A 288,358-nucleotide genomic window follows, 5' to 3' on the forward strand; every position below is an offset into this window, starting at 1 on the left:
GTGACAGATCTCTTCAAGCTCATCTCAATGAGAGATCTTCAAAACACTTTTGGCCCCAGAATTCTTAGCTATTAAGGTCCATTTGGGCAGAGACAGTTCAGACAATTTCCAACAGTCTGGCTAACAGGCCACATGTGACCATAATTTAGTATTTGTATTTATTCCACAAATATTTTCTGAACACCTACTATGTGCTGGGATTTGTAGTCTCTGGCAAAAAATTCAGAAGTCTCTTTCTGGTTGGAGAAAGGGGTAGATAAAGCTCAGAAACAGGAAAGAAGCAATTCCTAGAGGCAGAAGGAGGCTATAGGGAGAGCCGGGGAGTTCTCATTGGCTCTCTCAGCTAGAGAACATGTCTATAAACAACCAGACATGATGCAGGTCCTGTCTAAATATTTGAACCTATTCCATCTGTGGTAGGCAGTTAGACGAGCAGAGCAAGGACGATGGACCAGGTAGAAAAGGTCACCAGGGCAGAAGTCCTGGGTAACTAGCAAAGGGGTAAAACTGGGAAAACAAGGACATCACCCCAGGGTATCCCTTCCTCCCCTAGCATACCTCTGGCCCTTTAGGGCCAGACCTTTAGACCCCTTTAGACCCCTGACCTTTCATATCATTGGTCAAGCTATTTGGACCCTCCCCTGGCATGTTGCTAGTCAAGTGGCTGGAGAATAGTCCTTAAGAAGAAGCCCCCAGGACAATGTGAGGTTCTGACCTGCATCAAATACATCTAGACTTCAGTTGTGTTTCAGCCCCAGGCCCAGAAAAGCAGCAAAACCAGACAAACGATGCCACGACTGACATCAGGACCAGCTGCCTTGACTAATGACAACCCCCCACCCCCCTACCCTGCCCTGGTGCTGACCAATCAGTCGAGACCATGACCCTGAAAGGACACACCTGGAAAGCTGATGAATATTCTATTGAGATCCTCTTCTGAGACCCCCAGAAAAATACCCTAAGGAGAGGTCCCCGTGTGGCTCTCTCTCTGGAGCACACCCATGCCTTTCGCTCAGGGGGTTTTCCTGGCTCTTTCTTCTAAGCTCCAAAGGCCCTTTTTGTGCCTCTGTAAAACTTGTTTCCTGAGCCCATTTCTTCTACAGCTCCCTTCTTCCACCTCTGACTTTTTTTTTTTTTAATTTCTTTTTTCTACCCCTCCCTTTTTTGGTTTTTTCTTTTTCTCTTTTCTGTGACTTCCTAAATAAATTTCCTCTTATAGTTTGAGTCTTGGCTCTGAATTCTTAGGCAGAACTCAAGTACCCAGATCACTGAATTAAGGTCCAGGCTGACTCCACCTGTCTAACACCTGCTCCCGTTTTGCTCCTAACACATCCACACCATTTGACTGGTGGGAAGCCCTTGCTCTCTGTGGACTTACTAAGGGGAGACACAAACCTCTGACACAATGAAGTGGCAGGAGGCGTGCTTTACTCCAGCTTCCCTTGAAGGGAGACAGTAACAGCAAGTTTCTTCCGTTAACCCCAGGGTACACATTTACGTGAGGCTGCGCATACTTGTATGCAATCGTCTGTTAAATCCAACAGGCTTCAGCTCTGCAAGATACAGTAAATTAATTCATTTATATCCTCTAACAAGAAGAAAAAGGAAACTTAGCAGTAAAGTTAGGACACTGGGCCATATCTTGGAATGAGACAGTCTGATCCCTGAGAAGAGCAGTTCTAAATGTATGGATTTTTTGCCCTGATCTACTCCATTCTTGCACATTTCTGACAACCACACAAACAAGCTACAGGCTGAAATCGGTTCCCTTGAGCATATTTAGCTACCAATGAATCTGGGGGAAACTCTAGACTTTAGAAGGCAAAATCTAATGGTGATTCAAAAAGTTTGCTTTTAAGGAAAGGGAATATAATTATTGCTCAGGAGAAATTTGCATGCAACCCAATGATAATTAGGTACAAAGCCTAAATTAGATGCAGCACTTGCTAAACTGACTCTCTGTAACTTACAAAAAAAAGATTCCTAAGCAAAGCCCACAACATTATAATGAAAAAGGCCATCTACTAAGTCTGGTCTGATTGAGTTGGTCAAATGGTACATAAATTAAATCCATCTGAAGAATCTGATCTCCAAATGGGATTTTCATTTCCATAAGACTTCAGTTTAAACATATGTGTGAGGTAAGAAAGTAAGAGTAAAATCATTTCCCCCCACGGCTGGTGAACTTGGCAGCCCATGTGGAAAGTGAGCCAGCGCGCTTCCCTGCTGAACAAATCCATTCAAAGTGATTTCATAGTTTTCCTTCCTCAATTTTGGAATGTGGAAGCCATTTTCCAGTGAGCTTAAAAATTATTTTCTCAATCTAACCCTCTGAGAGAAACACTCTTTTTTTAAAAATTCTCCAAGGGTACCACAGGATAATGCAATGGGGAATTTTTTTTTTAAGCACAAACGCTGTAGGCAGAAAGTTGATTCAACCTTGTTTAATTAGGACCCAAGGGGAATGGTTGAGCCTAATATAATGCAAAGTTCGGTAATTGAACTAATATGATTTTGCAACCACCTGCCAGAGAAATAACAATGCAGGTAGATTAAATGATATCGGAAGTGGGTTTTTTGCTTTTGTATTGCAAAATTAAATAAGCTAATTAAAATCAGCTTGTTAGCTGGAGACAGCTAGCTTTTATACTCAAGTTGGATTCTTTTCGTGGGTGTCTTATTCCCCTTACCTATTTTTTCCCTCTGCATCCTAACCCAAACTCTGTCAGGTAGGAAAGATACGTACATATTTGCTTGTCTACACATAAAAATATATCTTCTAGAACAGAAACGCACACAAAACTTTTTAATTTTTGCATTTTTTATTTTCTGGTTATTTTGTATTGGTAAAGTTAATTTATATATTGGGACCCACAAAATGAAGGCCACCCCAGTGGTCCACGCACGTTACAAATCTAAACCTGAGTCAGCCTGCACTTAGGGAAACACGTGTCACAAAACCGTAACACACACACCAATCACAACCCTCGGGCTCAGCTTTAGCTAGCTTACTCTCCCTTAGGAAATAGGACCTGCTGGCCTTCTAGAGAAATCCTGACCAACTAGCGAATCATCACGCCCCATCTCCCTTTCGCCTTTCCTGACAGTCTATAAAACGCTAAAAACTCGTTCTTGTCCTGCATCCCTCGGGGACAGTGCCCAGCTGTGTGCCAGGCACAGCATTCCCCCAATTCACAACTACCCCTGCATAAAGAACATCAAACTCGTGACGAAATTGCTTTGCTATTTGACAGTAAAGGTCATTTCTTCACATTCATCCAAACCGAGGAAGGTCACCCAGAAAAGGCTTTCCACCCCTACGCCTCAGCCGTCCAGTTTTCCTTTCCAAAGAAACTAATATTTTAAGTGCGTTTCTATTTTGTTGATTCTTTTGCTGAAAAAAAGTATACCTTCTTTTCCCCCCGGAGGCGTGTAAAAAACAACAACACAACAACAGGTCAAAATGGAGTCGATTTGTCTAAGCCATGTCACCCGACCAAAACTAAACGATGCCTAATTGCAGCTCCAGATACTCCCAGGAATGGAATTTTTAAACCAGTCAGTCGGCAATGTTCTGGTCAGCACTGGTGGGGTGATCTGCCTGATGGCACTCCCTGCCTTCCCCTAGGGGAGGGTGTCCTTGCCTGAAATAATCCACTCTTCTAACTTCTTCCTTCCACCCACCCTCTTCCTGCCTATTGTGGACAAGAAAGGGGCCCCGTGCTAAGCCTGACATGCTCCGGGGAGGCCTGCATGGCGGCCTACAGACTCAGAGACCGAGAGGAGCCGCATAGAATGGTCTGAACCTAAAACTTCCTAACTAAAATCGAGTCACGGCGGGTAGTCTCGATCTAGACTGGTATCTTCCTTGACAAAGGTCAGTCTTTACCTTAACTGAGCCTGTCTATTGTCTTTTTGCATCTATGATAACTGCCTTTGGAGTGACCCCCTTCTTCCAGACCCCTCAGGGCACAGTCTCCCACTAGGCCTTACCTTGTTGCCCAAATACCTTCTCTGTGCTGTAAATGTTAATTGTTAACTATCCTACATCCACCAATGTAGAAGAAGTATGTATCTTTCCATTTTACTTTTTATCCAATTTCAGAGATTTCCCTGCTTTGCTTTCTCCCAGTGGATTACATGTAACCCTCCTTACAGCTCCTCTTTTGATTCTAATGTATAAAATAACCAGTGAAACTGCCATTCTCTGGAGCATTTTTTCAATCCATTGAGATTTTGCTTTTTGGCAATTGTCAGTTTGGCTCAAAAAAACTCATAAAAATTCTTGACAAGTTTAGACATTTCTTACTTCGACATTATAAAAATCTTCCATTTTGTACAACTCCTCAGAGTGCCCTTCTAGTTGCTAAATGGGATGTTGCTTGATTCATGAATCACTTAATAAAGCCAATTAGATCTTTCAATTTACTCGTGGGATTTTGTTCTTTAACAAACATTTTATGGATATTTAAGTAACCGCATGTATATATTCTAAATTCCAATCTTTATTTTTATACAAAGAGTAGCATAGCAAAATATTAATTTGTTTTACGTTTTTAAAAATTTTTGATTGGTTGATTTGAGAGAGAGAGAGAGGAAGGGATAGAGAGACGGAGAGACAGAGATAGAGAGAACATGGCTTTGTTGTTCCACTTATTTATGCATTTATTTTATCATTGGTTGCTTCTTGTTTGTGTCCTGACCAAGGATCAAGCCCCAACTTTGGTGTATCAGGACGATGCTTTAACCAACTGAACTACCTGGCCAGGGCCGGGTCTTTTTTAATCTAAAAGTATATACACTTATACAAAGGAGCAAAGGCCGAAAAAACTGAATATGCACATTTAAAAAAAAAAAAGAATCTAGACACAGATCTTATACTCTTCACAAAAATTAACTCAAATGGATTGAAGGCCTAAATGTAAAATGCTAAAGTATCAAACTCCTAGAGGATGACATAGGAGAAAACCTAGATGACCTTGGGTATGGGATGTCTTTTTAGATATACCACCAGAGGCACATCCATGAAAAAAGTAATAGATAAGCTATTCTTCATTAAAATAAAAACTGTCTGCTCAGTGAAAGACTGACAAAAGAATGCAAAGACAAGCCATACACTGGGAGAAAATATTTTAAAAAGAAGTTCTGTGAGCCATTCTAGCAAATGACTGAAACAGAGAGGGGTTCATGGGAACCCCTGAATTGTAATTGTTTGGACATCTGAAGTGAGGGCAGACTTCTGAGACTGACCCCAGGTAGATAGTGCCAGAAATCAACTGATTTGTCAGACACTCTGTTGGTGCCAGAGAATTGGAGAATTGATTTGGTGTTGGAAAAGACACCATATACTTGGTGTCAGGGGAAAAATACCCTCACATTAAGACAATGAACAACCTGATTAAAAAATGCATGAAAGACTTGAACAGACATCTGACCAGACAAGATATGAAAAGATGCTCAATATCATATGTCATTAGGGAGTTATAAATAAAACGACGAAACACCATTCTATACCTATTAGAATGACAAAATGCTGGCCAAAATGTGGAGCAACAGGAATTCTCATTCACTGCTTGGAATGCAAAATGACACAGTCACTTTGGAAGACAGTTTCTTAGTTTTTTACAAAATTAAACATACTCTTACCATACAATAAATACAGTATTGTGCTTCTTGGTATTTACCAAATGTGTTGAAAATTTATATCTACACACCACAAAGCTTGCAACCAGGGCAGTAATAGACAGTGGCAGTTCATCCCAGGCAAGCCCCCTGAACCTTTCTGACTTCTTAGTGAGCCAAAGTAGGCCAGCCTAGGCTCATCTCCGCAGCCCATTCTTGTTTCACTGTCCTCAGCTTTAATAAATGTCCTCTAAAATTCAAAAAAAGAAAGAAGCACAGCTGGCATGGCTCAGCGGTTGAGCATTGACCTGTGATCCAGGAGATCGAGGTTCGATTCCCAGTCAGGGCACATGCCTGGGTTGCAGGCTCGATTTCCAGTCAGGGGCATGCAGGGGGCAGCCGATCAATGATTCATTATTGATGTCTCTCTTTCTCTCTCTCCCATTCTCTCTCTGAAATCAATAAAGATATATATACACACACATATATGTATACACATACACACACACACATATATATATATATATGAAAGAAAATTTATATCTACACAAAAACCTACATATGCATGTTTATTCATAATTGCCCAGACTTGGAAACAACCAAGATGTCCTTCAATAGGTGGATGGATAAATAGGCTGTGTGATATCCAGACAATGGAATATTATTCAGTCCTAAAAGGAAATGAGCTATAGAACCATGAAAAGATATGCAGGAAAATTAAGTGCATACTACTAAGGGAAAGAAGCAAATATGAAAAGGCTACATAGTGTATGATTCTAACTATGGGACACTCTTGAAAAGGCAAAACTAAGGAGACAGTAAAAAAAACAGTGGTTCCCAGGAGTTAGAGGAAGGGGAGGGATGAATAGACAGAGCACAGAGGATTTTAAGGCAGTGAAACTATACTGTATGACACTATAATGGTGAACGCATGTCATTGTAATTTGTCCAAATCCATAGAATGTACACCACCAGACTGGACCCTAATGTAAACTATGGACTTTCAATATAGGTTCATTGAGAAACAAACGTACCACTCTGGTGCTGGATAGTGGGGGATGCTGTGCATGGCTGAGGAAAGGGAGTATATAAAACTCTGTATTTTCCACTCAATTGTACTGTGAACCTAAAACTGCTCTAAAAAATAGCCTATTAAAAAATTCCAAAAAAAACCCAGAATATATATCTTGGAGATACTTCTGTATCAGTACTGAGATTTTTTTCAGTCCATTTGGTAGCTCTATACTATTGTGGATGAAAATGGGTGCTGTAATAAATCATAAATTCCTAACTGCACGGGTCATGGTGGGTAGTCATGCCCCAGGCCTACAACTTTTTTTAAAAAAATAAATCTTTATTGATTTCAGAGAGAGGAAGGGAGAGGGAGAGAGAGAGGTAGAAACATCAATGAGAGTCATTGATCGGCTACAGCCCTGACCAGGAATCGAACCCCGATCTCCTGGATCCTAGGTTGATGCTCAACCGCTGAGCCACGCCCGGCTGGCAGGCCTACAACTTTTTAGTAAAAGGTTTATCTTTGCCTTAAGCAAGCCCTTTCCGTTGTTTCTGTGCATATAGGTTAACACACCTCTGAAATGCCTCTTTTCAGACCCCTGCTTCTAATGTGTGAACCACTCTTTCAGCTCCCTCCTTCTAAAACATAACAGCCCTCAAGAGAGCAAATAACCTTAACTATCCTGTAATCTAATCCCTGCCTTATTTTCTCCCACCGTCATATAATCTTCCTTATGTTCCCTCCTCAATTTTCTCTGCATAAAATCAACTGCAAAACTAGTCTTCTCTGGAGTATTAGAGATCTTGCTCCCTTGCATATATTGTCCGTTTAGCTCAAATAAACTCTTATAAAAATTCTCTACAGTTTGGACATTTCTTACGTTAATACTATGGATGTCCCATTATTTGTATTACCAGTTTCTTGTCAATGGACACTTAAGTTTAAGCTTTAATCTTTCTAATCTTTTGCAGTTATTACAAACCATATTGTTACAAAGTATGCCATTTCACATGCGTACATGCATAATTTTAGTATAAATGTGCCTTTGTAATTTCTATAGGTGCCACCAAATTGCCTCTATAGAGGTTATATCAATTTTTACTCTTATCATCAAAATATGAGAGTTTCTGTGTATTTCCCAGAAACTCACAGAGGGTTTTATCAAATGTTTGGATCTGTGCCAATCTGATAGGCTCAAAAAATGTTATCTCAGTTTTTAAAAAAAAATTTTGTCTCATGAGTAATTTATATTTCCTGCTCTGTAAGATTTTTAACTTTTTGACGGTTAATCCATCTGGAATTTATTTAAGGAACAGTGTGAGAAAGAGATAACTATTTTTCCTTCAATATTATATTCATAGCAACTTTATTCATAATTGCACAAACTTGGAAATAACTAAGATGCCATTCAGTAGGTGCATGGACAAATAGACTGTGGTATATCCAGACAATAGAATGTTATTCAGAACTAAAAAAAAAATGAGTTATAGAACTATGAAAAGATGTGAGAAATAAATAACCATTTTTCCTTCAATATTATGTAATAGGAGTCATTGTCCACCATTTTTTTTTACCTATTTCAAAGGCTCCCTCTTCCTGGATGTTGTCTTTTGTGGCTGTATTTTGTTATACCAAATATGAATTCCTTTATGGTTTTAATGACTATAGTATTAGACTATGCTTTACTGTCTAAAAGGGCCAACCTTACTTACTAGTCTTCCTTCTCTGAAATTGCTTTTCTATTAATGGCCATTTATTCCACCAAATGAATTTTAGAATCAGCTTGTCAATTTACATAAAGAATACTTATGAGAAATGACCACTTACATTGAATTCATAGACTGATTTCATGACATAACTGCTGTATTTTGATTTAGGAATATGGTATGTATCCCCACTTGTTTAAGCCTTCTTTACTTCCTTCAGTGATGCTTTATATTTAAGTTTATTTCTAAGAATTTTAGAGGCTACTCAGTTGTTGTGACCCAGATCTTTCTTTATTACATTCTTTTGAACTTTCCAATGGTTATTCCTATTGGGTAGGATAACTTAAAAAAAAATTTTTTCTTATGAGACATATCTTCTATCTCCTTCGGAATGACGTAAATTATTTTTCCCGAATTGACATACAATTTTGAACTGGTAATATTTTTTATGCAAGTAGAACTACTGTTTGCTGAATATCCACTACTACGAACAACAGTTCATTTTTTTTAGTGCTAAATAATATTCCACTGTCTGGATGTACCACAGTTTATTTCTCCACTCACCTATTGAAGGATATCTTGGTTGCTAACAAGTTTTGTTTCTTTTAAAAAAATTTTTAAAACTAATTTTTAGAGAGAGGAAGGGGGGAGAGAGAGAGATGGGAATTGAACCTGCCACCTTTTGGTGTACAGGATGATGGTCTAACCAACTGAGCCACACTGGCCAGGGGCTTCCAAGTTTCGGCAATTATGAATAAAGCAGCTATAAACATCCATGTGCAGTTTTTTATGTGGACATAAATTTTCAGTTCATTTGTGTAAATACCAAGGAGCATAACTGCTGGATCATATGGTAAAAGTATGTTTAGTTTTGCAAGAAACAGCCAAACAGCCTGGCTGTAACCACTTCGTATCCAGCAATGAATGAACTCAGTTTCTGTTGCTCCACATCCTATATACCCACTAGAATGGCCAAAATACCTGACATTTTTTAACCTTCTACCTAAATGGATGGATTATATTTATTGATAAAGTGATGTGAAGTAGCTCTCAGAGCTAAGAACTACTTAGGGGTCTCCAAATTCAAACTTCTAAAACTTTGAGTAAAATTAGATTCAGAAATAAAAATGTAGATTTTCTGTATTTGGCTCCACTTAGTATACAACAAGTATTCTCTCGATTCTTATAACAAGCATAACATAGGAGATTAGTAAGGACAAGGGAGAGCTAGTTACTGGGTATACCTGCAGGTCGATTAGTAAGACCGTCTAAATGAGGAAGTTCATTAAAAATGTTAAGGAACCCCAGCCGGTGGGGCTCAGAGGCTGAGCACCGACCCAGGCTCCAGGAGGTTGCGGTTCGATGCCTGGTCAGGGCACATGCCCGGGTTGCGGGCTCCATCCCCAGTCGGGGGCGCGCAGGAGGCAGCAGGTCAGTGACTCTCATCATTGATGTTTCTCTCTCTTTCCCTCTCCCTTCCTACCTCTCTGAAATCAATATAAATATATATTTTTTAAAATGTTAAGGAACGTTTTGGGCAGTTTATTAATCTTTGCTGATTAAAATCAATGATAGTAACTTACTGTTCCATATCAGTTAGGAAGGAATATGACATTAGCCCAAGTCTTAAGTTATGTCCACAATGCTTCCTTATCTACCAGAAATGCCCTTTAAGGTCCTGCTAAGAACTCTCCAATTCCTTAAAAACGCTTGAACTTCATAAATTGTGAGCTGTTTGGACAGACTGATTCAATTAAGAGTATACAAAAGAAAAACACATATAACTATTGTCATAAAATTCTTTAAAATTATGCAAAAGCCACATGATCTTCCTCAGGTAGGACCGAAACACAGAGCTGTTTTCTTTCAACTGTGTGCTATTGAGTTTAATTGCTTCATTCTCGTGATTGCTTTTGAAAGAAAATAAATCAATCAAGCTTTCACCAAAAGCGGATGCCACTGCATTATGTATGAGGTTGGCAAGGGAAGAGAGACCTGCGACCTAGAAGGAAATCGGCATCTAAAGCACATACAAATGTGAGGCTCTTACGTGTCCCAAGTCTCCTTTGTCAAGAGGCATGCTGCCTTTGAACACGAACTTCAACATTATCCACTTAATATAAGTCTCTCAAGTTTACTTTTATTTGTTTTTTATTTTAAGATAGAGCAATCCCTTGACTATAACGAGGATGCTACTATACAGACAAAAAAAAAAAAAAAATACAAACACACTTTGCCCAGGAGTGTTGAAAAGGCTCTGTCTACACGGCCTCCTTATAAAAGCCTTTGGGAGCTTCCAGCATTCATTTTCGAGATGGCAAAGCAGGATCAGGGGTGTTGGTGATGGAAGGAAATGTGCCTGTTTGAACCTCCTGGCCCTCTTGGGGAAGCCCTTGGCCTCACTGGCACCGGAGTTCAACAAGCTGACCGAACTGGCATAGATTCTTCGCTTAAATGCCATTACTGTATGTCACCTACATTAGACAGTAGGGGTAGGAAAAAATCCTTGCGTTTCTCCTCTAATTTCCAAATCTGTCTCCACATTAATGAGTCTGTTTCCTTGTTATAACAGCAGGTGACCGTTGGGAACCACAAACATCCACCGAGACTGATTGATTGAGTGATTGATTTAATTGAGATATACATCCAGAGTTTTAAAGCCATGTTATAAGCCATGCTATTCTCGGTCATAGCTCCACAGCAGTTTCTCACTGAGAGCCTTCCCATCCAGCAAGACTGGGCTTCATTAACGTGTAATTTGTCATCTCTGTAGGCAAGATTTAGCAGGCAGCAGAAACAGCTAGCAAAGGCAGGATATTTTAAGTGGGGTGGACTCTCTAGAGGGAAAATGAGGCATTCTTTTCTTACATGTCTAGTTTCCCTTTTATTAAGTATAACTTTAGTCTACTAAATGTTTGAACGTGGAGCCAGACTTCCTGAACACACATTCCCTCTTTCACTGCCCTTAGGATGGGAAGGAAGAAACGGGCACTACCATTTTTGGAGAGCCTCCTTAGGGCCAGGTACAGAACTGGGTAATATTCCAGCTTCCTTTATAATCAGATGAGGAAACTCTGGGAGAAGCTTGTCTGAAGGGAGGCAGATGGTTGGGTAAACTGTGAGCAGGGACCAGCCTGGTTCACGCCCCTCTCCTTGCTGAAGACCTGGTCCCTTCTAGGAAGGGAGAAAGGGAGGGGTCATGGTTGTACGGCTGGGGCGGGTAAAGTGAGGCCGTGGGGTCCCCTATGCTCAGGCAGCGCTAACGGTGCTCCCCTGTGCTGTAACTGTGTCTTGCACGCCCTATACAACACAGGGCACAGAGCGGGAAGCATGGTGGTCCTCAAGGCGTGGTGTGCAGCGAGACAGTCACGAGCAGAGAGCAAGGACGATGGGCCAGGTGCAGAAGGTCACCAGGGTGGAAAGCCCCGGGTGCCTAGCAAGGACAATTGTAGGGTGGGACCTCGCCCGAGGGTGGCCTTTCTTCCCCTAGCATATCACTGGTCACAGGATTTGGACTCCTGACCTTTCCGCCCTACAGATAACATCTAGGCCTCAGTGGTATGTCAGCTCCAGGCCCAGGAAAGCAGCAAGACCAAACAAGTGACGCCAAGGCTGACCTCAGGACCAGCTGCACTGAATAATAACCCCCCTGCCCCGGCGCCGACCAATCAATCAGCGGAGACCACAACCCTGAGAGGACACACCTGGAAAGCTGCTGAATATTCTATTGAGATCTTCCCCTAGGATCTCCCCTAAAAGTTCCATCCACCCTTAAAACCCTGAGAACAGAGGACCCAGGGCGTTCTTCCTCCTGGGAGCACTCACACCGTTTCCCTCCCCATCCCCTCAGGGGTGCCACCTTTACCTTCCTCACTCCCAAGCTTCTTGGGCCCTTCCTTTACCTCTGTAACTTGTGTCCTAAGCCCCTTTCTTCTACGAATTACTTCTGCCTCTGTGATTTCATAAATAAATGTTCTCTTACAGTTTGAGTCTTGGCTCCGATTTCTTTCCTAGCCAGAACCCAAGGACCGAGGTTGCTGAGCCCAGACCAGGGGGGTTGGACTGGACCTAACACCCAGTGTGCTGTTCCTGCTGCCCACAAAAGGAGGTTTTGGGAACTGGTTCACATTAGCATCATTTAAGACATATGTAAAATGTCAGAGTCACCATTGCTGTAAATAGATTTTGGTCATCATTTGAGTGTTTTTTTTTAATTTATTGGGGTGACATTGGTTAATAAAATTATATATGTTGTTCACCACCTCAAGTTGAGTTCATTTTTTTTGGACAGTTTAAACACTGTTGCTGGAATAGAATGACAGGAGCAAGTGCTGGGTAGTGAGCTCCCACTGCAATTCCAGCAGAAGAGTCTATTACTAATATTACATTAATAGCTCAGAATTTGGTTGCCTTCTTAATTAAGAGGCACTAGGCAGGACCAAGACAAGTTGACCCAAATAAAGTTAGCTGTCAGGTGCTAAAATATTCGTCTCACGTGCCGTATAATCCCTCTGATTCATTTCAGGGCTCGGAAAGCATCAGGCGGATGGGTCAAATGCCCACAGTACCACCAGGCAGGCAGGAGGAAAGGGAAGGTAAACTGAGGGAGGGAAACTTGAACAGTGCTGTCAGGGAGCAGCAGAGTCATAAACAGGCACCCTGCCTCGGGGGCAAAAGGTCTAGTTTTGTGAAGTTAGTAGAATCACTTAACTTGGAAACGCGGCCTTTCTCTCCCCGCCCTGTTTAGAGATGTGGGGGGAGAAAGGGTTCTCTTTTGCACAATTTACAGTGAATTCAATAGGTAACTGCTCAAACCGAGCTCCCCGCTAAGGCTTAAATATTGAAGTTTGAGTCTTGTATTGGGACTCTCCTGCTGGCATTAGGGAACGAGGGGCTCGAACCCTCAGGTGTTCACTCACAGTTCTGCAGGTGACGTCCCGGTGGCTCCGCTGGGTTCTCTGCTTCAGGTCTCACGAGGCCAAAATTCAGGTTTTCAGCTGGGCCGGGCTCGTGGCGGGGAGCTCTGAGGAAGATTCCCCTTCAAGCACATTCACGTTGTTGGCAGAGCTCAGGTCCTGGTCGCTGTGGAAATAAGGGCCCCAGTTCCTTGCTGGCTGTCAGCCAGGGGCTGCTCCCTGCTGCAGGCCACTCGCATTCCTTCTTATGTAGTCTTTTCTATCTTCAAACCACCAATCATGTGGCAGCGAGTCCTTCAAACTTTAGACCTCCCTGACCTCTTCTGCTACTCAGCAGAGAAGTCTCCTTGATTTTAAAGGGCTCATTAGGGAGATGCGGCCCATCTGGATAATCTCTCTTTTCCATATAAATGTGACCTAATCGCAGGCAGGGTGGCTCATCACAGCTTCCACCCACACTCTAAAGAGACAGCCAGACACACCTTGGCGGGCCTCAGTCCAGTACTTCCCTTTCGGCCTTCTAGTTCTGAGGATTGGAAAAGGCAAGGTCGGTGATCCTGATGGCACTGGCGAAACGCTCTACCTGGGGCCTGAAGAGCTTGGTGGGTCTCACCTTCCCACTTGAACGCATTGTTCTCTTAAACACAGGGTCACACTTTTAGAAAGTCAACACATTTCCTGTTATTCTCTTTCCCTATCTTACATTCCTGTAGCCTTGGGGGGGAGAGAGAGATAATGAAATTTGATTACTGAAAAACCGCATTTATTACATACTTATTCAGCAAAGATTTACTGTGTGCAAAGCACTGCACTGGCGGTGGGGATACAGGATGATACATACAGTTGCTGACCTCACAAGATGACTACGTGCCAGGATAGGGGAGAAGCTAAAGCAGTGAAGGACACAAAGAAGGAGTGTTTCATGCCAAGAGGGATGATGCAGTCAAGAAACTCTTCTAGAAGTACTTGAGGTCTCAGCTGAGTCAAGGTCAAGTAGGAGTTTCTTAAAGGGCAAGAGTGTGTGAGTACTTGCACGCCTGTAGGGAGTGTCCCGAGCAAGCCTGCCTTTCCCATTCATTTGGATCTCCACCCTCCAGGAAGCTTGAGCAAACAGTACGATTTGAAGTGACAGGTAGTCAGAGGATTGTTGTAATTAAGTGCACAGACTCTGAAGCCCTCTGTGTTTTTTGTTTTTGTTTTTATTTTAATTTATTTTTTCCCATCACCATGTATCTCCTCTATGCCCTCTTTCACCTCCACCCCCTCATGTGTTTTTAATTATGGTAAAATACATGTAATATAAAATTTACCATTTTAACCTCTTTTAAAGTGTGCAATTCAGTGGCATTAAGTACATTCACAATTATCTAGTGTGCAAACATCACCACTATCTAGTTACAAAATTTTTCACCACCCCAAATGGATACCTCATACTTATTGACTAGTCATTTCTCACTTCCTCCATTTCCCAGCCCCTAGAAATTACTATTCTGCTTTCTATCTCTATGAATTTGCCTATTTTAAATACTTTATATTAGTGAAATCATGCAATATTTGGCCTTTTATGTCTGTCTTCTTTCACTTAGCATACTGTTTTAAGGTTCATCCATGTTAAAACATGTATCAGCACTCCATTCTTTTTTTATGGCTGAGTAATATTCCATTGTACTAGTATAGACCACAATTTACCCATTCATCCATTATGGATATTGGATTCTTTCCATCTTTTGGCTTTGTGAATAGCACTGCTATGAACATTTATGTACAAGTTATTCTTTGAACACCTGTTCTCCATTCTTTTGGGTATACCTAGGAGTAGAATTATTGGGTCGTGTTTAACTTGTTGAGGAACCGCCAATTGTCTTCTGTAGTGGCTGCACCATTTTACCTTCCCACCAACAATGTGTGAGGGTTCCAGTTTCTCCATTTCTTGCCAACCCTGTCTGCTTTTTAATCCTGGCTCTACCACTCACTAGTTATAAAATCTTGGCAAGTCCTTATCTTCTCTGTACCTCAGTTTTTCTCATCTGTAAAATGATGAAAATGAAAATGGTCTTCTTTTCCAGTTTGTTGCAAGAATTAAATTTAGTTAATATGTATACATTTAGTTAATATGTACAGGGCAGTCTTTGGCATGAGTTCATTGAACCACAGTAAGTTGCTGATTGACTCTTACTGATGCACAGAAAAGGTAACTTTATATGACTCAACCTAATAGCAAACAGTTTATAACAAGTTGTTTCTATTAGGTAAGAGCCAAGTCAACATAGCTTATCTTTTGTCTGAGATAAATAGGGCCCTCATTAACAGGGGTTACAAATAGGGCAGTAATATGATGACATAGAAAATAGATAGAAAGTAAGAGGTAAGTCTGCATTCAGTTTGAAGGCTGGTATAGTAACCGAGGTGGGAAATAATACCGGCAGTGAGGATGAAACTAAGTAGATATAATCAAGAGAGTTTTAGAAAATAAAATGGACAGAAAAGGCATATTGATCAGATGTGAGCAGATGCTGATTCTGTTGATTTTATGTCTTAAATATAAATATTAATCAAACATAGCTAGTTTTCTCCACCTCGTTTATCACATCACCAGTCTGTCATCACCTCTCAAGTAAACTGCGGTAATGATCTCCTAATAGCCTTTCCCTATCAATTATTATTATTATTTTTTTAAAAAGCTTCCTATTTATCTTTAGAGAGAAAGAGGGAGAGAGACAGAGCCAGAAACACTGATTTGTTGTTCCACCCATTTATACATTCATTGGGTGATTCTTGCATGTGCCCTGACCAAGGATTGAACCTGAAACCTTGGTATATTGGAACCGTGATGCTCTAACCAACTGATCTACCTGGCCAGGGCCTCAATTATTACTTTTATTCCATATCAATTCTTGATTTTTCCATTCCATTCTCCATGTTGTAAAGTGGTATTAGTGAGGTATTTCAGTCACACAGAGAGAATAAGGAATCATGTATATTCATGAATCCAAGTAACATATTAAAAAATGAAAATAGACGTGGTTGTGCCCCTCTTGTGACTCTGTCCAATCATATCACTCTCTCCTCATTTTATCTGTAATTAAGTATTTCAAATAGAGGCGACTACTGTCCTGATTTTGGTATTTATCATTTCCTATACTTTTACAACATCCATGTGTATTTGTGTATTTCCTTGAATTTTAATACTTCCTATAGGTGAAATCCCATTGTGCGTATCTTCTGTCATTTGTTTCCCAGCCCCAACCCCTGCTTAAGCTCATATTAGTGTGAAGTTTTCCTGCTGAAACAAGTTGTTTTAGTGCATTTATTATCAGTGCAGTGGAATCCTTTCATTGTAAGAGTATACAAAAATGAAAAGACAAGTTATCTATTCAAGGGGCAAATCTGATCATGTCCATCTCCAGCTTGAAATACCTCAGCAGCTTTTCCACTGCTCTGAGGCTCGAGACTACAATCAGGCCTGGCTGGGTTTCAGCTCCTTCTGCCGCCAAAGCCTCATCTTAAGCTCCTTACTTCTTTCCCTTCTATTAATTAACTCCAGCTTCTTCTTCAGATCTCAGCTCAAATCTACTTCCTTGAGAAAGTCCTTCCACCGCCACCAAGCTTGCTAGATCACATCTCTCATATGCTTTCATAACAAAGCAATCTTTCCTTTACAGCACTTAGCAGAACAAATGATCCCGATGGAATTAGTGTTAGTCCCTCCCCTCCCCAAACTGGAAGTTTGGGAAGGCTTTATCTATCTTTGCTCATCATTGCACCTCCAAGAGCCATGCAGAGTGGAGGTTTCAAGGCTGTTCTCTCAGTAACTGATATCATTTTGGGGTTTATGTTTTTTCTCTTCGTACTTAGTTTTGAATCAATTTAGAGAATTTTATGGCTAAGACTTGGAGGTCACTTGGGGGCAGGAGGCCTCATCAAATGGTAATGGTCTACATCCTGATTGTGGTAGAGGTTACATGGGTATATATATTTGCAAAAACAAAAACAAACCAAAAACCTGTAGATTTAAAATGGGTATATTTTATTTCATGTAAATTATAGCCTAATAATAGTTCATCTAAAAAATTAAATGGTTAAAAAATGCAGCTTCCTTGGATACACTCCAGACTTAGTGAATCATAAATCTGGGATGGCGGGGCTCAGGAATTTGCATTAAAACAAAACATAAGCCCTAAATGATTCTGTTGATCGGCTAGGTTTAGGAAATGTAGATAGTTTCGGAAATATGAATAGTCAGGGACATTTTAAAATTTGATTTTAAACAGTCTATTCTTTGGGTTTCACATTTTATAGAGCTGCTAAGTGAGCTCTACCCTTGCGTGCCCTTGGCCTACGTTTTTCTCTAAGCCTCAGCCCATCTACCCGCTAGTCCTTGGTCCTTCCTGCCCCCAGTCCTCATGTTTAGATCCTTATTATCGTTTCCAGATTTCTACCTTCACTTGCTTTTTCTTTAGGATTACTTTACTTCTGTAAAAGCAGGTGAAGCGTCCATGGCTCATATATTCTTTCTGCAAAGTGTATGTGCTGATTCTCCTTTTGGTCTCCACAGGAATCCTATGAGAATCGATTACTGTCACTTTGAAAGGAATCACAGCCTGGCCTGGCGTGGCTCAGCGGTTGAGCATCGGCTGGTTGAGCCAGGAGATCAAGGGTCGATTCCCGGTCAGGGCACAGGCCCGGGTTGCGGGCTCGATCCCCAGTCGGGGGCGTGCAGGAGGCAGCCGATCAATGACTCTCTCATCATTGATGTTTCTCTCTCTCTCTGTCTCCCCCTCTCCCTTCCTCTCTCTGAAATCAATAAAAACACATTTTTAAAAAAAAGCAATCACCGACTCCTTTTGAGACGGGCTAGTAAGCTAGGACAAGTGGACTAGGGAAACTGAGAGAGATAAACAGCAGTTTGCCGCCATCTGGTAAATCCTATCTTCCCTAAACCAAGTGTGCACTTAAGAGTAAATCATTTTCACTTTTCCCCAACCAGAGGGTAAATAGCTTAAATCACCCTACTCAGGGAGAGAGGGAGAGAGAGAAGAAGAGAGAAGAAATCCAATTTGTGCCATTTGCCAACCACATCCAAGGATAGATTAAGTTAAGGGAATAAATCTCATTTTGGCACATCAGCATAAAGCTGAAGGATACTCTATTGAGAGCCTCCCCTAAGACGGCCCTAAACACCCAACATTTATTTATTTATTTATTTATTTATTTATTTATTTATTATGGGATTTAAAAAAATATATGTTTTTATTATTTCAGAGAAAGGAAGAGAGAGAGAAACATCAATGATGAGAGAGTCATTGATAGCCTGCCTCCTGCACGCCTCCTATTGGGGATCGAGCCCACAACCCAGGTATGTGCCCTGACCAGGAATCAAACCACGACCTCTTTGTTTGTAGGTTGACCTCAACCACTGAGCCATGCAGGCCAGGCAACAACCAGCCTTTAAAACCCCTCAAAAGGAAGGTCCCAGAGCTCTCCCTCCCAGGAACATGCCCAAGCCTTCCCCCCCTCCTCCCATCCCTCTTCTTCCCCCATGGGCATGCATCTCCTAAACTCCAAGGGACTCCAGGAGGCTTGCAACCAGGGCAGCAGTGGGCAGTGGCTGTTCATCACAGGCTAACCCCCTGAACCTGTCCCAAGGCCCCCTTTCTCTGACTTCCCAGTGAGCCAAAGCAGCCCCGCCCAGGCCCATGTCCCCACCTAGTCCCTCTCCGGTTATCCTAGGCCCTCCCTTGTTTCACTGTCCCCAGCTTTAATAAACGTCCTCTAAAGTTCACATGAATTTGTGTTGTGAAATTTTTCCTACATGATGTCAAGGACCCACACACTACTGGCTGGCCCTAAGCAGACCTGGTAAGGGCCAGGTCACCTTTCTGGTAACACTTTGAGTTTTCCAGAACATTTTGGCCAAAGACTCTTCAAATCAAAGACTTTTTGGATAGGATAGACTTATACTATTTGTTTTTTAAAATAGGGCTTGTTTTGATTGAAAAATGTACCTCTGCAAATTGTCTGTTGCAATGTCTTACGTTACTTATGAACCATCCGGCCAGCAGCCAAACAAAGGAAATCACTTGAAACTCCAAGGAGAGCCTATGTTTTATGTTGCTGTTCCTGAGATTTCCTTGGAGCTGACACAATTACAGTATCAAATTCTAGCAGACCGATTCACAGCAGCTTTTTCCTTAGCACACTCACCCATGACTTCTTGGCACGCGGCTCCGGCTTTCTCCCACATCGGGCTCTTCAGGATTCTGAGCTGAATCTATTCCTGCAACAATTCTCACCTGGCCTCATCAACTGAGCTTTGTCAGACCACTGAGGAAATGCTGGAGTTTGTCCTCGAAGAAAGACAAGTGAAATGTAACAGGCTGCAAGGGACTGTTTCCAAAGTAACTTATTTATGGTTTTCTCTTTATTCTTGGCTTTGACTCAACCTTGAAGATTTTATGGCTAAGATATGGAGGTCACAGGGGTAGGGGGGCAGGAGGCCTCATCAAGTTGATTTTAACTGATTAAAGATCCAGGATTAACATTATCATGTGTATCAAGTTTTTCTGTGAATGTATAGTATACGCATGTATTTTTAGCAAAATGAGATCCCATGGAACATATTATTTTATTTTATTTTATTTTATTTATTTATTTATCCTCACCTGAGGATATATATATATTTAAATATATCTTTTATTGATTTCATAGAGAGGAAGGGAGAGGGAGAGAGACAGAAACATCAATGATGTGCTCCAACCGGGAATCGAACCGCATCTCCTGAATTCTAGGTCGATGCTCAACCGCTGAGCCATGCCCAGCCAGGCGAGGATATTTTTTTTCCATTGCTTTTCAGAAAGAGTGGAAGGGAGAGACAAAAAGAAAGAGACATCAATGTGAGAGAGACACATTGATTGGTTGCCTCCCACACACGCCCCAACTGTGGCCGGGGATTGAGCCTGCAACCAAGGTACAGGCCCTTGGCCAAAATCGAACCTGGGACCCTTCAGTCCGAGGGCCAACACTCTAACCACTGAGCCAAACCTGCTAGGGTAGAACATATTATTTTATAATCTACCCTTTTCACTAAATACACAGTGATTAACATTAACCACACCACAGTTACTGGCTGCATACAATGGATATTCTCTAATTTAGATCAATTCCTTTCTGGTGGACACATAGGTTGTGGGCTGTTTTTTGCAGCTTGGCTCACTAACACCCACTTCAACTCCCTTCTCACTGCCCTCCTCTGTTCTAAAAGCTGGAAAGATAAACACTTGCTTTCCCAGATACCCTTATAGGTCAGGTGGCCCAGTCATTTGGTTCTGGCCATTGAGACAGATGGAAGCAGTTGCTAATGCCTCTAGGGCTTCCTGCTCGCCACAGGTGACACTGCCCAAAGTGTAGAGGTCGCTGCTGACAGCACAGTGGGAAGAGAGCATCTCCCAGTCTCCAGTCAGCTCTGGGCTCCCTTCCACTGTTGGGACTTCTTATGGCATGGGATAAATAGACCCCTTATTTGAACCACTAACAAAACAAACTACAAAAGACTCACTGGGTTATTTCTTTAAGATAAATTCCTAGAAGACTTGCCTGTCAAAGAATATGCATTCTTTTTTTTAACTTTTCTTCTTTTGTATGTTTATTATTGATTTTAGAGAGAGAGGAAGGGAGAGAGAGAAACATCGATCAGCTGCCTTCTGCATGCCCCCTACTGGGGATCGAGCCCGCAACCTGGGGATGTGCCCTGACCAAAAATTGAACAGGGGACCTCTTGGTTCATGGGTTGAAGCTCAACCACTGAGCACCGGCCGGGGCAATTTGCATACTTTTATTGCCACTGATAATGAGCATCTGTTTGAATGTTTATTGAAAGCTTATATTCTTTGTAAAATTCAAGTTAGACCAAGGGACCTTTCTCGAAGCGGTTGCTGCCACATCTTTGCTTGTGGTGTTTTGAGGGATATGACTAGGGGCCAATTTGTTTAAAATGCTAGCAACTCCCGCCCTGGCCAGGTGGCTCAGTTGGTTGCAGTGCCCTCCTGTGCACCAAAAGGTTGTGGGTTCAATTCCCAGTCAGGGCACATACCTAGATTTCAGGTTCGATCTCCAGTCCGGGCATGTACAGGAGGCAATTGATCGATGTTTCTCTCACATAGATCCTTCTCTCTCTCTTTTTCTCTCCCCCCTTCCTCTCTCTCTAAAATCAATAAAATCATACCCTTGAGTGAAGATTAAAAAATAAAAATTTCTAGCAACTTCATTATCTGTCTGCCACGTTCCAGTAGAATATGACAAGCATGAGCTCTGCTTCAGGCTTGCTCTTTGGCAGTTTCCAGATGCTTCTACAACACACCACACTTGGCAGAGGCCTAAGTGAGGTGTCATTTCTTAAAAAAAAAAAAAAAAAGCTCGGGATCTTTGAGCATCTGCTTCTTAGGGCATATCCTGAACAAGTTTCCAGACAGCTTTAGTTGCTACTTCAAATACAAAGGAATGAGTCATTTGTTTTCCTGTGTTGGTTAGAACCAGACAACTAGCAGGCACTAGTAGGCAGAGAATAGAAACTTCTTATAAATAACACAAATGTCCCCGTATAAATCATATATTTCAAATAATATAATTTGAATAAATGACACAAATTTTTTTCACAGGTGCTACTCCATTTTGATGTGGAATAATACATCTTCATTGACCCATTTTTTTTTTTTTAAGTATGTCTATTTATTTCAGAGAGAGGAAAGGAGAGAGAGAGAGAAACATCAATGATGAGAGTCATTGATCGGCTGCCTCCTGCACCCCCCCCCCCCCCCGGGGATCAAGCCCATAATCCGGGCATGTGCCCTGACTGGGAATCGAACCTCGATCTCCTGGATCCTAGGTCGATGCTCAACCGCTGAGCCACGCTGGCCGGGCTTCAATGACCCATTTTTAGTTGATGCTTCTGTAATCACTCTAGGCTAATGAGAATAGAAAGACTGAATTGGGCATGAAGGCTAGATACAAATCCAAGCACACCTGGGAACCGAGGAAGCTGACACAGAAAAAGAGCGCCTCACCCTTTCTAGACCTTTGCATGCCTGCACACTGTTTCTGAAGCATTTTCCAGGAATGACTCACAGCCCGCAGGGCCTATGAGGGACCCACAGGCTCTGGATGGCACTCAGGGTGGCTCTCAATTCAAGGAGCAGGTGCCATGATTTGCAAGCGATAAGAGCAAGCAGCCTTTTTATTGGGGAGATGGGCTGATATTTTCTATTTGTCTTTCTGGATCTGCTATTTTTCAGCTGCGCCCTGTCGCAGGAGGCTGACCAGTATGAACTGGAGGAAGGAGGTTTCTCCAAGTGCTTGGTCTCAAGGTTCTTGCATGTTTAACAATCGACTGTAAGTAGCTTGCCTTGTGGGTTATACCTATCGGAACGTACTGTCGTAGAAACTAAAGCTGAGAAGTGTTAAAATATTTTCTCATTCATCTAAAATAAGAGTAATAAACCCACTACATGTTAAAAATAAACAACATACTTTTGAAAAAAACACTGCTTTCCAATTTTGCAAATCTCTTCACCCTCTGAATTAACAACGACCACTAATTTTCACATCTGCTTCTGCACTCAGTCTGCTCAAATAGCACAGGTCAGAGAGTCTTTGGAAAACACCACTATTCACTGTTAAGAATGAAAGTGAGAAAGGCAAATGACATCTTAGTGTTATGAAAATAGTTTTGACTTCAAGGCTCTCCTGAAAAGGTCTTGGAAACCCCGAGTTCCTAGCCACACCCAACACAACTCCTGTGACCTCTGAATCCCACTGAGTTCAGCCAGTGGGAGCCTGAGCAAGAACCTGGGGACAGTGCCATCAGAATATTCATTCTCCTGCTCAATCCCCGTGGGGCTGCCTACACCAGGGGTGGCTTTGTCTCTTGAAAAGAGAGGAAGGGCTTCTCTCAAGTCAACTCCTCTATGGATTCCAGTTCCTTCTCCCGCTATCCCTTTGGGCCACAGGGTAAAACCTCCGGGTTGTTGCATTATCCTTCTTAGTCTTCTATACTCCGTGCACCTTTGCAAATAAAAACTGAATTTACCCTAATTCTATTCCATTACACGTAAATGAAACAAAAATTCAACAAACAGCACAGAGCCTTATTATACGCCAGTGGTTCTTAAAATGTGGGCCCCAGAGCATCAGCATGAGTATTACCTGGGAAGGTTTTACAATTAGAATTCACATTTTTGGAACACACTCCAGACTGACTAAATCAGAAATTCTAGGGCTGGGGCCCAGCAATCTGTGTTTTAACAAGCTTCTCAAGGGATTCCAATGCACGCTAAACTGCAATCCAGTTTGAAAACAAACACTGTTCAAACAATAATAGTGCTCTGGCAAATTTACTTATTTAAATTTATTTTTAATCCTCACTTGAGGATATTTTTTCCAGTGCTTTTCAGAGAAAGCGAAAGGGAGACAGGGAGAGGGAGAGGGAGAGGGAGAGAAACATGGATACGAGACAGACACATGGATTAGTTGCCTCCCACACGCACCCCAGCCAGGGATCGAGCCTGCAACCTAGGTACGTACCCTTGGCCAGAATCGAATCCCAGACCCTTCAGTCCGTGGGCTGGGCTGATGCTCTAACCACTGAGCCAAACTGGCCAGGGTATGCCCTGGTAAATTTAGAAATTACAGTTAGATGAAGTTAGCCCTTGGTTAATAGCTAATGGCAGGAAGCAATTACATGTGGCCAGGCATTGCTCTAAACAATTGACAGTTTACTTACTTAGTTGTTTTTTTAAAAATATGTTTTTATTGATCAGAGAGATGAAGAGGAAGAGAGACAGGCATCAATGATGAGTCATTGATCAGCTGCCTCCTGCATACCCCCCACTGGGGATCGAGCCGGAAACTGGGGCATATGCCCTGACTGGGAATCGAACCGTGACCTCCCGGTCCATGGGTTGATGCTCAGCCACTGAACCACACCAGCTGGGCAACTCACTTAGTTTTGACGACAACCTTAGGGTGTAATAACCATTAGCAGACCAATTTTTGATATGTAGACAAAATTACCGAGAGAATAAATACGCTGGCCCAAGGACACAGAGCTAGTAAGTGGCAGAGCTGGATTCCAACCCAGGCAATCTAGTGCCAGAGTCCGTGCTCCCAGCCACTACATAATAAGGCCCGATAGCAGCAACAGGGGTCTGGAGGGACTTGGGTTTCCTAGCAAGAGTTGGTGGAGGGTCCCTTCCACCACCCTGCCAAGCAGGGTGATCACCTAGACTCTTTCCCAGCACTGGAAGGACTTCTAGGGAAGAGCTGGAATGGTGAGTCCCCACTCAAGTAGACGAGCCAGGCTTTTCTGAGCCTAGTTAACAGAGGTGAGGGATCTTCGAGTTTGTGAGGCACCAAGCTTGAGGGACATAGCTCAGGGTTTCTGTCCTGTGCTTCAATGTGTTATCCCAACCTTGAATTACATGAAACAGCTCTGCTGCATTCCAGCCCCCGTGCCACTGACCCAGTCTTTCACCTCATGTTTTAGGTTGAGTTTTCATTGTAAATTATTTTAAAATTAAATAAAAATTTAAATTTAAAAGTTCAACTTAAAAATTTAAAGTTTCTGCTTTTCTCACACAAAACCATACACTTCAAAGGATTCTGGGACACTCCAAATTACTTTAGCATAACAGGAAATATTTCACTTCTGCATTAAGTGAATCAGTTTATTCCCCATACATTTCACAGTGTTGTTCAAGTTGTTCTGTAGTGAGTTCCTCTGCCATGGTCTTAAATCTACAGAACAACTTGGTATGATCAAAGCGGCAAGTGTGCAGAAATCAATAACCTTACACGTTTTAATGGCCAAAAGTCTAGGGCAGCAACTTCAGATCAGCACGCAGAAACATTTCCAGGGTATGTACCTGGGTGAGGATGATTTCACTGGGCTCAGCACTTAGATCTTTACCATCCACATGAACTCCTGCCTAAAACAGGTTACCCCCCAAGCTCCTGAGATCAAGGCACCTCTTTCATAGCGGCTCCTTCTCCTTTACAAGCAAAAATCTTACTTCTCTCAATCTTGCTCTTAGATTCCAGGGTGTAAAATCCTGCAGGATGGTTAAAAACTGAATGACTGCAATGGCTGAGTAACGAGATTTCACAGAAATGGATGGAACTGGAAATAATTAACATACTGTAATTTGTTGTGATCAAGTATGATGGGGGAAATAAAATGGCAATATAAGTTCAAGGAGAAAAATGATGTAAAATATCGTGTATTAAAAAAAGCTTGTGCCCAGCCGGGTGTGGCTCAGCAGTTGAGCGTCGACCTAGGACCCAGGAGATCGTGGTTCGATTCCAGGTCAGGGCACATGCCCGGGTTGTGGGCTACAGCCGATCAATGACTCTCATCATTGATGTTTCTATCTCTCTCTCTCTGTCTCCCTTTCTCTCTCTGAAATCAATAAAGATATATTAAAATAAATAAATAAATTTAAAAAGCTTGTTTGTATCTTTTGAAAATAGATGGAAGTATCAAAACAGTATTTAGATTCTGTGGGCTGTGTTTTTAAAAACTGCTCTAACAGCTTTATTTTAAAGTCGGTATTTACAGTGTGTTAAAACTGGCATCCTTTTCAACTATTGTACTTATGAAAAATTGTAGATGTCAAACTGAAAATGTGCTAAGGGGAACATAATGTTTAAAAATATCTATTTTTTGTAAGCAAAAGTTTTTTGTTTTGTTTTTTAAAAAATATATCTTTATTGATTTCAGCGAGGAAGGGAGAGGGAGAAACATCAATGATGAGAGAGTCATTGATCGGCTACCTCCTGTACGCCCCCTACTGGGGGTCAAAGCCTGCAACCCGGGCATGTGCCCTGACTGGGAATTGAACCAAGATCTCCTGGATCCTAGGTTGATGCTTAACCACTGAGCCATGCTGGCCGGACACAAAAAATTTTTCAGATTACTTGTTTATGGTTATCTGTTTAATTTTTGACCACCTTTTTTTTTTTTTTTTTTTTTTTTTAGTATGACCATTAAGTTTCTATACATTGGGGGCTGGTAAATGTGGCCAACTTGGATGTAATGGCCAAGAAAAGAACCTAACAGGGCATGCTTGCCTTAAACTTTAGTGCTTGCTTCCATGCCTGAGAGGGGCCCCTGTGGCGATTTCCCGACTTGGAGTAATTGCCCTCCTTACCATGCGCCTCCTGATTTCCTGGGCTGTGCGCCTCTCCAAGAAGAAAGAGGGAGTTGGGTAGGTGAGGTTTAGGTGAGCTAGAAAATACTGATCTAGTTCAAATTTTTGAAGACCTAGTAACCCTTTACTGCATCCTGTAACAAGTCCCTATGCGGACTTATTGTTTGTAAGTATATGATTAGCATCTGGCTTTCTAAAATGTTGACAGAATTACAACTCCTCTAGACAGCTTTCTTCAAACTCCCGAAGCTTCCAAGTTTCCCAGTATGGGGACATGTTTCCCTTCATGAAATAGTTTAAAAAAAAAAAAAAGGTTGTACTTAGATGTATATACACATACATACAAATGATCAAGACATAAAGATGGAAAAAAATTATAGATGATGCCACCTGGTTCAACTGTGGATAATAAACACCTAAAACACTAAAAAAAAGAAAAAAAAGTTGTGCTTAATAAAACCAAAGCAAAACACACACCACACACACAGTCAAGACAAAAGCCCCACAAAAAACCCCAACCAAAACCAAAGAACAGCAACTCTCCCCAACACACTAACAAAAGATCTGTAACGGTGACTGGGATCATAACTCAAGGGAAAAATAACCTGTTGACTGTTTCCCTTGAGAAGACCTGTGTGTGTCATCTTTAGATAAAGGCAATTTGTGTAAACATGTTTATATGGACACAGAGAGCCAAACACTATTCTCCCATTTAACCTCGCTTTTCAGTCACCCACGACACTAAAGAGTGTATAGATGTGCATTTCTTTTTGAGTGTTTCTGTTTGGAGCCAGATGAATTTTATATAGCTGCATTTTGAATTAAATCTAAATCCTCTTTAATATAGCATGGGGGAAAAAAAAAAAAGACTGACCGCTGCCAGTTTAGTTTCAGCCATTTTATACAGGAATCCAAGAGCATCAAGTTTCCTTGTACTCTGGGAACAATATCGAGTGGGAACAAAAGGTTACAGAGGGAAGAAAATGTAATTGATTCTGAAGAGCGTGAACATCTGCAAAGAATGAATTGTAAGAGAAAATGATCTCTGAGGGCCCGACTTATGATGAAAGTTTCTAGTTACTCATGTTGGCGAAACAACGCTCGGATCTGCACACCCCTCTCCAAATCCAAATCACCAAGCAGTGAGACCACAGATGCCTGGAGCTGGTTTCCACAACTCGGAAACTAGCAGGAACAGGTATAGGCTTCAGAAAACTAAATTTGCCCAGTGGTGCTGACGGCCTTAGAGGAAAAGGCAGAAAAACTGTATCCTGGTCCAAATTCTGTCATTAAATGAAATGTGACTGTGGCCAAAGCAATTTCTCTCTCTGGGCCTCAAGTTTCTCAACTTGACGGGGGAGGGTTGGACTACATGACAGAAAAGGTCCTTTTGTGATACTCTCGACAATGGTAAGTTTAACACCCTTTTTTTTCCCCCTTCTAGAAGTCACTGGGGCCTCAGACTTTCCATTTTAGATGGAAAGAGCAAAAATTCTAACACAAGATTTAAGAACATCAACATTTATTTAACATGATAAAAAAAGAAATGAGATATGAACATTTGCATTTAAACAATAGTAAGTAGCCTTTAATACTTACATTACATGTGCTCATTGTATAATATATACACAATGAACATAATTACATTTGTACACAAACTAAGTACTGGATTTGAAAGCCTTATTGCTGTACACATCTATTCCAATGAAGTATGAGCCCAGTACTTCAAAATACCCACATTTTATAGTTTTTCAAGAAACAGTAAGCGATAACATTTGTGTTTAAGCTGACAAGAGTGTGGCAGTAACTGCTGACATTGCAATCTGACTGAGAAATAATTATAGCAGGAAACGAGACATACTTCACTGAGCAATAAAATGGCACATTTTAAATATATATATAAAATTTTTACAAATAAAGTGTGAAACAAAGCATTGCAGTAGCCAAAATGGGAAGGGGAAAAAAAAAACCAAAATAAAAACAAGCTTCACCGGAAATAACTAAAATGATGTACCGAGAAGAAAAAAGAAATATAACTCCACCTAGACTTCAGAAACATCAAAAATCTGGAAATCAGCAACTGAGTGAGCTGTGGTTGTGGACCGCACAGGAAAAAGCACCTTGACTCGTGTGCTCTGAAATCATAGCAGCAAGCTGGTGTCAGAACGATAACCTTGAGATTACGGAGTGCACATATGGGCCGTTAAAGCTGTTTTGGAATAAACATTTTCCAGAAGTGATAAAATGATGCTCTGTGGCCAAAAGCATCAGAACTATGAATTTCATAGATTTAAAATATACTGTACAATATCTTCTCACATTGCCGAAGGTCCATGTCCTTAGGTCTGAATAGTTTCCACAGACGTCAGTATAGCTGAAAAATAAAGAGAGGGAAATTTACTTCGACACCTGCCAGTTAATGAATGACCGTTTCCTAAAGTGACAAAGGGCGACATTCCGTAACAATAGAACTGACGAGCATGGCCACGAAAATCCGAAAACATAATGCAATTAAAGGACATTTTCTCTTCATTTCCATAAGCTTAACCCACAAAGCAAAGAAACATAATGCAATTAAACAGCAATTCAGAATCCAGAAGATCAACGAAATGAGCTAAGATGCGCATAACTTCGTATGTAATATATAGTGAGCTGCCCACACAGCAGTCATTTGTAAAACTTTCCTAAGTTCTGCCAGAATGACTAGTGCAGAAAGATGACATATGTACTATACAAAGATATAAAATCAGCCACGTCTGAGCGTCACTGGTTGTTCCTGGTGGCTGCCCGCCACGAGACTGGAAAATATCCGGCAATAACTGTACCTCATTCTAGTATGTAATGCTAGTGGCTCTGGAAAGAAAAGTAAAACAAAACTAAATCCAATAATAACAACTTAAGGAAGCTGGAAATGTACTCGAGGTTTAACCGTGAACACTCTTGATTACCAGAATGGCCTGTGTGCAACGAGTTGTAACCTGTTTATGGAACAGATAGATAAGAACGTTTTTTAATGCACATTTCTCCACTAAGACAGAGGCCCCTGACCACCTCTTTATACAAGAGGAATCAGATGAGCATGTTTACTATTCCTCTGTCTGATGTTATTCTGTCACTAGTGAGAACTGTAACTTCCCAACATATTAAAAGTTTAAACACATGAGTGACAGGGGCAAGGCACAGGTAAGACTATAACTAATAGACGGTTTGTGGCGCCCGAAAGGATGTCGGTCCTGCACAGATACCAGCAGACAGCAAATAAAGGCCTCTTCCAGGCTTCAGGTGGACATAATCTTAAATAAAAGTTACAAATAGGACAAGACAGTTAAATATAAACCTTCTTGGCTGAAAGGAAGGGCACAGTTCATAGCTGCTACCAAATGTGAATGGGAATGGACTCTAGAAAGGAAGCACTCCCGAATAAACATAGTCGAGTTAGTATTTGTGCTCATTTCTCTCGGTGTTTTCGCTGCTTATATTTGTGTAACAGAAACCGGTGGTCACCTTAAGGCACAAAACATTACTAGATCTGGGAGATACTTTGAGAAAAAATGCAGAAAAAGGCATAAAATGCTCACTCCACCCTCACAGCTCTTCTGAAAAGTTAAAAACAGTGTACATCTCCATTTCCAGAAGCGCAGGCAGCATTTAGTGATTGAGGCCTTAGGAAATTATCGTCACTTCTGAAACTGGGGTCGAAGGAACACTACCCAAAGGTTTTCTCCTTCCCGCATTCCCACCCATGGTTTTCTGAATAACTATTTCCCTGTCTTAAAAAAAATTAATTATTTAGAAACAATTTCTGATATATCTTAAAGATTTTAATATTCCATCTATTTGGCTATACCATAAACATTTCTTTGTCCCTTAAAATAATTAACAAACTCCCAATGCGGTAGATATGTCAAACTAACTTAAAAAACATTACTCAATCAAGATGTAATGACTTAAACAGACCTCTCAGATCCGTCTATGGAAAGGAACGTTAAATGCGAACACAGCTGCAAACCCCTGGGGCCTGTTTTGGCACAGGACGCCCCCCTCCAGGTTTTGCTGGTTTTACGGATGAAATAGGAGACGGAGAAAATGCTGTCACGCAGCCAGTCGCTGGAAGGGCCAGCGCTGGAAACGTGAGTTACTGCCCGCGGTTCAAATACTTGCTCTGCCAACCATCCCTCAGCACGGTCCAGAATTAATCTCAGTTTTTATTCACTAAACCAGCAAATGGATACAATTCCGGTCAGAAAGTCTCAGGGCGAAGCACAAAGGGGACCACGTACTTGTTCTGGGACTACACACACATGAAATGCGATCCTTCCGTGAGCTGCGGCTGAGCGGACGGGCCCGGGGAAGCCGAGGACTCGGGAGACGGGGACAAGCTTTTCACTACAACACACGGAGGACGAGAAGAGAAACATCCTTAGGACACTCGGGGAAGGAAATCTGACGCTGTGATCCCACCCGATAAGAACATGTTTTGAGAAGGAATTGACAGTTGCATTGGGGTTGTTACTTTCTAATCCAGGAACTGATTATTCAGTATGAAATGTCCACGGAAGACGGCATTCTTCTTCCTTGCACACCTTAAACTTTACGATGTTATATGGCAATTGCATCTCACTGGAAAACATTTTTTTTTTAAAAATCTTTTTTTGTGGGTGCTTTGAAGTCAATTTTTAGGCATCTCTCAGTGAATCACTTTTAGAAGCTTTCCTAGTTCTGTGCAGCTAGACCTGCCACAACAACTGTCAGTGATTATGAAAAAAGTGAGAATTCCTGTGTACACCACCTTGTAAGTGATAGAGACAAAGGACAAGGCAGTGGTTAATATTGGTTACAAACAATCATGATGGTATAAATTTGCATGTTATATGCATATAAGATGCAAAAATGCTCTACCTAAGACCAATCCTGAATTAACTTATTTCTATTGTAGTCACCCTTTTGCAACATGGATGGGGGAGAGGGATGACTACTAGGAATAGTTTTTTGAGCTGATAATATCCACTAGTGGTATCATACCCACCCTCACCCTGTACCAAAAATCTTGAATAAAGAGAGAAAAAAAGATATGTGAAGAGTCTAAAAAATGTGAAAGAAGAATAGCACAGAAAATTTTAATTTTTAGCTATGGATCAAAGTCTTCTACTATCAAAGAAAACCCCAGATGTGGCTTACAATCCATTACTATGGTAGGGGCTAGAGTAAACAAATCCATTCTACCAATTTAGATATCCCAGTTTCCAAAGGAGTAGGTTTGTGAACACTCTGAGAATCTAGCCTCAGGGACTCTAACAGGTAAATTTCCCAAGTACTGAAGAATCTTAGAGAAAATTTATGGTATGTGTTAAGATTAAAAGCAACACCAAAACCAAAGAGGAATTAACTGGGTTTGTGCCAGCCTCTGCGTGGATCTAGCTGGTCAGAGGCATCCCCCCGAAGGTGCTTGTGGAAGGCAAAAGTTAATTAATCTGTAGTCAAGGTACTTAAGTGGCTCTCTTGCTGAAACCTTCACATGGGAAATAAATTCAGAGGTCCAGAGGAAGCACCAGTGAGAAAATGATGAAATGTGTCATATCTACCTGCCATTGTTTGGTTTCCTTTAGAAGCCTCATAAGAAACAACACTTTCTTCCTGCTCATGAATGCTGTCCTTTGTATTTTCTTCAGGGTGGCCTTCTGATTTATGATTTGTCATCTGTGTCTCATCTTGAAGACTAATGAAGATAAGATATTTTAAAATTTATTATAGAATGCAATTAATTTTTTCTTCCAATTTATTGTTATTAAAATTTTTTAACCACACAGAAAAGATGCCACCATCCACATTTAACAACTGCTAACATTTTACTTACAATCAATCTCTTTTCTTTATTCCCCTTTCTTATGGAAATTGTAAACATAAAAAAAAATTATAGCGAATAATATGAAACCTATACAGAGTTTCAGTAATTATCTACATTTTGCCAATCTTGATTCATCTAAACTCCGAAATTATTAATTTATTTATTGATTTTAGAGAGAGAGAGAGGAAGGGAAAGACACTGATTTGTTGTTCCACCCATTTATGTCTTCCTTGGTTGATTCTAGTATGTGTCCTGACCCAGGATCAAAGCAGCAACCTTGCCTGGCTGAGCATGGCTCAGCGGCTGAGCATCAACCTAGGATCCAGGAGATCGGGGTTCGATTCCTGGTCAGGGCACATGCCCAGGTTGTGGGGTCCATCCCCAGTCAGGGGCATATAGGAGGCAGCCGATGAATGACTCTCTCATCATTGATGTTTCTCTCTCTCTCTCTCTCTGAAATCAATAAAGATATATTAAAAAAAAAAAAGCAGCAACCTTGGCGTATGGGGAAGATGCTCCAACTAACTGAGCTACCCTGCCAGGGTTAAACTTCCAAATTCTTATTATTTAAAAAAAAATCAAAAAAACCCAAACATATATATCTTTATTGATTCCAGAGAGAGGGAGGGAGGGAGAGAGAGAGAGATAGAAACATTAATGATGAGAGAGAATCATTGATCGGCTGCTTCCTGCATGCCCCCTATTGGGGGTGGAGCTGCAACACAGGCATGTGCCCTGACCAGAAATGGTCTGGCAACCTCTTGGTGCACAGGATAATGCTCATCCGATTGAGTCACACCAGCTGGGGCTAACCTCCCAAATAATTTTGAAAGCAGACATATCATTCAATCTGTAAATACTTCAACTTATATGTTTTGTAAAACTGATTTTATCGATTGGTTGCCTCCTGCACACCAGGAGTCGAACCCTGCAACCTCTCGGTGCATGGGGTGACAGCCAACCAAGCCACACCAGCTAGGGCTCATAGACTTTTTTAAACATTGAGTTTACTGGGGTGACACTGGTTAACAAAACCATTCAGGTTTGAAGTGTACAACTCAACAAACATCTGCACACTGCATGATGTGCCCACTGCCCAAAGCAAAATCTCCTTCTGTCTCATTTATCCCCGCTGCCCACCTCTGCCCGCCTCACTCCTTTCCCTGTGGCTGTCACCATCCTGCTGCCTGTGTCTTCGTGCTGTACATATATATTTTATATACTGGATGTGTTTCCATCTATGCCTATTAACACAAATGCAGCAGAGATATTTTTCTTATCAGCTTTTGCCAAATATTTTTCAAATTCAATTCTGCTATTCATTGAAGAGATAAAGGCATTGCAAATAACATTAAATCATAGCATTTCTTCTTTTCCAGCACTGATAATTTTTTTAACGAAGGTTGAGATTGAGGATACGCACTTAAGGATGCTAATTAACAGCTAAAAAATAAATAGCGCCCAGCCGGGCGTGGCTCAGCGGTTGAGCGTCGACCTAGAATCTAAGCGATCAGGGTTCGATTCCCGGTCAGGGCACATGCCCGGGTTGTGAGCTTGATCAATGGCTCTCTCATCATTGATGTTTCTATATCTCTCTCTTTCCCTCTCCTTTCCTCTCTCTGAAATCAATAAAGATATATTAAAAAAAAAAAAAAAAAAGGTTCAATTCCTGGTCAGGGCACATGCCTGGGTTGCGGGCTCAATCAATGACTCTCTCATCATTGATGTTTCTATCTCTCTCTCTCCCTCTCCTTTTCTCTCTCTGAAATCAATAAAGATATAAAAATAAATAAATAAATAAATAGCAAATGACTATAATTTTTGGAACGATTACAACTTAGACTTTTGATCAATGTCTATCATTACGTAGGCAATACTGAGGTGCTTACTTTGCTATAGCTTATGTGCCTTGTGGCATTTAAAAAAACAGTGCTGCCCAGCCGGGCGTGGCTCAGCGGTTGAGCGTAGACCTGGGATCCAGGTGATCGGGGTTCGATTCCTGGTCAGGGCACATGCCCGGGTTGCGGGCTCAATCAATGACTCTCTCATCATTGATGTTTCCATCTCTCTCTCTCCCTCTCCTTTCCTCTCTCTGAAATCAATAAAGATATATTAAAAAACAAAAAAACAAAAAAAACAAAACAAAACAACACAGTGCTGACTGCTTCCTAGGTGCTAAGCACAGTGTTCAGTGCTATGCATGTATTTTCTTTTTTAAACCTTGCATTGCAACACACTTTTGAGGAAGATATTATCACTATTTTTACAAGTGAGCAAACTGCATCTTACGAAGGTATCTAGCCTACTGGGACTGGAATCCAAGACTTTTTGACTCTGAAGTTCACTATTTTTAAGCAGTTATACAAATGTGTGAACCATTTCTTTTTGTTTTCCTTCATTATTACCTGTATGAAACATCCTCTGGCATTTCTTCCTTGTTTCTTTCTTTATCCATCACTTCCTCAGAATCTACTCCATTTGGCTCAGGCTTGCGAAGTGTTTCATAAAAAACATTTTCACTTTTTTTAAACTACAGAAGAAGAAGAAAGATTTTCTTTTTCAAAGCATTCATACCACATCTAGTATTTATTAGTAAATCTAAAATAATTTGCAAATAAGTTTATTTAAAAGAAATCATATCCTGTCAAATACTTATTGAAATATAAATTTATATTCAAGTTTCTTAAAAATATTAACATTTTTTGGGGGAATTTTTATGTTTATTTGCACCAAATTGACACTCCAGGGAGCAAGATCTCAAATGCTCCTTAACTTTTACTACTAATATAAAGAGTAATTTGCCCAAAAGGAAGAAGCACATTGCTAAGGGGTGTAAGATTCCAAATTTAATTGGGTTAGCAGTAATTGAGTCCAGCCTCGATTGATCATGTTTTAGGTCTTCAATTAATCAAATTATATAAAACCGATCATTTCACTTAGATCTTTGGCTTTTGTGGCAGAATGAAACAGTACTTTCACCCTTATTACCATTTGATCTAATCTTCAAAAACCTACAGCCTCCCCCCCACCCGGGAATATCTGCCCTAAAATAATCTCTCTACCTCTTCGCTGAAATCCGTGTTTTGAGGTTCAGCTTCTTTTAGTCGAACAATTTCTACAGCAGGAGTTTCATGGTTTGGCTTTACATCGTTTTCTCTAATGACAGTGTCCAGGTCCTTAACGTTATCATCCTTCCTTCGAGTCTGTCCAAAAGATACACAGCATTCTTAGAGTCACACTATGCAGCCATTTAGATCACACCTGTCCACACTGAAAAAAAGCTGGATCTTCACTCACAAGGAGGCTTCTTTATGAAAACCAAGCGGAACTGGGTATATTTAATATACATCAATATACTTATATACATTAATTACTTGCATATTAACCATTTAAAATTTTAATACATGGCATATTAACATCTGGAAGTATTCCACACACTTTTTCACCCTCATCTCTTTAATTTTTTTTTTTTAAATTTTATTATTGTTTAAAATATTACAGATGTCCCTTTTTCTCCCCAATGACCTGTTCCACCCTGTTCCTTCCCCCTCCCCAGTCCCTCTCGCCACCACTGTCCATGTCCTTGGGTTGTGTGTATATGCATATAAATTCTTTGGTTCATCTCTTTAATTTTTAAAACTACCCACTTTATAATTCGTAGAATGCAGTTATTCAATAGTTAACCAGCTGCCTACCCATTAGCAATGCCTGCTCTTGATCAGATAAAAAGGGAACTTCTACCAAGACAGGGAGGCATTTTTACCTGATCCATGTCTACTAACAGGGACAGGCCAGAAGAAAGCTACTGAAAAGGTTCGCTCTGTATTTATGCATCAGGGTAACACACAAACAACTAAGAAGAAATGAAATGGTGTCAGTTTAAAAGGCTCAAATTGAAATGCAATAGACAGTAGAACTTTAATTTAGAAGCTCTCTCTTCTGCTACAATTTAGGTCATGTTAAATTAGGCCACAGAGTAATACATTTTATTGGGAGGGGAATTGGGGACTATCTTGGTAACCTGCGTGGCACTTTACATTTGCTGAAAGCACTTTCATCTTCTTAGTTTCTCTGTGAAGGAGAGAGGGCAGGTTGAATCACCACCTGATTTACAGCAGAGGAGACTAAGTCCACAGCTGGTTGAGGGGCATCCAACAAGCAATTCCGCTTTGGTGTTAGAACACACGGCAATTTCCATTGCACTAAAAGCTTCTTAGCTTATTATTATACAAGTTAAACAATATAAAACTGCAGACACGTGAAAACCCACAAAACACGTTAACTATGATTCAAAGATTCAAGTGATTTGAGATTTTCACACAAGAGTGATTAAAAGCAACTGACATACCTGGGTAACCCTGAACGGATTGTCCCGTAAGCCGGAGGGGCTCTGCAGGGGTGACTGGTCTAGAGCGCCGACACCGAACGCTCTCTTCTTCTCCCGTAAGCACGCCTGTTGGTGCCTCCTAATTCTCTCCATCTGCTCTTCCACAGTCATCCTCGGGCGAGTGCTTTCAGCCAAACAGAGCTGTTCCACTGCGCTTCTTGGTCTTTCCTTTAAGTTAAAAATACACATAGAAACACATAGTTATACAGTGACTTCTGAAAGTATATCGAAATAAAACAGGCTCTAAAATGCATTTCTTTTGTTGTCAGAATCAAAAGTGGAAGTTTTGAATGTCATTTCGATAATGCCAAAAGCAAATTATTTTACCCTTTACAGGTAATTGGTGATGCATGGTCTATAAAGGAAAGAAAAAGAGAAGAAAGAGAAGAGAAAGTAGTCAGGGTATTTCTCTCTCTCTCTTAAATACAAAAGGGTATGGCAGCTCTGGGATGATTCTACCCCATGGCCCTGAAAGAGGAAACTATAAAACGCAAACTAGGAGAAAATAAGGGACATGGTTTCTAAATATCAGCGATTTATTTTAGTAAAAATGTAATGTTTTTAAGTCACGTATTAACTGTCAAAGACTAGTAGAGAAAATATCCTTAGTTTATGATCAGTAATAAAACCATCGAAATAATCTATTTTCTATAAATCAGAGGGTTATATTTGAAAACACTACATACATATGGCTCATTTTTATGGTTTACTAAAGGGTTTAAAAACATTAGTCCCATTAAACAACCAATTCTTACCTTTCACTTTCTTACTGAAGATGTAAAATGGTATTGGTATAAGATCCAAAAATAAAGACTATAATAATGAGTCATTATTATTAAGACTATAATACTGAGTCCAATGTTAGCTTATTTTATATAACAGAACTTTTAAAGATGAAACATATTCTAGAAGATGTGGAATTCATAGGTTTTTTTTTTTGTGCCCTCTTGTCTGAATTGGTGGAAAACGATGAAGACATTGGAAGAATTGTCGGAGTTTTTGGGAGAGCCCAGGACAGAGGTAAGTATTCCTGTGACCAAGCACTAAGTCAGTCTAATGGCGAAGATTCTTTTCTCTCCGCTCCGATCTGAACAACGCCTGCAGGGCAGGAGCTGTAACTCTAGGACTACCTTCTACTGTACAGAATAAATACCATAAAGTGCTCAAGTAGAAACTAAAGGGAAAAGGGAAGATGAAAAGGCTTAGTGGGCAGAAACTGTGATTCTCATTTATTTGTAAAATAAAACATATTTGCTTTGGAAAATAATAAAGAAGTAAAAGTAATCAAAGAACTTATATGTTTATAAGCATAACCCATGGACAGAGACACTGGTCTGGGAAGGCCTGCGGGTGGGGTGGAGGGGATCAATGGGGGTAAAAAGGGGACATCTGCAATATTTTTCAACGATAAAGATAATTTGTTAAAAAAAAAAGTAAAAGTAAATTCTAGATACTGACTAGGAGGCTGGCTACTTTAGCACCCTTTCCTTTTATTTTTAGTAATCACAAATGTGTATTCTTCCTGGTTTTTCTATGATTACATAAAAACATTATCACACTGCAACTTACTTTATCAAGCTATTATACGAATCTACTTTTTTCTTTTGAAATGCTGGATATTACTAGTTTTTAGGTCTGTTTTCCAATATGATAATTGGAAAAGAGTATCTCACTGGGGTAGCTCAGTTAGCATTTTAGAAATTATTACTGAGGCTGAGAAATTTTCATTTATTTGTGAACTACTGTTTCATATTTTCCATAAAAACCCTCACCATAGATAATTTATATTTACCCCTCATATATTATGGACCTTGTCCATACATGGCAGGTATTCTATTCCGGTATTGCTTATAAAGGTCTTCCTTGCACCAACATTATATAACTACAGTTTTCTATACCCCCCCGATTTGTTATGTATAAGTCTTCCCTTCTAGTATTTAAGGGAGCTGTAGAAAAAGGTAGTTAAAAAATAATATAAATCCACTAATATCTTTCTGCTTGATCTCAACATGCATTTTTAGTTCTTTTTCTGTTTATTTTCACATCACAATTCCCACAGAAACACCCTCCAATCTGCAAAAAAAAAAAAAAAAGCCTAACTCTATCAATAAACAATAGTGTTCTAGAACCATGACCACTAATGTTAACACTGATACAAGCTATTTATTATTTTTATTCTACAATAATTACTTTTATAAGTCTTTGTAATTTTGGACTAATTGAAAATATAGTTCTTATGTAGGGAGATAAGCTCCCTGAGAATCTTCCCAAGAATAAGATCAGAGTGGTTTAGAGCCAGTTTGAATTAAATGGATCTCAGATGGAAGTGTGAAATACAGGATTTATTTCCCAATCCCCAATTCACATTTCTCAGAGTAACCGAAGGACTGGCAAACTCCAAATCTATCCAGTTGAAAGGCCCTGCAAACTCAGGCTAGCTGGGAAATCCATCAACTTGGGTGACCACAGGACATGTCTATCACTCGCCTCAAGGAACTTCTCAGAAGTGTCCAGGGATGTAACACAGGGCAGTGACCTGAGAATAGGTTCCACCAACTGTGGACTAAGCCCCAGGTCAAAGACGATCATAGGAAACCTGGATTAGGTATTGAGTAGGTTTGTCCTCTCAGGTGCTGATTCTCTGTATTTAATTCTAAAAAGACTACTTTTTCTTCGAGTATGTAAAATTTTGATAGAATACTAAAAATGGACACATATATAGGAAAGCAATAAATAGGTATGAGACTCCTTCTAGAAATTAATTTCTAGCTAAATACCGTTCTTGAATCCATCATCTTCTTAGTTTTCCTTAGGGTTACATATGAGGCTATTGTTGAAGATTCAGGCGTCGGTGACTTTGTTCTTGGAGACACCACTCCAACAGGAAAGTGGGAACCTAAAAATAAAAATAGTAGTCATCTCTCACACAACATCCCTTTCTTTGACATACTTGATTTCTGAGGCTTTTAAAATCACAGTGCAAGTTTATTGTTTGAAAAGAGCCAAGGAAAATGTAGTAGCCTTCCATTATTTATTCTACATCATAAGACAGCCAGTGGTATTCCCAGACAAATTTACGGTTAGATTTAGAAATCAAGTTCTACAGATTAACAGATGATACTAAAAATTAATGCCCTGGCCAGGTAGCTCAGTTGGTTATAGAGTGTTGTCCCGATACACCAAGGTTGCCGGTTTGATCCCTGGTCAGGGTACATACAAGAATCAATCAATGAGTGCACAAATAAGTGGAACAAGTTGATGTTTCTCTCTTTCAAATCAATCAATAAAAAATTAATTATAAAATTTAGTATACTTAATGGATCATATACCCTTCACAACCCTGTAAAAAAAATGTTAAGGAAGGGCAGTACATGGGCTAATTTGCTTCCTCAAGTCCGCACAGCTCAGCAGCATCGTGGCTGCAGCCTGCATTAGCCCTCGGGGGCTGCTCTGCTTCTCCATGGAGCAGTCACTTTTCAGGGGTTGAAAGAGCCTTAATCTAACCTCTCACATATTACAGATGACCAAAAATGGCCGGGAAGGTTTAAGTGATTTAAATGTTTTTTTTTTTTTTACCCAAATGTTCTTAATTTCCAGCTGGTTGCTTTCAATTACATTGTACTGTCTTAATAAAGAATCTACTAACAATGTTAACAATAGTTAACTAAAGTAATAACTGTCACTTTCTCTTTTACAATGAGAAAACAAAAAAAACCTCACATCAACTAGAAAAAAGAAGTGTCTTATCCCTACCCCCACCCCTGGCAAAGACAAATGGTAGGTCAATCACTCACGGCCCCTTTAGGTTATAAACCAAACAATTTGCAGCTTAATGAAGTTTTAATATTATTTATGAACTCTCTGAGTGTTTATTATAGAGTTGTATATTTGAGAATGTGAAGAGCTGAACTGACACAGAACACAGGTAATTTTGCAATTCAAACACAGAAAAGGCTCTCCTATGCCAGTCAGTGGCCGATTTTTAAAAGCCCTACTTTAAGTCACGTGCTACAAATACACCGCAATTGATCTGTGTACTTTGGACAATTTATTTAGATGAGAACTTACGATTAAAAGTTAAACATCCAAAATTTTAAGAGGCAAAACTCTGAGGAAGAATGCAAACCATATTAAAGAATATATTTCAGATGTTTTTATATTTTTTATGAGTAAACACACACATTGGTGGAACAAATGATCATCTACTTCTTTACTTTCATGTCATCACCATTTGAGAAATATCATCATTACCTTTAATAGCCTTTTCTCAACCTTCCTTAAACCTCTTTTATGTTTTTGAAAATACCGTAGAGCTGTAATTTTAATTCAGTTTGACAATCTTTGTTCAGGTGAAGCATTTAATTCAAACACACTTATAATTACTGATATATTTAGGTTTATTTCTAACAACTTATATTTTGCTTTGCATTTTCCCTACTTGCTATTTCTTTCCCACTCTTTCTTCTTTTGGATTAGTGTTCAGCTTGCCTCCCTACTAGTTTGGGAGATCCGCAGTCTACTTCTTTTCTTTATCTTACACCCTAGCATGCATACTTAACTTGTTAAAGTGTAAGTTAGTCAGGATCATTACAATCCTCCGGAATAATACAAGGACCTTAGAACATGTTAATACCAATGAGGCTCCTCCTGTTTTATACGCTACTGTTGTCAAATTTTAGTTCTATGTTTCTTAGATCCCCTTATCTGACTACTTTCCTTCTACCCGAAGTATTACAGAATTCTCCACCAATGGTCGGTAAGTGGCAAACTCTCCCAGGTTTGTATTTACTACCCTACCCCTCAAGTTTTATTCAGGCAAAATGTATATGGAAGTGTAGAGATCCTAAGTGTACAACAGGTAAGGTTTGACAAATGTATGCCTGCACAACCATCTGAGTCAAGATAAAGACCATCCCCATCACCCCACAAAGTTTCATTCCAGTCAATCCTACCCTCTGCCAAAGGCAACTACTTTTCTGCTGCCTATCACCAATGGATTGGTTTGCCTACTCTCAAATTTCATATAAAGGGAATCTTATACCATGTCTCCTTTGTGTTGGCTTTGTTCATTCAACATAATTTTTTTTCATGTTTATACATGTTGTTGAGATTTCAGACATGTTGTATATCTGTCTGTTTTTTAAAAGTAAGTATTGATTTCAGAGAGAGGAAGGGAGAAGGAAAGAGAGAGATAAAAACATCAATGATGAGAGAGTCAATGATCTGCTGCCTCCTGCATGCCCCACACCAGGGACTGAGCCCGCATGTGCCGACCTGGAATGGAACAGCGATCTCCTTGATCACAGGTCGATGCTCAACCACTGAGCTACGCCCGCCGGGCTATTAGTAGTTTTAATTGTTGAGGAGCATTCCATTGTATGGAGATCACAATTTGTTTACCTATACTCTTGTTGACTAACATATGGGTTGCTTCCAGTTTTTTTTTCCTATTTTGAATTAAAGCTGCTATAAAAATCCTTGTATAAGTCCTTTGGAGCAATTATGTTTTCAGTTTTCTTAGGTACAGATATAGGAGTAGAATTACTCTCTATGCTAATTGCATGTTTAACTTTGCAAGAAACTCCCAAACTGTTGTTCTATCCTATACCACCATCAGGAACATGTGAGTTCCAATTGTTCCACATCCTAACCAACAGTTGGGAATCTTTTATGTTTAGCCATTCAAGAAGGTGTAAACTGTGATTTTGATTTGCATTAAAATGCATTTTTTTATGATTAATCAGTTGTAAACTCTTTCATATGCTTAAGGGCCATTTGTATACCTTATCTGTTAAGTGTCCAAGTCTTCTGCCTACTTTTCATTGGGTTGTCTGTGTTTATTACTGATTTACAAGAGATTTGAAAAATATAATCTGGATACAAGGCCTTTGTGTCAGGTATATTTATTGCTAATATTTTCTCCCATTATGGTGGGCAGAAGTTTTAAATTTTGATGAAAACAATTTTCTGTGAGAGTAAGTTGTAAATATTCTAAGTGTTTCAGAATTCACATAACACATTCTCCTACATAACCACAATATCATACATAGTATTACTTACTAGTAGATAATAACTAAAACATATTTAAATTTCTACAATTATTCCAAGATGTCTTTAGACTTTTGCGTCAAATCATAATCCAAGCAAGATTCAAGCACTACATTATATCTGGCATTTTCTAAGTTTTAAATTCTGAATAGCCCCCTTTTACCCATTTCCTTTACAACATTGAAGAATGACCAGCATTTCTGCCCGGCCAGCGCGGCTCAGTGGTTGAGCGTCAACTTGTGAACCAGGAGGTCACAGTTTGATTCCCGGTCAGGGCACATGCCCAGGTTGCAGGCTCCATCCCCAGTAGGGGGCGTGCAGGAGGCAACTGATCAATAAGTCTCTCATCATTGATGTTTTTATCTCTCTCCCTCTCCCTTCGTCTCTCTGAAATCAATAAAAACATATTTAAAAAAAAAAATCAGAGTATACACAGTAAGGGTATTATTTTATGGAATTTATTCATTATATAGAAACTGTATGAAAACTTGTTTTGAACCTTAATCTTTTATGTACAATTTTTAAATAGAAAACCAACAACCAAAAACTGTAAGGTGAAAAAAATGCCTTTTAAAAGTGTGTCATAAACTTATTTCTCAATAAAACCTAACCTGAATTGATATGAAGCTTTTCAATCTTTATCCCACGTAGGATGAATATCCCAGAAATATCAATGTGTTTAAAAGGGGGTGCGGCCTCATGCCTAGCTGAGATGACATAATACATGGTTTGGGTCATCTACCTTTCTAATATGTGAAAACTTCCGAATTCAAACACTTATCAGATTCCACTGTTTTCAGATAAGTGACTGTGGACTTGTTCTTGTACTAGGTCAACATGAAAACTGAATTTATTGCCAAAATTTCTGAAAAACACAGGAGATGAAACATATCCCAAATGCTGACCTTTAACTGACGCTTCTATTTCTGAAACAGGTTCTGATTTTTCTTCCCCATTAGATTCATCAACCTCTGCCACTGTTGTTAACTCTGGTTCACTCTTGTAGAGTCTATAATCTGGACCCTTGAAAGGAAGGTATGAATTAGAAAAACAATTGCTAAAAGTTTCTTTTAAATTTTTACCTATAAAGACCCAAATCAAAATCTAAAAGTTAAAAGTCTCAGTTAGCTATCATGGGTATAACAATTAATTTATATAAGTTACAATTAAGGTAGAAAAAAAAAAGACTTTGAAGTATTTTTAACAGGCAAATGTTTTGGTTTTAAAATTAAGAATATTCCTCCTGGGGATAAAGTCCTTAGAACATTTTTGTCATAGTCTGACAATAATTATATCATATTAACTCAATTAGCCCTATTGACCTTTCCTCATTCTCTCCTCCTTGCTTATTGCATTTTACATTTATTTGTTTAACCCCACACCTCTGCTTCCAGTTTCCATGGGTAATGTCTCTGCTTGGCAATGTTTAACTAGACTGAACTGCCCACACCCCAATCCTTTTATCGCTCCTGGTAATCCTTTTTGTTTCTCGCTTCTTTGCGATCTAAAGGTTTCATTTGCCTGATATCCTGAAATAGTATATTTAAAATACGACCCGTTTGCCAAATACAAAGTAACCATTCTATAGAAAAATATTTATGAAAAAATATGAAATTATGGAAGATTATTAAAGCTGTGAAAATATTAAAAAGTGAGAATGATACAACCAAAACAGCAAAAAACAAAAGGATAACATTATAAACAGAAAAAGCGTTGGCTAAGAGTGGTGTTATTAAAAAAAAAAAAAAAAAAAAAAAAAAAGTCTGAATGTAACATAAATTCACTTTCAAAAAAACCGAGAGGGCATGTATAACTGATTGTTCTGTGGCTACTGCAGCCACTTACACAGTGGGATCCATTTCTTGTGTATCCTTGAACCTGATGAGTCTTCTTGTCTTCAGGCAGATGGACTGGGCCCCTGCTATAACAGAGCAAGGAGCTGCTGTCACTGGGCAGAGGGGGGACTATGGGAGGCTGCTCTGTAAAGTCATAGGACCGAGGAAGTGGAGGACGAGGTGGGACTACTTCCTCTTCCTAAAGATTGTAGAACAGTCACCTTATTTAGATAAGCATACTGAAGTAAGTGTATCTAAATTCTCTGCAATGGTAAGTCAACTTAAATTAGCTTTAAGGCAATTAAAGGGACACTGCCAAGCCCAAAGTCTCATACTGAGAAGTGAAACATAAAATGCTTATGACAGCCAATATGGTTTTCAATACGGTTGCATCTCTTTTCGGTAACACAGGCGAGCTTTACTCTGAAGCTCAACATCTAAACGGATGTATGAAACTACTGTATTTCATTTTTAAAAATAGAGGGGAAAAAAGTAATTTGAAAAATCTCACTGCCTATTTTTTTGGACAATGCTTAAGGGCAAAAAAAATACACATTTCTTTTTGATTGCCTTTTATACATAATTTAAGACAACAGATGCTTTCAGTTCGGTTGACAGTATCTCTTTGTAGTTGCAATTTCTTTATGGTATGCATGATACACAGCCAACTTATCTATCAATCATCCTACAAATGTTACCACGTATAACAATGATAAATATTCAAATTACTTATAGTAGAGAAAGTATGACAATGTTAAAATTCTAACCGATGAAAAATAGTGATTAAACTCTTAGCATTAAGGGAAGAAAAAAAATCACATTTGTTAGAAGTACCAAATCACCGAATCAGTGAAGTTTCATGATTAAAACAATAACTAGAATATATTTAGAAAACATTTTTTCATGAGTAGAGAACACAATTCTAATTCATGTTTTAAACATTTGAAATAATTTATAGTTAGACAAACAATTCACACTTACCTCATTTTTGTACTTAACTGCTGAGAAAGTCTTTGATACTGCCATACCTGTTAAAAAATTAAAAAGACAACGTACTAAACATCTTTTCAAATCTACAGAAAAAGGGAATAATTTCATTTCACTTATTTTAAATTCAGCCTTCAGTTTCCAATTCCTCACTTTTTAATGTTTTCAGAACTTGATACCAATTACATTTTAAAAAATACACATTAAAACAACTAGTTTAGCCCTAGCTGGTCTGGCTCAGTGGTTAGAGCGTCGGCCTGCGGACTTAAGGGTCCTGGGTTCGATCCTGGCCAAGGGTACATACCCTGGTTGCAGGCTTGACCCCTGGCCCTGGTTGGGGCACGTGCGGGAGGCAACCAAGCCAAGCCCTGTGTCTCTCTCACATCGATGTTTCTGTCCCCCAAGCCCCTTCCACTCTCTCTGAAAGAGAACGGAAAAAATATCCTCAGGCGAGCATTAAAAAAAAAAAACCCCAAAACCCCCACAACTAGTTTAAATAAGGGTACAGGGAAATGAGTTTTTTCCAACATTTACTGGTGTAAGTACATTCTGATATAATCTTTTAGGAGGGCAATTTGATGTGCCTATCAAAATGGAAAATGCGTGCTCATTTCCCACTTCTTGGAATCCATAAGTACTAGCATATGTGTTTAGTTATATACACAATAATGTTCGTTATAGCATGGCTTATGACAAGAGAAAACAAACTCCAAAACAAAAACATGTTCATCAACACAGAAATGGATATAGTCCGTCAATACAATGAATTTTAAAAAAAATATGTTTTTCTTGATTTTAGAGAGAGAAAGAAGGGAGAGGGAGAGAGAAAGAAAAATGGATCACTGGCCTCCTGCACACCCCCTCCTTGGGATCAAGCCCGAAACCTGGGCATGTGCCCTGGCTGGGAACAGAGCCCACTGACGTTTTGGTGCATGGGGCGACACTCAACCAAGCCACACCAGCCAGGGCTGTACAAGGAATTCTTACACAGCAATTACTGTATTGTAGTTAAGAACAAAAAAGCAAATAGTTGAAAATAGGTATAGTATAACTCCATTTTTTGTTGTGTGGGGGAAGAAATCTCGTAAAACCAACACTGTTTGTGTGTTTATAATTACAATACACAAAAACCATGATTTATTTTTGAGTGGGTAAGGTTGGCAGAACTTTTGCCTTTTTACTTTATAAACCTGTGTACTGACTCAATGATACCAAGAAAAGTGCCCGTTCTCTGAAGTCTATTAAAATAACAAAGGTAACACAATGCTCTGTGTCATCCCATTTAGATATAATAATATGGTCAATTACTGCGGAACACAATACAAAAAGCTAACCTACCTGTTTCTGTAGTGCCTCTTTGCTGTTTGTGCTTACTCAGTCCTTCCATGACATCTTGAATTCTCCAAAGTTCTTTCTGAATCTGTGCACGCTGAATTCCTGCTGATTCAGTCTATCAGTAAAAACAAACCACATAGAGAAAAAAATCATTAAAGTTATATATTCTACTAATTATGTATTTTAAAAAGAGAATTTCAGTGGCAGAGAGAAAAGATAAAGCAGAGAAAAGAATCTGATTTTTCACCCTTAAGTGTACTATTTCACATCTCCTCGATAAGCTTTGCCTTGTGTTATTTATGACTCCAGGAAGGAATACTGATCAGAAGGGACTAAAATGGGAAAGAAAAAAAAAGCAAAAGGAAAACAGAACAAAATAGAAACTCTCACTCCCTGCCCCCCCCCCAAAACAACACAAAAAACATATCTGGAAAGTATACTAATTTCCTAAATTCTAGAATACAAAGAGACATACCCCTCACCTCACCCCCAAATTAAAATGTATTTAGGATTGTTTTGACTCATGGAGTTAAATGTATTTGCAGAATTCATTTTCAATTTTGGAATCGTTTTTTTAAAAATATATTTTTATTGATTTCAGAGAGAGGAAGGGAGAGGGAGGGAGAGACAGAAACATCAATGATAGAATCATTGATCGGCTGCCTTCGGCACGCCCCACCACTAAGGATTCTAGCATGTGCCCTGACCAGGAATGGAAACTCGATCTCCTTGGATCATAGGTTGATGCTCAGCTGCTGAGCCACACTGACTAGGCTCAATTTTGGAATCTAAACTTATCATTGCCGTTTTTATTTTATTCTAAGTTACAGCCACTTTCTTACTGCTACTACCCCAATTTCATGCCTTCAGGCTAAGTACTCTAACAGAACCCAAATTAAGATCATATTGGTTTTCAGCAGGACTGTACTAGAACTCTATGACTCTTACTGGTAGATACTTAGAGTAACAATAAATATCATTTTTAGTAATAGAACTTTATTTTTAAAAAAAGGCCATGAAGTATAAAACCATCACATTACCTAGAAAAACATGTTTTTCACTAAATATCAGTTTTTGACAACATTAGGTATCAGAATATAATCAGTATTTCATTAGTAAGCTAAAAAAATCCTCCGAAGGGTAGAAATAAGTTTTCCAAATCTATAAACATAAGGACTACACGCTAACACTGCCTCAAAAAGGCATTGCATACCCTTAGTACCCAGTTTTCCAAGCCACAGGCTGAAAACATCAAAGTAAAAGAAGAAAGCACTGACATGTGACCCAAGATGATGACAGCCCAGAGATGTAACTTAACACTGATATGGCATACAGGGGGCGAACAGCAACTTTAATATCTGACACTTGCACATGTTCTATATAGAATATGTGTTACTTTTGCAACAATTAAAATATTATATATATGTATTTTTGCCTGTCTGAAAGGTACACAGCGATAATGTCATTTTTATTTTGCATTTCTCTGATTACTAGTGACTTTGAACAATATACAAACACTTGTTAGCAATCTGAATTTTACTTTTTATAAATTAAAACTACTCATTTTCTTTGTTCATTTTGTTGATGTAATGTTTCTCCATATCAAAAAAATTCTTTGCAAATCTAGATAGTAACTCTTATTGAATTCTAGTAGTCAAGATGCTTCTTTCCAGTATGTCACCCATCTTTTGAGTTTGTCAATGTTGCCTTCATCGTTTAGTTATTTAACAAACACTTATACAGTATGCTTTATGTGCCTGATGCTATCCTAAGTACTCCAAAAACATCAACACATTTAATCATTATAACAGGCCAATGGAGGTAGATACTATTATTATTTTCATTTTACAGTTGTAGAAACTGAGGTGTAGAGTTGTAATGTAACTGGTCTAAGGTCACATGCGCAGTGGTGCTTCTCACAAAGTGTGGCTTCTAGTTCTTTACTTTTACTTCACGTTCGTTACTTTTTTAAAAAAAAATGTGCTCTTTATTATACCTTAAAAATATTAGAATAAGTTTGTTAATTTTTCCCCCCCAAAAGTTTTGGAAATTTGGCTGAAATAGAATTGAGTTATAAGGAAGAATTTTCATCATGATATTTAGTGTTAAATCAGGCCACTGAACATAGTATACCATTTACACTTTTCACTTATTCAAGCCCTGTTTTACGTCCTATAATGTAATAATTACATATTTATGATGAACATTTTTTGTTAGGTTAAATCAGGGTTGGCAAACCCTGCTATGACCTGCAAACTGAGAATGGATTTTTATATTTTTAAGGAGCTATAAAAAATAAAAACACCCAAAATTATGTGATAAACATACATATATATATATCTGCACCATTTAAAATATTTACTATCTGGGCTTTTACAGAAAAAGTTTGCTGACTCATGGGCTACATCTTAGATAGTTATAGTTTTTTCCTATTGTATTTAGTATTTATTAGTGTAACTTAACTTGAGTCTTCAATATATGTCATAGCCACATATAGCTACTTAAATTTAGATAATTAAAATGAAATAGCATTAAAAAAAATGCAGTTCCTCAGTCACACTAGCAACATTTCAAGTGACCAACAACTGTATGTACTTAGTTACTACTATACAGAGTGGGGCAAAAGTAGGTTTACAGTTGTAAGTACGAGAAACAGTTTATTCTTGTATTATTATTTATTACTGTATTATTTATTAATTACTGTAAACCTACTTTTGACTCACCCTGTATTAGACAGCACAGATAGAGGACAGTTGATTTTCTATGAGTCAACCTTACTAACCTATTTAATAATCTGTTGTATTGATTTGTCTACTGAGTCTGCTGGGCTTCCAAAATGCAGATGGTCAGATTTATACAGGGCCACAGCATGAAATGATTTAAAAAAATTTCTTAAACAGCCTGGCCGGGCGTGGCTCAGCGGATGAGTGTCAGCCTAGGATCCAGGAGATCATGGTTCGATTCCTGGTCAGGGCACATGCCTGGGCTGCGGGCTTAATCTCCAGTCGGAGGAATGCAAGAGGCAGCTGATCAATGACTCTCTCATCATTGATGTTTCTCTCTCTCTTGCTCTTCCTTCCTCTCTTTGAAATCAATACAGATATATTAAAAAAAAAAACACACTTAAAAAAAAAAAATTTCTTAAACATGTACTGTCTCCATTTATCAAAGAAAAGCTTTAGGACAGGTATTATTCTTTTTCATTTTATAAATAAAAAAACTAACACCTGGAACTTGATCCCAGATCTGCCTGTTTACAAAACTGTATTCTTTATTCCAAACTGTGCTGTATCTTCCCCTATTCTAATAATAATAGGCTAAATGTAGTTTGTTAAAAAAGAGACATTTAATATAGAATGAATGAGTAAATAAGAATAAATAGAAGAAAGAGAAAATATCCATTATTTCATAAATTCATATAATTAAACACCTCAGTACCAAGTGACATACAGTTAGCTAGGAGCACAGAACACTACAGGGCTCACACCATGTACCTGACAGAAGAACCTTTTTTTTCCCTTTTTGGTAACTTACCTGGGGGGAGGAGGAGAGGGAAGGGAAAAGGAAAGGCACCAGAAAGGAGAGTGCCAGAATAAAGAACTTTTAAACAATGAGCGATGGAGTACCTTGTGAGATAGTAAGATTCCTGTCATTGAAAGTATTCAAACCCAGGTCTTAGGTAGCCAATATTGCAAAACCTGCTATGGGCATACACAGCTCTAACAAGGTGGGCAGCAGTCAAAACCAGTTAAAACAATGTAAAAAACATGAGAGTTTTGTACCTGAACTTCGCCAAGGCGATCTAGCTGCTCTTGCATCTGGTTCCTGGTAATAGTTACATCGTATTCTAACTTATCATATTCTCTCCATGCTCGTTCCAGTTCCTAAAAATCAGAGAGCTTTAATTATTCTAATGGACAAAATGTGCTTTTATACTGTTATCACTGCAATTATGTAGTTTACATTGGGCAAAATAAAAAACCTTTATATTCATTTTCCTTTATTGTTTAAAGCATTATTTTTATATGCCTTGGTTAAAATTTTTCCATGAATAAAAATACTAAATATGCTGTATTTTACCATATTAGGTTTTCAATAACACCAGAAGCCTTACATGGCTTTACTTAATTCAGCTAACTACACAGGCCAGTGAATCCATAGAGACTTAACACAGACACTACCCACCTATACTTCTCTCCTTTGGAAAAACCGTCACCCTCAAACCCTAAAACCATACAGAGGTTTTTTCATACTTGGTCTTTAACTACCTATTATCTATTGAATATAGAATGATCCTACAAACGCTCGAATTACACCATCATTTCATTCTGTTTTAGGAATGCTGTTTGTGGGAGTGTTGGTATTCTTCTATGGGTTGTAGTTACCCTTCAGACATTTTAGAGAGCGGCATGAGGTCAAGAAATTGGTAAACTAAGGGCAGGGATAATATTTCGTTACTATTTTATCATCAGTTATCTACTGTGGTGCTGGTACTCATAGGTACACATAACACAAACAACAAATATTTACTGAATGCTGTTGTACAATGAATTAGTAACTCTTGTCAAGAAACTCCCGTGACCAGGGATCTCTTGTCTTGAACTGCTGCGACTGAAGATCCCCTGGGAAATGGCCGTTTAAAAACAGCAATCATCTGGAGATAGGAAAGAGGGTACTGAGTGTGGAAGAAAGTTAAATTTGGCCATTTGGGATAAATGCTTTTCTGGGGGGAATATTTGCTTTTTGAATTTAAGATTCTCCTTAACAGGTTTTACAATGAATTATATTTTTAAAAAAGCAGAGATAAACCACTGATTGATTTCAGAGAGAGGAAGGGAGAGGGGGAGAGAGAGAGAGAGAGAGAGAGAGAGAAAGAGAGAAAAACACCAGTGATGAGAGAGTCACTGATTGGCTGCTTCCTGCACGTCCCCCACTAAGGATCAAGCCCGAAACCTGGGCATGTGCCTTGACTGTGAATCGAACCATGATCTCCAGGATCATAGGCTGATGTTCAACACCCGAGCCACGCCGGCTGGGCACCACTGAAGACTTTTTTATCATCTCTATATTATATAGGTAGCTTAAGGAGTCTAATAAGCAGATTTCATAATGAATTAAATTTTAAAAAGGCAAAGTGATAAAGGACTAAAGATTTTTATCTCATCTATATGGTATAAATATTAGCCTCCTTACTTGGCTTCAGCAAACTCTTTTTACCTGAATAAATAAGGATATTATCTCCTCTAATAAAAATAGCTTCCAGCCAGCTTCTAATTTGTGCACATCACAAAAACTGCAAATTTAAATAGTGGCCTTGCAAAGGCTTCTGGAGGGTAAGATGAAGATAAGAGACCCGGTGCCAGCCCAGAGATTAGGGAAGACGGTGCTGCCAAGCTAACACCTAACCTCTGGTAGAAAAGCCAGAGTTCAGGGTGGGCCCAAAGGCACCACACAGGCAACTGAGTATAAGCAAATTTTAGGATGGTGTGAATCTGAGTATAAGCAAATTTTAGGATGGTGTGAATCCTTGTCTTTCTTACAGAAACATATGAGAAAGAGAGATTGAAAGCTAAAGATTACTTTACTGAATAATGCTGAAGGCAAGAAAAACAAAACAAAACGAGAAAAGTGATTACATAGGATAACAACCAGAAAATGGGAAACTAAAACATAACTGATTCCTATTAAAACATTTTTAATAAACTTCCATCAGTGCTGGAGTTAGCCTTGGGATGAAACAAATTCTAAGCCTACTAATGAGATTTAAGTGTACATCCCTAGCATTTCCCCAAACAGGTACCAATCATGAAACAGTTCTAGCATTTCCCCAAACAGGTACCAATTATGAAATAGTTTCCAACAAAATTCTGATTTGACTCAGGTTATCACAGGGATACTGAAGTTTTCATTAGCTTGGCACTGACAGCTTAACCCCATTTCCCTTTCAAATCTCATATTCCTTATCCCCTAATTCTGGTCAGTCAGTCTGTTCCATTTCTTGCTTCTCCAGACATGTCTCCGACATTCTCATTTCTGTGATTTGAAGCATTTTGTCCTGTATGGACCACCTTTCACTCCCCCCCCTTGATTCCTATCCAAATCCTACCCATCATTACCATCTTGCAGACAACATTTCAGGTGTATACATTTTCTTTATGACTAGGTTACAAAAATCTATGTAGATCTAAGTCTTCAGGACTATGGTTAGAAGATCCAGATTTGTGTTCTGGGCATAACTTTGAACTGGATGTGGTTCTGATTTCAAGGGGACCACAACTGGAAGGATATTAAATTCTCAAAAAAAAAAAAATCTATAAATATACAGTGTGACTAAGAGACTAAATGAGATAATTTAAATAACTTTCAAAATCAGGAATAGGTATATTAAATATAAGGTGTTTAAGAATCACAAAATCTAAGTTTTGATTTATTTTAAACCATGCTGTACTCCTTTAAAAATAGCTCATGCTTGGAATGTTATTTTATGTGTTTAGAATTGGAGCCGTGTTGAGACTCTGGTATCCTGCCAGCTTGGAAAGACCTCTCTTAGTTAAGCTATAATGCCTGTGGACCTTTTTAAAAGGTAGCTGCTCCCTAAAGAGCCCACTGAAGCTACAGACAAGGGTGTGTTAGCAGTTTTCTTTAACAGGTGGCTTTTGCGAGGATTTCTCTTTCAAAGGGCTGCTTGGGCAGGTGCTCTTACTATGTTTAGAGATGACTGCATCATAGGATCTAAAGCAGACTGTTTAGACTCATAAAACACTTAATTTACAAACTCTTAAGTAAGACTTTTGGATTTGGTAATCCTAAGAGACTCTTTATAAAGCGACAAGACTGTAGGTTAAAAGGTTCTACTAATTATATTTCTTACTCAAACCTATCATCTAAACTTAGATCACACTGCAGCTACGAAATGGTAATGTTGACAGTTTCTTAAAAGCATTTCACAGGTGCCTTTTATTGAAATGGCTGGTTAAGTGAACCTAATTACTACCTTCTCAAAATTACCCTAACTCCCTTAAAATCCAAAAAGTATTTATTTTCCTAATACAATGAACTTTATTTAAGGATATTTCATTTGCATAATATGTAAACAGGAGTATTTACCTTGTAAAACAACTATTTCACAAAAAAACAAAATGCCTACTAATTAGAGAAATAAAGACCACCCTTTGTTTTTGATATTAATAACAAATTAATTTCTTGTTATAATAAAGAACAATCCTAAAGACAGTCTAATCAAATAGAAATATACATTAAATAGAAAAAAGAAAAAACTGCATAATATTTCAGTGAGTCTTACTAGTAAGAAAAACAAACCCTGCTACTTACAGCAGTGGCTCTAGAAAGTTCTCGACATGTACTGAGCAGGCCGTTCTGTAAATCGTCCCTCTGTAACACCACAGTCTGAATGGCTGCTGGGTTATCGGCATTCATTTCTATCTCTTGGCTGGCTGATAGCAGAGCTTGCTCAAGCGTGTACTATTATAATAAAAATAATTACATTTAATGTTCTGCATCATTGAATGAATTCTTTTTTGCTTTAGTTATCACAGTGTCCTGATAATAACCATTAAAGTAACATCAATTGTAGATAATAAACATAATTGTCCTACTTTCTCCTTGTGGAGTTGCTGAAGTTTCTCCTCCAAAGCATGTACCACTTTATCTTGTTCACACAGACGGCTTAGCTTGGCCTAGGTTGTAAGAGAAGATATCCTTCGTTAGCAATTTTTTCTCCCATTATTGGAGGTACGTTAGTCATCACTCCTGTAACTGGAGGTGATTATAACAAGAGAACACATTTAAAACAGTTACGGAACATTTAATTATATGTCACTCTTTATTTCAATGAGTAAAATAAAAATGTAAATATAGCTTATAAAAGATAGAATGCTTAAAACAACATATAAAGTGATAAAGCATTTCAGCCATACTATTTAACCTAAATAATTCAAAATATTCTTAGTAATCAAGCAGTCTCATATGCTTTATACAAATCATTTCAACATGGCTATGATTTTCCCCCCTTTCAAACTATTGGATAGAGGTTAAGTGATATATGCAGCCCTTAATTAAAACACCAAATGGATTCTGTTTTTGTATTCTTAAAATTACGCTCTTATGTTCTTAGAAAAGAATGTAAATGAAAGATTGCTTCTAACTGCAACAACACAAATAAAAATGTTGCTAGTGGTGAAAAACCACTTGCAGTAGTTTTAATGTTTTTTGTTTTTTTTTAAAAAACATATCTTTATTAATTTCAGAGAGGAAGGTAGAGGGAGAGAGAGAAACATCGATGATGAGAGTCACTGATCGGCTGCCTCCTTCACGCCCCGACTGAGGATAAAGCCCGCAACCCGAGCATGTGCCCTGACCGGGGATCGAACAGCAAATTCCTGGATCCTAGGTCGATGCTCAACCGCCGAGCCACGCCCGGCCAGGCGTACTTTTAATGTTTTAAATTCTTGGCACTACCCCACTTTTTAAATTATGAAAAACAATTGCACACTAGTAAAATTTCAGTATCATAATAAACCAGTTCTCCAAATTCTGAAAAACCTTAACCAAACTCTAATAAATATGACCCAAACTTTATAGCACAATGAAAGCACTAGGAGATTTCACTTTCTTTTCTATTTATCTATTAAAGTACTATATCATCTTTGTTAGACAAAACTCAAGCTACACCAAATGCAATACAGTGGCCTCCCCTTCCATGGGGCATGAGTTCCAAGACCCCAGTGGATGCCTGAAACTGTAGATGGTACCAAACCCTAAGTATACTATGTTTTTTCCTGTACATACACACATTTTTACGGCTTAACATGGGCATATCTGAATTGCCAGCATCACTACTCTTGAAGTTTGGGGCCATTATTAAATAAAATAAGGGTCACTCAAACACAAGCACTCAACACTGGCTCTGATAACGGAGATGGGTACTAAGTGATGAATAGGTGTGGAGACAGTGGACAAAGGGGTGAGTCACCCCCTAGGCAAGAAGGGTGGGATGGCATGAGGTTTCATCATGATACTCAGAATGGGATGAAATTTAAAACTTATGAACTGTTTATTTCTGGAATATTCCATTTAACATTTCAGACCGCAGGTCACTGAAACTGCACAAAGGGGGGACTACTGTACACTGAATTGAGAAAGGGGTACAATTCAATGAACAAAACCAGGGGGAATGAGGGAAAAAGAATGAGACACCAATAGGAATGAATGGCAAGCCGCCGGCCTGAAGTATGATTAAAAAATACTACATTTAAACAATGAAAAAGGAAGGAGTAATAACAGAATTTGTAGAGGCTGATACTTTCTCCAAAAGGCTTAGACAATTTCACTTTGTCTCCAGTACCTCCATAATTTTTAATAAAACAGTCTTTTACTTTCCTTTATGTGATTCTTAATATAGTCAACTGCTAACTATGGGGGTGAGGGTAGGAAGAGAACGACTGCGGAGTGAGCGTTTAATTGAATCTAAGTGCAAAAGAAGAAAATGCTAATTTATTTGATGTCATTTTGGAGGCCAGCGGAAGAGAACTTTTTGGTCGTGCTTATTTACAATGTTCTGGCAGAGAAGACGACAGCACTGACACTATACAGCAAAGTAATACTTACATCAATATCTACCTCGTCAGGTCTGTATTTGTACAGGGTGCCTCTGCACTCATCTTGTGACAGCTACAAGAAAAAATGTCATATAGCAACTTTAAAATTAATATTTAAAAATATACTTACTTAGCCTACAGTTAATATTTTAGACTTATATAACAATAATAAAGATGGGATTTTAATGACTCTCATACTTTCATAAGTTTAATTCAAACAAAGATCATTACAAAAATAGAAAAATATTTAACAGTGATACAATATGTAAGATACATAAAAATGATGTTAACTTTAGCTTATCAAACAAAATAATAAGCTGGTCAAACAAAACTATACAGCACCTTACATTTTCCGTTTGTAAAGACACACACTTTAATGGAAATTGACAAAAACAATCATAGCAACTGTTTGAATCAAATATTTGAATCAGGTATATTTCAACAGTCAAAACTGTCCTTCACAGTATACACATAATCACACAACTGTGTATGTGTACACCCAAATGTCAACACATCTTACTACAATTTTACTAACAAAGCCTGTAACATATTGTATACATATACATAATATATAAACACACATACACAATATAGACTTATCTTGTTCTTCTGTCTTAAGAACTAAAAGATAATGGAGGAAAAGTATGGGTTTAATTGAAAAGAGGAAAAAATCATTCAAAACCTCATAAAACCGAAAGCCTGTGTTATAAACTATGATAGTGAAATTTCATAAAAAGCTCTATGTGTTCACTGAAACCATTATATTGTAAATAATTATCAGTGTATTTAAACATGGTTTCTTCAGCTTCTTCCAAATATCTTTTGGTCAAGCAAAGCCTCGTTTCTGATTGAGCTTACCGAGATTTCAATAGCCACCCCCAGTCAGTTACACCACAGATCACATCATAGCCTTGGCAGTCAATATTTTACTCTCTCGCACTTTTTGACTTTATATTGTCTGCTAGACAGTAACAAAAGCACAGTAGAAAAATTTAATTGGGGCTCACTGCATGTTTATGAAATGGCAGACTTTTTCTCAAAGTGGGGATGGGAGTAGTGTTTCCCAACTACAGTCTAGATTAGAAAATTAAATTTCATATATACGCATAAAAATGTATAAGAATGTATAAATTGTAACTATATATGCCCCTTTTTAAAGAAACTGCTTGACAGCTACATCTTTAGAAGGAGCCATAATTTAAACAGCAGATAATTTTGAATGGATCTGGAAATGTGGGAATCGGGAGGTTAAATGTAAGCATTCCAAACATACAATAATCATCCTGGATTTCCGTGTCTCATTTCAAGACATGACTTTCACGTACCTCATGCAAATGAACCTGTGACTATTTAAGGGTATGCACAGTGATTATTAACCACAAAACTTTCATAGAAATGAACGTCACATGAAAAATGAATTTAATGACCAAAGTCAGGATACTTGTGCACTATTTTAAGATAAAGATCGCTGAATATGTCCTGTCACTCTAAATGAAAGCACCTAAATCCAAAAAAAGAATTTATACTCCTATTATTAAAAAAAGTTTTAAAATGCCTAGATCCATGACAAAAAAATGTAAGGTGACAAAATTAAATTTTCTCATTTATAAAAAGTGAAAGATATAAAGCCTTTAGCTACTAAGTGTCCACAAAAACTTTGCTTATTTAATATTTAAAGTTAAATGCAGAACAGCTTTACTATTCTATGGAATATGTAATTTGAATATAACTAGTGGATAGTGCGACATACAGATTGAAATATGAATTGTATCCTATATCCCAGGGTCAACAGAAAAAAGACAAGTAATTTTAAATAAAAACGTAGTAGTGTGTAATAAATATTTAGGATATTTGTATAACATTTTTATTTAGGAAATATTATTGCATATTCATTTTTTATCAATTGGCATATTATAAAAAAGAAAAACATGTACTGTGTAGTTATGATTTTAGAGTGATATATCTTTATAGATATCAAAATATATTATCTCCACAAATTAAATTTTTGTTGTGCCTATTTTTTAGTACCCCTGAAAATTTTATTGAAACCTTTTATCAAATTATTCAATAAAGATATTCATCATTAGATCCAAGTTAACAAAAATCTTAAAATAATCAACCTTCTACTATACATTGCTTTTACCTGTCAGAAGAAGAGTATAAGAAAACAAGGTTATTCTTTAAATACTTAACTTTTAAGCATGGCCTATTTTTTCATTACTGACAATAATTACTGAGGCTTTTCTTAAGAAAAGATGAATATAATTTATTAAAAAAAAAACAATATGAAAATCCTACTAAAATGGTACCTAATAATCTTTTAAAAAAATACTGGCTTGGAATTAAGTTAAAACAAAATTAGTTTTGTTCATTAAAATTCAACTTTCTACAGTTTCCCCTTTTATGTATGTGACATGTACATACATACACAAACCCCAAAAAGGATTTTCAGGAAAATAGTTGATAAAATTAAATATTATATCCCATGAGGATTAAAAAGTGCTCACAGGGCTCTAAGTATTTGCTAATATTAGTGTGTATGTTTTAAAACAATTATTTATCAGGTGATTAATTTCACTAATTATATTATACAAACTCTGGTACAACAACGTAATTATAAAAGGTGGTAAGATGATTTATAAATGCAGAGGAAGTTTTTAAACTTGATGCTTACTGCCTTAGCATTTGTTTTCCTTCAGTTTTAGGTCTTACTTATTTGACTAATTTTAAGATAATTACTGCCTAGGCAATTTCTTCTAAGAAAATGCCAATATAAAGGTCCTCCTGAAAGAAAACCTGAAGTGCTGTCATTCAGAATTACAGGTCATCAAACATTACATTGTCACTATATTTTCAGCTACATTTCAGGAGCCATTAACAATGTATTGTAATGCAATGTCAGATAAAGCATAACAGTGTTCAATATAAAATCGGAAAAAGGTTTTCTTTAGATGATAATATGATAAAGAAAACCTGGAGGAAAAAAGTCTAATTTCAATCTGTGCAAATTTATAAACACAGTTTAAGGAATGTGTCTGACTGTAACTTTTATCCATCAACAATGCTCTTCAAAAATTAAGTAATTTACCAGTGGCTGAGTTAAGAAAAAAGTCATCCCTGAAGACTCTTTAGACTCAACAGCGCTGAGAGTTAAGAGTGATTACTCAGCAACTGGTTGCCCATCTCATGCCCAGTGATGGCTGTTTATATTAGACATTCAGATCTTCCTGTTGTGTACAATTTTAGTTCCCCCCCCGCTTCAAGTATTAATATGAGAAATGTATTTATGTAAACCTATTGTTCTTTCCGTACTTAAGGTCACTGATATGACCAGTCTCAGATATTGCCATACTTTTTAACTTAGTTTTTAAATTTTAATTCTCACCAGAGTGTATTTTTTCCATTGCTTTTCATAGAGTGGAAAGGAAAGAGAGACAAAGAGAGAGAAACATCGATGTGAAAGAGACACATTGACTGGCTGCCTCCCGACCAGGGCCGGGGATTGAGCCTGCAACCGAGGTACATGCCCTTGGCCAGAATCGAACCTGGGATGCTCTAACCACTGAGCCAAACCAGCTAGGGCATCGTCACATTTTTAAAAAAGCTTCAATCAGAACTTTTAGTGTGACTGAGTAATTTCAATCAGCAATGATGTCTGCATCATCAATGCTGATTAGTGATCAATATAAAAAAGAAAAAACAAACCAAACCAAACAGGAAATCCAGGATAGTCTCTTATTGAAAATACGCAAAATGTACAAAATGAAAACATAATCTAATACAACAAAAAGGCTTTGATCTGATATCAATTTAGCATTATAAAAAACAATAAACTGACAGCTTCAGACACTGGAAAAGGTATCAACTCTGGAACTAGTGCTGAGGCACTCAAGTGTGATAATCTGGAAATGGAGTGTCAAGGTTCTATACTCTGGTGACTTTAAGAATGGAAAGATTCCATTTTCTTTTCAAAAGTAAAGCTGTTTAACTTTAAATATTTAGTACTTTTTCTCCTTATTGCAAATGAAAAACTATGTTTAATCAGATAATATACTTTAAATGTTTCGAAAACTGCTCAGAAATGAGTCACCCTCCCCCCGAACTGTTTCAGTCTCACAGTTGCAAGGCCATGATGCAGACCCCAAGGCAACTAAAGCAAACCAGAAGGCCTTTAAAGCCAGTGTGGCCTCAAGGTGCTTTTTTTCTTAAAAAAACAAACAGATGTTTTACATATTTTAATCAAAACATAGATTCATTTTTCATGTTAGTTAATTTTCTCCTTCCGTACGATTTAAGTAGCTGTAACAGGTCATAGGCCACAGTCAGTTGAGAGTATTGAGGTGGAAGAAGCTGATGTTGCAAAACACACAGCTAAGAACATTTAGACCATGACATACAAAAAAACTGGAGAGGAATGTATAAAATGACTTCTTTTGCAGATCTGCAGATTACCAAGGTCCTAAATGAAAGGCAGCCAACTCCATGGTACACATTCTCAGGGCAAAGACTGAGGAAAGACATGACTATCCTGATAACTGCGTAACAATGATAAGAATACAGGGAGCAGATACTCCCAGTATGTTAAGAAATGGCCATCGTTAGGTTTTACCATACCACAGTACAGAAACCAGATTTAAAGAACTCCCACATAAATATAATCTATTCCTAAAACATTGAGGGGAGGGGGGCTGCCCCTGAAAGGAAAAAAAGTTGTTTTTTAAGCTTCCCCTAAAAATCATGTTTTTACAGGTAGTCAAAATTAATGGCAATCTATTAAATTTTTGCAAATTGCACTGCAGACCTCCAAGTACAGATCAATCAAATACTCTGCACAAAAACTTCAGGAAAATGGCACACTTAATATTCAATAGCAAAATGTTCAGCAAAGCCATGCTAAGAATACTGCAGCATCTTGAAAAGCATGGATGAATTGCGTTTTTCCAAATAGACATAAACAAAAAATGGAAGAAGAAAAACACTGATGTTATGAGTAACTCTGAGGATAAACCAAAACTGTCACTGAGGGATTTTGCAGATGGTAAAGCAGTGTCATTCACTGTCCAAGACCTTACTTGCTGGTACAGTTGGGGTCTTAGCGCCGAGTTCTCAATCATTGTGTGAACCATGGTGATAATAGGTTCATTTTCTTTCATCTATTTCAAATCAGGAGGAGCATACAGCAAACATCAGTTTACAGCATAGCTAGATTTGAAAGACGACACTGTAAATATAGCCTCTACTTTAATATCTCCTAATAGTGCAGTTGTTTACATTTTACCCCAAAGTTGTACAGATCTAACTTATATAAACCATTCTGAACAAGTATTAAATGCTATAAAATATGTTCAAGGTTATTTTAAAAAAAGCTTACTAACAACAATATTGCTGCAATTAGGCTTTACTTCATAAATATAATCAATATAGTCAATTTATGAAGACTCCTAAGTAAATTAGAATAGATGATAAAGCATCATGACTCCAAGGATAAACTAGAGGGTGACAACCAATGAACTAACAAGGAGAAACACAGCCTCATTTAACTGATTACTTAATCAGTAAGAGCTTAAAATGATATTCAGTTCTTTATAAGGTTAATCAGAAAATTTAGTTCTCTACAAATATTAACATTTTTAATATAATTGATGTATCTGGTCACTTAATCACACATTTTATTAAATTTAACCTTGACATTTATATATACCATAATCTAGATCTTCTCACAGTATAACACCATATGTAGAATTATTTCAAGGATATGCATACTAAAATTTCTTTAGCAAAGACTTAGTGTATCTCCCTGGCTTCTAAAGAGGCTGAGCCCATTCTCACATTTCCAGCGATGTTGTACTTAATTACTGCCTCTAGAAAAATATTTGTTTTAGCTGGCTCTGGACTCAAGAGTGAAAGCATTCAAAAGACAATCATCATGATGTATATAGAGTAAAAGGCCAACAGAGTTCACCCCATTTGCAAGCAGACAAGCCTGTTTATAATTGCAATTTGTGACGTTCAGTTTACCCTCCATAATTCCCACCCTCCATATTATAGAAAATAAGCATTTTTATCATGGTTAACATGCTGTTTTACTGATTTAGCTAAATCTACAACAAAAGTTTACTAATCTTAATAAACACATGAAATAAGTGAAAAATAAACCTTAAAAACTGTATCTAGACAATTTTATTTTCAGTCTAGTTACCAATGTTTTATGTCAATAAAGTCTGTTTTGGTTGTCAAATTAGAAACTTCCTGTCACTGGTTTCAGCTGCTTTTAAAAAGTTTTATTCAAGCTAAGTAATGTATTTTTAAATCTACACATCTACATGTTAATAGAATTTCTATACAACGGTGGGACTCAAATCTATACATCAGTTAATGTCAAACTTCTTTTCCCCCCTCCAATATTATCTAGCAAGAAACCAAGGCATTTGTAGATGAGATCTCATGCCCACAGGAAACAACTGCACTGATATGTAGTACAGAATAAATTTTTTACAGTGTTGTAAAGTAACTTATAAATAGGAAGCTATGGATATAATACAAGTAGTTTAAGTCCTTATTCATTTTTGATATTATTTAATTATTTGTTATTTTTCAACAGCATGCCATGGAAATTAGACAGAAGAGTCTGTGACTCTAAGATTACTAGGGGTGGGGGGAGTGGAGGTCAGGGGCAAAAATGCTTAAGAAGTAACAGAAATCAGATAGTATCCAAATGTAAAAAACACTCAAGGTCAATCTGAGATTCCCTATTGTGTCTTGGATGTCTGGCACTACAAATGGGCCACTGTGTCAAATGGCCAGTTCTGTCCACAGGGCTCACTCCTTTGAGTGGAGCTTCAGTGTGGTACACATCAATGACTAATGTTCACACTCTAGGCCTGAGGAATTTACTTAGAGAAGGGACAATATGGTTTCTGCAGAAGGGTAATAAGGCATGATTTATTTAGTGGAGTACTTTGAGAGGGTAAATATGCATGGACATATAAGGAAGCCATGTGTATGATTTTAAAATGCCTGTTTTATTTACATGTCAAAGATCATGAAATATTAAGTCACTGAGAAGGGATCATTGCAAAAGCAACTGGCTTAAGGACAGATAAACAGCGAAAATAATGTTTAAAGAACACCAACTGCAGAGTGTCTCAGAGTCACTTCTTCATTATGAAAAATTTCAAACATACACAGCAAATCCTAGAGTATTAAAACTAGAAGGCCTCTTGGGAAGCTGGCAATTTAGTAGAACAACAAAGGAATGAAAATGTGAGCAGCAATTATTTTCAACGGTGGGAATGTGGATTATTCTTTTCTTTTTCTACACTTCTCTACATTTCCCAAATTTTCCCTGCTGAACAGACGGCTTTTCTAATAATAAAAAGTTATTGAAGAGCCAAGAATAAAAATACATAAACACGAAATAAACTAAATTAATGGAATTATTATCCTCTGGCAAATACCCCTCGGTGACATAAAGAGGTAAGAAAAACGTTAGCCCTGTATGTTCATACCATGTTAATCCTGGAGTCCTCTACTGAAGCGAGGCTCGACCTGGAGAACTATTCTCACAACCTTTATTGTGGCTTTTGAATCTATATCCACATCAGAAATTTAGTGGAGGAAATGTTAACTAATTAAACAACAAGCCACCCAATGCATTTGTAAATACATATGGCTATCTTTTAACACCGTCTTTCCTTTTTCTTACTGGCTACTTCAGAAACTGAAGTTCAAGCTTATTTAGACCAGTGGTTCGTTACCCACACCAGAATCACGTGAGGGCCTTGAAAAGAACAGTCACTCTGATTCCCATATAATTCTAACGTAAATCTTGAGAGTCTCTGATGTAGACAGTATCATTAAAACGTCAAGGTGGCAGGCTGGTCTAAAGATCCCTCTGGAGTTAAAGTAAGCCAAGTGTGACTTTATCATAGTGAGCGCTCCTCAGCTCACATGCTCCTTGGAATCCCATTTTGTTCAAGTTGAAGAGATGGGATAAGACAATGTGCAGAAAGGCAAAAGCAGTGGGGCCATTTCAGAATTCCCGTGGGCATTGTACCCACCTACTAGTGGCTCCCAGGATGACTGGGTAGTGGGCTATAAAATGACCTGCACCCGTGAGTGGTCCTGTATGTGGTGGCGCTCTCCCTGTACCTGGTATGCAACGGTGGAAGCCAACTGAACAGAACAATCAGAATTCCATACTACGCAAGTTTGGTCCCCATTAAACAATTTCAATGATCTGATGGAATCTTCACTCTTTGCAGATTTACTGAATTGGAAATACTGGATCAGCTTTGTCTCCAAATACATCCTAGAAATAGGCTAGTGGTTACCTCTGAAATATTCTGTATCTTAATACTTAGAAATTAACTTGTTTCTGTAACTTACACTGAAATGGGACACTTCATCTGGCTTTTGCTATGTGAACTTTGTAATAGTTTTTGAGTTACAGCAGTCAAGTCTAATCTAAAAAATAAAACACATAATGCTCCATGAGCTCCTTGGAATTTTGTGTTCGAGTTCTTAAAAAAAGGGGGGACAGGTAGAATATCCAACCAATCTCTCTGCTGCGAACACAAGAATCCTAGACAGCATTATGATAATGGTGTTGACAGCAGACATGTTTTAAGAAATGAGAGCAGGAGAAAGACTAATTAGTATGTGGAGGATGTTTAATAATTTACTTGGGATTGAATTAAATGCTTTGCTTCCTGCTTTAATTCCTTCTTTGAAGAAACAGGTAATACAGGTTCAGGTTTCAGTTAATTGCTAAATTATAAAAGTTCCATTATTTTATAATAATAAAAATGAGAATGAATGATTCAGGAATTCCATTATTTTCATAATTAACTTCAGCAATAAACAAGAAAAAGTTTAAGCGGAAACATCTTAAAAATACATCTGTGTGCCATACAAGAAAAAGGTTAGAAAGCACTAAGATGGTGCTTGAGAAAAACTATAGACTTCTTTCTTTGGTGTTCCTGGTGAGTATTTACCTCAGTAGTTTTTAACCTGACTGGAAAAAAAAAGTAACCTATGGAGATTTAAAAATATATGCAGGGCTGGGTGGAGCTCTGGCAATCCTGACTGGCAGACAGAGGGCCTTGAGTATTGGACACTTGGTTTTTGTCTTTCCGAAGACCCACTGGAGGTTCTGACAGGCAATCAGGCTTGAGAGTCTTGGTCCCATCCTGGCACAAATGCACGTAATTGAGAACTAATTCAATTGTCACCAGTAAAGACTTTTTCAAGGTCCTAGTGGGTGAGAATACCTGCACAACTATCAAAAGATGAAAACTTTGAAACAAATTATCCAAACCCAAGTTGCATCAGATTAAAATATTCTCTTGTCACTGTATAAGATATAGCATTAAGAGACTTAACCCCCTTTAAAAAATAAATGAAATCTTCTTATTAATAGTATTAGTAGACTCAGTAGAATGAAGGGGGATCTGGGACATTCGTCAGGAATCCAATTTCCAATTGTCAGTTGTTCTATTATTCTAGCAACTTCTAAATATTGGTTTCAAAGTCTCTATTGCTTTAGAAATTAGACTAGCTACAAATGCAGAAGGAATAGGAAGTCGTAACTCATGAGATAAATGTGCCTGAATAATGTTTAGGGGGAAGGGGAGAAAGGAGAAAGAGATTAGCAGTGAGCAGTGCCAAGATGTTCATTCATATAATTTATCCTTGGAAAAGATTAATTCTCCAAACCTCCTTTAAGTATAAGAGGTGGTTAAGTAGTGGCTTAATTGCTATTTAAAAAGTTTATATAACAAATCATCTAGAATAGCACTGTCCAATAGAACTTTCTGTGATGAGGGAAATGTTCTATATTGGTGTAGTCCAATACCGTAGCCACCAGCACACGTGGTTCTTCAGCCTTTGAAACGAGTCTAGTGCAACTGAGGAAATGAATTTTACTATTATAGAAACACAATTTAATTTGAACAGCCACATACGGCTAGTGGCTATCACATTAGACAGACGGTCTAGAAATTCTAGACCAGTAAAATAAGTATAATCCGCCCTCCCCACACCGATCTGGATCTCATTCCACGGAGAGGAAAGCCTCTGCTAAGCTCTGTCTCGTAACCGAGTTTCCCCGAGTCGGAATCTGTGCTGCCAGCTTCCTCTTTTTCTCCTTTGAGCAAGCAGCCTACGCCACACAGCTTTTGTCCTTCCTTGATAATCAATGAGAACACCAATTTCTGTGCTGTCATTTCCCATTTAAAAGGAAAATGGACTTTTCCCGAGTTCTTAATGACGTCTTAGGAAAAGAATTTTTAAGTTGGGAATCTGTTTTAACAATAGCAAAAAACCGTGATTGCCTAATCACTGAAGAATCCATTTCTTAAGAATGTCCTCCTGCGTAGATCCATAACTCTTAAGATGTGTGGCACAACTAGAAAGCTAAAGAATTTGACATGCCTGGGGTGAGGCTTTGAGGAATGCAGGGGTCTTTATAAACAGGTCATTTAGACCATGACAATGGAAATGCCTTCACTCTCACTGGGGGCACATCTGAAAGTCCCAGAACCTGAGAGTGAAGGCTATGACTGACTACCTATAGAAACTACTTGCTGTTGAACAGGAAGCAGGGAAATTTGAAGTGACTTTTTCAATAGAAGAATGTAAATAAGTCTCTTTGTAGCTGATGGGGCCAAGTATGGAGGCCTATCTGAAAATTTTAAAGCAATCAGAATAACTGACCATGCTACATGTGTTTTCTAAAAATAACACTTAGGAAAAATATTGCAATTGTTAAGAATTAGAAAGGAACAACAAATTGGGACACTAACATAGGAATCAAACATACCTGACATTCCCTTAAAAGAAAAAAAAGGCATTTTCTTATAAAGCCCACTTATTGAGAAACATGAAACTACCCTGAACCCAGCAAAACAAACTTTTAAAGTTGCCATTTTGAGATATATACCTGTGTTATATTTTGAAAAAAACTTCAAAGGTCTAAGCTAATATCTTTCTAAATCATTAACTTATATAATTTACTTACAGCAGGTTTTACCATTAAAAAAAACAAAAAACTAACGGTCTTTTAAGTATTTTTTAAAAATTAAAATCCTTTTAGCTATAGGATAAATTTTACAGATCTGATTTTTACTTCAGCGGCTTAATCTATTTGCCTCAAGATTTCTTAACCATTGTCCCTTTAACTTCACGTAATATATTACAACCTCATGCTACCACCTTTATTCCTGGCATTCACAGGCCACCAGAAATATTAAAAGAACTCAAAACCCATTTTGTAAAGATGCTTTACTGTATAATGTTCAAAATGGTCATATTTTCCTTTTCTTAGCAAGCGTTTAAACAATACCATTTCAAAGGGACAAAAGATTCCAAAGTGGAAATCTCACATCTCTGTTAGTAAAAAAAAAAAGGTATCTATTCTGGCCATGGGTATCTACTCTAAAATATATCTGAGCTTTAAATCAAAATGTCTTCTAGATATAAGGATCTGGGTTTTATTAATAGCAATTGTATTCTTACTGAGTTACAACTGGCACTGAGTAGCAGAATTCCTGCCATTAATTCAAAGATTTATCGGCTTATGTATGTAATTAAAGACATAATCATACCCTTAGGTCAACCCTAGAAATGTTTTTGGCATTTATGCTCAACTTTATTTCCTTCCTGGGCTTTAAAAATCATTTATGAATTCTTACTTTGTAAGCACTAACACGCTGCCCTACATTGAGCTCCATAAATCTTTGCTGAATAATTTTCTGAAAAAAATAAAAATAAGATAAAGCAAAAGCTACGGTAATTGGGTTATAAAAATATAAATACAAAATAGGCCTGTTATGCATTTTAGGAGGGGTGGGGAAATTCCGTTTTCATTTTCCTATCTTGTTAGATAGGAAAATAACTAGTATGTAACCAGGAGCTGATAGTTCTCAGGTAACAAAGAACAGCAACCTGAAAGAGAACTACTCTGAGTATAAGAACAACTCCATTAATTTTAAAAAGTCAAAAGTGATTAAAAAAAAATTCACTAATACAAGTATTCATCCTAGCTTTGTGATTTTAGGCAAGTTATTAAAACAGTAAATGGGGATAAAGTCATTAAAACAGAACGGGGTTAGAGCCCACACGAGGTTATAGATGAGAAGCCAAGTGGGACACTGTACACACAAGTGCTCTGAAACTGTCACATGATATTCAAGCTATGAGGATGGACCGATACTGGGCAGGCGCACAGTGCAGCGGATGGGGGTGCTTTTGGAGTCCTGGGGAAACTGAGTCGCTGGCTGGAGAAAAGGGTTCACTGGGGAAGAAGTGTTTCACAGGTTGGGGGATGGTGGTGGTGGAGTGAAGGCTTGAATGACAAACCAAAAAGAGACCTTACTTTGTAGGGAACAGAAAGTTTGTGAAATTTCCCAAGTTAGACGAGGCATGTGGCAGGTGGTTTTTGCACTGCCAAGATTTGGTGACTAAATGTTGGGGATGTACTGAAGGGCAGAACTTCCAAATGGAGATCTCCATGAGCAACTAGAAAGAAACACCTGAAACTACGGGGGGAGGGGGGGGAGTTTGTTTTAGAACTTTTGTGCATGGGGCCCCACTGGGTGCTCATGCATGTGTAATGTCAATGTGCTGGCAAGTTAGTCGTAAGGGGAAACCCTTGGTCAACGGAGAATGAAAGCCAGTACAAATGTTTCCCTCCTCTATTGTTCAGGTGGGTAATTCTGCAGTGTTTCTATGCATTTGTCAACAAGAATGAGTCAGATGAAGCTCAAATTGCCTATGCAGCTGATAATATACCCATGCCCTCCTTGGTATCACTCCCCAAAATAAACTTTCTGCAAACAAGCCCACATCACAGGCCCTGTTTTCTGGGAGAAACCCAGGGGCTAGAGATGAAAAATAACAAAGAGACAACTAGTAAAATGACTGAGTAGATGAATGCTCAGATGAGAGAACACCAAGAAAGAGGAAACTTCTACAGTTAGAAATGAGCTGGGTGAAAACAGCAAAAAGGGACAGATTAATTACTGGAAGAAACAGGAGAACCGTGATAATACCTTGTAAGCACTGGACAGGCCAAGAGATCAGAGTACCGATGCACACATATTGTCTTCCCACATTCTAAATTCTAATCTATCCATTGTCTTCTTAGAGTTCTACCACTATGATGTCATATGCAGTTTAAGAATTTTCTGGGTTTCTCCCCCTCCTCTCCCCACTACTTCTATGATCAAATATGCAGAGGAGAGGGGAGACTGAAAAGGACAAAAAAGGAGGAATGGGGTGTGAGAGAAAGAGAGACAGCATCATTCTTAGTAGCAAGGCATAAGAAAATACAGATATTCTGTACCATGTAACTAGTTTGGGTTAGCAAGTGTTAAATAACATACATTCAGTTTTCTATTTCCCTTGGTTTGCTCTTTCCAAATGCCTATTCTGTATCGCCTAGAAACATGACCACTCGTAGCTCTCAATCATCCTTAAAAATAGAAGCTCCAGGACCCCTTGAAATATTAGAGAAAATGGGATCTTGCTTAATAGCTCAGTAGAATGAAGTTGCTGAACTGACATGAACAATGAAAGCCATCAAGAATCTTTTCAATCATCTTGTTAGCATTTCTTCCCTCACAGGGAACTGTCTTTCATGAACACAAAGAACAAAATGCAAAAAAGTTCTCTTGGATTTTTACCTCCAGTGGTTTCAGTACCAATTACATACACCCAGCTAACCGTTCCTTTTTGCATTTTCCTTGGCATGGTGTATTTGAAAGTGGTCAGAGTTCCTGTCTACAGAGTTTTCTCATTGTGGTTCCCTGAAAGGATTTAGAAAGCGTGCTGATGAGGAATGTCCACAGCAACCAATGACAGAATATCAGACGTCTTTCAAAAGTCACCAGTAGTTTTAATATACAAGTTCATAAAATATGAATATTTATTTTTAAAAAATTCACATCATAAAATCTGAATGTTACTTTAAAATTTTTGTAAATTAGAAAGTTTAGCTTACTCTTCAAGATGGTTTAGAAGTTAGTATTTAAAAAAAATGATTTTCTTATCTTTCCCACAAGTACTTGGTAATACTTTAAAAAAAAAAAAGTACTGATAAAACAAAAGAAGGATTTAGCTACTGACTCTTGCGAACCTTAGGCGTTTTCATGTAACAAAGAACACCGCAGGAATGCTTAAGCTGTATGTTTCTTTTAGTCTACTGTGGCAAACTGGTTTGTCATGAGAAACTTCCAGCTTCTCCATTAGAATTTAAGGATAAGGCCCTTTAGCCATCCGGTGTTAGAGAATTGAGAAAAGAGAGATAAATCGAGTCATTTCAAAACATAGCTGGAGTTGTCATCCCAGAGGAAGGCTTTTGTACGTCTTGTTCCTTGAGCCTTTGGAATGTTTGAACAGGGCAAAATAACCTTTGAACTGGCCCAAACCAACATTGTCTCCCAAACAACTGTTTGTAAAGCTAACAGGAAGGCAGACATCCTGACTACGAGGACTGAACATTACGGACATTCTTTAGAAGTTGCACCACTATGAATAGCTAAAGAATAACTTAGCTTATTAGCACCTATAGGAATTCCTTCATTAGCTTATTAGCACCAACAGCAATTCATTCCTTCTATTCATGTAATTATTTCCTTTCCTTTCTCATAAAAGCCCCTGCCTTTACCCCATAATCAAGACATACTTTTACTGATTTCAGAGACAGGAAGGGAGAGGGAGAGATAGAGACAGAAACATCAACAACTAGAGTCACTGATCGGCTGCCTCCTGCACGCCCCCTGCTGGGGATCGAGCCCGCAACCCGGGCATGGGCCCGGACGTGGAACTGAACTGAACCTCCATCTCCTGAATCCTAGGTCGATGCTCAACCACTGAGCCACTCCAGCTGGGCCATTGCAATTCTTCTTGATCTCAAGAAAATGTTTGTTTCCTCTCACTTTGGCTTTTATTTTTAGGTTAGCAGAATATAGTATTTGATGCTATACTAAGTATGTTCTAGCTGGGTGGCGACAGCTCCAGCTGGGTAGAGGCAAATAAAGTTCATGGAATGATGGCAGCAGAGGCATGTTCTTTTCCCAGAGAACATAAGTGTGGCCAACTGAGGCGTGTTCCTTCCTTTCCCATTCTCACGCAGATACTTCTGCAATTAACTATACTGACTGTTGAAGGGAGGGGGGAAAGACAGAATGTCATAATTTTAAGGGCAGATTTGTAAAAGCACACTGTACAGTACACTTTTATATGTAAAAGATGAAAAAAATACCTGCTGCAGTACCAGTGCAAGCAAAGCTCAGATGTGTCAAAGTGTAGAAGTTAAACTCAATTAACTGCAGCAGGTATTCTCCAAGAGGGCGGCTGGCGACTGAGGTGTTCTAATCCTAAAGGCGGGGGTGCGGCTGGTATATATTTAGTTTACCCACAAGGGGGCAGCATGCTTACAAAAGGCTTGTGAAGCACGGCTCCAAGTTTCTTGACCCTCTGTCCATCCCTGCCTGTGTGTCTCTAAGCATCTCATTTTCTGTTATCAGTGCCTAATATGAAAACTGGCGGGAAGGTTTTAGGAAGAAGAAAGAGGGAACATCACTTAAATTCCCTCATAACCGCTCCTCAGTCACTAATAGGGGAAAGTTAGAGAGAGGAAGCAAGTGAGGAAGAAAGGAACAAATGGAGGAAAACAGGTGAAGGGAAGGGGGAAGTTTTAGTTCTCTCATTCCTATTAACCCTCCCTCAACACTGATCAAAAAGGCTCCAGCTTTTGTTCCACGTCTTCATGGAGGGGACTTCCCTAGTTCCTCTCTTTAACTCCTGGTCTGGTCTCTAAAACCCCAACTTCATTTTCTTGCTCAGTCCAACTAGCTCTGGTCCAGGCTACAGGAGCCAAGAACTAGACATTGGTCAGGGTATATGACACTCTGAGTACAGTTTCTAGGTATAATAAATACATAATTTTATGGCCTGGGCTGGGAATTTAACCAGCAGGGGGACTATTAAAAACATTTAATAACCAGTAAGGGTGCAGGAACTCAAACAATCAGTTTGCCCTTTCTGTATCTTACAGCTGAACACCAGATGGTTGACTACAATAAGCTTCTATGGAAACTGTTCCTTCTGTTACAAACAAATGATTTACATTTAACTCCACAGAAACATTAGGAACTCCTAATAACCAAGTTCTTGTTCAGCAGAGCCATGTAGTTCTAAAACTCATACTCAATCTGCCGTATTCTGAGAAGGAAATATATCATGATATTCTCCTTTCCCTCACTTTCAAGGAATTACAACATTCTTTTCCAGAGGAGATACCATTCTAAGGGCTGATAATCTCGAATTTACTTCCAACCTCCTGGGAAGTACAGAGGCACTTGCAAAATTTTACCTATAGTTCCCGCCACCCGTTTCTGTATTCTGCTAGGCAGAGGGATAAACAAGGGAAAAACTAATAAATGTTAAATCCATGTCATAGGTATATTTTAGGATAATGTTTGAAGTTTCATTTAAACTGTAACCAAAAGTTCCTCAAATATTCAGTGATAAGTAAGCTGAATAAGAAAATGAGTTAATGACATACTATGTACTTATTCATTTTTTTCTTTTTTAAATTCTTACCCGACGCTATTTTTTCCATTGCTTTTCAGAGTGGAAGGGGGAGGGGAGAGAGAGAGAAAGAGACAGAGAGAGAGAGAGAGAAAGAGAGAAAGAGAGAGAAAGAGAGAGAGAGAGATCAATGTGAGAGATACACACCAATTGTTGCCTCCTGCATGAGCCCGGACCACTGGGGCCGGGGATCGAGCCTGCAACCGAAGTACATGCCCTTGGCCAGAATTGAACCAAATTATTAAAGTGCTCAAGTTCCTGATATCAGAGGTCAAGGTTTTTTTGGATTGACTGTATAGTATGTAAATCTTCAGAATTTCAGATAAGGTATTTTCATTTTTTATTTTAAATATTCTGGTAATATCAGAAATTAATCTACCCGTGAAGCAACTCAGAGACTACTCCTTGGTCTTATTTTTCATGAATAATGATAGAGATTAAGAGAATTTAAATCAATTAAAATTCTTCTTTTGATGGTGGTGGAAGGGGCAGCAGGAAGACTGCATTTTGTTGGCCTTAGGCTATTCTGATGATTTATTAGATCAAGCAGAATAAATGTTGAAAGTAAGTATCAATTAGTACATGTTCATCTGGTATGATAAATAGCATAAAATGGGACCAGAGCTTTTTTCCTTTAAGATTTTAAAATCTACTTTCCAATTTGTACTTAGATAAAATTGATGAATTTATAAACCCAGGCAACCAATAATGCCCATAAAATCAAGAGATCTGGTAATCTAAAATAGGTTACTGGCAGTAACAAGAGTAAAAGCTGGAAATGTTTGAGCTGAATAAAACTTAGTTAAATTTCAAATTTATCAATAATTCTTTTTATATAACTTAGTAACCTTACTACTGATATAAAATATAGGATACTGAGAAAGTAGCAATTATTTGAAACCATAAAACATTTTGACTTATTTAAAGAGAGATTTTCTTTAGGAAACCTTAAGGACATATACATTTAGGAATATCTGAGTTTCTGGGCAAAGCTCCCACCATGTTTTCATAAATTGTCTAATTACTACCTAAAAATGGCCCATTTTCCCCCCTCCAGAAATAGTCTTATTTCAAAGCAATTCAAGAAGCTGAATTTTGGAATTCCTTTTTTTTTTTTTTTTTTAAATATGTGTTTAATGATTTTAGAGAGAGGAAGGTAGAGGGCGAGAGATCAACATCAATATGAGAGAGAAACATCAATCGGTTGCCTCCCATACACACCCTGACCAGGGATTGAACCCGTAACCTGGATGTGTGCCCTAACCAGCGACCTTTCGGTGCACGGGAAGACACTCAACCAACTGAGCCACACAGGCCAGGGCAAATTCCGTAATTCTTTACATTATCACATTATTTAAGAGTTGGAATACAACTTTATTTCAGGATCTAAGGTAAGAAAAAGATAAATTATTGGAAACCCTTTGCTGACATGTTGAGAGAGTAGAGAAGCTCAATAAAAAGTTGAGATTTTTAGAAGCCACCTGTATGACCACTAGCAAGGTGCAACAGGAGAGGCTCGGCAGAGGAATGACAGGAATATAAACTCAACCGTGGTCTGGGCCGCTTAGGTAAAGGGAGGCACCCAGGTTGACCTGGGAAAGAGCGCTGAGGAGAAGCATCTCAGCAAACAGTGGTATTTTTGATATATTTACCTGTCCTTTCCTAAGATTTTCCTGAGTTCCATGTCTCTGCAATTCTAGTTTTGATTATTGGGGTGAGTAATAGATTATAGTAAACCACTAGATTTACCTCCAGAGATTCTAGGTAACTTTAGATTCAAATTTACATAATTATTTTTTAAACCTAATTTTTATAACAGCCCATTGTTTTCCAGAACTATTTCTAGAGCTTTTTAGACAAAGGGGCTTTTAAGAAAGTTATTTCCCACGTATCTTAGTAGTTTTCAGGCAGCATGAAATTTTGAGGCAAGACTTTGCTAGGCTGCTTTCAAAGTAGATGATATACACTGTGGTTAAATTTCAACAGCACCAGTCTCTGGAGTGAAGATCTGAATTTGAATTCATGAAATGCTGACTTCTAAAGCATTCTAACAGGCAAAATTATGAAGAAAACATTTCGTGGAAAAATAAATAATTTTCACATTAACCAACATCTGTATTTTGTTAAATAAACAACAAAAAAAAATGATTTAGCATCTTTTAAAGGGTTATCCTAATGTTAAATCCCTCTTTAAATTAGAAAAATAATTTAAAGCAGTGCATTATTTTTTCAAACAGGCAAGTAAGTATCATGTTTTCCACAGTAACCTCTTTCATGATCAAATAGTAAAGTTTGAACATTTTAAAACAAGGTCAAATTGTATTCACCGAAGAAATTCTACGTTTAAGAAGCTATCAAAAATTCTCATTAAATTAAAATAAAATATTAATAGAGAATTTCATAAAAACTAAAATATGGAAGCGTCAGTCCTGGTTCACGAACTCACACGTCCGAACCTTCACCTTAGCCAAGTGCACCCTCTGCCACCACTGAGGTAATGCTGGGCCCTGTAGGTCCCTGTAAAACTGACTCATGTGGCTTGGCAAAGACCAGACACTGGGAGGAGATGACAAACAAGGAAGAAGAATGCACATTTTAAAATGAGCCTCGTGACACGCTTCCCCCATCTTTAAACTCCCCTTCGGGAATACGGAGCGAGCTGCAGCTGCCCTCCTGGCCGCCCAACAGGGCACTCACAGCTTGCTCCAAGCCGAGAGAAGCCTCACCGAGGAGTTTTCTTGGAGAAAGAAGCCTCGGGAACTCAGGCTCTCAATTTTAGGTGACCCAGCCTTTGTACCCTCCCTCTTTTCACTTCTACAACTCTTTCTACCTGTTTTTCATGGTTTTCCTGAATTTACTCGGTGAGGGATTTCTTATCCTGTCACTCGTAAAAGTCATGCTATTAACTAAAAATGACAGAACCATCTGGTTAGCCTGAAAAAATGGCACTACATTTAAAGAGCTCTATTAGGTATTATACGTAAGAAAATTCTTCAAATCCCACCTGATGATCCAAATATATGGTGTTCCTTTGAAGGTGATGCGAAAGAATTTCATTCTAGCAGGCATCAATCAAGAAACAAAGGAACAGAGAAAGAAGGTGCAGAATTCATGAAAAGGTAAATTTTGAAGTAAGAAAAGCAGGTAGTTTACCACAACCTATTATATCACAATACACGATAACTCTGACACACATGCTCCCCTGTAAACGGTACAGATGACGTATTAATTATAAAGTTGCACTTGGTTTTGGAAGAAATTAAATAGACATGCATACAAGCGGAAATGTTAAGCAGAAAAGTCCTTTGAGTGGCTTTCGCAGATGCGATGGTAGAAGCGTTACAGGCTAATTCTTTTCTGCAATATAGCACCGCTTCTCCGGGTGTTTCTCATATAGCTGAAGGCTATTAAACCCTTTGAGAAATGTTTACATGTGTTCATTCTTTTTAATCAAGAACAAAAGAAATATCTTAAAATTAATCTTTGACATTTAATAGGTACTAGTATTAAAACCATAATCAATCTTCAACTTAATACTTTACGGGAAAGTATTGGACTTTTCAATATCTGTTTTACGACAGTATTTGGTAAATGACAGCACTGTTTTGAAGTCTGTATGCATTTCCTTGCTCACAGCCAAAAGCTGGCAGGTAAGCGGGTGGGGGGAAGGCTAAGAAGAAATGCATCCTCGCCGTATTTGCCTTCGTAACGTACAAACAAGTGAATTCTCAAAGGGTCAATAGGAGGTCCTAACGCTGTCACCGCAATGAGGTATGGGCTCATGCTCACCACTAATGACATCGATCAAACTGATTAATGAGTGGCTCAAAATAAGTGACAATGGCAGACGACACAGACAACTCTGTTGATAGCTGACCTTTGGGCTGTGGGCCTCAAGCTTTAGCTGCATGAGCTGTGCTAACGTATGCTCCCGGATACTACTCAGTTCGGCTTGCTGCCGTCTCAGCTTTATTAGCAGCAGCGTAAGCTCCTCTGGCTGAAGGAGTACAATTTAAGAATCCAAACAGTGGAAAACAGATTAATTGTTGTCTTAAGTGACAGACATTAAACCAAGATTTCTTGGCAAGTTTCCTCTTATGGTTGACATCAAACATAGTGCCTAGGCACTATGATGATAGGTCCTACATAAATGCATAGAAATCTAGAGAAATAGAAGGAACAGTGTTACTTTAAAAGACACAGCAAAACAACAGTATATTAAGGCAATTTTCTCAGAACTCATGAGAGAACTTTAACTGTTAAGTATAAAAAGGCATAATGCCAAAAAACATTACAAAGATTTATACGTAAGAGGTATATAAAGGATTATAAAAATATTTTAATAAGATGTGTAAAAATGACACCTAAGACTTTTACACCAAGGGAATAATACTGGCATGTCCAACACTCTATTTTACAGAGAACAGAAGGTAAATAAAAAGAATTAAAATTCACGTAAAACTTGGACAGTATCGGTATATTTACCTCATTAGATTCAGTACCTAGGATCTGTTCACTGCTTCCCAGTTATGTTTTTAAATGCCACTGTTAGTGCTTTCATAGGATACTTCATGTGATCAAAAGATCAGTTTTGACTTTTTAAGGAAAAAAAAAGTTTAACACACAGAGAAAGTTTCATGGGTACAAAAACCTCCTTCCACCTTCTGGGGAAAGCAGAGAACCTTTTGGTTCCTGATTGCTTACTATGATCCTTAAGTGAAAGAAAAATTTCAAAGGTAGATAAAATTCCTTAACAGTTCAATCTGATAAATCTTTCTTCGTTAGAAATGCAGTAAAGTATGAGCATTGGTAATGTTATAAGCCATAAAATAGTACTTGGTGTTTCTCTGAGCTTTGTTACGATTAAAAACTGCAGCTGGGCCAGAGGGAGGCCCTCCTCCCGTAAGGGCTACAGTGTGCTCTTAAAACTTCCAGGCCAAAAAGCATTCCTGAGATTGATTTGTTTTGCCTACAGCACAGCATTTATACTAGTCTCTTCTGTTCTGTTCATTTGCTGTTGCTCTTTTTTCCCCCCATACATTTTTTTTTTAAGGGACAGAAATCATTTTAAACTAGTATTTAAAATTACATTTAAAACTTGGGCCTTCAGGTGAGAAAAATGTCAGAATAAACCAGTTGCTATTGGATTCTTTAGTTAAATGGAGTCTATAGATGAGACAAGAGTCTTTTACATACAGTAAACAGCCTAAGAATGTGTATGACTTAAAGAAGAAATTTCATAACAAAAAAAATAGCTGCTTTTGATCTGATGCCAACCACATCTTATGACCTCATGACCGTGGGTAGTCCGTGTCTTATGATCAAGCCCTTGAGGTCTGGCCAGGCAGAAGGTAGGGTGGGTAAGGAATTTAAATACTGTAAGACCCAGGGTGCTAGTTGACAGAAATACCAGAAGAAGAACTCCTGAAACTTTGGTTTGTTGTTTACGGAGTTAAAAAGATAAATATATTTTCACACAAGGATGAAATATTCCAATAAGCTTGCAAGGTATTCGAATTTTGAGACAAAAATCAAAAGAGGCACATTCGACTCCCTCAAAAATAGGTGGTAAGTAAATTTTATCCTAAACATCCACTAGAGGGAGCAAGGCAGAAGAGAAAATTTTGTAGTACAGAAAATTTAGCATTATCTTACGGTTAATGTCTGTTAGATCTACAATTTACTATTTTAAAATTCCAATACCTAAAAGTTTTTACTTTTAGCCAAGCAATATTTTTAACCTTGAATAAACAAACCACAAGTAGTTTAAAGCCAGGGAATCTTGCTTATATCTAAACATGTAAAAGATAAAAGAATGTTTGCAAAATACATGTAAGATGAATTTGTTCTGATTACAGCAGGAAGACAATTTTAAATAAGTAACATCTATATAGGTCCTCAAATCATATCTTCACAGAAAGTGAAACTACCTGATATTAAAAGAATGCCATTAAAATAAAATGAAGTGATGAAAAGTCACCCTTTCTCTTTCATTTGAATAGTGTCCTGATAATATAACTCCTCAATTTGAACATAACACTGACAATAAAATTATAATGGTAAGTATTTTTATAGTCTTGCTTTCTCTTCATGGCTGCCTGCTGACTTTGTCCCACTAATGAACTACCCCAACGTCTGTTCTAAGGATGAGGGAATTAACATCCAATGAAGTACAGAAACCCACCCAGGTTATACAATAAACCTTGAAAATGTCATCTTACTTATACTGAGGCAGTCAGGCATTTAGGGAGAGTTATCTAGTTAGACTCTGAAATGGCCACATGATTCCAAATTCTTCTGATGAGCATGCTCTTCCACAAAAACAGTAATGTTTTTCCTTTGGGAGGCACCACTCTGAAACCTCAAACTTAAAAACTATGTCATATATGTGCTTTCACGTGTAGCACATAAATAAAACATGGTATGATAAATAAAGATATCGCACTCACTGTTTTGCCTTGGAGGCTCTGGGGACTAACAGACTGTAAAGTCAGGCCAGCTGGCATTGATCTCCTGTCAGGCACATAGACATGCTAGGAAATAAAAGCACAGTATACATTTCTGTGGTCAATGTTAGCGATGAGAAATCTTAAATTGATATTGCAAAGTATCATTTAAAAATTGCCGTCAGTGCTTATGAAAGAAGACATAATGGTGGAGGTGGAATAGGGTATGGGGGGAATAAATGGTGATGGAAAAAAAATAATAATAAAGAAAAAAAAAGATACTAAACTTTCTTGACTAAAATACAGAAGCCAATAAACAGAGTAATTCTCTATAGTTTGGCTCAGTGGTTCTCAAACTTATTGGTCTCAGGATCCCTCTATATTCCTAAAAAGGAAATTTAATGACAACAGTGGTATTGTTTTAGTTTTGTAAATCTGCTTAATGTCTGGCTAGATTTTCATATCTGCTGCTGTATTCAATCTGTTGTGATTATTTCTTTTAGTGGAAGTACATGAAGAAAATCACCCTCAATGTGTACACATATGTACTGAACAGGAAAGAGCACTTTAATAGCTTTTTTGATAATTGTAACTATTTATCTTTGATATTACACTAATCAAAAAGTTACCGCTTTTCTTAAAGATTAGTTGCAAAGTGGTATCTGAAACTATATCAATGAACTTTTTGTACTCTGTTACAGTAACACCCATGAGTCTATTTGCACTTAAAATGAATCTCCTACCCACTGGTGACTTTGTAATATCACACATTGGTCATGTGGAACATACTGGTCTAGTGAGTTATGCAGATGTTCCCAAAGTTGACACATATCAGTACACAGTATTAGTAACTCCCACTTGTTAATTTCACCACTGACCTTAAAGCACTGGAAAGCTATCAAGCTCTCAGTGGCAAATACAAGACTTCTAAAATTCTAATTTTTGTTTGAAAGCTAAAATGTTACCACCAGTGGCAAATACTGTCAGCTGCTTTCCTTGAACCCAGGGCCAACATTTCACTTTGAGAAGTGCCTGTCAAATACAAAGCCTGAACAACTATAGTTTGTCTGTCATTTGCTCTTCCAAGTAAAAATGGTGCTTCATGAAAAAAGCAGCTAGTTCAGCTTGCAACTCAAATAACCATGCAAGTGTTTTTCTGGGAGACAACCATTAGTACTTTAGTATGTAATAGAAATGCTTGAAGTGTATTTCCCATTTCATCACACAGAACATTAAAATCATAAAATTATCCTTTACTGTTTCATCAAAGGGATTCTTAAATGAAATTGGTCCTTTATGTATTTATTTTTACTGCAAGTATGTGGCTGTAATGCACACAATGACCTTTAGCATGGTTTGGAGCCCCTCCCTTGATTTAGGCTAAGGTGCCAGTACTTTTACCCACCACTGCTTTTGTACTCTTAGAGAATGGTAACACAATGAAAAATGCTTTATTATTATAATAAAAATAGTTTTGAGCTTACTTACAGATTGTTTGATTGGATCATGCGGACCACCAGGGACACCTCCACCTCCCAGAGGTCTATGGACCATACTTTGAGAACCACTGATCCCATCAAAGATAAGATCATTTGGGGGGGGGGGAGGGCAATGTTGGAGTTTTTTGGGCAGAGGAGTTAACTGGGAACTGGATAAAGAGTACATATTTTGGCCAAGAATATGAAAAACACTAATAAACACAAGAACGCTTTTCAACCACACATTAAGATATTTGATCAGATTTCTCTTGAATATGGTTACTATTTTCATCAAATGTGATTTGCCTTTGGATATACGAAGTGACAAAACACTAAACATTGTGACAATGAAGTTCAAAGGGAGCCTTGTCTTGGTGAGGCTCACTTCCTCCAATCAGAACTCCCGGCTGGCGTGGCTCAGCAGTTGAGCGTCGACCTAGGATCCAGGAGATCGGGGTTCGATTCCCGGTCAGGGCACATGCCCGGGTTGTGGGCTCAATTCCCAGTCAGGGGCATGCAGGAGGCAGCTGATCAATGACTCTCATCATTGATGTTTCTCTCTCTCTCTCTCTCTTTCTCCCTTCCTCTCTCTGAAATCAATAAAGATATATTAAAAAAAAAAGGTGCATCTTAAAATGGTGTAATGCAAGACATTCTTTAGAATTAAAAGAAAATGGCAGGACAGACATTGGAGAACTGGCTGCACACAGGCTGTCTGACCGAAACAACTCTTCAGCATTATATGACAAGCTGATCAATACAGAGCACTCTGAAGTCACTTCTAATAATCTACTAAGCAATGCTTATACTAACTTGAGGTACAAATTAAAACATGATGTCTATCTTAATATTTCAAAAGTATATACCAGTAAGCATGGCTATTCTAATACTAGACTGGGTATCTGAGGAGATATTTAAGTATGCCATATATTCAGCTGGTGGTTAGGAGATGAGGTTGGCACTTTTAACTTAGCAAAGAACAGGATGAGCCTGATACAAGCTTGCAGGCATGTTAGAAAGGGAAGGTGCTGAATCTGCAAGTGAGTGAAGAGCCAATAAAAATGCATGTGGTCTTAACCTACAAGGAAAGCTGATGAGATATGCTATCAAGCAGAAGGATGCATAATGCATCCGCTCAAAAGAACTGTTCCTATGCTCTTGAGAGATTTTATACATGAGACTTTGACACTGTAGAATATTCTTCCTTAATTTTTAAAGCAAAAAAAAAGGAACCCTGGCTAGTTGTGCTCAGTGGTTAGAGCACTGGTCTGTGAACTAAAGGGTCCTGGATTCAATTCTGGTCAAGGGCACGTACCTCAGTTGCAGGCTTGGTCCCCAGCCCCGGTCGAGGGCACATGTGGGAGGCAACCAATCAATATCTCTCTCTCTTCCACTCTATCTAAAAAGCTATGGAAAAAAATATCCTCAGGTGAGGATATGTAAGCTGCCTTGCTTACATCTCCCTATTTATTTTTAAAATATGCTTTTTAAATTGATTTCAGAAAGAGGGAGAGGGAGAGAAATAGAGAATCACTGACCAGCTGCCTCCTGCAGGCCCCCTATTGAGGACTGAGCCTGCAACCCGGCATGTGCCTTGACCTGGAATGGAACCCTGGCCTCCAGGTTCACGGGTCGACGCTCCGCCAATAGGCTGGGCGCTCCTCCCTATTTATAGCAACTGTTTTGTGAGTTTAAAAGGATTTCAAAAATAAAAATAGACACACAACAAAAACCATAAAATAAATAAGTGTACTAGAAAAAACAAAACAAAACGAAACACTACAGCATCATATAAAGTAGCGGTTAACGCGAGATGGGCAGACACTCACCTTAGGGTGGTGGGCCCTGTGCCTGCGGTCCACCGTCACGTCTCCTCTCTGAACCGGTGAAGACACCTCTGATCTGTAGGTCCGCTGAGGGGAGTACCCTTGATAAGCAGCTATTGACCCATGGGAGGGTGACGTGGGAATGGAGTGCATCGTCTGCTCAGAAATATTAACCATGGTTTTCGGGCTGGTCAAAGCCCCGTGGCGAGGGAGGGTGCTCTGCTTGTTATAAAACTGGCGCTGCTGCCACTCGTAAAGCTGCCACATCGTGTCGTCCCGCATCGATCTCCGCTTCTCTTCCGCGCCGGGGCCTCCTGTTCTGTCGTGAGCAGAAGGAGTTACGCTGCAGAGGCTTTCCGGCCTGGTCTTGCTGTTTCTTGGGAGGGTTCTGTAACCTTCGGGATATCGGGCCATAATCTGGGCTCGGTGGCTTGGCATATTTCTTGGTAATGTTTGGTAAGAAATAACTCTAAAATAAAAGAATGGAAATGTGAAAATGAAGGGGAGAGTTGCTTTCCAGATTCTCAATTAGAGTACGTCTTTTCCTTTCTGGTAACTAAAATACATATTAGGACTTGTTTTTTTAAAAGGTCAAAATGTTAAGTGTTATACAAGGTATAAATTATTAATGAACACATTTTAATCTTATGAAATTTAATTTGATGGATTTAATACATTAAGTAAACAGCATCTATGCCACTTACATAAAAGAGTGTCAGTTCTGCACAATGTACAGTTTGGTTTAAAGAATAATATTCATACTTATTTTAGAACTAAGAATATTCAATATCTAATCCCAAATCTGTCTCACATCTTACTTGTTTTTGTATAAAAAACAAACTCCTAGAATCTCATGCTCCTATATCTCACCAGACCAGTTAAACAGGACTTCTGTGTATGGCTGGAACACTGAAGTTTTGAATTGTGCCCAAAGAACATGAAGACAGGAAATGAACTATTTATTGCAGATCTATGTGACTACTCTATTGGACCATTTCCTTCAGAAAGCATGACCCTGGGAAAAGGTACGTCAATACATTTGTGGTTTAAAGAAATAATTTCCCTTGATTACTTTTCTTAACTTGAAAAATAAAAATGACTTAAAGCTAAAGCTCAAAATTTAAAGACAAAATAATTCAACAAAACATATCAGACATAAAATTGCAAACAATATCTGGCCAACTGACAATGTGGGGATTTGGTTTTCTCATCTAGGTGATGATGTCATCACCATGTTATGTTACAGCTTGAAAATCCCATGTCTTCTTCTGTATTCAAGGTATTTCCAGTTCTTTCAATCTTTTCCCTTAATTTCCTTCACCATGCTAACTGTTCTTCAGCTTTTCAATGTCTCTAATCAAAAGAGGCTTGCTCAAAATTGAACAATGCCCTCCTGGACAAGAAACACTGCGAGGCCAATCATCTGATAACACTGGGGTTGAAGTGCCCAATGCTCTGATGTAACCAGTATAAAAAGTTCAGTTCTTTGCTGCTTTCCTTCCATGTGTATTTCCCATTTTTCACCTGAGTGGCTTCTCTTCCTGTTTCCCCATCTTCTCTGCTAACATGAAAGCCAGAAACTGAAAAAAAGTCCAGAGTTGGCAACCCATGGCTGCCTGCTTAGGGAGCTTGTCAACCAGGAGAAGTTGATTCCATCCAAGAAATTCTGCCTTAGTCCTAAAGTAATTTACCCTAGCATACCTTGGTTTATTTGAGCATTCATAAATTTGAGAAATACTATAGTGGACTTAATATGTGAAAGGCTCAGGATTGGGCACTGACCCATATCACAGAAGCATATACTGAAAATGTAAATAATATGAACTTTATGTCACGTTTGTAAATGTGTGAAAAGATAATTTATAATCATATGAGGAAGGGGCATACATTGTCAACCTATAACACACTAAAAGCTGCCTATAAACTAATGTGTAAATTCCAGTTCAGAAAGTATAATCACACCAGACACCTCTGCCAGTGCTGTGAAGCATTCCTAACATGTGAGCTGCTCCGTGTTGTAGAGATATGTACTGATCATGAACTGTTAGACCATCAAATGATCATTAACACAGGCTGTTTTCCTACTAAGTTTGACTAATTAATGACTACAAAGTTCAAAACGCTCTTCTGCCATCTTTGGGATCACCTTCAGGGAATTTTAAAAAACCAGGTTATTTATCAAGTAAGTTTATTTTTGCCCTTTTATCGTCTAGCATTTTGAGACCTGTTTTTCAAAAACTACAGTTTCCTTCAGTGGTCTTCCCCAAAGAAATTCAAATTAAGGAAAAATGTGATTTACTTTTAAGTGAAAGCTTAAGAAATGAACACTGTAAGCTCCTTTATTGGGCTTAGCACTCCATTCACCAGCAGCTGCCTGTCAAGCACCATGAAAACCCGGGCCCTGTGATTCTGCCATGCAGAACAATGGCGTAAGACACCGGGAGTCTTAACAGTGCCCGCCACTCACAAAGAAACTTAGAGCTCTGTTCACAGACCCAGGGATCTACTCTTTGACTACATATTAAACCTGTTTTCTTTCTACCAGAACGTCAACAATAAAAGCAAGCTTTTCATCAAGTTTTACAAAATAAATTATACCATGGATTGCCATTAGGCTTCTTTCCACCAATAAAAATTAAATTATTTCATTATAAAACATCACAACTACTTCTTTTTAGTATGAGGTTTATATAATAATGGAGATGATATATCTCAATGATCCAAACTGGAAAGTAGCCAGTGAACCCAAAGTTGGAAGAGCAACGCAGAGAAAACCTTACCTCAAAATAACCCAAGACAGGCCTTCAGACGCTGCACGTCTGCCTTCAGAGAAAAAATTCACAAAAAGCCTTGATAGGTGTTAATTATATCCATCAAGGGACCTAAAAATACTTGGAAACTAATCTTTATGCTCAATAATTTAAAAACTAACTTCCAGGTATTTGTTGAACTCTTTTAACTATACACTTTCAACCATAAGAAAGTATGGTTTTACTTGTAGAAAAGTGATTCCACTAAGAAGTGAGATTTAATTTGCTGGGTGCAGATTCTGCAAATCTTCTGGCTGGGATTTTTATTATTGCTTCCCTGAAAATGATTACTACCTTAATAAGTATTTCTACACATCCTTTCTTTTTAATTTTTCTTCCCAGAACTACCTCTGGCTCCTCTTCTGTCTAATCAAATTTTACTTTTGAAACAGCAAATATTTCTGACAGTTCTCCCTTGGGAAAGTTAGAAGAGTGAGCACTGAGGGTGGAGAGGAGGAATGTGGAAGTGAACCACACATCACAGGAGACTGTTTTTAGCAGACTTGCTGGAGATAACAAAAGATGAAGCCATGTGCACCCAGGCTTTTGAGCTGCGTTGCTGAAAAGAAGAGAGACTTTGGCAGACAACTGCGGACATGAGCCATGACAACCGAGCAAACTAGACGTGCCCTCCTAAACCTCAGGAGTTTCACTATTAAAATAAGTTAATCTTCATTTAATCAAAACATGAATGCCTTTGTTTTCTGGTTTTCTATTACTGAGAGGTAAGAGTTACAATAACTCGCCAGTTAACTTTTATGTACATACACCAGTGCATTACAGTACTTCTAAAATTCTGCATCATCAAATTCCCAACGAATGACAGAACGCTTTTACTCATCCCACAGGCACCTGCTTTTCCTCCATTTCTTCTGGCCTTCGTTTTTGTCTCCTTTGCAGACATCCCCCTACTCCCTTTTCCCCCTCCTTAAATGTAAATACTTTCAGGTTTTCCCTTAGAATTTGTATTTTACCCATCCCTGTGCTGAAGGAACTGACCTACTCTCATTCTTACTTTTCAGTACTTTTGATACAATGGTGCTGCTGCAACCCAATTCAAGTCCAGTTCTTTCTCTGGAGACACAGACTGCCAGCACCTCAAATTTAACATGTCCAATCATTCACTGCCTTCTCAATCTTGCCAAATCTTTTCTACGCAGTGAAAGGCACCAGACGACCCTTGATGACCAGGCCCCAGATTTCGCCCCATCACTCAGGCCAGACTTGAGTGAGGTCCCCGGGTGGATATAATGAGCACATGTGAGCACTCAACTAGACTTGTCAGTTGTCTCTTGAATACATCTCCTTCCTCTCCTCATTTCAGTTACCCCAATAGCTTCTGAACTTCCTCCAATTCATTCTCCAGATTTGGCAGCCAGGATGATCTGACTGGAACACGAATCTGACTACATCCCTCCCGCCTGTTTCTCATCCAGCATCACAGCAGTTGTGCCTAAGCCCTACTGGATGTCTCTGGATCCCCTCCCTGCTCTCTCATCTGGAGTTCCGCAGGTCCTAGCCAAGATAAGCAGCCATCCTTTGCATGCCTGCCGCAGTCTCTTCCTCCGGAAAGGAGTTTCGCCGGGGCTCAGACGGTGCCGGCAGTCATATAGCACCCTCTCCCCCTCCACTCTGCCCGCACCGTATGCCGCACTTGTTTATCTCCTAGGTGAGGCCTCGGGGGAGACCTGGACCGCACGTTTTCATTATTTTACCGTCTGGTTCATGATTAGCACATAGTACTTAACAATAAATATATGAAAGGGCAAGTGTGTGCACGAATGAGTAAGTGCTGAGGTGAATAAATATAATACTTAGTCATGTATTACGAGTTGAGAGAGTCAGGCAAGGAGATGGAGAACTAGACAGCACAAGCCTTTACTGTCTCCGCTACTTGTCTCAGGAGATCTCCACACAAGTTACTAATGGCAGACAGACCAGGGAGGTGGGGAGGGAGCGAAGGGGGGAGGGATAGGGCTTACTCCCTTCCCTATCCCAGACAAATATGGTCTCTACCCACAACCTAAGCCTTCTCTTGTGCTGGGCCAAGGAAGAATAACTCCTTGTCATTATTATTAAAGTTGGGTGACAACAATGGTAGACAGAGAAAAAAACATTTATATTTGATTACTATAAAAAAGATATAGCCTGGAGAGGCGTGGCTCAGAGGTTGAGCATCGACCTAGGATCCAGGAGGTCACGGCTCGATTCCTGGTCAGGGCACATGCCCAGGCTGCGGGCTCGATTCCCCGTGGGGGGAGGGGGGGCGTGCAGGAGGCAGCCAATCAATAACTCTCTCATCATTGATGTTTCTACCTCTCCCTCTCCCTTCCTCTCTCTGAAATAAAGATAAATTTAAAATAAAGATAAATTTAAAAATATATATACACTAACAAAACTGTACTATCTAAATCACATTTTAAATGAATACTTTTAATTGGCATCTCAGAAACCAATCTCCACCAACAGAGCATGAAAGAAATCTAAGTTCGTAAACACGTAATAACAAGACACTTACCCTCTGGTTTCTTCTTCATGACCCCTCCCCTTCTGGATTTTAATCCACTGCTCCAGCTGTTGCATTGAATTGGTTCTCTGTATGACTCGATCAGCCTCTGTGTGGAAGGGCCCTGTATTTGGGTGACTGCCACCTCTAAGATCTGCCAGGCTAACATTGACTGTTTTGTTCTCTGAACTATTCACACTGACTGCCCTGTAGTGTCCGGCCTGAGCTGGGCATGTTGACCCATCATATTCAGATGGCAGAGGATTCAACTTTACACTATTAATTTTTGTTAAAGGTCTATCTTGACCATCCTTCTGAAAGCCGTATTTTTCAGCTTCCAATGCCTTTTTTTCTTCATTTTTGCTGATTTCCTTGTTTTTTTGGTTATTCTGGACCTCTGGTTTAATGAGCACTCTGTGGTTGGGGAAGTTATTGATTTCTTTAGCTGGTACACTTTCAGATGTGATCTTGTCCACTCTGAAATCAGAGAAGAAAATCATAGTAAATCAGGTGAAACAATGGACATATTATTTCTGGGAATCAATCTGGGAAAAATGTAAAACTACTTTTTACTTTACGGAAAAAAAACCTGAAAGGGTCGCAGAGGATGAATCCCCAATCAGTTGTGGTAGGAAACAAAACATACAGCGTATAAAGCACTGGAAGGTAAAAAGTGAGCGATGAGTGTCCCCACCATTAGAAATCTGGAACTATGATTTCACTCATGTGTGGAATTTAATGAACAAACTGAACTACCAAGCAAAAATACAGACTCACAGATAAGACAGCAGGCAGCCAACTCTGTTGGGGCAGGGATGGGGGGTGGAGGGATTGAGCAAAAAAGAGAGAACTCATGGACAAGGACAACATTGTGGTGATTCTGGGGGCCAAGGTACAAGAGGTCATAGAGGGGATAAATGGGGATTAAAAAAAAAGAGAAAACGGCATATTTTTAGAGGACACTAAAGTGGAGAGGGTAAAAATGACATGATATTTGAGAGTTGCTCTAAAATGTTTATAGAAATAAAAAATAAAAACAAAAAGAAATCTGGAAATAAAGCCAATAAGAGTGCCCTTTCACAGTGAAACCACAAAACCCACTTAAAGGGTTAACTTATCATGAGACAGACATGAGTCTGGTTTGTGGAAATGAGGACACCAGGAAATTACAGTTTGTTGCTATCAGAGATTTGAACCACATGACTAACCAACTCTGTTCATATTCAAGAGGACCTGAGTTTTAGGTTAATCACTTTTGGAGCCAGACTGCACATATTCAGCTTTCAGCTCTACCTCTAACTAGTTGTGTCTGTCTTAGGGCAAGGGGTAGGAATTTACCATGCCTCAATCTCCTTTGTGGTAAATGGGGATAACTGTAGCACCAAGATCACAGGATGTTATGAGGACCAGATGAGTAAATCGGTGGCTGCCACAGACTTTATTACCATTATCACTCCATCTTATCAAGCGATTTTGGATCAGAATCTGGCATCCCATGTCCATCTCTCAGAAGAATGTGCTGCTTAACAGTGTGTGTCTGGACCACTGGACAGTTTTACTGCTCACCAATGCAGTTGCTATGTCTAGGTCTTTTTGATGAGAATCAGCTGCCCTGAGACTAATCACTTCCAGGCTCTGATAAGACCAAGCTGAGTGTGTGAACCTGAATAAAAATGGCCAAGATCAAGCCGCTCTGGGAAGCCTCTCAGGAACTGGCCACGTTTTGATATATGAAAATGCTCCTGTTGAACCCTACGTGTGTGCTGCCGGTTTCAGTGATGTGTAGAAAATAATCCACAATAGCCCTGCCGGGCGTGGCTCAGTGGTTGAGCGTCGACCTAGGATCCAGGCAATCGGGGTTCGATTCCCAGTCAGGGCACATGCCCGGGTTGCAGGCTAGACAGCTGATCAATGACTCTCTCATCACTGACGTTTCTCTCTCTCTCCCCCTCTCCTTTCCTCTCTCTGAAATCAATAAAGATATATTTAAAAAAAAAAAAAAATCCACAATATACAGCCATCAATAGATAGCTTGGAGTATCATCAGTGAGGAAAAAATAAAACAGGACTACTTTTCTTGGAGTTAAGTTATGGACTATCCATATATTTAGGTTAGGTAAAACTTACAGCATCTAGACTGGAAGCAATATTAGATACTGAGAAAGTTTACTAAGATATGCTGTGGAGCTCTTTTACCTTGAAAGACAATAGTCAGGGGAGACTTACACAAAAGCACACTCATCCTTGCTAAATCTGGGGGGGATTCTTAACACTGAATATCAAATATCTGAAAAGATTTTTTAAACTCAGTTACTTCCAATCTATCTAAAGCTGTATTTAAAAAAAATTATATATATATATATCTTTATTGATTTCAGAGCGAGGAAAGGAGAGGGAGAGAGAGAGGTATAAACATGAGAGAGTCATTGATCGAGCCCACAACCCGGGCATGTGCCCTGACCGGGAATCGAACCCCGATCGCCTGGATCCTAGGTCGACGCTCAACCGGTGAGTCACGCCAGGCTGGGCTAAAGCTGATTTTTATTTTATTTTATTATTTTTTAAAATATATCTTTATTGATTTCAGAGAGAGGAAAGGAGAGGGAGAGAGAGAGACAGAAATATCAATGATGAGAGAGTGATTGATAGAGCCCGAAACCTGGGCATGTGCCCTGACCGGGAATTGAACCCCGATCGCCTGAATCCCAGGTCGACGCTCAACCGATGAGCCACGCCCGGCCGGGCTAAAGCTGATTTTTAAACCAGATCTGCATTGCCTTTTTCTCTTTATTTTTTCAAAATATGTATCATTTTAAAAATGTAATTAAAAAAGTCACAAATGCTGACTTTTCTCTAAGTGGAATAAAATTGACTCAGAAATGCATGCTGGATAACATAAATAATGTAAAACTTGTGATCTAATTTTAAAAAGCGACATTTCAGTTATTGCAGAAGATACACGGAAATATAGAAAATGAGAATAATGGGCCATAGAGATGGAAATTATTCAGAGAATGTATATTATGCTTAGATTGTTTATGCCATCAAAGATCTGCGTACAAGGGGACTGTGTTACTATAGTTCACAAGTTGCATGCTTGATGAATTTAGAAGAAATGAACTACCTAGTTAAAAACTGGATGTTTTTAATCTCTTAGGTGATATGCCTTAATAAATATCTGTACGTATTCTGGCCATATAGGAAAGAGAGACCATTACCCTAAAACCAAGAAAAGAAAATCTCCCAATACTAATGAAATGAAATATGACAATAATTAGGTACATTCAGTTTTAATAACCATATTAACAGGAAAGGATGAAAATATAGCAGCTGGAAGTAAAATAAAAAGTAATTTCTACTTGACAATGGTGATTGACACCTGGATACATAGGTAGTATTCAGTAATTTCTGGCTAAACACACAACTGGCTAAAAATTGCTACAGGCACATAACTAACAGGCTGTCAGAAATCAAACCAAAATATCGACTGTCATCTTCATCACCCTAAATTATGAGTAATTATTTGTTTTTAGAGTGGGAAATACCAGAGAAGAATAGTTAAAATTCTGAGATAAGTACAACATATAATACTGAAATTATCTGGAAATCAAATATTTTAACTATTATCTTGATTTCTGAATTCTAAATAATTCCCTAACAATTGTACTTCAAAGTTAAAATTATTTTAAGACTTTTAATTAATTATTTTCACCTACATTATCTTCTCTAGCAATCAGTGCTAAACAACCTCATTGTTATGTCTATTTAACTCACTTTAACGAATGAAATTCCTTTTATTAGCTCTCAATCTAAAATATGCATATGGTTGAGATAGTTTTTCTTAAAAATATCTGTCCTAGAGTTCAATCCTGCCCACCCCGACCCCAAGCCACTTTCCCAAGGTTCAATTACTAGTGATTGGTTAAGATGCTTTGGACTTGATATTTTTTAAAAAACCCAAATATATAGCATCACCTTAAGTCTTTTTTAATCAGTAAGTCATAAGACTTTATATGCACACACACAAAAAAAAAAAAAAAAGAAAGAAAAAAAAATACTGAGGATTTATATTGTAACAATCCTCTTTTTTCCTGAGAAAAAGAGAAAAAAAAAGTCAAAATTGCAAGCTAGCACTTTCTTTATAAGATATGTTCAATTATCGCTGACTGGGAAAAAAAATTAACTTTATCATACATCTTTCTTCAAATTTTAGGAATATAAAGAATATTTTTAAAGTGCATTATTCAGCTGCTATTTACATAGTTATAGAAACAGATTTCCTCCCACTAGTTCTCAATGTAGTTTAATATTAAAATGATCCATGTTTAAGCAGGGGAAAAAAACTCCCACAGATCAATTTTAACAGTGTATATTTATATTATCAAAGAATCTAAGTACTGAAGTTTCAGAAGAAAAAAGGCAGAACTCATCAAGAAGTAGATATATTTAGAAATAATTTAAATGCTTGATGAACTATTTCCTGGAGACATTCATCATAAAACAATCAATTAAGCAGGAAATGCTGAAAATACAAAACTCATCACAAAATTTTATTTCAATTTATTAAACTTTGCAAACATACAACATTATTTAAAAAACACAATGAAATTAACTTCATGAATATAAATTCTATTCTGAGATTTAGGACCTTAAAAAAACACTATCCTGTGTAGTTTTAAGATAACAATGAAAAATGTACTTACCGGAAATTAAAGGTAATTCTGTAAGAAGAAAGAACATTCAGTTTGAATGTTAGAATTCTGGATTCACCTTAGTACACTGACAGGTGAAAATGAATGAGGGAAGGTGGAATAAAAATGCAGGTGGTACCTCAAACTAGCTAAGGTGTATTAACTTCATATAGAACATGAATTAATCCTTGCTTTCTGAGAAAGAAATGATTTCATACCCTAACTATTAAAATGATATGTACTATGACAATGACATACTTACAGGGCATGGGATAAAATATAAGTGGAAAGAACCATTATTTTCCCTACAAGCCTTTACCTTTTCACAGGTTCTGTCTGTACCAGGGCAGCATCTAACATGGCTTTCATCCACAACTCCATCTCCTTCCCTGTATCAGTGCAGAAATAATAGGTCCTCATGTTTGGATGGGCTGCCTGATTGAAAACGACACGATCACTTTAAATAGGAATATGGGATCTGTAAAAGAAAAAAAAATTAAGTGGCTCTGTGTATAGATCACTACTATGAAATTTCAAAAGAGCAGACTTGTCTTACCTACAAGATATAGAAATGACTTAAGAAAAATATAATTCAATCTTGAAAATATATAAAGTTTTTTCCTAAGTTTATGATTTCTCTTTTAAAATTAAAAAAAAAAAAAAAGTGAATGGAAAGGAAAGGAGGTAAGAAATGAAGCACATAGTTGTGTCTGTTCCATGTACAAATCCCTAGCAATTTCCATTTACTATAATTCATACCACTTTATTCTAGAATGTTCCAGAGTAACCGGCAACAAAAGTAAGCAGCAACAAAAGTACATATCATAGTATTTCCTCCTTGTAGTCATTCCTTTAGTACTCAAAAGGTGCTGCTTTTAAAGTATTTGTCTAATCCTTACAGACACCTATATACAAACATAACAGATGTTATATAAATAATCCAAAATGGTATCTCCCTTTAACTTTTATTCTCAAGTTTCAGAGTAGAAATATAAACATTTTGGGTTTGTAGAAGGCCTACTGAAGTGGTAAGTAGTTTTGTATTTTTCTTTATGGTGGTTCAATCTGCAGAAAGTGCTGATGAGACTGCTACCCTGGGTATAAGCACTGAGCACTCAGCTTTACCCATGGGCTGACCAGGCAAAGGTGGGCAGCATCTGTAGCTGCCTCAAAGTAAAAACACAGGCCAAGGTGGTGATTCTACGGGGGAAGCATTTTAATTTCCATTTGAAAATGCCTGTGACAGTTTCCTATTAGACACTGACTGATGAAGAAAGATAAACAAAGCCTATTTCAGCACAGAATGAGGTAAAGGGAAGAGTATTAAGTATGAAGTTGGTCTGCTAAATATAAAGATGAGAGGAATAAATCTGGGGCCAGATACTTTATTCCAATATCTTGACTGTCTGCTTTATTGACATCACATTAGTTTCTTCAAAATCTTTTTCAAAGAGTTAGAATATAAATAAATTCAATAAACACAATAACCAAAATAACTGCATAACCAACAAATTCCACTTAACCATGTAGAAGATATAAAACTATCTACAGAAATAGCTCAAATGCTACATGTTAAAATAATTAAAACTACCACAAAGAGCAACTGGACTGTCTGTGGGGTTTTGGAGAAATAGTAAAGACCACTGCCCATATTTTGATCAATGGAAGACCGGCTGGTGCTAAGAAGATGCAGTTGCAGCCCTGACTTAGACACTGACAAACCACCCTCATGCTCGCCACCAGTCAAATGGAAATATTTACTAGATGATGGCGAAGTTCCCTACGTGGCTTTCCGTTCCACACTGTGTTAAGAACTGTCTATGAAGTTTCTACTTACCATGGTGATAAGCAGTAGCATCAGCATCAACACACTTAGCAGTAAAAACGGCTCATAAATGCAGAGGAAACATCGCAGAAGAGAGAATTTGAAACAGAAATTACTATTGTTACAGATAAAATTTAAATTAAATCAAATAATTACAGAAAAAATACACTTAATATTCATTTTTACTGCTATCTTAACATTCTAGTATTTTTTTAAGAGTCTAAGGGCCCAACAAAATGTCCTATGAATAGTACAAATTCAACAAACCCTTGCCAAGTTAACGAGCTAAGAAAAAAATTAAACCCATGGCCAAATACCAGTGTCAGTATGACACGGGTCTCCATGTATACTTTATAAAGCTATTATTTTAAGTTATCGGTATTGAACTTTGTTATTAAAATATTTAATTGTTTCTGTGGCAACACTATTAATGAAATTTATTGTAATATGAAGCTATTCCCCTTTTATCCACAGGTCTTCACTCAGATTTTACATTCTTCTTGAGACCATCCATCATCCCTATGGCCCTGATACCTTTCCTGCTTTTTTCTCCATAGCTAATAATGTAACTTTTTTTTTTTTTTAAATATATCTTTATTGATTTCAGAGAGAGGAAAGGCGAGGGAGAGAGAGTGATAGAAACACAATGATGAGTGAGTCACTGATCGAGCCCGCAACCCGGGCACGTGCCCTGACTGGGAATCGAACCCCGATCGCCTGGATGCGAGATCGATGCTCAACTGATGAGCCACGCCTGGCCGGGCTAATACTGTAACATTAATTAGCAAAAGTTGTAAATCAGCCAGTCCCGAGTGTTCTTTAAAAGTGAATGTGAAGTTACAAAATAGTCACAAGGATGTAAAGTAAAGCATAGCGCACGTAGTCAATAGCGTTGCGACAGCCATGTGTGGTGCCAGTGGGTGCTATAGATGATCAGGGGGAGCACCATGTACAGTGTGTGACTGACCGCTAAGTTGTACACCTGAAACCAATGAAAAATAAAACTGAGCCCGGCTGGGCATGACTCAGCGGTTGAGTGTCGGCCTAGGATCCAGGAGATTGAGGTTCGATGCCCTGACGCCCCGGTTGCGGGCTCGACCCCGTCGGAGGCGTGCAGGAGGCAGCCGATCCATGACTCTCTCATCATTTATGTTTCTCTCTCTCTCTCCCTCTCCCTTCCTCTCTCTGAAATCAATAAAGATATATTTAAAAAATAAAAATAAAACTGAAAGTGAACTGTAAAAAAAAAAAAAAAGATGTCATTTGAAAATTAAATCAATCTTGTAATGGTATAAACATTTTCATTAAGTAACAGCATGTTATCTTATTTTTCCCCCTTGCCCCTTAAATGAAAATTTTATATTAAATTCTTTAGAGTTAATTTAAAACTGACTTAAAAAAATAGGTGACCAGTGAAATGTATTCCGACCATATCATAAAGCAAAGAATGCAGCATGGTTTTAAAAATAAAAAATAGCCAACCTAGCATTAAAATGGCCTCTCACTTAAGGGTGTTCCACAAACCATCGAATCACAGAGGTGGGTGGGTATTGTCAGTCAAAGGAGGGGGAGATACTCAGGTCTGCTTGATTGAATAGTAAATTTTACATCTTAACTTCAGTATTCTCTCAAAAGTACCTGATGTTAATGATGTACATAGACCCCAAAAATCTTTGCAAATATTCTATAAGATCATAAATGTGTATATATTATGTTGAAAGTACAGCTGTCTCTTATAGTACTCTTCCCCAAAATTTATTTTGAAAAAATTAAAACATACAGTAACCTTTAAAAAAATAGTAAAATGATCACCAGGACACCTAAAGCTATATTTACGTTATTAGCATTTTTACATATCTGCTTTATCTAGAACCATTTGACAGTATAGACATAAAGAGAGTTGGTTCCTAAATATGAGAGCATGTTCTTCCTAATTAAAGGGGCATTCTCCTCCTCAATCATAAGATTATTAATATCTTTTAAATATAAAAATGACTGTAACAGAAATAAATCTTTTTATAATAATCTAAGGGTCAATATCCATTTTTAAATCAATGCAAGATTCAATTAAAAAATATGACAATTTCCTTACCTTAAAAGCATATTTGCGATTAATGTGATCCTCAGAGGTAAGCATAGCTATCTGAAAACTGGGTAACAGTATGCTTCCCAAGATACCCTCTTCTTTCTCATCTAAAAAATAATTTAACATCCAATTAGAATTTTAAATGTCCTCATGAAGCAGAATACATTTTCTCAAACTTATTTTGATCAAATCAAAGGTTGTTATACATAAATGAACTGTATTCATGCATTGTTTAGATTAGTTCTTTATAAGGCTCTAAGGGAAAATAGTAAATACAGAAGTATATTCTTTACTTTCAACAAGTTTCTCTGGTAACACTGTTAATGAAATTTATTGCTTCCCTATCATAGCAAATCAGAATTGGTCCCACACATTAGGAAAATGTCAATTAGACATAAAACCAGCATACATTTATTTCGCATATATACTGAATTTTACAAAGTCCTTTAACATGCAATTTATTGAAAATATTTTAGCATGTAAGTAACAACACAGAACTTTACAAAATTAAGCTACCCACATTTCTATGAGGATTTAAATGCCCAATAATTTTGAGCCCAGACAAATGCATCGCTCACCTAACATCCTTTGTTCTTGGCTCAAATGACTCACCAATAAGGCCTTCCTTTATCCGTTTTAAACTGCTTCCATCCATAGCCATCCCAGAACCCTCTCTTCTTTCTGGAACTTTACCACCCTCTACCCTCAATATCCCTGACACACTGTATGTTTTAATTATTTATTTACCATCTTTCTCTCCTAAACTCCGAGTAGTAGTAGATGCATAAAAATTTTTGAATAAATGACTATATATACAAATATGTATTTTAAACTATAATATAAAAACCTATGATTTCTAGAACATATAACCTTGAATGTCTGCTTTTAGCAGTCATTCTGATACACAATAACGTTATGGGAATAACGTTATGGGAATAAAGTAGAGGCCTACAAGGCAAGCACATAAAATAAACTTAGGAAAATGATAAAACATTAATCTTGGCATAGTACTGATTCACGTTATTAACTTTCTGCTTGGGGGCAGAGATGTTTATAAAACTTAAATTATGTAGTTCATTGTTAGAGACCCATAAGACAAGTTAATAAAGTTATGCATTAGACTGATGAGCTCATCAAAGAAAAAACCATTAGAAACATATTTTTTTATTTTGCTTGCCATTTTTTTTTTATTGTCATAAACTTAACAAGGAATTTTTGCCCTCATTTCTAGAATATATGATGAACTTCCAAAACAAAAAGAGTTACATTAGATAGATATTATTTCTATAGCTTTTCTCATAACGATGGAACAAAATTTTGCTTTTACAATACTGTGCTCATTCAGGTGTAGTTCACAAATATAAGAAAGAATGAACAAATGTGCAGATTTAGTCTAAAGGGTCTAAAGAAGAGCTACAAAGCAGTCATCAATTACAGGAAACATGACAATTTAAAACAGTCACATTCTGCCCTAACCGGTTTGGCTAAGGGTAGTGTCGGCCTGCGGACTGAAGGGTCCTGGGTTTGATTCCAGCCAAGGGCACGTACCTTGGTTGAAGGCTTGACACCTGGCCCCAGTCGGGACATGTGATAGAGGCAACCAATCGATGTTTTTCTTTCACATCAATGTTTTTCTCTCTCTCTCCTTTCCACTCTCTCTGAAAAGCAATGGAAAAAATATCCTCGAGTGAGGATTAAAAAAAAAAAAGTCACATTCTAATTTTAAATCCAACTTTATGTTTACATAAAGCATATAATCAGAAATAGCTGATAAAGTCATCTTCAGTAAAAAAAAAAATTATCACATAATATATTCTTTTTTGTCACATGAATGGGAAAATGGACTTTCCTGAAGTTATTTCAGAATATGCAGAGCCAGTGTGGCGCAGGGCGACTTCACTGTTTGACCATGGACTGTTTCCCAGCCGGACACCAAGTGCTGTGAGATCTCAGGCAAGTAAGTCACTGACGCTGTGTATGTTTCATCAACCATCAATTTGAGGAAAACAAGACTCACCTCAAAGAGCTGCTGTGAGGGCTAAATCAGTTAACATACATAAAGAACTCAATAATATACTCCACCTATATCAAGTGTTCAATAAATACTGCCATTATTATATAAAATTAAAGGCACTACAAGTAAAACCTTCATCTTCTGTCAAATGGCCATCCTAAGAGTTCTTCACTAGGTTCTTCAAGTGTTCCTAATCAGGGCATTCTTCTGTTTGGTTCTCTACCAAGCCTGACCTAGATAACTGTCTAACTGTCATAGAGCTTGCTTCCTCTTAAGACAGAACCACAGAATATCACCATTTTATTGGAATCAGGTGACATTTTAGATACCCCATTTCTACTCCAGCTTTAAAGACGTTTGAGAACAAGACAAGGATTACATACAAACTTATAGAACGAATTATCACTAATTATCATTCCTCACCTAGAAAGCTTCAATACTTTGTTAACTGGTCTCTAGGCTTCTAGTTTTAGTGTTAGGGTGATTCTTCTAAAGGTACACTTTATCCTGTTATTATTCTTGCATTCAGGCAGAGTTTAAACTCATTAGGGTGACAAACAAATGCCTTTTATGCCTTGATCTACTCTGTAGCCTTTACTGTGTGCTAGGTCTTCAGACATAACCTTCATTCCGGCAATATAAGCACTATGTATAATTTTACCAATATGCCACGTTCACTCATGCTAAGTCCTTTGCCTAGATCACAGTACTTTCCTAATCCCTTCCTTGTACAGGCCGGTGAACACTCACTCAACAGAACTGAACAATGACATTCTTTCTCAGACTCCTTCAGCTAATCCGTGAGTTCCATAAGGAGAGGGCTTTATATTGTTTTCTTCTACATCCTATTACCTAGTAAGATCTCTCATATATCAAAAAAACTCACCGCTGGCTACCACCTTAGTTTAGACCACTGTCATTTCTACACAATAGCTCCTAATAGTCTCTGCTTCCTTCCTATCCCTTTATAATCCACTCTCCAAGAGCAGCTTGAATCACTCTTATGCTTAAAAACACCCAATTGTATCCTTAGAGCTTTCATGGTAGAATCAAACTCCAATAGAGTCCTACATCAGTGTGATCTCCATTCCTCTCATCCATCTCTTCTCTGCCAGCTCCTCAGCTCAGCACACTGGTTTCTTTCTGCTCCTTCAACATTCCAAACCCTTTCCTACCTTAAGAACCTTTGCACTACTGCTCCTCCTGCCTGGAATACTGCGCTCACTCTAGCTTCTCCTGGCAATTTAGACTTTGCTACTTAAAATATCTGCTCAACCCGGCTGTAGTGGCTCAGCTGGCTGAGCATTGTCCTGTGCACCGAAAGGTTGCCTGTTTGATTCCGGGTCAGGCACGTACCTGGGTTGCAGGTTCAATCGCTGGTTGGGGCACAGAGGGAAGGCAACTGATCGATGCTTCCCTCCCTCCCTCCCTCCCTCCCTCCCTCCCTCCCTCCCTCCCTCTCTCTCTCTCTCTCTCCCTCCCTCTCTCTCTCTCTCCCTCCCTCCCTCTCTCTCTCTCTCCCTCCCTCCCTGCCTCCCTCTCCCTCCCCAACTTTCATAAGACTGTACTTTTCTAAAAGCACCTATCATGGTCTTTTTTACTTATCTGAGTTTATTTACGGTCTCTCTGACCTCTCTTCATGAGAGCTCTCTCTCACTGCTGTTCTGACAGCACCTGAAATGAAGCAGGTCCTGCTCAATAAATATTTGGTGAGTGAATTAAGTTCCATGGTAAGTTTTGTCAATAGACTGACTATAGGACAGAGCAATCAAGTGATTTATAATAGGGTGCGTGATCTGCCTGCTACATAGCAAAGAACACAGCAGGAACCTGGGCTTCCATCTGGTACAGGCTGCAAACCTACTATAAAAAATAGCAAATCACTTGTTCTCTTTCTGTCTTATTTCCCTATCTGCAGAACACAAACTGCACTGTCAAATTCTGACAGCATACTCTGTGTGTTAGTATACTAGGTGCTTTGAGAGATATGGAAAAATGGATGAGGCCAATGTATTCAACTGAAGAGATCTGAGTGGGGCTAAAAGCCTCTGGTTATTAAGAGAAGTGCCTGGGTGATAAGATTTCCCACCTTACCAGATGGCTGTGAGGAAGAGATGAAATAGATCATCTATGTTATGTGCTCAGCATATAGTAAACACTAAAAAAAAAAAAAAAGAAAAAAAAAAGCAACCTATTATGATCATCTCACTAAAATCTGATAGTTTTTATGGAAAATCTGACATTTCCTGTTGGTAAAATAGTAGAAGTACATAATATACACTTCTTTCCAACTATCTGTAGAACAGAAGTGAGTTAAAAGTTATTTGTTTCCTTTCTATTATATTTTCTTTCTTTCCTTTTTAACATTCCTTGTGTCTGGGGAACCGCACTAAAATTAATAAATACACTGCACGTAAAATGCGTATGGCTAACAATAATATGGAATCTTATACTCAACATTGCTTCTGAACTTACTTTTCTCAAATTACGTCAAAAGTTTTTCTATTTTAATAAAAGTGATGATGCGTATGTCATCATGAGCAATAATAATAGCAAATTACATGAAATTCAGTGTTGTTTTTTTGTTGCAAATTAGCATTGAGGTTTTTACATGAAAAGTAGTAATAAACATTTTCTTGTTCTCATTTAAAGTTCTAAATAGTCTATAAATATACTGAAAAGAAGAGGAAAGTACAAATTATAAGCTAGGAATAATGCTTGAGTTACAACTCCTGACTTTTCTGAAAGAGTGGGAAAGCCTTTAAGGAAAATTGCAGAGTATGCTTGGCACTGAACTGAAGATACCACCACAATTGCAGCCTGATCAACATCTCTATGACAAAATGAAATTTTATAGGTCTGGTTAATTCTGGCTCAGCAGTACTTCTCAACCACAGTTTGCAGTGGGGGGTGGGTGGGGGAGAATATGAATATAAGCCTGTTAATTTCACATTTTGAAGGTTAATATGCTTTATTATTGCTTTGACAGAGGACTACAAAATTTTGCCACATTCTTTTTCTGTAAAACCAAAAAGTAAATTTTAAAACTGCTGATTGGTTCTAAAATCTTGTCACATATTTATCTAGAATAGTTGTAAATTATTAATTACATGTTGACAATCTAATTCTTTTGTGACTGTTTCCAACCCGACTTCAAAGTAGGGAAGAAGTGATTATCCAGACTCATGATTTTATTTTACAGCTGAAGCCGATTTCTATGGTGAACAGTCCATGTACATCTTTCATTGTTAGGTACCAACTCTGTAGTGTCTAACAGATCCACAGAGCACACAGAGACTTTGACTTAAAACTACATTAACAAAGGAGTTTATGGTATCCATACAGGATAAATGAAGATTGCTACTCCATACCTATGCTAATACTTTATTTCCTCTCCACCAACACTGATAGCCTGGTATGTATCCTTTCTCCATGTTTCAGAGAGCTGTCATTGTGTGTTTAAAAGAGGGCGGCGGGGGGGAGTAGGGGATCATAATAAATAGATTTCTTTGTAATTTTTTAATTTGCTAATACATTATAGTAGTCTTTGAAATTCTAAAATCATTTGCTGGGGAGAACTGGGTATTTGGTAGACCTAAAGCTAGAACTGATAAAGCTGACAAGTGAACTAATCTCATCAAACTAATGATTTTTTTTTTTTTTATCTATTAGGCACTGTACTCAAGGATAACATGACTGAGTGAAGATTCATATGCTCTTTACACAAAACAAATTAGATTAGCAAAATCGGATTACAGAAACTGGACCAAAATGCAGACTAATCTGTTTGAAGCACTACTGTACACAGTCTTCTATCCCACCTCAATTACTCAGTATTATGTGTCAATGAAAAAAAGATTTTCTTGAAATTGTTTGTCAATATAACATCACAAAAAGAATTGTAATGTTTTTCTTAAAAAAAAAAAAAAAAAAAACACAACAAAAAACCACTATCCAATACTTAACATATATTTTATTGCAATTATGAAATAACACCCTAAGACAGTATGGTAAACTCACCTCTATAATAAAAGAGACAAAGGTCAGAAAGCACAAACCAGCGTTTCTTCCACAGCTTCATGCCAGTACTGTCCTGCATTAAATCAGCATAATAAAGAATTTTTTTTCTCATTTCAGAAAATTAAAACTCATTTCTGGTGCATTTATTTAAAATAAGCTTTAAAAATGAGGTATGTTTGATACATGCTACATAGAAACCTAACTAAAAAGCCAGTCAAAATTTGGGGTAGTTTCCCTGGGATTTGCATCCTATTAAGATATTCCAAAATATACTGGTCTCTGAAGAGTAATATTGTCATGTAAAAGGAATACAGTTGAAGCAATCAGATTTGGTTTCACGTTTTTAAGCAATGTGAAATTCACTCTTCTAAACCCACGCCTGCGAGCATGAGGATAATGTAACCATGAAGCAGTGCGTGCAGCCTGGTAAACCAGATTTAATAAATATGTTAATTTTCAACTAGAAGGGAAATATGTGAACTGAAATTATTCCAAAGGTAATGTGATTTAAAATGACTGTGCTAAAGGAGACTTAGCGTATAAATACATTTCATAAACATAGTTTTCTTCTTACATATATGGTTTGAGTTTTGCTCATCCTGCAGGAAAGAGTGCCTATTTGGCAGCTCTTTCTAAGTAATTCAGTTCATAAAAATACCAAGCTCAAACAAAATTACAATTTTAATAAAATTTCTCTTCCCACATGTCCCACATGCAATAAAGCAAAGCTGCAAGAGAACATGAAGCATAGACACCAAAAAAAAGAAAAGAAGAGGAAAAAGAAGGAGGTCTGTTTTGATGTGCTTCGATCAATACTTCTCAATCTAGGTTTAGGTTGTGACCAATATCTAATGATGACTTTGAACTAGAGAAATTATATGGATAAATATCTCTTGAAGTAAAAGATCTGTCCTTAAAGCTCACAGCTACACCAAAGGACAAAAAAATAAAATAAAAAGCAAAAACTTAAACGGTATATGGTATTTTCAATTTCCTAATTATATTCTCTTTCTTTAGTACAGATAATTTTAAAGTGTTTAGATTTTTAAGCAGCTCTGCAAAGAAATATTCTATTTAAGCCACATGCCTATTACAAAATAAACACTCATGAAAGAGAAATCGGTTAGCAACACTTATGCAACACTAAATTAATCAAGGGATCAAGAAACAAGAACAAGAATCATTTTAAATAAGGAGGTCCATAACCTCCGTTAGGTTCAATATTGCACTGAGCTAAGTGCACATAATGTGGTCTCATTAGAAAGACTAGTTAAAAAAACCTTTTAGCTTGGGTAAGTTTAAATATCAGATGGTTAAAATACAGCAAATGATCTTTAAATAAAAATGAAAACTTGAACCCAAGTTACACACCCAATCAATTCTGTGAAAGAGTGGCAAAACTAATTTGCTTGAACAACAAGGAATTCTTTGGATTTTAAGATGGTCCTTTTCCAATACATTAGTTTAGCTGTCACCCAACTTTCAGAGGGAACAAAGTCTAATGAATGTTTTTTATTAAATTCATTATTGATTTTAATGAATATAACGATTTGGTCATCTGAAAGCAATGAGCAATAATTGACAAAAGAAATGTGCGCCACCAATGAACTACTATTTAATTTATTCTGTATCATCTGTATAATGTAGAATAAGAGAGATAGAACAAAAGCAGATAAAGGTCTTAAATGCCAACTATATCATCATCTCAGTTATCTGGCGGTCACTTATTGGAAACCCTGTTGCAAACCAGAAATTAAAAAAGAAAACAGCAGCCTATAAGCAGTCAAAATAGATGTCAGACTGCCCAAAGCACATGCATCCTTACTAATTCCAAAACTAATGACAAAGTTCCAAAAAAGCTTAGTTATTGGGCTTCCCAACAGAACAATATAAACCCCAACTTATCAGGGTGTGTGAGAGTGAACCATTTTTGAGCAAACAGAAAAACAAGAAAAGAAAAAGAAAAAAACAGCATTAAGAAAGTAGTCTTGAGAGCAAAGAAGCAAAAATCCGAAGGAAAAAAAAAAAATCAGGAAAATTTGGAATTACAATCAGATTTCTCTGTAAGTTAAAGTATGTAACTGTACATTGCTCTAATGATATTTATATGAATAGAAAAATGAACAATACCCCTGTATGGTTTTTTTTCCAGTTTAAAAACTATGTCTGCCCACATAATTTTAGCATGTTATTCCTAACATTTCATCCAGCATGTATTTAGCTTCAAATCTAGAACTACCTATAACAAACGCAGTCTCTGTTCTAGGCGACCAGCCATTACTTCTTGCTTCACAGTTCCCCTAACATTCTCAGTGGTAACAGGAGTGAAAGAATCGGGATGACTCTCCAGATCCTTCTCCATGTTATATAACCAACCGTCTCAGGAATATTCAGCCGAAAAAAATCTCTTTTGATTCTGTACTTTTTTCACATCAAATAGGAAAAAATATATACCTGTTTATAAAGCCAACCTCGTCTGACCACGGGTGCATTAGGATTCCTTTTAATTGAATTTGATCTCTTTCCAAAATTATGAACTTTTTTCGAAGCCCGTGAAGTCTAAATAGAAAAAAGCACAATGTGGTATTAATGAATAGATATTTGAGTTTATTTTTCATTCTCATAATTTTAATCTCTTTTCAGATTCCTCTGAAACTTGGAGGACTTCAATCTTTTCAGAGGAGTTACTGCAATTCTGCTTTAGCTGGTTTAGTTCTTTCAAGTGTAATAATTCTGCACAAAGACTTCCCCCCCAGGATATTACAAGAGGATCACAGGTTTTACAATCTCTCCTTTAGAAGACAGAAATATAATTTCTAAAAAGGCACCGGGTGTGGCAGTATTTTGTCCTACCTGCTATATAAATGGAATGAACCCTGAGTGAAGATTATTAACAAGTCTTTAAGAATAAACCAAAAGACAGAGTTTTATGTTTTGTATCTGCATTTAATAGTGTTGCTTCAATTAAAGAAAGTTAGTGGCAAGTCACAAGAGAAATACTCAGATATAAAATATAAACAACCATATCACATCAAGTCAAAACAAGGCTAGAAGAATCTGCTTTATGTCATGGACAACTCTGAACTTGAATGATACCAGACAGATGGTGTTTACTATATTCTTAAAAGTACACATAAGGATAGACAAACTTTTAGGATACTGCTATGGTTAGTGTAAAGATTTATTTTGGCAGAAATGGTAGTAGAAGCCAACAAGCATAAAAACAAAGCCGAATTTTAATTTCTGCATGAAAGTAAGTAATATCAAGTCATCTCTTATTTTTCAACTTAGAATCTCTGGAAATCTAGCTTATTTCATTAGAAGTTTTTGTTTTAACTAAAGCATGTGGTTTGGGATTTTTTAAAAAAATAAATTTTAATTGACTTTTAATGCTTAAACACAACATAAAACTCAAGTGGTACAAAAAATATATACAAGGAACTCTACTTCTCTCACCCCTGGGGACCAGCACCCGAACAACCCCTACCCACAACCCTGTAAGACAACCATTATTGCTGTGTGTATCTCTGTGTCTATCCATTTCAAATAATTGTTTTCATAGATATGGAATGTCTTTTTTCCCTCAAATGATTTCATATGTAATACCTACTCTTTTCTTCCACTGTTTCTTGGAGCTCACTACATAAAGAGAATGGCTATTTACACTCTTTCCTGTGCTATAAACTTTTTAACCTTTGTAAAATAGGTAAGTGAAAAAATAGTGTCATTTTCTGGTTTAGCTAGCATTTTTCATATTATGAAGGAATTTGAGTACCCTTTTCACATATTTATAGTAAAATTCTATTTTTTCCCCATCTGGAAAGTAATTTTACATACTCATCCATTTGTAAGCCTTTTTCTTATTGACTCACAGAACTACTTTCATTATAAAGGAATTATTCTTTAATTGTATGAATTGCAGATATATATGCATGCATAATAATTTTCTATGGTTGAATTTCTCAATTTGACTTCTGGGTTTTGTATCATATTTAGAAAGTCCATTTACATTCTAAGTTTCTTTCTTTCTTCTTCTCTTTTTAAATCCTCCATTGTTTAATGTAGTGCTTTTATAGTTTTAACATTTCAATACCTGAGCTACCTGGAAATTTCTGATGTAAAAAGTATGAGGCACAGATCCAACTTTCTTTTCAGACAATGGGACTTAGTGGACCCTAATCCATCTATAATTTTTCTAGATTTTAATTAAAGTATATTAATGAAGCATTATAATACTCAGTTATCCTACTAGAGTTTTATATTATACAAGAATTATATATTATTTACATTATTTTCTAAATAAATAAAAGTTTATTCTTTATCATACCTCAATTCTTTCACTATCCATTAATTTAGGAAAAGAGCAGTAACTCTAAGGCTATTATTTATTTACTCAGATTTAGTAGCAAATTTTCCAAGAGTTTGAAGAAATTTTCATATTAAAATTCTAAATTTAAAATAACTTTGTTTTAAAGTACAAGAAGCAATAACTATAAGTTTTAAAGTAGATATACAACTCTGGGATCATAGGTTAAACAATCAACACTGTTATTTCTGATTATAAAGAAACACCACCCACTTCTATTTCCATATGGCTATAGCACTTTTCGTGTAATAGATTCTCAATACTTCATGGTCATCAAGCATACTGGTATAGAGTTTCCCTTTAGCAATAAGAGATTTTACATATTTTTGTGAAAAGGGTAAGTCTGCTCACTACAGGCATACTTAATAGTCAGAAAACAGAATTTCTAGGCCACTCTATTAATCTTCACTTTTAAAACTTAAGTTGATTCAATAAACTGCCATTCTTTCCACAACATTTGTAAAATTATTCAAAATCTGAACTCTATAATATTTTGCATCAAAGATGTAAGTCATTGAATTATTAAAATATCATCTTATTACTTTATATTCCAAGCCACTGCTATGTTAATTACCATAAAAGTAATTAGGTTCATGTAATAAAAAAAAAAATGAAATGATCACTTTATAATTCTAAAGTCCACTGAGAGTCATAGTAAGATACTGACTACCAATTATACCAGCTATCAATAATTAACAGTAAGCAAAATAACTTACTCTGCCTATAGGGCTCATTGGATGTACTGCGTAATCTGAAGTCATGTTATAGTTAGAAGCTTCATTTATCATACTTATAGGTCGTTCCTTCTTGTCTTCAGATGTCATAGCTGGAACAGTCCTGAAAATAGATGTCAGAATGCTAGAACTTGCTGTATATGTAAACTGCTTTACAATAAAGCTTCCCTAGAGTTAACAATGCTGGTGTCCTACTTTCTCAAAAAAGTTGGATACTAGATAGAGCTGAATAAGCTCTAGAACCAGGACTTAATATTTACAACTATTTTGAATACAACTAACACCTCTCCTAATCACAACCTGAGTGAATATCATGCTTATTTTAATAAGCATTATTACAGATATTCTACTTGGTCATCTAAGTGGAAATTAAAAAATTTAATTAGAAGATTAGCTATTCTAGTACTGAAAACAATAATGATACCAATAACTAATATTTGTGAACAGATTTCTAGTATAAGATATTTTCATGCATATTTCATTGGATGCTTATAAAAATCCTGAGAAATGGTATATTACCACTATCTCTGATTTAAGGATGAGAAAACTGACCTCTGAACAAGTTTACAGTTTCTGACCTTACACCCTGGGCTCCTGAACTATCTCTTTTTGAACTACTGGAAAAACACCTTCTGAAATTACATTCCTCATAAAAAAAAAATTTCTGTCATGTTTCTATAACCATACATAATAAAAAGATGTCATTCTGTTATTATACTTGACTGCAAATATCCAGATGAGAAAACTGTTAAATTGTACAGTATCAAATATGGATAACAGCAATCTCACTGCTAAACCCATTTTGAACGGAGGCATTGCATGAAATTTTACTTACTGTTCATTCACTACAAAAATACAATTGTCTTGTGATGGTTGTCCCGTGACTGGATGCTTACAGGTCACTTTCCTTTCATTATGGCTGAAAGAAAAGAGAAACAGAAAATGTATGTATGTAATTTTATTATCACAAACATTTTTCTAATATTCTGGTAGCAAAACAGTCACTTCTATATTATAACATTAAAGTTAGTAAATAAAGAAGATGAAATTCAAAGCCCTAGCTGTTGAAATTTCTAAATACACCTTTTTTGGTATCTACTGTGTGTACGTGTGTAAATGCTACCTACAGTTTTACAATACAGATAAGCTCACCCCTCCAGTCTGACCTCAATTCTTTCTTCTCACTATTTTATAAACAAAGTCGATTTGTCTCCACAATCACTGCATTTTACATTTGATAGGAGGGCCACAAAAATAAGTATGACTATCTACCCACCTCTATTATTCTGTATCTTAATTTAGCACCTAATGCCAAATTCACATACGGGGGAACCTACTATATGGGCACTAGCATATTAACAAACAGTACACATGAAGAGCAATAACTTATGGTGTTTTTGTTTTACAAAAGAATCATTATATAAATAATGTAATGGGATTGATATTTGTGATACATGAGGAAAATATGCTTACAAAAATGGATTTTGAAGGAGAAGAAAAAAAACCGCCTTAAATAAAATGTACAAATGATAACAGAAACAAAGAAAAAAATCTATTTGTTATGTTTGCTGAAAAACTTTTTGCTTTGAATGAAAGGACATCGCTCCTCAGCCTTCTGGTAAATTAAAGAATGACTTTTTTTTTGAGAATAAGGCCTTTGCATAAGAAATAGTATTCTTTCAAGGTTAAGTGGTTAAGATTAGGTCTCCTACTGTCTTTCTGAAATGAGAGTAGGAAAAAAATCTCAAACTATTTATCTATCTAAGCCCAAACTAATTGATGCCCAAAGTAATATGCAATATACATTGACATATAACACATTATCACTTGAAAATTAATATTTTTTCCCATTGGGCTTTATCCATAAAGCAACCTATCATTGATATGCCTGACCTTAGAAAATTTACTTTCATTACTAAAAAAATTTTCAAAATGTTACACTGAATACTGCTCTTTAATCTTAAAAGATTATTACACGTGCTCTGGATTTCGGGAACTCTATAACCACAAGCCACAAACTTTCTGGCAAACTTTAGATACTTAAGTTTCTTTTCCAAATCCTAACTTCTATTAATATTTTACTGGCAACTCAGCACTTGAAATTCTAGCCATTAAATACAACTAAAACCATATTTTAAAAAAAGGTACAGATACAGTTTTAAAAAAAATTACACATTGACTATTGTGACAATAGAATGATTGACAGAATATAATGAGTTTCTATTATTTCTTTAATTAACTGGTCTACTAAGCACACATTACTACTAAATTATCAGTTTTCTGTGATGGTTTGTCCTTATACAAACATACCCAATAGGTGTTAAAATTTGGTGGGTTTCAGATATTTATTTGGGTGGTATTTTTATACTACATAAAAAATAAGCAAGTGACTATCTTACCTACTGATTTAAAAAAAGGACAACAGTGGAAATGAGTCTGTGTAATAAGCAATAAATTGGTAATGGAATAACTAAGAAAGTATAGCCTCTGGAGGTAAGTGGAAATTATGTAAGTATTCAAATGTGATGTCCATTATGAATGTGTCAAGGTATGTAAATTCTGATATTTAAACAGTATAAAACAGAGGGTAAAATAACCTGTGATAGGGATTAGATACTTTACTAATGTAAAATGGAGAAGAGCTTTTTCCCCCTTAAAGCTTCTCCTTGGGAAGGAGCATTAAGGACCTAGAGTTGGCTGAGTGACAGATCAGAAATATGCAAATCCTTTCTATAAAAACCAATACTGCACAAAGAAAACAAACAACCAACCCCCAATATCTTGCATTATTTACCTATGCTATGTCATTTTACCTGGGAGGAATACAGTAGACTCTAATCCTAATATTCTAGAAGCTCTCAATTATAACAACATGGCTCTGCAGTAATGATCAGGCTAAGAGACTACAGTGATTTCGTGAGCACTAAATAGATTTAAGTATCCATTAAACAAGGATGTAGGACTATGAAAAAATTTAAATAATGAATGATTAAAATGGAGCCCAAATATTCTCTTCCCTAAAAGTCAATTAAAAATTGACACATTTATCATCTCATCTTAAAGTAAAACTAAATAAAAATCTTAGTATTACATCTTAGTTAAAAGTGACTAAAACCAACATAAAACATGAAGATATTTATAGTCTTTTACTACTTAATGTTCTGGTATTAAATTAACATAAATCTACAAGAACACTCTAAGGTCTTTTACTATTTTTTTAATAAAATGAAATAACCTTTCCTAGTATATTTGCCTAATTCCTAACACATAGTACAAATGAAGTTTTCTCAAGTGTTTAGTCATTTGTCCGACTTATGCAATGCTCCTAAAAGCTGGTTCTTGGTTACAAATTTTAAAAAATACAAGTGCATTTTCTAAAATGTTAAATCCTCAAATCTGTACAATGATATATTTTAAGTTACAGCCATTCAAGATTACTAGAGGTTTCTATAAAATTCAAATTCAGAATAATAAGATTTTACAGGCAATTAGAATAAAAAATAGTCATCTCCTCTAAAACAACATACTTACCAAATAGAAAAACCAATGTAATGTTTTCTAATCACTTCACCAAAAATGAATTAAAATAAATGAAAAGTATGACATAGCAAAGTATCAATTCCAGTTCTAACTGTATAAGCGCGGTAATTTTCCACTACCTGATAGGATTGTCCATCCTCACTGCTCCTAGGCAAATGTACTTTATATACATTTTTAGATATTTAGAAATTTAATTAAAATACATTTAAAATTCATTCCTTCTTATTATGCCATTTACACTTCATTTTTTATAGTATGTTGCTTTTAAAAAAAAAAAAATCTTTGATTTCAGAGAGAGGAAGGGAGGGAGAAAGAGAGAAACCTCAAAGATGAGAGAGTCACTGATCGGTGGCCTCCTGCACGCTCCCTAGTGGGGACTGAGCCTGCAATTGGGCAGGTGCCTGACTGGGAATCGAACAGCAATCTCTTGGGTCATAGGTGATGCTCAACTGCTCAGCCACACTGGCTGGGCTAGTATGTTGCATTTTAAAGTACAATACTGGTAAAGATAAACATAATTTCTAAATCACTCACAGACACTAAAAATGAGTTAAATACTGACAGCCAATAAACATAACCAATGTAACTAAAACCCAAGTGAGTCTTTCTGGGGGAAAAAATTGTCCACGAAAGCATATGTTAATGCATAGAATTCTTTTAACACCTAATACATTCTTTAAAATGTGCATCAACAGGGCACTGTGGGAGGTGGCTGGCCCACTGTTAAGTGTCCAGTCCTGACCACTGTCCCTGGTACAAAGCAGCCTGCTCAGGGCCATGGGGGGAACAGCGCGGAAGACAGTGATTCCTGGCCTTTCATCAATTCAACCCAAGTTTGTCCCCTGCATTATTTACAAAGCCTATGTTTTCATTCATCCTACATTTGCCATCCTTTTTGTAGTCTACAAGTTTGGCTTTTTTTTCCCGAAGGGCCTCAAAATTCAGATCAGGAGTACCATCGGTTTCATTATAATGAAATAGTGTGTTCCAGTGTGAGTCATATAATGGGGGACATTTTGAGCATCACATACATTTCATATTTGCTTACACATGATCTTGTCTATGAGAAACTCTAGGTGAGTGCAGAAAACTGCGCCCAATAGAACTCTAGCTGCACGGAAGTACACACATCGCACATATGCACAACTCCAACCATCTACCAGCTCTTGAGGTCATTGCTTGTTTTATGAAACACACTCATCCACACCTAGTGATACAACTTTCTAATTTCAGATATCCCTATCCAACACTTCCCAGTCACTCACAGCTGAAACCCTTTCAACGTCCATTTCCACAAGCAAAACTGCAGGTCTTTTTCAAGGTAAAGTGTGTTTGCAGTACTTTTGTGTTTCCTATCCATTTAACATGTGTGAAACTGTGCAACCACTTTTATTAGGTTCCTATGTTTATTTGTACGAGTGACTAGTGAAATTTTTGAGTGGTATGCTCCTAAACCTATTTGTAACAGAAGCCCCATGCTTTTCATTGCCCGATTTTGCACAGTAGGGGTGACTTCTAGGAACATATGTGTTGGGTTATAGCAAAACTGACTGTACTACTGTGTTAAGAAGTAACATACCTCTAGGCTGTTAGAAATACATTTGAAGCTTTGCTAGACAAGGAGTCATATTTAAAATCCTTGCCAGGGATTTTATACTCTTCATAAATGAAAAGGAAACATTGGAAAGATACGGTTTTATATGTTTGTGTTTCTAGAGGAATACTTATAAAGAAGGCATAAAATTCAGATCTTGATATAAAACATGCTTAAGGTAATTCCTGTCCTGTCTCTGAACTCACTGTGGCACACCAAGAAATCCAAACTTTTCTAAATGTAACGCTAGGTGTTCATCGACTCTTCCTTCCAGACATCTGTCTGTGATATTTTATGTGTAGGTTTAGATCAGTAGTTCTCAACTAGGAGGGATTTTATCTCCCAGGAGACATTTAGAAATATGTGGTAATATTTTTGAATGCCACGACTGGGAAGCTGCTGCTGGTATGTAGTGGGTAGAGGCCAGGAACCTGCTAACCATCTTACAATGAGCAGGAAAGTTTTGTGTGTTTTTTTAATATATCTTTATTGATTTCAGAGAGAAGAAGGGAGAGGAAGAGACAGAGATAGAAACATCAGTGATGAGAGAGTCATTGATCGGCTGCAGCCCACAACCCGGGCACATGTGCCCTGACCGGGAATCGAACCCCGATCTCCTGGATCCTAGGTCGACGCTCAACCACTGAGCCACGCCCGGCTGGGCACAAGTTTCTGACATGAAAGAAGTATCCAGGTCAAAATGTCAGTAGGGCTGACATTGGGAAACCCCTCACCAGGCTTCCAAAGCCCTCTAATGATTAATACTAATGAATAAGCCACATGTATTATTTCTCTAGACACAACGGAGGTTGCAGGAAATAATGGCAGTTGAGAGTACAAGTTCTGGTCTCAGACTACCTGGGTTTGAATCCCAGCTCCTCCACTTACTAGCTATGTGGTGATCTTAAGCAAGGTACTTTACCTCTCTATGCCTCAATTTAATAACAGTAGCTATGTTACAGGTTGTTGGTTAAGTTTTCCAGAACTGTCCTAAGTACTGGAGACAGAAGTGAACAAAACAAAAATCCTTGCCCTCCTGGAACCTGCTTTCTAGTGCAGATGTTCACGAGGGTTATGAGTGGACGGTACAAACGTGCCCTGCAACACAAGTCCTCGATAATCACTTATTTTTATTATCAATTACAGGACTTTCATCATATGTCATTGTCATGAGATTACTGTTCAGCCAACTGTTTAAGTCAAAACAGTTTAAATTAGCACCTACCCAAGTAACTGTTTAAAACTCACGTTACTCCACTACTCATTATGTATTCTAAAATATAAAGATGTGATCTCTTTTGGTTTTCATGCGTCTGGTAAAAATACCTGCCCCTAATATGTCAAAAAGATAGAGGAGAAAAGTAATTCCAATATAAAAGCTCCAGAGGAAGATTATGTTTTTATGCTAGCAAAAGCAATATGTGAGCAGGTTCTTAAATAGTGACAACACTTTAAAAAAAAAAATGAACTCAGCTATTCCAGGGAGTTCAGGACTGAAGGAAATAGGTCATTCACTAGCTCAATCTGAGGATCATGCTGTATCAAAGGCCCAGATAAAAGGATTAAAATCAATGCAATTTTTAGAAGAGTCATCAAGAAATTGACAAATAGCAACACAAACTGCTTGTTCTTCGGCACTGTGCCCTCTTCACTATTTGCTCCCAGACATTTAATCATTTACCATAACTAGAAGATCAAATGAAAGACCTGCTTATTTAAAGCCTCTATGGAACTATTTCATTCAATAATAATTTGGTTTTAAAGGATCTTTAGATGAATAAATCAGTTGTGTTATAAACTGGTGTATATATTTCTATCAAATTATGTAAACAACAAATTAAAAATGACATGTTTATCGGCGATAGTAGTTCATTATCTACCCAAATGCTTTCCAAATCTTACATATATGTGAATCAAAACAATGAATCATGTAGGTGACTGTACCTCGAAACTAGACTAAACTGTACTATTTTGAAGCAGTTCTAAGCCTTCTGGTAGCCTCCATAAAAAGGGAAAGCTGATAAACTACAGAGCTCCTATAACCTATTTATGGAAACAGCGAGTAACTGCAATTCTAGTAGCAGGTGCTTTTATACAATAAAATGCCCAGCAGCGCTCTGAAGATAGGGGAAACTGGTATTTGTGTCCCTTTCCAGGATCATGTGAGTTGAGACAACTTTGTGTTACTGTTCAGTCCACATCCAGTCTTCCCTCAGCAAAAGACTTATAAAGGAGGGTGCCAATGACACCTCTACAGAAAGACCCACCCCAAGAGATGCACACAATGCATATTTCAAATATAAGCCCCAATAAAAGTATGGGCTTACAAAGAGAGAGGAAAAAGGACTTGTTTGCTAATATATGGTATTTTAAATTTCTAGTAAAATGATAAAAGTCAGTGATACTTAAGTAACTATTTCATTCTTAAGTGTTATTTCAAACTACTCAAGGGAAAAAAATGAAAGTATTCAACACAATTAACAATGGGCTGACAAATGAAATCTGGTTTTAAAACTCCTGCTATCCAGTAATAGGCCAAAACTATGCAACCTTTGTTGAGTGCAAGAAACCATAAGTCTTATATCTGATATTTACATATAGCTAAATATCAGATTAAAAAATTAAAATGAAAAGTTAGAGCAATGCTTCACTGACTAGCAATGCTTCACTGAATATGAGCAATGTTTCATATTCTTTGAAATAAGTATAGAAAGGAGCTATTCCTGCCTGGCCTGTGTGGCTCAGTGGTTGAGTGACCTAGGAATCAGGAGGTCATGGTTCAATTCCCAGTTAGGGCACACGGCCGGGTTTCGGGCTCAATCCCCAGTAGGGGACATGCAGGAGGCAGCCAATCGATGATGTTTCTGTCATTGATGTTTCTATCTCTCTATCCCTCTCCCTCTCAAAAAATAAGAAACATTTTTTTAAAAGATTAAAAAAGAAAAAGGAGCTATTACTGATTTAAAAATAACATTATGATTTCAAGGAGATATGATTTTAAAAATATATATCTTTATTGATTTCAGAGAGAGGAAGGGGGGGAGAGAGGGAGAGAGAGAGAGAGAGGGAAACATCAATGATGAGAGAGTTCTTGATCGGCTGCCTCCTGCACACCCCCTGCTGGAGATCAAACCTGTAACCCAGACATGTGCTCTGACGGGGAATCAAACTGCAATCTCCTGGACATAGGTCGGTGCTCAAGCACTGAGCCACACTGGCCCAACTGGCTTATCTTATTTAGACAGGCACCCTCCACGGTTGTTGCAAACTGGCTGCTTTAGTCTAAAATATCACATGCAAGACACCACAACGTCCAGAGACTAAATGAAAGTCTCTCTTTACATATAAATTTTCAAGAAGCTTCCCCAAATCTCCCTGGCGACCTTTTTTCTACAACGTCATTAGCCAGATGTATGAGTCCATGCCCAATTCAGTCAATGGTAGGTGAACTTACACCAATCAAGAGTCTCAACTTTGCCTGCCGCCAACCTAGAGAGTGAATAAAATGAGGTTATATTATGATAGCAAGAAAAAAGTTGGGAAGGGACAGGCTAATAGCTAAGAAAACATCTAATTTTTCTTAAAGAAAGCAACTCACTTAAGTTCCAAGAAAATACTTGCACTAGAGTATTCAAAATTAGGTTTTTCTTTTCTACTTGGTAAAAGAAGAAAGTGGTTTTATCAATTTCTTCCTTTGAGAAGCTCTGGAAAGGTAAAGAGGTTAATTTATCCTAAAGTTAAAGAATTCTTGAGGTTTTATTTCCACTCTCAGAAAATGTCTAAAAAAATCTTTTGGCTAATAAATAACTATATCCTGGCTACTTCTTAGCATTGCAATTCTCTCCTGTGGGAGTACTTATGTTTGTTTGTTTTTAAAAAAACACCTTTGTGCCCTGGCCAGTGTGGCTATGTGGTTAGAGAATCAGCCCAGCTCGCACACCGAAGGGTCACAGGTTTGATTCCCAGTCAAGGCACGTACCTGGGTTACAGGTTTGATCCCCAGTCCCAGACCCAGCCAGGGTTTGAGCAGGAGGCAGCCAACTGATGTGTCTCTCTCACATTGATGTTTCTCTCTCCCCCTTTCTCTCTCTCTTTTCCCTCTTCCTCACTCCCCCTCCACTTCGTTTTAATACAAAATTTGTTCTGTTTTCTAATTTAAGAAATAAATACTGAAATTGCTATTAACATATTGTCAATAACAGCCAATATAGACAAAGCAAGCTTCATTAGGGTAGTGTTTTATATGTGCAACTGTGGCGATGAGGTTGAAAATGTATTGACTAGGGATAAAAAACATGTTATTTTAAAAACCCTGTCCCCCTGAAGAAATTGTGGCTGTCTCTTGCTAAATTCAGATGCAAACCATTTGCATGATTTGCTCTGAATCATGAATTTCCCATGAGAAAGAAATAGGACTTAATTTAGTATAAGATAAATAGGATATCATAGTGGTCTGGCAATTCTTCTGGCAACCCTGGGAATGAAGCCAGTATCATGACTTGGACTTCTACAAGGACCCAACCCATAAAAGCAGCTACATAGCCACAATGTTGTTAGATTGGAGCAAGGCAAAAGAGGTGTGGAAACTATTTTTATTTCTCAAATTTAGGTAGAAAACTATACAGCCAACAGCTCAGATGTATACTTACAACACTTTTGATTTCAGTACCCTTCTACTCAAACCAGAGAGTATTGTACATTCTCAATTTGGCCTTGGTTTTATTACTCTCTCAGAGAATTATGTTCTCCAGCTTGTTTTAGAATTGAATAGCTTGTTGATAGAAATAATAAAGCTTTATCACTTTGAGACTCAAACGGTCTCAAATTAGGTTAAAAAAAACAACCACCACAACAAATGTATTTGTGGCAGTGACTTCGTTATTAAATTAGTTATCTCACTAATTAAATCAATTGGTTCTACGATAGTCCGAGTAATTTTTAAAATACTCTTAAATGTAAAGTTCATAATGTTTTGTACAGATGACTTTTAGTTTATTTTCATTTATTTTAATAAAAAGGAGCAAATGTTATGCTGAAATCTTACTACCACAATGATTGTTTCTGCAATGTATTTTTAAACTGAAAGTACGTTGGCGTGGAAAACTGTGCCTACAATGAAAGGCAATGTTTTAAGAACAAAAGAAAAACACTAAGAGTGCCCTGCCTTTTTTTGAGAAACCGAGTTTCTTGAGCCTTAGTTATGTGAAGAAGTAACCACTGAGTTAGCAATATGAAAGATTGTAATTTTTTTTTTTGCAAAATATGAAAAGTGTGTATTTCCATTCCCCACATTTAGTTCTAAATGCCATGTGCCTTTAACTTAGAACTAACTGCTTCCAGACATCCTGCCCAAACCTCAGTGATTCACTTACCCACCATCTACAAACTCTCCTTAAGGTCTTAACCCATTCTCGTCTACCCTTTCTCCTCTCATCATTTAGAAAATGGGTAATCTCAGAATTCCTGGGGGGAAAAGAAAGAACTCACCAGTTGGGGGCACCTCACTGACTGCTCCTCACTCCCAGCATCCAATTTTAAAATCATCACCTTAATAACTACCACTTGGGCATCACACTCTGCTCACACACTCAGTTGTCACATACTGTACTTGAAACTTGACTACCAACCCTCATACAGACCCCTTGACGAGTCACTATCTTCGCCTCACAAATGGGTAAACTGGGCAAACTGGGCTCCCAGAGTTTACAAAGTTGTCAGGAGTCACAAGGGGACACAGCAAGAAGAGATGCTTCCAAGACCCGAGCTGCATTCTTTTCAGATCCTCACCTCTCATCCTCCTTGACTCTCATCCTGGCCAACAAGACTTTCCAGTGCTGCCCGACATCTTCCACCATGTTTCTGCTCAAGGGTACAAAAAACAAACAAAACACTATACTTCCCTTAGAGGCTCTTCCCCACTTCCATGGACTGTGAACACACAGCCTCCCTCACTGCTCCTCCTCTTTCCTCCTATCTCACTGCCTAGCATCACCCCAAGTCTACGTCTATCTGAAGCATGGTAATAAAACCTGTCCTGATTCTACTTTAATTTTAAACCCAGTATCATCTCTTTTCTACTTTCCTATTCTCTAAAGCTTCGTAATCATCTCCCACTCTTAGCTGCTCAGACAAAATTATCACAACATATTTATAAATGTTACTTCTCATTTCTCTGATCATAGGTACCAAAGAATTTAGGTACAAATAACAACAGCTATAAAGCATGGATTTTATAAAAGCACCCAACAGGAACTGAAAATCTTGCTTCTCCCAGTGGGAAAATATCAGTGAGAGGTAATGCTAAGTGTAAAGCTGAAAGCATTATTACAGACTAGAAACAATACAGATAAAAAATAGAAATGTCAAAATATGAGGCTCACATATAAATTCATCTGTTTTAGTTTTTGGCTATTTACAGATAATGCTCAATCATCCCACGAAAAAACCTTCTTCAATAAAATCAAACATACACATTCAGAATCTAAAAAATAAGCACTTGATAGCAAATTTTAAAGAACTTTGGAAGTAACACAAGAATAATTCAATTAACACCATGCTAGCTACAAATGATATGTACCTATCACACACAACTGTTACCCATCCTCAGTGTTACGGAACAATGATATTTTACAAGATCACTTGTAAATTATATTCTAAGCAAAAATGACTAAATAATTTTGGTAATTTTTTCAACTGTCATTTGAGGGATTCTTAGCGTTTAAATGACATGTTATGGTTAAAACATAAATACAATTCTTAGAATATACATAACCACAAAAGTAATTGAATTTTCTGCCAAGAATTCCAGAATCAGGTGATGTTCCTGGCTGCCACCCAGAACTCGCCCTATGAGAGTAGGCAGCTAACATCACCATCACTGCTTTAGCTCAGGCTCTGATGTTCCCAACACTCTTAAAGCCCCCACAAAATATTAGCTAAACTTGACTGTGCTAGCAGAGTAAGATTTCTTAAAAAGAAGTAAAATTATGTCACTTGTTTTAAGAAGTTGTTGGCTCTCTGCCCTATCTTTAGTGTAAAATATAATGGTTTACATAAAACTATAATGTAATGAATGAGAAGCCTGATTATTTGATCTAAGGTTAAAGTTTACTATTGAATGATCTATGCAAGCACTTGTAAAATCACATAACAGAATGCAAATGATCACAGGGTATGTTTTAGTGGTCTGAAAGAATGATTTCTGAAAAATTATATATATTATTAATTGTAAAAGCCTACCTGGGGGTTTTAAAATGAAACTAAGCAGAGCCCTAATTTAGAAATATGTCAGTAGTTAGAAATATTCTCCTTGGCATTTAAGAGCAATAATGTGACATATATATGAATTAATGAAATTCTAGGGTTATAGATATATCCTTATGCTCCCTAATGAATGCTAATTAGTAATGTTTTATTGTAACATGCATTAAATGGAAGGAAGTAAACAAATTAGAAAAAGTTAAATTTAAACATTATGTCTTTTATGTGTTGTCATCTATTACTTGAATGCTAACCTAATTCTAACTTACACATAAATAACCACACAATTTCAAAAGAGATCCAATTATTTTATTGTAGATGAAACATTCTTTCCTAGAGTCAAACTGATAGAGTAAATAACTCAATTCAAATAGAAAAAAATCAGTAAGCATTTCATTTTATTATTCTTCACTGCAGAGTATTTAATCATTTTAATACTGCATGAGCTGTATCTAAACAATCACTTCAGGAACAAAAAGATAGTTACTAATAAGTCAAATGATACTTCTATGAAACAAAAAGATTTTGTAAAAAAATAATAAAAATGGTAGACCTTCTTTCAAAATGGCTGTATTGTAGTGTAACTTACATACTTTCATGCCTTCAATATGAAACAGTCATTGGTGAAATAGCCTTAGTAACATTACAAACAAACAGGAAGATTAATAAACAAAAATGCAACGGGGAGACCGATTAGGGATTGAGGTTGGTTAGAAAGGGAAGGGCAGGGGAGATGCCTCAGGAATGGCTGCCATTTGAATTGAGCCTCAGGATCAGCAGCAGTGGTCGGATGTGGCTGAAAATCTATTAGTGAGTAACAATAGTATAGTAGTATTCATGTATATAAAATTTTTAATATAAGTTTTGAAACAATGCATTTGCTCCATGTAATTTTTTTTTAATCTCTGAAAAGGTCCAAATACTAATGTACTCATGTGACGCACATAGCGCTTAATTAAGGCTCGGTTTAGTCAGCAAATCATTACCTCCAAGAACTGAGAAATTTCTCACTGACAGAAGAGGCAGGAGTGGGAAAGAACTCTGGCCCACTTTCTACAGCAGGGACACAGATAAAGCGAGCAGAGCCAGCAGTGAAATCCAGCGGCCGCCGCAGGACACTGAGATGGCAGGATTGTACCCCAGAGACACGCTTCCTCCTAACCTGTACGAGGCCATGGCATGCTATGACCTGGTTAGATAACTAAGGGGTTTTCAACAACACAGTGAAGATGAAACTCTGTAATACAAAGATCAAGATATTCTCCTCATTCATTTTACTTGCTTAATCAATTCATTTATTTATGCTCAAATATTTACTAAGCACCTAATATACACAAGGTTTTGCATTGTCCACCACTAGGAAACAAAAATACAGTTCAAGATTATATGCAGCTTAAAGAATACTATTCCATCTGAGCTTACTAACCTAAATTCCAAGCTTGAAGAATAAATAGCACAATTATACTCTTCCATCAGGCTTCAGTACTGGTGGAAAGGGTTCCTCAAAGCATACTTGATTCACCAGAAAACAGACAAGCATTTACCTTCCACTGTTTTAGACCTGAGTAAAACCTTTATGTTAATTTCAGGTTATCCCCCTTGCAGCTTGGCTCATTCACTTGTTGTGGTTTTTTTTTTGCCAGATTTAATTTCCTGTCCATACAAAAAAGTTTAAGTAGCTTCTCCTCACTTGAACTTTAATGGTATTTAGGCCAGTGACCTCTGATGTCATAATGCCTCAAAAACATCTTTGTTTAAAATGTATAGTGATATATTACAATTCATCATTACTACATATAGTAACTTACTGATTAAGTTTAAAATATAAGCTATTTTAAAACCATGATACAATATTTTAAGTGGATTCAAGATAAATTTTTAAAGGGAATAAAAATATTCATGAGTTCTCTATATACTTAAGTATTCTAGCTTCGGGCACAATTTTCAGCTGGGAGCTGAAAATTCTGCAACCTAAGGGAAAAATTGTGGATCTTGAATTAAGGCCGTCAAGTCAAATAAAATAAACTTGAAACCCTACTTCTCTATTTCTTATGCTTCCAAATATAGAAGTAGTAGAATGTACGAAGAGTCATAATATATAATATGAGCAGTTATCACTAATTCTTTAAATGTGCTATCTGCGCACACACATATAAAAAGCTGACTTAGATCCCTTTCTTTCAATACCTAACCATCTTAATCACATACAAAAAATGTATAACAAGTCCTATTCTTTAACTGCTTCAGAAAACTGATGTGAAGATATTTAACATATTTATTAAGAATTTCCATATTGCCTTTTCCTCAATTAGACTTACAAAGTAGAAAGTGCCTGTCCTTTAAGAGAAAACTTTGTTTGAAATTTCCTCTAAAGGACCTTGAAATCACAAGGCTGCTACTGAACCTGCATGGAAAGAATTACGCCTAAAATGGCAAAATGTAGAAGACTTTAAAGGCTTTATAGTTTGTACCATATAAATAGTATGAAATTAAAACAGTATTAAAATAGTATCAATCATGAAATTAAAATGGAGAAAAAAGTTGTAAGAAAAACAGCTACATTAAAAAATCTTATTCAATAACCTACTTCATAAACTAATGCTTTCAGAACAACTAAATAAATTCACAATAGTGCAATTCAAAGACACATGACTTAGTAGTAAAGAAATAAATCTTTAAAGCGCATAACCCAGCCTTTATAATCAATGGCAGTAATAACTTTCTTAATTTCTTTAAATGCCAAAATATTTTCTAGAATGATCTCCTGTCATTATGTTGCTCTTAAATTTTAAGTTAACAAGGATTCCCATTTTGAATCACATTACTGAAACGGCCCAAATAATTAAAGAATTAAATAAATATCACAGCTTCAACAAACTGTTAATTAGTTTAGACTAATATTAATACACTTTTTAATACAAGAATGATATAATGATATTGTTAGCATCTCCACAGGATCTTCTGACAATTATTCACTTAGTTCTCTATGAAAATAAAAAACCAAGTTTCTCCTCTGAATAAGTTTAAAAACCCCCACAAGATAAATTAAAATGTTTTAATGAAAATCTTTAGGCTTTAAAGCAATTTGCAACTACCATTCATTTGTGTAGCTTAAAGTTAAGGAGAGACTAAGAGGAAGATTACATCTTAAAATGCCGAAGTCATTTGAAAACCTAATTATGTATTAAATTTCTATAACAATATAATACTTTAGTTATAGAAACACTCGTAATATGTAAATTCTCTGCACGAGGCGCTGTGCCTGGCATTAGAGCTACAAAGATTATCTACCATGGGATCATTAACTGAGAAAAAAGGACTACTGCTCAACTAGCCATTAGCTATTTATATATAAAAGTAACAAGAACTACTCACCAGCCTTTAGCAAACTCACATTCGTAAACAGACATTCAACTACAGGCAGAAAACACACTGGAATAAAAAAGACTCAACTCCTTTGTCTTTGAGCTGCTCCCAGCAGTGTGGGGACTAAGCACTCAGGAAACGCACCGTGGCTGTCAGGCTGTCTGCCATTCCGCGAGTCTGACACCAGCCTGACGTCACACACTCACATGTCACTGCAGCCACAAATTAAGGCAGCTTTGTCAGGACGAATTTGTTGTGTTTATGCATGCTCTCCAGCCCTAAGAGTAAAATGTGACTTCAATTCCCTTAAAGCTGGCATAGAGCATAGGGTGAAATACCGGCATGTATGTCTGCACACAGCTCCTGAAGAAAACGTCCAGTGAGAAATTTAAAAATAACCTTAGCTCAAATAAATAGGTATTTCCTGTTAAAACTCTAAGTATAACAATTTAAATGACTCCTTTAAAAATATTTTGTTGTTTCCAAAGTTGAAACATAGTTATTTCAAAAATTCAACCAATAAAAGGTATAAAGAAAGCTAAAGTTGCCTGGAGTTCCACTACCCAGAAATGATAACAGCTACTCAGGTTTATTGATCACTTGTTACTTGAAGCACTTTACAAATGATACAGGTTCTGGAATTATCTTCATTTTACTGAAGAAACTGAGGCACAGAATAGTCAGGTAATGTGTCCATGGTCACAATGCTAATAAGTAATTCAGCAGGATTCAAACCCGGGGAAGAGGGACTTCACTGCCCATACATTTGATCACTAAGTTATACTGTCTAGCTGTTAACATTTCGGCGAATATCCTTTTAGACCTGAGTTTGCATATATAAACATATATTTATTCAACACAGAGAAATCAAACTATGTATGTTGTTTTACAACCTACTTTTTCATTCAACAATATATCATGAATAGTTTTCCATGTCAGTAATTATATTCCTAACTTTTCTTTTTATGATGACGGGCCATCACATATCTAAACCTGTTTACCACTGGACAATTTTTAATTTTTTTGTTATTAAAAATAATACTTAATATACATAACTGTCTAGACATCTTTGTACCATCTGCGTTCACCTGTGTAAGATAATTCTTAGAAGTGGGATTGACAGGCCAAAGCACGTGCGTGTTTTCAACCGTTACATGCTTTGTTGTCCAAAAAGAGGTAACAACTTATATTTGTACCTCAATAGATTAGATTTTTCTTTTCCCCACATACTGGGTATTCATAACTATTTTTCTTTTTTGCAAATCTAATAGTTAATTCATGCCATCATGCAGTTCGAATTGTGTGGATGTGTTTTAATTGCAAGTGAGGCTAAGCCTTTCTTCATAGGCCAGATCTCACAGGAGGCAGTCCAGCTTAATGATCACAAGGATGTGGGTTCTAGAGCCTGATGACCCCAGTTCAAGCCCAGCTCTTCTCAATAGCTCTCTTACCATAAGCAAGTTGTTTAGTCTCTCCATGCCTCAATTTCCTTACAGGGAAAAAAGATAACTTAATCCTCATGGGATTTTGGTGAGAATTAATGAGAAAATTCACATAGTCGAGACAGTGCTCACCAAATGTGTTTAAATGTTAACTCATATTTAATAGCTGACTACATTTCTTCTGCATTTAATGCCCTTCACCCAAAATTATTAGTATGCTAATAATGTAAAAATGTTCAGATATCTCAATGTGAGTTGTCTCACAACTAAATCTGCCATGTAACTTAACTAGTGTTAAAACACTCTTTTCATAGGATACTGTTATAACAAAGATTTAAAATAGCATCTCAAGTTGGGAAAACAAAACTGTTTCATCCTGTAGTTTGAAATACGGACAAGCAAGCCAACACCGTTTCCTATAACCAGAAGGATTTGCATATGGTTTAGACAAACAGTGATTCATGATCTTTCCCATCTTTTTCCAAAGTGAAAGTTTTGCTAGTCTCAACTATGTTCAGTTTAAACTTCTCACTGAAAAAACAAAACCCATTCTTGAAAACATCAAAAAGAGGATATTTTTTTCCATTGATTTTTAGAGAGAGTGGTGGGAGGGGGGCAGAGAAAGAAACATCAATGTTGAGAGACACATTCATTCACTGGTTGCCTCCCACACATGCCCTGACCAAGGCCACAGATTGAACCTGCAACCCAGGTACATGCCCTTGAAGGGGAATTGAACCCTTGACCCTTCAGTGGGCAGGCCTACACTCTAACCACTGAGCCACACCGGCCTGAGCAGGACAGCCTCCTTCGAATGATATATCAACCTAAAAACAATATGTGATGGTTAAAATGTAGTAATAAGCTTATCATCCATACCCCCAAATCAATTTGACCTCTGTTACATAATAGTCTTCAACTATTTTCACCACCAGGACAGTTATTATTTTAGCAGATCTGGTTTAGATGTATTCATTGTTTTATATGCTGTAAAATTATCCCACTGGAAAGCAGACATTTCTGTAATAAAACTGCAGCATATGTTTGCAGAATCCCACAGCGGTATAGTGATTCGCACACTGCTGTCAGGAGGAAAACAACAACAATGAAGCAGCAGAGATCTGTCAAGAGAATGGAAGAGATTACCAGGGGCACTGAGAACTAACAAGTTGACCATGTGTCTGGTTTATGAAGTTTACAGCACCCTGCACTAGTTCTCTAGGACCTGGGAGGCCTGGGCCCCTCCATCGCCCACCCACCCACTGATTAAAGGACTTCCACAGGGAAAACACAGTGGTCAGGTAATGAACATAAAAGAGGGGATAAGACAAGGTCCCTCCTTCTCAAGGCCATTACAGCCTAGAACTGACAGTTTATTAGGGAAGAGAGAGCTGTAAACAGATCATTATAACATAACCTGATTTGTGCAGCACAGAAGAGGAAGTGACAAAATGCCTGGGGGAAATCTGGAAAATGCTTATTAGCAAAGTAAATGACAGCTGACCTGACTATTCGAAGAGATTTCAGTGAGAGACAGCAGTAGTTGCACAAGTACAAATTTAAGATGCAATCTTAAATTTACACCCATAAGAGGCGCCCAATGAACAGAGAAATTATTCATTTAAGGAAAAAAAAAAAAAAAGCATACCAACAGGGCAATTCTCACAGGTACCTTATAAAATTCTGCCCTGCTTTTCCCAAATGCCAGCGACGCTGGTTTAGCTTTCTCAACTCTGCCCAAACCACATTTTAGGAAACGGAGCCGAGGCAGCCACGGATGGATGCTCCACCTTTGTTGGAGCAAATAAACTTTCTTAAATCGGTAGTGGCCCTAAATCTCAATCATGATTCTCTTTTCATGGGTCTCCACGCTACAGGGCAGGAATCATACTTTACTAAAAGAAGCCACAGAAAAATGCAGCCACAGTGAGGGCCTCCAAAGCAGTCACCAAAAATAATGTTTCAGTGCATCCCTCAGTTATGTGTGTGACAATGACTGGGGATCAGTTGTGACAACTATCATGTTTCCGTTCTTACTGTTACTTTACTTGACAATGCCACCCTTGACCTTGACTCATGTGACCTGGTTCCCCAGTGTTCACTTTGCAGAACAGGCTGTAGTCCAAATGACTCAACCCAGCACCCAATAATCGGTTTCCATACGTTGGTGCCAGTTCGTTCATCACTAATATTCAAAGTAGCAGTTATTTTAATGGGTAAGGAACAGATCTCCTACCAACCTCTTCTCTTTACAGTGTCTAACAGTGTTGCATAACATAAAGACTCAAATGTTGCATCAGTTGATTACTGATTTTTATCTCCTAGGTCATTTAATATACAATTCTTTCAGATCAGGAAAATACTAGTACAATAAGAACACAAGTGTGTATTTCCAAAGTGTGTTTTTTCCAGTACCACCAAGTAATTCACTCAATTCTGACATCACATACCCAGAGATAAGCATCAGAACTCACCGGTGAAGGGCTCAGCCCTACAAGACTGCCCCCACTTTAGACCTGCCAGATGCAAAGCCGAGCTTCTCACGCACTGGCTGTACACTGGAGGTTCGCATGACCTCCTCCTAGAGCTTGATTCATTTGCTAGAAGGGCTCACGGAACTCAGAGAACATTTAGCTATGTTCGCAAATTTATTACAAAGGATATAGATGAATAGCCAAGTAAAAAGGTACATAGGACAGGGTCCTGATCACAGGAGCTTCTGTCCCCATGGAACTGAGGTGTCCCAACCTCAGGGCGATTAGATGAATTCACAACCAGGAAGGTCATCAAGTCTCGTTGCATCCCCCGACCCCAACCCTCCGCCTTCCCCTTCCAGAAGTGAGCGGGGGTGAGGGTTCTAACCCTCCCAATACTGAGGCCATCTAGGGTCCCCACTCCAAGCCGCTTCATGAAATGACACACCGCTCTGATCACTCAGGAAATTCCGAGGGTCTGAGTAGCTTTGTGCCAGAAACTGAGGACAAAAACCAAAAATATTTCTTATCACAAAACAATATTCAGTTACAAAGTTGCACAGAGGCAAGGCAAGAATTCTGACAGTCTCCTTTTCTTTTCATCCCAAATTTCCCAATTCACCTATCTTGGCATATCACACACCGTACCTTCATGATTTAAATACTAACGCCAAGACAACATTAATTACAAAAACAGTAAGTTTTAAATAACTTGAAAATATGGTCTCTCACACACCCTCATTATCTTCTGCTAAAAAAACGGTAATCAGGTAAAGAGTAATCAACTCACAGAAATTAAACACTCATACCTGATGATAACCTGAGATAGATTTTAAATATACTCACAGCACTAACCACTGCATCAACTGAAATTCAGCATAGAAACAAACCATGCCACCAAGCGGGACAATGTGAGTGTTGGGCCAACAACTTCTAAACACTGTTAGTCATCCTCACTTGACACTGATGTAAACGGTTCAGATCTTCTCAGTTTACTGCCCACGGAATGTTCTAGGGCTGCCTCATGCTATCTGTCATCCTGCTGCTTTCTCAGAGCTAAAATTCCACAACGCAGCAAATTCTCAGAAAAAGTAATTGGAAGAGTTGAATGATTTAGGCATCAAATTAATCCATACACATCTGCTTAGGAAGGGAGCACTTACAATGACAAGTCCTCCTGATCATTAGAACCCTCTTCCCTGGGAGTGGCAGCTACTAAAATAGGCTTGCTTCCTAACAGGGTTCAGAATCTTCTCATTTAAAAACATACAGTTCTCAGGTCAGCAGTGAACAAAATTGGCCCTCTAAGGCCAGTTTACTAAAGCCTTGACTCAGGCATTTTATATTCCCTGTAACTTATTTCTTTTTCCAATTATTTTTAAGTTCTTCCCATTTTCCTGTGTTTCAGATTGGTTGCCACACTTCCTCCTTCTAAACTGTCATAACATGGGGATAACTCCAATTTACATGATACGGGTCTAGAACAAATGTTACCTCCTCAGAGATCTCCCCAACCTCTCTCACTCGGGTGGCTCTACTACAAGAAATCGGGAATAACTGGTGTGAGCAACAAAATGTGCTGTCTTAGAGCCTTGGCTGGTTTTGCTGAGTGGTTAGAGCTTCAGCCCGGGGACTTGAGGGTCCCGGGGTTGATTCCAGCCAAGGGCGCCTACCTACCTGGCTCAATCCCAGGCCCTGGTTGGCATGAGAGAGGGAGGCAACCAATTGATGTCTCTCTCTCACATTGATGTTTCTCCCTCCCCCTCCCTCCCCCTTCCACTTTCTCTGAAAAGCAATGGAAAAAATACCCTCGGGTGATTAAAAAAAAAATAAAAATAAAAAAATATATATATTGCTGTCTTACAAATATACATACTTACATCTGCCAGCAAGTATTCATATAAACTCATTTGAACAATAAATAAAAAGTATGTACTCACAGAGAATGGACTAAAGCTAGCAAGTTCATTTACACAAAGAAATACAAAACAAAGTGAGAGAGAGATACAATCTAAAAGACAATGATGAGGGCATGGGGGCCAATCACCTTCCTTCCCTATTACCATATGAAATCTCCCCTTCTGAGTTATAGGTGTAATGGCCGGTTATATGTACATCTCCTATGAATATCTGAACTCTCTGGGTGCTTCAAGAAAATTTCTCCTGATAGAAAAAAAAGTATTCTCAGTAGTGAATTTTTAGTAGGTTCTGGACTCTGTGCTTTCACCTTAACTGTTACATTTCTAGAAAAACTTCAAGTCAAGGAGTAAATGTGCAATAAATGTAATATGGAAATTTTAATTTACTAATTTTGTATTTAAATATGTAATAGTAACTAATATAAAATTAAATTTGGAAATACAGTTCACCCTTGAACAACGTGGAGGTTGAAGCGTGACCCCCATGCAGACAAACATTCACCTATAAATTCTGACTCCCCCAAAACTTCAACACATTTTGTATGTCATATGTATTACATACTATATTCTCACAATAAAGTAAGCTAGCCAAAAGAAAATATTAAGAAAGTCGTAAGGAAAATACATTTACAGTATTGCACATATTACCTGAAAAATAATCTGCGTATAAGTGGACGCATGCAGTTCAAACCATGTTGTTCATGGGTCAATTGCACTTGTGTTTTATGAAAGATAATCTTTTTTTTTTTTTTTTTAAATATATCTTTATTGATTTCAGAGAGAGGAAAGGAGAGGGAGAGAGAGAGATAGAAACATCAACGATGAGAGGGTCATTCATCGGCTGCAGCCCGCAACCCGGGCATGTGCCCTGACCGGGAATCGAACCCTGATCGCCTGGATCCTAGGTCGACGCTTAACCGCTGAGCCACGCCCGGCCGGGCGAAAGATAATCTTAAATGCTAGCACAATAAAGAAATTCAGACTCAAGAACTCATTGATGAGTATAAAATAAATCAACAACCAAGCTGTATGAGTAAGAAAACAAACAGAAATTCAGCTCTAGTTTCCTTACCTAGTCCCAATTTCAACTCTGGATGAATATACATTTTTGAGTGATAGTTTGTGACTTACGCTGTATCTGTATATAGATGGGTTTTCATTCTGAAAGAAACTGTAAAATCTGTCTTTCTACAAAGTGATTTACCAATAAAATATTTATTATTTATTGATTCTACACTTGTACCATCTGCCTCAAAGATACATGGTTTGTTTTTCATGTAGAACAGAACCAAACACATGACAGTGTTACCAGTTTCATTATCCTCAAAAAATAGGCCTCAAAGAAACTATTATAATGGTTGCTTTGTGTGTTGACTTAGTCAATTAGAAACTCTTGCTAGGAAGCAAGAAAACATGAATGTATTTCATTCCACAGAACAGAATACATTATGTAAACTCATGATTGAGATATAACCTTGGGACCTATCCCTACAACAGACTCAACTGAAAGGTCCCGAGAAAGCAACTGACTTCCTAAGTTGTCCTTTTCTCATTATACTACATGACACAGTCAGGAGGTCTTGTGGCAACAAACACAACCAAGACCATTTGCCTGCCAAGGCCAAGTTTTATGGAGGTATGGGAATTCTCCCTTAAAACCAAAAACAAAACAGGTTTTAACTTGTCACTTTTCTACACTCATGTTTTCTGGCACTGGAGGCGTAATTTCTTTGACTGTTTTTACACCCGTTTTGTATAAATTCCTTGGCCCACAAGTTTTTCCTTCTTTTAAATATAAATATTTTGGAAATTTATTGGAAATGTTATACATATTGCTGCCTAGTGTTAAAAAGAAAAATAACCAAATCTGGGGTGAGATTTAATTTCCTTGACTACTATTAATAGATTTTTAAAATCCATTCAACAAAGATTTATTGAGGATATTGCTTCTTCTCTAAAAGAAGCATTTGCTAGAGCCTGTGAAAAAATTTTAAAAAAAGAAAAAGAAATAAAACACTTGAACTAGTTGTGGGTAAATAAGTACATAACTGAAATACAAGTAGGAATATATGCTATAGCATAAATGGATTCTGGATCAGGTCTGTGCCTCTCTGTGCCTCAGTTCTTCATCTCTAAAATGGGAAGAAAAATAATATCTTCATCATAGAGCTGTTATGAGGATTAAATGAATGGAAACATTAAAGCTCTTACAACAGTATTTGATACATAATTAAAACTCATGAAGCAATAACTATGACTGTTCTGAAAGATGTGGCTCAAAACAACAAAGGTAAATGCAAATGGACTTTGAGCGTAAAACCCTATAAACCATGGGTAGGAGGATCTGGAAAGTAGAAAATAGAAAAGTCATGATGAAAAAACAGTATACTAAAAATGAGACGACTAGTTTGGCAGGGTTATAATGCAATGGTTTAGGAAGGCAGGTTGAAGAAGAGGGCTGAACTTTGTGAACATTAGACTGGTGTTACCTGGTAGGCCATAGAGCTAGTCAAGAGAGAAGGCTTGTGATCAAAGGAAATTTATCAGCAGAGTTTTATAAGTCACACAGAGGGTTGGTGGGCGTTTGGATTTTTCAAATGCCCTTGAGAAAGCGGATTTTTCCATAAAGCAGTTCTTCTTACTATAAAACAGAACGTATACTAACGACCTCACCACTACAAACAGAAGCAAGGAGCTGGAGTCTCTGTCATCGCCCACGGCTCCACGGGTGCCACTGCAGCTCCAAGCAGCACGTTCTCACAGTAAAAGGCATGGATCCCGTCTTAGGCTCCTTTTGTAAACAAAACGAAGAGAACTTTCACAGAAGTTCTTTGGGTAAAACTAATCACTGGTGTGGGAAATAGGACAGACTTCCCAAAGATAATTATTATCCATACCCTGGGTGGGGCTCAGGGGCCCACCTTCTCAGAGCACACGGAAGAAAAACCGCTAGGACAAAATCTGGACTCTTTCCAACGGGAAGAAAGTTGGAGGGAAGGGAGTGTAGCAGTTTGTCAGGCACCAAGAGTGGCCCACCACATGCTGTGACAAATTAATAAACCATATGCAAGCCAATCAAAATGTAACTATGCGTGGAAAAACCAGTTCAGTGCATTACATGACTGGAGAACATTAACCAGCAACAATACGAAGGAGAAACAAAAGACATACCCAAAGGAAACTGAAGGGATGTAACCCACTTAGTTATGCAGTAAAATTACTATCCATCAAATAAAAAACATCCTGTAATCTGTGTATCCATTACTCTGATTCCTATGTTGACTAAATAATTCAAAAGTATTACTTACATATTAGAACTAAAAGACAAAACAAGAAAGGAAGAGATGACTGGATCAGTTCCATAGGCTGCCTTTGAAAAATTTCATAAAACAACATGTACTACTGTTTACTAAAATCGACAATAACTATTCCTTATTGTTCAATATTTAATCTGGAAGCCCCAGAGCCGGTCCAGAATCCCAGCCCAAATATTTCGAGTTGGCAGGAATGTAAAGAGAATGGTACTGACACATGCCACAGCGCGGATGAACCTCAAAACCAAGTGAAAGAAGGCAGACACAAAGGTCACATACTGTGTGATTCCATTTATAAGAAATACCCAGAAAATGTAAATCCAAACAGACAAAAAGCAGACTAGGGGTTGTCAGGGGCTGTGGGGAAGGGAGAAATGGGGGAAGGCTGCTAAATGGGCACATGGTTTACATTTGGGATAATAAAAATGTTTTGTAACTAAAACAGGTGGTGGTTGTCCATCACTATTAATGTACTAAATGCCACTAAACTGTACCTTACAACAGCGAATTTTTAAAAAAAATCCTCACCTGAGGATATGCTGAGAGAGACAGACAGATAGAGACAGAAACAGAGACAGAGACACCAATGTTGGAGAGGAACATCAATCAGTTGCCTTCCATACACTCCTTGACTGGGGAATTGAACTGGCAACCTTTTAGTGCACGGGATGACGTCGAACCAACTGAGTCACTCCAGACCAGCTCCAACAGCTAATTTTATGCTAGATGAATTTTACAGCAATTAAAAAATAACTGATGAAGCTGTAACATGAAATACGTAAAGATACGGAGATGCGCTTTGGAGTTTAACCAACCCTGGCGAGTAGTATTTCAACGAAAGATGACATCAACAGATTGTTTACTCCTGCTGCTGTTTTAAGGTGAGGTCTGCGAGTCCCAGAGTGGTCCTTCCCAGACGGCAGACCATACAGTATAAGGGAACAAGGGAAAAGAACCACCGACACTTGCAATTTGGTATTCAATTTAATTTTCTGTTAAATTTTTTATCAACACCCCACACATTCCGTCATTAAAACTCCATCTTTGTCTAGAATTTTTACTTGTCTGCAAATGTTTTAGATGCGGTAAGCAAGTTCTTGCAATGCTCCAGAATTTCTGCCCTGAGGAAAGTAATGAAAGTAGCTGCACACTTCTCCCCTGTGGTATGCGGGCTGGGGCTCTGGGCAGGCATCTCCCTGCAAAGATGGAGCAGACGCAAGCAGTTCTGGGCCCCGGAGTATTTAGATATTGAGATCCTCACCTTTAGGGAGGCAGGCTGGAGTCAGCAGTACAGACAATAGCTAGGAACTGCGAGGCACTTCACAGAGTGTGGAATTAAGGGAATGAAAAACCCTTTCCACTGGTGTCTACTCACTTACTGTCCTAAAATTGCTGCTACACTGTGGCTAAAAGAGATTCTGACAGATTCTAATACATTTATAAAATACGATGAATAGATTTTACACAAGTTAATGACATGAATCCTTTTAGAATGTAAATATGTGTTTAAAGTCATATACTGTGAAAGTACCATGTTAATTTTACTATACTAGAACAGTGGCTGATAATTACTGAAAATGCTTTAAGTGGAAACAGTGGCTAAGGTAAACTGCCTAAAATTCCATGTCATTCATATTTATTTAGGAAAATTTTATAAACCTCTCTAAAATGGGAGAGTACTTAAGTTTATCTGCAACAAATTCTTTTAAAAAAATTTCATATGGCCCGGCCAGGTGTGGCTCAGCGGTTGAGCATCGACCTAGGATCCAGGAGATCACGGTTCGATTCCTGGTCAGGGCACGTGCCCGGGTTGCGGGCTCCATCCCCAGTCAGGGGCGTGCAGGAGGCAGCCGATCAATGACGACACTCTCATCATTGATGTTTCAACTCTCTTTCTCTCTCTCTCCCTCCCCCCTTCTCTCTGAAATCAATAAAGATACATTTTTTTTAAAAAAGGGAAAATTTCATATGACACTATTTGGTTATAAAGAAGGTAGGTATTTTCCTTGGGATGATGTCTTATCAAGAAATTAGTCCAAAGGTAGGGAACTAGCTTATCTATCAAATAAGAGCACCACCCACTGACACCAGAAAAGTGAGAAAAGAAATTAACAGTAGAATACTGCCCAGAAAAGCAATTCACTTAAACCCAAGTTCTCTACTTTAATCATTCCTGGCCATGTTTGAGATTCTGCCATATCCAAGTATCACATGTACTATTAACAGTATTTGAGAATTATTTTATTTTTAAAAAGCAACTTAAATAGCATCATCCTAAGCAGTATCTATAAAATTGCAGTTTTTATCCACTAGCTATATTTTTATAACATGGAATAAATATTAAAACAAGAAAATTTTAATCACATACTACCTTGTTACGCTGTCGTTAACTTTAAAACTCTTCAATATAAAGAGTGGAGAAAGGCAGATGGTTAATATAGTAAATACCCTATCAGCTATCCCCATTCAGGGCAACTAAGACCATCACACAGGCACTTCGAATATCACTAAACTGTATCAGAGGGCTCATTAGCTTAAAGGACATTGGAACTAATTTTTTACAGTGAAATAAGGGATACTCAAAGTAAGTTGATGGTTAGAAGGTCCTTACGTAAATAGAAAACAAAAATCTGGCTGCCCCAGCAGCCAAACGCCTTGGAATACTGACCCAGTACAGAATTTCATTTGGTTCTTTCTTCCTCTCAGGGGAGGATTCCCCTGCCTGAGCCTATTAAGCTGGCTGATCTCCCTGTCAGAATATTTCATGTAAGGTGCTTGCTAGGATGCCTAAAAAGGCCACAGAGTGTGTGGGGGGGAGGACGGGGACACACGCACTTGACTATTCTTACAGAAATAGATTAAATGACTGTTTCTGCGCCCACTTACTAACAGTGTATGTGGCAGAATTCAGCCTTGGACTTGCTTTAGTGCACTAACATAGCTGATAGCAAGACTGTGTGGAAGAAAAATGTGGGTCACAAAGGCGAACGCCCAAACCGGCTCATCTCAGCTTACAATATACCTAAAAATCACTTTATACACGACCAGTAACATGGGCACCATGCTTCGAAAATGCCAAATTAAACCTTATGTAAAAAAAAAAAAAAAAAAAGCGAAACTATTAAATCTAACAAAATGAATAACCATGGCTGCAGACTGACTCCCAGATTTCCCAGATGAGTGGCTAGTGTCCAAAAGTAGTAGTATACCATCTCCCAATGAGAACGATTATACGAACAGGCATGGAGTGGGCCTGGTTTCATTTACTCTAAGAAGCACTTTTTTTTTAATGATATATATATTTTTAAATATATCTTTATTGATTTCAGAGAGAGGAAAGAGGAGGGAGAGAGAGAGATAGAAACATCAATGATGAGTCATTGATCGAGCCCGCAACCCCAGCATGTGCCCTGACCGGGAATCGAACCCTGATCGCCTGGATCCCAGGTCGATGCTCAACCGTTGAGCCACGCCCGGCCGGGGGAAAAAAAGCACTTTTTAAAAAACATTTTAACAGCTCTAAAATTCGGAGGCTTCTCACACCTCAAGGCATCTTATGATCACTGTCCACCAGGTGGCAGTGGTGACATCATTTCTATTGCCTGTGTATCTCACGTGCCAGCATGGTGTGTCAATAGTTTAGAATAAAATCCCAGAGGGAAAAAGCAGAGCAAATATTTACCAGTGGTTGTGGGGAGAAGGCACTCAAGAACATTTCAGATGCAGGAATCAAAATTAGGCTAGGACTCTTCTTGGCTGTGACAGTCTCTTAGAGGTCCCTTGCTTTTGATGACCCAACTCAAGTGCTTATGTACAATGTTTTTAGACTGTCTTTAGCTTTACAGGCTCCCCTCATTTCCAAAGTTACTTAGGTCAGCACCTTGTTGTCCCATGTCCTCATACAAGGTTGTGTCATATATTTGTGGTAGATTCTTTTGTCACAGTCTGCATTTCATCCTGGGATCCCTCCACTTCCTAAATAATTTTAAAAATTTGCATAGAGGTTTCACGCTTTTTGCTGTAAAGTTCAGTGGGTTTTGACAAATGTGTAGTGTCATGTAACCACCAGCACAGTATCACACCAGTTTCACCACCCTAAAAATCCCTGTGCTTCCCTGTTCAACCCTTCTCTTCTCCCAAGCCCCTGATCTTTTTACTGTCTCTATGGTTTTGCTATTCCACAAGGTCCGTGGGAACCCTACACAAGGTAGGGTTTTTAGAATGGCTTCTTTCATTTAGCAACATGCACTTAATACCCATCTGCATCTTTTTATGGCCTCGCCATTTCTTTTTACTGCTGAATAATATCCCATTATATGGATGTGCCACAGTTTGTTTATCCATTCACCTATTGAAGGATATCATCTTGGCTCCTTCTAGTTTTGACAATTATGAATAAAGCTGCTATAAACATTCATGTGCAGGTTTCTGTGTGGATGTAAGTTGTCAGCTCATTTGGGTATATACCAAGGATCATGATTGCAGCATCATATGGTAAGACTATGTTTATTTTAGCTTTATAAAATTCCAGACTGCAAAATGACCTACCAATTCTGTATTCCTACCAGCAGTGAATGTGAGTTCCTGTTGCTCCACAATATTGCAAGCAAATGGTATGGTCAGTTTTTTTGGATTTTACCCGTTCCAATCGGTGTGTAGTGGTATCTCACTGTTAATTTAACTTGTAGTTCCCCAATGACAAATATGCTGAGCATCTTTTCATATGCTTATCAGCCACCTGTATATTGTCTTTGGTGAGGTGTCTGATCAGCTCTTTTGCTCATCGCTTTAACTGGGCTGTTTGTTTTTTTACTTTTGAGTAAAGACATTTTTAATGAAGACAGTATGTTTCTTTTTGTTCAGATTCACATAACTTACTAGAGAGTAGATTATAAATCAATATCATCTAACTCAACAAAACTGGAACCAAGAGCAAACTACTTGAGTCTTTGGGTTTTCTTTCTTTTTAAAAGCAGAACATAAAACTGACCAACCCAAATATAAATTTATGGAGAAATGATTAAAGAAATTACATACAGTGTACCACAGAGCTTTTACACATGCTTATATAAGTTCTGACCACATTTTGGCTTTATAAAAGGTCTAGAGTCTACAGTTATACTGTTTAAAATATGAACCACGTAAATGATACAGCTTGCCCACTATCAGGGCTTTGGCAAGCATTTTATATGTTCATTTTCATACCTCAGTCAAGCTTAATGATACAAACTGCAAGTTAGTTAACGGGTACAGTTTCTCGAGTGGCACTGGGCATTTTATTTGGAGATGTGGCTAATAACAACTTAAAGGAAATGAATTTCTCTATTTTTGGTAGAAGTTACAACTGCATTCAAGGAGCCAATGTGATGGAAGCATTCAACCAAATGTAAAATAGAAGAGCTTTTTCATTTTCTTTGTGTGAATTATTTTGAGAAGAAAAATCTTAAGCAAGAGTATGTATTAACTGCTATTTTATAGTGTGTTTGACCCAACCAGAAAGAAAAGTGCTTCTACTCTTCCCATTTTTTAATGACTCCTCCCTTTCATAACCACTCAAACCAATTATACAAGTACACCTTAAAGCCACACAATGTTATGTCAAATTTATTTAATTAAAAAAAATTAAGGCTCCTTGCCCAAACGAAAATAAAACATTTATTTTTATGTTTAACACTCAAATCCTCACCCTGTAGTATTCCTGACAAATAGATTAAATATTTGGTTATTAAAAAAAAATCACTGGTATTCCCAATGTTTTACTGACGTTTTCTCAAATGTAAAGAGAACTCTTCCCTCAGTTCCTGCATCTTTCTACTTCTGCCCAACCTCTCTAGAGGTCTGCATCAATCATGCTACTAAAACTGCTTTCTCAAAGGGCAATCGATAGGCTCGTAATTGCTACGTCAATGGTCTGTTTCCTTCTCATGCCTTTGATGTCTATGCAGCTTCTGACAACTAGAAATCTCTGCATCCTTGGCTTTCACGGCCCTGAATTCTCCTGAGTTCTGACCCTACTCTTTGCACTAATTTTCTGTTACTCATGTCCCCTAAGCACAGGCATTTCTCCAAGATTCGGATTCCAGTCCCCATCTTTTCCCGCGATAGGTCTGACAGCAACAGCAGCATCACCCAGCACAACGGAGATGCGTGAGCGCTAAAATGGGCCTTCGCCAGCCCCTTCACACAGCATATATTCCATCCTATACAGGGCGGCCTGCCTTGCCATTAACCCCTTGGTGCCTAACCATACTCCGGGGAATCTACCACTTCAGTCAAGCCCTTTCCCTTTCCAGGAGTAAAAACTGCATTCCAAATGCCATATTCTCTCGTTTACCATCATCTCCCCAGCGTTTAGAACAGGGCTTGACATAGAGCAGGTGTTTACGGAGCACACGATAGGATATTTACTGCACAAAATATTGGAAAACTCACACATATCCCATCTCTTTTTGAGACAGGGTGGGATGCAATCAAAACTAGACTACCGGCTTAGAGTACATCATTTTGCCTTACCTTTTGTTGAGGAGACGTCTTCAAAAAACCGATATAAATAAATCTAATTCATACCAAACTCAATATTATGCAACCTTTTCTAATACATATTACTAATAAGATGGGAACTAACGAACTGTAAATTTTTTATCTTTGGAGGATAGAAATTTAAATAGAAACCAAACCCAAAACACTCTTTGAGTTAAATGAGGCCTGCTAGATGAACTCAGCTCTTTAGTACCAACTGGTTAGAACAGATTTATTATTTTTTAAAAATATTTTTATTGAGAGAGGAAGGGAGAGGGAGAAACACTGTGGAAGCAACACACGATCAGCTGTCTCCAGTATGCCCCCTACTGGGGACTGAGCCTGCAACCCAGGAATCGAACTGGCAACTTTTTGGTGCATGGACCAATGTCCAACCAACTGAGCCACACCAGCCAGGGCAGGACAGATTTCTTTAAACTTGCTAAATAACTTGAGAGTTCTTTAAAATGGTTAAATAAATTTAAGAGTGGGTCTCAGGGATTAGGACTGGTCCTTTATATGGCTTATTAGGACAATTTTCAGAAGAATGTGAGTATATGGTTTCAAATACAAAAATGCTTAAAAAGTTCTTTAAATGTAACTTGAAGTGGGGTACAGTGGATACTGTTATCAGAACTACTTCTATGCAACCCACACATGTGGCAAAAATTTAAGCTGACACACACAGGGCTAAATCTCAGCTGTAAACATGTCAGGAGTCCATATTACCCTGGCCAGCCCTGCATGCTAGAGAGCACTAAACAATAATAGTTACTCAATGTCTGGATTTAGTTATAGCTTCTGTATTATTTATAATTCATAACACAGTTTTATATTTCACATTTAAAAAAACACACAACTTTTGGCTAACTTAAACCAGCTTAAACAGACAAAGATTCCAAGTATTGCAAAAGAATAAATAGTTTCTAGTAAGAAGCAAATAAATTTTGGAGGGTAAAAAAGAAAAGGAGAACCACGCTGGCTTTTAAAAAAAAGCGAGCATCTAACCACGCAGATTGATGTGATAAACAGTCCCTGGCTTCCAGCTTCACATGGGTTCTCAATACCACTTGGCAGGCAACTTTTTAATTTGCTTTCATTTTCCCTTTTAGCAGCTATTCTAAAATTTTTGTAACTCCTTAAGCCACCTATTCAATCCCTCCACAGCCCCCAAGTAAACTTTTGTTGCCCCACAGCTCAAATCTTAGTAGGTAAGCCCATTCTTATTTCTTCCTTCAAGCATTCAGCAGTTGAGGCGCCTGCCCTCTGCTCTGTGTGCATCTCTGACCCGTTTTCCTCCCGTTTCCCTGGGACCTCATTCTAACAACTGGTTCTTCTCTCTCTTGCATCTTCAATCTCCTCTGTACTGGGCTCCTACTTTTACCAGTTGAAAAAACTTAGTTATTTCCATTCTTTGACGCATCTTGTCAATTAATTTCTCTTTTCTTTCTTGGCCCAAAGACTCACTCCCACTGGTTGCTTGCACTCCAGTCCCTCTCACCTCCCTCATTCCTCCACGAACTGTAAAATTCCTTATATACTCCACGCTCCCTCAGTCATGGTCGCTGACGTCTTCCTAATGGACCAAAATCAAAGAATGCTTCTTGGTCCTCATTTCACAGGACTGATGTGTGGCACCTGCCACAGGTATGCTCCTCTCTCTTGGTTTACCTAATCTCGCTCTGGTTCTCTCATGCTAACCATTTCTTCTAAGTTTCCTCTGCCTGTCACCTAGACATGTGGTTTCCTTTAAAATTCTATCTTCAGTGCTCTTTCATTTACACCTACCATCCTTAAGTAATTCAATTCACTCCTTATTTAATGATTTGTTATTAAAAAATGATATTGGTGTTTTAATTACACTTATACATTCTAATCTGTATCTCTTGCCCCAGTATTTTTTTTTCTTGCTCTGCAGAGACCTAGAGATCTCATATCTACCCTCTCAACAAAAGGGATATCCTATCCATATCTCAAATTCAAAATGCCTAAACCTATTTATTCCCAGTTAAACATATTTATATCCTAAATTTCTCATCTCAAACATAATCCAAATGCTAGCCAGAAGGCAGCACCCAGCGCTACTCTGATCTGCCTTCATTAGTTGCCTAAGCTCCCTGTCCCTAAGCCCTTCACGCCCAATACTCTAGCAGCACTTAAGTAACTATTCCTTGAAGAGATCTGTAAACCGCAGGTCTTGCTGTTCACTGTTTAGAGTGCTCCCCACCCCGGCTTAGTAAATTCTTAATCATCCTTCAAAACCCAACACAGACATCATCTGCTCTGGGAAGCCACCCACACTCTCGGATCCTTGGGTAGGAAGTGCCGCTTCCTCCTCTGTGCCCGCTTCTCCACCCTGTCCTCAGCACCTGCCCCAGACAGATGTCACTCGTCTTTGGAGATTTATTCACCTGGGTCTGGACTGCGTAAATGTTCCCATGTTTATTTAATTATCTGACAGAAATTACCTCTTTTTAGGCTCTGCTCCCCTCTACTGGATGGATTAAAAGCTGTCTGAGGCTCACCAGAGCCTAGCACAGGAAACAGAATATCAAAAACACAGAGTTCTTCAGGTTAGAGATGAAGAATTTGGGAGTTAGACAGATCTGGGTTTAAATCCTGGTTCTGCTACTTACAAGCTAAGCTCTGTGAACTTAAAACAAAGAACCACTCTCAAAAAATATTTTCTTATGTCTAATACTAATACCTTTCCCATAGAATATTGTGAGGATTAAATGGGATAACAGATACTCAATAATCTCTAACATAAGTATATGTGATGTTTGGTGAATTTATGAACATATTGGTCATGCAAGATTTCAAGTTATAAATATTTGTTTAAGATTAGAACTGCCCAGCCGGTGTCGCTCAGTGGTTGAGCATCAACCCATGAACCAAGAGGTTCCCAGTTTGATTCCCAGCCAGGGCACATGCCCCAGGTTGTGGGATCAATCCTGGGGGGCGAGGAGTGTAGGAAGCAGCGAATTGATGTTTTGACTCTCACATTGATGTCTCTCTCTCCCTTTCTCTTCCTCTCTCTCTCTAAAAAAGAAAAACTCTATAAAAAATCTTTATAAAAATATTAAAAAATAAAAAGTAATCAAATGCCTATAGAAGTAAAGTAACTTATTCAGTGTCTCCTGATTTCATTATTTTTCTATGCCTCATCTTTCTTACTTGTTTTAAATTAATGTTCTCTCTCTATGCTGTTTTCAAACATGTAAGCAAGTTGTCTTAAATCCTTTATAGAACAAGGCAGGTATGTTTACACAGAAATTTCTCAAAGTCTCACGGCTAAGTAGGATTAATATACCAAAGCCTCTGGGTAATTGGCAGAGGCCTTTCTCTGGGATTAGGTTATCAGTACACACACTGACAGTGTGGTAGATGTCACAGAAGTAACTGTGTAGCTGACAGAGTTGTGAAGATTGACGTGACGAAGGTAGAAAGTGAAGTGATCCCAATAAAGTCAGGACTATGGGGTTTTACTGGTTTCCTTAGGACTACTGGTAACAAGTTACCACAACATCAGTGGCTTAAGACAACAGAAGTGTATTTTCTCAGTCCCGGAGGCCAGAAATCAGGCTGAAATCTGTTTCACTGAACTGAAATCAAGGTGTCGGCAGGGCCAAGATCCCTCTGGAGGCTCTAGAAGAACATCGGTTCCTTGCCTCTTCCAGCTTCTGGTGGCTCCTGGCATTCCCTGGCGTGTGGCTCCATCACCCCATCTCTGCATCTTGTGTCACAATGCCTTCTCCTCTTATGTTAGAAATCTCTCCCTGTCCATCTTCCTTTATAGACATTTGTGACTGTAATTAGTCCTCACCCCCAGTATTAATAATAATTTACCCATCTCAAGGTCCTTAACTTAATCACACCTACAAAGTCTTTGCCTTGGGTAAAGGTTCCAGGGGTTAGGGCATTATCCTTACACACAGCAGGGGTGGGGGGGATGGGGGGAGATGGGGAGAAAACTTACAAGACCAAGAACAAAGTGTCTAGAAGTAACTGTCCGCTATTTCCTTCTGTTTATAGTCAGTCTAGTTGATTTAGATACAAAAACTGCCCCTACAGCTACATTCTTTCTATCCTAGCTCTGACAATATCCCCAGATATTGCTAAAAGTCACCATCTTAGTTATCCAATCAAGACCATGTAGCTTCTAGTACTCTTACGAACATTTTTTTAACAAAAGAAAACATCACCTAGATTCAAATTTGTTATAACAAAAATTGTGGTTTGTAGGAGGAAAAAAACCCTGAATATATTGTTTTCTCTTAAAATTACTTAAAAATATATAAATCTACCATTAAAGGAGGAATTAGGTATTTAAAATTAAATCACTCCTCAGCTACCTAAAAATAATTGAAATGCACAACACAGTAATAAATGGTTCATACGAAGTTCAAGTTTTTATATGTACTGGCAATTTGTTTTGTCTTAAGCTAGATAGTGAGTATATACGGGTGTTCTCATTCACATCCTTTGTGTATTTTTACAATTATTTTATAATTTTTAAGTATTAAAAAGAAAAAGTATACAACGTAATCTTCCTCCATAAGCCCTAGAAAACAAGCAATGTGCTAAGCTTCGTGTCAGTATCTAGAATTGCATCAGTAACTATCAAATGCCACTGTTAAAATCTATAAACAGATCAACTCTTTGATTATAAAAAAAATTCTTGCTTCCTTATAAACTCATTAGGGAAGTGAGGAAAAGGTAGTGAAAAGAAAACATCTTTGACCAACCAGGAAACAGATACGCTAATTAAGTTTCCCAATATTCACATCCTTTCTACTTGTTTATATAGAATGATTTCTGCACTATTTCCTAAGATTAAGTTATCGATACCCCAGATGGATTTTGCTGGTTAGCTGTTAACTGCCACAGTTCTCTTTTTCTTGCCATAAGCAACTTGTCCTCAAAGGAAAGATATGTTTCTGAAATACTTACCAAATCACTTTTAGTAGACAAATCATAGTTTCTCATTGATTTAAACTGTCATTTCAGAGATTAATTCTTAAGGAAAAAGTATAATCCTAACAAAAATTTTGCTTATATCCAAAACATACTTTCTGACAGAGAAAAAAATTCTATCATAGTTCATGTGAATTGGAAAAAAATAATCCAAAGACGTGTGCTGGAGAACAGACAAGCTATCAGATTGTGACCCAAAGCACAAGAGCAGTGATGCTGGCACATGCCAAAGAGAAGCCATAAAGCACCTCCTTTCAGAGAAAATAAGATAGTAAAGTAAATAAGATACTTAGACAAAGACCACCTTCGCTGTTATTAAAGTATATTGTTATAATTGCTCTATTTTATTATTATTGTTGTTTATCTCTTATGGTGCCAAATTTGTAAATTAACGAATAAGATAGTAAAAATGGGGTTTGGTACTATCCACGGTTTCCGGAATGCACTGGGGTCTTGGAACATATTCCCCGTGGACAAGAGGGGAACTACTGTATACCTGAGGTACCGATGTTAAATCATTCATACCCCTGAGATCTCATATTAAAATAAAGTAGTTTCATATCGAGTCAGCTAACTGACCTTGAATTTGTCAAAAAAGCTAGTCTTAGAAGAAACGTGCTGGAGAGAAAATAATGTGCAGCAGCCATGGACCTAAAGACACAGTATTCCAGGTGTTTTTCCAGCGGCAATCCATGTACCCATTTAATCTCTGATAACTGAACCCTGTTATATAAGGGTTAAACTGGGCCTGATTTCACCAAATTTTCATATTCCCGTCAATTCACATTATCAGCTCCTTTATGGAGATTATATAATGGAGTCTAAGAATTTAAATGTGTTTCTTAAACAATAATAGTATGAAAGGGTTTTGTTTTTAAAGAACAGCAATCTTCGCAATAGTAGAGAACAAAGAAACAAAAACTAAGCTCTGAAATAGTTTTATTCATTGATATGGATCGAGAAACATGAAAAGAAAAAAATTTAATTCAATAAACATTTAGTGAGTACCGTGTGTTAGGCACTGTTAAGTTCAACTAATTTAAGAGCTCATACTTCAGTAAATGTGATTTTATTTTTTTAAAGTTGTTTGTATAGTTATAAAAACAAATTTGAGGTATTTCTTAAATATGTTTTTGTTTCCCCCCACACACACTGATTTGAGATAGAGGAAGGGGGAAGGGAGAAAGAGAGAGAGAGAGAGAGAGAGACAGAGAGAGAAACATCAATGATGAGAGAGTCATTGATTGGCTGCCTCCTGCATGCCCGATACTGGGGATTCAGCCAGCAACCCAGGCATGTGCCTTGAATGGGAATTGAACCGTGACCTCCTGGATCTTGGGTCGACACTCAACCACTGAACCACGTGAGCTGGGGTAAGGTATTTCTTTAGCTAATATATTCACCACTTTGTCTACCAAAATATCCAGATCCAAAATATCTGGAAAATATAGGTATTTAGCTATTACTATATTTATAAAAGTTGACGAAGCAATGGAGAGTCTTTCAACATTTTATCATTTATACATTCTGGCTCAAACAATCTATTAGCATAAAGAGATTCCAAGTATATTATTTATAAATCAGTACACTTCTCTGACTTGGTATTTCAAACAGGATTTTGAAAGATTAAATTTTGAAAAAATTTTAACACAGAAAATACATAATTGTTTGGAAAGAAAATTAAGGAGACAAACATTTATTGAACATATACTTTGTGACTAACATAATGCTAGGTTCTTTATATAAAATTCAAGTATCATAAATATAGAAGATATATATTGATATTTCTGCTAACTATAAAAAGACAGCAAATCCTAATAGACTAAATATATTAGAATTTAACTTTTAGTTAAAATTATTAAATGAGCTCTTCTGAAGAGTCATAGGTCCACTGGAATGTTGTCATGTCCTCGGGCCTGCAGGCCTGCCTGTAAAGCAAGTTTCAGAAGGTATACTCTGCTTAAGATAAGAGAAGAAGGGCAGCCTGTCAAGCAGGACACTACCTGGCCACAGTCATGTAGAACCAAACAGAACGCTGCCAGGAGCTGAATAAATCAGGCTGCTAAAGCTTGCATAAGAACTGACCGATCAACAGCGCCCACGACCCTGAGCCCCTTACTCATGATTACTCATGATTTTTGCCATTAAAAGCCTCAAAACTGTTAGAAATTGGGGAGTTTGGGGTTTTTTGTTGTTGTGGTTTTGTTTTTTAATGGAAACCCTTTTTTAAAAATATAGCTTTATTGACTTCAGAGAGACATAAAGGGAGAGAAAGAGAAACATCAGTGATGAGAGTCATCATAAATCAGCTTCCTCCTACAAGCCCCCGACTGGGGATGAGCCCGCAACCCTGACCAGGAATACGAACCGCAATCTTCTGGATCCTAGGTCAATGCTCAACTGCTCAGCCACGCCCAGCAGGGCTGGGAAGTTTGGGTTTTCAGCGATATAGCTTTCTGGTCTCCTAGCTTAGCGATCTGCAAATAAAACAACTCTAATTTCTCCACTATAGAACATGGTATTTAGTGTTCAACTCTGCTGTGCACCGGGAGGGACAAACTCTATTTGATTATACTACTGAAAACACAAAGAACAGAGAAATGAAGGTACTTGATGGAAAAGACAGAACTCAGGTCCACCAGATTATAAATAACCGATCACCTATTTCCCATTACAAACCATATTTTTCAAACTAATTTGTTTCTCTACAGGAATAATCTAGGAGTGACTTTAAAAGAATGAATGGGAACCTGTGAGAATTATCAAACCTTTACATGGTGATAATCTGCCCCAATTTCTTCACATAGTATTCACTGCCTACAACTGTAGAGATTGGGGTTTTCAAAAATGTTAATTTTAGCTTATATCACTATTACTATCACTAAATCTAATCATACTCTTTATTTTCCATTTACATAGCAATTCTAAGATTGTTCTTCTAAACAAAAAATGACAAAAGAACTGAGGCAGTTTTCTGGAAGATGTTAGCAAAGCCATAATTCTTCCTTCACTTATCCAGATATTTCAATATAAGAGTTCATATATTCAAAATTATAAAATGTTTGCTAAAATTTTAATATGATGTATTGGTTTTACTTTTCAAAAGTAAACCATATTCCAGAGAGAATTAAGTTCTAGAATAAACTTCTAAACAAGATGTTAAAGGCCAAGAAGTTCTGCTATAAACAAACCCTTATGGCCCATTATTCCCCAAACCTATGTGACCACAGACCCCAATTTCAAGTAAGATCTTGGGATCTTTAAGCATTATTGAACTTCGTAAAAGTTGGGAAAGAAATGTTCCTCAATTGGTAGATGTTAAGTTAAATAAGTGAGCTGATGAATTTAATGATTTGGAAATGAACAAAATATACAAATGTATTCTTAATCTTTACAAACCCGGCAAAGAAATTCTTGTCATGAGTAATTTTTCTTTTCATATTCCCATCCTTTCACTTTTCCACAATTTCTCAATATTTTTCTTCAATAGATTTTCCATTGATTATCTTTTTAAAAAATGTTTTTATTGATTTCAGAGAGGAGAAGGGAGAGGGAGAGACAGAAACATCAATGGTGAGACAGCCATTGATCGGTGGCCTCTGCACCCCTCCCACTGGGGATGGAGCCACAACCCAGGCATGTGCCCTGCCCAGGAATCAAACTGTAACCACCTAGTTCATGAAAGGTTGATGCTCAACCACTGAGCCACGCAGGCAGGGCTCATTATCTTTTTAATTGAATATATTGGGTATATAACATTGGCAAATTTAAGGTGTACAACATGTCACCTTGATATACTTACATACTGTTATAAATATAGCCTTTGTAGCTATATTTGTTACATTATATAATTATAGTACAAAGTTGCTGTCTGATTATCTTCTACTAAAGATCTATGAAGATCTATGATCAGAGGTAAATGGGACTAAATACATGAGAAAAACAGTGTAAAGTAAAATTTTGCCATGAAAATTTAATAATTATCCATAGTCTAGAATAAATATGGGGAGGGGGGAGTTAAAAACCGGTCATATTTAAATTACATAATATACACAAAATATGTATTTTTGGTAAATTAGTTTCAAAGACCAGAGGACTTATACACATTTTACAGTTGAAAATTTTTAATTAAAAAAAAAAAGCAAGCAATTGATAAGATTCTGTAAAAGCAATACTTGTTTTTTCCCCATAGCAGTTATCTGTGAATGACTTATGGCACCTCATAAATCTATACAACAATCCAAGAAATAATCTTATTTACTTTGGAAACATTAAATGAACCTCCTATTGCCATGGTAAAATATTATATTTAAGAAAAATGGAAATAAATGGGTGTGCATGCTGCCCAAGGTCACACAAGTGAATCAGTGTTTAGGGGTGGGAATGGATTTCTTGAGTATTGTCACCTCATTCTCTTCTCTGACTGTTAACCCTCCCTGTTCATGAACTCGAGAGCTGAAGCACACGCCCACCTCCTTCATATGTGCCAATCCTAGAAAATGGCACAGTGGGGGCAGTTCGCAAAATGAAGATATTTCAGGAAAGCATCACGTAACTGCCTGGCATTTGAAGGCACTAAGCTCTTAGTATTCTCTTCCTATTCCTCCCACCCACCTACATCATTTTTCTAGAACTCTTGAAACACAGTCTATACCTCAAATTTCCCACCTGACTTCCCGATTCAAACACTATTTTCCTCCAAGGAAATAAATATGGTAATTATTGCTTTTCCTTCAAATCTCCAAAAACACAAGGATTTATCTCAAGCAGAGTATGCAATTTTAATTTCCAAGAGAATACCCTGAAGATTTGGTTGCCAAGTTTGTCTGATATAAATATATAATAAAAATCATGTTAATTACAAAGTAATGTACAGATTTTAAATATCACTTGATACTATGAGAATACAATATGGGAGAAAAAACACACAAAATCTCCCCCCACTTTAATTTCATGGTAAAACATGAATACTTTGAATAATAATAAAAAAAATCACAAACACTTAAATAAGATTATCTCTCCAGTAATCACCATAATATGAGCTCAAGGGAAGTAAGAGCCCAAAACAGCAAAACTATTATTATGCTCTAAACACTTCTGTAGCTAATTCAATATCTAAAAACAGACAAACTATAAATATGAATCCTGAATAATTATAACAATTATTTTACAAATATGTTGACAACCTCACTTTACTTTAGAGTATTTTAAATGATCAATTATATAACAAAACCAACTTATTTTTTAACTACCTTTTGAACAATATGTAGATATCACTACAATATACCCTTCTCACTTTCTTTAAAGAATTCTTTGCTCTTCTACTAAGTGGGTCTTAACCACTACTACTTTTTAGATTTAGTAAAGAAATGTAAAAGCAAAAGCTATAATTTCATTAAAATACAAGAACAAAAATGCTCAACTGTCCACACAGACAAATCCTGAGCTCTCTCAGCACATAATTCTGCCAGCATTATTCAACAGCAGTGAGTAAATGAAATTTGTGAGGAACATGAAGGAGTGTCAGTATCGCAATTCATGAACTTGTCACCTCACAAATATACAAAAACACTGAAAATACTTCAAAAGACAGATATGGACAGCAGAAACTATTTTCTCCCAATCTCAGCCAAGTTACTTGCTACATAAAGCTTCAGCTTAGTATAAAACAAGCAGCCGATCTAAGTAAAGACATACAGAGGCTTGCTAAGGATGATAAAGTAGAACAAAACAGCTAATCAACTCACCAAATAGTCTTTTGCTAAAACCTGCACTCTTCTTTTTGTCTTGGGCTTCTGGTTTCCAAAGACAAATTACATGCTCTTTGACAGAATGATGACAAAAGGGCACACCATGATCTCTTTTCTGCTCTTTCCACTAAAATAAAACTGAACTACACTGCAGTCTCCAAAAGTACTTCCTAGGAGCATGCTCAGTATCTAATTTAAATGACTTGGTATTTCATCTCGGCATGAGATGGCCTACTTCCCAACAAACGCAGAGCTACAAATTCAATCGAAGATCATTAACTGCAATAAACTACACGGAACCATCAAATGATAATTGATTTGTTTTTAACCTCCTGATTTCTGCGGTTCATTTAACCTGATGTGACTGGAAATGATTATCTCTACACTTTTATTAAAACAAGTCCTTAGGTTTCAATATTTCATTATTTCAACATAAGTATTCCAAAAAGTGCTGGCATGAACAGGAAACTTCAAGACACCCAAGATATGATCCCCCAAAATAAATCTGACCATTGAGAAATAAAGCAAACTATAAGCCATTTATATTTCATTTTTTAAACCCCTTGTTCTGCCCTCTTGCCTAGTCACCAAATAAAACAATCTGCAAACTATCTGGTAGTATTTTCATTTCTCCTTGGGAAATATTAATAAATATCAGTAAACTGAAATGTTCAGTACCTTTAGTAAAAATGTCTGCTATCTTTAAACTATAGCAACAGGATATTTCTCATGTATAGATTTTATATACTATAATAGATTATATGCTTATATAACAACACACCTTACTCAAATTTGCTAAAGCTACAAAGAGAATTAAAAACAATATTTTTTTTGCATTTCCAATAACAAATTTTACAAAATACCACACACACACACACACACAATCAACCAAATAGTTTACATATATTATGTCTATGCCATCAAATAACTAATTAGTCTGTTAAGTTGCTGCCAACACTGTATAGTTTTGCATGATGAAAATATGGTCAAGAAGCTTATTTTCTGCTCACTGTGACCATTTCAATGTTCCAGAAATAGAAATCTAGCACAGCAGACACAGCCCCACCAAACCACCAGACAACTCTTGTAAATCCATTTCCCATTTTCACCTTGGGCAGACAAGCAAAAGCAGGAAGTGTTCACATACTTGACGCACCAAGCGGGATGGCAAACCACTGCTGGAGTGGGACTGACCCGTCTTCACAAGCCTTCCTGGTTACTTCTATCACCTCCCTACTGTAAACTACCGATCCACCCCCCACACACAAATGTCTCATTTTGTGAATAGTAGCCCTGCCTACCCGTTCTCCCCCCAAAATTAATGTGTAAGGCCTGGGAAAGCAACAAGGCATAGAAAACAGACAAATTCCATAGCAGTAGCTAAGATAAGGTCCCTCATAGATGATGGGACAAGATCATTAAAAAATCCAGAGGTTGTAAAAAAATAAAATGTTAAAGAATTTTTCCCCAAAAACCACAGAGAACCATTTATGAAACCACATTTAATTCCAACACCCTTCCAGGGGAAAAAAAAAAAAAGTGAAGTTCAAAGAAAACCACCAACACACCATTTTCTTGATGTTCTACCAAAGCAACTCATTCTTCTTCTATTTTTTTAAAGAATAGCTCACTGATTTTGAGAGGAAGGGATAAGAGAGAAACATCAATGTGAGAGCAGAACATCAACAGGCTGCCTCCTGCACCCCCCACTGGGGATTGAGCCCCCTTACTGGGAATCACCAGCAACCTCTTGGCTCACAGGATGAAGTCCAACCAACTGAGCCACAACATTCATTCCTACTGACAAGTAGCATTAGGTAGGTATAACTGCAAGGTCTGTGGATACTATATGTTATATAAATAAGTATTCTAGCTCTAAAGGGGGGGGAGTCCAGGGAAATAGGGAGCACACAACAAAAAGCAAATACCAAGAGTCATAAATTTGTCAAGAAGTGTAAATATGCATCATGTTTTGTGTACTGTATGTGTGAGGGTGAGGATTCTATAGAAAGAGAAGGTTACCTAGGGCACTCAGGAAAGCTCTAAATCCCTGAGTGAGAAAGAAAAAGTTCTTCGCTGGAAACAAACAGATCTACTTCTGATCTATAAACATGTATTGGGAACATGTTATACAGGAGGCATGGTGCAAGGCAGTGCACAGTGGGAAGAAAAACAAGCAGAACTATCCCTGTCTTTCTTTAAAAGAGCACAGAGACGGCGAGGCACGAGCACAGAAAACTAATACGAGATTATCATGGCGAAAGGGAGGTGCTTCAGTGCTCTGGAGAGTTCAGAGGGAAGCGAGAGAGCAGTCTGACAGGGGAATTCAGGAAAGTTTTGTGAGGGGGTGGACGCTTTGAACCGCCTAGATGAATTCTGAGGATCTGGGCCAGAAGGAGAGGGAAGGAAGAGGAAGCAGCCAGGTGGGAGGCCGAGGAGGAGGAGAGCAGAGGACCTGGGGACTGGTGTGGGCACCAAAGAGCTTGGGCACTGGTGGTGCGAGTACTGGAAAGGGAAGACTGTCAACACTGGGGAGAGGGAAAGAGCAGAGAAGCTAAGTAATCTGGGGTGGAATTTGGAAGCAGATGGCAAGAAGCATTTTCCATCCTGGGTAATATAAGTGGATATTGTGTTGAACAGCAGAAGGAGTCAAGTTTGGAAAGACAGATACAAAAGAAGTAAAAGAGGCACACTGGCACCAGAGGTCCCTCTCCTAATTCATTTGCTGCTTTCTTCCATATCACTTAATTGCTCTTTAGCCTGAACGTCCTCTCTCTTACACAGTCAACTATAGCATTCTAATTTAAAACTGAGGTCATTATATTTATCCTTTACTCTTAATTAGAGGTCCTATTTTTTAAAAATCTTTATCTCTCATCACTCATTCTTTAATTCGCTTGCTTACCCTTTTCCTACCTATAAAACCTGATAAAATAGTTCCCAAATGCTACTCCAATAAAAATGAATGACTTTTTAAAAATTCAGTGAAAGATACAACCTATTTCTAGGAAAAGTGAGTGACTTCTGAAGACTTTAGGCAGTTCGTTCCATGTACACACGTAAGGGTGGATGGCGTTCATGAGATACCTAACCACAGGGAGGGAATGGGAAAAGGGTGAATGGAAATGGACACATGAGCCTTACGTTGCAATTTGCTGTTTGTTTGTTTTTTACCATCGGCTCAGGCTCACATGAAAATCATTTGGGTAATTAAGAAACACTCAAGCACTGTGTGTTCAGGGTCCGGAAATCTTTCTGTCTCTTTTTAAATATATCTTTGATTTCTGAGAGAGGAAAGGAGAGGGAGGGAGAGAGACAGAAACATCAATGATGAGAGTCATTGATCGGCTGCCTCCTGCAGCCCTGACAGGGGATCGAGCCCGCAACCCGGGCATGGGCCCTGACCGGGAATCGAACCCCAATCGCCTGGATCCTAGGTGGGCGCTCAACTGCTGAGCCACGCCCAGCCAGGCCGGAAGTCTTTCAATCAGACCATTTAGTGTGGGGCCAGACATTAAAGATGCTCCCTTTGCTTAAGAGCCACGGCTCTAGGTACTCACTAGTTTACAGGGTGAGCTGGACACATAAATAGTGAAAAAACAATGAGAACCGGAAAGGAAGTATGCTAAGAATATAGCACACTGATCCACAGATCAGGAAGCATTTGAGCAGGACTGGCAGGAAGGATGAAAAAATGTTCAGGTACAAAGTCGAGAACGGATACTTAAAAAAATAGGGCACAAAGGAACAACATGGTCAAGGCATAAAGCCAAGGCAAATGCGTATGTGTGGGGAAAGGCAGTTCCAGCGTGTGTAGGGCACTGGGGCAGCAAAGCAGGGAGGGGCTGGCAAGGAGTATGGGCAATTTGTGAAAGACTTTTTAAGCAATCCTACAATTTATTAAATACATGAATGAACAAACTTATCACCACAGGTATTTCAGAGACACTAAATATTTTTATTTATTAATCCTTACCTGAGGACATGCTTATTGATATATTTTTTTAAAATATATCTTTATTGATTTCAGAGAGAGGAAAGGAGAGGGAGAGAGAGAGAGACAGAAACATCAATGATGAGAGAGTCATTGATCGAGCCCGCAACCTGGGCATGTGCCCTGACTGGGAATTGAACCCCTGATCGCCTGGATCCTAGGTCGATGCTCAACCCGCTGAGCCACACCGGGCGGGCCTGATTTTTTTTTTTGAGAGAGAGGGGAAGGGAGAGAGATAGAGTAACATCGATGCGAAAGAGAACACTGACTGGCTGCCTTCCATACGTGCCTCACCGGGGATCAAACCTGCAACCCAGGTATGTGCCCTGACCAGAAATTGGAACCTGCAACCTTTTGGTATACAGAATGACACTCCAACCAACTGAGCCACACCGGGCAGGGCGACACTAAATATTTGTAAATGGTGCAATGACATGGTCCTATTTATATTTCTAAATATAATGTAAATGGCAACTTGTAGAAAATGGATGGGGAGGAGAAAAGAGGGAGATTAATGGCTGGGGGACTGATTAGCAATATAAGTATTAGAGGGAGCCCTGGCTGGTGTGGCTCAATAGGTCAGGCATTGAACCAGCCATTACCACATCCAGTTTTAGAACATTTCCAACACCTTTAAAAACTGCATCATGCCCATTTACAGTCAATTACAACTTCCATCCCAGGCCCTAAAGCAAGAGGATCTGAAAATGAGAAATAAACCACAAGTTAGAAATAGTCACTGCTACCACTGTCACCATTTCCTTCTTTGGGAAAACCAATGACAAACCTTAGCACAACACCATAACAATCAGTCACAAAGCACTGAGTCTTATTGGTAAAGGATCCTATTTATATTTTATCACTTTCTCACTCAGAGATCTTCTCAAGGCATTTAAAAAACAAAGGAAAAAATCAGAAGCACTTTGATTTTTAAAAACATTTGATTTAATAACCAATAAAATTAGGATTTCCCTCCCCCCCCCAAAATATATAGCAAGTAAGCCAGCCTCAGGAAGTGTACAATGCAAAGGAAATCGTAACAGGAAGACAAAATCTGGGGCATTTCATTTGCAAGAATCTTGGGCAAAGGAATAAATAAATTCTGCATAATAATTTGTTACTGTCTGACAGAAAAAAAGAATTATAAATTTTACAACGTATTTTCATAGAATAAACTTAAACATCCCAGTGGCTTTTACTGCAGGGATAAATCCTTAGCATCTACTTAGCATGTGGCAAGATAATGAACAGTCCTAATTATACATTATTTTGCCATTCGAACTGTCAAAGCTTAGAATGTAAGACAACCTCCCGTGCTTTACTAGAAAAACAAAGGCACACACAACAATTCTGCCTATAAATAAAGATATTATGGGGAAAATATTTTTTAAATATTGTACTGTGCAAATGGAAAGAAAAAAATGAGGGGTAGGGAGGACTATTTTCTGCTTTCTAAGGGACAGAACAGTAAGAATTTCTTGGTGTCTCTTCCCCAAAATCAGAATCGTCAATTTCTTTCCATTCTGCTTAAGAATATTCTTAATCCATTAGTTAAAATTTCAGCTTAAGTATTACAGAAACCTGTAACTTTTAAAAAACCATTTGTGCCCTGTATGCATTCGTTTTCTACGTATTAGGGGTACAGCGGTAAAAAGGTCTATGTGCTTGTGAAGTTCACATCCTCATGGGGGGGACACTTAACAAAGAATATGTAAGATAGTGGGAGAGAGTTATGCCAAGAACTAAGACAGGCTGGGCTTGAGAGAATGGATGGTCAAGAAAACTGCCGAGGATACAGCATTTAAGCACTGGCTCAAACAATGACAGAAAAGGGGGGAAAGAAATCCAGATGGAGGGGACAGTCAGTGTGAAGGCTCTAAAGCTGGCATGCCTGAAGAGAAGAAGGAAGGGCCCTGGGACCAGAGCATGGTGGGGTGAAGAGAGAGCAGTTCAGAGTTGAGGTGTGAGAGGTAACAGGTCAGCTAGCGTTGGCCTGATAAACCAGAGATGGGGATTTTATTCTAGGTGTTACAGAAGGCTACTGGAAGGCTGTGATATGATCTGATTAATTTTTCTACATTTTAAGAAGATGCCTCTGACTACAGTGGGGAGAATGGATTGTGGAGGGTCAAAAGTAGCAGCAGCAGTGGAAAAGTGAGAGCGTCTGCAATTGTTTGGGTGAGATAATGCTGGCCCAAGTGGGAGGTATGGCAGAGAGAGAGACAAGTGGGTAGATTTGGGCTACTTTTTGGAAGGAGGAAATGCCAACAGGTCCTACTGATAGACTGAAGGTTGGGGGTGGGGGTGAATAAAGGAAAGAGAAAAATCAGGGATGGCGACAAAGTTTCTTTTCTGATTGTTGTGTAGTAGATACCATGTGGAGAGGTCAGTGAGGGGAGAAATGGAAAAACGGTCTAGGCTGGGGATGTAGATTTATGGGTGACTGGCACATGGTGTGCAAAGATATGGTAATAAATGAAGTGACCCAGAAGAGAACACATGATACATGCTTCATTAATCAACAAAGCCTACTATGTGCCAGGCCCTATGCTAGGTGTTCGGCACGACGGACAGACCTGTCTATCAGAGAAGACAAATACAAACATAATAAATAAATAAATTGGGTAGTGTGATAAAAGGGTAAGTGGTATGGAAAAAAGAAAAAGTAGAGAAGTTGGGGAAGTGGGTAGGGTGATGGAGCTAAATGGGGGACATGGTGAGCCTCACTCAAAAGGTGAGATGTGCGCAAAGGGCCGGGCAGAGGGAAAGGTCAGTGCAAAGGCCCCGAGGCAGGAATAAATGAGATCTTCCTAAATTAAGTATGCCTGGCAGATGTGAAAACCAGCAAGGCCAGTATGGCTGAAGCAGAAGAAAAAAAGAGGTAGCAAAGCAGTGGCCAGAAAGGCAGCATGAAACCCAGAGGTGGATAAAGACAATGGGAAAAGGTGTCAAGGGCCGGCTGTGCTGAACGCCGCCAGGAGGAGTAAGACGAGGCAAAGAGGCTCTTATCGCTGGAGTGCAGTGTGGCTGTGGTCAGCAGAGAAGGCAGCCACCTCTACAGAGGGCAAGGGAGGAGGTCCAGCTGGCGGGAGGTATATTCCCTTCTAAAGGTATTAAGACAAGTTGGCTCTCAGAACTCAACTAAATTCTTGGTCTATTGCAGCCAACAGGCAAGGGTTTGAAAATTTTAGTGATGCCAATATCATTAATCAATCCTGGGATCCAAAAAAGTCCATTTTGCTTATTTTCTCACTCAATTATAAACCCACCCCCAAATTACTCTACGCTATTTCTCAAAAAAAGAAAAACAGAGGGGAAAAAAGCTAAAAACATATAAACCAGAGTTTCAGCAGCAAGCAATACCATTTGTTGAGAATCATATGCGTACTGTGGATAGACGGCTGATCTTTCATTTGCAAGAGAATGCTGTCAGGTAGATTTTACCGTTCACGTTGCAAGTGAGGAACGGTGACCAGGGTTTCACTGCTAGGAGGTGAGGGAGTGGATTAGGAGCCTGTGCTTTTCTACTCTGCCACACAGCATCTCTTTTCTAGTCACATTTTTAAAATGAGAGTGTAGACGGGTAGGTTTCCTTCTTGCTTTGTAAGACACTCTTGCTAGACCACTCTTGCTTGATTTTTATTCTTTATAATCTACTATAACCATTAACACTTGTACTAAAAAATAGACAACTTCCTTAATATTTTTTGTTCCCTTCCCCACTCCTATCTATCCTCTCATCTCTTCATTCATTTATAAATATGTATCAATGTCTACTATATACAAGTAGATGCTCTTGCACATAAGTTCTGCTGCATTTTAGAAAAGTGTTTTCTTAAAACAGAAACAAATCAAAACAAAACCGTGCAAAATAAGCATCACTGCCATATAAAAAGCAAAATTAACCAATATATCAACAATGATGGTAAACTGTATACTTCAATAAATTACTATAATGACATGAGGAATTAGGTTATCTTAATGCTCTTTAGGAAAAACTACTTCCCCAAAATTTGTGGCTCAAATTTTTTCATTACATATATTTAAAAATATGTACGATTTTACAGTCGAATGAGCTCTGAAGAATCAACTCTAAAGTCATCTTTATGTGGTAATTTAACACATTTGATTGAAGTAGAGGACCCCTAACAATGTTTAAATCAGTACTGACGTAAAATATAATCTATCGATAACTGAGCAAAGGAGGAGGCGGACTCTTCAAGGCGTTTAAGAAAGGGTCACAAGACCTCATGATACAGAAACAAAATCCTATTCAAAAAATTAAAGAATCAATAAAATACCATTCCAGGTCATGGGAAGAATGTAACTATTGCTTTTTGAAAATGATCTAGGTTGACAGGTACACTTCAGTCATCTCCATTAGCGTAGGAAAGGTGCACCCCAGACGCTCAGTAGGCAAAGTTATATGAACAGCAACGAAGAAAGAAAACAAGATGCCAAAAATCAAGAGAGAAGTCAATAGGAATGGATGCACAAATTAAAGTATATCTGCTCTATTAATCAGGGCACACAGCTGCGTATGAGTAATGCAAGAAAACAGTAAAGGTTAACAGTGTGGATGAAGGCTACTTCCATTTTTCACTTTATACCCTTTTGTGCTATATAATTTGTTTTGATATTGATAAGCACGGGTTAGGCGATTAACAACAACAACAAAAATAAAATGGGAAAAGGGAGAAGGAGTGGTTAAGGTTAAACAAAATGGAAAGGAAAACAGGAGCCAGGAAGGGGATGACAGGTTAATGGGCTAGCAGTGCGATGTGGAGTGAGATGTCCCAGACTCAAGTCCCAGCCCAGCTACTACCTTTGGGCAAGTGAAACCCTCTAAGGCTCAGTTTACTCAGGTGTTGGGTGAGGATGACACTATTTCTTACCCTTTGGAATTACTGTGAGCATTAAATGAGCTACTTTTGAAATGTGCCCAGCACAGTGCCTGGGACAGTGTAACTGGCCCAATAAATGGTAGCTAACGCTTCTTTCTTAAATTGAAATGCTCAAATAACATCACCTCTAAATCGTTCCCTCTTTATACCACAATCTTAAAGTATATTTTATTTGATATGAACTTTTTTACTAGTTTTAAGAATGACCACAAAACCAACCTGGTAGGAGAATATAAGCTGGTGGCACTATTAGAAATATATTTCACCTGGGATGTCCTTCTCCAGCTGCCGTGACTGCCTAGTTCCTTGCCCTTGCTAATTTGATGCTTAGCAAAAACTTTGTACTTCTTACCCAGAAACTTCACATTTCAATTTGTCTGCAGTATATAGTAAGACTGGTAGATACCTGTATCTTTTCAAGTCATTCTGTGGTAGACAGATAAATAGAGGACATTGCTCAGGGGAATAACCTCAGGACTATACTTTCATGTTAAAAAAAAAAAAAAAATTCAAAAATCAAAACTCTAACCATAAACCAGAACAGATTTCAAAGTAGTAAATAATGAAATTCCTAACTTCCAATTTAGAGTAAGAAACTGATTAAAATTTTTATATTGCTTTTTCACAATAATCCAATTTAGTCAACATAACATTCATACTTGCTATTCAAATGTTGGCTTCATGTGTTCCCACTGGGCCCTATTCAAAGCTCATGAATTATCTTAATAAACAAAGTATTACCTAACAAGCATTATTATTGTGAATCTTAGTATAGCCTGTTCCTTTTCTGATTATTAAGACTTCTAAAAAAAATTAAAACTCTGTTAATGTTGCACCTTCTTTTATATTTAAAAGGTCACTTAGATTTATGCATATGATCAACACTCCAAAAACTTATCTTTTATTCAAAAGTCTAAAATCTAGAGCAGGGTTCAACAAACTTATTTTGCAAAGGACAGTAAATATTTTAGGCTTTGTGGACCAGCCTTAGTCACAACTATTGCCTCTCTCCTTTTTACAATGAGAAAGCCTGTCACAGATAATACATTAGCAAATGAGCACGGCTATGTTCCAATAAAACTTTATTTACAAAAACAGGCAGCGGGCTAAATTTGGTCTGCAGGCCACTGTTGCCAATTCCTAATCAATTATCCACTCTTTCAAAGTTTAGTAACACATGTCTCTGACCACTTAGTTAATAGGTCACTTATTAGTGATTAATATTACTAATTATACTAAAAGTAAATTATTTTACATTCTTATTAAATTTATTTAAGTTCTTCCCAACATTTAAGTAATTTTTCATAATTTTTGTACTTAACTAAACAAAGCTTGCTTAATCATTCAGCATTTCTTCATGAATCCCATTTTCTAAAATTTATTATTTTTATACATTTGAATTCTCTCCAACTTTCCTGTGGAAAGTAGAAATGTCAGAATGCCGCAATCAAATGCATTTTAAGATTGAAAAATAAAACAAGCACTTACACGTTTACTTTTCCTTCATTAAAAATTTAAGGCAGTTATTAACAAAGATATCCTTTTAAGGTATGGCAGCCAGACTACAAGCTAGCCCCCAAGGATCCTCACCTTCTGGTGCAAACACCCTTGTAGAATCTCCTCCACTGCAGCTTGTCTTGGTCTCTGGACAAGGCCAGCTGCCACGTCAGGAAGGCCACGTGGAGAGAAGCCAGCCAGCCAGCTCTAACCTGCCAGCCATGTGATCCTCCAGCCCCAGCTTTCAAGTTTTCAGACCCTGAGGCCCCAGCCAATATCAAACTACAGCCTCATGACACACCCTAAGCCAGAACTGCCCAACCAAGCAGCTCTAGAATGCCTGCCCTACAGGAACTGTGAATGCTAAGAAATGATTATTACACTAAATTTGGGGTAATCTGAGGCCACAGTGGATACTTCTTATCTGATTATTCTGTATAACTAATTATTTTGGTTAGTAGCAGCTGCAGTTGATAAACAAGCATCTCCTGTCTTGCAGTAAGATGGGTTTAGGGGGCTAGGTTGACATTAGCAACTAATTCGGCTGCATGGCAGTGATGACTGCTATGCCGTTCAATGGCACTCAACGTTACCTTTGTATTTGCTCTGTGGAAAGGTCTGTGCAGGCTACCAAGGTTGCCTGATTTCTACCCATTGGCACGTTATCCATAATAACAGTTACATGCAAAAAAGGAATCCTTAACTTCATGTCCATTCTTGCCCATGTAATCCCACTGTTGCATAGGGCAGTACTTTTAAATCTCGGTCTTATCCACTGGAGCGTAATGAAATGCAGTGAACGGGGTGCTTCCTACCAGCACTTTACTTTTTTAAAATATATTTTTATTGATTTCAGAGAGAGGAAGGGAGAGGAGGAGAGAGAGATAGAAACATCAATGATGACAGAGTCGTCAGTGATCGGCTGCCTCCAGGGCACCCCCGGCTGGGGATTGAGTTTGCCACCCGGGCATATGCCCTGACTGGGAATCGAACCTTGATCTCCTGGACCCTAGGTCGATGCTCAGCCTCTGAGCCACGTCCAGCTGGGCTCTATCAGCACTTTTAAATAATTAAACAGAAGAGAAGGTACAGATAGTAAGGGGAAAGTAGTTTTTTCTTTTCATTTTTAAATAAAGAAATGTATTTGTATGTTAGCAATGGCTCATGCAATAATATGTATTTCATATCATGGATCATGGTCAAAAAGTTTAAAACCAGTGACATAAAATTCCAAATACGTTAATATCCTAGAGAACTAAGGAGTCCCCGTCATCTCCCAATTCTTACCCACTTCATTCATTCATTCTCCTGTTCGACTTCTCTTCTGCCTTCCTGTACAATACCTGGGCTTCACCGCTCATTTTGTTTTCACTGATATTTTAAAACTTCTGGGGGAAACTGGCTCTGGCCCAGTTGCTTTTTCCTTAACCTCAGTCCTGTCCATCTTGAGGGCTGAGAATAGGGAAGTCCCTTCTCCTTGGGGACACCCCTCATGCAGGCATGCTCAGCAGTTGTCTCCCAAGCGTAGGGCAAGCAAAAAGAGGAAGGACATACAGGGAACCTGAAATTCCACTGAGGTCACTGGAATCTCTGACTAAATGAATCATCTTCATTTCTCCAACATGCTAGAGACAATCAGGTATTGCACTGGCGGCTGCTGGGTTTGTGTTATAAGGATGATTTTTGACTCTATAATGTCCCAGCAACAGTTATATCTTCCACTAAGTAGAGTTTCAGATTGTTATTACTTACAGGTGGTAATAGAGCTCTCTGCTTCTATGACAAGGGTATAGATGTGGGAAGGATCTCAATGCAGGAAGCAGTTCCCAGCTCTCTCTTCTGTAGCGTCGGGCACGGACTTTGCATTCAGTTGAAAAATGAATGAATATTAAGAAAAAAGTATTTTGAGAATAAATAAAAAAAGGGGTAGAAATATTCATCCAATCAGCTGTAATTCAATTACTTAATTGTAATGCTTCAAGGGAAAGGCATTATTTTCCATAAGAAAGCTTTCCTAGCTTGAAGCCAGTATTTCGATCACTGAAAATATGAATACTAGTCAATGTAGCGAAACATTTCCTAAAACTGTCTAATAAGAGGAGGAAAGATTTCAAGATTACTCCAAAACGAGAGAATAAATAATAAGGTTAGGGTGATGGTTCTAGTGCGCACCGATGGTTTTCCATCAAAAGGGCACAGTGAAGCTTATGAAAGGCCACAGAAAAAATGAGACCAAGAATAAGTCAGCTGATTAATAAAATCCAAAAGGCATGCTACAAGGAGGAAACGAGGAATCAACATGTTGTGAGTAGATCTCAACACTTAATAAGAAAATGGATTGATGTCTTCGGAACAGCACAGAAAAGCAAGTAATCAAATTCCTCCAGAATGAGATCAAGGGGGAGGCGGGGAGGGTGTTTAAATCACAAAAAGCTCTAATGAAGGGAAAATTCTGGCTCTTTCCAAAAGGCCCTTTTCTAGGCAACAGTCCTGATTTTTATTAATTGTTTAAAAAGCAGTTATTTTTCATGTCAATAAAATTTTAGCACAATTATGTTATCCTAGTCCTATCACTGGTCCAAACAAGAATTAAAAATGTACTACAGTCGGTTTACTGGCCTAAATAGTACAAATGTGTTGACATTGCCAAATTTATTTCTCTAACCTACTCCTAAATTCCAGACTCATATTCTCAACTGCCCGCCTAAAATCTTCACTAGGCCTCCCACAACCACCTCAAGTTCCCTACCAAAAACCAATCTCTGGATCTCCACCCTTCAATCCACAACTCCTCCCCGACTCACCCCACTTCCCAAAAGAATAAACCATTTTTCTCATTTCAAATATGAAACTTCCAACCAGCTGCATAAATCACAAAGCTGAAAATTATTCCTCCCATGTAATCCAACAAATCCTGTACAATCTACCTCCCAAATCTCGCTCCAATTAGTCTACTTCCCTCCATCTCTGTTGGCACACCCTGAATTCATTCGCCACCTTTTCTCATTGGGAGAATGTAAAAGCTTCTTAACTACTCTCCTTTTTCTATTCTAAATTTAATTCTTCAACTGGCAGCCAGAGCAATATACAAAATGTAATTCCTCCATTTAAAACCCTCAACAGTTTCCCAAGGCACCTGAAATACAATGCCCAGACCTTAACTGGTCTAAAAGTGTCCCTGCACCATGTGGGCCCTGCCCTGTCTCCAGCTACAGTCAACAGGGGAGACATCCCCCTCTCACTCCAGGCATCCTGGCTGCTTTCAGACCTTGTGGATCTCCGAAGCCTAGAAGGCTCTTCTCTTGCAAACTAACTCCCCCTCCTCATCTTTCTAGTCTCAATTTAATATTTAACTGTGTGGTTATCACTCTAATGTCCATGTCTCCTCTACACTGGCAGCTGCAAAAATTCAGTGACAGTGCATGTTTTGCTCATCACTGTGAACCCAGAAGCCATCAAGGGAGGCCCTGTTATAAAACAGAAGCCCAGTAAAGATTTGTTCAGTGAAAGCACTTTCTTTTAAATTTATCTCAGTTAAATTTTCACTAAGTATATACAATGCCTTTATACATAAATTATAAATGTAAATAAACATTCACTATTTGTAAAGTATATGATTCTCTAATCAATATGCTGTTACACTTGAAATAATACTGAATGTAAGCTGTAATTGAAAAATAAAAATTTTCAAAAAAATAACAAGATAAAATAAGAAATAAATACATTAAACTCATAAAATAAAAACGGAACACTCTGAATGAAATATATCCCAAAGGAAATAATCTCAACGTATAATGTATTACAAATCTATCCTTTTGCCTTTGGGAATTACAAACTTATTAATATATTCATTTCATAAGGCAAATTTGCAAAACAAGACCTTAAAGATAAACGGGCTGTTATAGTTATTCCATGGAAACATTTGCTCTAGGTTGGCCATTACCAGAAGCCCCATTAAAATTGCAGAGCCAGGAAAATCATTTTTAATATGCTTTGTTTCTAAAATGGTATTGAAACTATTATATGAAAAACAGATCGATATAGTTTTAATCTTTTAAATTGCTTATATCTTCTGATACTTTTCTTTCTCATGCACTCTAACTACTGAAAGCATCATTGTTGTATTTTCAAAATGAGCATACCAACCTGAAAACAGGCTTTATTTATTAAAAAATGTATTAAGATAGGATGGAAAATAGAGGAGGAAAATAATTTGGGGGGAGGGTAGGAGACAGGAGTGACAACTTTAATTCTCTTTTATAAATTTACTTCAAAGTCCTGATGTTCTTAACAGTAAAGTAAAATTCTGGTCTAGACATTTTACTCTCAGCTCTGTTCATATATGTTCTTAAAAACCCAGCTAAGTTTAAACCCAAACATGCAGGAAGTGGCCACATCCCCTGACCACCCAATCAACTGTATTTTCTCCATTTTTCATCATGACCTTGATGAGACTAGCAGTGTTCTGACAGGATGTAGACCAAAAATGGTGCTCGCTGCTCTAAGAAAAATATGTAAGTAATCTGACAAAGAATCTCTGAAAAAAAAGCAGCCGTCTCTGAGAAGCTTGGTCAGCCATCATCTACTAAGCATTCTCTCGGCAGAAATATTTCTCACCACCGAGTGGCACAGAGACGTGAGCTGTAATATGTAATAGATCACATTAAAAAAAAATTAATATGTTCCAGTCTCACATTCATAAAAGAATGTTCTCATAAAATTCATTTCTATTACTGTTCTTTTCCTACTTCCCTAAGTGCTGCATTTAAAAATGTCAGCTTGGGAGCATTGAGAACTTACTGACATTGTCCCAGGGGAAAGAAGAACGAAAATTAAAATGAAGATGAGCTGGTCTAATTCTTCAATCCCCTATTTCACTCTAAAATACTTCCATTTGAAGATTTACTTGTATCTGCCTATGGCCCAAATTCACCGACAGATGCTTACAGACATGGAGTTACAATGTGTGTAGCCAGCATACAAAGTGGCCCTCAATGATTCTCACCTCCTAGTATTCAAGCCCTTTATGTCATCCCCTTGTACACTAAATAGATCCGATTTTTATATCCAATAGAATACTGCATGAATGACAAAAGCTTGACTTCTAAGGCTAGGTCACTGCAAACGCTGTGGCATAAGTCTTGTTCTCTTTCGAATCTCTCACACCGAGTAAAGCCAAGCACCATGACCTGAAGAACTGTGGCCTCCCGCCAGCTGGGATCAACATGGAAGCAGATATTCAAGTCTTCAGATGACTGCAGCTCTGACAAAACCTTGACTGCAGTCTCCTAAGAGACAGAGCCAGAACCACCCAGGTGAATCACTGTCACAATTCCTGACTCACAGAAACTCTGAGACATTGAATGTTTACTGTTTTAAGTTGCTCAATTTGTTAAGCAGCAAGGGAATCCTTAAGACACAGTATTTCCTCATTTTTCATCTACCACATGTACAATCAATTTGAAGCTTACACGCCTAGAAATACTGGATGCAGGTAGGAAAATACTTTGCTACCCAAATATGGAATCCAAAAAGTCGTATCTGGAATTCCTTCCATCTGCTACTGAAGGCCAGAATGCTACCACATCAGACAAGGTACCCTTAGAGCACGAATAAAGACTGTCATACAGAAGATGCTCACTGCATGCTTGATAAATCAGTGGACCAATAAATGCAGCAGGAGTAAAAGAAATGGATGATGCCAAGGCTGGTAAGAGTCTTAGCACACAGCTTTGTGACCGCTTGTTGCAATGCCTCTTTCAACCACCAGAGGGCAAGCGTGGCATACTGTTGTTCTTCGACCTTCTAGCATCTAAAGCCTAAAGCATGTACATAGTAGTAATAAAATAAAAATTCTGTACAAACGGAAGCAGGGAGATAGGATGAATGTTTGTTAATAAATGAGAAGATATTACGCCTAATTAAAATGATCAAAAAAAGCTTCTTGGAGTGTGAGCTGAGTTAGAATACAAGACTCCAAGGGATGGATACTAATACACAAAGGGCATTCTAGAGAACAGAGCAAAGCACAGGGCGTTATTAGCACATCAGGACAATCTCAAGCAACATACGACCAGAGCAAAGGGAGTGTGGACTGGGATCCAACATCAATCTAAACTTTTTACACTCCTTTTTTTCAACCTATTAAAATTAGTTGGCATTATTCTTTAATCAACAGGCGATTATAATCCAACTTTCTTGCTTTATATTAACTCAAATGAAGCATCATCATGTGCCTGTTGGAGCTACATCTATTGCAGGTATAGTACCAAAAAAGAAAGAATCACCCTCTATGTGCCAGCCTCACTAACTCACAAACCTAGTAAGTGACGGCAGATGGCACAATGTCCTCCGAAATACTATTATCATAGCAGTACATTCCAACTGCCCTATTAATTTTAATGTTACCTTCCAGCAAGTAGTCCTTACTAAATTATATTTTAAAATATCCACGATTATTAAGTTGGAAGCTTATTCCTAATGACAAATTTAGCAAAACTGTTTTCCTTTTTCTTTAAGTTACTTAACTTAGGCTAGAGTCAGGGACAACTTCACATTTTATGGGGCCTCTGGCAAATTATATTGCTTTCATGGTTTACGGTCTGATTCCTAGACCTAAGATTTATGGTTAGCAAGAATATCTATAAGCCTATAGCGACAGATAACAAATAAAATGGAATCTCAACATTTCAAAAAGGATATCCTTGCTGAAAGAAACTGGAGATAAAGGGTTAACTCTTGATTAATCTAAGAGGCATTAATAAAAAGATCTCATTTCCTTAACTACAATAATAACAAGATGTCATGTGTATGTCTGTACCAAAGATCAAATTGTTCAAGGATGGCCATTAATTAGTTAATGATAACAATACTGGATCTAGATTTCTGGGGAAAATCCTGTAGATGAATACACTGAAGAAATAAAGCAGAGGCATTTATTTCAGTGCAGTGGGCCCCTACAGATCTGTAAACCCTGGAATCATTTGCATGCCTTTAAACATATAAGTATACAGGCATTCTTCAGGGGAATGAGATGCATACAGCTCAAATGATAGAAAATCCAACTCCAAATAACTTAAGCAAAAGACAGGAATTTACTGGCTCAAATGACTGAAAAGTCCAGGAGTAAATTCAGGAATGGCTGGATTCAGAGACTCAACTCATATGATAAAGGTGTGTGCCTGTCTCAATCCCTTACCTTCCTCCCTCCCTTCTGCCTCCTCCTTTTCTGTCTAATACTTAGTCCCATGAGGAAAGCTCTAGGATTTACACCTTTCCAGCTTCACATTCAACAAAAGAGGAGAGATTCCCTTCCTCCAGGGCTGAAGGAAAGTCCCAGGATCAGGTGTCACTGGCCCAGCTTACATCATGTTCACACTCCTCAACAATCACTGGGGTCAGGTCTACAGCAAACACTCCTAAAACTAGGCCAGAGAGTGAGGAAGGAGTCCCTCTACAAGGAAAACACAGGTCAGATTCTGAGAGGAAAGACAGGATGAAGGGCAGGGAGCAAAATAAATGCATGGCATCTAGACATGTCCATAATTTCAGAGTTCCCTAAATGCCCTCTCCAAAGTTAAGTGTAAACAGGTTTAGAGAATAGGTCCAATTCTAAAATGTTACCTGAAATCTAACATTGCACTACACGCGCCTATTTAGGTAAGTGATCTCTTAATCAAATCCAGTGCCAGTATTACTTGGCCTCCTAAACTTATAGGAACTGCATCCCCCTCTGCTGACCATATAATCATTTTTCTTTCTGCTTTCTTTCTTTAATATATGCTTATTGATTTCAGAGAGATGAAGGGAGAGGGAAAGAAAGAGATAAAAACATCAATGACAAGAGAGTCATCGATCGCCTGCCCCCTGTACGCCCCGCACTGGGGATCGAGCCTGAAACCGGGAATGGGGGAATCAAACCGTGATCTCCCAGATCATAGGTTGACACTCAACTGCTGAGCCACGCCGGCTGGGCTAACTGCCTCTTCTTGAAATACAGTTTTCTGACTTTGGCTTCCAGGAAATACATTAGTCAGCCCACACCAGCAGATGGCCTTTTTCAGGTATTCCCCAGTTCCCTCCTCTCTTGCGTCCAAATGACTTGACTATTCATCTCCCCCCATTTCTAAAAGCCAAAAATATATACCTCAAACCCTAGGAGTCACACTCAAACTATTCAGAGCAAACATTCTCTTTTAACAACTCCAGCCCTTCTTCCTTCAGACATCTGAGAAACCATCTGATCACAGGATTCAGCTCAAAGATGACATCTTTCATGAAACCTTCCCTCCCCTCTCCTCCCCAGTCCGGGTATGTGCTTTCCCAGCACCCTGCCCAATGTCAAAGTACTTATCCCATTTTAGTGTAATGACTAGTTTACTTCCTGAGCTCTCACACTGGACTGTAAACTTAATAGCAAGGGCACAGCTGTGTCTTACATCTGTTTTCAAAACACCAAGTAGAGTGGCTGACACACAGAAGGCTCCTAATGAATGCTTAATGAAAGGGAGACAAAAATTTAATTCTTATTATTAAAGATCTCTAATTTTCCTGGTTTAAAATATTTACTATTTGCTAAAAAGGACCGTCAGCAAAAAAACCAACCAAACAAAACCCCCAAAAAACATCTGTTTGGTTTACTATTCAGACAGACTTGAATTTTTTACATATATATATATCTTTATTGATTTCAGAGAGAGGAAATGAGAGGGAGAGAGAGAGAAACATCAGTGATAAAGTCACTGATCGGCTGCAGCCTGCAACCCGGGCATGTGCCCTGTCCGGGAATCGAACCCTGATCGCCTGGATCCTAGGTTGATGCTCAACCGCTGAGCCACGCCCGGCCGGGCCAGACTTGAATCTTGATAATGTCTAGGCAACAAGACTGCGACCAAAATTTATAAAATACAAAGTCAGGGAACAGAATTAAGGTGAAGAATTCACTCCTTTCTTCTTTCCTTTTTCTTAGCAACCTGCTGGGTTAAAAAAAATAATGATGGTACATGTCCTACACTAGGAAACTCTTTTCTCTTTAAGGGACTAATAACAGTCCCTCAGCAGGACCAGGCGTGCTTGCTGTTGAAGCCTGAAGTCTTCCCTTGCAGGTATCAAGCATCCAGCTGCTATTCCTCGACTCGCCAGCAGGTGGCCTTTCGAGACAGCTGGCTGGGAACCCAACCCTTTCACCCCAAAGCCCTTGCTCGCACTGAACACAGGAACTAACGCCTCAGACTAAATTGCCTCATCTGTAATATGGGAATGGTGATATCGGTCTCGCAGGGTGTTGACATGCACCTGACGCATAAATGGCGCTCATTAAAGGGTTATGACGACAGTGACTAAAGCTGCTCTCTGGCACTGATAAAGGACACTCAGGTTTGCAGGCTCTGCTCAGCTGAAACCCCTTCCAGAGCCAGCTGACAGCAGCTCTCTCTAGCCTGCTCCAGGGAGGTTCATACCCATCTTGTTATACACCTATTTTTAAAATATTTCATTCCTTCCCACGACTCCTAAAATTGTGTACAATTTTAAACAAACTTGCTCTCTGATCCCATCCTTGCTGGTTTTCCTCCCTTTTAATCTTCAAGTCAATCCAGGTTTGATGTTCGTTTTCATTAATGCTTTTTCAAACTATAATAAGCAACAGTTCCCTGCCTCATTGCTGTTCAGAAACTTAACTTTTAAAAAAGTTGTAAATTTTGCTTATCTATGGTGAGATGACAAGCGTTTTAGTATGTGGATCCATTAAAATAAACCTCAACGTTATTCTGTGCTTATCTCCTTACACTGTTCACATCAAAACCAAGTAGCTGCCGTCTGTATTGTTTTTATTATCATTACCCATAGCCTCAGAAACCTCATCCTACTCAACCTAGCCCCCCCCCTTTTTTTTAAACATATTTTTATTGATTTCAGAGAGAGGAAAGGAGGGGGAGAGAGAGAGATAGAAACATCAATGATGAGTCATTGATCAGCTGCCTAGCCCAAAACCCGGGCATGTGCCCTGACCGGGAATCGAACCCCGATCTCCTGGATCCTAGGTCGATGCTCAACTGCTCAGCCACACCCGGCTGGGCTCAACCTAGCCCTTAACGTGCCGTATTTCTTATATTTTACTCAAAGGTGTCATAGATTGTGGTCTTTATATTTTCTGTTTGTTTGTTCTAAGACAAAACATGTCTAGTATTTTATTTCCTCTCCACTGCTTCTGAATGATTCTGATAGCAATGTTCAGTGTAAAGCAGGTATTAGAAATGTAATGAGAAGAAGAGTCTAGTCAAGCAGGGCCCCTTCATCCTGCTACGAACAAACTGAGAGTCCTTAAATTAGGTTAAATTTCAACTTCTATTACTAAGTATAAGCAAAATAAGGAACCACATACACATTTGTTTTCTTAAAACCACCTTGTTGCAGAGAAATTTTATCATTCATTTTAAAGTTTCTGTATATAAAAGCTTTGCAAGAAACTGAGGCTTTTCCTTCTGGGGAAAGATCAACCTATAAGAACAGAACACAACAAAAACATTAAAAATGTGAAAACTATTTCTCTCACTGGCAATAACAACAGAAAGTAAGTAACAGTTTGGACGGGGAAACACTAATCTGCTTCACAGCCCAAACTCTACAAATGTAAAGAAAAAGTGCCCTCATCTGGTCAAACGAAAAACTTAACATTTTAGGCACATGCATTAAGTCCTGTTCAAGAGTAATTTTTCAGGGCTTTCGATGGTATAGAAATAAATATGAAGATTTTTTTCAAAAGCAGCAATCCAACGGTATGAATTCTGTTTTGCTGCCTTTTACAAATATATTTGCTGCTTAAAAACAACTACTAAAACCATAAAATATAAAGCAAATTATATAATACACAGTCTCCTCAAGCAGCTATAATCTAGCAGCCCTTATTTTTGTCCCCGAGTACGTCTAAAAAAATAATATGGCATTTAAAATTAAACGTTGGCAAATGACTTATATTATCATCAGAATGACATCTCTGCCAAACAGACCCAGGAGCACCCTGAATGGAAATAAAATGTTCAGTTTTCTGCAGCACTGTGACACTAATGTTACCAATGAAATTCTAGGGATGAGTAACCCTACCATTAACAGTAATAATGGTGACAAAAAGTTAATCATATTGGAAACCACTCAAATGCCAGCTATTTGACAGGTAATATGGCACTGTGGGAAGGAGGCGGGCTACCCACCCACCCGCCCAAGAAGAAGTCCGTGCCCTAACCCTGGAACCTGGAGGTTACGTTACTGTCTCCCTTACAGGCAAAAGGGACGAGATGTGGCTCAGTTCAGACGGGGAGATAAGATGGAGAGGCTGCTCTGAGCCGTGTGGGCAGAAGAGGGCAGCCGCAAGGTGCGACTGTGGAAGGGCTGAGGCGCAATACTGCCGGCTTGGAAGGAGAAGCAAAAAAACAGATTCTCCCCTTGAGCCTCAGGAAAGGAATGGAACTGTCAACACCTTGACTTCAGCCAGTGAGTCCTGTGCCGGACTTCTGACCTACGGGACCGTAAGGTAAGAAATCTGTGTTGTTTTAAGGCACAAATTTTGTGGTAAATTTTACAGCAGCAACGGAAAACTGATATGCTGTGCTAAATTGGGATACTCCTCCTACTACGAGGTAGGTATTGTTATCTAATCCTACTTTAGCAGGAGGAAGCCGAGACTTACACAGAGAGATCAAGTTAACTTGCCTGAGGTCACAAGCTAGATAAACTTCAGACCTGGATCTGTCCATCTGATCTCGGCACCAGGCGAGGGTGAAACCTGCCTCCTAGGTCACCGCCTTCAATCTGCAAACAAGGCACTAATGACCTCTGGGTGTTGAGTCCTCCGTATCTGTCCAAATTGTTCCCAATCTGTTTGGTGCCAATTTAACACTCACTTTCTGGATTGGTCTACAAAACAAAGCCCCTTGTGTTTTATTATTTTTGTGTGTGATGTACCAGATTTAGCATGCCTCATTCCCAAGAAAGGCTCCCCTCCGGGGCTGATGGAGGAGCTTTCTGCTGGGCCTGCAAAATGGTGTGGAGAATGAAAATGTCCTTGATTACTGTCAAATGACCTAGTCTTTCAGAGTAAAAATTTAAATCCCAATGGTGATTTAAAGTCTATATTCAGCTGTTAAGACCTTTTGGACTCAAATAGCAGACACACACAATAAATCTCAAAGCTGACAGTTTGAGATGTGCTTACTACCCTCTGGCACTTCCATACTCTAAAAAAAAAAAAAAATCATTGGCATACTGCACTCTGATACAAAACATAAAATTAAGTATAGCATTAACTATATAAAACTATAATATAAAACTATATAAGGGAGAAAGGAGGCTCTGAAAGACTTTTGCTTAAATGCCATATTTTCATATAAACCTCTCAACTTGCATTCTACCTCATTCTATTTATTTTTTCCTGTTTCTTTCACAAAAAAATTCTACTACAATTGTGTTACAAATAAGAGAATAAATTTCAACTACCCTGAAGTTAACTTTATTATTACTACTGCAACAAGCCCATTTCTCTACTATACACCAGGGGAAAAACTTATATCCTAAAATTCCATATTTAATTAACACGTCATTCTTTTGCAATTCCAATTGTTTTTCAGGGTCCCCTCCAGTCTTTAGCTTTACACATAAATTTAAAAAATTGCAATCACAGTGTAACACAATTGTTTCTTCTGTTTCAATATAAATAATAATGTAAAACACAGGCCTTAACAATAATGCATGAGGCCTTTACCAGTAATGAAAGGGGTTTAAAAAAAGGAATGGAAAAATCGTTCAAGAATAGTTACATACAACAGCTAATTTCACATTTATATGAAAAAAACTGTACCCAAGAAACAGATTTCACAGTGCCAAGGAATGAAATGTCTTTCTTTAAAATGTAATCACTAGTCTTAACAATCATAAGAAATTCTGAGGCAGTGTGTGTCTGCAATTAAAATGACACAAAACCAAGATGTTACCTTCTTTCTTCTAAGTACCTGGTTTCTATTCCCAAGAAGAGTAAACCAAGGAAGATATACATAGATTTCTACATTTCAACTAATCGGACTAACACATATATATCACCACTCACTATAAATAATTCTACTTCTTTTTAAATGTTCTTTTTCCTTTTTTAAAAGAAAGCAATGAAAAAACATCACCACATTTTAGCCCATACCTCCTCCGTAGAGATGAGAAAACCAACCCCCAGTGAGGCAGAGGAAAGTGATGATGCCTGAGTTCCCCACTTTCTGCCCAGGATAAATCTGCATCAACCAGAAAGCCCTGCAACTACCTCACCAAACAAAGGGAGGAGGCTCCAAAAGCTACTGACTGTTATCATCCTACTTCTATGCAACATCATTACAATTTATTTTATCACATGGATTTTGTAACTCTGATCATGAAAATTAAGAATAAAATTAATTACCCATCTAGAAAAGGTGGTCAAGCACTTCACGGCATGTCCCTCTTCACGCAAGCCCCTCTGTCACAATCTGTCTCTCTAGGTCTTGATTTCCTTCTTCCTCTATAAACTTTGTATGCTGGCCTAGAATAATCCCCGAATACGCTAATGCCTTCTCTAATGATGTGGTCCAGGCGATCTCTCATGCATTCACCTGGGGAATAATGAATTCTGCGCAAAATGGAATGTATGGGTGAAAATCAAACCAATGTCTGTGTCACACTTTTATAAATATGTGGTTTGCCAGCAAGGCTTCCTCAACTTTCCTCAGGTCACAGCACACAAAGGAAATATATGTGGTTTGCTAGCAAGGCTTCCTCAACTTTCCTCAGGTCACAGCACACAAAGGAAATGCTAATACTTGGGCAGCACACTGGGGTAATGGACCAAGAACTCTACTGGTTGGGTGGTTCAGGCCCTGAGGTGGGGGAAAGAGGGGGAAGGGGGGTGCTCAATGGCTCCACAAACCTAATCCTGGCACACGAGGGGTGAGGGGCAGTGGGAGCTGTGTGCTTGAGTATGAAAATGATGATGACACTCTCATCGGTACAACTGCCACAGTGAACGATTTGCTAAAGTTCACAGAAAGGGCCTCTACTTCTACTAGAAGTAGATCTAGTGGATCTCACAAAGGCATGCGACTTGTCAGAGAGAAACTGATCATCAGCCCTGCCTAACCACATTAAATTAAAACCACAGCAAATATTCCCAACATCAGAATGACAAAATCAAGCATTTTTGAGTAGGGAAATCATTTATTATTAATTATCCTTAGAATTACAAATGTATGCATAAATTACAATAAAAGTATCTGCACAGGTTTGATGTTCTCCTCAACTATGAGTTGGAAAAAGGGTATGGAGGGAGCCACCACTTGGCATCCTGGAGTTCACACTGGCGCCAGGTCCACTCTTGGTGTTCTTTAAAATCATTATTGATTATTTAAACATTATTATCAAAAGGTGAGCGCAGAACTTCTTCCTGAGACAAGGCATGGTGCTGAGTGTGTGGAAGGAGGTAGGAGCTGAAGGGCTAGCACTGGCGTTTCAAAACAAGGCTCTTCTACATAACAGCTGTTAACACACCTCACCCTTCCTTTCCTTTTCTATCAAATAGAGGCAATATCACCATCCTTACCAGATTTTTGTGAGGATTAGAGATAATAATATAGGAAACGGTGTCTGATACTCAAATGCACTCAAAAAGCATTATTATAGCTACTGGTCCTATTTTTGCATTTATGCATTTGTTTACTTAACATTAATTCCTGTGTCTTTTTTACAAGTACTTTCACAGTATCTGTATCCAATACTTTTCAAGGCTACATAATATTCTATCTTGTTATCTCATGGTTTAGTCAACAGGAGTCAATTGCTAGATATCTGTATTACATTCATTTTCTATTACAAAGTTTTAAAATTTTATTTCCTTAGCATCTAGACCCAGAAATAAAATTACAATGTCAAAGAACATGATTACCTTTATAGCTTTTGATATATGCACTTCTTAGACATATACCTTCCTAAATGAAGACTGGAGTACAGGCTATCAGTGAGGTAGAATCCCACTGGTTTTGAAGCTTTGCTGGTTGAATCTCAATTACTTTAATTGAATCTTGGAACTAAATATGCTTTTTATATGAGAAATTAAATTAAAACCATTTTAACAATGAACACATCTTACTGTTTTAAGTTTTCTTTAACAAATGCAACATACATGCATTGTGTGTGTCTGTGTATCTTTTTTCACAAAATACATGCGGGTTTAAAGTCTCTACTGCTCCATCCTCAAAAGTCCTCATTAAAACCCAAAGTCATTAACATTTTCATTTGTTTCTTACCAAAAATTTTAAATGTTAAAAGCATAAGTATGTATATCTCTATACATACGAAAAGCTATAAAACTTGCTTTTTTTCTTCTAACAAATCTAGGACTTCAGCACATACACATCTGCTACTACACATATTCTATTATTTTCTACCGTTCTATAATTTATATAACTAGCTCATTATTAAGATACTTGAGCAATTACCAGTTTTGCTATTTTTATGTGTGTATAAAAACAAAACTTCAATAACCATCCTGTTACATCATTATAAACTATGAAAGTTCAAACTTCTATTAATACTATTATATTTGTAGGGCAAAGTTGTAGTTAGAAAATTGATGGGTCAAAAGGTATGACCATTTTGTATTTGACGATTTTCACCAGTTTACAGTCCCACCAGTAGATAAACAGAGTGACTATTCCCTGTTCCTTCACTAATACCAGGTATTATCACACTTAAATCTTTGCCAATTTGATAAGTAAATAAGGTATCACGTTCCAGTCAGCATTTTTTTAAAGTGCCTATTTGTATTTCTTTTAGTGTGATCTGACTTTTACTGTTCTCATCTCTTATCCACATTTTCTACTAGCTTGCCCATTATTTTCTTATTGGGAATCAAATATTTTTAAATGCTACATAGTCAATGTCATGCAATAAAATCTCTCTCATGACAAAAATAATTCTGAAAACTGACTGTAGTTTCCTTGTGCTATTTGAATTTTTACTTACTCCTGTCCAAGTCCAACAGAGACGGCTGTCTGTAGATTTGTTTTACATGCATACATCTATTGTGAAGATCAACGGAAATACAACCAAGTGGAGCTCTGGGGTGGAAGGAACTGGCAAGGACAGAGCATGACGCAGGTGAAAGGCCCAGAGGCCAGGGTCCCTCAGTTTTGGTCTTAGCTCTGCCACAATAAGCTGAATAGACCATAAGTGTCATGGAGTATCAGGCCCTCAATCAATAAAATGAAAAAGTTGGGCAGAATGGTCCCTAGGGCTGTTTCCAGGTATAAATCCCAAGAGTCTAAGAGGTTTCAACATATTTTCTTAGGATCATGAGACACCTATAGTAAGATAGAACTTGATCGTTTTAAAGTAAAAAGTGAATAATAAATATAAATAATCAAAACTAAGTATGGTTTAAAAAATAAAACTAACTCATAATATAACAAGATTATCAACCTGGAAATATACAGTTTCTTAGACAGTTTGATTATTTTAAGTCCTTAGACATTTGCTATTAGGACTTAGCTTGAAAACCTACACATATACTGACTGAGTATATTCAAAGTATCCTGTGTGATTTTTTTGATAATCACTGTATGAGTAGTTTAACAGAAATGAAAAATGAACCTACATAAGAGCCCACTGCTATTAAAAGCTGCTTTGCTGCTGGAGTGACGCTTACCGGTATTCATGTTATTTTAAATTTTCAACTCTTGGTTTAAAAGCGCTATATCACCCAGCAGTTGAGCATCGACCTATGATCCAGGAGATCGTGGTTCGATTCCCGGTCAGGGTACATGTCCGGGTTGTGGGCTTGATCCCCAGTTAGGGGCCTGCAGGAGGCAGCCACTCAACAAATCTCTCATCATTGATGTTTCTCTCTCTCTCTCTCTCTCTCTCTCTCTCCCCCCCCATTCCCCTCTCTGAAATCAATAAAGATCTATTTTTAAAAATAAATAAATCAAATAAATAAATGCACTATATCTACATATCAAATTAGGCCTGTATTTGAGTTCATATGATTCTGCCATGAAATCAATAAATCTCAATCAACTGAGATTTGTGATCGAGTTTTCATGATCCACTCATGAAAATATTAAAAAGAAATCACCTTTCTCTCATTTAAAAAAGTATTTCAGCCTGGCCGGGCATGGCTCAATGGTTGAGCATCGACGTAGGATCCAGGAGATCCCGGTTCGGTTCCTGGTCAGGGCACATGCCCGGGTTTCGGGCTCCATCCCCAGTGAGGGGCATGCAGGAGGCAGCCAATCGATGATTCATCATTGATGTTTCTCTGTTTCTCTCTCTCTCTCTCTCTCTCCCTCCCTCCCTCCCTCCACCCCTCTCCCTTCCTCTCTCTGAAATCAATAAAGATATATTTTTTTAAAAAAAGTATTTCAGGGCCACAGTGCCTACGCTTATTCATTTTATAGTTTTAAAAACTGTGTTTAAGAAAAAACTGTCTCAAACACAAATTTTCTGTAGGCGGAAGAATCATTGCCTAGCAACAGTCGCTTTCAGTTTATGAGAACCGTAAGGTGAAAAATTCACATTTCCAGCACTTCACTTAATTGTTTGATTTTTGATGGCTGTGGGCACAGAGTGGTAGGTAGCCCCTGTCCTTTCAGCACGACTATCATGAACTGAATCCCAGTGAGACTTGGCCAAACTCAAAGCCTTAAAAGATAAACTTATATGCTGTGTTCTTCAATGATAAGGTTAACTACTATAAATCAAACACAACACTTTAGGCCACCTCCCAGGCTGTTCTCCTCTGCCTCCTGTTTGAATGGTGAGTGACTTGTGTATCTTTGAGGTCTGTTGCTAATAAGAAGCACTAGCACCATCATGCTATCACTTTGGGTGGAGGGGGTGCACTGGTCCCAGCTGGAACTGGCATCTCCACCCTCAGCTGTGGCTGGCTCCAAGAATGCAGCATATCTCTTTCTGAGGATCCTTTCTCTTTGCTGTTCTGATGGGCAGAGGTTGAAAACAAGCAACAAGAAGAAATTAAAACAGTATTTTTCTATAAACAGATGGCAAAAATTTTGTGTGCATGACTGCATGTATATAAGAAAAGAAAATCAGGAGCAGTTTTCTTTAAAAAGCATTTTCCCCCATACTAATGTCCAGGTGCAACACATACAAGGGAACGATCAGCGCCATTAACTTAACCTGATGGTACATGACCCACTGAATATGGTGAGGTAATAGAGTATTCACGTGATTCTGTAATATTTTCCTGGCTCTGCCATTTACTAGTTGTTCAGCTGTGGCCAATTTATTCATGTCTCAGATCCATCATCTGAAAATCTGGATAATGATGGTGGTATTCTTATAGCTGTGCTACACAGACCAAATAAGTTCATATATGTAAAGCACCGAGAACTGTTGCTGGCACACGGTAAGCACTTAATAAAGGGAATAATTATGTTCACTGTTTTGAGTCCTGCAGTGGTACCTAGATTATGGTTTTAATTTGCATTTCCTGAAAGACCACTGATGTTGAGCCTCTTTTCACGTGTTCGTTTGTAATTTGTACATATTCTTACTTAGTGAAGAGACTTTTCAAATCTTTTGCCCACTGGATGGTTTGTCTTCTTATTGTTGAGTTCTAAGAGTTCTTTTTGTTATTTGGATACAACTTCTTTGTCAAATGTATGATTTGCAAATATCTTCTTCCAGTCAGCTCCTTATCTTTTCTTTCCACTAACAGTCTTTCACAGAGCAAAAAGGTTTTAATTTTGATAAAGCTCAATTTATCAATTTTTTCTTTTTGTGGATTATGCTCTTGATATTATCTCTAAGAAATCTTTGCCTACCCCAAGATTACAGAGATTATCTGCTATATTTTCTTCTAGAAGCTTTACAGCTTTAAATTTAGGGCTATGATCTCTTCTGATTTTTACACTGCAGACAAAAAATGGGGAGGGGGGATTCAACAGAAAGTATAACCTCACAGAGTTATCTGAACATAAATTTCTAACTGGGAAGGTCATGGTGGGTAGTCACAACCCAGGCACATGACTTTTTAGTAAAGGTTTATCTTTGCCTTAAGCAAGCCCTGTTATTTTTGTGCATCTAGGTTAACACACCTTTGAAACACCAGAATTAATACCCCTGGAAGGGGATATTAACCTTCAAGAAAGCAAATAATCTTGTTAACTGTTCTGTAATCCAACCCCACCTTGCTTTCTCCCACCTCCATGCATGTTCCCTCTTTAATTTCAAATACATAAAAGAAATTGCAAAATTGTTATTCTAGGGAGCATCTGAGATATTGCTCTTTGGCATATGCTGTACTTGGCTCAAATAAACTCATAAAAATTCTCTATTAAGTTTGTAAGTTTCTCATGTGGAAATATAAAGTATAAAATGGGTCCAAGTTCTCTTTTTTACATATGAATGTCCAATTGTCCCAGCACCACTTGTTAAAAAGACTAACCTTTGTCCATTGCAGTACCTTTGTGCCTTTCTCAAAAAAATAAATTTTTTTGAAATCAATTAACCACATTTGTATGGGTCTACTTCTAGGTTCTCTTTTGTTCCACTATTGCTGCTTTGTGCATGTGTGTATGCATATGTCTGTCCTTTCTCTGATGCCACACTGTCTTCATTACTATGGCTTAATAGTGAGTCTTAAAAGCAGATAGTGTGAATCTTCCTCCCCCTTTGTTCTCTTTAAAGTCTGGCTATATAAATAAACATATAAATATAAATAAATTCACATAAATTACAGGATAGCTAATCAAGCTTTATAAAGCAGGGTAAACCCATACTTATAGCAGCTATTCTTATAGGGTGTTGTGGAAGTCATAGGTAATATACAGTGTCTCTTAATCCTCATATTAAAAGAAACGCTAACATCTTCCCAGAGGCAGATGAAGGAGCTGATCTCCATGTTTCAAAGTCTTGTGACAGACTTTAAATGCTCATGCCCTCCATCGATTTCTTAATAATTTCAGTCTTTTCAGGCATAACTTGATATCACGGTCCTCAAGCTGTAAATAAAGCTGTTTCTCTCTAGCACGCCCCCCCCATAAGTCAAGCCAGGCCACCTGGGGCTTCTCTCTGCAGTAGCAGAAAAGGTGGCTAGGAGATATTTCTCTCTGTTCTAGCTACTATTCTCATTTTACATCTCCAACTGCAGAAAATTTTTCATTTGGTTAAGATTTTATGAACTTCTTGCAACTGTCTTATTAGCCAAACATCAATAATCATCAGAAATCAGCAGCAGTATCAGTCAATAATTATAAATAAGGATTTTCCAACTGTGGTTTTATAAAGCATATGGGTTGTGACACAGTCATCCTCCCAAGTAATTCAGCTGCCCTCCCAGGACATAAGAAGGAAAGCCAGTATCAAAAAAATATGTAGACACTAGAAATGAAGGATGATAAATTATTTATAAAATCATTGCAGGGAGATTTCAATCTCATTTTGTGCAGAAAGTTACTGATCTGTATTAACAGAGTTTAAAACAGGGTTTAATGCCCTAAAACAAAACCCTAGATAATCACAGCCACAGATGATATTTTTTGCCTTTACAGTTTCTTTACAGGGAGGGAAATGCTGTGCAAACATATACAACTGAAAAATCAAAACATGAAACACACAAGAAAGCCATTAAATTATTCATTTACTATGTTTAAGACCAGGTTTAAAATTAACCTCTGTAAATACACGCCATACCACCTATAGTAAGTCAGACAGGCTATCCATCTTCCCATTTTCCACTTCAGAGGTTAAGAACAAACCTTAACAGAAAGGAGCGCAATTATTTCATTTCTGACCTGAGTTTCCTACAATTTAATTAAGCTAAAGTCAATGACAAATATAAAAATGCTGTTGTCGAGAGTTTTCTGAATTGCTGCCTCACAAATGTCCCACATACAATTAAAAGTGTTTACCTCAATCAGGCCTATTTTTCCAACTCCAACTGAGAAACAAAATACTTGCAGAAACTTCAGTACCCAAGGATAGGTGTGGTACAGGGTTTATTTTTTAATTTAAGGGGTGGGGGGTGGGGAACACTCCAGATAAGCCAACCCTAAAAAGATTTTTTTGATCATATGGCAATGATCATACACTTGAATTTTACCAATAAATGAAAATAGACAGAGGGGGATTTCACAACACTGGGATCAGTTCTGCACCTGATCTTGTTTCATATTGTAATGCAGGGTTTATATGCAGCCTACTTCCTGAAATGGCTCACTCAGGGCTAGAGGTTGCTAGGCAGCTCGAGAGCAGACAGAACACACATTATTAACAATGCATAGTAAATACTGATAAAATATTAATTTCTTTTACACATTGCCTTTTCTCTACATATAGAGTTTAACATTCCTTTCTTACTTCACACCACTGAGTGAGGAATGAGAAGATGACAGAAACAGTTTACAAAAAGGTGGACTATGATGGGGGATGCTGGTAACAGGGGAGGCTATGCCTGTGTAGGGACGAGAGGTATGCGGAAAAATCGCTGCACCTTCCTCTTAATTTTGCTGTGAGCCTAAAGTTGGTCTAACGAACAAAGTCTTAAAAAAAAGAAAGAGTGGAGAAAGTTACACAAAGTAGAAGAAAAAGAGCTGCAAGTTATCAGTAATGGCCCAGAAGGATGTTTAGTCCAAGCTCTGTCTACCAGACTGTGGCCCAATTAAACCCTAACCTAGATTTTACCCGAACTCTTTACAGGGAGCCATGAGGGTTCATTAGCATGCAGGAGACAAGGTCTGGGAACACCTTAACTGTATCAACATATACAAGGTCACAAGAAAGACTTACTAATGTGTTCTTCAAATTACACATTTCTTGGGTTTACACATTTTGATTCACATTTTGATGTTTATGAAATTGGGTTCATCTTAAATTCAATGTGTGCACATAATGTAGTAGTTTGTTTTATCCCTAGAAAAGTTAGTACGAAATCACTGGCGAATCTTCCAATCAAAGCGCCTTCAAAAGGGATGTGAAACTCAAATCTACCACTGGCACGGAGAGACAGCCAATTAGTACTGTTCTACACACCTCTGTAAACTAGCTGAGTAAAGACCAGAAGACGCTGGAGGCCCTCCCAGCACTGGACAGAGAGAGAGAGACAGCTCTGATTCCCTTCAATGTAGTATCATTGGAAACCAACTAGGCAAGCGACACCAACTTCATTCATCTGTGGCGGCTTTAGTTTACAACCAGCCTTTTCTTTCTTTTTTTAAATAGCAATGAATAGACTTTTACTTAGGTCCAAAGATAAAACTAAGTTAGTCACCTGGGTCTAAACTACCTATACAACATTAGCAAAGCTATTAAACCCATTACTCAATTTTTCTTTAAGGGTAAAAAAAGTGGGGAGAGGGGGAGTGGCACAAGCTTTCTAAGACTATGATCAGAATAAATTAAACCAAGCATTTTGTTTTACCTTTGATAAATTACTTCAAAATAATACCTATTATATCTTATTATTTACCTACCTATTACTATGTGCCAGGATCTTAAAAAGTATATTACTTTAATCCTGTATGGTAGTGGTTAATCTCATTTTACAGAGAAAGAAACAAGAGACTCAAAGAGGTTGTATGGCTAGAATCAGGTCTGGGATTCAAAGCCAAGTCTGTCTGATTCCAAAGACCAACGCTTTCTACTTTATCAAGTTGCATATTGACTTACCAGATCACCATCATTCATTTACCTTAACCGTGTTTCTGAATATAACACAATCTCAAAATTTGGCATTACCTACTGCTATTCTACTCTTCCCATCACTTGAAGAGCATTTTCTTATTGATGTGGTTGTTTCTGATAAAGTATTATGAAAATGAGAATGTGTGCATATGTGTGTGCTTGCAGATGTGCATGGGGGGAAGGGAAATGCAAGGGAAGATGCAGAATTTTAAGTAAATTTACTATGTAATCAGACAAAGTCAAAGATATTGGTATCAACTTTTTATTTCTCCCTCCCAAAAGAAATCACAAGATAGCTACTTCTTTGTAAATCCCTACAATAAACTGTCTTCACTTCAGAGCCTTGTGGTTTCCACAAATGTACCTGCCACAACTGATTTATTTCATCTATAGAATAAATATGGCATAACTCACTTTGGCTGTTGAAATTCTGAAGTTTATTTTGTATTAGAATAGCCTATTTACACACAAAACAGACTATTTTTTCCCTACTGATGGAATCCAAATACGTAATTTCAATGAAAAGGAAATCTCAAAAACCATTATGTCAGCCAAGGACAATACTTCCAAAGAAATGAAGCCAAATGGCAGCCAAAAGATGGCTCCTTCTGTTTATCTGAGAAAGTTTATATCCCGAAGACAATCAGAAGGTATCTCTAGTCAAAAGACATCGCTTTAATGGACTGAACTCTATGATCCAAAAGTAATCAAGAACTCCTTCAGGGGCTGGCTGGAGGTAGGGAAAACAAACAGAAGCTTTCAACTAGTGCGAACTGTTATGAAGTAGTAGTCTCTCCGCTAATTAACTGTACTATACTGTTAAGGCTAGAATGATTACACTGCCTGCAGTGAAATACAGAATTATCAATGACCAGAAAGAATGCATATCGCCATGGCTGCCTTACAGAAGGGGGATGGGTAGGAAAATCTCCAGCTATCCAATGACGAGCAGACAAGGGCCATCTCAAGACCTGTGTCATTTTTCCCAACAATATTTAGTTTTCTTGCACAGGGAAGCTGATCCAGGGGTTGCAGTTTTTCAGGGGGCAGGAGAGTGTAGCAAAATGGAAGAGTACCAGGAAAACAAGATCCGTGGAGTTGAGAAGATCAAAGGAACGTGTAGTAGATGTTAAGGGGGGGGGGTTGTCTCATCACCTCACAATTCTCCTAACACTTAGGGAGCCCCAAAAGCCATGCCGGTGCTATTAAAGTGAAACATGAAACCGCTTTTTCTGTGTGGCAAAAACAGTCAAATACGTGCAAATTAATATTATTCAGTTTACTACATATGGCTCCACCCTCCCATCCATCAAGCAAATCAGATTCTCTGTCTTGGGAATTTGAGACTTGAGTAAAGAGATGGTCAGAGCTGTGTCATCTTAATGAAAGCCCTCCAGAGGAGGTTCAGAGCTCCCACTGCTCAAGGCCCTAGATTCCTGCCCTGCCCAAAGTTTAGCTGTGCAGCAGTTCCTTTAAGACTGCAAGCTCTCCAAGAACGCTTTCAAAAACCAGTTATAACAAATAACTTCTGTCTTTGCAATCCAAGGAAACTTAACAAATACTAACTGTAAGCCTGGGAGGTTAGATGGGTGGTTCCGTTGGGCCTCTGAGCTATCAGTCCAACACCCAAGGTGTTTGTTTTTCCCCACAGTGGTCACAAAACCTGAGCATGACTGCTGATTAAACAAAGTACAGCAAGCAAGCAAGATTCCCTCTTTCTTCTTTGAGAGACCTTACAATTGCTGCACAGATACAGGCTGACTCAAAGCAGGTTATGTAAACTGAGGGAGAAAATTGTGTTAATTAAAATGATATAAAGTGCTCATTAAAAAAAAGTTATCAAGATCTTGATTTCCACTAAAAAGAACCTATTTTAGCTGCAATCAGCACTCAGGCTGGCAGGTATATTCATTCGCCTCCCCCATGACTCTGTGAAATGGAACAGGTCACAGGGCATAACAGCCAAATAGAAACTCTGGTAAATTAGATGGTAAACTTATGTAATCGGGGAACAGCTAGGAGTACAGAGAAGACTGTCCAAATCTAAAAGCATACTAGACCCTCTGAGCCAATAAAAGGGGCTCCACCTTCTCTGTGATACAGTGTTTAATGCTTACTGATGCTACCTTTTGTCTATGGCAATGAGACTCTGCTTCAAATGGCACAGAGAATTGACACTTTCTACCTTACTCCATCCTAATCGCTAATTATAAGGATATTTTAAAATACATTGCAATGATTTTATATATGTTCACACATTGCTAATACTAAAAACAACAACGAAAGCTACTGGGACAACTAATTTTGGCAAAAAATAAGATTCTATATGCAAAATAATTTCCAGATGAACTAAAAATGTTAATATGAAGAATAAAAACATAAACATATAGAAGGAAATACCGCTATAGCTTATGTTTATAATCTAAGGGTAAATCCAGGTATGACACCAAAAAAATAAATCAAAAAAGGAAAGGACTGAGATTTCACTGCAACAAAACAAAACTTCTCTGGGAATTAAAAAAACGACAAAGTACAAATTAAAAACTTACTGAAAAACTTAGTAATAAGAAAATAACTAACATACTGAACAAAAATGGACATTGAGGGCAATTAATCTGGAGACCAATAGAGGAATGTGTATCAAAACCTTAAAAATGGGCTTATACCTCACACCTCTTTGCCCATCAAACTTTACTTCTAATAATTTACCCTATGAAAACGATTTTCTTATCAAGAAAATTCACTTCAGCATCGTGAATAGCAAACAACAAAACCATGAGCATGTTAAATTATATGCCATCTGCTCAATGAAATAATCTACTGCCATTAAAAACAGAACGAGATCTATATTCACTGGCATGAAAAACAGTCACAATGTACTATTAATGTGGGAGAAAAAAAAGAGGGGTTACAAAAAACAAAAAACAATGTGCACGGCCAGCAAGCGGACTATTAAAGTACCTTCTTCCTGAGCACAGGAGTAGACCAATATTTCCACCCCCATCCTTCTTGCTGACACACTCACAGTGCAGTATGTCTTGTGATCATGCTCTCTACAACAGATGTGAGCAGAGGTGTAACCCTGGAGCTATATTTTAAAGATGGCAGTGACAACCCTGGCCTGAGTTCCTGAAAGACGGCAAGGAGTGGAAACGGCTCCTCACCCCGATCCCAACCTGGAATATCTACCCTGCCCTGTTGTGTGAGAGAAAAATTAACTTCTGTTGTGTTTGTGCCATTCCATTTCTAGCCAATATTCAGTAGGTTGGCCTACCCTAACTAGTACAGTAGAATACCAGCAGTTTTACTCTTTAAAGAAATCTATTATGAGCATATAAATATTTTTAAAGGTCTGCAAAAGTGTTTTATTGTGTGAATATGCCACGATTTATTTACCTGTTACTGACAGGCATTTGGGTAGTTTCCAGTTTTTCTGTTTTTATAAAGCTATACCATAAATAGTCTTGCACATGTCTTTTGGTGAACATACATTCATATTTGTTGGGTACTTACTTAAGAGGGGAATTATTGGGCGATAGGACATGTATACATTCAGCTATAGTGGATACCACCAAACAGTATTCCAAAGTGATGGTGCCAATTTGCACTCCCATCAGCAGTGTGCATATGAGAGTTCAAGCTGCTCTACATCCTTGTCAACACTTGCTATTTTCTTTTTTCATTGTCGGCATTCTGGAGGGTAAGTACCATACACTTTTAATTATTCGCAACTTAAAAGACTTTATTATCTAAAATTAAAACAAGTTTTGTCAATTACAGAGCACCTCTACAATGAAACAATGCAATTTCAAAATGATATATAAAATGTGTTCTCCATGTTGTAAAATAATGTCTAGAAAACACGAAAGGAAAATGGGTTGCCACTCTGTAAACTGTAGACATCTGCAACCTGACTTCCCTTAATTTAAAGAAAACTATCCTCCTGATGCCTGTAATTCATAGGAAACATCACATGGGCTCTGAAGTCAGAGTGCCTGGGCTGGAGTCGCGATTCCAATTCCTACTGTGCAGTGGGGCCTTGGGCTCTAACCTCTCTAACCTACCACTTCAGCTTTCAACCACTTAAAAGAACAGCTAAGAACTTGGGTTCTAGAAGTAAACTGCCCAAGTGCAAACCCTGCTCTGCAATTTCATAAATTTCTCTGGGCCTCATGTTCACCTTTAAGTAGAGAAAATTAAAGTTTCAACACCTCGCCCTGGCCAGTGTGGCTCAGCTGCTTGGGTGTTGCCTGTTCACTAAGAGTTTGCCAGTCTGATTCCCAGTCAGGGCACATGCCCGGGTTGTGGCCTCAATCCCCAGTAGGGGACGTGCAGCAGGCAGCTGACTGATGTCTTGCTCTCACACTGATGTTTCTCTCTCTCTTCCTCTCTCTCTAAAAGTCAGTAAAAAAAAAAAAAAAATCTTTTTTTTTTTTAAATTTTATTTATTATTTTTAAAAAATATATCTTTATTGATTTCAGAGAGAGGAAAGGAAGGGGGGGAGAGAGAGAGAGATAGAAACATCAATGATGAGAGAGTCATTGATCAAAGCCCGCAACCCGGGCATGTGCCCTGACCTGAAATCGAAGCCTGGATCTTAGGTCGACGCTCAACCACTAAGCCACACCCAGCCGGGCAAAAAAATCTTAAAAATAAAATAAAATAATTAAAGTTTCAATACCTTATGGACCTATTTGAGAAGTAAATAGTTGTACATATGCAGAGCACTTAGGACGGTGTTAGACACAAAAACAATAGGCATTTGCTACCACCACTCACGCCACCGCCACCAAGGCCACCATGAGTCTCATAGCAGGAAAAAAAAGAGAGAAGCCAATGAAATCATCAGAAGGCAAGACAGGACTTGGACCTCAATTCAACTGAGCTTATTCTCTAAGACAGACAGTTGATCACCAGAGAAAGTGGCCATTTAGCTAGGGGGTCTCCTGAAACCTTCACCTTCACTTACTTCCAAGTAGACTAAAGGTCCTTTGCAAGGCAGAGGAAAGACAAGCTCCCACCATGCAAATCCCAAATGCAAAGCACAAAGATGGTAAAATAAGGGCACCATTTTTATATCTGAAAATTCATTAAAATGGCATTTCCAATAGTCTCCTAACTAATTTTCCTACACCCAATCAGGTCTATCTAATCCCTTTTCACAGAATGAGTTTTTAAAAACAGAAATGTGATCTTGGCACCCTTTTCCTCCGAGGATAAATGCAAAATTCTTTAACATGGCCTTTGTGGTCCTGCTTGGCATGACGCTGACCTAATTCTCCCGAGTCAGCCTGCCCCAGACTTCCCCACCTACACACAGCAGACACATAGGCCTTCCTCGAGTTCCACAACCCATCATGCTTCCTTCCCTCCATAAGGCTTTTTGCCAACTATTCCCTATGCTAAAAATGACCTGCCTTTCCTTCTTTGCCTGAGTAATTCCACTTATCCTGTGGATCTGGATCTCAATTCAGTCAACTCCGCACAGACTGAGTCTCACGACACTGTGAGCCTCTCCTTCGCTAAGCTTTTCACAATCGTAATTTTGCACTGATTTGCGTGACAACTGAACTGGTTTAGTGACTGCCTCCCTCACAAAATGAAGACTCCACAAGGACACCTGTGTTTGCTCACCACAGTAACCCGGGTGAAGAACCTATCACCTCGTGCAAAGTAGAGGCTGAAGAAACATCTTTTGGTTGATTGAATGAATAAAATGAATGGAACAAAAATAGAGATGAAGAACTGAGTAACACAGGTCAGACTAGTAGGGAAAAGTTAGGATTTCGAAACGTAAAAGCTACCAGCGACAAAAGTTTATCTCAGCATCAAGAATGAATCTGCCCACAGCCATGTTTCCAAAGCAGAAAAAAAGAGGCCTCAAAAGACTTTCAGTCTTAAGTAAGCAGGGCACCAACCCCCCAAATCAAGGCTACTTTCTGCATAGTTTCCTAAATCAAACAAGTTATTCCATCTGCTGCCACTGTTGTCCATCTTATGAGTAAGTAGCTACATTAAGCTCACCCTTTTTGAAAGACACACACTCTCTTTTTACCTGAGATCAGATTACTGCTCCAAGGTTACCCTGGAAGTTGCTTTCATCACTGATCTATATGCAAAGTACAGATTGCAAAAGGGAAACTACCTAAACAGATACAACAATTGGGTAAGCAATGAGGTGGGAAAGGCGGGGCTTCGGTGTGTGAACAGTATCAGTCTATTCAAGTCACAGGCAGTAGGTAGAACATGTATCAGAAAGTATATGCTAATGCCGTCTTTCACTTTTTATTTTTTGGTGGCGAAAAGATTACAGAAGAGAAGTTTAAAAGCCAGTGGCTCATATAATAAACTTAATTCCAGTTAAACAAAATATAATGTGGATCATATAATCGATGAGTCACAAAAAGTGACAAATCACAGGTCAAATGGTCTAAATAATTAGGAAAAACTAAATGTATGTTGCCATGGTCACTACTACTTTCAAGAGAAAAAGAAAAAAGGGTGAAACATACAGGTGAGGTTTTTTTTTTTTTTTTTAAGTTCAGCTTATCATTATCTACATATAACAGCTACAAACATGGAAACTTGATATTTAACTAGTACACTAGCGAAGTCATAATCTGGAACTTGTCCTGGATTGCTGACAGCCTTTGCATCGGTGCTAGGGAGGCAAGTCCCTGGATCACTGCCACGGGTCAGCTACGGTTAAGTGGCAGACCATTTAGGGGTAAAAATCAATACAAATGTGTGCAAGTTGAGTACAGACACAAAGATCCTACCCAGGAAAAGATCGCCAAACACTCAAATGAAAGACAGGCAAAAGCAGAAGAGGTAATGAGGTAACACTGTTATCTTTTGCCATTTAGGTACAAAACATTAGGTACAAGACATTTAGTACCTTGATGTGTTGTGTAACTGCACTGTTTCAATGAGATCAATATTACCTGGAATAAGCTGGATAAAATTAAGTCAAGTATTAAATTTAGGTTATACTTTTTTCAACCCTGCTCTAATTTGGTACTTTTTTCCTTTATGCTTTGACATAGAAAAGAACTGCCTACGATTTTTTTTTTAAACCCACACATAATTTATAGGAAAAAGAACATCTAGGAGAGGCTGCCAAGTGTAAGAATAAGGACTTTAGAGCCAGGTCCCAGTTCTACCACTTGCTACCTGTGTGACCTTGGGCAGTCACTGATCTCTGTTTGCCTCAGTTTCCTTCTGTAAAATGTCACGAATAATAGTGTCTACTTTGTTGTTACAAGAATTACATGAATTAATACTGTAAAAAAGTACAAAGACCTGTAAGACGGTATGCCTTATATAAGTTTCTATTAAATAAATACCATTTGCATTCCTTGCTCCCTTTAATTAGGTTAAGTAGTTTTCTAAAATTCCACCATGTCATAAAACACATGAAAGAGTTTAAGTAGTTAAGAGACCAAATTGCTCATACATTCATAATAAATTCTATCAAAAAAAGTGTCCTGCCCAGTGTGGCCCAGCCAGCTGAGCATTGTTCTGTGCACCGAGAGGTCACCAGTTCAATTCCCAGTCAGGGCACATGCCTGGGTTGTGGGATGGATCCCCAGGAGGGGCTGTGCAGGAGACAGCCGATCAATGTTTCTCTCTCTCTCCCCCTTCCTCTCACTATAAAAAAATCAATAAAACATATTTTTTAAAAGTGTCCATGTTTTACTTTGATTCAATGTAAAGGAATGGCAAAAATTAAAAAATAAGCTACCACTTACTGAGAGTACTTAATTTCTGCAATGCATGTTATGTAACCCTAACAACCAACAATCCTATAAATTAGATGTCATTATCCCCATTTTACAGATGAGGAAACTGAGATTCAGAGAGGTTAAAGGACTTGCTGAATGATATATCCAGCAAGGTTAAAGCTGGAATACAAACCCAGGTATTTCGGATTCCAAAGTCGGTCTTTTTAATCCCACAATATCTTGTTTTTAAAATTAGCTTTGTTATCTACTGAGTAAAATGGTTTTTAAATATTTAGCTTAACTATAGGTAGACTTTTAAAAAAAGATTAGATTACCTTAATGAAAACTAGGTTTTTAAACAGTAAATAGGTCTTACAGAGCATTAGTTCCACATCTTATAACAACTTCCAAAATCAAACTGACCGACAGAAACTAACTTGCATTAACTAACAGTACCACGATAATAAGTTAAAAATGCTGGGGACAATAATTTCAGAATATTATTTCTGGAAAGAGTGGAAGGGAATTCTTAATCCTGACTTGGATAAACAGGGCCCAATAACTGGCTTCCTCTCAATACCTGAATAAGAGGAGTCATTTGGTCCAGGCTCAATATTAATTTAGTTGGTGTCAATATAATGCAAAAAGTTGGAATTAAGATACATAATTTCTGAATCATATTTTTATGTTCAAACAGACCATTCATGTACAATGTGAAAATAATTATAATAGGGATATTAACCACAACTGCCAATATTCTATTCTTTTTTTTTTTTTTTAAGGGAGTAGAAGGGAAGGGAAGAGAGAAACATCGACATGAGTGAGATACACTGGTTGGCTGCCTCCCGCACGTACCCTGGCCAGGGCCAGGGATCAAGCCTACAACCGAGGTACGTGCCTTTGACCGGAATCAAACCCACAACTCTTCAGCCCATGGGCCAACCGTCTAACCACTGAGCCAGGCTGGCCAGGGTTCTGTTCCTCTGTTAAGGGAAGTAAGGGAATGGTAGAAGGGGCAATGCAAAAGACAGTAAGTAAGCCTTGGGGATCCAGGGCACATAACCTCTGGATGGATGAACAATGGACAGACATGTTTGGATTTACACTAAATCATCTTGGTTAACACTTGCTCAGGATGAAATCATGACTCAATTAAATCCAGTTTCCTAGTGTGTAAACCCATCTAGCACATGCATGTCCCCTTGGAAATGGGACCTTTTATTTAATGCTGCATTCTCTAAGGATCCTATCACAGCACCTCCAGAGTCAGATTTCAATAAATCCTGGCTACTGAAGTGAAAAGTTATTAGATCTTCCACATTTCTGTATACTGTATAAATTGAAGCCAAAGTTAAATAATGGTACTTAGGACAACACCAATTACTTTCCCTTTGTGAACCCTCTTCAAAACTGCTCACAGCACAGCTGTGATGTAACCACACCCCCTTAAGTGGTTTCTGTGTTTGAACAGTCAGACCAGGAGTCTTAAAGGATGAAAGATATCACAAACCCCTTAGAGTAGGAAGTTCCCCAGAGTGGATCCTGCGGAGAATCTGCCCCATCATGGTTATGGCACAGGCTGAACAGGTATTACAGGTTTCCAGTTTGAACTCCTTTCTTTACTTCACGCTTCAGACCTCACCTCTGAATGGCAAAGATTTTATCACTGTCAATTTAAAACTGATTAAGAATGTGGGTGAACTAAACATTGTCCAAAGATCTGTAAAAATGATGTCTAGGATGCTGACATAAAGGGTGCCTATCCAGAGATAAGATTCCTTTGATCCTAGATTTACTATATGAACTGAAAGGAAACTAGGGTTAAACAACCAAGAAGGGAGGTACTTATAGCTCAGGTTTGTAATTAAAACAAAAACGTTGGCTGAGCATCAGGCATGAACCAGGTATAATGATGTATACGTGGAAGCCTGACCTAAATAGTGTGATATAGTATATGTTCCTTACAAAGTCGCTTACAGAATACTAAGTAAGAAACCTAAACCTCACATGACACTTTTCAGAAGGCTTGCAGCACATCTATCATCTTCACCCCATTAAGAAAAGAATTTTCAGCAACTCCAAAACTGTAACCTTTACGGTGTTTTGCACAATCTAAGTGGGTCTTCTGGAAGACAGAGCAAGGTTATTTTTGTTTTGTTTGAGGGGGGAGTTGGTTTGTTGCTTTTGAAGAGAAAAGTGGAGGAAAAATGGGTTGAGATGGGAAAAGGGGAGAATGTATTTACTTTGGAAACCTTTAATTTATAGTGTCTGTGATAACCACAGGCAGAAACAGAAAAATGGGTTTGTAGCTGGGAAGAGAAGATGGTGAGAAATAAAAATTTAGGAGGTATCAACTGTGGCTATAAATGTTACAGTGAGAGTACAGGATCACTCAGGGAGAGAGGCTATATCAAGAAGAAAGACATGTGAAGGACATGAGCAGTAGTGGCCACCAGTATTTGAGGTTGAAGATAAATAAGCATTCTCAGCAGACTGAGACCTACTCAAAGAAGCATTAAAAAGATTCCAATGTGAACGATGCTAAGCCAGGCAAACAAAGGGATTTTAAAGAGTGGGAAATGGTGCCCAGATGGCATGGCTAAGCGGTTGAGCATCGACCTATGATCCAGGAGATCATGTTCGATTCCCCCTCAGAGCACATGCCTGGATTTCAGGACACATGCCCAGGTTGCCAGCTCGATCCCCAGCAGGGGGCGTGCAGAAGGGAGCCAACCAATGACTCACTCATCATTGATGTTTCTCTCTCCCTTCCTCCCTCTGAAATCAATAAAGATATATTTTTTAAAAAAGAATGGGAAATGGTGTCAAGGAAGGCTTATAGCCACGCTGAAAAGAAACTCATTACTCTATTAAAAAATAATTTGGAGAGAAGGGGAGAAGAACGTTGAAAAATGAGAGGGAAGCCTCTTCAGAGAGGGGGAGGCTTGGGCAAGTCTTCTGATCTGAAGACATGAAACAGACGGTAAAAAGGGTGATTAAGCAATATCCTAAAAAGACTTTGGGGTGATTGTAGGATCAACAGCAGAAGTGGGAAAAAAATACTGATCACTCCTCTAAAACTAAGAATGAAAGTAAAGATGGGATAAAAGTACCTCAATTTGGGTGGTGGAAGAGAAAATTTGGACAAAAGAAAGTTCTTAGGCAGCCTCACTTTTCTCTAGAGAAAGAAGGGACAGGGGTTGTCCGCAGAGGTGATCAGGGACCATTCAAAGGGTCACTGAGTACTACTGAGTACTACTGAGGACCCGGGTGAGGGCTGGGAATTACAAATTTATAATGGCCCCAAATGGCAGAATTATTTTATTTTTCCCAAGACAACAGAAAAGAGCAGATGGGTGTATAGCCCATACTAAAAAACTAGGAATAGAAAACATGAACAAGAGGTCAACAACCACAGTTTTCCAGAGAACACAAACTCATTAGCATTAAAAACCAGAGATAACACTTGGAGGCATGCAACCTCCTCTCAAAGAGTATGACAGAAAGATCAAATATAAGTGGCTTCAAATTCTGGTTCTTGGTTAACTAGCCATGACGTTAGTCAAACTATTGGTTTTTGTCAGCCATGAAAAAGGAGTTTGTAATACCTATCTTTACCAAATTATTCTGAGTGAAAAGACCCAGTATTGTTTCTGATACTTAATAGGTACTAAATAAATATTAAGGATTTTTTTGTTTTGTTTTTTCCTGCATAAAATGAGGACACTAGACCAGGCTAGAGTCCCATCCACTGTGAATTTATCTTAGATTTAGTTGTGTTGGCCTCTCTGAATTTCATGAGTTTCTTTCCACCACCGCCAGGACTAATCATGATGCCATCTTATACTTGTAAGGTGCTTTGCAGTATAAAAAGCACTTGCTTTCATTATTGCATTCATTAGTCCTGACAATAACCATCTGAGGTAGGCAGAACAGTTAACTGCCATCAGTTTGTGTATAAGGAAACTGAGTGGCAGGGAGATTAAATGACTTGTCCCAGGCCAATTTAATGTTCATTTGGTTATCTTTGTTCTGTAGAGTTGTTGAACTTCATTAAAAAGAAAGGTGGCCTGTCCCTGGTGTAGAAAATAGGCTCCCTTTGCTAGTTTTTTAAAAGCTGATTTTATTTGTATCTTATTTTGAAATGTGCTTTAATTTGCTGATCATTTCACCTGTCTTTTTTAAAAGGCACAAGATTAAACGCTACCCATAAATCAGAGAAAATATCTAAAATCAGATAAAGTATGTAAAGTATCTTGATGGGTGAAGCCAGGCACACTATAAATGTTTGTTGATATGCAAAACACCTTCTGATGGAATCCTAAAAATACTTCAACAATTTAATACATACGAGAATCTTTCCTGCATTCTATACTTACAGGTATAATTTATTTCATCAAGGAGGCTACAATTTTTACATGAAAATACCCTTTAGCCCCACCAGGCGTGGCTCAGCAGTTGAGCATTTACCTAGGATCCAGGAGATAGCAGTTGGATTCCCGATCAGGGCACATGCCCAGGTTGCGGGTTTGATCCCCAGTAGGGGGCATGCAGGAGGCAGCCGATCAAGGGCGACTCTCTCATCATTGATGTTTCTATCTCTCTCTCTCTGAAATCAATAAAGATATATTTAAAAGGGAAGAAGGGAGGGAGGGAGGGAGGGAGGGAGGGAGGGAGGGAGGGAGGGAGGGAAGAAGGGAGGGAGGGAAGAAGGGAGGGAGGGAGGGAGGGAGGGAGGGAGAAAATACCCTCTAATTTGCTTTCTTCCCTACATACAAATAGTACCCTAAGGAATCAGGGAGACTATAGAGATCAGGGGATGAAATTCAGAAAGTTAAGGTGGGAACAAAAATATCCTCAACTTTACTGATCTCTAACTGAAATTTAGCATTTCCTTCAATTATGAATGCAGACAAGAAGCCACACTTGTATTAGCAGTACTTCTGATTTTTATCACCAACAGAATTCATGTATTTTATATCATACTATAGTCACTGCAGATACCTTGAAATATTACTTACAACCACTGTCACTTCAAAATTACAATTATTAGTAGACTCACTCCTAGATTTTATTTAATGTTAACAAAGAAGCAGATATTGCTATATCAATAATTTGTTTTAAATTGTCATATCCATATTTCAGTCATAATCATAAGTGTGTAACATAAATTTTAAAAGGTTAAAAACTTCTGCTTCGAAGGATAGTTAAGACCCTAGAATTTCCCTCTTTGTGCTCTGATTCAAGAGATTTCCATCTCACCCATCTCCTCCATCCTGCCTGGCTCCACATGCGAGGAACTCAGAAACAGAAAGAGGGCGAAGAGTAAAACGTACGGTCAATTCTGATCCCTTTTTTCTCTCTGCAACTATGGACACCATGATTACCATCCATATCCACTGTCTCTAAATCCATTTCCTCTCCTAAACTCTGAAATGTCCTTTTTGCTCTTTGCTCTCTAAACCCTAACACCACTATCAGTGATAAAATGTCAAGGGCAGACAAACTACAGCCTTTTAATACCCAAAGACCCATAACCTATGTGGCTATACAACTGATAGAACATGGTCTACCGAAAAAAAGAGAAAACAGCCAGGACAGGGAGGTGAGTGGCAGGTGGAGAAAATAGGCTGGGGAAGAAAGGTGGACTGCTGTTCAGTGTTTTTGTTTCCCATCTTCCTACAATTAGAAAGAAACAAGGAATGAATAAAGGAGAGCTCGGACATACACTTTCACACCCATAAAAACCACCACATAGGCTGTGACGCTGCTTTGGGAAGGCAGAAGAAATAAGTGAAAGTGTGTTGCTATTGGAAAAAAGATGTGCAGGTTGAACTGAGAGAACAGTGAAAAAAGAAGACATGATGGTTGGTCTTTGATAGTGAAAGACTCAGCCAAGCATGTAGTTCAAGTGTCCAAATAGGAAGCCCAGGTTTATTCATATAGCTCTTCTCCCCGGCTTCCACATGCCCAGAACAAAACTTCCCCTGGAGGCCCTCCACCAAGCCATAGGAGCTATCTTCAGAAGCTTAGAGCTAGAGATACTCCATCCACTTGCTTAAGAAGCAAGGGGGAAGGCAAGATTACAGTAAAGAGACGTACCTGTCCAATGAAATATTGCAAGTGAATTAAAGTTTTCCAGTACTGTCACTACTAAACATCATGAGTTGGCTGGTTTAAGGACAAATTTACCTACACAATATTGTTTCTATGGGAAAATGTACTGCAAGTTCTAAACAAATGATTAATATAAAGTCTGAACATGACTCATGACTGAGAACTACTTTAAAAAAAAATTTTTTTTTTTAATTGATTTTTAGAGACGGGGGTGGGAAGAAATCAAAACATAGATCAGATGCCTCCTGCACGCCCCCTACAGGGGATCGAGCCTGCAACCTGGGCAGGTGCCCTGACCAGATTCAAACCAGCAACCTTTCAGTGCAGGGCACCACATCCAACCAAGTGAGCCACACAGCCGGGGCGGGCCTGAGAACTACTTTTATTAACTGTCCCCCAAAGCACTGACAAATGTAGCAACAAAAAAATTAAACAGCAAAAAGTTTAAGAAATGATGAAAACATTAAGTGGTAAGTCAATTTTAAAAGAAATAACAGTGATTAATATTTTACACAAATTTTAGTTGATGACACTTTAAGTTATCAAACACTACAATACACAAAGCATAGGTCAAGCTTAAACTTAGTATATAAATTTGATGCTTTAATGTAAATTTTAAAACACACACAAAAATGGGCTGTTTTTCTACACTATTTCTCTATACATTTTTCAATAAAAAGCCTTCTTCTCCTTTTTAATACATAAAGCATTCTCAACCAGAAAATCAAAATGAGAAATAGTATTTACATTATACAATAAAATGTCATTCTTTTCAAAGATAAAGCAAAAACTGTGTAGGTATGGCTTATAAAAGCAAGCTAGAATTTTTTGCTGACTTATGAGCAAAAATTAGTTTCAGAAAAATTGTTACTCTGATAATGTTCAAATAAGAATATTTTAAACTCAAGTGAATGTAACAGCTTACTGCTACTTGAAAATACTAGAATGAAATGACATATCAAGGCTGTAAACATTAAAGAAAATGAAAAGGCCTACTATATTTTTCCAAAGTAATTGTGAATGTTGACCCTTCTGTACTTCCTAAATTGTTACACTGCCTTGTTTTCACCTCTCCTATAATTTCGAGTATTAGTTCATCACTTCCTTACTAATATAACAGATGGAATAAAATTTCTATCCAAATTTTTTGGTAAGGTCCACATTCTTACAAGAGGAAATGTTTAAGTGCTTTGTTCTTTAGATTCACAAAGCAACCTCACAAGAAATATATTAAGATCCTAAAACTGAATGGCTGGACTAGAAAGTACATACAGAGTCTTCCTTATAATTTTGGTTTCTTTACATCTTAAAATTACACTGTAAGAAAAAAACTGTCTTCATAAAAATGAATTGAAGGGATGAACTAATTATATCCAGCAATTCCACATTCAAAAGAAAAACTGATTTTACCCACAATAACCCATTTTCTTTGCCTACTTGCCTCAACAGAAAACAATGTTCCCAAAAGTGTTCAATGTAACACTCTTATATGGAAGAGTCAAAATTAAGAAACCCATTTCTTATGAAAAAATAATGCAATAAATCAGCAGTCATCTTTTTAAAATCATTACCAAGATTCTGGCAGAATAAAAAAATGAAAAAAAGCATTTACCTGGCATATAGTAGAAGTTAAGTAAAGGCAATTAGTGTTGAAAACCTTCCAGGGGAATAAAATGAAGTTGGAATAGCAACTTGTCCCTCTCATTCAAATTACTTAAATATAAGTTGTATATTAAGGAAAAACTTAAACTAAGGCAAATGTATAATAATTCCATTATGTATTAAAATAAATTTGTATTCCTACATAAATATAAAGCAATTGCTAAAGCAATAAGCCTAACTGTAAACTTGCTGCATTTTCCCAAAAGTGACTGCATCATAGCACAATTACTTTTCAGAAGTTAAAAGATCTGATTTACATGAGATGAATAATGATTTTTTGGGTTTCTTGTTTTGTTTTGGCCATTTACTTAAATGAGTGTGTGCAAATCTATATTATGGGAACAAAAAAAGTAGGACTTTATGACCCCAGGAAAATCTACTTATTTTGTTTTTTAAAAGGAGTATCTAATTTGAATGTCAAGATTATATTTCTTTCCTTTACCCTGAAGGAAGAACGTTCTCAGTTTTGAAACTGGCACCCACATACTCAATCTTGGCTAATTTCCAAAGGCGCGTATGTTATAGTAAATCCTCCTTTCAATGCCAAAAAGGTTTTGCTCTTAGAAATTGTTTTACTGGCACATTCTCAATATATCAGTATTTCAATACCTGCTAATTCTAGAGAAATAAGAGTGGCCAACAGATGAGAAAAGTAAAGGTTCCATTTCAAATCTATAAAAGGTTGACTTTTTCTTTGAACAAGATCTTATCTGTTAAATCTGAGTTTAAAAATAGTTCTCAACCTTGGGTGCACATTAACATCACGGAGTAAGAGGGGTGTTGATTATGTGTTTTAATACATAGCTACTAGACCTGCTAGCTCTTAACACATAAAGGATTTTCTTACTAATGAGGTAACAACAGAGGAACATATTTGGCCAATTCAGATGGAAGTTTTATGACATTTACTGACGTGTTTTTCCAGTGAAAACCAATGATTGGCTCAAAGACGGGGGCGCGAGCACACACGTTTGCTTTTTTCTTCCTTTAAAAAATGAGGGTAAGTTGAAGACTACAAGGAAAAAATTCCATTGAAATACTTAAGTTTTTCCACTCTCTTTCTTCAGGGAATGTTCTAAACATTTCTAACACATAAAATATTAACATATCCCTGGCTAATAAAGGACTTGAACTTGTAAAAGCTTAAACAGGTTTTTAAAAGACAATATAATACACAAATGACATATTGTAGAATTATACACTTGAAATCTGTATAATCTTATTAACCAATGTCACCTCAATAAATTTAATAAAATTGAAAAAACAACGGAGCGCCAGACATTTCAATGAAAGAATGGTGTTTCCATAATAAACCCTTTGATTTAAATGAAAATAAAACCTTACTGCTTTCTTTTATAAATGCAAGTTACTATCATTAATGCTATTATTATTACTGATTTTATTTTAGTGTTCATTCATAAAATCTGAGTCACAAAGAAAAAAGTATTTCTTAGGACAACATTAAGATTATAAAACTTTTGTGACCACCCCAAGTTAAGGTTCAATTTTAAAAGACCTCATTATAATAAATGTCAAAAGTTTAAAATTAATACTAGTTAATCCATCAATTCTATACCTCTGAACTTACCTGAAGAAAATGTCTTAAGGAATGTTTTGAAAAATATATCTTTATTGATTTCAGAGAGGAAGGGAGAGGGAGAGAGAGAAACATCAGTGATGAAAGAGTCATCCTTTTTCAGCTGCCTTCCACACGCCCCCGACGGGGGATCAAGCCTGAAACTCGGGCATGTGCCCTGACTGGGAATCAAACTGAGATCTCCTGGATCCTAGGTCAATGCTCAACCACTGAGCCATGCCAGCCGGGCTAGAATTAACTTATTTTAATAACAAAGAATTATCTGATATTATATTAGTAACTAACCACTGAAAATAGGAAGTTAGTGGAATATGTTATGGTATATCTTTACAATACAAAACTGTGTAGTCATTACAGAATAAGAAACTGTCACCAGTGGTTGGGGAAAGAAGGGGGCTGAAGGGGTTGGGAGGAGAGTGAAGGAACTTTTTCAGTCCTTTCATAGCCCTTTATACTGCCTGAATTTATCATCAGCATGTATTTCTTTTCTAATAATTACTAGAAAGATGTAGAAGACTAATAGAAAATGGTCCAAATGTATTAAGTGAATCAGGTTATGAATGTGTACGCTGTGATCCCAATCTTCTTATGTGTGTAAATATATAGGAAGGAAACAAAGAATATATATCAATAGTTTATATAAATGGGTAACAGAGTATTGGTAATTTTTGAGTACTTTTCTAGATTTTCCAATAGGAACTTATATTTTGTTTATATAAGTCAGAAAAAAATTTTTTTCACTTAATATATTGTTATGTCCCATAAACACCATCCTTTGGTTTAAAAAGGAGTAAATTATGATCCAAGCCTATATAATCATGCTAAATGGTAAATGATGATGATGATACAGGAATGGGGAGGAGATGATTATCAGTGTCCAATAATGCAGACTTTACTTCAAAAAATAACACTGGAATTTGATATGAGTTACAATAAATAAATTTAGGAGAAAGAAAACATTACATCAACACACACTTAAAAAAATAGATTTAACAGAGTGAAAATAAGTCCATGGATGATAAATACATAACAATATGTTAAGTAAAATGAGAGTTATGTGGGGGGAGGGAGCTATCCCTAAACAAATCACATAAGCCAACTATGCCCTACCATAAGATCTCCTTAATTCCACTAGACAGACTGTCATCTGAAGGAGCCACATCATCTTGCTATAATAAACAGCTTACTATTGCCAATTATACGTAAATTGCTAAGTATGAACATGCAATCCTGGATACACATAAAAAAATAAACTCACTAAGGCCTCTGACACACCCCTTGCCTAGGTTTACGATTAAGAAATACTTCAAATACTTTGGTTAGTAATTTCAACTGTTCAAATGAAGTTTTCATTTAGCCATACCTGACTTTCTTTGAATAGAAAATTTTGACCTATTATAATGAGCACAGCATAAATGGCTTTAAGAAAATATTTAAACAGTACAATGTCCAGAAAAAATGATATTTATTACTATAAGTAATGCTATTTTGGTACTAAGTAAACTATACAAATGCTTAACGATGGGATACTACAGGGTGGGGCAAAAGTAGCTTTACAGTTGTTCATATGGAAAATAATACGGTAATAAATAATAATACAAGAATAAACTCCATGTTTCATGTACTCAAAACGGTAAACCTATTTCTGCCCCACCCTGTATGCAGAGGTTAAAATTAAAATGACTCTGGAGATGAGTAAGAAAGTGTTACCACAACCGTGGATGATAAGAGCAGTGAAAAGAGCAGACTGCTAAAAGGTATGTAGATTATGGCTACAACTATATGAAAACGGGTGATGGTGAAATTGTGGGCAAGTATTTTGTGGGCAAATATTTGAAAAAATATTTTAATATTATAGATATATTATTGTTTCAACTGAAAAAAGATTTTTAAAAATAAAGACAAGGCAATTTTTCTAAGTCTAAAGGCCCTGTTTGCTCTTTTGAGATCCAGATTTTAAGTAGAGGAATCAAGAAAAATATTGAATGCACAGCTGTTTGCTTCTAGGAATACAAACAGGAGGAAATAAACAGAGGGAGGCTAATATCTGCGAGATTGGACTAACAACTTCATTCCCAGCTGTTTTAATCTGTATTACTAAACAGTAACAATCTCCTTTTATGACAGAGGCTGAGAATCTCCATTTGTGCCCAGTGCAAGTTAGAGACACACTAGAAAAATACTTGGAATGTTAGATTCAGTAATTTACTGTCTGGCCTATATTCTAAATTGTACAACATCAGCTGAATTATTCAGGAGTTAATTCTAATTTAATGCCATTTAAAAGCAAAGACAATAGCAAAGATGCCTGATCACTTACAAGTGACTTAAAATATAAGAAGAATGGGCAAATTAAAAATCATACCCTTTCTGCTGTGGTAAGACAATTAAGTCAATAATAAAGCAAGCTGATATAGACTGAGGTCAGTTTATGCCATGGGATCGTAATTGCAAACAGCCCGGTTCTTTACTCTTCAAAAACTATAGCTATAGCCAAAGAGAGCAGGGAAGCAGAGATGTGTTCAAATGGAGGTGAAGCAATGTTAGCAGGTGAATGTGTTCTTTATAGTTACTTTTTAGACACTAGCTCCCTCATGTATTTTCATTCACTCATTTGATTCCAGAGAGAGGAAGGGAGAGGAGGAGAGAGAGAGAAACATCGACATGAGAAACACTGCCCTGATGGAGGACAGAACCCCACAACCTGGGTATGTGCCCTGACGGGGAATCAAACCCGCCACCTTTTGGTGCATGGGATGACACTCCAACCAACTGAGCCACACTGGCCAAGGCCTTTTTTAAAATCTCCTTTTAAATGAGAACTGTAATGTCAACGGAGGCCCAGACCTGTAAGAAATCAAGAGGACATTCAAAAATTTACTATAAAATAGAGATGATTATTATTATTCTTTTAAATATATATCTTTATTGATTTTAGAGAGAGGAAAGGAGAGGGAGGGAAGGAGAGAGGGAGAGATAGAAACATCAATGATGAGAGAGTCATTGATCAAGCCCACAACCAGGACATGTGCCCTGACCAGGAATCGAACCCCAATCGCCTGGATCCTAGGTCGACGCTCAACCGCTGAGTCATGCCCAGCCGGGCTAAAATAGAGATTCTTCAAGCTATTGATTTTTAATGCCATCAGCCCAAGATGACTAACTACCTTTACACGGGACACTTGAGATTGTAAGAAAATAACACTAATTTTCAACCTAATTTTATAGAATTAATTTTTTAAAATTTCATTATAAATTTGATCCTAGATTTATGGCAATAGCTGTATCAGTTGAAATATGTGGAAGTTTTTTTTTAAAAAGCTGAAAGTTTTCTTAAAAATAAGTTACATAAAATGATTAATAAATTCCGTATGTGGGTAATTACTCAAAACTTGTTGCTTTCTTATCAAATTTAGTGAATTTTAAATAATCTGATCACCTATTATTTATACTGCAGATGAAAGTGTTACCATAAAGCTCAATTTTTAAAAGATGTTTTGGCCTGGCCGGGCGTGGCTCAGCGGTTGAGCATCGACCTAGGATCTAGGTGATCCGGGTTCGATTCCTGGTCAGGGCACATGCCTGGGTTGCAGGTTCGACCCCCAGTTGGGGACGTGCGGGAGGCAGCCAATCCATGACTCTCTCACCATTGATGTTTCTCTCTCTCTTCCTCTCCTTTCCTCTCTCTGAAATCAATAAAGGTATATTTGAAAAAAAACCAAAAAACTTTAAAAGATGTTTTGCAGTAGGGTACAGACCCATGATTGCCAACCCTCCCCATGCCTGATTCCCAGCTCTGACAGTTCTCTAAAGCTTAGGTTCCTCATTTTTAAGGAGATGAAATGCTTACATAGTGACAAGTACATAAGTGCTCAACAACGGGTGGGTTGGTTCATATATGGCATATGCAGTAAATTACTTAATGCATATAAAACGCCCAGCAGAGTGTCTGGAGCATAGCTACATGTTTCATAAATAGCAGATATTACATAAAAAGTACACAAGAACAAAGAAAATGAATGTAGTTCACTAATTCAATTGTTTTCTCAACATCTTAAAAAAAACAAAACCCTACTACTGGCATGCAATTTTTTTATCCTTAGGGTCTAGCACCATTCCTAGTAAACAGTAGGTATAGGATAAACACTGTTGCATCACTAAGTAATGGCTAGTTTGTAGACCTCTATTTCATCTTTTCTTCCTACTGCCTGGCAGATTACACAACACAGTATTCAGCTAACTGCACCTTTTTTTCATTCCATTAAAATATAAATTTATCTGAATTTTTAAAACTTTAAAATCAGTGCAAGGGGTTTTGTGTTTGGATTATGACATATACAGGGGTGTGGGCCAGGTCTGTCTGGTTCATTACTATATTTCCTGACAGACAGTCAATGTTTAACACATATTAGAGACTCAAACATTTAAATAAATGCATGAATTTTTTTCATTTCTGTAGAAAGAGAAAAACAAAACCATAATTCCTAACCAGAGTTCATACCAAACATACATGAGAAGGCTATAATGAAAAATGACTGCCAGGAAGCTCTGTTTTAAGAAAAAGTCTTGGTTTATGTCCAGTATATCTCGACAAAGCTAGAGAAAAAGAAAAGAAAGTCTTGGAAGTGACAAGTAGAATAAGCTGATCACAGTAAGGGCCTAACAGCAGTGTTACCATTTTGGATTCCACAGACATTTATTCTAAATAGCATACCGAATTTTTGTGTGTTTTCTTAAAACTAAAACATAAAAATTCAGTGCCATATATAGTTATACCAATAATACATGTTTCATTATCTGAAAGCTCCATTCAACCAACTTTATAAAGTAAAAAGTCTTCACACTGAAAACTTTTCACACTGCTCTATAAAAATTTCTAATTACTTCCTCTTGTTTCCCAGAAGTTGTAATAACTGGCTTGGTTCCATGCCCTAAAAGGGAAAACAAAGCAAGGAAATGCTCTGATCTAACCTTTTTGACCCCTCTGCCAATTAAAGAGCATACTCCAAGGGAGGTCCCTGCAATACTAGCTTTGAGAGATAATAACTTACATAGGAAAGCTCAAAAACCAAGATTGTAAAATGGAAACTGTTTTCTAATACAAATAATTCTCTCAAAAAGCAAACAAAAATAATATGTAGCAATTATAAAAATTACCTTTTCTTTACATGTGGATCTACCTATATAAACTATTACTGAGAAAAGAACCCTTCAGTCCATGTACACTTTTCAGGAATGTCTCTGAAGATAAACAAGATTCTCAATCAGAGATCTGTTTTTTTTCAGAACCATGTGAGTTGTTTCAGAGAGTATTAGTACACAAATGGTCCCTGACTTAAAATGGTTCAACTTATCACTGACTTTTTTATTTTATGATGGTGAAAAAGTGATACATGTAATAATTACATAAGATACTCAATACTTTATTATAAAATGGGCTTTATGTTAGATGATTTGGCCCAACTGTAGGCTAATGTAAGTGTTCTGAGCATGTTTAAGGTAGGCAAGGCTAAGCTATGACATTTGACTGGTTAGGTGTATTACATGTATTTTTGACTTATGATATTTTCAATTTAGGATGGGTTTACTGGAGCATTTCCTTAAGTCTAGAAGCATCTGTATTTGGATACGGTGTTATGCTCAGGTCCACAGAAGCCAAAAACATCACTATTCTTTTCCATGTGTTTGATTATGAGGAAGTAATTCCGTCTCTGATAGAACCTTATCACCCAAGTGAAGGCCTTTGCAGTCTTGAGCGCAGAGCAGTAACACATTTTGGATAAAGATTAGTTAATATTTTATGCCCAAGACTATGGTTCACACCCTTACATTATTATTGTCTTTTGCATATTTGATTCCAATTTAGTTCTAAGTAGGTCACATTTACTGGTGATTCTGAGGATCATTTAAACATCAACAGGCCCCACCTTGGCTGGGTGTCTCAGTTGTTTGGAGCACTGTCCAGTACACCAAAAGGTTGCAAGTTCCATCCCTGGCAGGAATGCACACAGGAGGCAACTGATCAATGTTTCTCTCCACCCCCCCAAATCAATACAAACATACCTTCGGGTGAGGACTGAAAAAAAAGAAATCAACAGGTTCCCCAACCACACTAGATCAGGTGGATATCTGACTAAAGACTAATAGAGCAACATACAAATGGAACCTGAAGAAAAATCATGGTTTAGGGATTGCATAGGAAAGAATCTTGCTTTCTTTCATTCCTGGCAGACACTCTTTTACTAGATAGAGTTGGGTTCATTATTCAGAAGCATCTAATAAAAGCATTTTTATTTAATCTCATGATCAAACAGGTTCAGAATTGTCTGGATTTCCTTCTTGCCAGGTAAAACAGCTGGTATTATAAAAACACACCCAAGCTATTTTACATAGAACTTGTCTTCCCAGTATGTGACAATGAGCTTTCAGATAGGACTAGCGAGCAACGTAAAGAAATACAAGAGTTAAAATGGAAAATAAAAGGACTGGAAAGGGGAAAAAAAACAAAAAACCTCATAACTTACAGAAGATAATTATGTTAATCAAAAGATCCCTTAAAGAAAAGGGAAGGCAGGCTACAAACTTGAGTTTACAAAAGATTATTATCTATAATAAAAAAAAGAAAATCACTAAAAATCATAAGAAAAAAGATGCCAAGAAAAGCGAACAAAAGCTATAAAGGCCATTTCACAGCAGAAAACATGAAAACACAATTAACTTAATAAAAGATGCTTAATTTCATTAATTTGGGAAATTCAAAGTAAAAGTCACAATAAGAAAACATCAGACAACCACCAGATTGGGCAAAAATGTAAAGTTGGACAATATCAAGTGCTGACAAAGATATGAAACAAGAACTCATGTACTGATGGGCAGATTCTAATAGTGCAATCCCTTTGGAAAATAATTTAGATTTGTTCAATAAAGTTGAACTGCATATACCTTACCACCTCAATTATACTCCTAGTTATTTTTCTAGAGAAACCCTTATAAATATGCATGAGGAGACATACGATAATGTTCACATAATAGCCATAAAATAAAAACAGGAAACAAGGCTCACCAACAGGAAATGGATACACTAAAGTGCTATAGACATAAAAATAAACTACATCAACTGTGGGTGAATCTCACAAGTAATTACATTTAACATAATAAGCAAATCACATACAGAGGGACTTCCTTTTTTTTAATTAAAAAAAAAATTTTTTTTTAAGTATTACAGATGTCCCTTTTTCTCCCTAATGGCCGGTTCCACCCCATAGAGTGACTTCCCTTTTGTAAAGTTGAAAAAAATAAGCAGGGGAAATTAAACTATGCATTGTATATGGACTCAGGCACATGTGGTAAAATTTAAAGAAAACTGTAAAAATGTTATAAACACAAAACAAAGGATGGTGTGGCTACCTATGGGGAAGCAGAGGGATGAAATCAAGAAGGGCCAAGGGAGGACTTCAAAAGTCTGAGTCCGTTCTAGAGCTGAAGCCGAGTGTCATGTGTAGTAGTTATTCATCTTGTTTTCCTTTATCTCTGACATATTATGTTCATTTGGTATGTATTAAGTTTTTCATAATGAAATAAAACACATGCTCAAAACACGTTTTAAAATGTCTTAGAACAGATAAACACAGTAGTGAAATATTTCACCCACAGAGATTAGACTATTGCTAATTGCATAAAATAAACTCACCTGTACCCTACAGTTTAAACTACACAGATTATTTTAACCTGCCTTGCTCCTTTCAATGGAACAAGTATGACCAAAGAGTTAAAGGCAAGAAAGTAATTATTATTAATTATTCTTCATGTGAGAGTCCCTACTTATGAGCTTAAGAGTCAAGTCATTTCCAGGTGGTTCTGGGAATTTGTAAATCTTCCACGGCTATCACTCCTATTTTGTTGCCTATTAGGCAACTTTGTGGTTTAAAGATTATGAAACTTTGCTCTGGTTCATAACACAGTTTAAACTTTCAAAGTGACTAAGAGCAAAAAGGAGAAATTAAATATTTACATTTAAGATATCTAGTTTGTTAATAACAAGTAAAAAAAAAACACTTTACAAAAACTGGAAAATATTAATCTGAAAATCCTGATCCTTGGATTTTAGATTTGATATATATAGCACTACACAAAGTAATTAAATCACTGTCCTTTAGCATTTGCATATTTCATTAATGTTTCAGATTTTTAAATAGTTTACATTTGGAAAATGTCATTTTTAATAAAAAAGATACTAAAATATTCTGAAAAAGAACTACAGTAAAAATACTTAAACAATAAATGAGTTATATCTCTGTCCAGTATGTAAGCTCCTAGGCAGAGCTCAGAAATTCCTGGACTAACCACTACACCATTGCTCAAATGTCATGGCCTCCGTCTATTAGTCACTTTTCTCTAATATTCTACTGAACCTAAATCCATCAAGCCTCTCAATGCCCCAAGTTCAGACAGTATCCATTCCACTTCTCAATCCATCCCTTGAAGCAATATTAGCCCCATGATGTTTTGTTCTGTCTGTCCTGCCTAGCCTCCACTCCACTGCTATCTTGTAAACTAAACTACCTATGGAAGCGGTGCTCCATCATTAGTAAACGCCCCCATATCCCGAACCTCTTTTCAAATCATTACCCCAATATCCTGGCTGTTAAAGACTTCCCCGAGGACAAAAGCTGTCCGGCTACACTCTCAAACAGTAGATATTTATTCCCTACTCTTCAAGGTCTTTCAACCACCCGAGCCATTCATTCCCTTAATCCCGGGACCTGTCATACCCATAACGTGGCACATCTGAAATCACCACTTCAGTGACCACACTCCATCAATACAACCCCCAGTATGCAAGTTTACCCACTCTCCCTCTGTGGATTCTCTGTTCTTGGGAGAATCCCTATCCCAACCCATTACATTTCTTCTTGCTCCACTTCCCTCTTTCCCAGCCTAAAGTCCAACGGTCTAACACTGCAACAAATCTATCATACCCTAAACTCTCGGGCTCGTGTCTGCCTTCCACTGCATTTAGCTGGAAAACCTTTTGTGGCTCCAAGTATTCCTATTCTCTGGGCTCCCATTCCCTTGACCCTCCCCTAAAGAATCCATAAATATTTAATGAACGTCTACAACGGATCAGAGACAGAGCATATAATACTCTTTTTAATACCTTGCTGACTTATTACAAAATTTTTATTACAAATATTCAAGATATATTTATGGAGCATCTCCTAAGAAGAAAACACTACCCTAAGCTCTGAGAATTCAGTAGTGAACAGGTCTCTTGTGAAGCTTAAATCCCAATGGAATTAGACAAATGACAAGAGTAAATGAACAAGAACATGAGCCACTGGTTAAGTGCCACGACAAAAATAAAGCTTGGTAACATGACAGTAAATGCCCGGCCAATGGATTTTGGGTGTGGACAAGATTCAGGCATCTCAGGGATTGCAGGTTTGGTTCTGGACCACCACTATAAAGCAAGTCATAATCTTTTTGCTGGTGGAGGGTCTTATCTTCACTTTGTAAAAACACAACATTTGTGAAGTGTAATAAAGCGAGGCACGATAAAATAAGGTATGCCTATACTTGAAAGCCTTCTCAGAAACACACAGTGTCTTCTTCACCTCCCACAACGGAAACACTAGGGCCCACTCAGAACCTTAAACTGACATGGCCTCACTGAGAGTACCAAACCAACTGAATACATCATCAAAAGGAAAAAATAACCCTACTCTATATGACTTAGGTACTAACTGTTTTAATAAAGAAAAGAATCTCAGCCCTGGCCAGGTAGCTCAGTTGGTTAGAGCATCGTCCCCATGGGGCAAGACTGGGGGTTCAATCACCAGTCAGGACATATACAACAATCAACCAACGAATGCATAAATAAGTGGAACAACAAATCGATGTTTTTCTCTCTCCAAAAGCAATAAAAAATAAAATAAACCTTGCACACATGTCCACTTAACTTTCTATGTAATTGAAGGAACACATGATCAGCAGTGTGACCATGATCAAGTGTAATCCCATATATGAGACAGAGGAACTTCAATGCAGCTGGGTTCTATAATTTTGGGGGTACGTGTGTCATATGGATTATAAAAATTTTCTAATTCTTTATCCCTGTCTTCAGAAGCTTTACAATATGAGTTTCCAACTCTTCCCTATTTACCCAGTCCTTGAATCTGAGCTGGCCTAGTGATTTTGACGAACGGAAAGCAGTGGAAGTGATGCTGTCCAAATTCTCAGCTCAGGCCTCAAGAGACACGGAGCACTTCCGTCCATTCGCTTTTCCAGCATAAATAACACCTGCTTTCATCACAAGAGCAAGCCTGGGCAAACCTATTGGAGGATGAGAGATCACGTAAAAGAGCCAAGTCCAGATAAGGCCATTCTAGACCAGCCAAGATGAGCAAAGTCTCCTACTTGCCCACAGTTGTTTTCAGACAACAGTAAACCCAACAGAAACTAGAGGAATTGCCCAGCCAACCCAGGGATGTGTGTGCTATAATATAATTCTCATTTTAAGCCACTGCATTTTTTGGATGGTTAGTTATATAACAAGATTCATCAATCATATCTATTAAACTCGGATAATCTATTACATTTCTTCTTTAATGTTTTTGAGGAATTGAAGCCAAACATTGTGAAATGTTTTAATTTCAGTGTCCTCTGAAATGAGACTGTAATAGAAGGCCAGGCAGGAACTATTACTTATGGAAAGGATTTAGAATCCTATCACAGGATTTTCTTTCTCCTACCAATAATACTGCTTGTTTTCCATTTAGAGTTTCTTTTGCAGCTCTGCTGAGAAATAAACAGCAGTTGGACTTAAAATCATTCAGATGATATTGTAAAAATTTGGATTATCAGATAAATGTTCAAAACAGACCTGGGATTCCTTTTTGGGTTTTTTTTTTTTTAAATATATCTTTATTGATTTCAGAGAGAGGAAGGGAGAGGGAGAGAAAGAGATAGAAACATCAATGATGAGAGTCATCGATTGGCTGCAGCCCGCAACACGGGCATGTGCCCTGACCAGGAATCGAACCCTGATCGCCTGGATCCTAGGTCAACGCTCAACCACTGAGCCACGCCCGGCTGGGCATGGGATTCCTTTTTGTAAGAAAAAATTAAGTAGTTGATTTGCTTGTCCTTTTACCTTTCTTTTCTGAAATGCAGAAGTTTCTCAATGTGAACGATTTCTGAGAAACATATCTATTTTTTCCAAATTCATAAAGAATTTCATTTCTATTTTGCACACTGTCTTCTACCTCCTCCAAGAGTTTAAGCAACTCTAGATAAGTTATACTTATCTAGAGATAAGTATACAGCCTAACTCAGCAATTCCACATCTAACAACTATTTTATAAAAATATCTGCATATGACCACAAAGTTTATATGTATGTTCACTGCAACACTTTTAGAAATTGAGAAAAAAATAAAAACTTAAATGGTCAACAATAAGAGTATAATTAAATTACTAAAGCATATTTTACAGCTATTAAAAGGGTGTTTACTTTTAACTACTAATATGGAAAGACCTAAGATGTTTATTAAGTGAAAAGGAGTCAACAAACAGTACATACAGGACAAGCTCATTTTTGTAAATAAATAAATTAATAATATATACACATATATGCATACGTATATAAATGCAAAAATGGGGGATCAGAAGGATGAACCAAACTGTTATGTATATAACCTCCTGAGGAGCAGAATATGGGGGAGAGGGGGAAGCATAAAAGAAGGCCCCATAAACTGTGTCAAGAGCAATAGTCACATTTTCCAATAAATCTTCCTCGGAATGCAGAGGGCTATAGTATCTGATCTTAAACTGTCACAGATCTGTACTAGTTAAACCACATGAATTAATCCAAAGGTCAAGTTGACAACTCAGTCAAGCACTTACAAATCACACACTCAAATATACATATCTATATAAGCAACTCTACCTACCTACCCACCCACCCACCCACCCACCCAACTATCCATCCACACATACGACCCTGGGCTGTGCTGTCTTGATCACTACTACAGGTACTTAGATACTCATCTACAAATTCTGCTACATCTTTTTCACTTAGCAACAGAAACTAATCCAGCAGAAGACACCAATTACTGATACCTTATACTACCAATTGTATTACCAACCGTCGAAACGAAACCAGGATGAACAAAAGCTTAAGACTCAGTTTAGTCAAGTATTCAAATGTTTGTTAACTACTTGGGCTTACACGCAAGCTCATGAATCGCTTTTATTTTTTAGGTTTATGGCTTTATGATATAAATTCATAGATGTCAAATTAAGGATGGTAAATGCGTCCACATCCTCACATAGGCCCCTACAAACATCACTAGCTTATCACAATATGCTTTCGTACTGATCCAGAAGTTGGTCTCCAAGACTTCTGAATACAGTGCTCCAAACTGCTACTGCTAATCAATTAGAGTTGCAATGCTACTGAAACTCATTTATCATCTCTGGTAGTCCACTACATCAAAGGTCTACAACAAACCACACCTCCCGGTATTTACAGGCTTGTGTAGTCCTCTCCCACTTTTCATTTTGGCCTTGGTCACGAGACCTGCTTTGGCTAATAGGACATAAGCAAGCATGATGCAAGCAGAGGTTTTTATAAGCCCTAGCACACTGAGGCTTGTCCTCTTGGTATGTTCCCTCTTAGAAGCCAGCTGCAATATTATAAACTCTAAACCTCACTAGGTGATAAAGAGGCTACAAGGAGAGAGACACTGGATATTCCAGCCATGGCCCAGTTCCAGTGGAAGACATGTGCACAAGTAACATCAGTGATACCACATGGAACAGAAGAACAACTTCGCTGAGCTTAGTCAACCCAAGGAAAGGTGAGGTATTAGAAATCATAATTTAACAATCATGCTGTCTTAAGCCACTAAGTTTTGGGGGCAGTTGGTTATGTAGCAGCAGATAACTGAAAGACTAATCGCTATTCCAAACCAACTGAATCACTAATAGCAATCCACCTAATCTCTCCATCAGTTACCTTTAAATTTCATCCAATCAAGAGAATTTATTGCAGGTATGAAGAAATGGTCACACTTTCATAGACTCTCATATACCGTAGGAGAGAACATAAATCTGTACAAATCTTCTGAAGAGCAATTCGGCAAAATGTTAAGTGATGAACCTTTTAAAAAGCTCAAATCCTTTCCCAATAATTCCAAGTCTAGGAAACAGACATGCATATCTGAATGTTATGCAAGAATTTTTCTCTCAGCAAAAGGCTGGAAACATAGCCATCTAAAAATAGAGGAATGATTAATCTATTATATATTCATAAGACAGAACATCACAGTTAGTAAAAAAATCTCTTTAATATATGAGGACACACCATATAAATTTAATTAAAATAGTATTCAACACAGTATTAGCAATAAGACCCAAATATTAAAAAAATATATGCATATGATTATGCATATAATCAGAAATATGAATAGAAATTCTCTGTGCATAATAGGAGTGGGTGATTTTTATCTTTTCCTTCTTTATACTCTTCAGTTTTTTCCAAATGTTCTATAATAAAAATACATTACTTCTATAATCAGAAAAAAACACTTAACATTATAAAACAGGTTAGAAAAAAGCACACATACTAAACAGAGACATATTATTTATTTGATAAACTTACTGTGTAATTTAGAATCCTCTGATATTTCTTTACTACATTTTTTTAAAGGCCATAATTATTAGAACGCATCTATATTCTGTGATGGAACAACTTTTTAAAAAGTAAATGCAGTACAACAGATGGATTTTCAATGGAGAAAAAAACTGATATTAACATGTTACTTTCCCTCTATCACTGCTTTGTACTATAAGAACTGGGCAAGGAGCTCCTTATTTCTTTTTTTTTAAAAAAAATATATCTTTATTGATTTCAGAGAGAAGAAGGGAGAGTGAGAGGGAGGGAGAGAAACATCAACGATGAGAGCCTGGCCAGGCGTGGCTCAGCGGTTGAGCATCGACCTGGGATCCAGGCGATCAGGGTTCGATTCCCGGTCAGGGCACATGCCCAGCTTGCGGGCTCACAGCCGATCAATGACTCTCTCATCATTGATGTTTCTCTCTCTCTCCTTCTCCTTTCCTCTCTCTGAAATCAATAAAGATATATTAAAAAATAAAATAAAAAAATTCAACGATGAGAGAGTCAAGAGGAGTCATCGATCAGCTGCCTCCCGCATGCCTCGGACCAGGGACCAAGCCCACAACCCAGGCATGTGCCCTGACTGGGAATCGAACCAGGATCTCCTGGATCCTATGTCAATGCTCAACCGCTAAGCCACGCCTAGCCGGGCTCCTTACTTCTTTTCAAGACTCTGCCATGCTGGCTTACTTTACTGAGTTTTGAATTTTAGGTTGAACAGCTTTATAATATTTAATAAAATGGGTATTATATGCACCTTCGACCAAGTCAGCAAACCCTGTTGGAATTGATTCAATATGAAGACTAAAACCATTTTTTATCTCAGAGGTAAATTCTCCCTTTTTTATTTTTAAGACCATGCCTATCCAAAGAAATAATATGCGTAATGAATCTAAGTCATTTGGAAGGGAAAGGGAAAACAAAACCCATGCAGAACATCATTGGGAGGTATGTGGTGAGCAAGTCTGGTAGCACATGACTTAAGCACTGACACTGGGAATTATTCTCTGAAGTGGCCAATAATTTCGGAAGAACCAAAGGGAATCCCTGGCCTACCATACCAGGGTGGAGTTTTGAACCCAGTGAGATTCTATTATCTGGTTTCCTCAATCTCCCTTGACCATGACAGCCAGTATAAAATTGGTTTTTATTGTTTCTTCCTCAGACTTCAACAATTCCTCTTCATTCTCCCAGGTCCAGGCCTAAACCATCCTGCACATCTTCAACTACTCTCCCTGAAATGTAAGGCAAAAGCTTCCTTAAAGAGCAGTGAGAAGTCCAGAGGGCTTCTTTTGGGTGCTTCTACAGTTACTGGCCATTTCAGAGAATAATTCCCAAAGAGTGCAGAGGTTACTCCCAAGTGGCCAAGGAGTTCCCCAAGTGGTTCATGAAATTCTACCATCTGTACAACATGAGGCCTATTTTCTATTTCTATGTAGACTTGGTCTACATCACTTTACACACACTCTTCACGACAGTATAGGCTTCAATACCTCCCTTGTTCTCTGGAAACCATAACAGCCTGAACTGTGAAAGTATCTAAATGGAAAAAGCATGGTCTGGGTTTCAGCTGTCTCCAAACAGGACTCAGGGGTCTCTGCACTATCTTGGCTTTGTCACGGATCTGGTCCTACTACCATGAGGCCTCTGGGCAGATCCTATCTGCCTCTCAAAGAAAAAGCACATAAACCAAACCTGACCAACAGTTGGTTGACTAACTCACACTGAGTTGGATAAATGTCACAAGGAGAGTATTTAAATTTCACAAAGAGCTAAATTATAAAGTTTCTGAATAGCATAAAATCAGGTTGACTGTCATCATCAAAATTCATTCACTGGCCTGGCTGGGTGTGGCTCAGCTGGTGGACATCGACCTAGGATCAAGGAGGTTGAGGTTCGATTCCTGGTCAGTGCACATGCCTGGGTTGCGGGCTCGATCCCCAGTCTGGGGCATGCAGGAAGCAGTCAATCAATGACTCTCTCATCATTGATGCTTCTATCTCTCTCTCTCTCCCCCTCTCCCTCCCTCTCCCTTCCTCTGTCTGAAATCAATAAAGATACATTTAAAAACAAAAAATCATTCACTCAAGAAATATTTATTGAGGAACTACTATGAGAACAGTTTAGGCCAAGGGACTAAAAATATGGCAGTGAACAAGACTGTTTTTCATGAAGCTTACCTACCACATGAAGTGTGTGCAAACAGGTATTAAACTAAGTGCTGCCTTGATTCTAACACATACCCTTAAAATATACTGTTTCTGAAATAAGAATTGAGGGTTATTTAATATAATATGGTCATGTCTCTCTTTCCCCCCTGAAAAGCTGTTATTAAATCAATGGTAACTGATAATCACTGGCAGTTTAAAAGAAATATGGTAATTATATCATTAAATATTTAATCATAATTCTAAGTACTAAGTATGAAGAAGTTTAAGGAGAGAATCTGACAGAGGACAAAACTTGCTCTGGAGGGGCTCCACTAGCTCTCCAAAATCTCGTCAATGACGCTTTCAAAGTGCGAAGCTGGAAAATGTGTCTTCTCCACTCAGACCTGCAATGGCTCATCTCTCCGAGTAACAGGCAATCACATCAACCAATGAGGCCCCCAGAGTCCAGCTCATTACTCCGTTGATTTCATCTCCCTTTTCTCCATGCTCCTTCCTCCCCACCCCTGTCCTGATTCTCTTACCCTGCTCTATTCTTTTTTTCTTACATTTATATGTTCTTAGATACTATACAATTTACTTATTTGTTTCCTTGTCTGACATTCTCTCCCCTCAGCATCCTACTCCCCAGAAGGGTAGAGTTTTGGGGTCTTTTTTGGTTAGTGATGTATCCTAATCACCAAGGCATATAATTATGAGTTCAAAATGTGGTGAAGAGAAATGAAAGTAGGAACGCATCAGTGGATGACTGATTGAAAGACCTTGCGGCTGGGACTGAAATAATAACTGAGATCGGTTGGCCAAGCCTTGCTCTCTTCTTGATGGGAGACAGTTAACTTCAGTAACTTCAGCTGCAGTTTTACTCCTTTTTCTAAATCTCCATATCATATCAATCCCATCCCAAGTCTTTCTTTAGATATGGCAACATAGGTTATGGTTTAATCTCAAGCCTCAGATGCTAATTATTCTTCATCTTTCAGGTGACTTTGCACTGCTCTGTTCTGACCCACTCTGGGGATTTCACAGCTCAACTTTCAGAGGCAGGCTCATCTCTGTTTGTGAGAAAGGCCTCTTCCAGTAACCCCCATATTGAGCCACATCCTCTTAATATATCTGGTCAAAGCATGATATATATTTCACAGCACTTATCATAGTCTACAATGATATATTTGTGGTTACTTTATTATTGTCTCTCTAATTTAACTATAAGCTCCTTAAGAGTTACGGTCCATGTCTATTTCACTGACAAAGCCTCAATCACTTGGCACACAGTATTTGAATAAATATTGGATGGATGAATATGGCATTCCCCATCTGGCTCTATATATACAGAGAGTCAATTAGGTAGCTGAGATAGGATTTTATGGTGGGAGGGGGTTGTATTTCTTGTTCATAAGGGAGGAATAGAAAGTAATGCTGGGAGTCCTATGGAAAGGCCAGATTTTAGCAACCTACAATGCAATGCCCAACAGCTCAAAAACCAAACCATCATTAACACCTCCATTTAGAGTTCTCCCTCACCACCTATTCCCTTATTCTGGTCAAGGGTACAACAATCATTCCTGTAGCCACTCAGGATTCAAAGGCTTTGAGTGACTTTTGACCTCTCTTTCTCTGTCAACCTCCTTGAGCTCAGCAAGATTTCTAAGGCCTGTCAACTCCTTTTTAATATCTTTGATGAATGGCCTCCTTCCTTTCCATTCCCGCTGCTACTTGGTTCAAGCAACTACCTCCCTAGATTACAGCAACAGACCCAGAATTGATCTCCTTGATTCCAGGCTTGTCTTTCTCACTCATGCTGCCTAGATTAAAATCTCCCTGAAAACCTTCCTTTCATACTATTAATGCTACACCAAAGGACATCTGCAATGGCTTGCCTACAGAATAAAAAGCTCAGCCTGACAGTCAAAGATCAGACATAACGTAACTCCAAATAGTATTCCTTGTTTTACCTCCCATCATCCTAGCATTTTCTATGGTGACATCATTTACCAGCAGGGTCGTTATCAATCTTCATCACACACTTGTCACACACATTATACACATCCCCACCCCTATGAATTTATCCCACCATTCATTTATATCAACCCATGTGAATTCCACCCATACCCCCAGGCCTAGCAACCCCTTCCTCCTTCCTTCACGCCTGTCCAGGACAGCCCAGCTAGTTTGCCTCTTCCTCCTGATATCTGATGACTCCATCTGACAGACAACTAGTATCATTTTTTTCACACTATTGCTCCAGCTTACTTATACACACATATACATGTAACTTCTTAGCATTAACACCAACTTACACATATCTGATATAGAAATATGAAAAGGTCACAGTAGAAGAGCATTGGTCAACAACAAATGCTAATGAATTCTGTCTTTCACAGGACAGACGGAGGTGGGTAGACAGGGATGTTGACATCCAGCTAGTCTCCAGGGCCTCCAACTCTGACTCTTCCAACTGATTTCATCTTTTTTCTACTCATTTCTTCCCTCTTCCTAAACATATACCAGCTTTGAGAAGAAGAAGAAAATACACAAGGGGTCTATCCAAGTTAGGGGGAAAAAATCATTTGAATCCAGAAAGAGTTCTCAAAATGCAACCATTGGGTTGTGGAGACGCAATTAATTCCTTCAAAGACTAGGAGCCAGCATCGTATCAGCATCACAGACACAGCTTACTCAGAGGGGGACTGGGTGCTAGGCATTGCTATCCATGGGAACTCCAAGGAGAGGACACCAGGAAGGTCTGGTCTTGAGCAGTGGTCCTGAGACTAAAAAGTCAGACAATGGGATTCCACAATAAAATTCACTGCGGTTGGAAGTCCTGGTATCCCAGCCTTGAAACTCTAAATGCATTTTATCAACGGAACACTGTTATTTATGGTAAACTTTCCTAATCTGTCACAGAACACTATTCTTTCCCTCTTTGAAGATGCCATTTTAAAATCATGTTTTTTTTCCATTTTTTGTTTTAATGTTTTTCTCCTACTAGACTGTAGGCTCCAAGAAGGCAAGGTCCCTGTAGTGTGGTTCCCCATTAATTCCTGAGCCCCTAGAATAGTGCCTGGCATTTACTAGGCACTCCTGAGTGGATGAAAAGGAATGACCAAGTTCCAAGACCCTGTCAATATATAATACTAGTCAATAGGTTTTTTGAAAGTTAAATAAGCTTTTACTTGTAAGCTGGTCTGCTATCCTAACTACTGCATTCGTTTCTATTAAAGAATACCTCTAGTCTCAAGCAACCAACTTATGGAGGGATATATATTGTAGCACCTGCTAATAATGCCCTGTATTTTTAGGTATAGAAGGGTTTTAGCCCAGAGCCCTTAATTTGAATGCTAGTGACTAGTATTGAAGGTTTATGATCTACAATAGGTCTTTAACCTCTTTAAGTTTCAGTTTCATCATCTGGAAAAAAAAAAGGAACATTACAAAAGGATATTGTGAAGGTTAAATTAGTTTAACATTATGCTGAAATGCCTAGCACTAAATAAGTCCATGTTTCCCACTCCTCTTTTAATACATGTCTTTCTACTACAAACTCCTTGAAGGTTGTTCATAGTTGTGTTGTGCCTACTGAATTAGTATAAAGTGCTTTACGTTTGTAAGAATTACATATTACAGTCCAAACTCTGTTATGAAAATGAAAAAGAAATACACTGTCTATGAATGGTTCTGAGCAGTATACAGTTATTGCTTTAGTAATCAAAAACCAATTATAATATTACAGTGCTAAGGCATACCAAACAATTTAAAATAAGAAATACATAGTAATATATTCTAACATTCTTGTGGCAATTTTTTTATGTTCCCCATCTTCACTATATTTTGTATTGCAATAATCTATGAAGACACACTTTTTTTTCTCACTTACAACCTTAAATGAATGGCTACTTCATGTCAGAATTCCCCTCACTGCAGCTTAGTTTGAAATTCTCAGCACACATTAGATCTAGCTACCACAGATATTGAAATACAATTTCATTAGTCAAAATCAAACACTTCTCTATTTGCATATCTAAGAAGAAGTTCAATCTTCAGAACTTAAAAAAAAATTAAGTCAAGGAAAAAGCAATATGAAAATATAACCTCAAAGTTTACATACTATTTTATTATCCTACAGTGACTTTTTTTCATCTCCCATCCTGCCACATAAAACAATGACCTTTAAATAATCAGAACAAAGTTTCTCACTATTCAGAGGACACTGTTTTAAGATTTACTGGGCACTTTAAGTTAACCATCTCAAAGCTTTGAAGCACAAAGGAATAGTCAATGACACATCCATTTTAAGTTACCATGACCTGTCATTACAGCATCATTAAGTGATATTCTCAAGGAGTAAGCAGAAAGCTTTATAACTTTTAAATATATAATGTTCTGTACTTTATGGGCTAAGGTATTTGAATACTTCAAGCTACACTTTATAAATTATAAAACTCAGACAACTATTCCTAAAGATGTGTAGCATGAATTAAGTCTTAAAAGCAATAATAGAAACTCAATAATCAAATTCAAACTGCACACATGTATTTACACACACACACACACGTAATAAAATAATTGAGAGGCTGGCTAGCTTAAGGTACACAGAAAAACTCTACTTTTCTCAGAAAAAATTAAAATATTAAATATTTATATTTAAGATAAATAATTTTCAAATATTAACATTTTTTTTGGCCAAATGGATTTAGAGTAAAATACATTCTCTATATTACATATTCTGTTACCTAAGTGTCAACTTTTATCAAAAACCAATTTCAAAAAGTATATAATGTAAAATGATTATCCAAATTATATCTGTACAACTCTTACTCTAATCAGGTCCTTTGTTAACAGTTACACTGTTAACTGTTTCATGCAGCTCTGCAGGGAAGGTAACAAAGGACAAACTGCAGCAACAGAAAGAAAGAAAGCACACACAACTCTGCCACTGCATACTTCATACTTATCTGTGGTTATCTGTAAAAGCTTAAAGAGAGAGACTAAAATAGCTAAGCAGAACAGCAAAGCTAAGTAGCTTTCCCTGTTGCCCACATCATCTCTTCTTGCTGCTGTGAGTTCATGATTTTGTAGATTACTGTAAATTCCCAGAATAGTGTAAAATTCAAATTTAAAACTGGGGTAGAATTTAGAAGATGCCTTTTTCAGCCAGCCTAATTAAAGATGTGAAGACTGAGATGGGTAGGGGGAGGTAGGAGACGGTGGAAAGGGGATTAAAAAAAAAAGAAAAAACATGTGAAGACTGAGCTCCCAAGTGTTTAAGAGGTTTAAGACCACTGTCCATCTTTACCGACTCTTCCCTAGTTAGATGCCTTACTGCCCACATTGATTCAATTGTCAATACCAAAATATTATCCAAAGACAGTTCTTTTTGGCAATCTGCCACTGTGAGCAATAACCAACACATGTTCAAGAGAGAAGTAATTTTGAGTTCATTGTTCCTCGAGTCCTTTAGGTCTCCCGTCTTGCACACAGGATTAGGAATAAGCACAAGGCTGACGTGTCTGTTTCTGGCCTATCATCCCTCTGCCCACGTGAACAAAATCCACTCCGCTCACTGTATCACCTCTTTTTCTTATAATCTGGTCCATAACCTTTCTTCATGTAAGAACCAACAAAGAGAAATACATTCACCAATATTAATCACTTTCCTGCTTCAGATTTCTATCCTTTCTTCTACTCAGAACATTCGAAATGCTCCTGCTGTTTCTCAATCTCCCTTCTTTGTGGACTGTAAGTTCCCAAGGCATGTTTCTGTTGTTTTATTATGTCCTGTGACAATGAACACAGTAATTCTTCCTACTACTTTCATGATTAAAATGAGATTCAGACGTGGTAATATAAGTGGAAGCGCTTTGTAAACTATAAACGGTAAGATAAAAGTAGTGCGACCCTGTTTGAATGATAAAGCATCCCTAATTGCTCGTAACAACACAAGTAAGTAAAAAGTTTCTAAGAAATTACAGCCTAGATGAGGAATACAACTAATCTTAAAAGAAAATCATCCTCTGATATAACCCAGAAAGGAGAAACAGTAGGATCTACCATTCAACAAAGCATATATTTTAAGTAAAATAAGTTTACTGAGTGATATGTTTTTATAATATGTTCAATTTTAAAACAAATTACTTTCGCCCGGCCAAATGTGGCTCACTGGCTGAGCATCGACCTAGGATCCAGGAGATTGGGGTTCTATTCACCATCAGGGCACATGCCCGGGTTGCGGGCTAGGAGGCTGATCAAAGACTCTCTCATCATTGGCGTTTCTCTCTCTCTCTCTCTCCCCCTCCTTTCCTCTCTCTGAAATCAATAAAAATATGTTTAAAAAATAAATTAAATAAATAAATAAATAAATAAAAATTACTTTCATAATCTAAGTTATTTATTGTTACTTTTAGACACAATTACTGGCTGTCTCTTAATACCACGTGACTAAAAACCGCTATTTAAAAATGTCCTCAGAGTTAAAGTAAAGTTACAGCTGACTTAATATTGTCCTCGTTTTCCTTAGAAACTTACTTAGGTGTGCCACTTGAATAAGATTCTTATTGTTTAAGTCAACATAAAAGAAAGTCTGATCAAAATGGCTAGTAAAACAAAAGAAAACTCGGTCTCTCCAACAGCTTAGGTTCTAAATTAAGACATACAGAATAACATTTTGCACTCTCAAATAAACATTCGCCTAAGAATGTACACAATCACAGAAATTAAAACATTACTGAAGATGGCTGTGTTATTCCTGTACTTGTAAGACCAATGAGGCTTATGTAGTTAAGATGACACTGGGTAAGAATAAATGAACTCCACCTTCAGAAACATCAACACTACATCCAAAAAAAGAAGCATCCCCTTTCAGGCCAATAAACACTCACCTTAAATTAAGATGAAAATAACCACTAGAAAAAATACTTGATGATGCTGCACTTTACTCATACCTTTCATTTTTAGGCCATCTAATAATGTATACCACAATCTCCAAATACAAGATGTAACTGAAAAATACGTAGAAGTACCACACTTCTGCTTTCTCTATTTCTATATCCAAAAGCAAGCATTCCTAATACCTATAAATATCCCTTGACATTTCATATAAATATCATTCTAAAGAAATGTTAAGGCCATACAAGTAATTATAATTTAATGGAAGCATGGCATAAACTTAGAAATGTCATTTAGCAAAATACCTTACAGGGCCTGATGAAATAAAGGTAACTTTAGCTGGTTGTCTGTTATTATTAATAAACTACTGACATCTCAGCCAAACCTTGTATTCTCTTTCAAGCTTCCATTCCTTAAAATTAAGCCAAAAATTTTAAATCAAACAAAAACAAGCTCTTAAGTAAACTAGCTTCTAATTGAAAATAAAGATAAAACCACCTTTATTTTCCCTTGGGGGGTAAAAATTTTTCCTACTTCATTTGACCTCAAGCATTGTATTTGTCTTCAAGTACTACCAAGTTAACTGTGAATAAAAATTAATTCAGTATTTCATAGAGTAAGTTCAAAGGTCAGGACTGACTGGTCATCTCTCCTCTGCATGCTCCACTGAAAGCCTTGTATTCAATCACGAACATCAGTAACACATTTAGACACAATTCATAAAAACTTAGATAAATTACAAACAATGCTCAAGGGATGTTTGTGAAATATTCAGTATTTACTCATTTTCACTTTCAGCCCTGTCATTGTTCATCAAACCGTAACGTAGCTTTCCATCAGTTTTGTTACTTAATAACTGCTCTGAATAAAAAACACATGAACAGAACTCACATAAAAAGGAAAAAAAGATAGCATGCTAAAGACAAAAATATTATAATGCCATATCACCACCCAGGAATCAGAAAGACCAAAAATCTAATTGTGGTCATAAATGATTTCATTTCCAAATCAATGAATGTCCAGGCAAATAACATTAAAAAACTAAGAGTGTCATCTTTTCTCTCAAAATTCCAACACCACATGAAGGATAAAAGGTCCGTATTATATGATAAACCTTAAAAAATCATAATCCTATCTAGACACACAACTATTCAACTGAAGATTAATCATGACATTAGAATTACCACGGAAAAATACATAATAAAAAAAACTCACTTTATATAGTATCTTGCACCTTCAAAAGTATATGCTTCTTCCCAGCCAGTAGGCAAATCTAAAAGACATACATTTCACAATTAGTATCACTTCAATAGGATAACAAAATAAATTTCAATCCATTTTAATTATTCATTTTCATGATCAGCCATTTTCATTTATTAAGTAGACTTCTAACAAAAAAAAGTGTTGGGTTGGTAATAAAACTCACAGTAGATATGATTTTTAGGAAAATGGCAAATTGAAAACCATCAGAAAAGTATCATAATATTAGAGATTATCTGATATGATTATACACTTTAATGATCAGAATGGAGAGGAACTATGCTGACATCCAAAAACCAAACGAAGCCTTCTAATCCTAGGTAAAATAACCATGAATGGTTGGCCAAAAAACACATACCAAAAAAAAATAAACCCTGTCCATAAAAGGTAACACCTGCTTCTTCTTAGGTATATTGTGTCTAGTTGAGACCATACCTTTCAGCTACATAAATGAATTCATCCAGGAAGTTTCACTGATGAGAAAGAACTTCCTAAGTACTAAATTAGGGGAAAGAAATCTGACATCACATACTTACACATGTGTGTTTCTACAGATGTGATTTTAAGAGATGTAAAGTTTCAAGTAATAAACCTGAATAATTCAGATGAACCATGGTAACTTTATTGCATATTACTTACAAATGGCTAGTGGCTTGGATTTAATCATAGTACCTCTCTGAAACAAAAAGCCATTGATGTGTGTACCAAACCAGAGTCAAAGCAAAGTAAACCAAACCAGAAAAAAAAATTTTTTAAATCATGATCATGTTTTTAAAAAATTAACATGAAATTATAAAAGAGAATAAAATCCTTCTGTGGTGTCAATGTTATCAAATCTATGGGGGTAAAATGGGATACACATAACTAAAATAAGCAAGAAACAATTCCACAAGATAATTAGGTTAAGTAACTGAAATACTACATAGTCTTCTAAAATAAATTTGTTACTATCCAGAAGGCAAAGAGGCCAGCAAAGCTGAAATATGTATGCTAAACACTGAAAGGTATATTTAAGTCGAAGACTGCTTTGGGGAGTTAAACATGACAGTGTTATTAGTCAGAAATGCCTTAAAAATGTAATCTCATGTTTGCTACACTAACTTCCCTTTCCTCCTCCACCTTTTTGCAAATTTAGAGACATTAGTCACTTTAGTGCACTCCAGATTTACAAGAAAAAGCAGGTTTGTTCAATATCCTGGCAACTTTAAGTTACAGAATCCCAGAGTTGGAGAGAAAGTAGTATCCTGCAAGGCAGCTCTAAAGGACTTCTGAAGCCAGCCTCACCTTCGACCCAAACTGTTCTCAAGCCTCTCCAACCACCAGATTTAGAAGCCGGCCAGTAAGAGAACACATGTTACATTTCAAAGACAAACAAGTTTCACGAATGTAAACAAAGAATGACAAAAGAAAGCCAGACCAGCGCTGAAGCTACAACCAGCCCTTCTCCAGCTCAACTCACATTTTAGGATTCAAACAGGCTACCAAAGGCACCGGAGAGACCCGCTTCCCCGCTGATCCCCTCCAATTAGGACACAAATGCCCACACATGGGACACCCCCTTTGCACGCCCACCGCCTCCTGGCGGTAAGCGCAACCTCGGCGCTGCCGCCGGGGACTTTGATTCCGGCTGGCCGGCAACTGCGGCTGCAAAAGCCTCGCCCGGCTGCTACTCCAGTGGCAGGAGGGAAAGCGCCCTGCATTTCCTGGGCAGTTCTCGGGCAGGGATGATCGCAGCACCCCCAAACTCCACTCTTCCTCCCCGGCCAACCACCGACCCACTAATCCCACCTAGGAGGAGGAGGGAGCTACACCGCAGGAGGCAGCTCTGCCGGGAGGAGGCAGAGGATGGGAACGCGCTATCCCCGCGGACCAGGGGCAGGGTCCCGGGCCGCAGGGAGGGGAGAGGGAAAGGACTCCTGGAGGTTGAAAGGGGGGAGATTTGGAAGGGGAGGGCTCAGGAGTGGCTGCAGGAGGAACAACTCAGGCTTCCAGGTAGAGGGGAATCGGCCACCCTGGGGACGTGGGGATTGTCCAGGCTGGGATGGGGAGAGGGCGCAGTGTCCAAGGGGTGATGAAAGGCTGCGGAGAAGAGGCGTCCAGAGACTCGAGAGAAGTCCGGCGGCGGGGACCCCGCCTCACCTCGCCGCCTCCCGGGGCCGGCGGCTCGGGGCAGGTTGCCGGCGGCCGGCGGCCCGGGCTCTGCCGCCTCCTCCCGGCGGAGCCCAACTCCGCTCGGGCCCGGGCGGGCTCAGCGTTACCTGTGCTCTGCCGCCGGTGTCCGGTGACCACGGCCTCGCCGGTGACGGGGTGCAGCCAGGTGGTGCTCTTCGCCTCCTCGCTGCAGGGGCGAGAGAAGGGGCAGAGACCCAACGTGAGTGGGGGCGCGGGAGGAGCCGAGCGGCTGAAGCGGCACAGCCCGGGCTCGCCCCCCCCTCGCCAGCCTCCCGCACCCTCCGGGCCCCCGCGCCGCCCCCGGCTCTTTACTTGATGAAGAAGACTCGGCCGCCCCTGGTGATCCCGTAGGTCCAGGACCGGGGCAGGGAGCAGACCCACTCCAGGTTCAGATCCGCCGCCATGTCTGATCCCCAGCCGCCAGCGCCGCCGCCTTCTCCTGCTGCCGCCGCGGGAGGAGGGAGCGAGCGAGCGAGCGGAGGGAGCGCGGAGCGAGCGCGGCTCGAGCGCGCCTCCCCGGCCCGGCGCGGCCCCGCGCGGCCCCGCGCGCGCCCTACCCCCTCGGGCGGCGCCCGCCCCGCCGCCCCGGCTGGGTCCGGCCCGCGTCGCCGCCCCTCCGCATCCCCGGCGGCCGCCGCCGCGCCGCGCCGCGCCGCGCCGCGCCGCGCCGCGCTCGGGGGATGGGCCGGCGGCGCCGCGCCCGCCACCAGACCCCGCCCTCGCGCCCCGCCCGCGCTCCCGCGCCCCTCTCCCGGGCGAAGGTTCCGGGATCGATTTGGAAAAAAAAAACAACCACCGCCGCTCCCGCCCCCAGGGCTTTGCCCCGAGGCTCCCCGCCCCGGGCGCCGGCGGGCGAGCGTAGTCCCCGCGCGCCCGGAGACTCTGCTTTAAACCGACAAAAGCACGGCATAGGAGCTTTGTTTTAGAAGATCTCCTGGGTATCCAAGAGATTTTTACTATATACATATATCTTTAAAATAGAAACCTGTTTTTATTAAAGCACGCTGACGCCTGTTCGCGTTTGTGTTTTGTGCGCCTGATATCAAAGGTTTGACTAGTTCCCAGACCGGTGAAATGCAAGTGGATGCAGAGTTGACAAAACACATTTTCCTCTTCCTACGCCCCTCAAATCATACAATGTTTTATAAAATAAAATTTTGCTTTTTTTCCCTTATATTTTAAGAAAAGGTTCGCTTATTGTCAATCCGGATTTCTACTTTCCTTTCTCTCCCATAAATTACAATAATAGCTAACTTCACCGAGTCCTTGAAAGGGTGTACATTTTAAATCCACACCACCCTATAGATGCTTTTATAATCCCCATTTTCCGAATGGGAAAAATGAGGTTTATAGAAACACCAGCTTGCCCAAGGTCATAGTAGTAAGTGGCAAGCCTGAATTCAAACTGGCTCTAGTATTTCAAGTCTATTTGTATAACCACATCGCTATACTTATTTTCAAAATCTTGTTTCACACTCCCCACCCCCCACCCTACTCCCCGGCCTCCTTTTGTTCTTTGAGCAAGAGAAGGGCAGATTTCGCTACCGCAAAAGAGATCTTCTCCCTTAACACCACTTAAGAATACTTGCCTCTTCCTATTGTGTCTGGTCCTCAGCCACTCTTGGAATTGCTTATGCATTTTTGCAGCAGGATGGCTCATTCCAACAGGATCCACAGTTCAATTATAATAGTACTACTGTACTTGGTATTCTTAGAGCACCTTTTTTCTCACTAGTTTGGGGTGCCCCCAAAGCATTATCTCATTCATCTTCCCAGTAGCTCAAAGAGGCAGATAATCTTTTTTAATATTGAAGGAAACTAAGGCACAGAAAGGGTAAATGACCTTGGCCAAAGCCATATATCCAGCAAGTCAGGTGGTGCAGGGATGAGAATGCAGTTTTATGGACTTTTTCACTCTTACTCTAATTCCCCAAGGCCATTGTGTCTTTGGTGAAAAGGAGTCTGCAATTACTGCTATAATTTTCCTGTCTATCTGCATACACAGGGAGAAAAAAATAACGTCACTTTAATACTTTCTCTTTTTGGTTCCTTGGCATTCCCCTCTTTCATTTCACTACTTATTACTTCTTGACATCTTATCTCCTGCCCAGTTGGTGTGTGCGTGTGTGTGTGTGTGTGTGTGTGTGTGTGATTCCTTTTAAAAAAAAAAAGCAATGAATAACTAGCAGTAAATGTTCCACATTACCATCAGTGGTCACTGGATAGAGCATAGCAAGAAAATCAAGGCCTACTGACTTTATACTGTACTGTCATTACAAATTTTAAAAATCTAAAGCAAATCTTTTAACTATCATAATCACTTTAGAAATCTTGTACCTCTTATTCCAGCTATAATGTTTGACTTTTTGATCGTGTGTTGCTGAGAAGTCTTTAAGTTGGCCACATGTTGTATGGGGATTCCTTTTAGCTGCGCATCTTGGCATTTTTAAGATTCATTAGTGAAAGGGATATTTCAAAAAGTGATAGAGATTCACTTAATAAAAACATGTAACTTAAGAAACTGAATTTGCAGTGCTTAAATGGTAATCTAAAAGCTTCAGTACAATTCTATAATATGTCCCAAAGTTTAGGAAAAGCAGTAGATAAAAAACTTGGGGACTTAACATACAAAATGAGGCATGCTTCAGGCTTGGGGAAATTATACTCCTTGTGGCTTCCAGGAACTAATAAAAGTACCTTCATGCATTAGAATGTCAGGCATTCTGGATAATTTTCACCCTTAATGAATAAAGCTGTATTTTTCTTAAAATTTTTCTAAATGCCCTTTTTCTGTAACCTTATTACCTTATCCTTGTCTGCTTTACTCTCCAGTTATGTGTATATGTATGTGTGTCTCCTTCATTGCAGGAGGCTAGGGATCGTGTCTTCCCCATCACTGAATTCTCCTCAACCTTGAGTCAGTACTTGAATGGTTATTGAGTTTCATTTTCTTCTCATGCCTCAACCTCCCAGTAGAGTTATTTCTAAATAACACATCCCATTTTTATCACCCCATACCTCTTCAACAACTGACTCAGACCTAAACTCATATCTAACCCTTGCTGTTTTATTGCACTTTTTTTCATGTTTCCATCCTATGAGACTCTTCAGTTTCTGATATCATAATCTGCCTTTTTGAGGTGTATTATCCTATGGCTATTGCAGCGTCTTTGGAGAAAAAAAAAAGAGGTTTAAAAAGTACTGAGCACTAAAAATAAACATCACTCTATTCCTCTATAGAGAGCAACGCTGTTCTAAAAAGCTTCCAGTTCAAATATTACAGATAAATACACATGGTAACAAGAAAAACTCAAAGGAAAGTTTCTTAAAATATGAAAAAGGAAACAGAACTGGGTGACATCTAAGAAAACAAGTCAATTTCCCCCCTTTTAAAAGGAATGAAAAAAGCATGAGCTCTACAAAGTGGAAAAAGAGACTCTTGAGAGAAACAAATTACCCTTTCTTTCAAAAAAATCTCTTACTCATAAACATTAATGCTTGTTAAAATCTACCAGCTAAATGTTGTGACTTTGATTATGTTGTCTTTCCAGATACAAGGTTTCCCCAAAAAATGCATACACACTTCAACAGCTGATAGCCCAATTTTGAAAATGAAATGTAGCCCAGCTGGTATAGCTCAGCAGTTGAGCATTGACCTATGATCCAGGAGATCAAGGTTCAATTCCAAGTCAGGTCACATGCCTGGATTTCGAGCTCAATCCCCAGTAGGGGCCATGCAAGAGGCAGCCAATCCATGGCTCTCTCATCATTGATATTTCTGTCACTCTGCCTCTCCCTTCCTCTCTCTGAAATCAATAAAGACATTTAAAAAAAAATCAATAGCTTTAAAAAAGAAAAGAAAATGAAATGTATTTTAATAAACACTGCCTTTATAATTATTCAACGTGTGTGTATATATTTTTGGGGGGCACCCTATATATTTGTGTTACCTTATATATTTTGTTACATTATCAATTCACAAAATAAAGAATATCATAAAAAGGTCCTTTAACTAGTCAACTGTAGAGTATTACGTACCATGAAAAGTCATAAGGAAGGGCAGAGGATCCAATTAGCTTAGTGTATGTCTAGGCAGAAGGGTTAGAGATTGAGGACAGGGAACAAAAATAATATGTGAGAGTCAATTTATTAGGGACTTTTTTTCTGTTAAAGAATAAACTGATCAGCCCTGGTCAGTGTGGCTCAGTTGGTTGGAGTGCTGTCCCGTGCACCAGAAGGTCGTGGGTTCGGTTCCCGGTCAGGGCACATGCCTAAGTTGCAGGTTCGACCCCCTGTCGGGAACACACGGGAGGCAACCTATTGATATTTCCCCCTCTCTCTCTCTTCCCCCCCTTCCTCCCTCCTCTCTAAAATTAATTTTTAAAAAAGAATAAACTGATCAGAGAGCTATGAATAAAATTATTTTACTCATTCATTCAACAACCATATACCACATGCCATACATTCTTCTGAGTAATAGGGGTTAAAAGATTTGGCCTGCTTTGGGTAGCTTAGAAAGGGAAATGGAGAAGTAAATATTTAAGCATAGTGTGGGAAGTAGCATCTCTGTCCTTGTCATAGAAATAAACCTTCCATAACAGTGTTTTTCAAGCTTGTCCTGTGAACCACTCGAGGCCTGTCTCAAACTAGTCTTTTAATATTGATGTCTTGGAGAGCTCTTCAATTATGAATGGGGATCACTGAAAGAAATATGTAGCAACACTAGTTACTCTGCCACTGGCTGGTCCCTCTACTACAGCTGGGGTTCTAAACTAAGTGGGCACCTCTCTTGAGGCTGGAGAATAAGAGGGAAGGAGATAGTTCACAGATGTCTTCAAGGAGCTTACATCTGAACCCCAGACTTGTTCAAATTAAATACCTCTTCCCTTACCCCAATCAGCAAAGCTCCAATCATCTGCATCTCTCTCTTTGCTTAAAAGACCAAAATTCAAATGACTGAGAATTAAGAAAGGAAGTATAGTGTAGGGGTAGGCGGCCGGATAAAGGGTGGGGGGCATTCAGTCAGGAGTCTGACCAAATTTTAAATCTGGCTTTGTCATTAATTAGCTGTATGACTCTGAACAAATAACTTAACCTCCATTCCGCATTCAAACCTCTGGATCCTCACCTGTAAATTAATAGCTCTGGCCTATTTAAGATATTACATAGGATTCTTTTTCCCTCTACAGACCTCTGCTTTTATGGGGTGAGCACTCCAAGTACTGAAATTGGGGTTGGACAGACACAAGTAAGATGCCTGCTGGATAGAACTGTTTAGGATTATCTGCTACTTAGTTTGTTAATAGAAAAGTTTGGAAGAGTAATTTACATCATTCTTTCACATGCAATATCGTACTTAACTTGTACAAAGAGCTCTGTAACAGACATTATTAACATTAAAAACAAGAAAATGGGCTGTGTGAAGATGTGTAATATAGCCATTAAGTGGCAGATTTAGGACTTCAACCTGGTCCTTTGGCTATTAGATTTCAAATTCTGTCTACAAGGTATTTCCTTCCTTCCTTCATTCATTGCTTTCTCCTCCTACCCTAATCCCTCTCATACCTACTGCAGCCGGTGCTGCTCTCACCACCTCACTGCACTTGCTTTTCCGAGTTACCAGTGGCCCCCAGTAGGCCGCCAAGTCCAGCAGATGCTTTCAATTTCAGACTTTCTTAACCCCCTGACTGTATTCACGTGTCACCACTTCAACTCCTTGAAACGTGCACTTTTGGGTATCATAACACCACTTCCTTGGAGTTCTGCTGCTCTTGCTATAGACCATCTGCAATAAGGCCACTTGGAAGCTTGTTTAAAGCTTATTTAAATATTGATTCCTGGGCCTTTCCCCAGACCTATTTAACCAGAACCTCTGGGGATTAGACTAAGGAATTGGCATTTAACAAGCACTATGGTGATTCTCATATACACTAACGTGTGATTCTTATACACACTAACCACAACTCCATATGATAATATAGTTGACCCTTGACCAACAAGGTTTGACTGTGCAGATGCACTTTTTTTTAATCAATAAATATACAGTTGGCCCTGATATCCCTGGGTTTCACATTCACGGATTCAGCTAACTGTAAATCGAAAATGGTATTTTTGATCAGTGGTTGGGAATCCCAGTATGCGGAGGGCCAACTTAAATTATACATGGGTTTTCTACTGCATGGGAAGGGGCTGTGGTGATTGGAGCCCCTAACCCCTTGCATTGTTCAAGGATTAACTGTAATGGTTGAATCTACATTTTAGCCTAGACCTCTCTCCTTAGTTCTAGACCATATATCAAGTTTCCTTCTAGACATGTTCCTTCTGGAATATTCCTTCTGAATGTTTCTTAAACAAGTCAAACTCAACAGTCCAAAACAAGTCACTTTTCCTTCAAATATATGTATCACCTCCCATATTCCCCTCTTAGTGAATGGTAACAGCATCCAAACAAATGTCCACATCAGAAACTTTGGAATTATCCTCCCACAGCTAGTTGGTTAATAAATTATATTAATTGTCCATTAAATATATCACGAAATTAGTTCTCTTTTCCCATATCCTAATATGAGCATTCATCACTGCTATCAGAAGGATCTTTTTTAAAAATACTAATCTAATTATGTTTCTTTCTTGCACAAAATCCTCTCATAAAATCCAAAGCCTGTTGCCTGGCATTCGAGGCCTTTTTTGATCTCAGCCCTGCCCTCCCACATGTTAGCCATATGGAATAGCCTACTGTTCTCTGACAAGCCGTGCTCTTTTAAGTCTCTGTGCATGCTACTCTTTCTGCCTAGAATACTTATGTTTATGTTTAAACTCTTAGTTCAGAGTCACTTCTATCAGAAACCATCCCTGATTCCTTTGGGCCAACTTAGTTACTCCTTCCACAATGATACCATATCTTCTCTACCAAATTGTTACTATAGCCTGCATCTCTTTCTCCTCCCTAGGCTCCCTATATGAAAATATTTTATCTACATCACTTAGCATTTAATAAATATTATTTACATGAATGAATAATAGTACTTACGTTTACATAGTGCCCTATATTTTATAAAGCACTCCATATTCTTCTCTTTGTATTGCTACAACTTACCAGTGAGTCATGTTTCTATCCTTTCTTAGATTTAACCTTCTCTTTAGCTTTTTATAGACTATTCTATATAGAAAAGAAAAAATGGCTTGGACCCAAGAGCAACATAGCAGTATGTGCAATAGCTGCTTTCTTTAGAGTATCTACCTGTAACTATATCGAATGAGATACTGAAGGGCAGAAAAGGCTCAGCACTATATTTAATTTATTAAAGGGGTCAATGGAAACTTCTTTTGAATACAAATAAAAATAATATGTATTACTTAGAAAATAAAATACTAGAGCTGGATGAACTGGGGGGGAAATGGGTTTCAAATGAAAAGGGCTAACAAGAATAAAGCATAGCTTACATTTCTTTTTACAGGTGGTGCATGGGTAACAGAGGGAAGGAGACACTGAGCTGTGGAACTCAGTTTGGTGAAAGCCTTGTTGCCCACTGAAGGTCTGCCCCAGGGGAATTGTGTGAGGATATAAACCTAGGAAACAACATTCGTTTGGAGTCATGTGTGTCGTTCTATTTCCAATTGTGTCCTTCTGAGCTCAACATTACCATTTGTATAGAGGAGATAGAATTAGTTATTTATGTTTTTTACTAGAGTCCTTTTAAGAAAGTTTTTTGAGGGGGCAATCTTGATAAAAGGATGATTTTTTAAATTTTATAATTGTCTTAATACTCATCATTGACTAAGTACAATTAATTATAAATTTGTCAGCAATATTTAACATGCTCAGAAAATTAGATGATATTTTAAACCTTGCTGAAAATAAAAGAATTCTTGTTTATAAGCAAAAAAATTGGTGCTAAATACAGGGTATCCCCCAAAAATGTATACACACTTTGAATAATTATAAAAGCCAGTGTTTATTAAAGTATATTTTATTTTCAAAATATAATAGAATCAGCTGTTAAAGTGTGTATACATTTTTGGGGGATACCCTGTATTTTGATAGCTGTAGAAATTCTCTCTATACTATTACTTACTCTGTGGTAACTACCTTTATTATATTTGATGGGAGACCATCTATCTGAAGTGTATTCATCCAATTTAAGCAGTAGAACCTTTTTATGAATCTAATGTAGGGATACTGGAAATATAAAAAAATACAAATTCAAGTTTTGGCCATTAAGGCGTTTCAGTCAAGTTGGGGGAGGGAGGTAGCAGGGAAGAGATAAACAGATAAATACTCTATCAGTAATAAATGATAAGATAGATACTGAGCAAGATAGAAGAAAAAAGCTTGTAAAAACAAAGACCAATTTTGCGACTATGAGGAGAGGTTGCTAGGGAAGACTTCCTGGAGAAAGTAGTACCTGCTTTATGTCGTTAATTAACATTACCTCTGGAAGGATTTCTTGAAATTGGTAAAATTGCACCTGAAGCTCAATCCACTCTCCTCTCTCCCTCTCTCAGCTCTGTTAAGTGTGTTAGTTACAGAGATCTGGAGCCATGTGTGGCAGAAATCAATTGTTTACCTCTAACATCTCTTCTCCCCTATTGGATAGTCCCTGATTTTTTTGTTGGATACATGGGTGCCTGAACTAAAGACATATTTCCCAGGCACCCTATTACCTAGATGTGAGCCCTTGGATTGGCTGCTGGTAAACTGGATGTAAACAGAGAAACGTATGGCAGATTATGGGAAATTTTCTTAAAACACGCCTGGCAAATATTTAATTCTGCTTCTTTCCCTCTTCCTCAACGACAGCTTGAAATGCGGCTAGGATGGCTGTGGTCCATTTTGGATGAAGAAGAAAAGGCCACACCCTAGGGAAGGCAGAGGAGACATCTGGATGTAGCCCGGGTCTCTCAGGACTTCAGGCAGCAGCGCCAACTGAATAACAACTCTGAATGGCTTCCTTCAGGCTGAAGCGTTAAGGAGAAACGCTGAGATATAAATTCTGTTATAAATTCTGTACTGCTCAGATAGAAATTTTATCTTGATTAAGCTAATGCTATTTGGGGGGAGGGGTGTCTCCTGCTCCTTTTAGCTAAACTTATTCTTACCTGACATATCATGTCTATCTCACCAGCCCTGAGCACAATGCCTAGTATGTCAGGTGCTCAGTATTTTGAAAGAATGTGTGAATCTCCACACAGACATCAAAACTATATACATAAAATCTGTCTCATGCATCAATAACTCCTAATTATTTTTTTAGATGAGCCAGATATTCTCATTGCGAACCTTATTTCCTGAGAGTAAGGCAGGTCTTTACAGAAGCTGCTTTAACTCATTCTGGTAATTGGACTATTAATTTCTCTGATATCTTAATTTGAACTATAATAGCCAAAAGTTAGTTGACCTTCCAAATAGCCATAATACTTTACTCTCTTTACAGACTACATGTTGGAAATGCGTTATCATATTATTGCAACTCAGAAGCAAAACTGACAGAAAACTTGAACCAAAATAGGTACTTTTGCCAACTGTGCACTGATGGACATATGTTGTATTGCATTTGTGTTCTGCCTACCCAGCTCTCAGGGAAATGCCCAGAATACCAACCATACCAATATTATCAAAATTCTCCCCAACAATGCTCTGTTGAAAAGCTCTACTTATTAGGGGGAAGACAAAGTTGTCAAGAATATTTATATCATATAGTTTGTTCTACATATGAAGAAGCCTAAAAAAAACAAAAAAACCTTTCAGATTATTCCAGTCCATTACTTGATAGTGTGTTTTTATTTCACATTTTGAGATGCAACAAAAAGCATTAGACTCAGAGATCTCAGATTTGTGTAACTTTGGTGCAGGTTATTTTTACTTTCCAGCTCTTTGTAAGATGGTGGGATGTTTACCCGCCACATTTCATCATGTGTATTGAAACAGATAACATCTTGAAATAGCTTGAACTGCTCAGATATAAATGTTTTAAAATAAAGATGGCATTTCTTTAGAGTACAGAAGAAAGGTAATTTAAATTAGTATAATTTGCATACCGTTCCCATCTCTGAGCAGCTTGCTGTGATTTGTTCTTCTGTCGTCGTCCATCACTTATATCCAAAATGATCACTCAAAAATAAAACTGGAGTAGCATTTGTTCCATCCTGGAATAGTTGTATATTAGAATTGCCCTCTATGGCTCACTTAGGGATGGAAATGAGTTGCTTTTAGAAACAGTTAAGAGAAAGAGAGAGAAAGGAAGAAAATAAAGGAGGGAGGAAGGGAGGGAGGAAACATACTGTACCATGATTCTGTTTATCTATGAGTTAATGCTTTTGAAGCTCAAATTGATTTTTCAAAGCCTTTCTTTTTCTTCTGTTCAGTACTTTCATTACAGACAGCTATGTTTGATAACTCTTTTCAGGCCAGAAAAAATTATCATTAGAAGTAACTTTCTCTTTTCAATCCCTTCACACTTAAAGGTTAATGGCTGCAGTGCTGCAGGAGTAAATATAATTCAGTGCCATTATGAAGCAGAATCCGAAGGGAGAGGCTGAAGGAGCCTGCTGATGGAGATGGGTTAGATAGGACTGAGCACATCACAGAGGGAAGAACCTTCATCAGGCAGTCGGAGTGGCTCTCAAAATTGTTCTAAGGTATTTATGTACCTAAACAGCAGCCTCTTGTTTAGTATTCAGGAAAAACTCATTGAGTCAGAATTGCTGTGGCTTGAATAGGCCTCTTTTTTTTTAGGCCTCATTTTTTAAATCTTGTTTTATACGTGAGGAAGTAGAGACAAGACCACAACATAATTTGCAGGGCCCAAAGCGAAATGAAAATGTTGGGCTCCTTGTTCAAAAATTCTCAGGCGCCCAATGGCAACAGCAGAGCATGAAACCAATCATAGGATGCCTCTGAGAGCAGGGCCCTTTGCGACAACACAGGCTGTGTGCCCATGGAGCCACCCCTGAGACGAGGTCGGACAGGTCAAATGATTTGCCGAAGGTGATAAAACTAGTTAGGAGTGGACCTAACCTGATTCCTTGTTTAGTTTTTCTTTTTTTCCTTCTGCATTCTATTATTTCCTTATATTTGCTTCCTGTTTAGCTTAGAATAGTGTATATTTACTCATTCATTATTTAATTTAGTAAATATTTCTTGAACACAGACTATGTGGCAGGCACTATATTAAGAACTGAGCCAACAATTATAAGACAATTCTTTTCCTTAAATACTACTTTACACTGGGTGCAGGAAAAGGGCGCCGGGGGAAACCCACTTCTACAGAGGTTGTGGGGAAGGTGGGAACTCTTATGTACTACTATAGTAAGAGGTCAGGAGGTATTAACTTTTTGGAGGGCAAGTTGGCCCTACAAGACAAATGTCTTAAAATGGATCTCTCTCCCTCCTCTCCCTCCTTTCTTCCCTCCCTTCCTGCCTCCCTTCTAATATCCTTTGGCCCAGAAATAACACCTTTTGGAATTTATCCTAAGGCAGAAATAAGTAATGTGGGCAAAGTTCTATAGGCAGAGCTGTTCATCGCAGAGATTTTTTTTCCCTCATAAACGCCCAAGAATTTGGATTTTGTTAGGCACATTTTGGTATATCTATGTTGTTAACAAATGTCCATTAAAATTGTGGTTTTAGAAGACTATTAACAAGGTAACTGTTTATAATATATAATTAATAAAACAACAAGGTTTAAAATAGTATAGCTTTTTTTTTTTTGGTTAGAAAATATCTGTTTGTAACACATTCCCAAATGTTAGTAGTGATTAACTCTTTATAATTAGTTTTTCTCTTTCTACTTGGTTATATTTTCTAATATTTCTTTATTGAGCATATATAATTTTTATACAAAATTTTAAGTTCCATCTATATTAAACTATGGGAATCTATGTTTTCTTTACTTTCTTTTTAAAAAAATTTTTTATTGAATTTATTGGGGTGTCATTGGTTAATAAAATTATATATTTTATTATATAATAATAAAGTTGTAATTGTTCAGGTGTACAATTCTATAATACATCATCTGTAATTGATGTATTGTGTGTTTACCACCCCACATCAAGTCTCCTTCTATCACCATTTATCTATGTTTTCTTTTTTTTAAATATATCTTTATTGATTTCAGAGAGAGGAAAGGAGGAGAGAGAGAGAGCGAAACATCAACGAGTCATTGATCGAGCCTGCAACCTGGGCATGTGCCCTGACCGGGAATCAAACCTGGATCGCCTGTATCCCAGGTCGACACTCAACCGCTAAGCCATGCCCGACCGGGCTATCTATGTTTTCTTAAATGCCTAGAGAAGAGGGGCAGTAAGTCTATTTTACTCCAGAAAAAAATTAATGATTAAATTTTATATATCAAAGTTCATGATAGACTAAACTAAATGTTCATCATAAGCTTGAACTATTCCGCTTCTAGTTAGATGAAAGAATTCTTAGAGGTTATATAATCCAACCTTCCAAATGAAGAAATTGACTCTACAATATCTTGTATAATCAATATAAATTTACTGAATTTGGAGATAGATTTATTTTATTCATGAAAAAGTGGATCTTAGCTAAATTATAACAAAGAGAAGCCAATTTGGAATCAGAATACCAATATTCTGTAACTATACTATGGCTATCTAGGTGTAATTGTGCATAGTAAAGGAGTGGGTGTGTTACTGAATAGACACTTTTTGAAAAATCCATCCAAATAAATAATTGAGTTTTGGCCACTCTACTTGTTATTTAGTGTCACCATTCACCATAAACTCTATTTTTAAATGCCCAGAGAAAAAAATTAGGAGCACTTCGCCAAAAGCACTGTCATAGATGGTGGTCTACCAGACCCTATCCATAAAAATACCTAGGACAGGGCATTCATCCAGAACCTCACTCGGTGACTTACTTTTAATTATTTTTTAATATATATATTTTTATTATTTCAGCGAGAGGAAGGGAGAAGGAGAGATAGAAACATCAATGATGAAAGAAAGTCATTGATCAGCTGCCTTCTACACACCCACTGCTGGAACCTGGGCATGTGCCCTGATGGGGAACTGAACCGAGATCTCCTGGATCCTAGGTCGATGCTCAACCGCTGAGCCATGCCAGCCGGGCTCAGTGACTTACTTTATATTTGTAACTGTATGGGTAAAAATTTAAAAGATAATTATTACATTTTGTAAAGTCAAAGGCAACTTTCAAAAATTAATGTAAAATTAAATAAGCCAGAAATGCACATGCAAAATAATATGGAAAACAGTCACACTCACAGAAACAGAGTATAAAAGGTGTTGCCAGGGACTGGAGAGGGGGGAAATAGGCAGAGGTTAGTAAAAGGGTACATACTTTTAGTTATAAGATGAATAAATTCCAAGAATCTAATGTAGAACAGTGATTATAGTTGATAACGCCGTATTGTGTAATAAAAATTCACTGCATACAACTTAAATGTTCTCACCAAAAAGGAGGGGAGGGTAAATATATGAGGTGGTGGATGTGTTAATTAACTTGATATCTTTTCATATCTGATATCTGTACATATATCAAATCATGAAATTCTACACTTCAAACATTTTATATTTTATTTCTCAATTATACCTCAATAAAGCTGAAAAACATAAGATTAATAGTCTGGTGTCATTTTTAAATTCAAATTTTATAAAGAAAAATATGCAATTCATGAAAATGAACAACCTCAATGGCTTCCTCTGCAACCAACTTTGTTTCTCCATGTCCTTCCTGTGATTCATCAAGAGGATCCAGGACCTCATTTGTGTCACTTGCAAAAATTTCTTGTGATATATTATCATCTTCTTGAAAATTTAGACTTTTAACAGCTTGTTTCATCTCTTTCCCTAATACTTGTGTTCTCCTCTTCCTAGCAGCTTTTTTATTTTCATATTTCTTTTGACTTTCAATGTAGAAAATGTCCTTAATTTGTCCCTCCCGATACTAGAGGTTTTTTTCAGGAGATTCAGGACAACTCCACCTGGTGTTCTTCTTGCACCCCCGCTCATTATAAAAAGGCCACCATCCTGTTCATTCTCAGCAGTTCCCATCAAGTTCTGTTGCCTTTTTGTTCCCAATTATATGCATGATTGGGGCTATCAGATCTTTCTTTGGTTCCTGCAGCCTGAACGTAATTTCATCAGCTACTTTCTCCTGAGAATCGTCCCCTGTGATCTCATACCTGCCTTTATGGTTCACCTCTAGTCTGTCCTCTAGTCTGTCTCCTAGCTTGTCTTTGACAAGTCGTTTCCATTTGAGATCACCGTGCCCATTTCCTCTTCCTTTGAGCCTGTTTTCTTGCCACATCGCATATATTCTAGGTCTTTGCCTAATTCTGTTGTATGTTCTTGAGACCCCCCCTCTTAAGTTTCTCAGCAAGCGGATAATTGTGGGTCTGGGATTGCCTGCTTTTGTCAACAGTGCCTTCCACTTCCAGAACACCAAGTCCAGCGGCCACCGCATCTCGATTCTGCTCCTGCAGGACAGCGCCCTTCTTATCTCTAGCAAAAGGTGGGTTCTGGCTACTCTGGCCAAATGGCACATCGCCATGGATTTCCAAATTATTCATTTTGATCCAGGGCATAAACATTTCTAAAATTAGGTTACTTAAGATGTCCCGAGAGTTGACTATAGTTTACAAAGCAGATTAAAGAAAAAATATGTAGAAAGTGATCACAAGGAATTCTTTACAGGCAATGTACTTGAACTCAGTAGTTCCTGACATGCATGGTGATTGAAGCTGGATTTAAGGATCTAAGTATGAAAAGAAGAGAAAAATCATTATTAGTTGTTTTTTTATTCATAAAGACTGCAAAAATAAAATTAGTTTTGGCAATCCTTAAAAAGAAAAGGAAAAATATACAGAGAAAATTATCGCGAGGATTATAAGAAAATGTTAATAGTACTTATTTCTGGGGAAAAACTTAAAATAAAATGTTCTTTAATTCCTGGTTGCTGTACCTGCTCTGTGCCCCAGGTTTCCAAGACAAATGATTTAGGAACAGCTGTCCTTTATCTTTTAGTGTTTAGTATATAAAGATGGTTTAATACAGTATGCAATGATAAATGTGGTCTTAAAATTACTTTTCCTTACAAACGACAACCACTAAAACAATCAAAATCTTTGTTCTGTAGCTTAAGACATACTCTCTTATTTTAGAAAATATTCTGAAAATTTTTGTTCACTACTGGTCTGAGAATTCTTTGAAACCCACAATAATTCCTATGGCGTTTGTTATAATCATCCACTTGACCAACTTTGTTACAATGCAGTTAGATTAAGTTTATGAGTTAAGAATTTTATCTGTGTTAGTTTCCGTTTCCCTCAATTATCCCTTCCCACCTGCCAAAACACAAAAACTGAACAAACAACTAAAAGTCCCTTTTTAACATCATTGTATCTTTTTTCTCCCCTCTCTGCACCCATCTAGGGAAAAGAGTGCAATTTACGTGAAGGTACTCTATATTGTTCCTTCCATTTGGCTTCTAGGAGTAGTTTTGTGGACAGATTGACTGTCAATTAAAATGTAAACTAAAAAAACTTTGACTTCAAAGGCTCTTTTTGTGCTTGTCTTTCAATTCTTACGATTACAGCATTTCAGATACTAAGCATCATCAATGCTGTCTCCTGGTCATAACTGGGCCTGCCTGACCTTCAAATTACCCCTCTTCCAAAATTAATTCTTCCTCCTCCCAAACCATAAGAATATTTCTACATTAAAAAAAAACCTAGGAACTAATTGGTTCTTTCATAGGTCATATTAAGGTATGAATGACTGATAATCTGCCCTAAAACTCTAAAAAGAGATTGCTTATTAGTGGAAAAAAACATCCAGCTAGTGGAGTTTCAGGCAGGGGGCAGATGCTTTTGGATAAAGGGAACAATTTGATAGCTTGCGGGTAATATTAAGAGGTCTATCCAACTGTGTTCTGTTAAGATTCTTAGCCTCTGCATACAACTGACCCTAGAAATACACTACCAAATACATATTTTAGATAATTTCTTGCCTTTCTGTTAGGCCCATGGTCAGTTCTGTTTCTTTGTCCTTTGGGGAACTGAGCTGTTGCTAAGTGGACAACTATCCCTTGCTTACATCTATGGATTCCTTTTCCCAGATCCACCCCAGAAAAAGTTGTTCCTCTCCAGCTCTAGCCCCATTGGGTAGCTTGCACCATTCCAAGATGTTTTTCTTTAAAATTCAGCATGATGATCTTGCCCCAATCCACTAACTAATGCTATTTAATATAAACTCCACATTATGTAGTGTTGTTGCTCACAGCGAACTCAGAAATGTTCCATTGCCTCCTCTCTTAAGGTCTTTCTTTAAAATGCAAATACTTCAAGTGTGAATAGCACTTTTGACTAATTTACACTGAGGTGTTAGTAATTTTTTTTTTATGGCCTTTTTTTCCTCAGAAGGAACTTAGGCTGGGAAGTTAGAGAACAGAGGAGGGAGAATATGGGAAAGGAAAGGGAACAGGAGGAGCAGAATAGATTCAATGACATGGAAGCATAGTTGAGACTGACCAAATGTCAGAGGGATGGAGGGGGGCGGGGGGATGGAGGGGGAGAGAGTAACCAAAGAATTTATGTGCATACATACACAACCCAAGGACACGGACAATGGGGAGGGGGAAGGAACGGGGCGGGGGGGGGGGAATGGGTCATTGGGGAGAAAAAGGGACATCTGTAATACTTTAAACCAAAATAAAAATTATTAAAATAAAAAAAATTAAAAAAGAAAAGAAAGGGAACAGGAAAGAGGCAAAGAAAGGGAACAGGAGGCACAAGCATTACAGAAACGGACAACACCTGACGCTTCGTAACTTAGCCCCGTCGTGCTTTTTCCTCTGGGACGTTTTAGAATAACATCTGAAGGAAGTTCATTAAATGCGTTTACTCTTTAACTGATACTTCTAAGGAACCCAAGGACACCTATTGTGAATCCCACGTTTCCAAACACAGAATTTTTAATAAATATTGACCCAGACATTTCATGGTATATTTATTACAGATAGACAAGCTCTCATATTCTTGATCAATAAAAAATGTTTTCTATTCACATACCTCATGGGCCCTGTGAATTCTTCAAAGTTGGTGAAATAAAAACTTTTCCTCAAAGTGTGACAATATTATACATGCCTTAGAACATATTTGATATAAAAACCACACACACAGATTTCCCCTATGCCATCTAAAGGGAAAGGGATATTTCTCAGAACTTAAGGGCAAGAAATACAGATGAACCTCTCAAGGGACTGGAACTGACAACTGAAAAGCCATAGGCGACCAAGGCAAGTGTCGGCATATTTTTCCTTTCTCTGCATTTTATCCCCTCTCCCACTGCACATTCGCCACAGTCTTTAATTTTCCTTATTTCTATGTTTCTGTTCTCTCTATAGGACAGCTTTCTTCACTTTCCTTTTTCACCGCACATCATGTAGGGTTTCCAGACTGAACAAATAAAAATACAGGAGCCTGTACTTTACTTGGTCACCCCAAAATCATGCCTCACCAACCCAGTGCCCTCATTTCCTGCGTCTCCCTGATTCATGACCAGGGCTAATGTGTAGGGGTCTCTGTGTTCGCATTCAAAATTCAGGGCGAGAGTGCAGTTGGCTCAGCTTGACCAGCGGACAGCCCTAGGGAGTAGGCATTCAGGAGGCCTCTCTCTATAGGTGGGAGGCGCTGTCAGCAGAGGGGTAAGTGCCGGTGAGCCAGCCCCAAATGCGACCTAATAAACAGAAATGTCGGCCGTAAGTAAATCTGGCTGTGCATAGAGAAGTTGCCCTTACATGTTTGGTGAGTTTGTAGACCGGGTTTTATTGGTCTCTGTGTTCCCTGGTGTCTGCCATCTGGACTTCGCACGTACTGGTGAACTGAGTTAAACCAGAAACAGTTCAAAAATTATTCTATTTCTCTATTCATTGGATATCTGAAAATGTGAACAGAGACCAGAGCACTTTTCCAGAAATGATATTTGAAGTTGATAACCATATTGCTTTCAGAGGATAATGTAATAAGGGATCGAATGGAGAATTTGTTGACATAGTGTAGACAAGGGTCACTAAAAAGCTCAGTGACTAAAAATCTCAGCAAATATTTCCTCTTTGGCACATTTAACCAAACGGATATCTTTTAAAAGTACATAAATTACCTCCTGGCCCTTGTGGCTCAGTTGGTTGGGCATTGTCCTGTGCACCAGGAGGTTGCAGGTTGAATTTCAGGTCCCGGGCACATGCCTGGACTCTGGGCTCGATCCCCCATCAGGGGCGTGCAGGAGGCAGCCAATCTAAGTTGCACTCTCACATCAGTGTCTCTCCCTCTCCCCACCCCTCTCTAAAAATCAATAAACTGTTCTTTAAAAAAAAAGTAAAAGTACATAAATTAATCCAGGAAGGTTAATATATTAGCCAATCTCTAAGAGGGGAATTATTTTATTAAAATTTCAGATTAAATGCTTTTGTCCTAATAAATAATTTTTATAAAACCTTTTTTAATTGACCATCACCCTTTCATTTTCTTGCTTCTCTTTGGGCTATAATACTCTTTGTATGATGATTTAATCCTATTTTTCAGGTTCCTTCATGCACAGTACTAGCTAGTGATTTTTTATTTATTACCTACCAGGTATATGACGCTAACTAAGTAGGGGATAAAAATCACCTATATTATCAACATCTATAGCACTGATGGCTTAAAGTCATAGTACTATCAATCCATTCAGGGTGAGGGTCACAGTGTTATAGGAAACAGAGCATGGAGGGAGGAAATTGAACCTGAATCACATGACCTGGGCCGAAAGACGCACGGTTTGGGTTTAAATCCCAGCTCTCTTTACTATTCATTGTGATGCCTTAGGCAAGTTTCATAACCTCTCACGCCTTAGTTTCTTTAAAACAAGGATAGATAAATATGCCCTGGTCACCTGCCAGGATTGTTAATCAAATGAGATAATGTATGTGAAAGTGGTTTTAAACTATAAAACACTTCACAAATATAAGATTTCTCTTATTGTTGTCTGATAAAAGGTGCTTATAAATCATGTTAATACTTAAGAAAAATGTCACTTGCTATATTGATAGTTACTATGAAATAGAGGTACAAGCTATAAAGATAGAATTACTCAAAGGAAAATAATCCTTTTGAAATATATTACTTTATGTACCATCTTTAAGGGCAAAACTATTTTTATTGTTATTATTATTTTTTTATATGTAATCTAAGATGAACAGAAAACACACTATTCTTGGGGGAAATATGAGCCATAATAAAAAAAAAATATGGGTAACAGCACTCATGGTTACCACATTGTGAAAGGTAGGAATAGTTGAGGCTTTCTCTATTTGGTTTTCATGCTGTGCCACTCTCTCACCCCTTATCCTTGTTTTATCGGAATTTCCAGAGAGAAGGAAGGGTATAACTATTAGTGCATCCCTGGCCTCACATAGAGACTTTAGTATTGGTGCCTACTCTTTTCTCATTTCATTTTTCTCCATGATCTTCAGCTCCATCAGTTATTGAAAATGAGAAAGAGCTTCTCCTCACAAAATTGTGGGAAAATAAAAATTTTTCTGTTGCTGAAAGTTCCCTTCTGGTAATGATTTTGGAGCATATTGGTCTTGTCTATGATGATTTTTAGGTTCTAATTGGGCTTGGTATATATAGATACCCAATAAATGACTATTAAATGGACAAATTGATTGATTGTAGCTTGACCGAATTATATTCTCAAGAAGAAAGATAAATATCTTTTTGTTAATTGATTTAACTATATAAATGTGATATTACAAAGAATTTGGCCTTGAAATTGTCTTTGGATGCAATCTCCCACTATAAAGTAGTTGTGGAACAGAATACTAATATTAAATCAAACACTTGTGACTTGCTTCATTTGGGAACACTTGTAAATATCCACTTTGAATATTGATAAAGCAATTTCCATATCCTCTTTTGTATTCATGATTTTATTAAATTTTTAATTTAAAATTTTAAGGTCAGTTGAAATCATGTCTAACCAAACTGAATTGAATTTCAAGTCTACTGTTAACTTGGAAATGATTAACATTTACAAAGGAAAGACGAGCAGGCTCTTTCCAGGCAAGTTTTATGTTTACAAGTTGTGGAAAGATTGCTTATTTTAACCAGTGGGATTGATCTGGGGTGATGAACTTTTAAAACAAGATGGACTGTGGCCAATTTGACCTAGAGACACAGAAAATGAGTTATGAAAACAAAACATAGGCCGGATAGAGTTACACTGAGGGGCAGTTTTTAATATGGAATTTAAACACTAGTTATTATTCTGTTTCTTTTGTTAGATTCATAGATTCTGTAGTTGGAACATTTTAACTAGTTCATATATCAGGTTTGCTCATAAACTTACTATCAAGTCTGGAATTGCTTGTCATTTCATGATGCTTTATTTGTTTCATGATGCTGTTCACTATCACCATCCCGTCTTACAGAATTCTGCCTCTTGTTTATAGTGTTAGTTTTCTGTTCTTATGCTTGAAAAAATTATCTCCACTTTGTTGCTTTCCTTTGTGACTTGACTCTTGCTTAGGTCCCAAGTTTCTGCCTAACTGGTTGGAGGAATACTTCTGGGCTTGCCACTGTAATTTGTTTAATCAGGTCCAGGTCATGGGAACAGAGCAATGATTCTGAGAATGATTTGCCCTCAGCTGAGGTCTGGCCACCCTAGAGAATAGACTTAACAGTATGGGAGCCACAGCATCCTGTCTCAAAGCAGGAGACATGCAACCCTGAGAAATCATTCTGGGGGAAAACCCCTAGAAATTAACCTGAAAATGCGAGATGCGGGGGAGGCTATAGACTGAAATAAAATATCTGCCGCACTCGCATGGCATTTGCAATGGTTATTATACCTTAGTTCAATTGTCTTGTCCTACTTAAAATGAATGTAATATATTTTCTGCTTCTATTCATAAGTAGTCACATTTACATATCACTCAAATCTTTCCATTTGGATGCCACCAAAACTTTTTCTGTAAAATTTTACTAATTTGAGTTTTGGATTACAATGATAAATTCATTTATCAAAACAAGACTTCTCTATTAAAGAAATAGGTACAACCTTAAAAAAACAACAACCAATCTTACATTATAAAACAGGGAACATTTTGACATTTTCTAGAGATTCTCCAGGTATTGAAAATGAAGGCAAAACATCACAATAATGGTATAGTAACATAATAGCTCTATCTTTATGTTTGCTTACTTATATAATACATTTAGTAATAGTATAAAAATCTTTTGCCTCCCATACTTCAACATGCCACTAAGATTATGTAAAATTACTTCTAAGAACCACTTTCAGCCCATTTGAAGCAGGAAAAAAAAGTTGCAAAGAAAATAATTAAAGGTTTCCCCCCACCAAACTTTTCTTTTAAAGACCAACTTGCTCACCACAAAAGGATTTGGGGGCTAATAAAGGTTAATTACTTAAAATGGACAGTGTGGCACGTGCAAATAAAACCAAACCTTGGATATTGTAATTTAAAATATGCTTGTTCAAAATATTATTAAGATAAACCTTACCATATGCACAGGATTCTTGACTGAGTTGTGATTGTTGCAAACCCAGTTAGAACATAATATTTGGAAAATCTGGTCTTTATTGGGCAATGCAGTCAAGGGTGGGGGGTGGTGTGGTAAGAAATAAGGTTCTCATAACATTCTCATGAAAGTTCAGTGGCCAAAGAAAAAAAATAAGTCTTTCGTGTCCTTATCATGTTTGTGCAACATTTTAAAAAATTACTGCTCTAAACGTTGTGCAATAGAAAGTAGTCATAGTTAGAGCTTTATAAGATTGCGATACTAGGGACACAGATGTCATTTAACTATGTGCTGATTTACCTGTTCAGGCATGTCTTTGCTGTCCCTGAGTATTCAACAGAAGTTCAGGTAGAATTGCAACTAAGATTTTAAGTACTTGGTATTGTACATATTCAGCATTTGTATACTAACTTTTTTTTGGTAAAAATAGAACAGTAATGTTTGTTTTAGAATTCTGGGAACAGGCAAGCCAACTGAGGCCCAAAGAGAGAGTCCACCAGGTGATTCCCTCCTTCTGTGTAGTAAGTGCTTTTCTGAAAAGGCAAGTCAGTAAACCCTAGATTCTAGGATGAACATCTCACATGAATGTTCTTATTTTCCTTTTATTTATTTTTAATTTTTAAAAATATCTTTTTATTGATTTTAGAGAGAGAGGAAGAGATAGGAACATCTATCAGCTGCCTCCTACATGGCCCTTACTGGGGACTGAGCCTGAAACCCAGGCATGTGCCCTGACCAGGAATCAAACCAGTGACCTCTTGGTGCATGCGATGGTGCCCAATCCACTGAGCCACACAGGCCAGGCTTATTTTCCTTTCTTAAAAATTATTATCCCTTACAGCTTCTTTAAGCCTTAGTAGAGTATGCTAAAATGTGTTAGCTGTGTTTCCCAAACTCAAGGTAGAGAGAATCCACTTTTATCCTTTTGGAGGAATTTGTGGCTACTCTTGGGGAGGCTAAGGACCCCGGAGAGCTACAGCCACATGTAGTCAGTGGAGAAGCAGCAGCCCAGAGGATTTGACACAAAACACTCAGCATGGATTTGTGAAACATGTGAGAACTCACTGAGAACCTTCATAAAGTCTAGGGGAGGGCATGGACTCCCTTCATTCCCTTGAATGCAGGCTCTGATCCTTCTTGGTTAGCCTTTAAAGACAAAAGTGATGTTGAAAGGCTAGAGAAATTATTATGTAAATTATTAAGTAATTCATTTCATATGAGTATAAGAAATGAAATCCTATGTGACACTGATGCACTAGTGTTTGGCAGCAAAGTAACAAAACCATATCACCTAATTCCAGAACAACTTGGAGGTTAAAGAGAGGAAACTTTAAGTATAAAGCCTATCACTTCTCCACTAAATGTGACACCTTTACTCATGTGTAAGGACATGTACAAAAAATACAAAGGTGTCCAAAGAGAATAATTTTAAATCCACATTAACAAAAATTTATAAAAGGCATACTGTTCACTCAGCACGGAAATGCCAAAAAGGCAGAAAACATAACCCTGCCCTTGAGAAGTTTACCATTATAAAGTCTAATTTGCATTACAAATAGACACATCTGAGGGACCAAAGAAACATGCGCAGAAATCTGTACCTTTCTTCCCAGACAGGATACACCTCCCTGGACAATAATGACTGGAAGGCATAGAAATAGTGACTATCTTTGGACCAGATTTGGGATGAGGGAGTAGAGAGAGCAGTGGGAGTTCTACAGAACAGTCTAGATACCAGTGGGATGCAACTGGGTTTCTAGCTTGTCAGAATTCAGTAGAGGCGGGGAGCCTCATTTGTTGCTCCTCTGCAGAGAGAGGGATAGAGTAGTGCAGTAAGAGGGGGTATGTAAATTTAAGTAAATATACAGAAGTCCAGAGCAGGGACTCTAGTGCCACACTACCTGAGTTCTAACTTAGGCAAGTTACGTCACCAATCCACTCTTTTTCTCAAGGGGTCACCTTATTGTTAATGACAAAAATCAATTTAGGTGAATCACTAAAGAGGTGATGTTTTAAGACTCTTATCTGAATATTTCCACCTAGGCTCAGATGAGTTCTTATGTGATGATTCTGGATAGCAATTGGCTTCTGCCTACTCTGGGTTCATTCTGGAAGTACCAACTAATCCTAGTTAAGAGCAATGGAATTATGTCAAGGTGAATTCCTTCCCCTGTAATTGAGGTTAAGTCTGTTACATTCCAGATCTAGGGTACAGATGGTCTCAGGGGATCTCCAGGATGATTAGCTGCAAATATGCTGGTTATAGATGAGTAGTACCATGAGAAGAGTTTCTGTAGTCATCATGGTTTTTCTGCTACAGTCTACCACCTGAAGACTTGGCAGTCTCACTGAGCGAAGGAAGCAACTGCTGAAGAGCCAACAGATATTTCTTTGCTAGCTGGGGTAATATATCAATTGTGTTGTCTGGTTAATTGAGAAGCTCTACGAAAACATAATGGTGTGATAATGCTTCTAACAGCAGTATTTTGTAAAACTAAATGAATTCCCTTGAGATCCCAAATGGCCTTATAAAAAAGGTGATGTTTTATTAAAAATGTGGCATTTACATTACATCTCATTTCCTTCTTTTAAAAAGAATAGGTGTGCCCGGATGGCGTGGCTTAGCATTTAAACATCAACCTATGATCCAGGCGAACTCGGTTCGATTCTGTGTCAGGGCACATGCCCGGGTTCCGGGTTTGATCCTCAGCATGGGGAGTGCAGGAGGCAGGCCATCATTGACTCTCTCTCATCACTGATGTTTCTATCTCTCTCCCCCTCTCCCTTCCTCTCTCTGAAATCAATAAAATATATTAAAATAAATAAATAAATAAATAGAATAGAATAGGTGTTATGATGGTAAAATCATTCTGTACTATATTTGCTTTGTTTAATGATAGTTTTCCTGTATACAGTATTTATCTGAGCTGACATTAAAATATGAGCAAAATCCAGGAAAAGGAAGGTAGGAAAAAGGCAGACAATAATATAATCAGAAACAAATAAACTATACTACACAGTGTGGGGCTACTTCAAGAAAGAGCACATATAAAAGTATACTCCAAATGCTTTTTTCTTTTTTAAATATATCTTTATTGATTTCAGAGAGAGGAAGGGAGAGGGAGAGAGATAGAAACATCAATGATGAGAGAGTCATTGTTTGGCTGCCTCCTGCACGCCCCCGACTGGGGATTGAGCCAGCAACCTGGGCATGTGCCCTGACCAGGAATCGAACCCAATTGCTTGGATCCTAGGTCGATGCTCAACTGCTGAGCCACAACTGGCTGGGCCAAATGCTTTTTAAAAAAGTATAGTTGTCATACTTACACTTGGAATAGTTCAGATTAGAGTTCCAGGCACTATACAAATATTCCACCTTTGTTCAAATTTCCTTGAAGATAACACTAACTGCCTTCAGTCTTATAGACAATATAAGTCAAGGATTAAAAAAAAATTCATTGCAAGAAACAAAGCCAGGATTCCTGACTCTTGGTTCCTGCTGTAGATACTCTCTCATCTGAAAAAGTTCCAACTGTCTGAAATCTTCACTCTAGAATCTTAACGTCTCCAGAAAGACATTACCTTTGGTATTAAGCATTGACCAAGGAAGGCTAAGGTAAAAGTCTGCTTTTGCATTCTGCCACTTTTATTTGAGAATGGCATGTGAGACGTTGCAAAATTCAGAAATATGCAATGGTGGCCATCTGGTCTCATTTGAAGTATCTTTCTATTCAAAACCTTTTAATTTCCATCTCACCATTGAGCTCCTTAAAACTAAGAAACTTGTCTGCTGAGAAGTTTCTCCCCCATTTGTAATTACCACGTCCTGAGTCATCTTGAGACCACGTGATTGGGGATGACTTAAACCCATGCACAAGCCACAAGGTGTCAAGATTAGGCAATCTACATTTCCCTCCCTCCCAAGCCCCAGTGCTGAATGAACTTGGAGCAAAAAATTTCTTAAATTAGCAGTAAGTCACTGAAGTTAGAGTTTCCTTAGTGCTCAGTGCACACAGAGTACTCATCTGTCTAATTTAGTCTTAGCCCTGGCTGAGAAACAAGGTAAAAATAGCAAAATTTGTTACACTCCTTTTTGTCTCAAAGGCCTGAGCACTGAGGCTCTTTCTCCTTAGTTGGATATTTTCCTGGCCTGCAGAAGGAAAACGGCAACCATGTAAGTTATAGCAGTCCGCAACCTGGGGCTGCCCTTATCCTTGCTAAGACCCACATGACTGGCACATTTGTTTATAAGATTAACATTGGTAAGTCTGCAACCTTTGCAAGGCCCAATGGTCCCCTCAGTGGTCCAAGAGGTGTCTGATGGAAGCTACCCATAAGTGGAGCCCCTGCTGTCCCTGCCTCTATAGAAATAGCCGTCATAAATTGCAGTCACCATTCTGTGTGACCAAAACCTCAAAACTTCACTTTCAGGCTGTAGCAAGAATCTCCCCGTCTGTTAAGTCAGCTTGGCTAATATAAATCTCTACAAACCACTGAGGTCAAAATGTCCCACCAATACACCAAAATCTAAAGCCCAAAGTCACTTGCCCTGACCTCATCAAAAGCTATTCCTTTGTATATATATTTTTTCTGCCCCCCTAATTCCACTTCTCTTGCTTTATTTCTAAATGTTAGCTGACAATTAATTAAAAGTGTTTGGGAATCTTCTTGAAGGTCCACCAAATAGTTCCCTTCTTCTCTTTCTGGATTCTGAACACATTGAGAAATAAAGGAAGAGACTGGAATAGTTGAAATATCTGAACATCACAATTCCTACCCATAAAGCCTTAATTCAAGAACCAAATGGACTTCTTCATACTGAACTCCACAATTAAAGTCACAGCAATGCTGGGCCCCTACATGGAGTGTTTTAATTCGCCACATTTAATGAGGTGAAGAGAAGGCAGGGGTACCAGCTCTCCTCAGAAGTATCAGATTAGCCTTATCACGTTGCACTGTTTCATAATTCAAGAAAACCTCATTTTGTCCACTAAACTGGAATTCAGCAGGAGTTTAACAGCACCCCTCATCTAGAATAAGAAATAAGTCAATGGAATTCGCCCTTTACCTTCCTTATTAGGGTGTAACAACCACCTTCTGTTAATTACAGAAGCTTTGTTTCATTTTTCCGGAAACACTGGTTAGGTCTGTTCTAAATCAGCAGCCAATCAGCTTAGCTACTGCTGGTAAACAAGGGCCGGGTTCTGCTCTCAACCTGCTTAGATTTCTGGAAGCAATTGAATGGCATTCAGCCTGGAAGATCTGGGTTTTGTTGTTGCTAGTTTTTTGTTGTTGTTTTGTAGTTGTTGTTGCTGCTGGTGGGGTGTGTGTGTGTCTGTGTGTGTGTGTGTGTCTGTGTGTGTAGGTAGGTAGGGCAGTGGAGAGGAAAGAATTTAATGGAAAATATCATTAAAGAAAAAAAGTAGTGAGAACAGAGCTACTGTAATGAAAATGTGCCTTTGGTTAGCAAATGTGAAATAGAATTAAAGGCACTGGCTGTAAGTTTACTGGGAAAACAAAGAAGGAATACAAATATTGGAAAAAAATAATACTCTGAACTAGAAGAATGGAAGTGGAAAACAAATGTCTAATACTGAAAATTTGTAATTTGCTAAGAAAATGTAACCTAATCTTTTCTAAACAGAAAGAAAAGGAACTAAGAAAGAGCAGAGATTTAGAAGCATGGTATCATATTTAAGAAAAAATGCCTGCAAACAATAGGGCAATAAAAGCAGTTGTTCATTTTACCTGAATGCTGAATTAGATTTCTGTTTTTCTTTTTTTTACGTGAATGGCCTAAGGAATTTTGTACAACCATGTAATTTAAAAAGGTAGCTTTTTTTTCTGGCATGCAAGAAAAATCTGGTAGAGGTTTTAAAGCTTATTATTATTATTTTTTTTATTTTCAGTGTATGAATACTTTTCTATCCAGGTGTAAGCCTTTATCTTAAGTAGTCACCATAATTCACAATAAATAAATATATCTAATAACAGAGAAACATATGGATAAAGTAAGTGCAGTAAATTTATAATATGTTCTTCTAAAAAGCTATCTTTTAAAGTCGATTTTAGAATTAAAATAAGGTTATACAGGAAAGGTGAAGAGGAAATAAATTTTCCAAGTTGAAACTCATAAAAAATTTTCATCTCCATTGATTATACTTTTACAGAGAACAACTTTTAGAAATTATCAGCAGTTAAATGTTTGAATTTGGAGGAATTTATTCATTACGCAATTAAACTTTTTGAGTTTTCAAAAACACAGTCAATAAAAAGTCGGAATTATCAGTGGGAAATAAATAATGTGTAATCGAAATTCATAGATTATCGAAATTAACAATTTAGTTTTATTCCCTATGATATCTTTTAAAAGTAAATAATAAATAGCCCTGGCCTGTGTGGCTCAGAGGTTAGAGCTTCGGCCTTCACACCAAAGGGTCTGGGTTTGATTCCGGGTCTGGGTTTGATTCCCGGTCAAGGGCGCATACCTGGGTTGCAGGTTCTACCCCTGCCCTGGTCAGGGCACATGCAGGAGGCAACCAAATGATGTTTCTCTCTCTCCCTCCTCCCCTGCTTCCACTCTCTCTAAAAGTCAATGGAAAAATATCCTCAGGTGAGGGTTAAAAAAATAAAAATAAAAAAGTAATAAATAAAAACCCCCTCAATTGTACCTTATTTCTCATTCTATAAGGTTGTAGTATAATTAAAAGAGATAATATGGCATTGACTTAAGTGTTTTCCTCAAATTGATAATATTTTACTAAACAAAAAAAATTATAGTTAAATGAATTAGGAAAATTCTAGATTGAGTAAAATTAAACAGAGTTTTCCCTTTAAAATATTGCAGAGATTTAAGTATGCTAACTAACATTAAATGAACATCTGACACTTAAACATATTTCCCAGTGGGTTTTATTGGATAACAGAATATCTATTCTCAGAATATCTTTTAAGTCTGGAGCCGTACACAGTATGTAGCTGTTGTGCTACATTTATTTAGGAGTCTTGTGAACAAGAAAAAAGGGACCTGGATGGAACATGGAAGCTAAATAATCCATGTCAAGGGTGGTTGCCCTTGGTGCTACTTATCAATATCCAGTTCTCTCCTTCCTGGCATGGCAAATACTGAACTTTCTAGTCAATGAGTTTTGTGGAAGTGATGTGAGTCACTTCTAGGCTGGAGCAGTTACATACCAAAGCAGACTCCTTAAAGCCCTCTTTCCCTTGACCACAACTCCTGGTCATATTGTCAGCCTCAGTCCCAGAATAAGGGAGAGCAGAAAATGGAGTAGAGGACTGAAGGGCAGATGTCCCAGCTGACTCTTCATGGACATATAACAAAAACAGGAGGAAAAATCTTGGTTGTTATAAGCTGCTGAACTTTGGGGACATTTGTTATCACAGCATATCTTAACTTATACTGAGAGCTATGCCAAATGATCAAGAGTATGTTACATTTTTAAAACTGGAAAATTAAGTCTTCACCGTTTAGTTGAAAGAAAATTAGGTCAGAGCTTAATTGGTGACTTGACAGGCCAGAGCAGAGAAAGCAAGGATCCAGAGACTGGCTAGATCCACCAAGATGGCACAGGTTTTCAAGGGGGCTGGCTACAGAATGAACCACCAGGAAAGTCATGAAATAGAGTCTCAGTCAGGGAGACTTCATGGCTGCCAAAAAAGCCCAATGTGACCTGTTGTTTGGGGACAGGCCCCAAAACTTCGGTTGGTCATAAAGAACAAAAGGAAATCCAATTTATTAGAACGTTTGAACTTTGTCCAAGATGATTAGATGATTAATCTACTATTATTAAATATTCTCTGACTGGAGATACCTTTAATTTCAGAGACTGCAAAGGGACTGAATCTACAGATGAAAAATAAGTGGTTCAAAATTAGAATAGCAGCAAGGAGCCAAGTGAGTTATTACAAATTAAAGATTTTGTGAATGGCTCTAGGAAATAGAAGAGTAGGATTTTGAAATAGATATTAGAAAAATGAGTTTCTATTGATTTATTACCTGTTAACTCCCTAAGATGAAAAACATTTGATTATAATGTGGTTATGGTTCTTTCTTAAACTTTAGGGTATATGGTAAAATATTCCAACTAGAGGTCCCTTCATGGACTTCTGATTGCACTTGCAGCACGTTTTATGGATTTGGGTTGACTTGACAAAATGAGGCCAGTTATGGGAAGCGTATTTGCCAGGGCTGCCATAACAAAGTAGTACCAACTAGGTGGCTGAAACAACAGAAGTTTGTCTTAGTTTTAGAAGGTAGAAATTCAAGATCGAGGAGTTAGCAGAGTTGGTTCCTTCTGAGGTCTGTGAGAAAGAATCTGTTCCATGACTCTCCTCTAGATTCTGGTGGTTTTCTGGCAATCTTCGACCTTCCTTGGCTTTAGAAACATCGCCTTAATCTCTGCGTTTATCTTTACATGGTATTCTTCTTATTTGTATGCCTGCCTCCAAAATTCTCTTTTTTATAAGGACACCACTCAGGTTGGATTAGGAGCCCATCCTACTCCAGTATAAATTCATTTTAACTTAACTGATAACATCTACAATGCCCTATTTCCAAATAGGGTCATATGCTGAAGTACAGGGGGTTCAGACTCCAATGTATGAATTTTGAGGGGACATAATTCAGCTCATAGCAGCACACATCAAAGGAGATTGTTTCTCCCACCACACCTACTTGTCCCCATTTTCTTTCCTTTGTAAGGCCTCTTACAGAAGCATTTATGTGTCTTTTTTTCTTTCCTAGGCCATGAGCTTCTTAGGGTCAGAGACTATACTGTTTTAATCCGTCTAGCTCCTGTCACAAAGTAGAATAGTCATATCTCCCCTGAACTAGTTACTGCAACAGCCTTCACTTTTGGCTTCTCCATTCTGATTCATTTTGCACAAACCTGTCCCTCATTAAAGAATGTCCTTTGCCAGTGGTCTACCTGGTGAACTCCCATTCACTCTTCAAATCTTAGATCAAGCACTACCATCTCTAGTGCCTTCTGTGACATTCCTGGGCAAAGTTAGGTAGCTAATTCCTTTACTTTCACCTAACAATGTGCATACCTATGCCAAGTATGAGGCACTCAATAAATGTTTGAATGAGCATTTGAATTAATTAAATAAATCATTTATAAAGCAAGTCCTATAGAGTAATTTTTATTCTAAAGATTTTGGGAAACATTTTCCTATTTCTGTTTGCACTGCTGAATTAAAGTGAATCACACTTAAGAATCAGTCTTCTGATACCTATATCACTTTTTAAAACAAAATTTGATTTAGAAATTGATATATAATTGACATATACTACATCACTTTTGACTGCAAAGAACTTCCCATAAATTTCAAAGAAAGTAATTTACAAACAGCACAGCATCAATATACAATCTACAACTTTTTATCAAAGTAAAAAAAAATCTTGTAAGGCCCTTAAATCTTCTTTCGAATAAAGACTGGTATTCATAAAGTAGCTAAAAGAATGGTGTACCATTACAAATATGACTACCCAGAAATGCCATTAGCACCACTTGACAAATCAGAAAACTTCATCTGCAGAAGAAGGCCCTGGAATGTACCACTCCTTACCAATCTAGGCCACAATGATCAGGCGTCAAATCTTTGGGTAGGGCACACAAAAGGAGGCAGATGACAATCACGTTAACAGAGTAGACTAGGACAGTAAATGGAGCAACTCAAGGACGTGCTGAAAGCAACTTGAAAATCTCCACAGCATCTTCATTAGCAACAAGTAGAAAACTATTGCTCCTAGCAGAGCCAATTTGCATATGCTGAGTTTAGATTGCCTTAAAATGTGAAATATCTCACCTATAAGAAAATGCTGACAGCAAAGTCCAGGGATAGCCAACCCTTCCACCCGCTCTCATATCATCAATTTTCATTGCACTTATCTCCAAAAAGTCCTGCCCATTTGCTGTCCACATCTTCAATTCCCTTTCATGTTGCTTCAGTCTACTTCAGTCTGGCTTCTATCATCACAATGAAAGTGAGCTATATTTCTATTTTCTTTTAAAAAAATATCATTTTATTATTGTTTTATTCTTTAGGTATTTTATGAATTTTTAAAAAATAACATGAAATCTGCTCTCTTAAAATTTTAAGTGTACAGTATTGTTAACTATAGGCACATTTTTGTACAGCAGACCTTTAGAACTTTTTCATCTTGCATGACTGAAAATATATGCATCGAACAGCAATTTTCCCATGTCCCCCTCCCTCCAGACCCTGGCAACCAACATTCTACTTTCTGAAGCTATTTTTCTAGGTTACCATTGACTTCTTAACTGCAAAAAACCCAGTATGCTTTTCTGGCTTTTTGTTACTGGATCTTCTGCTGTATTTCACACTGATGATGAAGCTTTTCTTCTTGAAACTTTTTGTCTCTCAGCTTTCCTTATATTCTTTTACCATTCTCCATTTCCATCATGGACTCCTGTCTTTCTGCCAAAACAGTAAATGTTGGTGGCATCACAAAACCCAGGGATCTTCTCACTTTTACTCTCCCATATCTAGGTGGTTGTATCAGCAGCAATTTCTATTATATCTGCTCATTACTTCCCCAAGCATTGGAATTGAATATGCTGATGGCCATCTTTACTTGAAGGTCCCACAGGTACCTCAATCTCAGTCTGTCTAAAATGAAACCCCAAATCCTCACCTATGATTTCCCTCAGTTGGTGACACTAACAGTTATAGTAACCCACACCAAAAGCTTGGGAATCATTTGGGACTACTCTTTTTCTTCCTCTCTACATTTAACAATTCTACTGCTTTTAATTTCTAAGCTTTTCTTGAATTTGTCTTCATTTCTCTATGCATCACTGATTTGGTTCAGGTCTTCACCTTCTCTGATCTGAAAATCTGAAAGCCTTCTAATTTTTCCCCCTGTTTTTATTTTATTTTTTATTTTATTTTATTTTATTTTATTTTATTTTATTTTATTTTATTTTATTTTAAAATATATCTTTTTTTATTTCAGAGAGAGGAAAGGAGGGGAGAGAGAGATAGAAACATCAATAATGAGTCATTGATCGAGCCCGCAACCCGGGCATGTGCCCTGACCGGGAATCGAACACCGATCGCCTGGATCCTAGGTCGATGCTCAACCGCTGAGCCACGCCCGGCCGGGCTCTACCTGTTTTTAGTTATAGCTTCTTGAACCGTTCTCCATAGAGCAGCTAGTTATATAACTAATACCCGAACCCAAATATGTTGTCTCCTGCTTCATGCCCTCCGGAGACTTCAGTCCCCGCCTGAGGGTCCTTGAGGCTTGGGCAACCAGAGTCTCCAAGGAGGACTCTTGGACTCAAGGCATGACTACTAGCAGTTTCAGTGGCTTAGAAGTCTATGCAGCTGTACTGATGTGTACCTGCCACACATGACATACTATTTCCTATCTGCACCTTTACACTTGCCCTGCCCTTCAACCTAACCTGGCTAATTTTTTCTATTATCCTTCAAAATCAGCTCAGATGTCTATTCCTCCAGAAAATATGCTTTTCTCTTCCCCTATGACATGCTTTGCCTCTATGTCTCCTGAATAGAAATGTCACTCTTTGCATTTTCGACATTAGTATTATAAACACCAAGACTGTGAACTCCTTGTATAGGGCCCATGTCACAAAGCCATGTTGCACAGAATCTGATATGTACATGCATGGTGAAGGTTACTGTGAAAGGGGTGGTCGGGTGCCTGGGAGGATCTGAGACCTAGACGAGCAATTCTTCATTTTCACTCCTACTCTTTCTATTACAATTTTTACACAGGCAAAATCAGGTCAACATGCTTATATATAAGAAAACAAAGTGAAGGAAGAAAGACATCAAGGACATCTTGAGGCATATGGTTGTGAAGGGGTGAAGGGCAAATCCACATCTTTGCTTTGGGAGACTGAGAGCTATAGTAAATAGGCCTTTAAAAAGTGTATTGTCTTTAACATCTGCTGACAAGGCCACCTCTTTCTTCTCATCAAACCATATCCTGACTTACTGCCTCATGGGTGCAATATGAGGGAATATCTAGGTATTCCCAGGGACTGTCCTACTTCTAAGAAGTGTTGAAGTCTTAGGTAAAGACCTTAATAGTCAATATATACAGTAGATATTGTTTACTGATTGACTTATTTCCTGGCTCATTCTGAAAAGGATTTGAGGCTGATTGTAATAAGAATGCATATAATCAAATAATAATAACATACAACAAAAGTAGAAAGGCTAAACAAAATAGTTGACCCTTATGATTTGCGTATTTATATGTCCTGTTATATGAACCACATAGAGGGGGTTCTCTGAGCAGGTTCAAAATGGATCAGAGATTGACAACGCATATAGCATACACATGTACCTAACTAATACATTTTAGTGGCCATTTAGTGGGAAAACAACAGATAAAGGAGATCTAGGATCTGTCTCAAGCTCACCAGCAATTGAATAAATTACTTACACCTCTTTGTGTCTTCAACCATAAATCGATCATCACTGTAATACTACTATCCCACCCTCTACAATGTTGCTAGGAGAATTAAACAGCCGTATAAATGCAAAGTGCTTTGTAAATTGTGAATTGCTATATAAATGTTATTTCTTTAAAATTATGAGCCCTTTCAAGGTAAGAAATGTATGTTATTTATTTCTGAGCTCTAACATCCCATGTCCTCACCATAGTAGTAGGCAAGCAACATGTGATTATTAAGAAGGCAGAAAAAAAATGGATGGGGAAGAGTAGGACAAAACCCTACTTTATGCCCTTGGAGATTATTTGACTATTCACACTTTTAAAATAATTATTAAAAATTTATATTTCTGAGTATCAAAACTACTGTCTGTCTACAGAATCAAAGAGTAATAAAACAGAAACAAGAACTGCAGTTTGTTTTACACCTGGAGGTTGGAAGATCCCTCCAGGGCTGGTAGGGAGCAGCCTCATTCAACAAGGGACTCTGCCTGAGGTCTGCTTTCCTCTCATGTAAAAATGGAACCCAGTGTGCAGTTTACACAGCAAGCTGGTATAAAGGTTGGTTTATCTTTTTTAAATAGTGTTTTTTTCTGCATATAAAATAAAAACTGTGTATTGTAGAAAATTTGGACTACATATTAAAGAAAAAAATTAAATCACCCAGAATTTGAACATTTAGAGGTAGTAATTTTTAACATTTTGATGATCACCTTCCAGTGTTTTTTTTCAATGTAAAAAGGAATGTGTGCACAAATTTGGCATCATCATATATACTATTTTATAACTCTTAGTCTCAATAAGACTAAAGATTCTTTTATAAAAAGATGTTTGATAGCTCCCAAGTAATTCATTTAAATCAACAATATTAGTTGCTAAAATCTACTGAGCATTGCTTTGCACTAAAGCTAGATATACTTTAAATACTTACTTAATCCTCACAATAACTTACCAAGGTTACTTATTTTTATTTTGTTGTAGAAAACCAAGCAAGAATTTATTGGCTGCAGCAAAAACACACTCAGGACAGTGAAATAAGGAAGGGCAGAGAAGAAGCAATAGGAGAGACTAGGCTTGGCTGCTTTGGCTCACTGGGAAGTCAGAGAGACGGGGCACTTGGAGACAGGTTCAGGGGGTTAGCCCTGGACAAGCAGCTGCTACCTATTGCTCCCTGGCTGCAAGTTTCCTGGGGTCCCTTGGAGTTTAGGAGATAGGTACCTGCAGGGGAAGGAGAGGGGGAAGGGAATGGTATGGGCACGCTCCCTGGAGGGAGAGCTCGCTAAGATCTTTGTTTTCAGGGGTTTTAAAGTCTTCACCAAGGTTATTTTAACATGAGGAAGCTGAGGCTTAGAAAAGTTAAATAACTTTGTCATTGTCACACAGGTAGTATGTGATATGAACTCAGGTTTGTATCACTCCAAGCACTAAGAATTTAGTCACTGTTGATGACTGGCTCATGTATGGCAATAACACACTGTATTTAACCAATTTTGTGTCCTTCTACATTTAGGTGATTTTAGGTGATTGCTAATTTGACGATGTGAATAAAACATATTATGGTTACCATATTTATAGGGAAATTTATATCCATAGGGAGATTATTTCTAGTTACATTGCTAGAAGTAAAACTGCTCAGTCAAAAGAACTGCACAATTTTAAGAAACTTTTTTTATGCTTATTGCCAAATTGCCCTCTGGAAATATTGAAACAATTTACAATGCCTCATCTCCTAAAATCACCTCAATACTAGATATTGTTTTTTCTTCAGCTTCTGGCATAAAGTTTTCAAGTTGTGCCCAGGAAAGTAATAATCCTATAGCTTTGAGGGAGTAGAAGATTGTCCTTTTTGAAAATTGGGTGGACTGGATCTTGATTCCATCTATGTGGTATTGTATCTGAGAAATTAAATCAATAAATAGTTTGGGGAGGATTGGAGCCCAAAAATCAGAATAGAGTTTGAAAATTTATGTTAGCAAGAATTTTCCCCTCTGATTTATTGAAGAACTTAAAGCAAATAAAAACTACGAGGAGGATTTGCTTTGTCTTGGCCCAAGGGGAATTTCAATGGCAATGCATCTTCTCTGTGATATATTACATTATATAGATGCACACAAACTTGATAGAAAAAGAGTGATTTTTCAATGTCATTTTTAGTTCTGTGAATATGGTATTACTATTTGATCTTAACAAAACTTTCCCTCTTCTCTTTCCAAACTTCTTTAGATATTTGAGGTCTAAGGACAGAAGAACCAAGGTTAGTGAAAATGAAAGAGAGCTAAGGGACAGTGAGGTCTAGTAAGATGATGACTGGGAGTTTCATGACCTGGATTTTTGCCCCAGTTCTTTAATCCTTTGGGCAATATTCTTAACTTCTTTAGGCTATTTTGTTTACTTATAAAATAGGATTTGACCAATTAGTGGTTTTTGTACTGTTACAGGCATTCTAAGAACATTTGATTCAAATTTCACTTTTAAAAGGCAGTTTTTGACTATTAAAAAAATTCAATTAGTACAAACAAAAGGTGTTAAACCCCCAATTTTAGCATATTTGAGACCACTCAAACACTGTTACACCAACCTCTCTTTCTGTGTTAACCCTGGAATAAAGCTTCTTGTGCTTATATTTGACTGCCTTATAAATGTGTCATTGACTAAGTAGAATATAGTTCTTAAAAATTCTGCAAATTTCCTGCAGGTTCAGGCCCAGATCCTCTCATGGGAAACTATACAAGTGAATACAGAGGCTGCCATCAAAGAAATGACAAGTCAGATGCATACACATCTGCCTGGCCTGCTTCTGTTCACCATGTAATCATCAGTGGTGCTATTCAAAGTGGCTGTTTTCTACCTCCACTGAGAATGAATATGGCAGAGTGTTTTAATGCTTATTTTTTATTTTGGATGCTTGTTACTGGTCTTTGTGTTACCTATTTTGGAAGCTTTGTGCTTGACTTTTATATATATTAAAAATATTTATATTTTTAGGTGAAGTGGAATAATTACACCTACAACTAGAAATAAATTACTGGTTAAAAGAAGGACATTTAAAAAGCAAGTGTGAAGATGGAAATGATAATATCAATCAGGCTCACATTTTAGGATAGATGTGCTATATTGATTAAGCTCAGAATAAAACAACTCATACTACAAACTACTAAATGCACCTTCAAATTTTATTAACCAAACTGACAGCAGTATGCAAATGAAAGCAATATGCAAAAAATTCTCCTTAAAATCACTATGATACAAGTTCATATTTGTTTGGCAGTTCAAGGTCCTAGTGAAATACAGCTACAGATTAAAGTGTCAGTAAAGAAATGAAAACTTAAAACCTTAAAAGCACTATTTTAAACCATTATTTATCACTGGTATTGGGTTTTATGGTAATAAAATTACCCAAGTCTTCAATGTGATACACACATTAAAATTTTGCAAGACATTTCTATGTTCTATGACAAGCTACAATACCATTTCAAAATAAAGTTTTGTGAATGTAAAAATAAGAACTCCAGAGAGATGGAACAAGAAGGCGGCGTACCTGCTGCCTCCCCCAACCACATCGACATCACAACTAAAACACAGAACCACCGTCACTCAGAGCCTCCTGAGATCTGGCTGCACAGAAACCCCACAACCAGGGAGCTGAAGGAGCATCGAGACCGGTAGGAGGGGCAGGGATGAGGGCGGATCGGGGCAGAATCATGGTGACATGGCCGCAGGCCCAACCCAGTGCCGCGGGGTAAACCCAGGAGGACATCTCGGCGGTGGAGGTTTCCAGGAGGAGGGAGGGATCCCAGCCCCACAGCAGGCCCCCAGCCCAGGGCTCCAGGGCCAGGAAGAGACGTCCCCACAATTTCAGGCTGTGAAACCAGCGGGGACTGTCACTGAGGGTCACGGAGGCTGCGGGAACCCCAGCAGCTCCTCTTAAAGGGCCCCACATGGACTCACTCGGACGTGCTCCCTCTGAGCCCAGCGCCGGGCAGCAGCTTAAAAGGACCTGGGACACTCGGGGAGGAACTAACCTGCCTGAGATCCGGGCGAGAGGCGGAGGGGCGGCTTCCTCCCAGGCAGAAGGGCTGGCAGAGGCCATGGCTCCTCTGGTGAGTCCTCCCCGCACACAGCCGGCGGGCAGGCGCCATATTTGAATCGCCAGCACCTGACTCACACCTTTGGCCCCACCCCCTGATTCCGGGAGGCCCCGCCCCTCCCCACCCGCAGGCTCATCCGGGCCATTTCTAGGGGCTTTTCTGTGCAAGTGGCCTCTCCAGCCACATGCTTAGGACTTTCCTAAAATCTCTCAAACAAGCAGCAGCGTGCCCCATAGGGCTTGATAAGCGGCCCCAGGCCTGGCACTAGCGGCAGCTGCATTGGCTCATAGCTTGGCCTCTCCTGGGCTCCTCCAAGTGCAGCACAAGCAGCAGCCAACTATGGTTTGCTGAGTAGCTCATGCTGGGTGGCCTTGGGCAAGGCACTGGCACAGGCTAATTTGGCACCTCCTGGGAGGCCCCAGAGACAGTGCACCTGGTGGTCAGACTCGACTGCTCTGGATTACAACCCTACCACATCCATGACTGACACACTCAAGGGACGCACTTGATGAACACCAAAGCCCCACTGAAGTAAACCCTGTTTTGTAGAGGTGTCTTTGGCACAGCAGCTCTCTGGCTGTAGTTGCAGCTGGTCCTCACAGCCGATTGGCCTGGGGGTCAGTTCCTCCCAGTGACGCCAACAGCAACCAAGGCTCAACTACAACAAAACACTGCACACAGCCCACACAGGGGAGCACCTAGAAGGCCCAGCTCAGGTGACTGGGGAGGCTGAGCCACTGGACCCTGAGCCACTGGACCCTACAGGACACCTACTACACAAAGCCTCTCTACAAATTCCAGGAAACATAGCAGCTCTACCTAATACATAGAAACAAACACCTGGAAGCAGCAAAAATGTGGAGGCAAAGAAACATGTCACTAAGGAAAGAATAGAAGAAATCTCCAGAAAAGGAACTAAATGAAATAGAACCAAGCAAGCTACTAGATACAGAGTTCAGAATTTTGTTTATAATGATGCTCAAGGATATTAGTAAGACTATTAAGAAAACAAGTGAAACCATTGATGACATAATAAAGTACCAATCAGAAATGAAAGCTACATGGACTGAAATGAAGAATAATTTACAGGGAATCAACAATAAAGTAGAGGATTCTGAGAATCAAATCAGCAATTTGGAACATGAAGAAACAAAAAACACCCAACCAGAAGAGCAAAAAGAAAAAAGAATCCACAAATATGAAGATAGCATAAAGAGCCCTTGGAACAACTTCAAGAGGCCCAACATTGATGTTATTGGGGTGCCAGAAGGAGAAGAAAGAGCAAGAAATCGAAAACCTATTTGAAAAAATAGTTATAGAAAACTTTCTCTACCTGGGGAAAGAAATAGACTTACAAGTCCAGGAAGCCCAGAGGGTCCCAAACAAGAGGCAACCAAAGAGGCCCATAGCAAGACACATCATAATGAAAATGCCAAAGGTTAAAGACAAAGAGAGAATCTTAAAACAGCAAGAGAAAAGCAGTTAGTTACCTACAAGGGAGCACCCATACGACTGTCAGCTGATTTCTCAATAGAAACTTTGCAGGCCAGAAAGGATTGGCAAGAAATATTGAAAGTGATGAAAAACAAGAACCTACAACCAAGATTGCTCTACCCAGCAAAGCTATCATTTAGAACTGAAGGTCAGATAAAGAGCTTCTCAGACAAGGGAAAGCTAAAGGAGTTCATCACCACCAGACCAGCACTACAGGAAATGTTGAAGGGTCTTCTTTAAGAAGCTAATGAACAAAAGAACCTGACGGACAAAATAGATCCAGAGACATTGACACATGTAACAGACAATCATATTTCAGAGGGAAGAGGGAAGGGGGATGGAGGGTGGGAAGAGATTAACCAAAGAAGTTATATGCATATATGCATAACCCATGGACACAGTCAATAATGGGGTGAAGGCCTGGGGAGGGGATGGGAGCGAGGTGGAGGGGGTTAATTGGGGGGAAAATGGGACACCTGTAATACTTTCAACAATAAAGATAAATTAAAAAAAAGAGAATTCCATATTATTTCACAAATGCTGTGAGCTCTTCCCATCCAGAAATGGAATATATTTGCCTTCTTCTTGAATCTGAGCTTGCCTTCTGACTTGCTTTAGCTACTGGAATGTTGCTGAAGTTATACTGTTCAGCAGTTAGACCTCCAAAGCCTTGGAGGTCTCTCCTTTCCTTTTTGAAATGCTCTGGCTACCATGAAAAGAGGCCTAGCAACTGAGTGCTGAGAAATTGAGCAGAAAGAATGGCTTAGCTAATAGCCAGCACCAAGGCCCAAGACATAAGAGTGAGACCATCTTACACCTCCTGGCCCCAGGCAAATCACCTGATCAATACAACTACTAGAGTGAACTCAGACAAGACTAGTGAACTTGTAAAAAATAATAAGTTATTTTGCCCAGCCCATGTGGCACAGTTGGTTGAGTGTCATCCCATGCACCTAGAGGTTGTGAGTTCAATTCCTGGTCAGGGCACATTCCTGGGTTGCAGGCTTGATCCCCAGTAGGGGGCATGCAGGAGGCAGCTGGTCAATGTTTCTCTCTCATCAATGTTCCTATCTCTCCTTCTCCCTTCCTCTCTCTCTAAAAAATCAATAAAAACACATTTTAAAAAATAATAAGAAGTTACTTTTTTAAGTCACTGATATAGTAACAAGCATAGGAGCATATTAGTAACATTATCTGATAACATATTCTAGAAAATATTTAAGAATGTATATTGAGCTTGTATTAGTTAAGAAGCTGACATTTAGTAAAAAATAAAAAATAAAAATATGGAAATCTACACTTAAAATCTATATAATCTTTTTAACCAATGTCATCTCAATAAGTTTAATTTTTTTAAAAAAGCTGAGATTACATGAATTCTTTACAAGTCAGTCGATGATATTGCAAATACTCTGGATTTCTCAGTTTTGCCTAATTTATGGTAAGTTCTGGCATACAGATGTAAAGATGAGCTAATACTCTATCAAGCACATCACTGATAGGAGCCAGAAAGAAATGATGAATTCAAATCTGTTTTTAAATACTACTAGTGTAGAAATGTCTTCAATGATTGTGTAGGAGCAGTGGTAGGGGCAAAAAAGCATCAAAGAATTTGTGGCTCATAGAATAGTTGTTGCCAAAATGTACTTAATTAGTCATCATATGTTGCATGAGACAACCACTACTGTTAAGGAGATTCTAGCATCTTTGCATACAGTGTTAGATAATTCCATACAAATCTCAATTTTATTAGAGCTTACATTTTCAATTGCAGGAATGTTTACAGATATTGTTACTTATTAAATATTGAAATGGCACATTCCTTTCAAATGCCCTGATTGGTTTCCCTGAATATGGTGGCTTGTCTCTAAAGGGGCCACCATCAATTCCTCCAACTCCTTGTATGTACATGCCATTTCTCCCACTGAGAGGCAGAGTCCATTCCTACTCCCCTTGTACCTGGGCTGGCCTTAATGACTTGTTCAATCACTAGAATATGTTGGAAAGGATGATCTGCACTTCTGAAGCTGAGTTACAAGAAGACTTGTAGCTTCTGGAAAGGCCTCTTGGAATGCTCATCCTGGAGCCCTGAGCCACCATAAAAAAGTTTCACTACTCAGCTTCAGTGAGCGCTTGAAGAGGCCCTCAGTCTGCATGGAGAGGAAGAGGGCTCGGCTGAGCCCGTCTACTAGCTGTTCTTGCCAAAGCATCAGACATGTAAGTGAAGTCATTTTGGTCACTCAAGACCAGGTCATCTGTCAGCTATCAGTAAAGAATGACTCCAGTTAATGCCACACAAAGCAGAAGAAATCAGTCATCCAAATTCTGCCTGAATTCTGGACTTAAAGAATTGTTGTGATTTTTAAGCTACTAAGTTTTAAAGGTTTTTTTTGTTTGTTTTTTTACATTGCAATAGATAATTAGAGCACTGAAGAATAAACTGAGATAAGAAGATAATCTATTAGAAAGTTATTATCATTGCCATCTATTTATCTTGTGACTCAGGCAACAGAAATGGGGAATACAAGACACTATGTTCTGTTCCTCTGCTAGAAATAAACAGCATTATGTCTGATTGAAGACCATTTTTCTGATTTAAGACTACAACCAACACCAATAACCTTCAATATTTTTTATATCTTTACATTACATTGGTAAAATAGCTATACTGTTTTCACTGTTGTGTTTTTTTAATAATCAATGCATATTATAAATTTGAATTAAGAATAAAATTTTGTGCCTGGCCGGCGTGGCTCAGTGGTTGAGTGTCAACCTCTGAACCAGGAGGTCATTGTTCAATTCCTGATCAGGGCATATGCCTGGGCTGCAGGCTCGAGATCGTGCAGGAGGCAACCAATCAATGATTCTCTTGTCATTGAAGTGTCTATGTCTCTCTCCCTCTTCTTCCCTCTCTCTGAAATCAATAAAAACATATTTAAAAAAAAAGAATAAAATTTTGTTACTATAACATCACTTTTATTCCTTGGGGTCACTAATAATATTCTACTTGTAATATTTTATTTAGGAAATAGTTTCTGAACTTAAAAGTGTTTGAATACCACTGGGAAAATATTCCTAGTTCTAATATTTATAAAATGTGTCACAGTGGGCATGACGGATTCTAGGTGGATTTTGATTTGAGCTAAGTTCTCTCTTTGTCAGGGGTATCAAAAAATTTCTTCTTGGTATTCAGACAGGATATTTTTCTTAACAAGGAAAGCAGAGTGTCTTAGAAATAATAGTGCCCTAATAGTGGTGAAATCATTTCTATTCTATATGCTCATGGTGTCATAAATCCAGTCCACAGATCAAACTACGTAAGAAGCGTACCTTTACTTTTCAATAACTCAGTTTCTGTTTGAACACCCATTCCTATAGCACTGAGTTGTTGTTAATGTGGTCAGTTTCCTTATACCTCTATTTCCCATTTCCTTGGGTTGCATTTAATACCTGCAGGACTTACTTAGGTCTAAGCCCTCAGGGCCAGAAAGGACATTTGATCACACAGGCACCTCTGAGCTACCCATTGCCCCATCCTGTTCCTGTACCTCATCACGCATGCATTTTTTATTTCTGTCTGAATGAGGCCTTCTGATCTGGTAGGCTCTTACCTACATTCACATCTTTTTAGGGTTCTTGGAAATCACACTGCTGCTTCTGTGTCATTCTGGGATTTATAAAGCTCTGTGGAGGCTGCCAGTACTTTCTATGCCTGCTCAGAAAATAGGACTCAATCTCCTTTGCTGTAAGATTTCACAAACTCATCTTAGAGTTGCTATCTCAAAGGGGATTTGTTCTAGAAAAAGAGCACTAAGGTTTGATTCTGTCACCTCCCTGTGCCAAGGAGTCTATGATAATCAGGGGCCTAGGCCAGGGGCCCTTACTCTTTATATTGTTTCCTAAGTTGTTATGCCATGAGTCCTTCCTGGTCTACAGAGGTTCCCCACCTGTCTAGGTTCATGGTGTCTTTAGTGTGTCAATAATTTTTTCATGGCATTTTTAGTCTTAAGCAAACAAATGACAAGCAACCAAACAAATAAAATACCAAAAACTTAATGGTTTCATTTATTAAATAGTTAGATTCAAACAATTTAATAGTAGTAGTTGGTGTACTGACAGCTGAAAAATTTAAATATGCCACAATGGTCCTGTAAATTCACCGTGGTGCTTAGGATCCTGAGGGCATAGGCTACTAAAACACAATACCCAAGAAGATGCCCTTCTCTGCTGTTTTGTGCCTTCCTATGCACAGGAGCTCAGAAAGGCTTACCTATTTGATTGGCAGCTGTGAGTGATGGGCTGCTAGCAGGGGAACAGAGCATAGTGGAAAACAAATGCCATAAAAACAAATGAGTTCAGTCAGGACACCAGAGCCATTGTAAGTACTATTGGAACAAGGGATTTATTATAGCAAAGGGAAGGAGCTTGGTGAAGTGAAAGTATGGAAGGGGGGAACGAGAGGAGTAGGTTCTAACCAACCTGTTGTGACAAGTTAAAGACTGCAGGACCCCTGGCCAGGTAGTTCAGTTGGTTAGAGCATCATCCTGATATGCCAGGGTTGTGGGTTCAATCCCTGGTCAGGGCACATACAAGAATCAACCAATGAGTGCATCAATAAGTGGGACAACCAATCAAGGTTTCATTCTCTCTTCCTCTTTCTCTCTGAAATCAATTAAAAACAAAAACAAAAAACAAGGACTGCAGGAAAATCCAAGAAGTCAAGCACACAGAAAACAAAGTGCAAGTTTATGGAGAGATCTGTAGAAAACTTAGCCCTGTGGGTCCACAGCCAAGTGTCAGGAGCCACTGTTAGTAAAGCAGGACCCTAGAGGAAAAATATGTCCACATATGTGCAGCGATGGTGGTTGGAGATAGTTAGGAGGAAAGCTGAACAAATAAAGAAGAATTTTATTTAGGCAGACCAGGAGAGGACAGCATTTTCAGATATCTAAGCAAATAGCCCCCAAGGAGAAAAACAAAACAAAAAACCCACATTGGATTCTGGGAACTGGAAAGTTTTATAGATAGAATAATAAAACTAAAAATGCTCTCTTGAGAAGGATTACCTATTTTGCAATAATTTGCACCTCTAGTAGTTATTAACATCCTCAGTAAGAATGATTGTCATGTCAGTTGCTAAGAATAAGGGAAATCAGAACTAAATGGTGTGAGGAGATTCCTGTTTCCAAGTTTATAAATACAAGAGGAAACCTTCCAACGCTCTGATGGTCACCAGAAAGGCAGTCAGTTACTCTACTGTCATATTTCCAGACAAACGGGGTTTATGAGTTCAATTTGAAACTGTCACAATTGTAAAAGCCAATGAGCATAGAAAGAACATGCCGTTCCATATAACTCAATTCTGACATTAATTACATGGGGTATATTACAGTGTAAATATGAATTAAGTATTCATCTCTTCAAGTCATTTTACTGGTACTAAAAAGCTGGTAATCTGCTGGTCTAACGCTATAATGAACTGTAATGATGATTTTTGGGTGATTGAAAATCATGGATTATAGTTCCCATTGCATAAAATCCTGACAAATTTGCACAGAGTCAGCAGAAGATGTGCACTAGTTAACTAATGCTAGATGGCAAACAGTCATAAAATCTAGTGGCATAAAACAACAAGCATTTATTTTGTGTTTACCCATTTGTGGGCCAACTGGGGTTCCGCTGCTCTAAGCTCTGGCTGAGGGTTGGGTTCAGGTCTCCTCCTTGAGTATTCATTCCAGGGCTCGGGTCAAAGGGGCAATGGCTCTCCTGCGGAAGTTTCTCTCGTGGCAGTGAGGAGTGTGAGAGGGCAGGTCCAATTACACAGACACAGTTCAAGCCTTTGCTCGTGTCATATATCCAACCATCTTACTGGTCAAAGCAAGTCACATAGTCAAATCCAACATCAATGGGATATGGAAGTATATTCTCCCATGGAAAGGGGAAGAGTGAATATTTTCTTAGCAACAATCTAATCTACCATAAGATGCCTTATTTACTTCTTTCTATTATTCCTCAAATTTTAAATTACTTAAGTTTAGATTCAATTTTAAGTGATAAAGAACCTTGGATAATAGTAGCTTAAACAATATAGAACTTTATTTTGTATATATAAATGAAGCCATAGAAGAGCAACCTACAGTGAGTGCATGGTATCTCCATAACCTCCAGGAAGCCAGTCCCTTCTCTCTAGCTTTATTCCTATTTCTAGGCCAGCTCCTGAGCCAAGAAGGCTGGTGAAGCTTCAGCCCTTAAGTTCCCTTTCCAGACGGGGAGGTGGAGAACTGGATGAAAAAAGTTCCATTTCGTCTCTTCCCAGAGGTTGCACATAATTCTTCTGTCTACATCTTATTGGCCAGAAATAATTTGCATAATTATGCTAGCAAGGGAAGATACAAATTTATACCTTATTCTTGGAAGTCTCCAGGTGGCCACGTTTCCTGTGAAAAATAATGGGTTTTATGATGTTAATATACGATTAGGAAAGAACAGCTGTTAGTGCAAACAACTGGTAGTCTTTGCCACAAAATTTCAAAAACACTGCATTCTCAGCACTACCTACGCTTTAAAGAGATATTTAATATCTTTTTCCAAGTTTTTAAAATAAAAATATAATTGTTAATAAAGACACCATAGACATCATCCCTTAAATTAAATTTCTGAATTATTTTTAGTTATAGCTGACAAGCTGCCAAAAGAAAAGGGGAGAGGGAATGAAGTTTCTACCATGTACGTTTTAGTCTCAAAGGAGTTATCTATGTCCAGGTTGGCCCTGAATATGAATTCCGGGGAGAATCACACTTTATCTTTTCCACTCTAATATGTTATGTTGGGTCTAGCACGTGGGTTCTGGAGACATTTTAAAAAAGAGAACGTTTCCTGTTATGAAGAAATGGTTAAAATGAATTAGCCCACAGACAGAGCTGGATTGCTGTTTTTTTGTCGTGATCGTTAGCCTGTAATGAAGGTTATCCAAGATCTGTTCCCAATATATCTTTCTAGGCCTATCACACACAACTCCTTTTCATGTATCTTTATAAAATTTATGGCATGTTGCAAAATGTCAAATGTTATATGTGATTTTCTCAAACAAACTAGATCTATTGGTCCACCCAAATATATCCTACATCTTAATTTTTTGCCTATGCTTGAACCATCTCAGTAGAGTGACCCCCATCATATCCACTCTAACTTTATCCACTCATTTAAGACTTAAAACAAAAATTTACTTCTCTCTCTCTCTCTCTCTCTCTCTCTCTCTCTCTTCCTCTCCCTCTCCCTCTCCTTTCTTTTTCTCCCCTCACCATTTACCTCCCCTATACCCTCTTCCAGGTCCACCCCCCTCACCCTGCAGTCACCACACTGCTTTCCATGTCTTTGAGTACTTTCTCTTTCTCCCTCTCTCTCTTTTTGCTCAATCCCTCAAAAATTTACTTCTTTAAAAAAGCTCCTCTAGAATCCCACAATCACAAGTGATTTCTCTCTAAATTCAATATAACTAGATGTCATAGTCATTCTTTCCTTTATTAATTCCCAGTACCTACTATGTGTCACTGCGCCAGGTTTCATTCATGGCATTTATAGCCTAGTGTGGGATATTAATCAACTAACATTTTCTTATGTATATACCACAATCTATCTCATATTATATTTCTATTGTTCTTCTTGGTAACCTTGCTTTCAGTGCCTTTAAGCACTGAAAAAGAAAACAGCTGTAAAACCGTGTCTGATCATCTATATATATTTTGACACCTAATACTATGCCTTGCATTGTTAGTTATATGGTCAGCAAATATATTTGATGAGTGAATATTCTTGGTGTGTTTCATTTACTTCCTTTCCCTTTCCTCCAGAGAAGCAGTTCCAAGGAAGTATGTTACCATTAAGTTAACTGCTGTAGAAAAATTCATTTAAAATCGAAGCACACACTTTAAAATATGTATGTGTATCTTCATTACTGGAGTGGTGAGGATGGAGAGGAATCTACAAGATGAAAATCCAGCATTTGCCTTATTAGAAATGCAAAGTGTTCAAATATAAGATTACATGCATTTCAGGAGACAAGTGTCAGGTGTCCTGTGTCCAGAGTTGTAAAAAACCCCACATAGATAACAGCAAAACTCTACCTTCTGTAATTAAAAGACAGAAAAAGCAAATCATGAAGTGACATATTCAGGCATTTCTGGCAATACTTGCATCCTGTTATAATCACTGTATAATGTGTTTTCTGGCTCAGCAGCCTTGTCCTTGTTTCTTAGTTATTCAGGCTCCAGACCTGTGGAGAGGATCATAATTAGGAATCTGGTCATTCTTTCCCCAACTCGGATTCAATTAGCCATATGTTACAGGCAGCACACACAGTGGCTGTCAAACTTCTGCAATTACCAGAGGGGAAAGAAGGTTGTGGGGTCAAAACCGTGGACTTATAAAAAGCTGTTGAAGTACAGGCGACTCCTGGTTATGGAGCATTAATCAGAATTTTGTCTGGTCATTCATCAGTCATCTCCGTGGACCAGCTCTGGAAATGACAGCCTCTCCTACACGTGGGACAGAAGTGTGGAGCTCTTGGAGCAAAGGTATCAGAAAATGACATGAGCAAATATGCAATTCAGTTTACATTCTTCATCTCAACAATGAAAAATCAGTAGGCTCTTAGAATATGGCCGTTGCACTTTTAAATGAAGGCTCTCCAGAAGTTATTTAAATTTTTTTTTTTTAACTTGTAAGGGCCGATTCCAAACAAACAAGTGATTTACTCCTCATTGTGGAGCTCTTTATGCTTAATTGGGGCTGTGCTGGGTCAACCCTGCAGTGGGAAAGCCTTACCATAGAGGGCCACCGTTAAATTCATTTTAGTTGGAAAAGGTGGAATTGAATTTAAGCATTTGAAATTCAAAGCTGTGTTAGTTCAGAATTTTTCTTCTCTGCTACACGCTGATTTGTTAGAGAAAGGGGATTGGAAGCCCTGAGGGTAGATACATTAAAAAAAAATAGTTGAAAGAAAATGAGTATTGAAACATGTTCTTGAGGAAAAACATAATTAGGTAGGCTTTGTGAAGAAATCCACTGCTTAAAAAAAACCAACCTATTAATTTTTGCCTAACCTACCCATTTATGCTCTTCTCCAAAGAAGAGGGAACTGAGTTACAATACAGCCACACTCCATTTAAGGTAACATTTATTCAACAGCAGGTCTGCCTCCTAGGCTTACTTCCTCCTAGAAAAGGCCTATTGTAAATCCCAGTAATAGTCCCATGAGTTCTACAAAAAGTGTTTCTTCGTGGTGGGTTTGAGTATTTTATCCACTATAATTTAAATGTCTCAAACGATGTCATTTCAAATCATTTATCTCTGGAGTTTGCTCTAGTCTGAAAATTATCTTCATTAAGAGATTTCTCTAGTATTTAACCTGGAATTTTTTTATTCTGTTTTATCTGCCAACTGAAATATGTCCTTTCCCCCCTAGCCATGACCACTGAACTTTATTCAAGGAGACAGTTTGCTCTAGCATGATAAAGGTGGTTGCCATTTCTTCATAAAACAAGTGACTTTCAGCTCAATTGTACTAAGCACATGAAAATTCCCTTTTGATTTCTTCTGCTCTAAATTTGTGTCCTTGTTTATAGATACTAGTTTTGAGAAATTGGTCAAAGGAAAGTTGAGATTTAGTTGAGGGGGCGGGGCAGTGGAGAGGATTTTTAAAAGTAAATTTTTATTTTCTCATATCAAATAGAGATTTATTTTATTATTGTTATTTTTTTTTAACATTGAGAGGTTAAACTTTAATCTGGTGGAATGGAAATTGAGGAAATCAATGAAGCTACAAAAATATAAGTATGAACGTTTAGAATTTTTTCTCTTTAAGGTAAAAAAATTGGGAAAGCATCTTGCTAAGGAGTCAGGGCACAGACTTCTGAGCCCTTTAAGAACTTCTACCAAAATGCCTTACCTTAAAGCACTTCTATTTTAATTTTAATAACTTAATTGGAATGACAAGGATGGCGAGGGTTGCCAAAGCCAATACATTAAGTGCTTGTCAGGACAGCAGGCTGCTCTGCAGGAACAGATAATTCACTCAACAATGGCGCTCCCTCCTGTGATGCTGGCCACAGGGATCCGTTTTTATTGCTGGCTCTCATTGGTTTTAAGTGTGTGTGCATATTGATAGTCTATCGAAAGCAGAGCACTCCAATGGTCCTAGATAGAGGGCCCATAGGTGGAGCAGCAGCAGAGACATTTTTTTTCAACTAGGAGAGTTTAATTAAAACTCCATGTGGTTTGAAATGGTTGCCGTTCTTTCTCTTCTGACAATCCTTGCAAATCACCTTTCACAAAAAGAAAACTCTTAAGTCCTTTATTTAAATCTGTGAGATGATACCTTTAATAAGAATTGCTGTGTTAGGCATTAATATAAGATTACTGAGGGTACAATACAAAGGCCAGAGCTGAATTTAGCAGACCATTGGCTGCAAGTAGCAGTGTCACACACCACAAACTGGTTCACGTGAAAGGTTTCTTTAAGTTTTAAAATTTTGAAATTTAAAACACCTGCAAGGAAATCCTGCCATTTGTGACAACATGGATGGATACTGAAGACATTATGCTAAGTGGAATGAGTCAGAGAAAAACAAATACTGTATGATCTCATTTATGTGTGGAATCTAAAAAAACACACCAAAAACCAAACCCATAGATACAGAGAACAGATTGGTGTTTGCTGGGGAGGGTTGTGGAGAAAAGTACAAATTTCCAGTTATAAGATAAATACTTCTGGGGGTGTAATGTATAAGTGGTGACTATAATTAATAATATTGTATTGTATGTTTGATTAAAAGTTGCTAAGACAGTAGATCTTAAAAGTTCTCATCACAGAAAAAAATAGTTAAAATTATGTGAGGTGATGGATGTTAACTGAACTATTTGGCATTCATCTCTTGAAATATAAGTATATATAATCATATTGTACACCTAAAACTAATACAATGTTACATGTTAATTACATCTCAATTTAAAAAAATCCCAAAACTTATTAATAAATTAAATTTCAAAAGGTACATTTTGAAAAAACACACACAAAATGTATAAAACTAAAATGTGTGACCTAATGATTTACCATAAAGCAAACCTTCATGTAACTACCACTCAGATCAAGAAACAGAATCTTGCCAGTAATTCCAGAGCTCCTCTCATGATTACTCCCTCTCACCCTGGCTGTTATGAATAACTTCCTTGATTGCTTTATAGTTTCAATGTATCCTCAAACTTTAGAGTTTGTCTATCTTAAATTTTATAGTAAATGTAATCATACAGTATGCTTTCATTATGGGCTGCTTTTGCTCAACATATTTGTAAATTTTTCTATTTTTAATTCTCACCCAGGATATTTTTTCCACTGCTTTTTCGGAGAGAGTGGAAGGGGGAGGGAGAGAGAAAGAGAAACATTGATGTGAGAGAGACACATTTATTGGTTGCCTCTCACAGGAGCCCTGAACCAGGGCAGGGAATCAAGTCTGCAACTGAGGTATGTACCCTTGGCTGGAATTAAACCTGGGACCCTTCAGTACATTCTCTAACCACTGAGAAAAATCGGCTAGGGCCATATTTATAAAATTTATCCAGGTTTTGATTGTTGCTGTGTAACCAAAACCAAGGTTCACCTGCCTACCACCACAAAAATCAAACTCATGACACAGATGCTTGTGAAAAAGAAAAGAGGTTTATTCAAATGCGGGTCACCTAAGAAGATGGTGGGCTCTTGTTGCAAAGGTCATCTTTCCATCTCAGTGCAGGCAGAGGTTTTTATCAGGAGGGAGAAGGAAAGCAGAACAAAGAAATCAAGTGAAGGGGGTTAAACACTTCTCTATGTGCAGGCCAGCACAGTCCATTCTGATAAGGATCTCAAAACTGGTCAAGTGATGGGCTGGTGTGTGTCATCCTAGTTGGTTCTATAAGTGAAGGTTAGCAAATCTCCTGGAACTGGGATGACTGAAGGTCAGAGTCTGCATCTTCTTTTTTTTTTTTTTTTAAGTTTCTTTATCTTTATTGTTGAAAATATTACTGTCCATGGGTTATGCTTATAAACATATAAGTTCTTTGATTAATCTCTCCCCACCCACTCGCCCCTCCCCACCTTCCCTCTGAGATCCCTCAGTCTGTTCCATGCTTCTATGTCTCTGGATCTATTTTGCTTATGAGTTTATTTTGTTCATTATATTCCACATATAATTGAGATAATGTGGTATTTGTCTTTCTCTGACTGGCTTATTTCACTTAGCATAATACTTTCTAGTTCCCTCCATGCTGTGCCAAAGGATAAAAGATCTTTCTTTTTTAAAGCTGCATAGTATTCCATGGTGTAAATGTCCCACACCTTTTTCACCCACTCATTTATTGATGGACACTTGGGCTGTTTCCAGATCTTAGCTATTGCAGTTTGCACTGCTATGAACATAGAGGTGCATAAGTTCTTTGTGATTGGTATTTCAGATTCCTTGAGATATATTCCTAGAAGTGGGATCACTTGGTCAAATGGCAGGTCCATTTTTAATCTTTTGAGGAAACTCCATATTGAGTTCCATAGTGGCTGCACCAGTCTGCATTCCCACCAGCAGTGTATTAGGGTGCCCTTTTCTCCACACCCTCGCCAGCATGTGTCATTTGCTGATTTGTTGATAGTAGCCACTCTGACAGGTGTAAAGTGATACCTTATTGTGGTTTTAATTTGCATCTCTCTGATGATTACCAACATTGAGCATTTTTTCATATGTCTCTTAGCCATTTGTATGTCCTCTTTGGAGAAGTATCTATTTAGGTCCTTTGCCCATTTTTAAATTGGATTGTTTGTCTTGCTTTTGTTAAGTTGTATGAGTTCCTTATATATTTTGGATATTAACCCTTTATCCTATGTGTCATTGGCAAATATGTTCTCCCATACAGTGGGCTCCCTTTTTGTTTTGTTAATGGTTTCTTTTGCTGTGCAGAAGCTTTTTATTTTGATGCAGTCCCATTTGTTTATTTTCTCCTTAGTTTCTCTTGCCCTAGGAAATGTATCAGCAAATATATTGCTACGAGAGATGTCCGAGATTTTGCTGCCTATGTTTTCCTCTAGGATTTTTATGGTTTCATGTCTTACATTTAAGTCTTTTATCCATTTTGAATTTACTTTTGTGTATGGTATAAATTGGTGGTTTAGTTTCATTTTTATTGCATGTACTTGTCCAATTTTCCCAACATCATTTATTGAAGAGACTGTCTTTACTCCATTGTATGTTCTTGCCTCCTTCGTCAAATATTAACTGACTGTAATGGCATGGGTCAATTTCTGGGTTCTCTGTTCTGTTCCACTGATCAGTATGTCTGTTCTTATGCCAGTACCAGGCTGTTTTGATTGCAGAGGCTTTGTAGTATAACTTGATATCTGGTATTGTGATCCCTCCAACTTTGTTCTTTCTTAAGATTGCCATGGCTATTTGGGGTGTTTTTTGGTTCCATATAAATTTTTGAAGTGTTTGTTCTAGATCTGTGAAATATGCTATTGGTATTTTAATAGGGATTGCACTGAATTTATAGATTGCTTTGGGTAGTATGTACATTTTAATGATGTTAATTCTTCCAATCCATGAACATGGTATATTTTTCCATTTGTTTATATCTTCCTCTCTTTCTTTTTTCAGTGTCCTCTAGTTTCCTGAGTAAAGGTCTTTTACATCTTTGGTCAAGTTTATTCCTAGGTATCTTATTTTTTTAGTTGCAATGGTAAATGGGATTTTTTTTAGTTTCTCTTTCTGAGAGTTCATTATTGGTGTATAAAAATGCCATCGATTTCTGGGTGTTAATTTTGTATTCTGCTACCTTGCTGAATTCATTTATTAAATCTAGTAGTTTTTTGGTGGAGTCTTTAGAATTCTCTATATACAATATCATGTCATCTGCAAATAATGACAGTTTTGTTTCCTCCTTTCCAATTTGGATGACTTTTATGTTTTCTTCTTGTCTGATGGCTGTGGCTGGGACTTCCAGTACTTCCAGTACTATGTTGAATAAAAGTGGTGAAAGTGGGTATCCCTGTCTTGTTCCTATTCTTAGGGGAAATGGTTTTAGTTTTTGCCCACTGAGTATGATGTTGGCTGTAGGTTTGTCATATATGGCCTTTATTATGTTGAGGTATGATACCTCCATTCCTGCTTTGCTGACAGTTTTTATCAAAAATAGGCGTTGGATTTTATCAAATGCTTTTTCTGCATCTATTGATATGATCATGTGATTTTTGTCTTTCAATTTGTTTATGGCACGTATCACGTTTATTGATTTGCGAATATTGTACCAGCCTTGCAGCCCTGGAATAAATCCCACTTGGTCATGGTGTATGATCTTTTTAATATATTGCTGGATCCTATTTGCTAATATTTTGTTGAGGATTTTAACATTTATGTTCGTCAGGGATATTGGCCTGTAATTCTCTTTCTTTGTAGTGTCTTTATCTGGTTTTGGAATTAGGCTAATGCTGGCCTTGTAAAAAGAGTTTGGAAGCGTTTTTCCTCTTGGATTTTTTGAAATAGTTTGAGGAGGATAGGTGTTAATTCTTCTTTGAATGTTTGGTAAAACTCCCCTGTGAAGCCATCTGGGCCAGGGCTTTAGTGTGCTGAAAGCCTTTGATTACTGCTTCAACTTCATCAGCAGTTCCTGGCCTGTTTAGGCTTTCTGACTCTTCTTGATTGAGTTTTGGAAGGTTGTATTTTTCTAGGAATTTATCCCTTTCATCCAGGTTGTCCAGCTTGGTGGCATATAGTTGTTCATAGTATTTTCTTACAATCCTTTGTATTTCTGTTGGGTCAGTTGTTATTTCACCTCATTCATTTCTGATTTTGTTTATTTGGGTCCTCTCTCTTTGTTCCTTTCTTTTTTCTTTTTTTAAAAAATATATCTTTATTGATTTCGGAGAGAGGAAAGGAGAGGGAGAGAGAGAGAGAGAGAGAAACATCAATGATGAGGTTCATTGATTGGCTGCCTCCTTCACGTCCCCGACTGGGGATCGAGCCCGCAACCCGGGCATGTGCCCTGACCGGGAATTGAACCCTGATGGCCTGGATCCTAGGTCGATGCTCAACCGCTGAGCCATGCCCGGCCAGGCCTCTCTTTGTTTCTTGATGAGTCTGGCTAAAGGTTCATCAGTCTTGTTTGTCTTTTCAAAGAACCAGCTCTGGGTTTCATTGATCTTTTGTATTGTTTTTTTAGTCTCTATGTCATTTATTTCTGCTCTGATCTTTATGATTTCTTTCCTTCTACTTTGGGCTTTTCTTGTTGTTCTCTTTCTAAGTTTTCAAGTTGTAGGGTTAGAGAGTCTATTATAAGTTTTTCTTGTTTTTTGAAGTAGGCTTGTAGTGCTATGAACTTCCCTCTCAGGACTGCTTTCATTGTGTCTCATAGATTTGGAGTTGTTGTGTGTTCATTTTCATTTGCTTCCAGGAAGTTTTTGATTTCTCTTTTGATCTCTTCGGTAACCCATTCATTGTTTAAAAACATGCTTTTCAGCCTCTATGTGTTTATATGTTTTTTAGTGTTTTTATTGTACTTGATTTCTAATTTCATGCCACTGTGGTCCGAGAAGATGCTTGATATGATTTCAATCTTCTTGAACTTATAGAGACTTGTTTTGTGTCCTAACATGTGGTCTATCTTTGAGAACATCCCGTGTGCACTTGAGAAGAATGTATATTCTGCAGCTTTGGGGTAGAATGTTCTGTAAATGTCAATTAAGTCCATCTGATCTAGTGTGTCCTTTAGGATCACTGTTTCCTTGATTTTTTGTCTGGAAAAATCTATCCAGTGAAGTCAGTGGGGTGTTAAAATCCCCTAGTATGACTGTATTGTTGTCAATCTCTCCCTTAAAGTCCTCTAGAAGTTATTTTTATAAATGTAGGTGCTCCTATATTGGGTGCATATATGTTTTTCAGGGTTTTATCCTCTTGTTGGATTGATCCCTTTAATATTATGTAGTGACCTTTCTTGTCTCTCGTTATGGTCTTCATTTTGAAGTGTATTTTGTTTGATATGAGTATTGCTACCCCAGCTTTTTTTTCATTTCCATTTGCATGGAAAAATTTTTTCCATCCCTTCACTCTCATCCTGTGTGAGTCTTTTGTTCTGAGGTGCGTCTCTTGTAGACAGCATATATTTGGGTCATGTTTTCTTATCCATTCAGCCAACCTATATATTTTTATTGGGGCATTTAATCCATTTACAATTAGGTTATTATTATGCCTATGTTTCTCATTCTCTTTATTTCTACTTATAATTATAGCAGTCCCTTTAACATTTCCTGTAATGCTGGTTTTGTAGTAATAAAGTCTTTCAGCTTTTTTTGTCTGGGAAGCTCTTTATTTCACCATCTATCTTGATTGATAATCTTGCTGGATAGAGTAGTCTTGGTTTCAAATCCTTGTTTTGCATTATCTTGAATACTTCTTGCCATTCTCTTCTGGCCTATAGAGTTTCTGATGAGAAGTCAGATGACGTCCTTGTGGGGGCTCCTTTGTAGGTAACAGATTGCTTTTCTCTAGCTTCCTTTAAGATTCTCTCTTTCTCTTGAATTCTTGGCATTTTTATTATGATGTGTCTGGGCATAGGCCTCTTTGGATTCCTCTTGCGTTGGTCTCTCTGTGCCTCCTGAACTTGTGTGACTTTTTCCTTGACCAGGTAGGGAGGTTTTCTGCCATTATTTCATTAAACATGTTCTCTAATCCCTGCTTACTTTCGACCTCCTCTGGCACTCCTATAATAAGAATATTGTTATGTTTCATGCTGTCCCACAGCTCCCTTAGACTGTCCTCCTGTTTTTTAATTAGGCTTTGTTTTTGGGTCTCTGATTGAGTGATTTTTTTGTACCATCTTCTAATTCACTGATCCGATCCTTAGCTTCCTCTAATCTGCTGTTTATTCCTTCCAATGTATTCTTTGTTTCTGCTATGTCATTCTTCATAGTTTCCATATCTTTTTTCATGCTGTTGAGCATCCTTACAATCAGTATTATGAACTCTATATCTGATAGATTGCTTATCTCCATTTCATTTAGCTCTTTTTCTGGAGACTTCTCTTGTTCTTTCATTTGGGGCTTGTTTTTTGGCCTCCCCATTTTGGCTACTTTTTTGGGTTTGTTTTTAAGTGTTAGGTAGATCTGCTAGGACTCTCAGTCTTTTTGGAGGGTCTCTGGTACAAGCCAATGTCAGATGCAGTTTGTGACTGGCCCTAGTACCCTGTTTGGAGCTATCGACAACCCTTGGCTTGAGGTCTCCACTGCTGGGGAAAGAAATAGATGTACAAGCCCAGGAATCACAGAGGAACCCAAACAAGAGGAATCCAAATAAGAGGAAACCAAAGAGGCCCACAGCAGGACACATCATAATTAAAATGCCAAAGGTTAAAGACTAAGAGAGAAAGCAGCAAGAGAAAAGCAATTAGTTACCTACAAGGGAGCACCCATACAACTGTCAGCTAATTTCTCAGCAGAAACTTTGCAGGCCAGAAGGGAGTGGCAAGAAATAGTGAAAGTGATGAAAAACATGGAACTACAACCAAGATTACTCTACCCAGCAAAGCTATCATTTAGAACTGAAGGTCAGATAAAGAGCTTCTCAGACAAGGAAAAGCTAAAGGAGTTCATCACCACCAAACCAGCACTACAGGAAATGTTGAAGGGTCTTCTTTAAGAAGAAGCTAATGAACAAAAGAACCCGATGAACTAAATAGATCCAGAGACATTGACACATGTAACAGACGATCATATTTCAGAGGGAAGAGGGAAGGGGGGTAGAGGGTGGGAAGAGATTAACCAAAGCAGTTATATGCATATATGCATAACCCATGGACACAGACAATGATGGGGTGAAGGCCTGGGGAGGTGGTGGGAACAAGGTGGAGGGGGTCGATTGGGGGGGGAAATGGGACACCTGTAATACTTTCAACAATAAAGATAAATTAAAAAACAAACAAACAAAAAAACAACAGCATGTTTGTATAAGAATCCTAGGTACTAATGTCAGAAGACGCAGACTCTGAGATCCAAAATGGCGGCGAATTGAGTGGAGGCTACACTGACACTCTCCTGGGACCAATCAGGACTTACAACTAAAACATAGAAAAACCATCCTGAAAACCAACTGAAGACGAGCTGGAGGCACCCTCATAACCAAGGAGGAAAAGTGAAAATTACACAGAGACTGGTAGGAAGTGCAGACACGAGAGGCCTGGCTGGGCTCCCACAGGCAGCAGCTGAAGGTCCCGAGGGAGATCTCAGCTGTGGGGGTTCCCACTGAGGACTCTGGGGCCTAAACCCCAGGCTGAGCTTCCCAGCCCAGAGCACCAGGACTGAGAAAGGTGCCCACGTAACATCTGGCTGTGAAAAGCAGCTGGGTTTCTGTCTGCCAGGGAGAGGCAGTTGGAACCGCAAGCACCCTCCTGAAGAACCAATGCACAACGTTTCGTGTGCAGCCACTCACCTTGGGCTCCGGCGGAGGCAGAGTGAAGTGGACTGGAGCTGTGTGGGGAGAGCCTAGGGTTGTGGACTCTAGAGAGTGAGGCAGACGGTGCCTGCCTGGATTTCTGTGCCAAGTCATTCCCCCAGAAAGTGGAGGACATCTTTCTCAGGCAGCAAATCTTCGTCTTTCGCCTGAGGGGAGAAGCAACTGCCCCACTCTGCTGGAAATCCTCTCACCCTGCCCAGAGGAGTTTCTACAGCCTGAGGCTTGTTATGAGACTGATAACAACCAGCTGCCCCACTCTGTGGAGCTTCTACAGCCTGAGGCTCATTAAGAGAATCAGATTACTCAGTCTGCAGGCAGAGATAGACGTCAGGGTGCTTTGAATCTTTGCCAGGAATCCCGGGGCGGGGCCAACAGTTTGAGTCAGGTGCTGGCGATTCAAATATGGCGCCTGCCTGCCGGCTGTGTGCGGGGAGGACTGGCCACAGGAGCCATGGCCTCTGCCAGCCCTTCTGCCCGGGAGGAAGCCGCCCTCCACCTCTCGCCCGGATCTCAGGCAGGTTAGTTCCTCCCCGAGTGTCCCGGGTCCTTTCTGGCTGCTGCCCGGAGCTGGGCTCAGAGGGAGCGTCCGAGTGAGTCCGCGCCGGGCCCTTTAGAGGAGCTGCCGGGGCTCCCGCAGCCTCCGCGACCCTCAGGGACAGTCCCCGCTGGTTTCACAGCCTGGAGTTGTGGGGACTTCTCCCAGCCCTGGGATCCTGGGCTGGGGGCCTGCTGTGGGACTGGGACCCCTCTCTCCTCCAGGAAACCCACCTCCAAGATTCCCTCCTGAGTTTACCCCGCGGCACCGGGTGTGGGCCCGCGGCCCCGTCTCTGAGATTCAGCCCAGATCTGCTGTGTCTCCGCCCCTCCTCCCGCTCTCGATGCTCCTTCAGCTCCCTGGTTGTGGGGTTTCTGTGCAGCCAGATCGCAGGAGGCTCTGAGTGCTGGTGGTTCTGTATTTTAGTTGTGATGTCGATGTGGCTGCGGGAGGCGGCGGGTGCAGCTGTGGCCTACGCGCCATCTTGTTTCCTCTCCCAAACAGGCTGTTAAGCTACAAGCTGCCTGTTCGTCAGAGTCAGCATCTACAGAAACAATGTCAAAAGAATGGTGAGGTGGGTTGCAATTCCCTACTGTTACAGCTGTGGTTTTCACTCTTTTATAATCTTCTGCTGTATAAATATATCTAAATTTTATTTATCCATTTTACTCTTAATGTGTATTTGGAGTTTTCCAGTTTGAGGCAAAAACAATACTGTTAATGCTTTTCTACATATCTGTTGGTGCCCATATGCACACATTTCTCTTCTGTCTGGGTCCTAGGGTGTGCTTGTATTCAATTCTATAGATAGTGCCAATGTTTTTTTCTAAGGAGGTTGTACTAACTTACTTGCCAAACAGCAGTGAATGAGAGTTCCTGCTGTTTTATATTTGTCTCAATGATTGGTATTGTCAGTCTTTTAAATTTTAGTCATTCCGATGAGTTTGTTGTTGAAGGAAAACTTTCTCTACTCACAGCACAGCACTTCTGACACAAAATGTGTGAGTTTTCCACACTAAGTAATTCTGTGATTATCTATGAACACCAAGACGATGTCATACAATTTAATTCAGTTTTGACACTTCTTGGAATTAGTGTAGACCCTACAGCTTAAGGCCTCAGTCCCACAAGACTACCTCCATTTCACATGCCAATTGCAAGTAGTGGTTCCCAGGTTACCCACACTTCTGTCTGACTTGGCTAAAAATTGGGGGTTCCTACACCCCCCCCCCCGCTCAGGTTTAATAGTTTGCTATATTGGCTCAAAGAACCCAGGAAAACATTTTATTAGTATTCTCAGTTTATTATAAAGGATACAAGTGAACAGCCAGATGAAGTGGTATATAGGGCAAGGTAAGGGGAAGGAATGTGGAATTTCCATACGCTCTCTGGTGTATCACCCTCCCAGCACCTCCACATGTTCGCCAAATGGGAGCTCTCTGAACCCTGTTGCTTAGGGGTTTTATGGAGGCTTTATTACATAGGCATGCTTGGTTAAATCATTGATCATTGGTGATTAACTCAGTCTCTAGTCTCTCCTCTAGTGAGGTCAGGGGGAGGGGTAGTGGTTGTGAGGTAAGGGCTGAAAGTTCTAACCCTCTTGTCATGCCTCAGTTTTCCTGGGGACCAGACCTCAACCTGAAGTCATCTAGGGACCCACTCACTAATCATCTCATCAGTATACTAGAAAATAATCTTATCACTCTGGACATTCTAAAGGTCTTAGAAACTCTTGTGTCAGGAACCAGAGACTTACACCAAATATAAAAAGATGCTCCTCACTGTCCCATCCACCCAGAAGTCACCAGTTTGATCCCCAGTCAGAGCACATGCTGGGGTTGCTGGTTCCATGACCAGGAGGGCGTGTGCAGGAGGCAGCCAATCAATGTTTCTCTCTCTCTCTCTCCATTCCTCTCTCTAAAATAAACAAAAACGTACTTTAAAAAAAGACACTCCTATTATTCTGGTCACTCAGCCAATGACAAGGGTTTTAGGAGCTCTGTGCCAGGAACTGGGGACAGAGACCAAATATATATTTTTTATTATGTTATAGTAGTGCTGTCTCATTTAGTATTAGTTTACATTTCCTCTGGGCTTATGTTAACTCATGAGTTGAGTGCTTTTCATATGTTTATGTATTCATTGGCTATTTGGATATCATCTTTTGTAAAGTGGCTATTTAAATCTCTTGTCCATTTTCCTATTATCAACCTTTATTATTATTATTATTATTATTATTATTATTATTATTATTATTATTGATTTGTAGGATTGTTTATATGTGTCAAAATATTGTGTCCCACTCTGTGGCTTCCTTTTTACTCTCATAATGGTTTTTGCAATAAACTTAATATAAATTTTAATATAAATATAGTAAAATTTAATATAACTTGTTCTTTTATGATTAGGCTTTTGGTGTCTTGTTTATGAAGACTTTCCCTACTCTAGGTCATGAGGATATTCTCCTATCTTATCTTCTAGAAGCTTCAGAGTTTTGTTTTTCACATTTAAATTTGTAATCTATCTGAACTGTTTTTCTGAATGGTGTATGACTGGATTCAAGGTGAATTCTACCCCTTTCTCCCCAGAATATCCAATGTGCTCAGCAACATTTATTGTAAAATCATGCTTTCCATTCTGAAAATCTGTCTTTGTCATTCAGGAATCTATATATGCATAGGTCTATTTCTGGAATCTCTTTCTGTCCCATCTTTTTATTTCTCTGTCCTTTCAACATTACCATATTGTCTTAATTATACATTAAGGGAAGTATTAATGTCCTGTAGTATAAGTCTTCTCACCATGAATTTCTTTAAGAGTATCTTCACTATTCTCAGTCCATTGCATTTCCATGTATTTCCATTTTGGAATCAGGCCAACCCATTATATTTTAATATATTTTCTAGAATCAGCTTTTTGAATTGCCTAAAAACAACAACAAAACAAATACAAATATACATAAATATAAACAGTATACATAAACATATACATAAATTTAAAAACTGATTGGGATTTTAGCTTGGAAGCATTGAATGTATAGCACAGTTTGAAAAAAATTGACATCTTTATATTATTCAGTCTTCACACTCAAAACATGGTATGTCTCTTCATTTAATTTGGTCTTCTTTAATGTCTCTCGGTAATATATATATATATTTAAAATATATCTTTATTGATTTCAGAGAGAGGAAAGGAAAGGGAGAGAGCTAGAAACATCAATGATGAGAGAGTCATTGATTGGCTGCCTCTTGC

General features: G+C 38.1%; 1 protein-coding gene and 1 pseudogene across 4 annotated transcripts; both read right to left on the bottom strand.

The window, feature by feature from the left end:
- Window positions 1-27,963: 27,963 nt before the first annotated feature.
- Window positions 27,964-226,927, bottom strand: PLEKHA5 (pleckstrin homology domain containing A5). Of its 4 annotated transcripts, XM_087814773.1 has the most exons (31): window positions 226,743-226,927; window positions 226,517-226,596; window positions 224,214-224,271; window positions 108,746-108,829; window positions 107,893-108,013; window positions 105,265-105,369; window positions 102,811-102,883; window positions 96,783-96,883; window positions 93,185-93,300; window positions 88,187-88,651; window positions 82,862-83,327; window positions 79,558-79,641; window positions 76,986-77,105; window positions 76,113-76,166; window positions 61,585-61,665; window positions 57,098-57,133; window positions 56,523-56,585; window positions 54,512-54,592; window positions 54,228-54,377; window positions 50,678-50,779; window positions 46,899-47,010; window positions 45,555-45,601; window positions 44,584-44,772; window positions 43,644-43,761; window positions 39,468-39,586; window positions 36,652-36,858; window positions 35,366-35,506; window positions 34,709-34,833; window positions 32,041-32,174; window positions 30,739-30,844; window positions 27,964-28,832 (listed from the first exon to the last, which is right to left on the bottom strand). In XM_087814773.1, exons 1-30 carry the CDS (start codon window positions 226,832-226,834, stop codon window positions 30,750-30,752), a joined length of 3,819 nt encoding a protein of 1,272 aa, XP_087670899.1. In that variant the 5' UTR covers window positions 226,835-226,927; the 3' UTR covers window positions 27,964-28,832; window positions 30,739-30,749. The 4 variants fall into 4 exon arrangements, with proteins under 4 accessions (XP_087670899.1, XP_087670898.1, XP_016052904.1 ...); XM_087814772.1 differs by lacking the exons at window positions 44,584-44,772; window positions 57,098-57,133; window positions 61,585-61,665; window positions 76,113-76,166; window positions 76,986-77,105; XM_016197418.2 differs by lacking the exons at window positions 44,584-44,772; window positions 57,098-57,133; window positions 61,585-61,665; ... (3 more) ...; window positions 226,517-226,596; window positions 226,743-226,927 and adding an exon at window positions 123,680-123,737.
- A 13,133-nt stretch (window positions 226,928-240,060) lies between these two features.
- Window positions 240,061-240,988, bottom strand: LOC107525324 (phosphorylated adapter RNA export protein pseudogene; annotated as a pseudogene).
- Between the last annotated feature and the right edge of the window lie 47,370 nt (window positions 240,989-288,358).

This window comes from Miniopterus natalensis, chromosome 2 (assembly GCF_054644295.1).
Source record: "Miniopterus natalensis isolate mMinNat1 chromosome 2, mMinNat1.hap1, whole genome shotgun sequence".
Classification (NCBI taxonomy): domain Eukaryota; kingdom Metazoa; phylum Chordata; class Mammalia; order Chiroptera; family Miniopteridae; genus Miniopterus; species Miniopterus natalensis.

What these genes read in the sequence shown, in the direction of transcription:
- PLEKHA5 (XM_087814773.1), bottom strand. Translation starts at nt 226,834, where the DNA reads ATGGCGGCGGATCTGAACCTGGAGTGGGTCTGCTCCCTGCCCCGGTCC. An exon ending in ATCCGTTCAGGGTTACCCAG is followed by an intron (nt 35,507 to 36,651) that starts GTATGTCAGTTG and finishes TCTTTTGGACAG; the next exon opens with ACTCGAAGGAAGGATGATAA. An exon ending in CCAGAGGATGTTTCATACAG is followed by an intron (nt 32,175 to 34,708) that starts GTAATAATGAAG and finishes TATCTTCATTAG; the next exon opens with TCTTCAAGATGAGACACAGA.